Source organism: Molothrus ater, chromosome 17, assembly GCF_012460135.2.
Source record: "Molothrus ater isolate BHLD 08-10-18 breed brown headed cowbird chromosome 17, BPBGC_Mater_1.1, whole genome shotgun sequence".
Classification (NCBI taxonomy): Eukaryota; Metazoa; Chordata; class Aves; order Passeriformes; family Icteridae; genus Molothrus; species Molothrus ater.
In genome coordinates this window covers 10,382,016-10,665,274 of record NC_050494.2, presented here as the reverse complement: position 1 = coordinate 10,665,274, position 283,259 = coordinate 10,382,016, and the positions used below count along the sequence as shown (strand labels likewise).

General features: G+C 46.6%; 9 protein-coding genes and 1 long non-coding RNA gene across 12 annotated transcripts; 5 read left to right on the top strand and 5 right to left on the bottom strand.

Annotated features, from left to right (window-relative positions):
- Window positions 1-7,314: 7,314 nt before the first annotated feature.
- TAF4 (TATA-box binding protein associated factor 4) lies at window positions 7,315-43,743 on the bottom strand. Its single transcript, XM_036395812.2, has 16 exons — window positions 43,428-43,743; window positions 40,407-41,495; window positions 22,655-22,821; window positions 21,795-21,914; window positions 20,037-20,156; window positions 19,176-19,298; window positions 18,627-18,716; window positions 17,382-17,636; window positions 17,036-17,180; window positions 16,417-16,531; window positions 15,644-15,813; window positions 14,906-15,036; window positions 14,137-14,262; window positions 12,690-12,746; window positions 12,489-12,608; window positions 7,315-8,873 (listed from the first exon to the last, which is right to left on the bottom strand). Exons 1-16 carry the CDS (start codon window positions 43,741-43,743, stop codon window positions 8,706-8,708), a joined length of 3,312 nt encoding a protein of 1,103 aa, XP_036251705.1. The 3' UTR covers window positions 7,315-8,705.
- Window positions 43,744-46,614: 2,871 nt separating this feature from the next.
- LOC118694589 (uncharacterized) lies at window positions 46,615-54,405 on the bottom strand. The gene is made up of 3 exons (XR_004981458.1): window positions 54,096-54,405; window positions 50,793-51,035; window positions 46,615-47,715 (listed from the first exon to the last, which is right to left on the bottom strand). It is a non-coding gene; the product is annotated as an uncharacterized LOC118694589 (long non-coding RNA).
- A 2,280-nt stretch (window positions 54,406-56,685) lies between these two features.
- LSM14B (LSM family member 14B) lies at window positions 56,686-68,351 on the top strand. 2 transcript variants are annotated; one of them, XM_036395565.2, is made up of 10 exons: window positions 56,686-56,946; window positions 60,985-61,148; window positions 61,487-61,622; window positions 62,079-62,195; window positions 63,986-64,156; window positions 64,279-64,356; window positions 65,341-65,502; window positions 65,674-65,827; window positions 66,515-66,694; window positions 67,038-68,351. In XM_036395565.2, the coding sequence occupies exons 1-9, from the start codon at window positions 56,826-56,828 to the stop codon at window positions 66,684-66,686; spliced, it is 1,275 nt and encodes a 424-aa protein (XP_036251458.1). In that variant the 5' UTR covers window positions 56,686-56,825; the 3' UTR covers window positions 66,687-66,694; window positions 67,038-68,351. The 2 variants fall into 2 exon arrangements, with proteins under 2 accessions (XP_036251458.1, XP_036251457.1); XM_036395564.2 differs by having other exon boundaries at window positions 64,276-64,356.
- A 1,813-nt stretch (window positions 68,352-70,164) lies between these two features.
- On the bottom strand, window positions 70,165-75,684 carry PSMA7 (proteasome 20S subunit alpha 7). Its single transcript, XM_036395735.2, has 7 exons — window positions 75,549-75,684; window positions 74,205-74,331; window positions 73,246-73,370; window positions 71,838-71,960; window positions 71,375-71,494; window positions 70,761-70,823; window positions 70,165-70,503 (listed from the first exon to the last, which is right to left on the bottom strand). The coding sequence occupies exons 1-7, from the start codon at window positions 75,642-75,644 to the stop codon at window positions 70,411-70,413; spliced, it is 747 nt and encodes a 248-aa protein (XP_036251628.1). The 5' UTR covers window positions 75,645-75,684; the 3' UTR covers window positions 70,165-70,410.
- Window positions 75,685-76,541: 857 nt separating this feature from the next.
- Window positions 76,542-90,636, top strand: SS18L1 (SS18L1 subunit of BAF chromatin remodeling complex). The gene is made up of 11 exons (XM_036395805.2): window positions 76,542-76,763; window positions 79,392-79,468; window positions 80,128-80,212; window positions 81,053-81,197; window positions 83,780-83,977; window positions 84,951-85,115; window positions 85,982-86,083; window positions 86,485-86,577; window positions 87,199-87,318; window positions 88,062-88,189; window positions 88,402-90,636. Exons 1-11 carry the CDS (start codon window positions 76,695-76,697, stop codon window positions 88,426-88,428), a joined length of 1,209 nt encoding a protein of 402 aa, XP_036251698.1. The 5' UTR covers window positions 76,542-76,694; the 3' UTR covers window positions 88,429-90,636.
- A 793-nt stretch (window positions 90,637-91,429) lies between these two features.
- Window positions 91,430-96,372, top strand: MTG2 (mitochondrial ribosome associated GTPase 2). The gene is made up of 6 exons (XM_036396008.2): window positions 91,430-91,642; window positions 92,734-92,881; window positions 93,486-93,601; window positions 93,875-94,093; window positions 94,706-94,844; window positions 95,238-96,372. Exons 1-6 carry the CDS (start codon window positions 91,457-91,459, stop codon window positions 95,630-95,632), a joined length of 1,203 nt encoding a protein of 400 aa, XP_036251901.1. The 5' UTR covers window positions 91,430-91,456; the 3' UTR covers window positions 95,633-96,372.
- An 11,804-nt stretch (window positions 96,373-108,176) lies between these two features.
- Window positions 108,177-112,284, bottom strand: HRH3 (histamine receptor H3). The gene is made up of 3 exons (XM_036396044.2): window positions 112,068-112,284; window positions 111,682-111,848; window positions 108,177-110,831 (listed from the first exon to the last, which is right to left on the bottom strand). Exons 1-3 carry the CDS (start codon window positions 112,282-112,284, stop codon window positions 109,953-109,955), a joined length of 1,263 nt encoding a protein of 420 aa, XP_036251937.1. The 3' UTR covers window positions 108,177-109,952.
- A 22,092-nt stretch (window positions 112,285-134,376) lies between these two features.
- Window positions 134,377-166,673, top strand: OSBPL2 (oxysterol binding protein like 2). Its single transcript, XM_036395561.2, has 14 exons — window positions 134,377-134,462; window positions 145,255-145,412; window positions 151,114-151,261; window positions 151,503-151,578; window positions 152,773-152,907; window positions 153,962-154,059; window positions 154,730-154,912; window positions 157,438-157,545; window positions 158,428-158,517; window positions 159,127-159,247; window positions 161,071-161,199; window positions 161,927-162,050; window positions 162,695-162,785; window positions 163,957-166,673. Exons 2-14 carry the CDS (start codon window positions 145,376-145,378, stop codon window positions 164,057-164,059), a joined length of 1,443 nt encoding a protein of 480 aa, XP_036251454.1. The 5' UTR covers window positions 134,377-134,462; window positions 145,255-145,375; the 3' UTR covers window positions 164,060-166,673.
- Window positions 166,674-167,600: 927 nt separating this feature from the next.
- ADRM1 (ADRM1 26S proteasome ubiquitin receptor) lies at window positions 167,601-174,376 on the top strand. Of its 2 annotated transcripts, XM_036395463.1 has the most exons (10): window positions 167,601-167,676; window positions 168,388-168,598; window positions 168,846-168,962; window positions 169,042-169,165; window positions 169,591-169,677; window positions 171,754-171,835; window positions 172,055-172,284; window positions 172,603-172,760; window positions 173,419-173,521; window positions 174,151-174,376. In XM_036395463.1, the coding sequence occupies exons 2-10, from the start codon at window positions 168,389-168,391 to the stop codon at window positions 174,255-174,257; spliced, it is 1,218 nt and encodes a 405-aa protein (XP_036251356.1). In that variant the 5' UTR covers window positions 167,601-167,676; window position 168,388; the 3' UTR covers window positions 174,258-174,376. The 2 variants fall into 2 exon arrangements, with proteins under 2 accessions (XP_036251356.1, XP_054372613.1); XM_054516638.1 differs by lacking the exons at window positions 167,601-167,676; window positions 169,591-169,677.
- A 75-nt stretch (window positions 174,377-174,451) lies between these two features.
- LAMA5 (laminin subunit alpha 5) lies at window positions 174,452-263,035 on the bottom strand. Its single transcript, XM_036395462.1, is given in 82 exon segments — window positions 174,452-175,826; window positions 175,952-176,071; window positions 176,778-176,868; window positions 176,968-177,098; window positions 177,186-177,345; window positions 177,462-177,614; window positions 177,875-178,061; window positions 178,180-178,337; window positions 178,454-178,586; window positions 178,679-178,846; window positions 178,930-179,060; window positions 179,245-179,385; window positions 179,660-179,792; window positions 180,173-180,324; window positions 180,520-180,648; window positions 181,086-181,248; window positions 181,346-181,479; window positions 181,562-181,715; window positions 181,795-181,931; window positions 182,169-182,345; window positions 182,532-182,674; window positions 183,052-183,231; window positions 183,346-183,459; window positions 183,544-183,646; window positions 183,872-184,013; window positions 184,229-184,383; window positions 184,460-184,576; window positions 184,662-184,858; window positions 185,670-185,840; window positions 186,353-186,464; window positions 187,322-187,432; window positions 187,522-187,673; window positions 187,752-187,776; window positions 187,778-187,896; window positions 188,695-188,875; window positions 189,775-189,875; window positions 190,544-190,758; window positions 191,132-191,212; window positions 191,412-191,539; window positions 191,813-191,926; window positions 192,354-192,584; window positions 193,242-193,325; window positions 193,411-193,512; window positions 193,665-193,826; window positions 194,182-194,322; window positions 194,832-194,976; window positions 195,105-195,309; window positions 195,414-195,625; window positions 196,000-196,115; window positions 196,863-197,002; window positions 197,585-197,711; window positions 198,095-198,296; window positions 198,794-198,891; window positions 199,539-199,647; window positions 200,151-200,311; window positions 200,806-200,959; window positions 201,649-201,755; window positions 201,849-201,991; window positions 204,723-204,861; window positions 206,477-206,633; window positions 206,794-206,893; window positions 207,834-207,939; window positions 208,346-208,398; window positions 208,853-208,952; window positions 209,122-209,174; window positions 209,337-209,474; window positions 210,888-211,022; window positions 211,488-211,622; window positions 211,850-211,987; window positions 212,335-212,475; window positions 213,609-213,671; window positions 214,087-214,221; window positions 214,361-214,451; window positions 215,239-215,357; window positions 216,644-216,759; window positions 221,494-221,591; window positions 222,019-222,189; window positions 222,963-223,081; window positions 226,439-226,556; window positions 256,953-257,105; window positions 262,740-262,955; window positions 262,958-263,035. Coding segments are annotated over 82 exon segments (11,079 nt in total). The 3' UTR covers window positions 174,452-175,671.
- Between the last annotated feature and the right edge of the window lie 20,224 nt (window positions 263,036-283,259).

The following is a 283,259-nucleotide window of genomic DNA, read 5'->3' as shown; positions in this document are numbered from 1 at the left end:
GAAGGAAGGAAGGAAGGAAGGAAGGAAGGAAGGAAGGAAGGAAGGAAGGAAGGAAGGAAGGAAGGAAGGAAGGAAGGAAGGAAGGAAGGAAGGAAGGAAGGAAGGAAGGAAGGAAGGAAGGAAGGAAGGAAGGAAGGAAGGAAGGAAGGAAGGAAGGAAGGAAGGAAGGAAGGAAGGAAGGAAGGCAAGCAGGGCCACCCCACTCTTGTCCCCACAGCCTGGCCTGCACCCATCTCTCCTCGTTACTGCCTCCCTCACTGATGGATGAGGGCAGGGAAATGCCTGTGATGCACAGCTCAGCACAGATTAACTGGGATTTAGGGCCAAGTGCCCCAGGGATCCTGGCTGGATCCAGGCAGCTGGGAAGCCCACAGCAGCCTGCTCCTCCACGCAGCAGTCGGGGTTAGGGTAAGGGCAGGAGGCAGCAGTGAAGGAGAAAAGCCCGGACAGACCCTGCAGTCCCAAAGCACATTCCTGGCATAGTTGGGATTTTTTACCTCCAGCATCCACAGCTCCTGGCTCAGTTTACCTCCACCCTTTCCAAACACAACTCACATGGACCCTCATCCATTTGCAACTTGCAGGAATTGCAGCGCTTGAAAGAAGGGGGGAAATTAAGAGGCGGTGGTTTAAGTGTTGATTCTGTGTGTACTGTGCTTCTTGTCACCGATTTTCTTACATCTTGTCATCACCAGGAGTTCCCTTTGAACATCTCTGTCCTGTTTGTAAATGTTTCTAATCGACAGTTTCATTTTCTTCTGTACTTTTCGCCTCAGTTTGTACCTGCCTTTGCTCTTGTAGATCACAGACATTTGCTCCACTCAATGACTGTTCCTCCCAAAAAGACTTAAATAGTCTGGGGCAGCCATTCTGATCAAACCCTACTGAAGCACGCATTCCTTTTCTTTAAATTTTTTTTTTTTAATTGAAGTTCGGCGGGGGGGGATGGTGTAGCATCATCCAAGCTACATCCCGTTTTCTCCCCTCCCCACTTTCCATTATTTAACAGTCAGCAAATTAATAATTAATACTTCGCATTAAGCAGAAAAAAGCATTGCCCCCACCGCGGGCTGCGGTTTGGGCAGGGCTGTGTTTCCGAGCGGGGATGGAGAGAGGATGGAGCCGGGAATGGAGCCGGGAATGGAGCGGGGATGGAGCCGGGAATGGAGAGGGGATGGAGCCGGGAATGGAGCCGGGAATGGAGCCGGGAATGGAGCCGGGAATGGAGAGGGGTTGGAGAGGGGATGGAGCGGGGTTGGAGAGGGGATGGAGCGGGGAATGGAGAGGGGATGGAGCGGGGAATGGAGAGGGGATGGAGCCGGGAATGGAGAGGGGATGGAGCCGGGAATGGAGAGGGGATGGAGCGGGGAATGGAGAGGGGATGGAGCCGGGAATGGAGCAGGAGCGGGAATGGAGCGGGGCCAGAGCCGGAGCGGGGAATGGAGCCGGGATGAAGCCGGATCGGGGATGAAGCGGGATGGATCGGGGATGAAGCGGGATGGATCGGGGATGAAGCTGGATCGGGGATGAAGCCGGAGCCGGGATGAAGCCGGATCGGGGATGAAGCGGGATGGAGCCGGGAATGGAGCAGGAGCGGGAATGGAGCGGGGCCGGAGCCGGAGCGGGAATGGAGCTGGAATGGAGCCGGGAATGGAGCGGGGCCGGAGCCGGATCGGGGATGAAGCCGGATCGGGGATGAAGCGGGATGGATCGGGGATGAAGCTGGATCGGGGATGAAGCGGGATGGATCGGGGATGAAGCCGGATCGGGGATGAAGCGGGATGGATCGGGGATGATGAAGCGGGATGGATCGGGGATGAAGCTGGATCGGGGATGAAGCGGGATGGATCGGGGATGATGAAGCGGGATGGATCGGGGATGAAGCCGGAGCGCTCGGCGCGGCGTAGCCGGGCTCAGAGCACCCTCTGCCGCCCGCCGAGGCGAGCCGGCCGTGCGGGCTCCCGGCCTTCCCCTGCGCAGGGAGAAAACGGATGCGGTTCCTTCCCAATGAAATAACAACGATTACAGAGCGTTTCCCAGCCGAGGGTTTCCGTGCCCTCCCTAAGCGGGGATTCAGCTGAGGCACGGAAGGGATGCAGTCGGTGTTAATCCCCTCTGACAGGTGGAGACTCGGGAAAACAAGAACCAGCTGCCTCCACGGTTCTCACCTCTTGGTATTATTTTTCCCAGCAGTCATTATTGCCTTCTCCCTCGCCCCCCCAGGGACCCCACTGACCCCACTGACCTCTTTCCTCGCCCCCACCCGGCTCCACATCGTCCCGGCTCTCTGCCATTCAACTCCTGCTGAGTGTTCCACTACTTTGTCAACACTTTGATTTCTTTTTTTCCCTCAACTTCTCACACTTCCCCACAACACTCCCTTTCCAAATCCAGCCACAAAATACTCTACAACCAGAGTGCTCGCTGGATAAAAGGGGAAAAAGACCCAGGAGTTTTCCTTGGAAACTTTCTCAGCATCACTATCTTCAGAGGCAGCATCCCTCTGCAGTTCCCATGTGCAGGATGAAACATCCAGGAGGCTCCTTGCTGGACAATTATAAAATTATTCCATTTTACACCTTTAAGCAGCTTTGAGTGACACACTCCTCAGTTCTGCAAAATCAGCTTTTGTCAGGATCAGGGTTACAGGAGAGCTGGTGGGTCATAGAGTCAGCCCTGCTTGCGTTTTTCAAAAATGTGCATCTTTCGTATCTATAAAGCTGAGTTTTATAAATATCTCTCAGAGTATGCATGTATTTATACACAAATATATATACAGACACACATATTTCATGTATATATCTATCTATCTATCTATTTGTCCATAAGTTAGGTGGGCTGGGAGCAGGGGCAGCCCACACCAGGAGGAGCCTGGGGGATCCCAAACCTCCTGACTTTCCCTCCATGCTCACAAAGCAACTTCACAAACTCACAGAAGAATCCATCCAAGCCTACAAACCCTCCAAACAGCACTTCCCATCTCCAGAATGTGATGTTGGCACTGGGGGTTGAGCCCTCATCTCCTCCACAGCCACTGCTGACCACACTCACCCACCACGCTCCACCTTCCCTGCTCCCTGCCAGCTTCTGTTGCCAAGGAGATGGGGATGCTCACACAGACCTGCTTTGTGTTGTGTAGGTATCAGGTTTAGCTATTTTTAGGGTATTTATTTTTTAAAATAATGGGCAGTGCCAGGCACATTCCCAGAGGATGAATGTGCTCAGGGCTTCCAGCTCACCCACCCTGAACTGCCTCACACCTTGGCTGTCCAGGTCTCCCATTTTCCCCTTCCCAGCCATCAGCTCCTGCCCTCACCCTGCCCACATGAGCTCCTGGGCATTTTTCCATCAGGGAACTGAGTTTTGGGGAGTTTTCCTGGGACCAAGCTGCAGGGACAGGAGGGACAGGCCTCCCCTGGATTTGGGGAGGAGAGGGCTGGATGGGAATGGTGCCCATCTCCACTGGCACACTCAGCTCCAGCAGCACAGCTGGTTTAGAGCTGTGCTGTAAATGGAGACCGTGAAATATCTGTATCAAGAATAAGCAAATACACACAAAATGTATTCTCACCACTCAAGTAGGAATTCACCCCACACAAATAGAATTTAAAGGACAAACAAAAAACACTATAGGAAGGAAACCCACAACTTCAACTCACACACCACTGCTGTGCGTCAGTGTGGAAAGAGAGAATATAACTTTTTAAAGGAACTTAACTCTTATTACTCAAATATAAATGATCAATCCCACCAATTCCACCTGAAGGCAAAGGGCCTTACCTACAACTTACCCAGATTTTACTCTTGTCCCTCTCAAAGTGGAGCAAAGGAGCTGAACAGTGACACACTCAGCACAACATGAGGATTTTCATTTTCACTGAGAGAGGCTGTGCCTAAACATCAGCACGTTGCTCTCCTGGGAAATTAGATATATTGTTCTTCATATTCCAATCTGCCATAATTGGGCAACTCTCCAACATGTTCTCTCAAAATTAGAGCACCAAATGTATCACAGCAAACTAGAAAGCACTCACAATTTTTTTTTTTTTTTGGCAACTTGGTTTTGTTATTGGATTGAAAAAGTACATAAGTGCTTAAGTTAAACCATGCAGTACTTTTACAGAGCAGTAAAAGCCAGATTTGTTATGCATTTATGCAGCACTTTCACAGCAGTATGGTACCATATCACAGCCCAAACGCTGTTTGTGTTGTTTGTACAAGTCCTCTGTTGACTTCAGAACAGGGAAACTCCCAGGAGGAAAGCAGACAGGGTGCAACCCAGCTGCTTCCAGAGAATAACAGTAAATAAGCTGAGCAGGAAAACAAAGGGAAGATAAACTGTTTCACAGGAAAGTTATTTCTGAAGGGGCAGAACAAAGTAAGATCAGGCAGTGGCTACGAGGCCTCCCCACAATGTGCCCAGAGCTCCCCTCACCTTCCCACATCTGCAGCAGCACTGGGCAAGTTTCCCTCAGCTGGCACAGGAAAACATGACTGAATTGCCAAAAGCAAGTTTTAAAGAATGTATTCCCTTTCTCTCACAGCTCTATGGCATCTAATAACAACACACAAAATGAAGGAGCTCTGGCTTGCTCCTGCTGGGCTCTGGCACAACCATTCCCTGGACTCCAATGGGAGAGGGAAGAGTGCAGGGTTTGGCCACAGCAGATTTGCAGGGGAGGGACAGATCTGGGCTATTAAAATGCAGTTTTAATATCTCTAGTTGTCATCCTGTGGGAAATCCTATCTGGGGGAAGCTTTTGTGGTGGGCAAATAAAAGTCAGGTCAGCCATGGCAGAGCAGCCCTGAAGGTGCTGCCCTCCCTATTCATCCCTCCAAGAAACATCTCCCAAATTCATCAGCCTGGCAACTTCCACAGACAGGGAAATGTCACTTGCTAAAAAAACTCCCCAAATACTGAGGAGCAACCCTTGCCAGGGGACTGCTCACATGGCATTCCCAAAAATGTGAAGATTGGGATCAACCCACACTACCTAAACCTTTCCCTCCTGGCGCTTTAGACCACATTTGAACACATCAGGTCCTTGCCTAAAGCCCTGCTGTGCAAAAATCCTGGCACAAGCCAAGAAGTCTTTGGAGAAGGGACCCTCCCACCCTGCACAGCCAAGCACAGGGCTCTGCACACTCACCTGGGCCGGGGGATCCACACTCCCACACTGCAGGGAAATGTCACTCCTGAAAGTGCCACCACCCTCCCTCACTTACCCCAACGGTCAACACTCTCCTCTGCAGATGGACATAGCTGGAAACCTAAGAAAATGGTTAAAATTGTCATTGGAGCACTTTTAAACTTGTAATTTAGACAATCTCAGAAATGGAGGGAAACTTCTTGGATCACAGGGAAACCTCCAATAAAATCTTAATTACTGTGAATTGGTGTTATCATGCATGCATCTCTCACTATATATTAAAAGGTTTCCTGAAAACATATCTATTTAATTATAAACCTGTGAAATAAGAACAGGCTGAATTCAGAGTGCCTTATTCTATCCTACTTATTCTGATCAATTTTTCTGCTGGGAAAAGAATGATATCAACAGTTCAGCAACACTAGAGCTATGCAGTACCCAATCAAAGGTGTTTAAAAAAACAGAGAGACATCAAGACTTCTGTAAAACAGGGTAGAGAGCCCACTACAAGGCACAGACTTACAAGAGTCCCCGGCACTGAGTGGAAAGAGTGTGCTAAAATAAAGGTGCAATAAACCCTCACTGATACCCACACAGAACATCCCAGCTGGCAAACTGCAGTTTTGGGGCTGCTTACAACAAAGGTGCATCAGTCTTGGTACAGAGATCCAAGCAGAGGGGCAGTGGATTCTCTCCCACATTCACCCTCAGTCTCTGGTGGAGCTGCACGAGCTTTGGGGTCAGGAAAGAATCACAATTTTCTCTCTACAGGTCACTAACACACCAGAGGAGTGCTGTGCTGCACAGGTATTGCCCTCTAAATGCAACCCCTCCCCAGCTGTGACTTTGAAATGTCAAATTTCTGAGCAGCTTTAAGAAGAGCTACTGGTTTTATCATAAAAAAACCAAACGAACAACAAATGAACAAAAGTCTTCAACTGCTGTGAGAACTCCTCACAGTGCCAGTGTACTGACAATAATGGACCAATTCCCCAGTCCAAAACTCCATGAACTGGCCTCCATGAACTACTGGAGGGAGATGGATGCTACCAGCTTTTCTGACTAACAACAGGAACATTTATCTTTTAGCTGAGAAAAACTTCTATGGAGTGCAGGGCTGCCTGTGCACTCAAAACCAATGTTATTTAAAACAGAACCAAGAGCTCTCCTCTTGCAGGAGATCTCTCCCTCCTCCCTTGGCCTCTCTAGAATATTTCTAAGCTACCGGGCAGGGAGAGCAAAGAACAGCACACCATGAAATAACTTTAATTTTTCAGTTCCTTCCCCACTTACCTGCCACAGCTTTGCAGACACTGTGCCCAGTCAGTGCCTGGCCAGTGGTGATTAACAGTTAAACCAGCTCCTGCTACAATTCAAGGGATGCTCTGACAGTTTTGGCCAAAAGTCAAAGGTGTTTCTTTCCACTTAGAATAACACAATTTAAAGCTGTTTGGAGTTTACAAACAAGGAGTCTTGGGGTCAGTGTCACACAGTGTCAGGGAGCACATCCCTTTAGGAGCTGATCCTCTTTTTCAGACACTCATCTGCCATGGGCCTGCTGCCACTGCCTGTTCACAGCAGGGCAGATTTGTCTGTATGCAAGGAATAATCATCAAATTAATGTTCTAGCAGGATTAGGGCCTCAAAATTATTCGGTTAATTGGTGCATGAGAGGAGGAATTAAAAAAAAATACAACCCAAAAGCTAAATATTCAGTACAGAACATCAGAGATGCTTCGCAGATTTTCATGTTGATAATCAGAAATGTCCCTGGTTATTTTCTTTCATAATTGTGCTCCAAATTGTGTTTTATGTCCTACCTTCTTCTGCAAACCACTTCAGCTGTGTTTGAGGGAGCAGGCTGCCCTCAAGGAGAGGCTGTTTTATTAAACCTTCACTAGACAAACACAAAATATTTCAGATGTTTCAGACACCTTTCCCTGCTTAAAAACCAACTAAACCAAATCCACTGCCCACTGATGCTACTCCAAGACCCCTAAGACAACAATCAAATGCCAAGATTGATGAAATCACATACCTGCAAAATACTGATAAAACAAAACAGTATAAAAACATCCCAAAGTGCATCTTTAGCAAACAGTATCCCCTCAAGTAGACTCAACTTTTACTGCACCAAGAAAAATAAATCCAAGTGGAGAAAAGATTTAGAGAGAAAAATACATTAACAAATACAGATAAATTTGTTTTTAATAAAGGAGTTAATTTTCTTTCAATCCTATATAAAACAATAGCAATTAAAAACTTCATTTTTGAAAGTAAAATATTTACATATGAACAAGTAACTGTGCAAAATTTACATGAAAAAAAATGGAAAGACAGGATTTCCTAAGAGACAAAATAAAAGGGGTGTAACAGTTGTCAGGTGTTGATAAAAATACTGATCAGCATTCAGTTTACACGCAAGAGAGTTAAATTCTACCATGAGAGTTCACACAAAGAAAGCCAAAGTATTTACAGTCATAAAAGTACTATCAATAGACAATTTAATACAATAACCTCTGAAAATATAAAGAACCAATTAGTATATTTGTAATAAAAAAATAGGTACAAAGAAGGGACTTTGCTCTGGACATCTTTAAAGTAGGCCCACAGCTTGCATACAGTCTTTTAGCAAAATAATTATAGTTTACATAGCCATTTTTATGTTATGTGCCAAAAATTATGTACAATTACTGACAAAATACACCAACCATTTTTCAACACTTGATTCACACTGAGAAAGTCTTTCGATGATTCCTCTCAACTTTTGATTTTATTTAATCTAAGCTTTCACTTTAGCTAAAAAACACAGTGCAAGTAAAATATATTTATGCTGAAAAGGTTTCTCTTTTTTTCCTTTTTTTCCTTTTTTAACTTTACAGCTTTACAAACTATAGCAAATAAAATGCATTTTTACAGATGCTGCTAAAACATTCAGAAGTAACCCTCCTTTATGGGATTTCAGGGCCTCTAATAAGCAATAATGTGATTAAAATTGAGGTTATGTTTAAAATTAACTGTATATCCCTCTAGATTTTGAGCATTTGGGGGAAAGATAAATATTCTTAAAAAATCAGTTTGCTTTGCTAACTGACTGTTTAAAAAAAAAAAAAGCTAAATGAAATGAGGTCATCTGCTGTAGACATATGCCTATGTAATGGATTTAGTTGAATAAAACTGAACTAAAATGAACAATTAATGTTGAAACTGCTACAGGGCTGACAAAGGGTAGCTAGTTATTTGCTAAACGATTCCATCAGTCTTTATATATGGCTTGTTTGGCAAGAAGGCCACTCAATCAAGAGATGAGTTAAAATTTAATTGTCCTTTTATAGTATCCACAGGCCTTGTAAGTATCCTCACTGTTACAGAAATGTATTTCTCTTATACTGAAGAGTTTATTTATAAACAGGAATATAAAACTGTTCCATGTAAAGAGGTGGTTGTTTTTTAAACAATATCCCATTCGCTTGTTACAAAAAGGCGTAATTTGCAAATATATTAAAAAATGTCCTCAGGCGTCTCTCCGTCAAAAATACCTTGATCTTTTCCATTTTACTTAAGGAATGCTTTGTATAGCAATAGTGAATGGCTTGTCTCTCGCTCATTTTCTAAACAAAATATGAGGTCCCTGAGGTTCACCCGCGTTATCCTTTGTCGCGTAAACTGTCTGGTTGTTCCAACTCCAGAGCTGCCTGGGACTGCTGCACTCGAACCAGATCCCTGGGAAGCACAAGAACAGGTCAATCAGTCCATGCCTGCAAGCACTGCAAAACTTTTCAGAGAAAACGTGACTTAAAAGCTCTACACAGTCAGGTGTTGCTTTGGTTTTTTAAAATTTTTTGAGCCTTCTGATGTTCACATTCTTGTAACAAACTTTTTCACACACTTTTTGTAAACAACTTATTGTTTTGCATTTTTTTATGGAAGAGGAGAAATCTGATAGACTGTTTGTTTAGTGTTATTGGAGAGGTGGCACTTTCACCCTCCAATCCACTGTCACTTTTGGAAATCTATAAATGTTAGAGTCAGAAAATAAACCTCCCTTTTTTTACCTTAAGGACAGCAGCGTGTGCATTTTGTGTTATTCCATGTCCTACAGTAACAGTCAGGCAGCTGTACACTACCAGATTTGAGATTTCCTTTTTAATTCTGATTTGTTAACAACAGTTGAACAATCACAAGTTTTCAGTGGCATTCAATACAGATAATAAAGCCCCAAAGAACTGCCTGTGTTTTTAGGAAGGCGCTAAGGACAGGCAATCCCAACTACCAAACCAAACAGAAAACAGGATTCTTCACAGTTCCAGCCTACAGATGCCAAGGACAGCCCTGGAGCTGTGTATGACCTGGAGAGCATCCTGTTCCCAGGACTGTGAGGCCTTGAATTCATGATCTCAATGGCAGGGTGCTCTCCTTCTGATGACAAACTGTAACCAAGCTCAGGACTAAATTTAGGAGAAGCTTTCCTAGACACAGTCACATTCTCTAATAACCCATGAATGCTTCTCCATCTCTCAGCGTCACTCTGGCACACACTGTGAGTTTCCCGGAGTGGCAGGACAAACAGGCAGGATATCATTATATGAATCACTTTAAAAAAGGAAGAAGAAAGCAAAAGCAGAAGGGAACAAACGAGCGGCACGGAGCGGGCCGGGCTGGGGCGCAGCTGCAGCTCCGCACAGTGGCCGGCAGAGGGCGCGCGGGGAGCGGAATGCAGGCAGCGCCCGGCTCAGCCGGGAACCTCGGGGCGCTGCCCGGTGATTTAACGAAATAAAGAATTATTCCGGCAACGGGATCCATTGCTGAGGTCAGCTACGCCTTCATCTCCCCCTCCAATTTAATTTACTAACCTAATGTTATCTTTTATTGTTTTTATTAAACTTTTATACTTCGACACCAAGCACGCCTCAGCAGTGAATACTTATCTGCCACTGTGCTTGGAGAATTTTCCAAAATTTTTCTTAATAAAAACACTCCAAACTTGAAAAAAGTCCAAATTTAGAGTGGTGCATGAGCTATGTGAATAAGCTGTGGAGGGTCCCACTAACAGGTGTGAAATAATGTATTTAATCAATGAATATTACTGATGACCAAAACCAACCTAAACCTGCACTGGAAATGATCACTCTGGGTTAGCAGAACTCTGGTCAGTGCAGGTGAACTTACTTCACCACACTGCTAACAAGAAAGCCAGATTTTGGCTTCTCATGCATTCTGTTGATCCAGCAAACACCAAATCATTAAAATCCTGTTGTTAGGGCTGCTCAAATGCTGGATTTTCAAGGGAAATTTTAAGGCTTGAACTATTTGGCCATCAAATTTTCACCAACTTCAGAGGAAATGAGAAGATGCAGGAAAGCATTGGATGCTAGCTAAATTTTCTCACATACATATGATTGCTAGAGAACAGAAAGAATGGCTGGAAGGGATTTTATTCTTGTTTTTAAAATATTCTTTAGTGAAAGCTCAAGCCTGAGCTCTGTTATGCAGACCGTAATACTCGAAATGCAAAGGTGAAATTACAGGAGTCATTAAAGACACAGAATTACGTATAGAATAAGTTAAGAAGCTTTTTAGTAACTTTCAATAAAATCACATGGATATAAAACTCTCAAACTGACAGCAACCTGTTTTGTTGAATTTGGAAACAAAACAGTGCAATTACTACTTAGAAGTGATTTTACATGTAATTAAGAGTCAGCATTTCTAGACATCAAAAGCTTCCACTTACAAAACTGTGTCTAAGTAACAACAAACCTTATTTTCCACACTTCTTGTAATATGCCTTAACCACAAACTGCATACAAATGGTGACGAGTGGAGCCCAATTTAAAAATGTCAAGTGACACAGCAGCAAAAGCACAGCTGTGAGTATCAGATCAAAGGCAGCTGCTTCTTAATTAAGCAGACAAAAAGACTGGAGTTCCAGGGAACCTGTAGTTAATTGGTTAACCAGTGATTAATCCAAGATAACTAAATTAGTCAGATTTAGATGAAATACAAACAAGTGTTCACAGGAGATGCAAAATACATCCCATAACCTAAGTGACATTAACAGACCATTAAGGTGGCACAGCTGAGCATGCAGGAGTAAGCAATACCAACATTAACTCTGCATGAGGTACTTCAGCATATTCCTCTGAGACAACTTCATTTGTGTACACATCTATCTTTGCAAAGTGCCCCATTCTGTAATTTTCATAATTTTAAACCACATCTATAAACCTTTAATAGAGTCATTTGTCAGCTTATATAAAAACAAGTCTTATTCTCAGTAGCAGACAGTTTAGTAAATTTCAAAACTTAAAATTACTCTAAAAGATGCTCAAGAGGCTTGGTTTTTTATAAACAAAGGTAACAATTTACTAGTATTCAGATTTTTCTCTACCATTTTATATCAAGCACATGTAAATTATTGCTTGCAGCAATTCAGTATAAAACAAGGTGAACTTTTTTGAGGCTTTTCTGCAGTATAAATGCTTTAGCACTGAAAGTTCAGAATGCTCAAGGAGTAATAAACAGGACTATTAAACTATTACTATTCTGTCACTTGCTATCAGACACAAAACCCCACGGGGGAAAATCCTCAAATTATGAAGAGAGCTTTTGGTCCAACAAATGACAATTTTCAAGAATGTTTTGTTCTTTTTAAACATTAGAGAAATCCCATATTGAATGTCTCATGCAGAAAGCAATTTTATACCATTTCTTGTTTATTAACTTGTTTAGAAATACAGCAGATAATCATGTACCAGAATGTAAATTAAATGAATCAGACACTGAGCATTCCAATACCTAGTCTGCAGAGAATTTTTTAAAAGGCAGATTCAACAGTAGGACGTACAGAGGATGTGCAAGAACATCCTGATCAGATGGAACTGGTCAAACTGACCTGCTGTGGAGACACTAAAACTAAGGCCAATCAACTGCTGAAGAGAAAAATTAGGGAAGCTCCTGTAACTTGAAGCTCCTGCTGTCAAATTTAGCAGTGACTTAATTCAACCACCCCACCTACTCTGCACTTCAAGTTAGATTGGTTATGACCACAAAAATCTCCTTCCAAAACTAGAGAGGCCCAAAAAGCTGAGACTTGTTAGATCAGAGATGGTTTTTCTAAGATCCCCCCAGTTCCATGAGTCAGGGAATGACCCCTCAGATTCTATTCCCTATGCGACTACGGGAGCTAAAAATTGATCCTGGCCTTGGAGTGAGCAAATCTGAACACAAAACACTTCTGCTGCTCAGGGAGCTTCCACAAACTGGGGAAAAGCTCTGAACAGAAAGCTTTGCAGAGAGGCTGAGGCAGCAAAACCAAAGGTGACAATTGTACTGTACCTCTGTCCCTGATCCAGATCCTGGGGAATCGACTTTCCTTTTCTTCCTGGGCCCGATGGCAGCTAACGCAGTCAGGTTGGCATCCCTCTGTCTCATCTGTGCTAGCTCTTGCTGCTGCATCTGTGTGTGCCAGAACAAGGATGGGTCATTATTTCTCTTTCAACTTCCAAAAGAAAAGTTTATGTTAAGCTCAGCACTCACCTCCTTGGCCTTCTGTTTCAACCTAAGCTGTTCTGGATCTTCTTGTCGAGATCGAGACTGTGTTGATAAAGGATGAGCAGGAGGTGGTTGGAGAAAAAGAAAGAAAAAGTTACAAAAGCAGTTAAAGATTATATATGAAAGCTTTTCTTAAATTTCAGCAGGAAGAGGGGAACACCTATCACTCCCACAGAGGGTAACAGTGGTAAACAACTTCTAGAAAGTAAAAGTTTTCCTTTTCTTAACATTTCTATTTTTGAAAAAGGCATCCCCTTTTCTGCTTTGTTAAAGATAGCCAAGGAGTAGCCAGGCAATTATGTCTTAAATGCAATCATTACAAGACACAAATTACAAGACACAAATTACACAGATCTGTGAACTGAATTATACACTTTGCATATGAACAAAGGAATCAGACCTGTACTTTTTGGAACAATTCCTCCCCTTGCTGGGTAACCAAGCACTTACTCAGAGCTGATTTTCTGCTACGCCTACACACACAGATCAGGTTGCAGGCTGAACAAAGTGCACCTGAGTGACCCAAGACCATTTGCATCAGCAATTGCCCATTTCACTGGGCACCTGCATTCCTTGTGTGTGTCATACTTTTAGAATAATGAAATAATTTAGATTAGAAAAGACCTTTAAGAACATCAAGTCCAGCTGTTTCCCCAGCACTGCCAAGCCCACCACTAAACCATGTCCCCAAGTGCCACATCTACACAATACTTCCAAGGATGGTGACTCAACCACTGCCCTGGGCAGCCTGTTCCAGGGCTTGACAACACTTTCAGTGATGAAATTGCTCTCAATATTCAATCTAAACCTCCCCTGACGCAACTTGAGGCCATTTCCTCTTGTCCTATCAAATCCTGAGTGTTGTCAAGCCCTTACATTTTTTAGGCAAACAACAAAATAAATTTGGATTTTGACATTGTCAACTCATGCTGGACAACAAAACTAAGAGAAAACATAGGTTGTTTTGTGAATTATTTCTAGGGTACTCTTATCTAATCACATTCATTCTATATTCACTGAGTAAAACCACAGTTTAATATTCACATTCATGTTTACATCAACTGCCTCCTATTTATTGTATTTCTCCAACTTGTAAAAATCTTTCTGAATTCTATTTCTAGTCTCTCTCTATTACATTTAAGAATACCATCAAGCTATAAAATTCATCTTTCTTCACCAATGCAAAATGCAAAAACTAAATTTCAAGACTCCTTTTAATTTGGGAATATGCAATGAGAGTGGCAAAGAAGCTGTTTCCCATGCTTTACAATGAAAAGCAAAACTGAGCTCTAGTTAAGAACACACTCATCAAGTTCCATCTTTGAAGATTAGTCTTCCCCTTCATTGCAAGTGTTTTAGAATGAAAAGAAACTCTGCAGTTCTGATGTCAAAAGTGACACTTTGCAAACACGTGTGAAAGGCGAGCACTTGCCTTTGCTGCGCGCATTAAAATTTCCCTTTCTTGTTCATCTTTACGCTGCTTTTCTATTTGATCAAGTTGTTCAAAGAACTTGAGCTGTGCCCGAACGTCACTTGCTTGTTCATATCTTTCATCATCCTGAAAATACAGCAAACACGTTTCTCATTACTCCCTTAAAAACAAAGCTGTTACCTTGCACTGCACTGGGGAAGAACATACACACTCAAAGCTCCAGTGTTCACTTTGTCCTTTTCAGACAAATAGCAGGAGTATATTTACACCAGTCAAACCAGCCAGAACTCTTAAAAGCATTTTGTTCTATTCCATGAATCATCAGATTTTGACTTCTAAACTAGTATCATCACAGCTTTAACCCCTCAAACATATTTCACAGAGCTGTGTGGTTTTTTAAACACTGCTCAGGCATTTGCATCTATTAGGAACACACATCTGTCAGATAGCAGTCTCCTGGGAATTCAAAGCAGTGCTTTTATCTGTCTGACTCTACAATCACTCACACACTAAACATTTGACATAATAAATAAAGGGGAGGGCACAGCTTATCTGCATTTGTTTTAAAACCATTTTGTATATGCAAGCTGAAAAGCTCCAGTCACCCATGTGTATTAATATCTTAATGGAAGGTGAGTCAGTCAAAGAGAATAAACAACCTGATTTCACAGAAAAAAGAAGACCTGAACTCCTGCATTACAGTCAACACCACAGCCTGCTGAATTTGTGCAATTTTTGCCATTCGATTTGAGCAATTAAATACAGTTACCTTGTAGGAAATATTCCTTTGTTGAGCAGTCTCTGATAGTTTTTCCACGAGGTTTTGTAGTCTTTGTTGTGTAGCATGTGATACGTAGCTAACTACATCAGGATGGATTTCTGTTATTCCATGTTTTTTACCTACAAACAAAACACAAGTGGGTTGCAAAAAATAATTTTACAATACAACTAAATATGAGTAAAATTTCAGTCATAGAAATTTAAATCCCCTCTTCTAAATATGATTTGCAGGTTTTTCTCAGACAAGGATTAAACAGGAAATTACACACTTATTAAAATTTGTATTAGTTTAACAAAATTGAAAATCTATTAATAAATGCTGTGTACTACAGTGTAACAAAAATTCAAGATTGCTTTTTCGTTCCACCATCAATTCTAAATTACTAAGTAAAGCTGATAAAAGTGCTTCTGGACTTACTCATTGTTTGTGTGATGCTTGATACACCTTATTAGTTTATATAGTCAGACTTTCAGGCAGATTGAGTAGTTTTGATGTTGAATTGCCATCACTTTAGAAGGCAAATCTATGTTTGCTATTCCTTGACACTATTCTACTTTCATAAGACAAATTATTTCCCACAAGCATCTGAATATACCAGAAAATACCAGAAGGTAACAACTCCAGCAACTTTTAATTATTCAAACCAATTTCTTTGGAAAATGCCTTCGATTAAACCTAAGAGCAGTGAAATTGGTTTTGAATAATGCTCAAGATAAAGGAACATACCTATTTCTAATATCCTTCTTTGTAAAGGTGCTGGGAAAAGGAAGGTTTCATCTTTACAGGACCGTGTTAATGTGCCCACGAGCTCAGAGTTTGTTGCCAATATCCGAGCACTTTCTTCTGACAGGTTGACTCCAGCCATTGATGCAACATCATTAATGTCATCATCATCCCTTAAAGGAAGGAAAATTTATTATAATCATAACATTTAGTGCTTATCTGCACACACTGCTATGATACCACAGCTGCACATAATGAATTCCACCATAAAACTGAATAATTAGTTTTACATTTTATTTGCTTTTGTGATATAATAAAATACAACTCATTTGTTTGTAAATGAGAAATTATTGCCTTGACTTCAAAGAGCACTAATTTTGTACTTCCTGTTTTTTCCAAGATCCTTTCTTATGTAATGTTTCACCACCTTGAGAAACAAGAGACCAGACGAATCACTACTACAAAACAATAATAATCTGCCCTCACCACCAAGACAGGCTGTACCTCACCAAGTAACTCAACCAGAGCTGGGAGAAGTGAAGGAATGAATTCCACTTGCTTGTCTGGGCAGGAATTGTTTATGAGGTTTAGCGCCAGCTAAATGCCAAAACCAGTCTGGCACGAGTATGTCCAGTGCTGTTTGTTGCAGGCTTTAATGAATAAGCAAACCTGCCCCCAGAAAATTCACCTCAGGGTTATTGTGAGTTTGCCCAGATGGATTCAGCACCAGGAAGGTCTGAGTTCAGCTGCCCAAGCACAAACATACAGTTCCTCACCTAAAAGAGCCTCCCCCAGGTTCTTTCAGTTTATTCTTCTGAGCAGCAGCTACTTGTGTCGAAACAGTGGCAATAGCTTTGTTTCCAGGTAATACTGCTGGTTTTACCACAGGTACTGCAAGAAGACAGACAGGATTTGGACTCCGTCAATAAGAGCTCACACGTGCAAGCCAGTCACAAGCAGTTATGGCAATAGGTCTGGTACAAAGAGTTGACCTCTATAGCTTCTGCCAGCATTTCACCCAGGTAAAAACAGGACCCTTCCCACACAATTCCAGCAGCCAAACCATTTCTCTGTCAATGCTGCACTGATAGATCTGTACCCCCAGCCACTATGGCACTACACAGTGGAAGATTTTAGCAGTAGTACAAAAAGGGCACTTATGAACTGACATTCATAGAACCACAGAATGGCTTGGGCAGGAAAGGACCTTGAAGATCATCTTGTTCCAACCCCTCTGACACCTTTCACTAGACCAGGTTGCTCCAAGCCCCATCCAGTCTGGCCTTGAACTTCCAGGAGTGGGGTATCAACAACTTCTCTGGGCAAGCAATCCTTAAACCACGCTTCAGGTAATGCTATCAAATATGGCATATCACAAGTATCTTGACCTCTTACCTGTCTGCAGTTGATTCAGTTGGATTTGAGGAGTGGTGAGCATGATACGACTGTGTGGTTGCCGCAATGCCACCATGGGCGTCTGTGTCAACGTTACTTGTGGAGGCCTTATCAATGCCCCTGCTTTTTGAGATTGTTGAATAACCTGCAAATAAGGAAAAAAACCAAACCTGTAAATAATCTGAGAACCAGATGGGAAGAACAAACCCTAAGTGCACTTTAACCAAGATACAATTTAAGTTATACTTTTTTTATCAGACCTTTGATTGAGCCAAACCACCAGCTTAAGAAGTACTATCAAAAAAACCCCTGTGCAATGACCAACGCTGCACTCCAGCTCACATACCAGTGGCGTGGACTGCCCTTGTTTACTGACACCAACTTGTGTGGGCTGAGTGAGGCTGATGACGGGTTGCTGGAGGGTACTGGTGACAGTGGCAGTGGCCTTGCCCGCCGTGCGCTGCACCGAGGAGCTCAGCAGCACGGACGTCACCGACGGGATCGTGGCTATCGTCGCCTGCGTCGTGGGCTGCTGCTGCTGGCTCTGCTGAATGAAAGCTGCAGAGTCTGGTGTTAACTGTCTCAAGGCAGGTAAACTCCTCTGAAAAGGGGAAAGGAAAGAGTTTGGTTGATTTGTTTAATCCTGGCTCACATAGTATTAATTGTCAAGAAGCGTCGTGTTTTGTTTCAGTCCATTGGAATGGTCTGTGTGCACCTGAGGAAAGGTGAGCACACAGAAATACCAACCTGCTCCTATTTAATAAGCAGGACAGAGGGACAATACCTTTTGGATATTATGGGCATCTAGGCTATGCAGCCTATCTGGAACCCCTGGTATGTATTTAACAACCCAAGACCATGCTGCCTTCCTTGACTGTTGTCCAGAGTGTTTTGGTGGCTTCTTAAATTAGTTGTTTTCTTATGGCAACAGTTTTTGTCCTCAGGAACAGCTCAAGGTTGAACAAGCATTTAAGAACCCAGAAATGTCAACACACACCTACAACTCCATCCCATAATCATACATTAGTCAAGCAGTTACATTCTTACAATTCAGTGCTGCTATATTTTCACTCATTTCACTGATGGAAAATGTTTTGCAATAAATACTATTTTGAGATTTGCTGAACTACTATAAAATTTATGTCAAATGTGATTTATCATTGGGAGATGACAAATTTCCTGCTTCTCCAAACCAGTTTACAGCACAGGCAAAACTTCCCCAGAAGGTACAATTTTCTATATCACTGAATCCCTTTGCTTTCTAAGACTAAAAAGAGAGCAATAAATCAATTCATAGGTTTGTGGCTTAAGTCATAGAAAGAAAACTTTCCAGATTTCTCAAAAGAGCTACTATGTGTCACCATGGTAGAAGTTACATTACTGACTGTGCCAATGAATCACAGTAACAAATTCTAGGAACTAAGACAGAAAAAGTATTTTTTGAAGGGAGCAAAAGCCTAACCAGGCACCATTTAAAACTTCCTTTAACTTAATTTTGGAATTCCACCTATAATGGCAAAGGATGTGCTTGTGTTCATTGCAGCTGATATATAAGCACAGAGATAAAGGAAGAGTAGTGAAGATAAGTTACCTTCAGGAAAGGCACAAGGTAAGGTTGAGGTGAAGAATTAAGTTCTCTGTAGAGCCTACTGGTAAAATCTTCTGGTTCAATTTTTCCATCCTTCAAAACAGAAAACTCAAATGAACAAACTTGTAGAAATTAATTTTTATAACTATCCAACACTAAAAAAAAATTTAAGACTTGGGAACACACTGAAATTAGGTGGTTTTATCATTTCTCACTATTTTTAGTTACCAGTAGCTTTATGGTAGTAACCAACTTTACTACAAATTTCAAGTAATAAGATCTAAAGACCTCTGGTTACTGCATGATGGGATACACAAAACCATAACTTAAAGGTTGCTAACAAGTAGGCTAAGCAATACTAGCATTCACTCTATAAATATTAAAAATGTCAAGCTTTTATATTAGCATCAGGCAATTTAGCTCAAATTTTATAAACTCCAGCCACTGAATTAAAAAAAAAAAAAAAAAAAAAAAAAACCCACAAAAAACCCACTTTTGAGTCTGAATTTGCCCAGATGCTGTATTTAACAACTTCTGATGAACTTTTCTTACCAGCAGACTCTGTACTAATTCCTTCACGTTAGCCGCAGTCTCTGTGGACTGTTTTCCAGATGATGCCAGTTTTATTAATGTGGACAGAAAGTTTTTGCATTTCTTCACATTTTCCATAGTTTCCTGAGAAGGAAGGGTAAAAGGAAAACAATCAGAGAAAGGAAGACAAACTCCTCTTAATACATGATCTGACCATATACTCCATGAAATAAAGTCCTTTAGTTCATCAGTACAGAGTAATATTTATACATACATGTACCTCACATTAAAACATAAACAGACTGAGATTATTATTTTTCCTCATATACTTATATATATTATACATTTTTGTTACCAAAATTTAAGGAATTGTGACTCTTTATGAAATGAGGAAACACCAAGTATTTTAAGAATGGCACATGGTACATGGGAAAATACATGTTTTAGCAGGACAAAAAATAGTAAAGCTGTTGTTTCACAGTGCACAGTACATGGATTCTCCCTGCATTTTGCAATCCTGGAAACATGCAGTTTGAATCAATCAGTGCCAACTGTTTATCCTTTCTTATAGTGATTCTCCTCTACAGTGCTGAACAATTCACTGTTCTATAAAATACATCTAATATATTTTTTAAACGAGTGCTTTAATACTGTTACAGAAACAAAACCACTTTAATACCTGTCAAAATTCAAGTGACCTGTACCCACACCTTGTAAATTATATGGTTCTATTAAAGTTTACCTTTTCAAGGTCAACAGCTCACAGGATTCCTGCATCTTTACTAATCTCCACTCCTATCTGTGTTTACAAGTATATGTCTATATGCACACCATGTATATGTGAGTGAACAAAAATAGATGTCACATTTCTCAGAATCTTACTGTGGCAGCAGTGGAGGTGGCCGTTGTCCCTTGCACTGTTCTCTGAGGAGTTCCAGTTTGTACAGCTGTTGCTGTCCCCAGCGTGGTTGTTTGTGCAGTACCACCCAGAACGATCTGAGGCTGCAGAGAATAAAAACACAAGATTATTTTCTGTGGAACGCACCAAGAGCCTGTTTTCCTGAGCCATCAAACAGAAGATGAGGCACAGGGCAGTAGAACACCTTTCACAGCTGCTATAAATAAGCTGCTCATGCTCTGGTGCAGTGGAATGAAATGGCCACCAGATGGCACTAAAAACATTCGAAACGGGAATTCCGAAAGTTGATTAAAAATTGCGCGATTTTTGGTCACCGAATAAAACACCATAAACATAATCTCAGCCAGTGGGGTTCCAAAATTCAGCTAAAACAAGTGCTGAATTCCTGTGAATTCAATTTATCTTTTTGACTGTTTCATTAAATGCCACTTCCAAAGGGAGGAATTTCTAAAAAGGCACAACTGACACAAAAGCTTTGGTCTTACCGAGGTCTTTGTGATAAACAACAGGACAAAACATTTTTCTAGTTTTGTAGACAAATTGGTAATTTGAAGTAGAAATATCAGCTCCAAAGAATCACAATTACAAGCAAGATCCTCTCACATACACAGCTCATTCATGGGCTTCCAAAAGTCTAATTATTAACAACAACCCAGTCTGAGAGACAAATTCCTACCAAGCTACAACTGACACTCAGAATGTTCACAAATCATTTATAAACTTGCTCTTTATATAAAGATGCACCAAAAAAAGAGGCTCCCCTGCTGCCAAAGCTACCTTTATTGGTATTTTGGAAAAAAATAAGGGAGATAAGGATTTCATTTGTCTCTTTTTTTTTTTTAAATCAGGATAAATCAAGTCCATGGCGTGCTCATTACAGAACAAAATATGCAGATGGAAAGATGGTGGGGTTTTTTTTGTCCTGTATAACAGCAGTGCAAATTAAGGAGACTCAGTTAGGTAAATTAACTCTTAGATCTAGAAAGATCACTGGCATAGGGAAAGGCTCTCTGAGGGGAAAAAGGTTAACTGGATGCATAGCAAAACCTGCATGTTTTAAATTAAAACTCTCTAATCCTGTCTACTCAAAGGATGAAGAAAGCACAATGAGACAGATTAGGCGACAGCGATCATATTGTATCACTGCTGCCTGGAAGCCATGTGGAGAATTTCACACTCTTGCACTGTTTTTTAAACTCTTGACATCTCAAAAAAAACGTCCAAGGAAGCCCAAAATGAATTGAGGCCAGCCCAGACTGACAACAGTCTCCAGAAGGACACAGACCAAAGCAGACTCATGTGAAAGGGAGAAGGCTTCAGGAAGAGAAGGCTGCCAATGCAGTCATCTTTGCAATTGTAAATTTTGCTGCAGAATTCAGAGGACTGCAGATCCACCACAGGAATAACACCACAGCCCAAAATCCAAGGGGAATTCTTGTCACCTCCTTTAAGCAGAAAGCATAAAGGTATTTCATTTCAGTCAGCTCTGTGACTGTACAAACTACAAACACAATACCTTTAAATGGAGATATGTATAGGTGTAATATGAAATTATACCAATATACATATAAAAAATTATACCTGTACATCCAAAATATGCACTGAGACCTGCAGATGTTTTAGAAAGGCTAATCCAGAAGGCATTTCTTCCCTGCACTGAGCAATTGCATTTCCTGTGTGCCTGGCAGGCTCATGCACACACCATGTCCCTACACACTCACTTGCACAACCGGGGGCCGCTGTAGCGTTGTCGTGGGTTGCACTGTTGTTTGAGCCTGAGACACTTGCTTGATGATAGTAGTTGGTGTCACCTGTCGTGCAATAATGGGTGTTCCTGGAGCCTGGGGAAGAGGAAAAAAATCATAAACACATCAGTGCCTATAGTTAAATACCAACTGCTCTATCTGGTGTTCTGATTCTGCATTATTACAAATAGCGGAGAATGCATCTGAAGCACTGTGGAACTCCAAGAAGGATTTTCAGTCTTGAACTTAATGCAACTGTCAAAACCTTGGTGTATGTATATCCATATCAGTTTTTTTCTTTTAGTCCTGTATTTATTCCGGGGAGAAGAGTTGTACACATTAACCATATATGGTCTTCTTTATATCAAAGTTTTCAACTTAATAAGATTCAGATATGTAAAAATATTTTTGATGAGTAACAGCCAAGCTGTAACAGAATTAGGAACACAATGCAATGCCTGTGCCTTGTGGAAAGTAGATTTAGATTAGCTATTTGGAAGAAAATTTTGGCTCTGAGGGTGATGAGGCCCCAGCACAGGTTGCCCAGAGAGGTGTGGACTTCCCATTCCTGGAAGTCTTCCAGGCCAGGCTGGGATGGGGCTTGAAGCAACCTGGTCTAGTGGAAAGTGGCCCTGCCCATGTCAGGAACTGGATGAGCTTTAAGGCCCCTTCCAACAGCTTTCCAACACAAACAATTCTGAGATTCTGTGAATCTATGAACAGTCAGTACATCCCAGTTAGATCTATGGTTTCTTCACTAGTATCACACCTTACTTCCTCCGGTATTCTGCACAGGGAACAAAACAGTTTTTAGCAGCACAGCTTGCTGGACTGACCTGCACTGTGGATATCTGCACTGGGGGTGCACTGGTAGGTGTAGCAGGACGAGGAGTCAGAGTGTTCTGAGGCTGAGACTGGGCGTGTGCCTGGGCCTGCATCTGTGCCAGGGCTTGCTGGGGGATCATCAGCAGCTGCCCGTTCTCACTGCGCACCAGCACCATGCCTGCAAAACACAGCGGTCAAGGAACACATCTTTGCAAATATCAGAGAACACACTTTTCTGTTTGGGTTTTTTTAATTCAAGGTGGGCACATATGGAATTCATGTACAGCTGAAGGACTAGGCAGCAAGCAAGAAGAGTTTAGAATAAAAGTAAAATACCCAGCTGCATTATGGTATTTTGTCTAGAATAACTTAATTTCAGAAATACCCTATCTAAATGCTTAGTACGGTGTGCATCAGAACACAGTGAGTTGTATCTGCCCCAACCACAAATATTCCATGTGACTAGAAGTTCAAATGAGCAATCCTGTAAAAATCCTACCTGCTCTTAACTAAGAAATTTGTTTTATGAGACACTACAAATGGAAGAAAATCCTGCCATTAGGCAACATGCCTGTTTAGTTTGTCTTTAAGAGGGGAAGAAAAATAATCAAACCTAGGCTTCACCATCAACAGCAAAACAATTGTCTAAGTTCTAAATTAATTTCCCATAACCAATTTAGTAATGAAAGTGGCTATAAAATCATAATCTCTCTCATGTGCATCAGCAACAAGACTGCACTGTGCCATGTTACACCCCAAATGAAAAATAAAACAGAGAGGGAAATGAGGAAGTCATTCCCTGCTCAGTCACTCAGATCAATACACTTAACCCCACTGGGTAGCTGTAGGGAACCAGAATTTAACAGGCAGAATTTCAGATGTGATTCTCTCTTCCTTGAAGGCACAAACAGGATCTGGACAACATGAGCTGTGTGCCAAGAGCTCCTTCATTCAGCTTGCCTCACTCGCTCCCTGAGAGCCTCAGGACCTCATCAGCTCTGAAAAAGCCACCTAAGGAAACAAACTGGGCACTCAAAATTAGTTGGCTTTTCTGAGCAGCTACAGGAAGAACCTTCGCCATGAAAATCAAGAGGCACTAGTGAAATCAGAAAGTTTTTCTTAAGTGTTGTTCAGTGAATCAAAAGCCCATACACACTCCCCAACAGTATCTGGAGATGTGGTCTATTGCATCTCAGAGCATGACTACTTCAAAAGAATCAAGCTTTTATTTGCTTTTCTATTCGGGTGAAGTGCTGAAATGTTTACAGACAACGCCTCAAACAGTTTTCTTGGACAGTTTTACAAGTAAACTGCAAAAATTCATATACTGATTTCTACAAAAATGAGTTTAAAAGAAAAGCCTTCGTTGATTTGTCCCTAATTTTTTCCTTACACTCTCTTTTAATGAAGCAGAGTCACACAGAGATGTTAAACATCCAAAATGTGACTTTCCATCACAGCTTATTTAAAAGTGTTAAGGTGGGACCCACAAAGTGCTATGGACAAGTGTTATATCTAGAAACAAATATCCTCAAAGTGTTTTTCTGTAGGCAAGGAAGAGGGGGAGAAACTTATTTATTATCCTGCAGACTGTAGAAGTAAATACTCTTTGTTTAGCTGTCAGGTCCAAAAAACTATTTTCCAAGCCATTCCAAAAAGTAAAGTTTCTTCTCCTGTAACTTATGTAGGGAGAAGTATTTCCTTTAAAACAGCAAAGGCACACACCACCACTACCTCCACCACATCTTAGGAGAATTTAAAGACCTTAATAGTGAACACAGAGCTTGATCCTGTGGGCTGCTCATTGGAACCATCACTACATTCTCACCATCAGCCTAACACTATGGGGAGAGGGGTACTGACAAAAGACAGAGAAACTGAACATTTTAAAGACTACAGAATGACCTGCTACTACATCAACCTCATTCTTGCACCAAAAGAACCTGGCATCCTCTTCAATGTGCAAACGTAAGATCTTGGGAAATGAACTCACACTGCCCACTTTTGTCATCCCTCATAACGATCAGCTGAAGCAGCTAAATGCTGAATCACTTGAAAGCTTCAATATTACTATAAACTCAATCATCAGTACAGTGGAAATCTGATTAGAGGAGCTATTTTCAAGACAACATCAAATATTAAGGCTTTTTGAGTACTTATTTAGTTTCTAGCAACTGAAAAGGTCCCATGCAACTACCTATGCCCAAGCTTTCAGAAGTCCTTAAATGCCACAGAACTACACTGACACCTCACAGCAAACCCTTTTTCCTAAAATTCACCAGTTTGGGAGTTTCCTAAGGTATCCTAAAGTTAATGTGCCATCAAATTCTTCAAAGAGTTACATATTTTTTCCTTACAGAAGCAACATGAGAAATACTAAGCCTAGTTTTGGATGGGGGTGTGTGTTTAAACTTCCTTTTCAGTGTAAAAGTGACTGAAGTTATTTGAAAGCACCAAGCCAAAGCAGCTCGCCTGCAGATGAGATCTTTACAGCATCAGGCAGTGGCCCAGAGCTCTGGGATACCTGTTCCTGTCTCCAGCTCAACACACCCACTGGGCTCAGCAATGTGTCTGCACCACACACCAACACACCAGTATGGCCAACTTACTGCTTTGCTCCCCAAAATATGAATGAGGACAGAGAAAAGATGGGAAATAACCACAAGGTGAAGGTTCAGTACCCCTGAAGTGCAAGCACAACATCTGAACAATGAAATATTCTCCCTGAGCTACATGCAAAATTAGAACATGCCTACACATTAACATAGCACAACTGCTCAAACAGACAGTTGAAAAGCATATTAATGTGAGCTTTAGAAAACATATCAAGAAAGTTCAATTTTTGGCAGCAGACAGACAAAACAATCATTTGTAATTCAAACCTTGACTCTAGGCACTACCCTGTTAGATTTCTAACTCCAGGAAGTCTGAAGTACTTCTTTCAAGTATTGAAGTCATAATAAAAAAGTAACTCATACAAAGCCACATTTATATCTGTCGTTATTTAAATAGTTCTTTCATTCCCACTCAAATTTGATACACAGTTATTTTTAATTTATATAGTTTCTAACATGTCATTAAGTCAGCCTCTACCACTGATAAATTCCTGTACACACAAGGCTACATACAAACATAAAGACAGTTACTACCATCTGCATGAGCTTTAATCACAGTATGATTATATGAGACATTTTACCTGCTTGGAATGTTAACTTGTTGTTGTCTGGGTGACTTTGGAAAAGGTGTAAAAATTCAGAATGTGATGAACTTGAAATTTGTGTGCAGAAACTCTGCAGTATTATAGTGTGCAGGCAAGGAAGTTTTGATTTAACACAAAACACCTCTCCACCTTGATGGGAATTCTTTAAAAAGGGAGATGGAGCTGCTCTCTGAACTTCTATCCCTACAGTCCAACTACAAACTATTTTCCAACCCAATTAGCTAAAAAAAAACTCACTAACCCAAAACTATACCCAAGCTGGCCTTAAGTGGATTTTCAGCGAAGTTCAGAGGGGTCATTGGAGATAACTTGATTATGAATTAAAAACAAAAGTCCCATTTATCTCCTACTTTTAAAGAAAATCACTGTGTGACTGTAACACCCCCTCTCCCCATCCATACATGAATCTCAGTTAACAATTCATGACAATGAAGAAGAGGAAGGGCTGACAGCCACATGTGGGGAAAAGGAAATTTCTTTCCAAAACTTACATTTTAAATATTTAAACACAGGTAAGTATCATAACCTCAAACTCCAGTGCATAAGGCTGCAAATGCTGAATGAACCAGGTCAGAACTGACTACCAGGTACTAGAAGACAGCTAGAATTGTATAACTTATCTCACTGTTTCAATTAAATACAGCAACATATTTAAAGATGGAAAACATCTTTCTGTTTTATCAACCAGGTTTTTGTTCCTGGATAAATGGATTAATTACTGCTTGAGATCAAAGAGCTAATAAACATCACTGGAAACATTCAATTAGAAAAAGGTGACAATGAAACCTGGCCATTTTAAATATCTTTCTGCCTTCTTTTTCCTAGAAAGTCTGATCACGTGTACTCAAAAATCATATTCACTATTAAAAATGCAAACATTCAAGAATTCTTTCCAAGTCTCTCATTAAAAAACTAATTAAAATTAAAATTAATTACCATTTTTGTTAGAAGTTAGATGCTTAAGAGAATCCTGAAAGAGGTTAATATTTGAGTTTGAATTAAACAATTCATCATGGCTCCAAATGAAGGATTAACAAACTTAGTTGGCTGTTTCTGATGCCAGAAAGACTTGTGCTCCTGACCAGACTATGGTCATCTCAATGTTCTTGCAGTGAAGACCTTCCCAGATCAATCCTGTTTACAAAAATGTTCAGGATGGAAAATGCCATCATTGTGATGTAGCTGCAAGATTCTGCAGGGTCATCTTTGCCTCTTGCTTATTTGTAATTCCATCTGCTAATGACATTTCCATTTATAAAGTGTTGTGCTTTGGGGTTTTTTCTTTGTTAGTGTTTTTTCAATTGATAAAATGTGTAAAATCATGCACTGGAATAAAAAGTGAAAGGTTCTGGCCATTGGACATATCAGAAAAACACAAATCAGACTTTTTTTTCTAATACTTCCCTCTTCCTTCTTTCTTTGAAACATGGCTTGGCTTAACAAAGACAAAAGAAAAAAAGAATAACAGAATGATAAAGAAGACTAATAAAGTATTCTGCAGCCTTTGCAGACCATTCTGATTATCTGTGTAATTTCACACACATACTACTTTCTTACTAGACAACCCCTACGTCCAGAAACCAAACCAAACTAACCTGCAGGGTAACACTCCATGTCCCAGTGTCACCTCCAGGGTAACACTCCACTGTCCCAGTGTCACCTCCAGGGTAACACTCCATAGCCCAGTGTCACCTCCGGGATAATGCTCCATATCCCAGTGTCACCTCCAGGATAACGCTCCATATCCCAGTGTCACCTCCAGGATAACGCTCCATATCCCAGTGTCACCTCCAGGGTAATGCTCCATATCCCAGTGTCACCTCCAGGATAACGCTCCATAGCCCAGTGTCACCTCCAGGGTAACACTCCATGTCCCAGTGTCACCTCCAGGGTAACACTCCATAGCCCAGTGTCACCTCCAGGATAATGCTCCATAGCCCAGTGTCACCTCCAGGATAATGCTCCATAGCCCAGTGTCACCGCCAGGATAACACTCCATAGCCCAGTGTCACCTCCAGGGTAACACTCCATAGCCCAGTGTCACCTCCAGGGTAACGCTCCATAGCCCAGTGTCACCTCCAGGGTAACGCTCCATATCCCAGTGTCACCTCCAGGGTAACACTCCATAGCCCAGTGTCACCTCCAGGGTAACGCTCCATAGCCCAGTGTCACCTCCAGGGTAACACTCCATAGCCCAGTGTCACCTCCAGGGTAACACTCCATAGCCCAGTGTCACCCCTCCATGTCTCAGGGACTCCGTCCATACCATGGGGGACACACTGAGGGACTCCCTCTCCAGTTAGCAAGCCCTAACCAGAGGGCACAGCAAAGTGTGCTTGTGCTTCTCACAGGGCTTAACAGTGTGCAAGGTCCAAACTCCTGCCTGGGAAACACAAACCCTACACAGGACCCTGATCCCAAGTGACATCATCTGTCACTATCTGATCCCAAGTGACATCATCTGTCACTATCTGATCCCAAGTGACATCATCTCTCTTTCTGATGCACACACTCAACAGAAGAACAGAAGCTTCAAGCTTACAAATATTGCTCATTACCCACAATGTAGTTCATGGTTAATCCAGACCAAATCAGAACCATTACTAAGAATCTAGAGGAAATTCTCTTCTTTAAGTAAAAAGGTAACTAGAAACTTCCCAAGAAAAAACAATTGGGGTCAGGGAGAACTGTTAGGCAGCGAAGAATCAATAGACACACATGCTGGTGTTCAGAAAGAATGTCCAAGCCTGAAAGAATAACCAGAGGACTGATGCTTCTAGTGTAGAAAACCAAAGTGCCTACAAACATCTCTAGAAAAGGAGGTTATTGATCATACAGTGCACTGACAGCTGACAAACCTTCAAATCCTAACTAGATTTGCCAGGGAAGTTCACTAAGAGGTTATCTTCACCTCAAAGCCCTTTGGGCCTTAAGCTCTTGAGCACACACTCATTTGTGGCAAGATGCTGCAAACATTTGACATGGCAGAAAAATCTGACAGTAATCCTAAGTGGGCTGTGCCATATTAGCAGGAGAAAGCTTTAGGAGAGAATCCTTTTGGTATTGTCAGAAGAGATTCTGTTGCAGCAAAAGAGAAAGTGAATGTGTGCGTAAGGTTATGCAAGTTATCACACACAGCACAAAAACCATCTAAAGCCAAGGGGCTGAGTCCATGCTCTGTAACTGATTGGATCAGGTTACACAGGGACCCAGAATGACAAAACCCTTATAAAAGGACAATGTTTCTAAGATTTTTCCAGTACAAAAATGCTGGAGTACCAGAGTGAGAGCTGGAGAAAAAGATAGCTGCCAATACAAGCTACAGAAGAGCTTCCAGAATAAGTGGTGTTTGTGACAGGGTCCTTTACTGCAGAAAAGGGAAAGATAACCTGGTAGTGACATCAATGCTGTCCAACAATCCACCATTCCTCCTCTTCCAATAACTGATCCACCTGGAAAAACTCCCACTCTACAGGAATGAAAGCCCAAGGAAAGCAGAAAGAACCTATGGAAGTCTACTAGTCCACTGCAGCCCCGTGAAAATCTGGGTCATTAAGGAAATCTTCCCGAACACTGGACAGTTTGTAGCAGATTTAGAATTATTTGCACACATTAAAGAGCAACCTCTGTAACAAACCAGATGAGTACCAGCTCATGAAGGACCATCTACACACCACCTCATGAGAAACAGGGATTACAAATCAAGACAAGTAGAACAGAACTGTAAATGGTAACAGAAGTGCAGATTAGACGTCAGTGAAGACACACTACTTTGTACTTGAGGAGAAATGTGCACCACTGTTAAGTATATATTAGATATACTTCAGTTTAGGTACTTAGAACCTCAGGAGACCTGTGCTGCACAAGTCCAGAAAAAATTCTACTTGAACTTTCTTGCCAAAGCCCTTGACCTCACCAGCAATCTGAGCTTTCAAGTTTCATCAACAAACGTGGTTGTTTTGTGATTTCTATAAAGACACCTGAGCTCCACAAGGATAAGCACAGTGCCTAAGGAGAAGTCTCCACAGTGCAGGGATCAGGAGGTATCAGAAATGACCCCATGACCATGTGAGACTGCAGCTGCTCCATGAAACTGCCAGGCAGTGACAGAGCTGTCCAGCACACGGGACAAGCCCGTGCCAATTCCCTCATGCCTTGCTCCAGAGCAACAGGCACCCCAAAGCCACAAGGCTGAGGCTCAGCACACAGCTGTGCTGAGCACACAGGACACCCTGTGCCCAAGGAAAGGGACCTGTTCAATGGTCAGCACCTGCTGCACTCAAGGTGTGCTACAACTCACCATGAAAAAACATGGCATGATTGTCAGGTGATGCTTCAGAGCACTTCTAATACAAAATACTTGGAGTTTCTCCCGACAGGCACTGCAGACTGGCATGGCACAGAGTTTTAGGCAAGAACTACAAAAGCAAATTCCATTTCCTTTTCAACTCATGTCACTCTGGAGTAAAGGAAAATTCTACCCAGACACAGTGCCTAAAAGTTAAGGTACAACATACAACAGCAGCACTCCACTGCTGGCTACCACTACTCTATCCAACCTGCCATTATGGTCTCAGAAACATCAATTCTTCAACAGCTGATTTATGATTACTGTCAACACAGGTGAAAGATACATTTGCAAATATCCTCAAGAATCCTCACTGCAGTGCACAGAAAGTGCATTTTGTACAGACTAAGTACAAAAGTTCACATTATGAAAAACTGCTTGTTTTTTCTTACAGAAGAGTCAATAGACAAAAAATTTGATTTAATTTTAAAAGCTTTTGCTTACTCTTACTATGCAAGAGTTCTGTTTCAAGCAACACAACTGATCTGTCTAAAAGGTAAAGAAGTGAATCATTTGTAAAGTATTGATTCACAAACCTTTTGAGAATATAGCTAAAGGAATAATGTCATGTTGGAATGCCAAAAAGACACTGCATTTAAGAGTGATTCCATATGTAAAAAATCTTACCTGCTCATTTGAAGAGGTGTGTAAGAATTGCTTTGGAAAATGCATCATTTTATATAGCAACAATTGACAAATGCTTCAACAACAATGTGATTTGCAACTATTTTGACTTCTCTGGAAAGCTAAATTCCTTGAAAGTGTGTTAACATTCCTTTCTAGTCAAGGATACAAAGCTAGAACACCAGAGTGCTCTGTCAAATTGCAACCCAATCATCACACAAATCTGTCTGATGTCGAAACAGCTAAGAAAAACACTATCAAGAGCTAAACCAATTGCTTTAATTATTGATCTCCAAGCAATTCAGATGCAGCTCTGCCATTTATTTCAATATACTTAGATCAAACAACAAAGCAATTATACCAAAATCGGATTCGGGTTTGAGAAAGGAAGACACAAAATAAAGTGTCACTAATTCTTTACGTATGTTATTTTAAATAGGAGGTTTTAAAACTCAACCTGTCTTTATTTGTGACAGTTTGTTTGTACCAAGGTGTGTCAACATTAGTGCTGTTCAAGCACCTGAAGAAATGGGAAGGCAGAGTTACTTTGCATTTATTACCAGAGTCTGCACAGAAATATTTAATGAGGAGTAATGCTTTAAATCAATGCTTTCTTCCTTCAGAATGCAACAGCCTAAAACAACTAAGTCCATGAGAAGCTACGAAGAAAAATTTCTTTTAATTTGTCTCCACTGTGAATGCCCTACTCAAGGTATACACTTTTTGTAATTTTAGCTGATGCCACCTTTCCAGCTGAAGCTGTGGAGACCCAGAGCTGGACAATTCTACTGACTGACAGCTCCCCAGGGCAGCCTCAGCACAAACATTCCCTCCACATCCTCCTCTGTGAATTCATGCCTCTCTCACTGCCCATACAGAATCATTCTGCTTTGAGAATATGCCAAACACTACGCCTGCAAGTTCAATACAAGCCATCAACTGGGACATGATATTACATGCCATTTGGCTGATAGCAACATTTATTAAGTAGCTCTGCTTTTGCAGTTAGTCTGAACACAGAAGGAGAATTATTTTCACACCTGTAAGCTTGAATTCAGAATGCTTTTCAACAAAATCAGGTTTCGTTTTGATTTTTACTAACCATCAAATGCACAGTCCTGAGTAATGACTAAGCTTAATGACTGGGTATGACTAACACTTATAAATAATTAGTGCCTTTTCTCCCCCTCCCCCATGGAGCACAGGGAAGGAAAGAAAATCAAATGATACCCTGGTAAAAAAGGAAGAAAGAAAGGAACTAAGAGGTTGAATCTCAATGTGTGAACACTTGTATATTCCTCCAATCCACCCTTAATACCACTGCAAACACCACTGCACGTATGTCTGTTAAAAACTAATAACTCCTCATGCTCGTCTTTGAACTTCCACACAGTTCAGTCACTGTCAGCCTCCCTGCTCAGACCTCTTCTCCCCCACTGATCCCTCCACAAACACTCTTCTTGTCCCCTCCATGGACTCTTTTGCCACAGGTGCTGCAATTCCCCAGTGCTACTCCTTGGAGCTGGCACTTGTGACTCATGTGAGCACAACTGGTCCCACTCGCCACACCACGACTCAGGCTCAAAGCACCTGCTGTTATTACACTGGGAGAGAGGCTCCCAGCTGAGCCCTCCCTTCAAGAAATGTCTGATTAATAAACTGAAGAAAGGTGTGCAGACAACTCAGTACAGCCTTGGTGCCCCCCAAAACCTCTCAGAAAGACTGCAGCATAGCAGCACACCTCACTGCTTGGCTTTTGTTTATACTCTGATATCTGGAGCACACATTTTGCAACTGTGCTGGTTGTCAGCACAGTCTATCCAGCACGTGCTTTATACTGCACAAAAGCACTGTGATAGCTTTTAACAGTTCAACTACTCTCAGAAGCATATATTAATCAGGTTATGATTATAAGTTAGACCATTTTTCCAAGAGAGGCTTACTCAATTCAATACAAATCTTAGGACAGTCATGTCAGTCATGTAAAATAATATTACACACTGCTGTTTTATGTTATTCTTGTCTAGGTACTGGATATGTGTTATGCGAAAATACATTTTAGTAAGGCATTTTAAGGGAAAAAGCATCAAAATTAAGATACATAGCATTCATAAGTTACAAGTCAAATTTATAAACAGAGATCTACCATGGCAAAAAGTTACTTAATTTTCATCAACATACTTTTCCAAATCCCACAAAAAGAGCTTGGTATCCAAACTGGACCTTGCACTGAATTCTGTACAAATACAAAGTAAAAGCACCATCCCTATTTAACCTATTTTATAACACATTTACACATTTTGCTGAGCATCAACCTTTGATGTTCAAAGTGCAACTTTCTGATTACTGGTAATCTAAGTACAGAAACCCACAGTTTTAAAATGTTATTTTGAGTCTGACAACAGTTACAGACCTGAAGATCAGATACATTTGTACAACACCTTAAGACAGCTCTGCTGAGGTGCTGAACAGATCTCACTGCAGGTGTATCAATTCCTTAGAATTATCACCTCTTTCTTGATTACTGATAGATCTCTACCACTATCCAGTGAAAACAATCAACATTTTGTTCTCACAAAAAATACTCTATATTTTAAAAAACCCTCAAAGGCACACATAAGACCTCAAGGACAATTATTATCTTTTACATTAAATTTTATGCTAAAGACACCTGAAGAGAATTACTCCAAGAGAGGAGGGCTTGTGGTAAAAAATTGGCTCTCAGTTGGGTCATCTGCACCTCCAGAAGACAAACAGCATTTCCAGGAAGAAATTCCCACAGATTAGAACTGGTGTAAAAATTTCCAGAGTAAGCTGAGGTTTAAAACAACCAAAAAGCTCTATTCATGTGTCTATGACAAAAAATTTTTAAAAAAGCCTCATTTAATCTGAAATATGGATGATCACATAATCTTTACACCTGTTTAATTACAACCTGTACACAAACCAGGCTGTATCAGCAATTTTGCTTCTCTTACAAGGAAGCAGATACAAAAGAGCTGATACAATTATTTGCACACAGGAATAGACCTGTGGCTGTGCAAAGAAAAAGCCCTTTGTCACCTGTGAGCAACACTCTCTCCCTAGTTTGGCCTTCCCTCGTACAGAGCTTTGGGGTTCATAACACACCTGAAAGAACTGTCCACTAACTAGGACTAAACCTCCTCTCTGTCATTGGGATAGATACATGTGCTTCTCCTCAGTTATGAGAAACTGTATTTTCAAAATTCTACCTCTCCAAATCTTCTTTCACAAGAGATAATGTGCCTAACAAGCTAAACTTGCTAACAGTCTTCCAATTAGCAAAAGCCTTTTTTTCCTTACGTGAAGTAACGACAACCAATTCAAAGAGAAGTTTCAGACAGATTAATGGAGTTACAAACATTCATAAAGTTTCAACACAAACAATAATCTTGACAAGAGTAGATATTTTAAGGTAAAAATTATGATTTTGAATATTTCTGACCAAAAAAAATGAACACAGTAACAAAAAATGTTTAATGTGTTAAGTGACTTCTATGTCCAGTTCTTTCTGAGCAGACTCAGTATTGACCACACAGTTTTTACACAAAGCAACCTTTCCACACACCAGCACTCTCTTTCCTTGAACCCAGATAGTTTAAATATCAGTATTTTCAACTGTGTTCTAGAGCTACTTAATAAAATTTTTTAGAATTATATTTACATATCATTTCCCGAAATAGGGAAGACAGACAACAGTAAAAGTTCTCATACATCAAAATACTTCATTTGAAGAGTTTGTGATATAATTTGTCTCCTATCAGTGGCCCAAACTCATGCATTTTCACCTCACTTTGCTAACAGGGCTGCAGTATTCTCTGTTATTAAGGGATTCAAGTCCTGGGCAACAGTCAAATTTGTGGTATTCAAACCAAGAAGGTTTCACAAGCAACCCGCTTAAATTTCCAGAGATGGAAAACATGTAACTTCTTGCAAAGTGCAAAACACTTCAAAAGAAATAAATCACTTCTGGTTATTGACCAATAACCTCTATCACAAGCTTAGTGATACCCAAAATCCCCAGAAGATCACAATTTGAAGATCATACAGACATATCCATACATACACTTCCAAAGGCTGTTGGGAGCAGTGTTTTTCATAACAGAACTGAACAATATGTAATCAGAGTTAACAGCTTCCATAGCTTAAGAGAATCACAATTACAGTCCCATTAGATCCCATCACTTCACGACACAAGTGATAAGATGTGCACAACATGAAGACACTGTTTTTAACAGAACCAGAAAACCCAACTGCACAGCAGCTCTCTGAGGCTCTCTGGGGTACAAAGCCAAGCATGCAGGAGTCCTCAGTTATGGAAGGTGCAATGCGAACAAACACAACTTTCAGTCTGGTGACATATGGCAGATCTGATGTAGCAGATTCCAAATAAAGCAGAATGTTCCTTTTGCTGATGCATGATTTGAACATAAAATCCACCCTGCACTCAGAAGGGTTCTGCAGAAGAGATCCATGGTCATCTTCCAGAAAGACAGATACTGCTTTACACGCCAAGTACAGGACTCCCAAGCTCTAATCCTGGCAAAATATCGATTCCTGCATGGCCTTGGGCAAGTCAGAACTTCTCTAACTTGCTCTTTCCCCCAGCTCTAAAGCAGAGTTTATACTACTTCATTTACCAACCACACAGGCAGGTTGCAAGGATTAAAACATTTTGAAAAATGCTTTGAAAGTAAAACATACTGGAAGTTCTCTAAGAAACCCCCATTGTCACGGTGCATTGCAGACATTATTTTTAACAAAATCGAGCCATGCCAACACACTTAACAGGCATAATATTGGCAGCACATGCAACATACAGGGAAACTATAATGAGGATATGTTTGAACTCGCTTACTAGTCAGTGAGAAATAGAAACAACCACATTCTACTACTTCATAGTATTTCCCCTGTTCCTTTCTGTGTTCCTTATATCATGGGGTTGTGATGATTTCCTCATCTATCTGCATCCTAATTCCTTCAGGGACTTCTCAGGTACACGTTTCAAGTACAAAGCAACCCAAGGAATGAGGCACTCAGTAGGAAAAATAACATAAATTGCTTGCTTTGATTCTTCTCAGTTGGCACCCTTCTCCATTTTTATCCACTCTCCTTTGCCCAATCACCTACTACCCCAACTCCCAGCTGAAGGAAATGGAATTACTCCTGCAGAAGTTGTTTTTCAGTTATTCCACCTCCCAAAAGTACAACTGCTCAAGTCAGAAGGACCCAAACCCATGCTTTAAATTATGTGTTAGGTAGTTTTCCCATCCTAAAGCCACTATAACCATGGCCTGAGTTAGAATCCTTCTTGGATAGTGAACACAAGCCAAAACCCAATCAGTTTCTACAAAAAAAGCTCCAATTTAACACCAAATGAAGTTTTGAGCCTCTAAGGCCATGAAGAAACCCTTGAGTGTGCATATTCATGTTGACCATCTTCCAGGATGTGCAGATGTAGAGCACTGATGCTCCTTCAGGTCTCCTTTGCTTCTGGAAAGCATCAATGATAAGTTTTAACCACTGCTGGAGTTCAGAACTCTGGAACATCCCACTGTTAAGGGGCCTCTTTAACAGCAGTTTCTCAGTCTGTAAAAGGCCTATCCTGCCCTCACCACAGAAAAGGCACATGAGATGCCCTTCAGAAAGAGAGCAACAAAGAAATCTGTAGTCTCATCCCCTATCATCAGCCACTGGCAGATCCCACTGAGTTTTGGGAAAGTAATAAAGAAGTTTTATTTTTAGATACAAGGCAAAACAATTCTCTTCTACAACAGCTGCAGAACTGCACCACTGCTAGTGGGAAAACTGGCCATGACTATAGAAGTAAAAAAAACCCCACGATGACATGCCATCCTATTTGCTATATTCAAACAGGACTACATGTCACCAAACCATATTTAATCAGGAAAATACCAGACTTTATGATCAAGCCACCAAATTTTCATAACTACTAACAGTCATTCAGAAGGTAAAAGAAAAGAGAGGGGCAGAAGGAAGTGAAAGTTTCTAGATTTCAATTTCACCTAAGCTAGTTGAGAAAACTGTCCAGACCTACCTGCTCCATACTATTCTCACTCCATACTATTCTCACTCATACATTCAGCACTCACCAATCTGCTCCTTTCTCTAAGCAGACACCTTAAAATTTATTATGAGATGTTTGTACATAAAGATAAAGGAGAAGACAGTAGGAAGAAGAGAAGTCAAATCTTTGAACCCCAAGTTGACAGTATACTGCTAGGTAAGCATAAACTCACACATGCTGGGCCTCTACTACAGCACTGCTGGACAGGATGGGGTTTTCAAAAATTATTTTAAAGTATCCAAGTTTTGCCACTTTACAAGGTGATCCTACCCTGTGTAAGCAATGACCTCTAAACCCTTTACACACTCTTACAAGGCAAAAGAAAAATTTTAGTGCATAATCCCTGTTATACTTTTCTGCAGACTTTTCTGAGCACTTCTAACCATGGAACACTGACTTATCACTTTAACAAACCCACTGGTTTTCTACTTCTTACCATATTATTGTACATAACACATTTCCCATTACTGAAGTACTCAGAAACAACAAGCTTCATTCAATTGATTCCCAGTCAGTTTCAGCAGTGTTGCATCCTTAAGGCAGTATTGTGTAAACTTTTGTTCCTACCCCCTTACAAAATTATTTCACAGTATTTCCATCTCTTTTCTAAGAGGGTGTGAATAACTATTTTGGGACCATCATTACCCAAATCTGTCCAACTGGAGCACAAGGTCCCAAACACAGGCTCCTGAAGAAAAGCCTAAGGACAACAGTCCCCTTCCTCAAAGATGCCAGAAGTGAAAAACCATCGTTAATACACAGATAAAATAGCTCAGTTCCTTAGATAAGAAATACACCAAAATCCACTAAGGTCACAACAATTATGGCCCACTGGCTCTTCAAACATCTCCAATTTGGTCAGTCAAGGTTTGCAGTACAATTGCCTTGATGCAATACAAAGCATTATTCTAATAGTAATGTATTTTAAGCACCATCGATGAGTTTATTTTCCACACAGCCTTTCACAGAAAACATTTGAAACCTTGTAAGGTTTCTAATTTTCAAGCCCCAGTTTATAACTCCTGCTGACATTTTACATTCTGCTTTCCATACATGTGACACTGTAACTGTATTTTGGAGAGCTAGAAACAGTAATTCTGGATAAGAAAACAAGAGTAAAACCTGTGCTGTCATGGTCAAACCTTCCATCAGAATTTTCTAAGTGTTTGTAATTCTTGCTGTAAAAAGCTGTGTGTGCAGTGTATGATTTCAAACTGCTTCAAGCACTGTCATTGAAACTCTTACTAGCACCCACTATTAACTTTTAGAAACAAACTTGTGAATTTGATGCATGCAGTAGGTGCAAAGCACACAGGCGTTGCAGCTGCAGCTTCACACTACCAAACTGCCTCCAAAAACCTGGCCTAGATGCTGTCATTGAAAATACAACCCCAAAAGCACAGCCCCCTATGCTCCTTTCACTATGAGTGTGCCTGCACTCTGCTGAAGATCACAGCAGCTGCACGTGGCCAGATTTGCAGAGGTGCTTGGCTCTGAGAGATGTTTGGAAGAGCCAGCATACACCAATTCCTAAGTGTTTTGAAAGAGATGGTTTATGCAAGGCATTTTCAATGCTGGTTACTTTTGCAAAGTATAAAAAACAAACTAAAGCAATGTAAAAGAGAAATAATCAGTTCCGCTAAAAAAATATTTTTCAATATTAAGCCTGTCTTATCATGCAAGAACTCAGTTTCCAACCTCTATGTATCCAATCATTTATACTTGCTTATTATAAGTCATGCTTATTCTTTTGAAAGCCATAAGTATTTCTTTAAGTGTAGGACAAAAAAAAAAGTGCTTCATAAAAATCCAAGTGCTTAGAACCTGTATTGCTTTACTTGGATCTATCAAGAACTCCAAAGGAACAATTTATGGTCCAATTTTGCTTAAGGACTGGCAATGCTGCTTCCAAGAGTAACACATTTCAGGATGCTGTGGCAGTCTGAAAACATCAGCTACCTGAAAAAAGGTCCCACTGGATTCCACACTAGTATTTTCCCTCATAATCAGGTTTATAATGCAGTATTAATAAAAAATGTAGGTATAAATGGCACTAGACTAAACTGGATCAATCCTTTGATACAATATAGCAATAAATAAAATAAGGCTTTTCCAACCTATCAATTTACAGGCTTCAAATCAAGCATCACAATTTCAAGATCTGAATTTTACTGCTATTCTTTAAATTAGCAACATGTCATTCAAATTACTCATATATGGAATAATCTTTTACAGGGAAAAAAAGAGGAATATTTATACCAGTTAGTAGTTGGATACACAGAATGTTTGACAGACTTCTTCAAACTCCATGGCATCACATACCACAGATAGCATATTACACAAAAACACAGTGTGTAGTAATACAGCACATAATTCCTGATCTACTTTATGTGACAGGTGCATTGCTCTGAGGTTGATCAGAAGTTCCAAGAGATGTATTTAACTAAGACCACTTGTATTTTACTAGGACCACCTACTAAAACCACCACCAATTTCATTCAGTGTTAGTAGCAAAATTCAATTAGCTATTCTTTGCATAGTGCCCTGAAAACAGTGAGCACTAAGAATACAGCCCTTGTATGTATTATTATGAGGACAGCAATGTGTAGGTTCACACAAGTATTTGGAGTTAAAAATCAAAGTGGATACAAGCAACAAGCCTGACTCAAAATAATAGCAAATATATAACCTTACATCTCCAAATCTGGGATATTTAAGGAGAGACAGAACAAATCTGAGCAAAGAGATGCTTCTCATCCTGCTTTTCACACATCCATTGAGTTCAGGACTAGACTCCTTGTCCAGAGATGCTCAGCACTAAGCATGAGACTAGCTACTACAAAAGCTGCAGCCCTAGACACAACAGGGTGAGGTAAGGACATAGGAAGTCTGCCTTTTGTATCAGAATGCCAGTGACTAAAAAGATGATCATAAGCTTCAAATCTGTGAGTTTTTAAGTCAGACTTTGAAGGTATTTAAAGCCAAAGTAGGTGGTTTTCATGTGTTGTATCTGCTGCTTCTCTGTTCATGAGTGCTCTGTGGTAATGGGGGCATGCAGGGACAGGAGGGAACCAAGCAGCACATAAAGGTTACAAACTACTGACAAAACCACCTGAAAATTCAAAATGTCTGTTGTGCTAATGAAATAACAACATTTCATTAGGTAATGTTCCATTGTCACACTTTGGCAGTTTGCAGCTTCATCTACACTCGCACTGGAACAAAGATACCAGGCAGAATTCTTTTCAATTACTGCTGAAAAGACTTTCTGGTCACCCAAAATCAGACACTAAGTAGTGGAGTGCTACTATGCTACTACTACTCAACACCAGACCATTCTCATTGTTACATGTCATGCCTTTTCCACAATTCACAATTAAATGGCACAGAATCTTACTTGGATTCCTTCCTCCCTGCAAGATACACACTTCCAAACTAAAACCCCTCAATCCTCTGACTTACCTGGTGGTAACTGAAAATTCTGAATGTTAGTCGGATTCTGAGGTGGCTGAGGCAAACGAGGTGCTAAAACTGTAGGAGTCAAAGTTGCTCTGATTCCACTCGTAGTTGGTGTTGGAGTCCTTGGCAGACTTTGTGCCACTGTATTGGCAGTGCCTTTAGCCATTCCTGTGGGGGTGCCAGGAGCTGCAGGAGGTATCCCACCAGGATTGGGAGCAACATTGGAGAGCCCAGCTTGCATAGTTTGCCCAATAATCATGTTACCCCCTGTAGTACTGGGCTGGCCAGCAGTAGCCAGCGTCTGCTGTTGGGATACTGCCTGGACTATAGTTTTAGGAGACTCAGATTTGATGACCTGTGTGGCAGGAGCTGCTGGCACACTGGAACCAGACTGGCTGTTCACAAGCGACGTCTGGAGGGAAACTCCAGATCCCACAGTGGCTGTGGCAACAGCAGGAAAACTCCCCACACTGATGGTTGAATTGATCACAGTATTGCTCCCGTTCTGAGTGGCTGCAGCAGCTGCAGCCACCGTGGGTCCTGCTGTGTGGATGGGGGGCCTCACCAGCGTCACCGTGGGCGCCCCGGTGCCGACGCTCGCCGGTGGCTGCGAGGAGATCACTGTGGGCGAGGAGGAGGATGCAGAGGACACAGCAGTGTTTAGGAAAGAAGTCTGGATGACAGTGTTAGAAGCTGAGGGTAAAACAGCATTAACAGCGTTTCCTTTCCCCACGGATCCGGGTCCATTGTTAACGAGAGGGGCAACAGCAGGTGCAGGAGCGGGGTTGGCAGTCACAGGAGTCCCAGAGAAAGCAGCACTTCCTGTGTGGTGAGAGTTCATCACCACGTTACTCCCATTCAAAGTCTGCACCGTCGTGGTCCCAATCTTGCCATTCCTGGTGGACAAGGCAGTTGCCATGGTGCTGATAACCACCGATTTGCCCTGACTGAGGGTCCCTGGAGCAGCAGTGACTTCAGAGCCTCCTGCTGCTGCAGTGGTGGTGCTGGTGCTCGTTGTGGTGGCTCCATCCAGAGCTGAAGTCTGGGACCGGGTGTTATGATTAATAACACCCCCCTGCACTCCTCCTGCCCCTGCAAAACAACAGCGAGGTTAAACAGAGAAAATGAGCAAGAAGAGAAGTCCAGCAAAGACAGAATGTTCTCCCTTATCACCAGGTCTTCTCCATCTCCCAAGCTGCCTGCCTGGAGCCAGGAAAACAGGACAGAGTACAAACTGAACATGGCTTTGAATACATTATCTTAAAGCCTCCAATATCCCACCAAAGACTGGCAGATCCAGTATTAATTGTAACACCCCTGCTTTTGACACTACAGTACAAAACAGGGAAAAGAGATTTAATATGAACCAAGGGAAGTAAGTAGATCATCTAAGACCTCCTCCCCATTCTGGAGCCTGACATCCCATTTAGAAACAGGACTGCAACTGCAAGGGGGAAAATGGCCATGGAAGACACACTATTGAGACATATTCCCTATACACATGACTCTCTAATCCTGTCATCTCCTACAAAGTAAGTCAGATCAGGAGGCTCAACAACAGCACCAAAATATGAAAAGTGAAAGGAAAGAAAAACATCAGCCTCGCAAGATAAGAAGTACTGCAAGGCCTGGAGCAGGTTTCTAGAAGACCCTTCTTCCTTATTACAGAATTTGTTCCGACGCATCTGAAGTTCCCACAGCCCGAGATAGTTAAAAATAAATAAATAAAAAGCAAAGCTGGTTTTCAGAAGGGACAAGATGATGTAGCTTCTTGTCCTGAATAATCCTCATGCCCCTTGATAAGGCCTGGTGTTAGCACAAGTACAATCACACACAGTCCAGGTCCTGGCCCTAAGGAGACAGAAATGGGAAAAGAATAGTGACAGGCAGACACTGAGATGCACATTATAAGGGTCAAGGAGATCCTCCTAGAAGAGCTTCATCAATCATAACAGACGGTCTGTAGTATCTTCTTACACTTCAGCAAGACAAAATCAAAAATAAAAAAGGGGGGAGGGGAGGAATTGCAGAGAGATTCTGAGGAGACATTTCTTTCAATCCCCCTGAAAAACAGCTTCCCTCCATTCCCACGTAGTGAGCCCTCGGTCCCAGCCTTCACACTGCCCCCCTCCAAGGCTCACAAGACGAACGGGGGGAATATTCCCAGGCAGCTCCGGGGGTGGGCGGGTGGGAGAAGGCGCTGTGCAAGGTGGGGTGTTGTGGCCTGAATTCCCCCCCTTGCCGGGACCCGGCGTTGTGACTACCCCCCCTTGAGGGCAGAGGAGGAATGGGAGGTCCCCGTGCCCCCTCCAAGCCCCTGGAACAAGGGAGGGGGTGCGGGGGGAATATCAAGGCAGGCAGATATGGGGGGGAAGCATTTTGAGGGACTTCCTCCCCTTGAAATCCCCCCTCGCTTCCTCCTCTACAGGAAATAGGTGTCATGATTAATAACACCCCCTTCCACTTCAGCAACAGCGAAGGGGGAGGGGAAGGAGCATTTACACAGACAGCTAAGGCGGCATTATCAAGAGGGAATCCCCCCCATAACCTCCACCCCTGGAAAGGGAAGGGGAGCAATCACAGGCGGCATGGGAGGCACAGCCATGACCAAGGGGGTGGGCTCTGCCTCCTTCAGTCCCCGAGATTAACAGAGCCCTTTTACACTCCAGCAACAAGGGCAGGAAAAGCAGAGGGGACCGGCAGAGTCACGGACGGGCACTGCCGGCTCCTTCTGCGGGGCGGCTGCCCCCACACATGATCCAACACCCTCGAGTAAGCACAGGCGAGGAGGGAAAATAAAGGGGAGGGAGCAGAGGCGCGGATACACACCGAGGGGGCATGATGAGGGAAGGCTCTCCCCCGTATGATCGATACCACCCTTTGCACTCCCGCTCCTGCCACAACGAGAAGGAGGAGAGAGGGAAAAGGGGGGAAAGCAGTGAGGGAAGGAGGCAGCGGGAGCTGGGGAGTGGGGGGAGGGGAGGGCCCCTCTCCCTCAGAGCCCCCCACCCCTGCCCACGTTACCTGCTTTTGTGATCTCTGGGGCACTCAGTCCCATCTTGCTGCCGCTGCTGCTCTCTGTTTGGGCATTAGCATTGCCTCCTACTACTACTCCTCCAGGGCTGGGGCTAGGGCTGCTGCTGCTACTGCTGCTGCTCACAACATGGTTCCCCAGCAGCCCCCCAGCGGCCCTCAGGGGCTCCTGCGCCTTGTGGTGCTGGTGGTGGTGGCCGGAGGCCGCCAGCTGGGACTCCAGGGAGCCCACCAGGTCGCTCACCACCTTCTCATCCACCTCCGTGTTCAGGAAAACCTCATCCAGCAGATCCGAGCCCGCCGCCATCTTTTTTTCGGAGGGTTCCTGTGAGCGGCTCCCTCCTCCCCCCCCTCCCCTCTCACGGCTCCCTCCTCCCCCCGCCCCGCTCACACTCGGCCCCCCCGCCCAACAGCGCACGCGCGAGCGCCCGGCCCGCACATCACCGGCCGGGCAGGGATTCCGCCCGCCGCTGATTGGCCCGCGCCCGCGCTATAAAAGGCCGTGCAAATGGCTGCGAACGCTTAGTTGGGAGTCGGGCGGCGGCGGCGGCCCCCCGGCGGCCGCGGGCGGGCGGGGGCTGCGGCCCTTCGGTGCGGCCGCGCCGCGGGTGCGGGGGGTTCGGGAGCCCCGCGGGGCGGCGGGGGCGGCCGCGGCCGCCGGCGGCTCTTTGTCTGCCTCGGCCCAAAATGGCTGCATGTTTTCCCTGCTGCTCTCTGCGTCCGGGTCTCCCCCGCCGGCGCGAGTCTGAAGGGCGCCCCGCACCTGTGCCAGCTGCGTGTAACTGATCCACCGGCGGGGCGGGCGGGGCACACGCCCAGCCCCGGGCGGGGGCAGCGGGCGAGGAGGAGCCCCCGCGCCTGCCTTCCTCCCGCCGCCGCCGGCGGGGCCAGCCGGGGGCTGCAGCCCCTCGGTGCGGCCGGGCCGCGGGGGCGGGCGCGGGGCGCGGTCTGACTCAGCACGGCCAGGGCCAGCTCCGGGAAAGCGCGCCCGGCTGCGAGCCCAGCGCCGGGAAGGGAAAAGGAAGACGAGAGAGAGGGGAGGCGGGGGGGAAAAGAGAGGGAGACGGCAATTTTGAACGGTCCAGTCGCAGCTGCGAGCCGGCACGGCGGGGCGATCCCCGCCCGTGTGTCAGCCCGCGTTACACCCCCGCCGCCGCTTAACCCTTGGGGGAGAGCCGCGCTCCGCAGCGGCGCTCGGCGGGGAGCGCGGCCCCCGCGGCCCGGCCCGGCCGGCGCCGGCTGCAGGTGGACATGATCGCTTACAGGAGGCGGCTGCACTTTGACCTTGTTGTGCAACCATCATAAAGGAAGTAAATAACGTAAAAATACAACCCGCCTTTCAATAAATGCGCTCTTCTGCCAGGCGCTGTTTCCCCAGAAAACTGTATTACCAGATGCAATTGGAACAATATTATCAGATAGAACAATTTATCTTTCACAGAATAGAATCACAGAATCATCAAGGTTGAAAAAGACCTTTAAGATCAAGTCCAACTGCACTGCCACTGTAACCCTTAAACCACTAAATCACATCTCCCAGCACCAGATCCAGATGCCTCTTAAACACCTCCAGGGGTGGTGGCTCCACCACCTCTCTGGGCAACTTATTCCAATGCCTGATTTAAGTTAACTTTCAAGTTTTAAGGGGTATCAAGCTTAAAATAGCACCTCTTATATCAGGATTTTAAAATAAGCTTTGCTGTTATGTTTTGGGAATGGGCAGCATTAGAGGCTGGAGCTCTGTTGTAGTGGGATGGGCTCAGCACCTGCTGGTTGATGATTCTGGGGAATTGACTGGCCTGAAAGCTGCTGCCTGGAGGCTGGTGGAGACCTGCAGGAACAAGCCATTAGTTATTTATGAGAAGGAGATCACTTTAAATATGTCCAAGTTTCCTGTACAAAGGGTTGCCCAGATGTGGGTGCCAGCTCTTCCCTCATCACGCATTTGTGGTGATCACTTAACTTGTAGTACTCTAACATGAATTAAATTGATCTGCTTGACAGTCGACCCCATGAGCAATGGAACAGTGCTCAAGTACTGTCCAGTTCTCAGCCTGTCCCCAAATATGCAAATATACCTGCCAGGGAGAAGCTGTTTGCCAAAAATTCACATAAAAACTGATTCATATTTGCTCTTAACATACAGGCCCCAAAGAATACAGCAAGTACCTTTAAATCAAAAATCCTAGAAATTCAGCTCATAGTGAGGGATATTACTCTTCTGGTTTCTATGTCCTCTTCCCGCCTGCGCTAGACTTTGGCTGATAACTAAAAATTACAATGTTAAACCTTTCCCAAGGCTCTGCTCACTTACCCCTGTGGCATCACCCTGAGAGACTGCCTACATCCTCTGAGTTTTATATTAATATTTTATTCTTGTACTTAAATGCTTTTCTCAGTCATCACTTGAAACTCAAGGGTGAACAAGAAACTGCCCTTTTCATCTGTATGAATTTTAACTCCCATGTTATCAATTTTTGACAAATTACAGTGCTGCAAAGTAGATGTGATTTTACAGACACCACTGTAGGTCACGTTACCCTTTTCTTACAAGACAGAAATGCTGCTTTGAGCAGGGCAGTCCCAAACTCTTTGCTGCTGCCTCGGTCAAGCACGTTGCTAGTTTCAGCTATGGTGAAATTCTATAAGCAACATACCAAAGAACTCTCTGGAATAGAAGCCTGGTCACATTCCCTACCCAGCAGAAGAGTTAATCAGCTGCTCAAATGATTTATTAAGGGTGAAAAAGCTCGACTTAAACTAAGCCAGCCTAAAGGTGCAGAGTGGCTGAAAGAGTTTCTTTGATGGCATCTAGCCAGGGCACAGCCCCATACTGGGCCACAGTGCCCGAGGAACAGGGGAGGAAGAGATGGAGGATGTTATCAGGTGGCAGCAGCAGTCAGCATGGAGGGGCAGAGCAGCCTGCATTCTTGCTCTGCTCTCATTCTAGGACAGCTTGAATGTAGTTTACAGATGCCTACAAAACTAGAAATAAAAACCTCGAAATCTTCACGTCCTCATTCTAACACTCTCTTTAGTGTACCATATGGCACATCTACCATATTAGGTAAACAACTTTACAAAATTACAAGAGCAACTGAGATTCATTACAACTTGTGCATTATAAGTGTGTAGGATCCATTACTGAATAATTTATCTTTTCATACACTCTGTCTCTTGTTTGACGTTGGAAGTAAGTTTCTAGACTGAATTCTTCAGCACAGGGATTCCAGCTCCTCTGTGCTGTACTACTCCATTTTAAATGATACAAAAAGAGTAACTTGCACAGGAATTCTAGGAATGGAGCACAGGTAATTATTAGTGCTGGTGTAGAAATAGTCAAACTCAATATACAGTGAATGCTGTGGATTTCACCCATCAGCACCCATCAGTTACATCAAAAGATCTTGAACGTTACAGGCATATATTGGTTCTCTGCTCAAAGAGCAGAAGCTAGCAGGAGCCATCCAGGAAAAATGGACAATTGTCAGTTCCTTTAACCTCCTTCCTTTATATTATTATATATTATTATTTAAAATACTTATTTCGCCCCCTAGATCTACAATGTAGATCATGACACAGACACTATCTCAGGTTAAGGTAATGCCATTCTCCTTCTGTTTGTTTTCTCAAAATGAAGTTAGTTTAGAACTCATTACAGAAACATCTGACACAGGTATGGATTGGGGTGACAAGGGACAGAACAGAGAAGCCTATGGATGGTTTTAGTCTTAACTGACCCATCAGAAGACTAAAGGCCCATGAATAAATAGATTAAAAACTTATTGTTTTGCTGGGTGATTTCCTGCTCTTCTTTCCTGCCCCTCACCCAGGATCATTTGAAACACTGAACGTTGGGATTTAACCAATAATAATACCTTGATTTCAAAAGTTCAGTCAAACAAGATGGCAAAATTCACACTTGTGTCAGTTTCCACTGGAAAGTGTTCATCAAAACCAAGATTTTGGGTTCATTCATAAAGCTGCACTAACCTTGTAGCCAGTATCCCTCCCTACCTTTCTGCCTTGTACACCATTTCCTTTTTTTTTTTTTTTTTTCTTTTGGAGGAGCAGAGGAGTTCAATGGATATTTGGTAAGTAGAGAGTGTTAGGAGCAAAGGAATGAAGTCTTGATTGGAGATGATGCAGTTCTGTACAGAAGTTCCCCATTGATAACCTTGAAAGTCTGTGTGCTGATTCTTCTGCAAATGGGTGTCAGTCTCCACTAGCAAGTGATCAGCAAAAGCAGCAAGACTTCATTTGCATCCAGAATACAAATCTATAGGAAAAAATATTCCTGGTTTAAGTATTTTTCTTAAAGGGCAAATGCAGTTTTACTCCAGACATGCACAAGTAAGTAAATAAAGGAACTTCAGTGCCCCTTGAAGTCTATGCTCTTGACTGTCTTCTCCCTGAAATCTCGAAATATTGTTAAAGTCTTGGTCTTCGATTCATCCCATGTACTTCAGTTGTCCTTAGGTGAATCCCTGAAGAAGTCTAATGCTCCTAATAGGGATTAATATTAATAATTAAGTATGGTATGCTGCAGAAAATGTCTTAACTCCTGCACTGTAAAATAAAAAGAGGTGAACAATAGATTTGGACAGCAACAGTACAATCCCTTTTTCTTTTATGATAATTACACCTACCTACACCCACATTTCCACTGAAGGACAGTGCCTGTCCTTATGGGTACTGGACTGTTTCTGCCAGCCACAGAAGCTCCAGCCCTGTGCTGCAATTCAGTGTTCTGGACAGAAGCCTCACATGATACTGCCAGGGAAGAGAAAGGGCAAAAGCACCCACTTTAAATAAGTGTTTGTATCTGCATAACAATGACTGGAACTCCAGAAGCAAAAAACACCCCAACTCTTCTTTTCATAAAATATACTTGATTGAATAAATATATTATGTGACAACTTATGGGATATCCTCTTTTTAAAACCAAGGTATTTAACAATATCTAGTTATTAATTAGGAAAGACATATAAAATGCCTGTTACAGGGACACTACTTATGAGCTTGGTTTTAAAGCAAAATGTTAGCTGAGCACACAACTGCCTGGGCAATCTCCTAAGTGTTTCTGGGACAGAAGACTGTGCCTCTAGAACATGCTCCATGCAATTCCCACAGGAGTTATTTCTGTGTGGCTCTCCTGAGGCATTCCAAAGTCCACGCAGCTCCACATCCGGTGCCCAAAGGAAAACGCCCGGAGAATATACTGTGGGATAAAGGATTATTGTTGAAAACCCTGCAAGGCTTTACAGCATCAAAGAGCTCTGGAAAACTTTTTCCTTCCCAGCTGCTCTTCATCTGGCTTGTCATGCTTGTTACTGCCAAGATAGGAAGTATCAATACCCAGACTCATCTGTAAGGGAATTCTTAAGGAACTTTACTCATAGGAGAAAATGAAGGTTTCTAAGCACACACCCCAGCAGCTAACAGAGATTTCTAAAGCAAATCTTCTGAAGGGGATTACTAGCAAATATCCAGAATTCAGTGTGGGAAGAGACAAGCAGCAGAGATGTCAACTAAGATTTGTGTTTTATCTGTTCTGAAAAATTTCTTGTGCAAGCCGACATGATTCATGGGAAAAAGAAAAATACTATTAGAAGATTAGAGGTCCTTCTGGTCACTACAACCAGCTTCAGTAATTTCACATATTTTGAATTTAGCAAATTATTAGAACTGACTGGGCAAAATGAAAATGCTTTCCTCTCTAAGCAAATTAAAGGACTTTTGGAAAATTGAATCACTATTTCCAAGACAGAATATGTCAAGAAAATGTGCCTATTGATGGGTCTCATTACTGGAAATCCAATTTGCACATTTTACAGTCAGGATTTGTTAGAATATGTTTGAAATATATATTTCTTTTTCCAGAAAGGTGACTTTGTCAGGTTTTGCTTCAATTTTTCTGTGAGTCTTTGTGAGCAAAGTATGATTTTTCTAGGATATTTTATCAACAATATATCCTCAGACAACCTAATGGTACATGATACCATGGATATTCCAGTAATGGATTCCTGCCCTCTCTTGATTCAGACCTGGACACATTTAACAATTGACCAATTATGGTAATCAGTGTTATCCTCCTTCTTTATATGCTTCCCTCCACTCACTGGCCTTAAAAATATATAAATAAAAACAAGTGAAAGAACCAAAAATTAATCTTCATCCTGTTTGTTCTTGGTCAGTGCCAAGAACAGGTACAGCCTATACCACATCAGTTGTGAAAGAGCAGTTGCTGCAGATGAAAACATTTGTCCTATAGAATTTCATATCACAATGCCTAGAGACTGTAACTTACTTTATCTAAATCATTCAGTAGCCCCATGGTTCTTCTAAGACAGAGGAGTTATTTCAAAAGAAGATTTTGTCTGTGCTTGAATGCACACTTTTTAGCTCGGCAATAATATCAAATGAAACTAACAGGGTGTAGAGTTGGTAAAACTTTCAGCACATGTTCAATACATAGGGCAAAATCCAGATTCTTTTACATTTGAACTGGAAGAATAATCACGTGTGCAAGCAGTTCTGAAAGTCATTTTCAGATGACAAAAATGGCTAAATCATTTTCCTTACTCCATTTCTAGTTCACAGTCTGTCAAATGCTCTTACCAAGCCTTAGGAGACAATAGAATTCCTGAGCAACCTTAGTGAGATTATAAAGAAAACAGACACAAAAGACACTGAACTGGAAAGCCAGTGTAGACAGAAGAGGTATAAAAACATCATCATTTACAGAAAGAAAAAAAAATGAAAGCAGTCCAGTACAGGAGGTCTGTTTTGGTTGTAATAAAATGAGATTTTATCTAAACTTTTTGTGGATTTGGAATGCAGAAAGTATGTAAAGAAGATTTTGCCGAGTTTTTGTTTTGTTTTTTCTTTAATGACTCCTCTGTAATAACTGATTAAAATAAATCATGCCGTAGCTTCCTTATTGAGCTGTCTCAGAATTAATGAAAACACAGCTAGAAAGGCTATTAGACAAGTTTATTTTTTTCTGGATTCTGCAGCAGTCTGAATAGTTAGGGACATAATTCCAGACTCTAGGTTACTTTCCTACACTACCTAAAATATATTCTCACTATCAGAGAGAGTTCTGGAATTGCTCTTATTCCTTTAACAAGCTTTTGCCCATTTTGGAAACTGCAGACAAATCAAATAACTCAGTTAAATATGGGACGTGTTCCCATAGTTGCCTGAAGAAACCAGTGCATGTTTTGAAGCAAGTCAGACAAAGATTTTATCTCTGAAAAGACAAGATGGGCAAAACTTCCAGCCCAAAGGAAATGACACACCTGGATGTAGGGCCAAGGGAGTCATGTTAAGTTGTTCCTTATTGTTACCTACCTTTGTTTGTATGGGGTATCTTGCAGTACTCCTCCAATACCACACAAGTATAACAAAGATGCTGTCACTATTCTTCAGGCCAGTTCATGCTCCAAGGTAAACTTGCACAAACCTTTTCTCTCCAAAATGTCCTACTAGCAGCTGTATGTCCCAAACAGCCTTTGGAAGTTTGGCACAGGGGATGTCATAGGAAGAGGAAATGCTGAGCAATATACAGAATCCGAGATGAAGATGTGAGGTGTTCTGGAAAAAAAATTAAACATAGTAATCAGAATTAAGTGAAAAAATTGAAAAGCTAAATCTCTTTTTTAGTTACTTTACAGGAAAAAAAAACGTAGTTTAAAAGTGCACTAAATATCAAACACCTTGTCATACATGAAGTGATGGAGAAATGAGGTATGAAGCACAAACGATGCAAAGGCTTTGGAACAGTAAATGCCAGAATTGTCACGTGTTTGTGAAAAGTGTGTACACAAATACTACAATGGTAAGGAGAAGTGTGAGTTAGAAGGAGATTAAATCCCAGTTTATTGTCATACAAAAATTAATGACTTCCTGAAACTCCACTAAAATTCTATTGCTATGAATTACTGTACCATTCTTGGTATCTTTAGCCTAAACCTGAATTAAAACCTATAAACTTTAAACTCCAAAGCCTCTTCAGTCTCATTTTAAGAAGGAAAATAACCAAGATAAATGAAGAACACCCTAGAAGATAAAACAATGACTAATAATTCATATCCTCAAAGGCATTTCTGAAACATGACTTTTAAAACAAGTCCAGGAACAATTCAAGCCATGAAAGCTGCAGCAGATGTTGTGCAGGGAAAGAACAGCACACTGCCAAGGCTGGTAAAATGATCCCTTACCTCACTGAACAGAAAGAAGCTGAATCTACAACCCATTTGTAAAACAGGTAAGGAGGGGGAGATTCTTTGGCTGAAGAAGAACGAATGCAAATGAAGTCTCTGAACTAAAACATCTCATAAAGAACTCTCTCCTCTATGTTCTCAGCCCAGTGATGTACATTATTGCCCTATGGTTTGATTTGCACAGCAAGAGCTGTGCAGCTGGGTCTTGGTTCAACCCCACTGAAGCCTCAGTGCCAAGGAAATAGTGCTCAGTACTGATAGCTGGAATGTGTTCAATAGTTTGGAGAGAGAAAAGTCCAGAGAGGGAAGGAGGAGCCCTTAAAGAAACATTGCTGTCAACCTTTCTGGAATTTTAGCCAAACCCAGATTTCTGTCCAGGGAATAGTGACATTTTCTGGTCTGCAACATCCAGGGGTCTGCAGTATGTTTTGCATTCTCAAAAACATTTGATTTTGTTCAGAAAAGACTGGTCCCAGAGCGATGTATGAGGCTGTACTCCCATCTGCTCCTTGGCTTTTCCTCTGAGACACTGTCAGGTGTACCAAGTAGGTCAGTTGTGACAGTCTGGTTGTGACGTGGGCTCTCTTCAGCCCAGAAGTGGATTTAGATCATTGGTTCTCATTGCAGCTCTAGAACCTCTCAGAAATTTGGGCATGAAGCTCAATACACGGATTCTTATTCTCCCAATTAATGCATAAATGTGAACCTCTACAAAATCTTCCCCTGCAGACTAACCCTCTGCAGCATTTCATCCCTATAAGCCAATTTTTTGCTTCCTTTCTCCATGTATTACTTCCTTTTTTTCTTTCATTGCAGTGTGTCTTCAATCCACCTTTTGCTCACTTCATGCCTGGAAGAACTTTATGAAATCCCACTTTTATCCCATGCCCTCACATCAGTGCACCTGTGAGGATACACAGACATTTGCCATTCACTTCAGTGCAACATATTCCAAAGAAAAGCATCCTATGCAGCAAAAAACCCAGTCAGAAATTTCTCCTAATGGAGCTTAGTATCTTAGGCACTGTTCAGTTCTCCCCACCCTCCTAGATAGACAACTATATCTCTTTATGCCCTAATTATTTCTAAACTTAGGGCTGAATCCTCTTACTCTTTTCAATGGGAGATAGATGCATAAATGCCTTTTTTAGAATGTGTCTGACTTAAAAGTCTTCATCCTTCAACTTTTGTCACCAAACTGCAAACTTCAGCTTTGTCAACCTTTTTTGTATCACATACACTATCCATTTAACTCTCTTCATGAAAAGATCTCTTAAAATTACAACCAGCTTCCACATCTGTGAATAAATCACTATCTACTTAGCCAGGATAACTTCATCTTGCCATTCAAGATCCAGAAAGCCTTGGTATAAAAGGTACTTGCACTTCCTTAACTGCTTCATTCTCCAAAATTTCCATGACAAAGTGAACTGCAAGAGCAGGCAGGATTTTGGGATGAGTTCTCAGTCTTATGTCTAGTACTGAGTGTGGGTTTTAGTCTCATTTCTACAGAGTAGACACCTTTTCCTAAGATGTAAGGCAAACTAATATCATGAAACACTATTTTCTCCATACATCATTGTATCTCTTTTTCTTAGATTGTGGGAAATTGAGAAACTAACTTGACAAAGCCCACATCATCTAAAGACAGGTTACCAATTCTTCTATTTTTTCTATTTCTTAATATTTCCAATGTTTGTTCTCCTTATTCCATTCTCCACTCCTCACTCTTCCCATCATTTTAGTTTCCTTCAGTTCAATTTACATGCTTTTTTCTTTATCCTACTTCATCAGCTTTTCTTTGTGTAGTATAGATCCACTTACAAGAGTGGATCCTTTTTTTCCTTCTCATCTTTTCTGTTTCTCCATCCTGTTCCAGTCCCTCCTTCATTCCTGGTCTCTTTTCTACTGCCCATTCCCCACACCTCTACAGAACAGTGTCCTGTACTTGGTGACCTTCCCCTCCTTCCCTGCAGCTACCATAACCTTATTTTGAAATTACTGCTCTAACATCTCTTCCTCTAGGGCTCAAGCATTTCTCTCTTCCTTTGTACCATTTGTTTTGTTTGCCACACCCAAATTCAGATCGCTCTTCCATTTTCAGTTCCTCTATTTTCCATGCTTATTTATTTTCTTTCCTCCATTTTTTTTTTTTGATTTTTGCCACCAACTGCAAAGGCATCCCATTGTCCCCAGGTGCAGGAGGTCATGCTTCAGCAGGCAGTGCCTGGCTTCCTTCCTCCAGCAGCTGGAGCTTGTCACAGGTGTTCTGCCAACTGCTGGTCTGTCCTAAACTCTGCCACAACTCACCTGAGTCAGTTCAGCTCACATTTCCATGGATGTGGCCATCATCCACCACAAAAGCTCTCTCTCACCATCACACAGCCCACAGATTCTCATCATTGCAGTAAGTCAGAGGTTTCTCCTTTACCTGCTAAGGAATGTGCTTAGATACAAGGCTGCTTGCCCTCTCCAATGCCTCTAGGTGCCTTCCAGCTGTCACAGGAGTCTCCTGAGTTCTGCCAACACAGGTTTTCCTGTAAATAAATTAGCTTTGCAGTTCCATGGTGTGACTGTATCCTACCTCCACTCTCCAAAGACCACAGGTACCTGCAGTCCAAGTGGCTGTTGTATGAATCCTGTGTCTGCTGTGATCACGAGGTGCCTCTCTGCCAGATTTCTTCCTACAGCCACGATGAACTGCAGTCAGCATCTTCATACAAAGCCAAATGTTCCTTCTTCATATGAGGGATGCCTGGGATAGCACACTTGTCATGAATTTACACAGTGAGAGATGCTCTTTGCTTCCTCCTTTCAACACTTAGTGGATGAGGAACTGTATTTTTTAGCAGAATAAATAATACTAACAGGCCACTTAAAATGTCAGGTGTCATATTTCTTCTTGCTGATGGCTTGTTATCTCTGACTGTTGTCAAACAGAAGATATTGAGGAAATTCATTACAATAAGAGTATCTTCCAGAAGCAGGCTGATTTATGGCCATGGTGATTATAACCAAAATTCTGTAGGTTTGCATATCTCTCCTTACCAGTGTATAGGTCATGCCAGCTTGGGGTAGTTTTCTTTTTCCACACTGCTTTAATTGGCCTTCCTGGAGGATCCACATCACTGTATTGCTACATGTGACTGTCTCTTTCTTCTCTAGTATTAAAAAGGCAAAAAAAAAAAAAAAGTGAAGGAATAAGACAATCATAATAATACCTTGTTTTGAATAAGGAACAAAGTACTGGAACTTACAGGTGCTTATGAACCAGTGACATTTTGGGTTGCATAAAGAAAACAATGAATAACTGCAAAACCTGGAGCCCCATTTACTATTACAAAAGAAAATTTTAAGAATGGAAATAAGAAACATCAATTTAAACATATTGTGGGGTTGGAAGATGTTGACCAAAAGAGGGAGTTCTGTTTCTCTAACTTTGGCCACACTGTTGACATAAGTTTTTCATAATAAATAATTTTTCGTGGCTGCCCCAAACTGAGCAGCCACATTTTTACTATTTTTTCTTTCCCTATTATTTCTCCATTTGACCTTTTCTACACTCAAAACTAGACACTCCTCATACAGAGGAACTAGAGGTGTTTTTTCATTAGGGAAGTTTCTAACCATCAATTTGCCCACTAAAGGGCACTGTTTACTGCAATAAAAAAAGGAATCTCTGCTTTCCCTCCGTAAGTTATACTTAAGGCTGAGCTAAAAATCTAAAAAGGTTGACTTTAAGGGCTGAGTTTCTTACTCAAAATTACTGCTTTCCCAATTAATATGTATTTTTTTTTACCTGATATTTTTTAGGAACTCTATGCTAGAACAATTTGACAAGGAGAAGACTGCACATACGTACGAGTAGAAAGGAAGCATCTGCCCTGTTCAGGCAGGGGAGATCTGCTCTTCAGGCTGTATGAACAGCACGAAGAGTAGCACATATATAAAATACATAAGGTCACAGGGCAGACAGCTTGGGAGAACAGCTCTCCGAGCCGTGGTGTGCAAGGACGCGGGGATGAACCTGTGGGCTGCGTTCTCGCGTGTCGCTGTTGTATCGCTGATGGAAGGAAGGATGTAACCAAGGCATGGGCGCCCGCAGCTCCAGCGAACCTCCCTGCGCTCAGACAATGGCTCCCGCTGCATTGTCCCCGGCTGCTGGCTTTGAATCTTATCGAGTCACACAAATTAGCGAGATCTGTGCCCTCTGACCCGCTGCCCGAAACGCAACTGCCCTGCCTGATCCCCGTGCAGCCTCTGGCCGCTGAGTGATTTCCCCGCCGTGGCCATGGCTGCCAGATGCTGCCGCTTGTCTCTCATTGACCCGCAGATGGCCGGGGAGCCGGAGAGCTCCCGGGAGACGCCGCACGGAGCGGCCCCATCCTCCAGCTGCAGCCTGGCACGGGGTGACCCGACCCGAGCCGAGCCGAGCCAGCAGAACAAAGGCGCGGGGCGACCCGCACAGGGCAGGGCCCGCCGGGCACCCGCGGCTCTGCCGGAGGGAGAAGGGGCTTGGGCAGAGGCGGCCATGGCTGCTCCGTGAGGATGGTGATGGTCCGGCGATGGTCTCCTTCTCCCCGCTTCTCCCCGCGCTGCATGACAGCAGCTCTAGGACAGCGGCGAAGGGAAATAACACACGGGTGAGGGGCAGTGGTACACAAGGGGCAGTGTCACCCGAGCGAGGAGCGGTGCCACACGAAAGGCAATGGCACAGCCTCAGTGTCACACAGCCGCCCTCAGAGCCGCTCCCCCCTCCTCCCCGCGCGCTCCCCTCAGCCACGGCAGCGCGGGAAGCCAAGTGTGTGTGTGCGCGCGCGCTCCCCGCCCCGCCCCGCCCGGCCCCGCCCCGCCCGGCCCGGCCCCGCCCCGCCCCGCGGCGCACGTGGCACCCTCGCCCGCGCTGGTCACGTGACGCGGGCCCCGGGTGTTCCCCCTCCGCCCCTCCCCGTCTGACCCCGTCTCTCCCGTCTGGTCAATAGCGCGCGGCGCATGCGCGGTACCGCATCACGCCCCCCGCCGCCTCCCCCCGGCCCGTCTCCCTCCGCCCTATATAAGGCGCGCGCGGCGGGGTCCCGGCTCCGCAGTGCGCGTGGGCGGCGCGGCGGCTCCGCGCGGCTCTGGGACCCCCCCCTTCCCCTCCCCCGGCTCCGCCGCCGCCATGAGCTCGGGGACCCCCTACATCGGCAGCAAGATCAGCCTGATCTCCAAGGCGCAGATCCGCTATGAGGGCATCCTCTACACCATCGACACCGAGAACTCCACCGTGGCGCTGGCCAAGGGTGAGGCGGGGCCCTGTGGGGGGCGCGGGCGGGCCTAGGCCGGCGCTGGCTGAGGGGACGCGGCGGGGGCCGCCGTGCCGCGAACAATGAGCGCGCCTGGGGCCCGCCCGCCCCGCGGGGCTGTGGCGGGGCTGGAGCCCCGGGTCCGGAGCGCTGCTGCTCTCCGTGAGTCAGCACTGACAGGGGCCGCGCTGGAGGGGCGGGCAGGGCCCGGGATGCTGAGCAGCCCTCGGCTCTCCCCGGGAGCTCCCGGGCAGAAGCGCTGCCGGCAGCGCTGGCTCCCCTTGCCATTGTCAGAAGCGGGGAGGTGACGCTCGGCATCGCTGTGCGTGGTTAGGTTCCCCTCGCTCGGCTGTGTGTCGGTGTTCGGCTCGAGGAGGGCCCCAGGCCGGCGCTGAGGAAAACAGTTGCTGTTGTTGTGTCTTTGTTCCTTCCGTGATTGATAACTGGACTCTGCTCAGGTGAGGAGGGTGGGAGCTGCTGTACAGAGCGCTGGGGGCCACCTGCACGTGGGTCTGACTCGCCGACCTTGCTGCTCCTCAGCGAGGCTTTACATTTTGTTTCCCTGTAGAAATACTGATCATTGTCTTGGAAACAGTGTCATTTGGGTTCAGTTGTCACCTGTGCTGGGAACTCCTGTATTTCATCTCAGTACAACCTGTCCTGTCTTGTTTAGTCCCTCAAACATGAACTTACTCCTGTACTGCTTTTCCAGTCTAGCTTCCACTTCAGCTCATGTGCATCGGCGATTTCTTTCCCTGAGTTTTGTCATTCCTTTTTTCTGGGAAGTTCACACGTTCTTCGTTGCCTGCAGCCAGCCATCGGGGTTGTCCACAAAACAAACACCTTTTGTTTTGGAAGACTGCTTGCTGGCAGGAGGCACTGACTTGCCAGATTCACAACTACCCGCAAGGCAGCCTGTGCCCCAGTGTTTACCAGCATAATGATGTTTATGTGATGCTGGACATTATTTAACACCTATTAGAGCGTTTTCTGAAGTTAAAAATGCGAGTTTTCTCGAATTCACTTTTTTTCTAGGAATGTAGCCATTTATTTAAATGCACAAATGGAGCTGTTTGTGTTAGTGCTTGGCACAAAGTACTTGAGAGGTTGCTGGAAGGATGCAGTTCCTTTCCTGTAGGTGCAGGAACGTCTTCACCTTGACCCAGCAGCGAGTAGAAATGGTTCCTTACATAGTCCTGCCTTACACATTGCACTTGCTTCTTCAGAGCTGGTGTGTTTCATAGGCATGTGTGATTAAAGTGCTTTATGATGTGAGTAAATATATGCTCTGGATAAGACTTCTGGCAGTTCCTGTATTTATTGGTTTCTCAGTGTTCAGTTTTGATAAACTGGAATGCCTAAGTGGTTGTTGCAGTAGGTGGGGAATACATTTTTTCCTACCTAAAGAGCTGTTCCATAAACTTTATATCACAAAGCCTGCTTTTTATTGTAGCTCAGAGGGGTTTTTCAAATTTAGAGACTTTATAGCAAAGCAAAATTAGTGTCAGAATTACAAATGTAGCAACAATGTTGAAGTTAATCAGGGCAGTATCAACCTGGTTGTGGTGTCAGTGGTTTAAAACACTTGATTTCTGAGGCATTAGAAGGGCCATGAATTACTGACACGATGTTGAAGTTGTCAGACTGCAGGTAAATTGTTGTTAAACCCTGGATGCCACTGTTTAAACACTTCCATGTGCAATGCCAGTACCATTCTCTTTAGTTCTTCCATTCATAAAAAAAATACTTAAATTGAAAGGGACCTCAGGAAATCTGGTTCAGCCTCTCACTTGAAGCCAGGCTGACTTCAATTGATTTTTATTTGTTAAACCTCAATATGTGCACAGAATCTTAAATGCTGGAGATTCCATGGGCTTAATTAATCACTACAAGAAAGTTGTCTGTTTTGTTAGAGGCTAAACTTAAATTGCAAACAAAGGAAGTTTAAACCCACTGCTGTCCTGTCAGGAAGTTGCTCCCCCTTAAGTAGAAGTCTGAAGCAACTGGAGTTTTTGACCAAAAAAGATCCATGTAAGCTCTGCTTTCCAGTCAGTCTTGCTGTGCTTCCTGCTCCTTCAGAGCTTAAGCTCAACAGTCCTACACGAGTAGGAGCTGTGTTGTAAACCAGGAGCTGCAGTGCTGTGGGATTGATTTTCTGTCCATCTGTAAGCAATTGTCAGTAACTTCATGGTAGACAGCCCTTCCCACCTCCACAGGAACTTTAGCTGCACTTTGTGCTGTGCCAGCAACAGTTAAACACCTGAGGTGCAGGGACAGGCAAGCTCAACTCCTCCAGCCCTGTTTTGTCTACAACAAGGACTTGGCTTTCCACCTTTTTTCTTAGAAACCTTGGGACCAACTGCAAGGCTGCCTGGGCAGCTTTGGGCTTTGCAGGTCGTGTGTTTGTCCATGTGAAAGTTGATGGGCTGGTCATGGTGCCTTCCAAGCTAGCTGTGGAATCCTGCAGGAGCCCTGGGTACCTTTAGTACATCTTGCCATGAGCTATAATAATCTAATTTTGAACAGAGAGATCAGTGGTACAGTTCATGTCCAAAAGGCTACAAGCATTGCTTTCAGTTTATAATCTGCTTCTGGTTGACTGGGTTACAGCTGTAATATGATCAAACAGCAGCTGGAGATCTAAAATAACTTGGAGAGGTTATTTACCCTAGGAACTCATGGAAGATGGCCATTGAAAGGCAGTGACTGATAGCTTGTCTTGGTACCAGTGAAGATCCCCTTCCTGTTAGGTGCAGCTGAGGTGCTGAGCAGTGTGACAGGGATGTTCTGGCATTCACCTGCTCCTTGGGAGCTCATCAAGGTGAAGGCCATTTGTGGCGCTCAGTGCTACCTCGTGTGAGGTGAGCCCCCTGCATACACCCTGGGACAGGACTCTTGAGTATCCCTGGCTGCAACTGCCAACACTCCTTGTAAGTTAGGAGCAGCATGGTGTGCCAAGGATGCTCAGTGCATCCATTTTTGGTGCTCTTTTTCCTGGGAGGATGCGGTGCCCCCATCTGTGTGACAGGAAGAGTGGCATGTCCTGGTGGAGGTGTTTCAGTGCTTCTGTGATAACCTGTTAGAAGCAATTGAGGGAGTCCAATCCAGAGTTCTTCCATTGGCAGAAAATGTGCATCAAGCCAGTATGTGCTGGTACTCATCTGAGCTGGGAGTGCCTCTCAAGCACAGAAAACAGCCACACCAGTGAACTTGGAAGTTTCTGTAACTTGTGGCTGAAATTTCAAGCTTTTACATGTCAGTGCCACAGTGATGTAACTGTGCTATCTGTTTTCCTGTGCCAATAATCCAGTCTGACCTCTTCTTTCCTAATGGCTCAAATTAATTTATGCTTCTACCTAGTAGTTGCCACAGTCAGCTGAAGTCTTTTTTTTTTTTCCACTCTGATGTGTGACATTGCTGGTGAGTGTCTGTTCAAGTATTTTGGTAGCTGGCACTCAGTGAGGCCTCCCTAAGCACTTAGATTTATCACTGGTGGCTTGCTTTGTAGTCACATTAATCATAAAAACAGTGACATTGGAGTAGAGAGGGAATTTTAATAGCAAGTTTTTATCATTGATAAAAACCACCTCTATCTGCATAATAAATGTATGAAACCAAAGGTGCAGATTTGAGCTCTAAAGCCTTCTACAATCTCCCCCTGCTGCTTCAGGGGCCTCCCCTGGGTCTGGTGCAGTTGTCTGGAGCTGAATGCCTCCATGGGACAGCTGCTGGGGAGGGAAGGAGAGTGCAGCACTGTGAGGAAGTCCTTGGGTTTGGAGTAGGATTCTTCACTCCAGCTGGTCTATGGTCTTTACCTTCACAGCTTGATGTAAACAAAACTGTTTACACAGGCTGCTGAAAAAGTTGGCATTTGAGGGAGCAGATGTGTGTGAGGAGGTTGAGGGTTCTGGAAGAAGCTGTTGTTGTTGTTACAAATGGCAAGTGTTGAAGGAATGCTTTTTAATCGCATGAATGTGAGTTTGCAGAGTGCTGCAGTGGCAGTTCTGCACTAATGTCACCATTTCCATGCTCCAGTGCGATCCTTCGGGACCGAGGACCGGCCCACAGACAGACCGGCTCCTCCCAGAGAAGAAATCTATGAGTACATTATTTTTCGAGGAAGTGACATCAAAGACATCACTGTCTGTGAACCTCCAAAAGCTCAGCACACTCTGCCACAAGATCCTGCCATTGTCCAAGTAAGTTAGCCTCAAGTGTTGGTAAAAAGCTGAGATTGGTGTTGAAGGACTGCATTTTGGTAAAAACTTCTAGAAATAAAGGCAAGTCAGTGTCTCCAGGAATCTTCAGATTATTTAAAGCATCCTGAATTTTGTTGTAATGTTTAAAATAGCAGCAGCATTAAGACTTCAGTCAACAAAAGCCAGAGCTAGCTGAGAATGCAGAAAATCATAAAGAGGTAAACTAACCCTTCTCAGAATTTACTTAAGCTTTAGTAATGCTGTAGATGAAGTAAAGAATCACTGCCAAAGTTGACTGTTGGACACTGTAAATGGAAATGTACTTTGTCTTGTTACAGTCTTCACTGGGCTCTGCCTCTACATCATCCTTTCAGCCACATGTGCCTTACAGCCCGTTTAGAGGTATGCCACCTTACAGCCAGCTTGCTGCCAGCTCTTTGCTTAGCCAGCAGTATGCAGCTTCCTTAGGTTTAGGTAAGTACAAACTTTACTTGCTAGAATAGAGGGATGGTCTTGTATGCAGCTGCTGTGAAAGCAAATAACAGTAACTAACACCAAACTCCTTGCCAAGTGTCAGGCTGCAAGGAGCAGTGAATAAGCAGCTCACAACTTTGTGCAATGGTTTTACTGCAAGGAGGCCTGTGTTTCACTTGCATGTGCACACACACACGTGAAAGAAACAAACTAAATAGCTGAAGTTTCTTTCTGAAATTAATGGGAATACCTGACAGTTGAGGCCAGTTTATTTCTAACCTAACACACCTCACATCACATGTAAAAAAAACTTGTATTTCCAGAGAGGACTGTAAATAAGCTGCTCTAATGCTGTTCTAGAGAATCTTGTATCTCTTTCCAAGTCCTTCAGATGTTTCACTACCTTGTATCTTATCCATGTATCTCTGCTCTCTCTTCTTCCCTCTATCTCTTTAGAGAAATTGGTAAGCCCTCCAGCATCAGCAGCTGCTTCCAGCCCTAGTTCTTCTCCGTCTCCACAACCTGTTTCAGAGCCTGACATGTCTTCAGAGCCCCATCAGCTCTCTTCCAAGGGTAACAGCAGTTTGAGGACTCCAAATATTTGGAAGAACTGCATGGCACTTGCAAACACTGTTCTTGTTAACCCCTCCTAGAATGATAGTGCTTATATGGGTAATGCCAGTAGAACTAGTTTGTTCTCAGCTTTTTTTTGCCTTTCATTACGTGAAGTGTGATTGCTCCTGTCCTAGAAGTATCAATTAGAGAGACAGGAGAAAGGAAAAGTCCAGGACAGTGGATCCTCTTGTGTAAGTATCAGGAGAAGGATGAAGTTTAGAGATGCTAATGTGCTGCATCCTGTCCAGGAACATGTGTCACCATAGGGTTTGGGTGAGGAATTGGTCAGCCTTTCCTGGAAAAAGAAGCACACTGCTTCAGTTGTGGGTGGCCTTGTGGTTGGAGACTTAGGCTGATCAGAAATTTGGTTGTATTTTCTATAACTGAGGAAACATCAGGGTAGATTTCATGCATGATGGGGCATTGTAACTTGTCCAGATTCCCAGTTAGTAAAGCATGACTAACAGCTAGTGATTCCTGAGTAGCAGAGATAACATGGTTCTGGGTGCTTGCTTCTATGTGTAAAACCTTTAGAGAAGGTTGAGTTGAGATACCAGACTGACCTTCCTCAGAGCAGGGTGACCAGGTGCAGCCTGCATTTAAACACAATAATTAGCTTCATCTGGTTTTAGCTTAAGCATGTATGCTTGTGTTGGCATGAAGCTTTTTACTTACTCTCTGCTTTTGGCCATCTATCTGTACATAGTTTCTCAATACTCAGCTAAACTTTGAAACTTTCTCATGTTAAACTTGCACATCAGCTTTGTCCTACTCAATAATCCTTAGGATATGTCTGTCTTCCTTGCAAGTTTTCCAGGTATACATTAACTGGGAACCTGCATGATGTAACCTACTGGGTATATCTCATGTTGGACTTGGGTGACCCAGAACTGTCAGTGGCTTGGTTTGTGTGAACTCTTCAGCTTTTCACTTTTCTTGCTCTTTTAATATATATTCAGTTAAAGTTTGCTTCCAAGCAGTTCTTATGCATAACTACATGAACCTGTAGTACTCCAAACCTTCTAATTAAACCTAGAATGCAGTGTTTCTTCTGAGTACTGAAGACTGTCACTTTTTAATATAATTGGTGTAAGGTATACCAAACCATGAAAAGTATTTACATGTTTTGTAGTGTGAATAAATAAGCCTGGATGGAAGAGCAACAGAAGTCTTGGTAACACTTTGGCCTTGACCAAGAAGGAATTTAAAAGGGTAACTTTGAGATCCTGGTCTGGTTTCAGGTTTTCTTTGTCTGAAAGCTCTAACAATAAGCAATGAAGTTGAAGGACTTCTAAAAGCGGCTTACAAAAGGGGATATAGCTGAGGTGCTTAAGCTTTTGCTGCAGAACCTTTTTGACAAAGTGGGGTAACTTTGTTGAACAGTTTCAAAATGGTGAATTTTTGTTTCAGATTTAAAGTTACCATGTAAAGTAAAATCCTGCATAACGTAGAAATTAAATTTTGGTATAAACTGAGTGACTGACTTGGCTTGGTTGTTTAATGTTTGTCTAACTTGATTTAAGAAATATTTGGGTATATTTCCTGAAACTGAGGCTCTGGATTATGAGAGCCATGACTTGTATGGCAGTGGTGCCTTACCTGGTGCCACTTAAACTTAACCTGTAAAGATGCACACTCAAGGCTTTGAGTCATTCTTGACCAAACGGTTTCTCCCCTAGAAGTGGGCAGGGTTTGAATGGTGTTGGCTCATTTTCTGAGAGGCACTTAGTCATTGGGATTTTTTCCAGGTGCTGGCTTTCCTTCTGTTCACCCAGTCCGCAAAAGCCCCATGGTAGAGCAGGCTGTCCAGACTGGCCCCGTTGACAGCATGAATTCCCAAAAGCTGCCCCCAGGGAAGGTGACTCCGGGGATCCCGCGCAGCGCCCGCCAGGTCCCGCCAGCCAGCAGCAAAGCGAGCGGTACGTACACCCCGCTCCAGCCCCGAGCTGGGCTGGAGCAGCCTTCCAAGGTGCACTGCAACCCTGAGCTGCCTGGGGAATGTTCTTGTGCTCCTTTAAAGTTTATCCTTCTTGTTCAGTAGATACAGTTCAGGCAGCACCTGTGCAAACCCAAGGACAGGTGAATGATGAAAACAGAAGACCTCAAAGGAGAAGATCGGGTAGGTTAAGCTGACGCTAAACAGTCTCAACAGCCTGTGAAGGCAAAAGGTGTTAACTTCAGTGAAGGATTAACTGACAGAAGACTGGGAGAAAGCTTTGGGCATCCAGAGATGCTTCCCTAACAAAACAGCTTCTGGAGTCGCAGAAGTTCAGAACATTCCAGGGACAGAGTTCTAGCGCCTTTTCTAGAAAGTTGCAGGTATGTCATAAAAATCAATGCTGTGACTTGGCAGCAGCAACTGGATTTCTCTGAAACCTCAAGTGTATTTGCTGGGAGAGGCAGCCTGTTTGAGACTTTCCAGAGCTTTTCTAACAGAGCAGCTATGGAACACTCACCTCCATAGAGCAGAATTCTGATTTCAAAGTGGCAGTATAAGCATGGGCCAGAAGAAAGTGATATCAAAGAGGTTTCTGCCCAAATAAAATGAGAAAGGACAGGAAAGAACACTTCAGACTCTCAGGCCTTCAAATTAATTAGTGTGTAGAATGGGTTATAGCTTTTTCAAAAAGGAGTTGATAGCATCTCAGTTGGAAATGAGAAACTAGACAGAGTACAAGCTCCAGTTGTGGGTAGATGAGTCTTTTGCTGGATTTTCTGAGACCTCCTCTTTGCCATCAAGATGGGTTTTAGGCTAATTATAGTGCTGTGTTTACAGGTGAAGAGCAGACAGATAATTTTCCCCACCTCCCTCAGCTTTTCTTGCTGTAGTGCTTGTTCTGCCTTCCTCTCTGCACACTGGAAGGAAAGTTGGGTGCACTTTTAGTGGTAAGACTGACATCCAGGAATGCTGCTCAGAAAGTTAAAGTGTTGCTGTAATGTGTCTTCTACAGCCAAAATCAGAAGTTGCTTTCAAAGAGGTGTGGCCTAACCACAGGACTGGAAGCCAGAAACTCCTGAGTTCTATCCCTGGTTTCCTCTGGTCTTGAGCAAGCCATGTAACCTCCCTGTGCGTTACCAAGTGTTTAAACTCTCCTGCTTTCAGGAAACAGGAGAACCAGAAACCGTTCTAGAGGACAAAACAGACCAACTACTGTGAAGGAAAATACAATAAAGTTTGAAGGTGACTTTGACTTTGAAAGTGCAAATGCACAATTCAACAGAGAGGAACTTGATAAAGAATTCAAGAAGAAACTAAACTTTAAAGGTTTGTGCCTTCATTAAATATGAATTGCTGAGCTAGTAGTAAACACTGCATAGACAAACTGGTTTTGAGAAACTGCATGATTACCTCTCACATCTTGTTTGAGGGAGCAAGAGAACAGATGGCTCTGCAGTGTGTGCCTCAAGGAAGTGTAATACATTTCATTATCTTCAGATGACAAAGCAGAGACGGGGGAAGAAAAAGGGGACCCTGGAGTGGCAACCCAAAACAATGATGGTAACGCAGAGGAGGACCTGCTGGGGCCCAACTGCTATTATGATAAATCCAAGTCTTTCTTTGACAACATTTCTTCAGAACTGAAATCTAGGTGAGTGCTCTTTAAAAGCTTGGTTTTTAAATGGAATTTTAGGCATAAAATTTCAGACATAATCTATGTGACATGGTTTAATTTTTTAAAAATGTTAGAATACCCTTTAGACAGGGAATATTGCCATGCATTTGGTGGCTCACAAGTGATGTGAACCAAGCTTCATGCAGTGGGATCAAACAAAAAGCATTTCAGCTGATATGATACACTTGCCTAAACTATGATAGAGGAGTTTCTATTTCTGTTTCCCAGTACTGACTTTGAACCCATTGATTTTAAACAAATTCCTTATCTGGCTTGTGGGAGAGGAGGCATCAGGGTCATGCTGTACTGAAGGTGCAGCTGGCAGACAGGAATGAGCTAAGCCTGGAGGTGGGGCAGAGAGGTCAGCTCTGGCTGTGGAAATGCATTAGGTTAAATGTGGGGAATATGAAGGGAAAGCTTCAGCCTTCACTGCCACCACTGATGCCCTCAAGTGCCTGGAGAAATGAGCCATCCCTTTAGTGTCAGCATGAGGGGTTCCCTTGGCTCTGTGCTGTGGCTGCAGAGGGGATGGGTTAGAGCAGGTACACTGCAGCTGGTGCTTGTTGCAGTGCAGCTCAACAAAATCAGGGGTTTGAGGCTTCTCTCTGAGTGGGCTGGTGGTTCTTTCATGTTTGTGCTCAAGCTGAACTCAGCCTTGCTCAGTTCCAGGCGCACCACGTGGGCTGAGGAGAGGAAGCTCAATACAGAGACCTTTGGAGTGTCTGGACGGTTCCTTCGTGGCCGCAGCTTCCGAGGTGGATTTCGAGGTGGAAGGGGGAGTGGAGCAGCGAGGAGAAACCAAACCACTCACAGAGCTGGTACTGGCAGAGTGTAACTTCAGAGGCAAGTGCTCTAGCAAGAGTAAATGCTCTCTCTGAGCCAGGTTTGTCTCTTACTCCTTGCCTGAACTGTCCGTGCAGTCTGTTTTGCCCTCCAGTCTCATGGATATATAAATAATTGTTCCTTATTGGGTCTGATTGATATTTCTAAAGGGTAGAAGGAGATGGGGTGGTTTAATGTGTTGATTTCTTGGTCTCACCTGTCTGTGAAAAAGCTCAGCTCAAGCAAGCAGCTTTTAATTTCTAACTAAGCATTTCAGCTCATACAGGGGTATGAGCTTTGCTATTTCTCTTCTTGGGAGAAGAACCCCATAATATCAAATCTAACTCTGCCTTTTTCTGAATAGGTTCAAACATCTCTCCTGAGAGAATGAAACTGTATATAAAAAGAAAACAACCAACTGCTGCACTAATGTGGGAAAATGGTTCATATTGTTTACTGTCTCAGCTCAAGCGACAGAATTTCATGTACTACTGCTTATATTTTGGACTTACTTTGGACCAGCCACTGTCTGCTGGAATATTTTTTTGGAAGAGGGAATGTGTTCAGGGGTACCTTCTTCAGGGTGTCTTTTCTTTTTGTTTGTGTTTTTCAAGTGCAGACTAACTTACACGGTTCTTCTTTCTGGGTCTCTCAAGGCTGCTATAGTCTAAGCTCAAAGTCAGACTCCTTTTCTGAACCCTGGAGAAGAGAAATCATGCTGTTTTAACACAGAACCAAAGCTCACTTGAAATAAACCAGCTATAATTTGTTTGTTCTGAGTAACCAAATGGATCCTTTGGTGCTGCTGGTCTCACGGATCTTGGCAGCAGGTGTGAAGTAGCACTTGGTATCTGGAGAAATGGATTCCTGGTGCTGAGGAGTTGTGTATATTGTCACTTGGGAATACTGGAGTGTTGATCATGTAGTAGTGTTTCTGACTGTACAGCTGTTTGTGGGCTGCTGCTGGGCTGGAGGTACCACAGGACTGTGGCTCTGCCTTGAGCTGCAGGGTGCTGGGAATGCCTGGGGCTTGGAGCTCCTTGCTGGAGCATGGGGACACCATGTGGGATGGGAGCAGTGACTGTCCCCACTCATGTGCAGAGTTTTTGGCAGTAGTGACTGTCTGGGAAGGAGACCTGAAGCTCTGACTTGTTTGCCTCGGTTTGTACCTCGCTGGAGGCAGCGCCAGTTTCTGGAGGCAGAACCAGCAAACAGTTCTCTGTACTCTGTAGACTGTGGTGGAACTCTTTGGAATGTTTTCATTCAACTAGGGATGGGAGACCATATAATGAAGCTTAACAGATGGGCATGTTTAATTTCTTTCCTCTATACCCCCATACTGTAAATAGTTTAGTTGTTTTTCTTTTGTTTTTAAAAATCTGTATGTGGGGAGAGGGCTGGGAGGGAGGGGTTACCTTTGTTTGCATGAAATAAGTGGGTTAAAATTGCTATAGGCATGTGTCCCGTTTTTGGTTGGTAGGGAATTTTGTTGAAAAAGCACCTTGATGACTGAACCCCTTACATAGCTCAAGTTTTTTTAGTTATGCATTGACCTAGGTTACTGTAAAAGCTTGGATTTATTTTTGTAGGACTTTATTGCTGAGAATTAGAACATAGCAGTGGGGCTGCTCTTTGGAGTAATGTAAATTGTAATTATAATAAACATGTAAATGTTTAATGTTTCCCTCCACCTCTGTTCTGTACATAGCTCCATAACATCACTCCCTACACTCCTCTGGCACCTGGCCTTGCAGGGCTCCCATCCAAGGTGCAGAAAACCTGGCTGCAGAGCTCTGGCAAACCTGGAAGTGTTACACAGTATTGGAAAAAGGCTGAAACACCCAAATCCAGGCACTGCACATTGTACTGCTGCCCTGGTTCCTGTGCTGGGACTCAGCTTATGAAGGCTTTATTACTCCAGCCTTGCAGAGGGAGGCCCTGGGGTTCCCCAGGAGCCAGTGCTGCTGCTGCAGGCCCTGACTCACACCTCTAAGCTGGGGTGTGCTGAATGGCTCACTCAGAGCTGCTCTGCCTCTAATTTTGCTGCTGGCAAAGCAGCCACTGTGGCTCTAAGTGTGGAGATGGAATTGCACTGCCCTGGCAGAGGATGGGAGGAGAAATCCTCACTGCTCCTATGTAATCACCACTATTCACATGTAGCTGTGCCTTTTCAATTGAGTGGGATCAATTCCCTTGTTTCCACAGCAGAGCTTCAGCTCCCAGGCATAAGCACATCCTGGCCACTGCTGAAGTTTGTGTGAAGCCAGGTGCTGGCCTGGCTCCTGCTGTCCAGGAGCAGAGGGGCCTGGTGGCCGTGCCTCAGCCCCAGGGCTTGGTACCTGTGAGCCCTTCCCCAGGAGCACTGGGGGCTCAGCTGCAGCCCTGTCAGCTTCCCCATGGAAAATTCCCAGTGTGGGAACAATTGTAGTGACTTGAGCAGAAAACTAAGTGCAGCTTTTTTTACTTCAATGTTCCAGCCCAAGGGCTGCTAAATTAACCTGGTGTTGCAGGACTATGCTTCCTCTGGCTCTTGTGGTCTGATGTGGCCCTGAGCAGCAGCAGCACTGCTGCTTCCCTGGCCTTGACTCCTGTGGGATCCTCTGCCCATACTTTGCTGGGCAGCATTTCCCTGTAAACAGCTCCTGGCTGAGAGAGCCCAGCCCTGTGAGCTCTGCTGCCTCGAGCATCCCTGGAGCCCCTCAGTGTCCTGAGCAGGGGCTTGAGTACAGAGCTGGCCACATTCAGCCCTTGCTGTGCCTGCTGCCACCCCAACCCTGCTCTGACACTCCCACACCCTATGGCTGTGCAAGACTGAAGAGTCTTGAACCAAACTTCCCAGGGCAGTTTGGTTCTACCCACTTGGTGGGTACAAAGGGAGAAACTTTTACAATAAAAGAGCACCTGTTCCTATTGCTTCAAGTACTGAGACTTGGGAGTGTGAGCTCAGGTGAGAGGGGCCTGAGGCTCCTCTGAGATGAGGAACCATCTCAAACCACAGGGTAAGAGGGGGAGAGGAAGCATGTGAGGACAAATACCACAGGAGAAGGTGGAGGAGCTACAACAACTCTGTTGTATCTAGCACTTGCTATAGTTATGGTTTAGCTCCTGCTGCATAAATCCTGCCCCCCCGGACCCACACCAGCAATGCTTTACTCTGACCCAGACTTGGAATCACCAGGCCATGCACCCTCTGCCCTGAGCCTGTGCCTGCAGCACATTCTCATGCTGGCCCACAAAACACAACCCCCTCTGTGTCCTGTCCTTTAGCAGTAAAACACACACAGGCTGTTGCAAGGCAGACACAGCCTTTTCTCCTTGAAAGATGCCCATTAGGGAATAAAAACCCCAACTCCATATTAGTTATGTTGAGACCATAATACAACCCCCAAGACAGCTGCTTAAGGTAAATAAAAAAAAAAAAAAGGGACATTCTGAGAGCTGAGACAGTGCAGAAAAGAACCATTAAACAAAGTGAAGTGTCCAGGAAAAAATGCAAGCAAAGTCTCTGTCCTTTAATGGGTCACTGCTGCTGTTCTGTAGCCAACCAGATCATCCTGGGTAATTAAAATCCAAGGAGCAGACAGGTTTTTTTAAATAACAGCTTTAAAAAAAAATCAGTAGGTTTATTGTAGATCTCAAGAGAGCACAGTATGAGTAACTGGAATGCCTACATGTCTATACAGAATAACCCATCACTCGAATTAAAAAGAAGCAGCTAAGCGGGTGCATTTCATTCATCATGATGTTTTCTTCTGTTTTTTCTTTTCATTTTCTTCCTTTTCCTTTTCAATTTCAGCCACATACTTCTCAATTTCTTCAGGGTTTAGGATCTAAAACAGAAACATGGGTGACCCTCAGGATACCAATAAACTTAAGAGACATTCATGGAAGTGATTCTAGTTCTGCCATGGGAAGAGCTGCTGTTTATCTGAAAGCAGGTACCTGCTGCAGACACAACAACATTCCTTGGCCACTAAGAATAAACTGAAGTATTTGTCAGTGCAAAATGTGAGATTAAGTGCAGGCAGATCAACAAGGACAGTATCAGAGACAGGCTCAAGGGGAGAGAAGCAAACAAGAGCCTCACCTTCAGCGGCTGCTCCCGTCTCATGACTGCCAGCTCGATGTTCTTCCCACCAGACTGCACCACCTGCGTGAGGCAGAGGGAAGCTTTAGGAGCCTGGCCAGGAATGCACTCCAACAAAGCCCCCTCAGGTCTCCTTAGAAGGAGAACAGATATGGATGGGGGTGTATTTCACTCCTTGGCTCTTAAGCTCTCAACACCAGCAGCACTAACTTTCAAAAGGGTCTTCACAGTGGTGCCAATAACCTGGGTAGATGGAGAACACCTCAGCCCCACCACCTGACCTGTGCCATTTTCTGTATCTTAAACTTCAATTAAAAAATAAAATATTCAGCATGTGCTTTAGCACATCTCTGGTAAATTTTTGTTAACACCCAGAACTAAAGTCTGTATTCCTTCTCAGAGCTGCTGGTAAGTTCTCTGTAAACTATGGAAATTGTTACCCTAAATATTCTGAACCTTGAATTCAATCTAACATCCCCCAGCCTACAGTAAACAGCTCTCACAGATCCTTTGCAGTATTTCCTTGGGACATCCACAAGTATTTTCCCTTATTCACATCTAAGAAGTGAATCTGGACAGAGAAAAGCCACAGAAGAGATGTGAAACAGCCTCACCTCAAGAAGAGCCTTGATGACAAGTTTAATAGTCAGATCATCCGTTTCAATGGCCTCATCAGTGTAGTTTTTCTCCAGGAACTCACGCACAGATTTGGCTCCTCTGCCAATGGCATTAGCCTGGAAACATTAAGGGAAAAAGAAAATGAATGGGAGTTTAGAAAAGATTTCATTTGCAGAGTAAGAAAGAAACACAAAGTTGTACAATTGCATAATCTGTCACACACAAGGACAGTTATCTGGCACAGATGGGTTGGTTTTGGGGTTTTTTCTGAAAGCAGGACAAGACTTCCCAAGGAAAGCTGAACTGCAGATGGCCACTCTCAGCACATTTGATCATTAAGGATTTTTGCAGCTGTGAGACAGCACCATCTGGCCAGAGATCTCCTCTACCCCAATCCCACTTTAAAGGAGACATTAACTCACAAATGTTCCCTTTCCAGCAGGGACTGCCCCCACTCACCTTCCAGGCATGGTAGGTGCCAGAGGGGTCAGTCTGGTACAGCCGGGGGGTCCCATCGAAGTCGAAGCCCACGATGAGGGCGGAGATCCCGAAGGGCCTGCGGCCGTTGCTCTGCGTGTACCTCTGAGCACAAAGGACACATCTCAGGCACTTCTGAACACATTTCTACCTGCAAAGCTCACTCTGGAGCAGTGACAACCAGAAGAGCCACCAGAAATGCTTTTAGCTGGCTCTCTCCATTAGTCAGAACTCGGTATCCCATGGAGCCCCTAAGGCAGGTGAGAGGTAGTTCCTGTCCAAGTTCCTGTCCAAGCCTGTTCCTACACCTGGTTATGGCTTCCAGAAGCACCTCCCCACCTGCTGAGGTGCTGAGGCAGCCAGAGCCAGGTCTGCAAGCCCCAGTGTGCCAAAAAATACCATGAGGACACCTGAAGAGTATTCACCAATGATTTGCACTGATTCCACAGGAAATCATGGCAGCTCCTGCTGTAAGCAGGTTACACTGGAGCCATGTCACAGCCCTCCTGGGACACTGCTAGCAAAGTCACTGCCATGTCACACACCAGGGGCAGGAGGGCTGACACCCACAGCACCACAGCAGGAGCTGGGCCAGGTGTGTTTGCAACAGGGTGAGAGAAATGGTGAACGTGCCAGAGAGACAGACACAAATGTGAGATTGGAAAAAGGAACAAAGTGAAACTCTGGAAGTGGTGCCTTGCTCTGACAGATCAGTGATTATTACAACAATCACATTATTACCATCACCACTGCTCCAGCACATCTGTGCATAAGTAAATTAAATTTTCTCTAATTCTTGCTGGTGGCTGAAAATCAGTTTAATACACTGGCTAATGAGTAATTTTCTCACAGAACACAGCTGGGCATATTTTGATGCTGCAATTCATTCTAAATTCACGACTATCAAACACAAAACATATTAAATACTGCACCAACTTGCTTCCCTCTTACCCATCCCTGCAATGGCTTTGCAGGAGTTAAAAGAAAATACAGTGACTCAGGCCCACTGTTCTGGGAGTGAGATGAGCAGGGTGCTCTTGATGACATGGCACATGGAGCTGTGCAGGCCTTACAAGAACTAATTGCTTTATCTTGGGGGAAGAAACTCAAACAGCACTCAATTGTTCTTTTCCATTCCCAATAAAAACCTACAGTGTGTTTTTTAGCAGGTAAGTGGAGTGAGGCCAGAGCACAGACATTTGCACAGCTTGAGGAAGTGTCAGATACTCCATGCTACAAAAGGTGTGGTTCATGTTACACGTGTGACACTCTAGTCCCACCTGTCACACACCTAACTGTACATAATGCATAGCACAGGCTAACACAAGAGCATGAAACACCTCTGTCAGGTGAGGACACATCCCCAGCAGCTCTGAGCAGCCCCAGGTACCTGTTTGAGGCTGGCAATGTAGCGTGTGATGTACTCCACGGTGACAGGGTCCTCCACAGTGAGCCTGTGGCTCTGACACTCCACCCGAGCTCTGTTTATGACTATCCTGGCATCAGCTGTCAGCCCTGAAACGACAGAGTGGCCTCAGAGTCATGAAAAACCCTCAGAACACCAATCTGACCCTAAAAGGCACAGGGTCAGTGTCAACAGGCAAGGGAAAAATCAAAGCAGAGCTCAAACTCTGAGGTTTCCTGAGCAAGAGCATTTGTAAGGCAGCAGAAGGTGGTTAATGCACAAAAATAACTAAAGGGTTTAGTTTACAGCTTCCATGTTTGTGAGTCAGGTGACACATAATTCTGAACCAGGTAATGGGAGTATTACTGACAGCATTCCATATCCCAGCTAATTTGCAGTGCTTATTCTCACACACATTATTCCTCATGCAGTCCAGTTTCATCTGCCCAGCAAACCTCATCCAGTTAATGAGGCTACAGCAGCATGATGTTAGCTGACTAAAGTGGGACCCTTTAAAAAAAAGGACTTTAAAGAAATTTATTTCTTATTTAATTCTTCTTATTATTTACTTTTTAGCTAATGCTGCCATTTTTCACTTACAGCCTTATTTTTATTAGAGAAATTTTCCTCAAGTTTGTGAACACCCCTGCACATATCCCAGACCCTGGCTAAGGGAGCAAGACAGGAGAAAGAACTGAGCCTCATTCCTGCACACTGAACGTAAACCCTGTTGTTTTAGTCAGTTAAATCAGATCTCCTCTTAAAAATATTAAAATATTGACACTGACACTCTCCTTCTCCGTATTAAAAAAAAAGCTACTGTGGAAATACTGTGCCTCCCACAGTTCTCAGCCAGTTACACCCCATATTTTGGGTTCCCAGATTCCACAAACACGCCCAAAGGTGCCCCAAAAGCTGCCGAAAGCCCCGAAGGCACCATGTACCTGCAAAAGCCATGCAGACATTGTCATCCAGGGCACAGATCTTCCTGACAGTTCTCTCATCCTGCAGCTTTGCCACTGACTTCTTCTCCACACCAAGGACAACAATATCCTTCCCTCTTACTCCAACCTTCCGTGCATGAAAAGAAGAAGTACAAAAGTTAACCCAGGTCCAAAATTCCTGATAGCTGCAGGAATTGCTCAAGTGAGCAGTAACCAAGCCCAAACCCCCACACTGTAACCATTACCTCAGCTTGAAGTCAGGATTTCATTTCCCACTCAACCCGGAGGCAGGACTGATGTAACAAAAATGGCAATGCATTTCAGGGTGCAGTTTCATCATCAGTTTACAACAACCTAAATCCCTGTGGCTCCCAAGAGACAGACTCAGCTCCTCTTACAAACTGTCCTTTCTCCAACAGCACCATCAGTGTTTCCACAGCCACAAACACCCCACTAGTCCAGTGGCACTGCTCAACTCAGCGCCCAAGGCATTGAAGAGCAGGCCAAGTAACACCTACAGCTGCCAAAATGTTCTGTCTGTAGCTGCTTTAATTCCTAATTCGTACCTTGAATACAGCTTTTCCAACATCACGGAGGAAAAAAAAACTCTCGACCCTTCCCTTTCATTGCCACTGTTTCTTACAGGGGGATGGGAATCAGCATGTTCCAAATGTTTCCAAAAACATTAATCTCAATAAGAGACAAGATGGGTGGTTATATCGCATGCTGTCTCCACTTTCACAGTATTTTTAATTTCTGAAAAAAACGAGGAATCTATTTGGCACTAAATCTTGTTATATTCATTCCCATCCCAAAAATGGTACATTCTCTTTTTGGTAATGCCAATTAAAACATACTACAACTACTAATACAGTTATGACTTTTTAAAATTAAAACTTATTATTGCTAGAACTCATTACAATCACTAATACAACGGTATTTACAAATTAACACTTTTTCCTCCTCCCCTAAATGAAATAAAACTTTCATTGAGCAAAGGCTTGGGACAGCTGGAAGCCGGGAGAAGCACTGCACTCCTAAGGGCTTTTACCGACGTGTTCCCAACGCGCTGGACTCTGCCTCGTGCACAAACACAGAATAGCACAATCCGCAGCACGTAGGGACCGGGAGAGGATCCCTCCGGGCCTGCCACACCGCCGGAGCCCCTCAGGAAGCTCGGGGCTCTGGGCAGCCCCACGGACCATGGATCCCGCCAGGGAATGTCCCTACAGCGGCTCCCGCGGCCTCCCGGGCCCGCCAGGCCGGGCGCGCAGCGCGGCCCGAGCCCCGCCACAGGCCCCGTCCGCCACCGCAGCCCCGCCAGCCCCGCGGCCGCCGACTCACCGCGGTGGAGCCCTTCTTGACCGCCTCCTGCGCGTACTCCACCTGGAAGAGGTGCCCGTCCGGGGAGAAGACGGTGATGGCGCGGTCGTAGCTCATGGCTCCGGCAGAACCCGCACCGTCATCCGGGCGGGCCGGGGGCGGGGCCGCTGCGCTCTGCGCTGCGCACTTGGCGTACGCTGTCTGCGCTGCGCACTTGGCGTACGCGCTCCGCTCTGCGCACGCTGCGCAGCGCCCGGCACGCCCCGCAACTGGCGCACGCAGCGCGCAGGGAACCCAGAGGGGTTTGGGTGGAAGTGACCCCAAAAATCACCCCGTGCCATGGGCAGGGACACCTTCCACTACACCAGGTTGCTCCCAGACCCGTCCAACCCCGGCTTGCAGATTTCTAGGCATAGGGCAACCGCAGCTTCTCTGGGCACCCTGTGCCGGGGCCTCGCCGCCCTCGCAGAGAAGATCCTCCCAATATCTAACCTAAACCTTCTCTTTTCCAGTGTGAACCCATTCCCCTTGTGCTGTCACTCCACTCTTTTGTAAACAGCCTTGCTCCATCCTTGCTGTGAGTCCCCTAGAGGTACTGCAGAGCCCCAGTCGGGTCACGGATTCAACCCACGGCAGGCCGCACAGCCCCGATTCCCCAGCGTTCCCTCGCAGCAGAGTTGCTCCATCCCTGTCCCCGTGTCGCCGTGCTGCCCTGGCCGCTCCCTGTCCCCCGCTGTCCCCACGCAGCGCACTTGGCGTAGCGGCCCCGCGCCGCTCCCCGCGCTGGCGCACTTGGCCGTACGCACTTGGCGTACGCAGTTGGCGCAGCGGGCGGCGCGGCCGAGGCGGCGGGAGCCGGGCGGCCGGGACCGCACCATGTGCGGGCGGCGGGGAGGCGGCGGCGCCTCTGATCCCGTTCCCTCCCCGAACCGGCGCCGCCGCCCCTTCCCCGCCGCCGTGGGGGCTCGGGAGGGCGCGGCGGGGGCGGTGCCCGGCGGCGCGGGGCGCGGCGCCCGCGGGTGTTCGCGGGGCGCAGATCGTACCATCTGCGGGCGCCCCCCTGCCCGTGCACTGCGGAGAATCCTCGCACGGCAATAGCAGCCAGATAATAACAATATTATTAGAGCCTGGAACCGATATATTATAGACACATAAAAATCCCCCACCATGTCGGTTGCCTTTGCTTCTGCTCGCCCAAGAGGCAAAGGGGAGGTCACCCAGCAAACTATCCAGAAGGTAAAAGAGCATGCTTTTATACAGACAATTTTAGACATTTATTCTGCCCATGCTCCTGCAGCTGGAGGCTGATTTCTAGGGCGATCAGGAAAACTCGTGAATTTGCGAGGGCTGCAGAGATGGACAGCTGGAGAGAGAGAGGTGGGGGAAGGAGGAGGAGGAGGAGGAGGTGGAACAAAGCAAAGGTGTTCAGATCGCTGCAAAGAGAGCGAGAGAAGGACGTAGGGAATAAAATCGGGATGGCACGTTATCCCTGCTGCTCGCCAAGGGGAAACGCTGCCAAGCGTACATTGGGAAACGGCAATAAAATTTGCAAATATGCGATTAATTGATGATGGTATGTCAGCTTCTGGCCCCCAAAGAATCCAACCTAAAAAAATGAATTGAAATAAAATACTGAATTTGCAAGGGTTTTCTTTTGTATCTGGATGCAGAATTTTAATCTCTCAGAAGATAGAGGGAGCACCAGCCACTGGTATTTTTCATAAACTATTATTATTATTATTGTTGTTGTGATGTGTTTATTGATGTTTAGTGACAAACAAAGGTTTTGAAAGATTTCCTCTGGAGAGGAGATCCCCACATGGGTCTCATGTGGAGGCCAGATCGGAGGGTGCCGAGTTGGGAAGTTATTGTTTCCTATTTCCCAGGACTGGCAGCACAAGCAGACCCTGGCACCCTTCTCCTGCAGAAGGCGACGGTCAGGAGCAGCGAGGCTGCCAATGTCAATAAAGAATGTGCTGGTTTTGCTGTCACTGCTGTTTGTCAGGTGCATTTTGCTGTCATTTTGGCCGTTCCCCACGGCTCAGGTGTGGTGGCAGCCAGGTGTGAGCTCCGTGTGGTCCCTTCTCTGACACTGACCAGGGCAGAAGCGCCGCTGCCAGCACAGCAATTGTCACCCTGTGTCACCCAACCCTGTCACCAGGGGCTGGGCAGCCAAGCCGTGATCTGCCGCCCGTTTGGGACTTCTAGGGACAAAAATCCCCTCGGTGGCAGCGTGTGACAGAGCAGAGCTGAGGGCAGGACAAACTGCCACCCGAGAGCCCAGAGAGATGACTTGCATCTCAGGAGGCTGTTTGGAAACATCCCATTTTGTGGAGCTCTTGCAGCACGTGGTCTTGTGAACCAATTGTTTTAAATACTGAATTTTTTCAGACTCAGTGGATAAGTTTTCCTCTAACCTCCAAATCAGCTGGAATGATTTCACAATTGAGTTGTTTGTAATTAAACCCACACCCACAGACAAAAGGGCAGATAAAAAGTGCCTTCTGTTTGATTTTCAAGACCTTTCCTTTTTGCATATTCATAAACTTCATGGAAGCTTCAAAATGTTCTTTCTTTAAAAATAGTGAGCGGAACCATTTCCCATCTGAGGTGCATTTGCTGCCAGGTTACTTTGGGACTGCCCATCAGTGTTGGGCTGTTGGCAGTGATCTTCTCTTTGACAAACAGCAATGCTGAGGAAGAGACTTGCAGGCACAGGAACTGGATGGGATTTATAGTCAAAAATGGAAATGCAGAGAGAGCAGGAGAAAACATAAACTCCAAAAGTCCTATTAAAGTGAGCTTTTGAGAACATATCCAAATTTCAATGAAAAATATTGTTCTTATTTGCATTCATATTATATAAGCAGCTTCTTTTTATTTATTAACTCAATTTTAATAGCCTTTCAAATCTGATCTTATCCCAGTATCAAATATTCCTAAAATAGATTTCACACGGAAGAAATCAGAGCTTTTGGCAATAGAGTAGTGCTGGTGCTCCTCTAAAATAGTTCATCAAATAGCATTTCCAGGGCAGTGAAATTCAGTTCTGAACCAGAAATAGTTCTTTCCTCAAGAGCTCTCCTGCCCTGATGACACAGAGGTTCAAAAGCTCAATCTTGCAAGCACTTGATAGCAGTGGTACCTACAAGCTCCATTATGCCAGAGGCAAATCTAAATTTCTACATGCTGGTATTATTTTTTTTTATTCATTCACCTGGAGAAAGTGTGCTGCATTCACAAGAAATCTGGGGGAAGGGGACAAACTAACTGTATCCGAAATTTCAGAAGAACTCAAAGGGTATTTTAAGCTTTTAATCATATTATGAGCTCATTAAATAAAAGTAAGGACATATTGGGATATAATTCTCTTAAATATGGTTTCAGTAGCTGCAGTGATGCAAATTTTGTACTTCATCAGGTTCAGCTGTCAGCATGCTCTAGTCCTGTGCAGGAAAAGGAGTAGGTTTAATTGTTTGAAAGTTTGTTTCCTACTTAAAAGTAGGCATGTTAGTAATACCTGACATTTTGGAAAGGGTAGGGTGATACTTTGGGATGAGGCAGAGATAACTCACAGTGAAAGTGTTTTCCTTCTTCAACATCAGAATTTATCTGCCATTTAAGGAACAAGCTAAGTGCATGAATTCTTCTGTATGGGTGTTTCAAGTAACCACTTTAAAGATAACTGTTTATAAGTGAATCAACCTTGTGGCTCAATAAAGTCATGTGGAGGTAATTTACAACAGCCAAAGCAACAAAACTGCACAAAACATCCAGTGCCGAGGAGGGTGGAGAATCACAAAAATACAGGACTTTTATACAATTCTCATAGTAACATGTTCTGGTCCTATTTCCTTTATGCAGATGCTAGATGAAAATCACCACCTAATACAATGTATTATGGATTATCAGAGCAAGGGGAAAACTGCAGAATGTACTCAGTGAGTATTACAAACTGGGGAGTTTGTTAGAAATGTTTCCTGAAGTCTGGCTCTTCCCTTTGCTCAGTGGCACAGCTGTTGGTTTGCTCTTGGAAACACTCCTGTTCCTTTCTAGGAGCTTTTCCAGTTCATGGAGAACTGTGAAAAAGCATAAATGGTTCTGGTGGTGCTTACTTGAGTAAACACTCCAGTTAGAGCACTCTTGAGAAAAATCATGTTCTTCTCAGCTTGCTGGCAGGGAAAACAGGTTTTGGCCTTTGGAGTTGTGGAATTTCATTCCTATCAGGGCCCTTGTTAGACAGAGAAGGGAAAAGTGTCTGATTGTTGGAGCAGCTGACTGGGTATCAGTCCTCAAAGATGGAGGTCCCAGCTGCACAGTTCAAAGTGCTTTCAAATGAGGGTGTATTTTGTCTCTCTCTTCCCCCAAGTTTATCCTTTTGATGTTTATCCTGTTATAAAAGAGGTGTTGAGCACTCTGATCCTTGATGGGAAACGTGACAGCACAGACACAGGTCATTGCTACTGCTATTTATTAGGACAGATTAAAAATGGGTTAAGGTAATTTAATTAACCATTTGTAAAGAGGGAAAAAAAATAAATACTTGGAATTTTGTGTATTGTTAACCCTTTCCAAATGAGCTTTACTCCTTGTTCTGTAGATACCAACAAATCTTGCACAGAAACCTGGTTTACTTGGCAACAATAGCAGACTCTAACCAGAATATGCAGTCCTTGCTTCCTGCTGTAAGTACCAGTACAATTACTGTAACTAATAATTAGTTATTAGTATAACTAATATCATAGTTATTTCCCTCAGATACATTAGCTATGCCAGAGGGAAATGTTCTTTGATTCTGTCACTGATCATTATAAATGAACAGTTTTTTAGTATTTTTCCAGCTGAAAGTTTTGAAGTGGCCAAGTAGACCACCAATCAAAAGTAACTTCTACTGCATTTAAATTATGTTTTATGGGACATTTGTGTTAATCTCTGTCCCATAACTCAGGGGTTATGATGCAGTGCTGCAGATCTGAACAGCTCCATTTGTTCCAGATTCAATATTCTTACCCGTTCTTATTCTATTCTTTACTTGGGGGGAAAAAAATGCTGCTGATTTGCATCAAAAATCTAATTCAACACTCAGGCATCGGTTTGTCTTTACACATGTTGTTATTCTTGCTCAGTGGATTGATTTGGGAAGTACCACACATAACACAAACTGCAGCAGAGCTTGGCAAAGGTCAATCTGTCACCACGCTCCCGTGTTGTCTTTGCTAATGCATTCCCCGCACTGGTTGTGTTTGGAAATCCATGAGTGCAGGGGAACGAGCACAGGAGCCACACTCTGTGACAAACACAATAATTTCAAGCCCTTCACTGTGCTGCTGCCTGTCAGCTGCTCTGTCATGCTCAATGTCATTCACACAGAGGAGTCAAACCGAGAAAGATTCACCCAAAAATCCAAGCAAACACGTATTTAACCGAGGCAGTTTTTAGTCATAGTCAGGCTAATTTGGGGGCTGCTATTTTTCTAATTCAAAACCTAACCAAAAATTTGCTTTTTCCTCCTTGTTGTTTCGCAGCCACCAACGCAAAACATAAACTTGGGCCCGGGAGGGATGAGTCAGAGCGCCTCCAACCAATCCCTCCACTCGCAGAGCAATCTCAGCGATGCCATCGGGACCGGCCTCCCTCCCTCCTCCCTCATGCAGAGTCAGATTAGCAATGGTGAGCTCTGGTCCCCTTTGTGCTGCTTTGCTGTTGCCTGGCAACAAAATCATTAATGCAGAATATACTTAGAGAGCTGGAAAAGACCTCTCCTAACTCACCTTTCAGGCATATGGGGATTTCAGGCACACGCTGAAATCACCACAAAATGGCTACAGGCAGGAATGGTGTTGGTTTCTGCAGAGTGCTTTGTGTTTCTGCACAGGAAATCAAAGACTTTTTTTTTTTTTTTTTTTTTTAATGCATGATGAAAGTCACCGAGGAAAGATGCATCCAAGTTTTTAGTAAGAAAAATTCTATGTTGCAGTATTTTTGTCATGGAAGTGGCAGGGTTGGCCAGGGTAAAATGGAATTGCTTGCATGAGTAACCACACAACCAAGCCTTCAGATTGCAAAGACCTTCCAGGATACATTTCTCCTTACAAATCATTTGGTGTTGCACCAGTCTTTGTCCTCTACAGAAGCTTGCAGAGGTTGTACTACACAGTCAAAGAATTTGCACAGACATTTCATATTAATAAGATAATATAATCTATTTGGTTTTGTTCATGCAACTAAGCTAATTAAAAACCAATTTTTAATATGTGCATTTTATATTATGAATAATCTGTTTATTTTGTAGATCATAGTTATTCAGTCAGTTGTTTCTGTGGGTGTCTCCCAGAGTAACAGAGAGCAAAACCAGTTTCTATAAATAGAAATATCTGATTGTAAAATCACAGACCTTGGCAGGGGGACTCAAGAGCAGACACAAGCCATGAAATTACTTCTGAGTTTTTGAAAATCCCTTTGTGGTCAAGCCTATTGTACCTTTTACACAATTGGATAAGGGACCTGTAAAGTGAACTTACTAAATTTTTCAGGGCCTTTGTTTTGAAAGATTTAATACTGAGTGTGAGTAATATATTAGCTCAGTCAAAACATTGTTTTGTGTTATTAAGAACAGACATTTTTAGTGCTACTGTTGTTGGTTTTCTGATTTGCTCCCCAGCCTCCTCCAGATCTCTGGAGTAATTTGCTGCTGATTGAAAGAACCAGACTGGAAGCCATGAGGACTGGACTCATCCACATATTTTCCCTTACAATCACAAATCAGCCAGCCTTTTTTTTTTCTTATTTTAAAGAGGGCCAAGAATCTCTAATTTTTCCCATGCAAATAAGGCAAGGTTTACCATCACTTGCTTCACTCCACCTCTCACTCAAGGCAACTCTATCTCCATTCACACACTGTGTGACCTTGTGCTACACCAGGAGCAGCTTTGCAACTTAAACAAACTGGAGCAAAACACAGAGATAATTTCCTGTGGCAGCATTTTGACCCATCTCCACTGATTTCAGGAGAGCTGGCTCTCTTTATCTCTTGTTGAAACTGCTGCTTGCATCTCTTCATCAGAGGAAAATATCATAATTTACAGCAAATGTTCTAATTTTGATGTCTGTGAAAACCATTAAGGGTAATTAATGAGGTTTGTACTAAATGAGTTAGATGTTTTTCAGAGGCTGCAGATACACTTAATAACCCTGAATTAAAATATCATTATTTAAACATTGCAACATAATTCTGCCTCTTCTAAGGATTCTGCATTCTACCTAAATTAATTGAGATTGACAACAATAGGGCTGAATTTAGATAGACAACAATATGCACCATCACAGCTTGGATAGTAACAATCTACAGTGAAAACAGCTTTGTAAAACTCATTCATAAAACTATTTCCAGCAATAAAGAACAAATAAGAACCCCATTTCCCCCAATATTAGCTACCCAACTGCAACAGAATTCTGAAAAATAAGCACACTGCCAGGTAAGCAGGGATGATACAAATACAGGATGTATCTGGAGCAGTCTGATGGTTACATTCTGATGTTGGAAAGGGACTAACAACTGGGATTGTAATGGTGACTTGGAAAATTTATCTTCCTCTTCCTGAGGTACTTTTAGTCAAACTTCAGGAAAGGGAGAGATAGGGTTGTTCTCTGAGCAGAGGCTGCATTGGTACTTCAAAAGCCCCAGCTAAGAAGGTGAGCTGATTATAGAGGAACTATATAGTTATAGATAGTTATATATACTAGTTATAGATAGTTCTATCCACTATATAGGAATAGTGGATGCAGCAATGTGCAGAGTGTCTCTCAGCCACTGCTGTGCCTTCCTGTTATCACCACCTGTGTGAAGGGGGGAAAGGAATCAACCACAGGACAAGAGGAAGGAAAGGACAGATTTCCAAAGGCTGGGATGTTCCCAGAGTCCATCTCTTTTCTGAAGTACCTGAAATTACTGGCATTTTTAAATTCTGCTGCCTGCAAGGAAGTGGTTGTAGGGCATTGCTGCTGGTTTTGTTCTTCCCATCTGCAATCCTGTACAGCCTGGATTTGGCTGCCAGGAAGAGGAGGTTTGCTCTAGCTGTGCAGCAGGCACTTTTAATTTGTCTGTACAAAACAGGGAGTGTTAATAAAGAGGACTTTTGGTTTTTTGTTTTGCCTTATCATAAGGTATTTCAGAAAGGCTGCAGGGCCTCACGCTCACTGTGCTTTGCCAATAAAAGCTGAGATTTTCCTGTTGCTCTCTCTAATTTTTGCAGGTCCTAACCACGTGTCTATGCAGCAGTCAGGCCAGAACACCATGCCCACGACCTCTCTGAGCATGACTGTCAGCAGCCACGGGACTGGCCCTGGCTACAGCCACACAGTGCCTGCGTCTCAGAACGTGCCAATGCAGGGCCAGGGCTCCATAGGCAATTACGTCTCTCGAACAAACATCAACATGCAGTCCAACCCAGGTAACTGCCTCTGCCTCCTCCTGGGCCACCCTGGCTTTCCTCTGACCTCAGAGGGTTTGCCACACATGACTTTGTTCTGTAAATATTTCCTGTAGGCAGCTACAAACATACCTGAGGAACAGACAGCTTTCAGACATCTCTGAATTTCCAGGTGCCAGTGTAATTCAGAACAGTTTCACACTTGCTTTAACTTAGGCTGACTCTCCATGGTTAGGGCTGAGCTGAGGAAAAGAGGGTCAGGTAGAGGTGCAGCAGCATTATCTGATAGCCCTGGCAGCAAATCCCACAGCCATGGGAGGGATCTGAGCAGCACCTTTACCCAAGTAGAAAGAACCTGCCAGGGTATAACACATTCACTGTTTGTACATTACTAGCCCATTTTATTATTTTATTGGTACTTCACATTGTTTGCAGGGCATTAAGAGACTAGCAGACAACTCAAAAAAAAGTTTGGTAGTTGAATCCCATTGAATGGGATGTCTGATGCTTTGGAATTCTTTACAGCAGCATGACATTTAGGAATCAAATAAATCCTAGAATATCAGTTTACTTAAACTCTATAATCATCAGGTATATGAGAAGATGGAAGCACAAGAAAGAATACATTAGAAAAGAAATGCAACAATTAAATAGTCAGGAGGTAGACATGAACAATCATTTCTTGTTTCTTCCTTTAACCCTACTGCAATAAGGTTTACATTATTTTGAGTAAGCTAATAATAATCAAGGGCTGGGTATATTTTTAAATATCTGCTGAAGCAAATGGCAAGAACTGACCATGTAATAAGATCCCTTCTGGATTCCAGTGCAGAAGAGTAAATAAATCCAGTAGGACTACATCTCCCCCTGTGGAAAATTCACAGAATTATCAGGATGCATGTAAGCTGAAGGTTTTAGCTTGCTTCTAAAGAGACTAGGAGAGAACTGCCCCATGTTCATCTTTGGAAAACAGTCTTTTCCATGTCTCTTGTAGTCTCCATGATGCACCAGCAAGCAGCAACGTCACATTACAACTCAGCACAAGGAGGGAGCCAGCACTACCAGGGACAATCCTCCATTGCCATGATGAGCCAGAGCAACCAAGGCAACAGCATGATGGGGCAGCGACCCATGGGCCCTTACAGAGCTTCACAGCAAGGTAAAATTGCTATCAGATTATTGATAGAACTCTCATTAGACTCATGACACTCAGTCTGTCACGTTTACAAACAGAGAATCCCACCCAGGAGCACAGGAAATCCTGAATGGTGCAAGTATCATGCCAATGAGATGAACTTGAATCTATCTTCAAGATTCATCTATTTAATTATTTTGGGTGTTTAGAAAAATAATTCTGTCTAAAAGGGATCTTATATATCTAAGGAAAAGATAAACAATTTGATATACAGCTCATTCAGGGCACTGGGAATCTGTTCAATTCTTTCTCATGGTGTTGGATCAGCCCTAACATGGCACAGTTAGCAAGGAACACATTTCTGGAAAGAAGACACAGTTTGCCAGCAATTAGAATGAAAAATTAGGCCAAGGAAAGGAAAACACCAGAGGATAACTACCATGCTGTAAGACCTCTCTGGATAAAGTTCTAAGAGGTAATAAAGCTGCTAGACTGATTAGAAAATAAACTGAATTTTGCTAAGAAACAAAGTAATGTATTAATGAAAATATATTTAATTCTGACTGTGCTCTTGAGCATGGAATCCATTCCTGTGCTTTCTAATAACTCAGATTAGTAGATGAAATGCAGCCCTTACTTTCAGTGTTGCTGCAGAAGTGAGTGATTGTAGGATGTGTTACTGACTGTTGTGTGATTTCAATTTCAACCATCTTTGTCTGAGATTACAAATTTAATTCCTTTTTCTAGTGAGAAAAACATCTTTATAATTGCTCTCAATTGTTTGCTTTTCCAGACATAAACTTTGTTTTCTTAAAAAAAATATATTAGATAAGAGAAACGCATCCCTTAGGAGTGCACAGGCTCAGTGTGCCTTGTCTTGTGCCTTGCAGGTTCCTCGCAGCAGTACATGGGTCAGGAAGAATATTACAGTGAGCAGTACAGTCATGGCCAAGGCTCATCAGAACCTATGAATCAGCAATACTATCCAGATGGTAATTCCTCTGAGCTGGGCTCACTGTGATACTGCTGAAGTGCAGAGCACCACGACTGCCACGTCCAAGGACATGGCAAACCTATTGTGCTTCATTTCCAGTCTCAATGCTGGAAAATTAGAATCCCAGGGGATGGGAGCCTGGTACAAAACATGCACATCAGTGCACCCTGCTATATAAATTGCTCCAGTTTAAAAAAGCCCAGTTTGGATTAGGAAACACAAGAGTTCTATCCATTGTGACTTTCCTTGCCTTGTATTCGATATTCTCCCTAAGGGGTCTGTATTTGCTCTTAGCCTTATCTTGGTGCATAAGCAGCTTCATCAAATATATTAAATATACATTCAACACTTATGGTCCCAATAAGAATGTATCTGACAAATCTTTGTGACTCCTTGCAGGACATGGTGATTATGCCTATCAGCAGTCATCCTATACTGAACAGAGCTACGACCGGTCGTTTGACGACTCTACACAACACTACTATGAAGGAGGTAGGAAAACACAGCAAAATCTTAACAGTAAATTCAATATATTATTGAGAAATCTGAACTCTAAATTAACTGGTACTATTAACTGAATTATGATGAAGCAAGGTGGCATTTAGGAGAAGCGATGTCTCCTGTAGAGCCTCTGTTCATTTTGTTGTTTCAGGATACAGCAAATGGAATTCCCTTCATAGGTATTTGAAAAAAAATACCAGTAACAACTAGATAAGTGGTCTTTCTGAGATATATGAATAAACATCATTATCTAGAAGAAAATAAAATGAGAGGGCTTCTTGAGAAAGCAGCTATTTACCCTGGCAGACTTACCTTTGTGACTTTTCCTTCTGAAGCCCTTCTGGTATAAAAAAAATTACTTTGGGGAACAGGTTAGTTGTTTGGTTGTTCAGTGATGTGTATAAATAAGTAACTCCTATTCAAAAGAATTAAAAATCACTGGAGAAATAAACATCTTGCTTGGCAAAATCCAATCATTTATTTCTAAGAAAAGTATTTGTGTATGAGTTCTAGACCAAGGCTCCTTACACCTTTGTTTTCCTTATCATCCACATGTACAGTGAAATACCTGCCTCATCTCTGACCAAACAATTCCAATATTTCCCTCTCCAGGAAATTCTCAGTACAGCCAGCAGCAGGCAGGATACCAACAGGGAGCTGCACAACAGCAAACATATTCCCAGCAGCAATACCCAAATCAACAGAGTTACCCAGGACAACAGCAAGGATATGGTAAGAAAACTTTTCAGTGGCTGGTCAAGTGTTTTCAGTGTTTCACCCTGATGCCTCCATTCCTAAGCTAAAATAGGCTGTAAACTATTTCCTTGATTAACCTTGGATTAACAATGTACCAAAATTAGCCAAAGATCTAGTAAAGGGATTCTGGGCAGTAACATATGTAAGTATAGCACTGCATTCATCCTGAATCCCTCTCTCTTTTGATAGAAGTTAGAAAATACACATTTTCTTCATGTTGACTTTGTGTTAAACATCATCAGAAGGTCACTGCCTGGGTTCCCAGGCCTCCTACACACCTAGTGCTTCTGAACTGACATGAGAAAGAACATCAGCCATCCAGAGAATCACTCCTCTGTTGCTTATGGTGGCACAGCCAGATTAGAGAGGAATTTAAACATGCAGTTGTTACTAAAATATAGGCCAGGTAGTTTGCACAGAGATCATAACTGAGCTGTACCAATACAGATTTCAGGAGGCTTCACTTAGAAGTATTATGACATTTTTTGAGCAAAGTTTAAAATCTGAAGTTTACACTGCTGCAACTACATCATTATTAGTATTAACACCTCCTAGTGTAAACCTAGAGGGGAGGTCTGGGCAGAATTTACTCACAGCTCTTACTCACAGAGCTTACTTTTTTAGCATCATGTTTTAGATTGTGTTAACTCTTAAAAACTCCAGCAAATCAAGGCTGTAATGGATTTTTCTGCCTGTAATGGATTTTACTGTCTTCTCAGGTCCTGCACAAGGAGCCTCTTCACAGTATTCCAGCTACCAACAGGGACAGGGGCAGCAATATGGAAGTTACAGAGCTTCCCAAACCGGCCCATCCGCTCAGCAACAGAGGCCTTATGGCTATGAGCAGGTAAATTGTCTAAATCTCTGCTCTGAAAGAGCAGATCTGGCTGTTAGCTCTGTCTATAAATCTGTCTGATAATTTGGGGCAGGTATATGGGTGATACTTCAGTAGGTCTTGTAAAATTCACAGACCAAAAGAAATTGCCTAACTTGCAGTAAGCCTCCAATATATTATCCTTCAACATTTCTATTTCTTCTTTTTTTTTTTTTTTTTTACAGGGACAATATGGAAATTACCAGCAATAAAAGAATACAGTGCTGTGTCAGATTCCTTTCAATAGTATCTCAATCTTTTGAACTGGATGTACAGGCAGTTTTGATTAATTGTAATATGTTGGTTACCCCTTAGCACAAAGCAGCGTCTGTATGTGAACAGTGTTCATTTCATGCTGGATATGAAGCAGTGCACTACTGGTAACAAGACAATGCTTTAATGGTTTGATATTTGGTGCTGTGTATAGTACTGTATGTTGATACAACACAGAAGTTTTTCATTTTACCCTCTCTTGTCCCATTCTTGATGTTTCTGAATAGCTTTAGGATCATTAGATCACAGTTGTGCCCCGTTCTGGAAAACAGCCAGATTGTTCTGCAGTCTGGCCCAATGCAAAGCCCATCAGTCACATCTCAGTCCAGGGAAGTTCCCTGTGGTAAGTTATTGATCTTTTTTTAACTGGATGCATTGAAGATTACCTGCCAGCCTCCAAAATCCATGGCTCTTCAGTTTACTTCTACAGAACAAGGGGATGGATACATTCCTTATAAAATGTCACTTCTATGCTAAATGACAAAAAATAGCTGCAACTTCTATAATATCTACCTACCCACCCAAATCCTATGATTCAGTAATCCTCATAAGTCCACATTTCTGTTGTGAAAGATAAAGAAAGAGGATCCAAACCTGTGATCATAGAAATGTTAATAAATAGAGGCACCTTTCATATGTCCATGAAAACAAAGGTATTTCTGTTGTGGGAAGGAAACCAAAAGGGAGCTCTGAGACCTGCAGTGTCAGCCTGCTCGACATCAATATTGCTTCATATCGTGCTTAGCTGAGAAAAACACCTGGCAGAAGTCCCACCTTGAATATCCTAATTTTATAACTTGCATATACATTTTTGTGCCAAATTTTGCAAGCAGGTGGCTGGCATCCTTCTTTATTCTGATTCTTGTGCTGCCCTTGCTCAGATTCCCCAGCAAGCATTATAACCATAAATATTGTCAGATTTGGTGGTCTGTTGTTCTCACAGCTCATCATCACTTTTATTTTTCCTATTGTAGCTTGACAAAAAATAGTTCAGAGGTAAAAGAAAAAAAAAAAGCATTTTTATTGCAGACAAGCAATTAAATTCAGCTTTAATTGTGAGACACTATTATGCATATAGAGAGAGGAGCTATTAATGGGGTCAACCAGTGAGAGAATACCTATAGAGGGAGAATTTAGAGAGAAAAACTAGTGGTATGTAAAAATCAGTATGAACAATGTAAGTCTCTTCTATTCAGTTTTATATGTTCTTATAAAGTCTTGGGGGGTGAAAAAAAGGGCGCTTTTAAAGTGCTTATATAAGTGTTAAACAAAATACTGTGTCCAAATTGCTCTGAAGCAAAAAAGCTGGGATGGCTGTGTAGGCCACAAACATTTTTTGATATGAGATTAACTGCAAATTTACAAAAGTAAATACACTGTGTAAGATTTTCTCCTTTTCTTTGTCTGACTGGTGTTATTTATGGGATTTCAAGTACTTTATATTTTGAAAAACAAAGACCACAAAGAAAACACATCTCTCAGTTCATTACTTTTTTTTCCTTTGAAGTAAATCTTTAACTGGACAACTAGGGAGTTTACTGTTAAATGTTGTCCAAGCACTGTCCTTCCTATGTTAATAATTTCAACTACTGGTAAAATAGAAGACTTTTTTTTCAGTCAGTCCTCATTTCTCTCATCTTTCCTGCTGATGTTTTCATACAAATAAGTACTCTCAAATAGCAAGGAACAGAAAGGAAGTAAGATTGTTTTCTTTATAATAATTACTATTACAGGTAGCCAGAAGAATGCAATATTGCTCTTTGGGAATACGCCTTTTATGTGGTTTTTTAAAGTGCTGAAATGCTTTTGAGAGAATATGAACAACACTTAAACCGAAACAGCAACATTACATCAATCTGAAATGTCTTACATTAAGAACTTCGTGAATGTTGTGTATATAATGTATTTGAAAGAGCACTTTGAAAATAGTTTGTACATTTATTTCCTAATTTATACATGATTTTTGGTGTTAATATTTCTAATTGTTAATAACAAAACGTTTATTTAATGTGTCATCCATTTTTATGTATTAATGTGGAAACAAAGTGATGCCAGCATTTTGACTTCTTCCATGAATTGTATCATTTTTTGTTTTGTAATACAGAATGCTTGAAAATGGTTTAGTTTAAATATTATCTGAAAGTGGATTTGGCGGTGCTTTCCTTGTGGCAGATGGAATGGGTAGCACAGGTTACCCTTTCCTTGGGGGTGCTGATGGTGAGAGCTGACCATGCCCCAGCCCACGAATTCCCCGGGTGCTGGGCTGATCCCGGCGTGGGCAGCGAGGGAGGCAGAATTCTGCTCCTCGGGGCATGGACCTGCTGGAGAGGGCCCAGAGGACCAAACTGATCAGAGGGATGGAGCAGCTCTGCCACGAGGAAAGGCTGAGAGAGTCACCATTGTTCAGCCTGCTTAGGGGAACTTCGGGGTGCCTTCATTGCAGCCTTCCCGTGCCTGAAGGGGCCTGTGAGAAAGACGGAAAGAGACTATTTACAAAGGCCTGGAGTGACAAGACAAGGGGAAATGGCTTCGAGCTGGCAGAGGACAGGGTTAGATGGGGTATGAGGAGGATGCTCGGTACTGCGAGAGGCGGGAGGGTGCCCAGAGAAGCTGTGGCTGCTCCAGCCCTGGAAGCGCTCAAGGCCAGGTTGGACGGGGCTTGGTGCAAGCTGGGATAGTGGACGGGGAACGAGATGATCTTTAAAGTCCCCTCCAACCGAAGCCGTTCTGCGTTCTGAGTCTCGCGGGCTGCCTCAGCCTTCACGGGCGCCGTTTTCGGGACACACGGGCTGAGGCGGGGCTGAGGCGGGGCTGGGGCCGAGCTGAGGCGGGGCTGGGGCCGAGCTAAGCCGGGGTTGAGGTGGGGCTGGGCGGGCCGAGGCTGCCGGGGCGCGGCTTTGCCGCAGCGGCTGCGCCCGGGAGACCGAGGCGGAGCCGTGGCCGAGCCGTAGCCGTGCCTGTTCCTCCATGGCGGTGCTGTGTGGGGCCGGGCTGGGCACCTCCCTGAGGCGCTGCTGGGCCGGGGGGAGCGGCCGCAGTCCCTGGAAGGCGGTCCTGCTGCTGCTCAGCCCGCCGGCTTTCTCCACGAGCTGCGCCCGGTGCGCCAAGGACAGGCGGCTGAGGCAGAAGAGAGCCATTTCCGAGCGGCAGCTGGTGAGTGCTGGGCTCTCCGCGAGGTCGGGGTGCCTCCCGCCGCTGGCCCTGCGGGAGTGAGGAAATGCTGGCTAAAATATAATTGACTTCCAGAATAGTGAGGAAATGAGTCTGCCCCGCGATATTCTCCGTGCTCACATTGATCGTAGTAGCGGTCCTCTTCCCCTTTGGCCTCTTTGGGCGGGAAGCATCCATAAGTCAGAAAGTAAAAAGGTTTTTAAAGTTAAAGGTCTAAAACGGTGTTTTAGCTTTAAATCTAAAATATCGTTTTGTTTCTCACTGGTTTTTTAGTCTTGCGGTGTAGTCAGCTGCCAAACAAGCATCACTTTATGTCAGAGAAACTTCAGGGTCCTAGAATTTATTCTTCATCTTATTTTTATATTTACACGTCTCTGAAAAATCTTATTTTCTAATGATCCATAAATCACTCCCCATTAAAAACCATAGTTTACTCTTTCGCCGTGTGGTGGTGCCAAATACTTTCTAAAAGAGGCTTTTTAGTAGTAGTATAAATTTGCTTATCAAAAGTTCAGGTGACAGGAGGTTTTTTTTCAGTTGCTTATCTTTGGTATCATAACACTAATAAGACTTTTTCTCTCACGTACTATTTGTGCCGTTTATTTAAAGTGACCCTTAAAGGCCATTCTCATTATGGAGTCCCTTAGTAACTGACAGAATTAGAAAGTTACCATGATCACAGTCATGCTTTCTCTTTTCATCCCTCTGTGTAAACAATTCCACCTGTCAATGAATGTACTTCCCTAATATTTTCCCTTGGGAATTTCAGCCCCTTTTCTGGAGATAGATAGAGCTATATCAACATAGCATAGCCTTAGGCATTTGCTTTTTAAAAAGTTCTTAAAAACACTTGAAAGATGAGATCTGATTTTCTTTATTATTACACTCAGTACAGTGCATTTAGTTGATCTGTGAATGCCAGCAGAGTTCTGGTTCAGAGTTCTGATTTTTTTTTACTGTTGAATGAAATTCATCCTGGCTAAAAATAGCAGGTCTGGCTAATAACTAAAACTTCTTGGAAGATGAGTCTGATAAATTGTATTTAAAGGTAGCAACCCCCACCCTTGTTGCAGACGCGGTATTTCGTGGATCAGCGGAAAGTGCGCGTGGTTGGAGGACAAGGAGGAGACGGGGGCCATTCCTTCCACAGTGAGCCCAGAAAAGTGTTTGGAGGTCCTGATGGTGGGAATGGAGGTGATGGGGGTCATGTCATTTTTAAAGGTAAACCTCACCGAATCTGTTCTGTTTCGTGCCGTTGTTTTCTTGCTTAACACCCCACCCCAGCACAAACAGCCCTGCACGGATGGTAAGAAATGGTAAATGGTAAAAAAAAGGTTAAAATGGTTATTTCTGTATGAGGTGTCCTCGCTTTTGAAGTTCTGTCCTGAGCTGTGATAAGGAGGACATAAATGACACTGACAGCCTTAGAATTTTGAAAATTGAGATATTTTGCAGATACTTTGGTAAGTGGTGCCTGACTGTGTTAAGATCTGATTAAATTTTCCTCTTAAGATGAATAAAGCTGCTTCTGCCACCACCCTGCTGTAAAATCTAATCTAGCAAATTGATTTCTGTTTGGAATGACCACATTAATAAACCTAAGCAGCTAAGTACAGACAGTTAAACTTCATCACGACTTAGATTGATGTTAGTCTTCCCTGATATGTTATTATTGAGACAGTAAATAAAAAATAGGGACAATAAATAGTAAATAGGATGTGCACTCATGCAATATTCAAAAAGGGAAAGAACAATCAAGAGTTGACTTTTCTGTGCCTGTTTTACTAAAGCAGTGTGTTCAAAATGTGTGTATTTTACTTTTCAGCTGACCAGCAAATGAAATCACTTTCTTCAGTGTTCCGCTTCTATCAGGGCTTTCATGGAGAGAGAGGAGGAAGCAAAAACTGTTATGGAGCTAACGGTGCACACATGTATGTTAAAGTAAGTCAGTGGGTGCTGGGTGCTAGCTTGCTACATGGCTGATTTTCAATCTGGAGAACCTTATTGTGTGCAAATCTCATGTGTAATGGAGGGTAAATGTCTGACGGTGCTGTTTGAGTTCAGAAAGTGAGTTTCATGAAAGACAATTCTCTTTTTGGGCTCCTCACCTTGAGAATATGCAGGAGTGATTTTCAGCAAATCTGAAATCAGCTGGTGGAGGATCTGCTGCAGGCTTTGAGCTTCGGTGTAATGCTTGCACCTCTTCCCTTTGAGGTCCCTGTTGGTACTTTGGTGAAGGAGGATGGTGAGGTTGTGGCTGACCTCACCCAGCATGGAGAAGAGTACATTGCAGCTCATGGAGGAGCTGGAGGGAGAGGGAATCGCTTCTTTCTCTCCAACGAAAACCGCGCTCCGAAATTTTTCACTCCAGGAGAGCCAGGTCAGGAGAGGGTCCTTCATCTGGAGCTCAAGACAACAGCTCATGCAGGATTGGTGAGTTTCTGTTGGTTCAGCTTCCACTTGACTGACTGAAGAAATAATGTGAGAGAACATTTTCTTGGCCCCTGGCTTGCTTGTTTGGAGACACGAAGGGTGTCCAAAGTCATTCACAGAGCTGTCACTCTCATGCTACTTGGTGTTGTCCTACTTCTGCTAAAATCCATACTATACATAGAGAAACAAGATTCATCAGTGGTTGCTGATGATGTACAGCAGCTTTGTCTGCTGGTTCTGCAGATGAACACTACAATGTAGAGAATTCTTTTAAATTGGCTTGTTTTCTTGGTTTTGGGGTTTTTTTCCCTAAATTATAAAGTTCAGATCATCTGTTTCATCCCTCTATTTCTCTTTTTACAGATCTTAAACATTTGACTTCATTAGTGACAGGTTTATAATCCTCTGAAATGAAAAATGCTCAACTTTGAGCTTAAGCTATTTTTGTATTTGAGTATGGAAATATTCTAACACCAGCTGGCAAACCTGTGAAAGTTATGCTTTGCTGCAAAATGTTCTTGATGTAGTCCAACAACTGCAGAATAACTGTCTGGTCTAGCAGAATTTTTCAGATTTGTTAAAGATTGAGATATTTGTGTGTTTGTATTCCAGGTGGGCTTTCCCAATGCTGGCAAATCCTCACTTTTGAGAGCCATCTCCCGGGCAAAGCCAGCTGTGGCTGCCTACCCATTCACAACCTTGAACCCCCATGTTGGCATTGTCCACTATCAAGACTATGAACAAGTGGCAGGTAAGAATTTGAAGTTTGTTGTGTGTACCTTGAAAGCAATTTGTGTCACCTTTGTAAATGCTTTAAAATGCTGCAGAAATAGATTCAGGAGTTCTGTAGTGTTCTTGCTAGTTCTAAATAACTTCAGAGAAAACTCTACTGAAAGCCCATTTCACCTTCACTTGTAGGTACCCTTAGTGCCAAACTATCAGTCTGTATTCTGTCTGCACTGGAGTAATCTAAATTTAGGTATTTTAAAAGATAACAGCAGCAAACTTAGCATGAGTTGTGCTTTAATATTGAGGCACTGAGATATAATTTAAAAGTACTTCACTGGCCAATAAAAGACTGGGGGGGATTTTTGGGGGGTTTTTTATTGGATCTGCTGGATTCACTGTGAAATTTCTCTTGCAGTTGCTGACATTCCTGGCCTAATCCAAGGTGCTCATCAGAACCGTGGGCTGGGGATGGCCTTCCTGAAGCACATCGAGCGCTGCCGCTTCCTCTTGTACGTGCTGGATCTCTCTGTGCCTCAGCCCTGGAGCCAGCTGCAAGACCTGAAATATGAACTGGAAGCATATGAAAAAGGCTTGTCTGAGAGGCCTTGTGTCGTGGTTGGGAATAAGGTTGACCTTGCTCAGTCCAGGATCAATCTGGCTCTCCTTAGGGAGCAGGTGGCTGAGAGGGTCATCGCAGTGTCTGCGCTGACAGGAGACAACTTGGAGGAGCTGCTGCTGCATCTGAGAGAACTCTATGACACCTTTGTGAAGACAGAACAGTCACAGGGACAAAGCCCAGTCAAGTGGTAGAAGCCACAACTGCTGTGAACTGTGCTGGAAGGAGAGCAAAGTTAAAATAGCAGTTAGATTTGAGTGCATCTCTGTGACTGGGGCTTCCTGTGGGTGTTTTTGTTGTTAATATGGAAGGGCACAGCATGGGGATTTGTTCTGGACTGCTGCTTTGGAAAGATTGTTTTGTTTGTTTGTTCACCTTTGAGGCGTCTCTGAAGTTTTACAACAAAGCTTGAAAATTCTAATCATGGTGGGTGTTGAACTGGAAGCCTGGCTCTTGTTTGGCATACTATGGAATGAAGAGAATGCTGTCTAGTAGAAATGACTGAAAATCGGGATCTGCAGGAGATGTTGCCTTATTTTATGAAGTGTACTGAAGTCACTTTCTCATTTTTCACTAATCAAAAGTTCTAAACATCACGTGGCCCCATGTTTGTCTGTTTTTATATTATGGGCAATTTCTTAAAACTTTTCTCCTGTTGTGGTTTGGTGTGGATTTTTCTCCTCAAAGGGAGGCACAGCTCAGTAATTTTCGGGAGGAGGAACATGAAAGAACTGCAATTAATGACTGAAATTATTTTCTCCTTAATATAAATAATTTACTGTATTTAAATGCTGGCAGCAGCTAAGTAGCTGAATAAACTGGCCAGGAACCAGCCATTTGAGACTCACATCTGAGTTCTCCCATTTAGGAATCTCAGGCAGTGTTCTGAGAAATCCTAGGCTTAGATACATCAAATAAAATAAACATTCAGTTCTTTGTGTGTGTGTGTCCCTTTTTTTTTTCAACTATATCATTTTATGGACTGTGTTCTTAAACTTTAGGAATTCAGGAATCTTAATTTAAAACAGTGATCTTTGCCCTCTCCTCATACTGAAAGAAGAGCTGCTTCTGTATACTCTGGTCATATTTTCTGTAAAAGATTATTATCTTAATAATGGAAAGTCAAAATTCATCAAAACATATAGTTAAACTTTTTCATAAGGGACCTGAACAGGCTTGTGGGGTGCTGAGACACTGTCAGAAATAGAGGAAATTACTGAGTGGATATGAAAAACACAAAGCTGTAGCCTCTAACCACTTTTTGTAATACACCACAGTGAAGGTGATAATTCTCTCTGCTTATTTCTCTGCAAATTTTTGATTTCATCCCTGGTAGTCTAATGCTTCTGCATGGAACATCCTTAAAAGCAGGGTTTTAATTCTGAAAAAGTACAGGTCAGCTTGAAAGCCTGAACTGATTAATAAATTATGGCCAACCAAGTAGTTACCTCTCCTAAATTCACATTCTGAGTATTTCTACTTGTGGTCAGGTGTGGGGAGTAATCTGTGCATTATAAGCAGTGATGTTGGTATAAAAAGGATCAGGAAAAATTCAAAACCAATATTAAATCCTAAAGTCTCTCCTGTGTTTTGCTTCATCCCTGAGATTTACTGAGTTGAATTAAATAGAAGTTAATATTCAGTTCCGTTCTTCTGTTTGGATTTGTGCAGCATTTTTAGGCTTCACTGCTGTTCTTCCTGCTATTGCTACATGCTTTTCAACCACTTTTAATAAAACCAGGGGAAGGTTGCCTGAACATCAAAGCTGGTGCATCTTCTTAGCAGATTCTTTAATACCCACAGAGGCTTTTCACTCTCTCTGGCTGTGTTTGAGGATGCCAAGGGCTGCTCCAAAAGCCTCAGTACTGTGAGGAGCTCCCAGCCTCCCTTCAGGGCTCAGGTGTCCCAGTTCCTGCAGGGAGAGCAGTGGTGTTTACTGCGGTGTGAGAAGCACTGCAGGTTTCCTGACACCTCCCAGAATGTGCCATTGATCCTGCTCTGGGCTCTTTGTTCTTAGCGTTTCAGCCACCTGCTCTGAGGTGACAGCACCAAGCTCCTAAGCTCTGTTCCTAACAGGCTTCAAAGAGGCTTTGCAGCCTCAGGTACTCCCAGGAAAGTGCCAAATACCTCCAGCTTTGTTGTTGGAACAGCTCTTTGGAGAAGCTCGGACTTCCCGTAGTCTTTAACAGCTCGGGTCACGTTTCTCCAGGGTGCTCCTTCACAGTTAGCAAGAAGATCTCTTGGGTCCCATTCCAGTGGAGCACAGGACTGAGGAGGAACCTCTGGTTCTGCTGAAAATAAAGTATTTGCAAAGGAAATGCATTTTGCCTCTAAAAACAGAGAGGGAAAAATCATTAGTTTAATGGTGAATTGTTTTGGGGAACTGTTGTGTGCTATAGGAGGTCTTTCCACTTTATTTTGGCAGGGGCTGGGATGGGTGGGCTTGTTTTGATTTAGGTTTTGGTGGATTTCATCTGCATTATTCCCTTTTGCTTTCCTCTGCTGAACCCTTTGATGGTGACTTTGCTCCTTAAGCTACCCAGAGTAGAGAGATATGGTAGATTTTATTTCTTATTCTGACAATAAGCCATGGGAATTCAATGTGAATTGAAATGCAGTCAATTCTATTTCCTGGAGAAGCCTGAACCATAATTTTGTTTAGCACTTTACAATTCTAGTACTCTTTTGAATTTTTTCAGTACATGATTACAACATTATTTCAGTGCTAATTTAATAAAGCCTCTTATTTGGCCTTATCATAATGCAGAGCACTAGGGCTCAGGAGCTCAGTCCCTGGGTAGGGACCGGGTGCCCGAAGCTCGCTCGCTCATGCCAAGACCGCAGGGCTGCCATCTAGCAAGCATGGTGATTATCAGCTCTATAGTGACTGCAAGCTCTCAGGATTTCAGCTCTGCTTGCTAGGTAGTGGTGCCCTGGGCTTGAGGCTGCAGCAGACGGAGAGAGAGGAGAAGGAGAAGGCGCAGGCTGTTCCACGAAGATGGCTTTATTTGGGGAGGTCCATGAAGGGTCTCTGCTCTTCTTCTTTCTCAACTAATGGGGTACAGTATGCTTCTTTTATAGGGTTGGAAAGGATCCAAGCTTGACCAATGGGTAAGGGGTTAACATGACATTGCCTTATAGGGTTACAGAGGTAGGTTAAGGGGTGGAGGACAAGAAAACAGGAATTTTCTTTGCTGTTTCAGCATTCCTATTGTTCATATCCTCCATGGTGCTTTTCCTAAATCTATGGGGTTTACTACACTAATTGTAGGGGGTTTATATTTTATTTTATTTTATTTTATTTTATTTTATTTTATTTTATTTTATTTTATTTTATTTTATTTTCCACTTTGTAAGTCCTTGGAAAATGTAAGTGGTTTTAATTGCCTGGAAAAAGAAAATCAAGTGCTAATGTAAAAGCAAGCATTAGAAAGGACAGCACTTTTCAACATGTGGATACTGAGGACTCATTGCAGTACATTAACTAAAGCCTTGAATCTGTGTGTTTAAGCATGAGATGTTTTGCAATCTACTTTACTCACTGTTTCCTAAAGCACTTTTTTATATTACCTAATTTATTTTTTTTTTTTACATTAGGGAAAGATCTTCCATTATTGCCTGTATCCTCATTAAGAGTCTTCATAGTAGGTTTGTGGTAAGTTAATAAGTACTCTTGACTTGAACATGCTGAACAACCTGTTACCTGTTCATGAATTCAAATTAAAGACTGACAGGAGTGACTGTGAACCAGAGATGCTCATGCACATGGAGTGGGATCTGGTCATAGTTTGTACAGGCTGCTGGACACGGATCCACCATCCAGCTGCTGTTCTGTCCTGCCTCCCATGGGATCTTGTTAATGGGGCTCACTGTCCAACAGTGCACTGTCGTGGAAAGGGCTTTGGTGAGAATTAAAACAACCCCCTGACACTGATAAACTTCATCCCAAGGTCAGTTGTGTGCCTGGCCTTTGAAGAACAGCTCTGTTTTCTGCTAGTCTTCCATGCTGCAGGTCCTAATGCCATTCCCCAGCAACAAATTTTTGTTTTTTAAATAGGGATTAAATGTGCCTGCACTGCAGAAGTCTGGAAAGACGGCAGTTATTGCTTGGAGGGGAGTATTATTATTTGGAGGGGAGGTTAGATTTGTATGCCAATAATGATAAAAGATGATTTTGCAACTCTTGATAACAGAACAAAGCTCCCTTCAGGTTGCACTCTTGATTTTTCTCTGAGCAGTTCTGAAATTAATCATGTGGTGTGTGCCCATTTTTCTGAGTCATAAAACCTAGCTGGTAGAAGGACAAAGGCAGGGAGATTTTCATCAACCTTGTTTTAATGTTGAGATTATGTTTGTCCTTCGTTTCCCCACTGAGAGTAATTTTTCATCTCCTCTTTTCTGATTGAAATAGAATTGTCCAAGGAGGCTTTAACAGCATCTGATTTGTCATCCATAGGGTTTGGGGTTTTTTTTCTCTGCCCTTGTATATATAAAATATAGCGTTGGCTCCTTGAACTGTGCATTCCTTACTCAGCTCTCTTCTTTGCATGTTGCTATATTCTGCCATCAAGGTGAGGACATGTATTTGTGTATTTTATAGACATTTCCTGACTGATGAGTGAGAAGACCAATCGTACTACAAATCTATATAATTATGGTTTAATAACTCACTCGTGTCTGCATGTTCCATTTCATTAAGGCTCTGGTTGGTTACTTTGTTGCAATCCATTTTATTCTGGTAGCATTCAATTAATGTAATTGGAGTAAGTGGCATAATGCAGTGGTGACCTGGGCTCAGTTTGGTGGGCTTTTAACCTGGCTGTAGCACTGCAGCAAACTCAGATGCTTTTATGTCATGATGAGTACAACAAGACACAAAACATCCTTGTGCTATTCACATATGCTGAAAATGTTTTATCCAGACACAGCCACCTTTTAAAGTGCAGGTTTAGAAATACACTTTAGATCCAGACATATTAAGATTGATTGAAAAGCTGAAAATGAACTGCTGAGCAAATTATCTTTTGTTATTCAAATCCTACGTGGGGCCTTTTTGTCTTTGTAACTTGAGAAATCGATAGGCAATTAATGTGCTGGTAACAGTCAATATTTTAGAAAGCATCTGACGGTTTGGGATCAATTTTTGCATATGGAAAAGCTTCATCATGGTTTAAAGATTTCTCATTTGAATCTTGGTGTTCGGGTTCTTGGTGCTTAATTACCTTTGAGACTGGAACATCATTGTTTCCCAAAGACTTGTGAATCCCCACCCAGTGCTTCCTTTGTACACACACTAATCAGCCACTGTCAGAAGTTACTATTCCCTCTCTAAATCCAGATAAATTAATCTTCCCCTAAAAGTGGAAAATGCTTATGACAAAAAATATTTGCATGAGACAATGTAATTGCTAAAACACCGGTTGTCAAGAAGACATCTGTGATATTACAGATGAAGTATCCCTATTTTGATTATCTTATTCATGAAATCATACTGGTTTGTGGCTCTTCATTTCCTGTTGGTTTCCTCTCTTATAAATCAGGAAGATGAGTTTGGGCAGCCAGAGTGCTTTGTCCAGACAGGACTCACATTTTTCACAATGTCCTGGTTTGACAAGGAAGCGTGTTTTTCGGGAAGTTGAAGTCAAACCAATGAGTGGTCAGATTTGAATACCGGCACCTGAATGGTGCGGCCACTGAAGACGTGGACACACCTCTGAGAACAAGGGGCTAAAAGCAGAGCACTCCCAGTGGCGTCGAAGACGGTGTTGCTCCCGCCCCGCGGGTCCGGCCGCTCCGGGCCCAGGCGGAACGAGGGGCGCGGTGCCTGCGGGCCGGGCCCGGGCTCCCGCCCGCCGTAGGGGCCGCAATTCGGCCGCCGCAGCTCCGGCTCCTCGTGCGCCCTCAGCGCCGCCGGCTCCAGCACGTGCTCCCCGCCCTGCAGCACCCCCTGTCCCTGAGGCTCTGCACCACGCTCTGCCCCTCGGCCATCGAGGCCGGCTCCTGCTCCCCCGTCAGCCCCTGCACGTCCCGGGCACTGTAACGCTCCCGCCGGCGCCGCTGGATCTCCTCCTCCACCTCCGGGCTGAGCCCGAACTCCTGGTCCATCTCCTCCAGCAGCTTGGACCTTTTTTCTGCCAGCGCCTTCTCCCTCGGGAGCGCCCGGCTGCGCTCGATCCACGCGGCCGCCTCGTCCAGCCGCGACTCCTTCTGCCCCAGCATCTCCACCTTGCCCAGTTTCTGGCCGGCAGCTGCTCCTCCTTGGCCGCTCCTCGCGGATCTCCCCGCGCTGCCCCAGCCCGGGGGATTTGAACACCTCGGCTCCTCCTCGGTGCCCGCCTCCTTCCTGGCCGTGCTGGTCCCAGTGGCTTCAGTCCCAGTTAGGCTCGGACCTTATTGGTTTCTTCCACGCTCAGGGAGGATTCCCCTCTGCGGATTCGGGAGGGGCGGCTCCTCCCGCTCCTCCTTCCTCTTCGCTCTCCGCTCGTTCTCGGACACCCCCGGGCTGTGGCCGCTCCTCCCGGCCTCCTCGGCTCCTCCATGCCGGGAGGAACCGGAGCCTCCCGGGAGCCCCCGCACCGGCAGGAACCGGAGCCTCCCGGGAGCCCCCGCACCGGCAGGAACCGGAGCCTCCCGGGAGCCCCCGCACCGGCAGGAACCGGAGCCTCCCCGGAGCCCCCGCACCGGCAGGAACCGGAGCCTCTCCGGAGCCCCCGCACAGCGGGGCCGGTGCTTGCGGTGCTTGCGGTGCTTGCGGGGCCGCCCCGCGCTGCCGCCCCCGGGTGCACCCGTGAAACACATTTATAGAGTACCCTGGAAAAACGTCACCGTATTAATCTGAGAGGAATCGCGGATTTGTCTTTACAAACAGGCTGTGGGTCTGCTGGTAGATAAAACCAGCACTGGGAGATAAACAATGGGAAGGATTCCACTGGTTGATGAATGGAAAAAGATCTTTGCTTTTACAAATAAACTTTAGGTTTGCTGATAGACGAAATTAGACGTTGAAAGATGAAAGAAACAATGGGGAAGAAAAAGCCCGAAATTCAGTAAGAATTAAAAATGAAAAGGGAGGGTTGTACATTAGAGGGGAATCTTTGGGATCAGGTATTCTGGGAAGTCTGAACCTCTCAAGTACCTCAGCCAATGGGGAAAGACAGAAGGGAAATGCGGCTGGGAAATTGGGATAAAAAGGGAGGCTGTGTCCTCCAAAAATCTGAGCGATCCCAGGGGAATGCCCCATGGCCTCTCCCTTTATTCAAATAAAGACAGAAAGGACTCCTCTGTCTCCTTTTTGGACATAAACCTCTGGTGTTTGTAGATAATTTTCCTAACAAATCGATGTTTTCTTACTGCATGGCTTTACAAAATGTTTCTTCTCTTCACGTACCCACCCCCACAGCAGACGTGTGATGGAAGTTTAAAGCAGCGGTGCAAACGGGCAATTACTGGGATGCTGAGGTCTATCTAAAAAACCCCAAATCTGATAACATTAAATAACTCCAGAGCCAGGGGTTGTGGGTTTGAAGCTTGCCCCACTATGCTATGGGTTGGGTTCCACATTAGCTGTGCTTGTGCCCCTTGTATCTATCTATAGGCTGAAAAAAAAAGTATTTTATTTTGGCAAGCTAACACAGCTCTATTTCTAAATCAACCAAAATTTTCCAGCTTCATTAACTAATTTATGGCCATTAGGAAAATGGTTTTGATGGGTGAAAATTTCATGGGTTTGAATTTTTTTTTTCAATTACTGAACCTTATGTTTCTGAGTGATTTTTTAATCTGATTTCAGTGGTAGAAACTGAATCATGGAAGGCTGAGCTCCAAACGTAGCCAGGCTTGGAAAAGCCTATATCCCACTGAATTTTAAGCATTTTGAATTAAAATATCTGTCTGGATTTGGACCCTAGCAACTTGCAGAGTCACACAGAAATTCTGTGGCAAAACAGATGACCTGGAATTTGGGAAATAATCCTCCAGTATCCACTTTACCATCTTCATGCAACTTCAGTCCATGGCAGTGTTCAGGAGCTTTAGGAGAGCTCACTCACACAACTCCTATTTATTTTTTAAAGCATTCAGAAATCCTTTCACAGTAGATAAAACTTAATCTGTAGATGGATAACAACAATTGCCATGTGAAACATGTACAATTTACTAACTGGTGCTATAATTATCACTAATTAAATGTTCTAAAGATAGTGATTTTTGTAATTGTTATTCAATGGCTTGAAGTGGCTTCTGAAGCTGATCAACAGAACAGTTCTAGAATTGTATGTTAAGACTAAATTAAATTAGTGCTACAGAAGTTATTTTCCTAATGTATTTAGCCTGAAATAAAGCTGATATCACATTTAGCTAACCCGGGCGCTTGATAAATGGGTGCACAGTAGAAGATTTGCTTTTAGTTAATACTCAAGCTGAAAAATAGCTATATTTCCCTCTTTCATGCCAGGAAAGCCTAAGTGCTCATACATTAATCAAGAAAATAATTGCAGAGGGCCACAAATGTGCTTGAATAAAGAAAGAACTTGTTCAGATTTTCTCAGAAAATGCTATGCCTATTCTGGTCTTTCAGTTAATAGACCTGCTTTTTCAAAGGGAATTTGGTAGATTCTGTCAGCACACAGATACCTCTTCAGAGTCTGTTGTAAAAGTGTCATCTAGGCTGACTAAAATGTATGTTCTGTGTTCTTTTGTTGTGAAGGAGGCAATTCTGATTTGATAGCTTGTTATGCCAGAGTTGGGAGTGATTAATATTGATTACAAATATTTCCTTTTTACAAATGGCGACTGGAAGGCACTTTTCTTAAGTGGTGCATAGTGCTGGTTCTCAGTGTAGTAATTGTTGAGGTGAAAGCATGGTTATTAACATGAGTCAATGGTAATGACCTTAAATTCCCGATTTTCCCAGCTTTTAGTCATTTCTTCAGTACTGCTGGAGCATCTCTCAAGAGATGAGTGAAGGAAAGTTGAATTTCTGTGTTTTTTCAAAGGAAATCAGTATAATCCCTGTGTTCTCAGGGATTATCTAATTTTTGAGATTGTCACTTCGTAGTAGAGGACAGGAACATGTGGGACTTGTGAGGGGGAATTTCTAAGGTGTTTCAGCTCTTATCTCTCTTAAATAAAGATGAACTGTTCTGCAGGTTTCTGTCTGCACAAGCTCTTCCCAGTGAGAGCTTCAGGAAGGATGTGTTGGGCATTTTGGTCCTCTGCTGAGGTTTTATATTGCCCTGGTGCTGTATTCTTCCAATGACAGTCATATTTGACTTCAGTATTTTCCTTACTCTTGAATTAGCTGTGTGTCACCATTCCTCTGCCTATACAGTTCCATAAAGTTTTTGCAACCTTCATTTTGGTTAAAGAATTTAATGACAGCAACAAAAGACCTTGTTCCTTTCATGAAAGCTCTTGGATAACAGCTTAATTCCCAGAGCACTGACCACAGGCTTCATAAAAGTATTACACATATTATTTTATCCCTATATGTTTTGAATACAAACTGTAACAGAGATCTTAAATGGTGTTTTAACCATAGTGGTCTATTAAATTTGTGCTTCTTAGAATATAAAGTATAAATTATTTTCATAATGGAGGGTGATTGCTCTGTTTTGTCAAACATGTTTTCAATTCATGGACACTGCAGGGTGTACTTGCAGCCTTGTGTTCAAGGGTTTATATGCAACCCCCATTATTGTTCTTCAATAAACAGCTTCTAAAGGCTAAAATCGTGTGTGAACTGAGAGTTAACAGCTAAAATATTTGCCAGAACTGTTGTTGCCCTCCTGGTAGAGAGGTTGTTGTTTGTGAATGCTCAGAGAGATCTTGAATGAGATTATTAACTACTTTGCAATCAGTTTTCCTTCAGTGTTAATTGTGCTGCTAAATCCTAGGATATTGTGTTAAAAATAATTCCAAAGTCAGTGTCACACCATGGACACATTTTTGTGTTTAAAAGAACAGATGTTTAAGCTGTGGGTCCAGTCTGCATAGAGAAAACTCCAGTTTTGCCATGAAGCCTTTACAACCCAACCAAAGGTCTTGCTTAGTGCCTCTAAATCATAAAAAAAAAAAAAAAAAAAAAAAAAAATCAGGTAATAGCATTTTAAAAATTGAAAAATAGTCTTTTTCTTTCTCCACAGAAGTGCACACATAGCTCTACCTATGATGTTTGGTACTTGGATAAAGTATTAACTCCCTTTTGCATCCAGACTGTGCGAGCACATTGCAAATAATGGAGTAAAAGTGTGGGGCTTGTAAATAAGTAATGCTCGTGCATCCTTAGCAATAAAAATGGTGCTGGTTGAAGGAGTCATTGACATTCCTGAGCTTGCAACAGGAGGTGCAGGGACAGAGCTGGGTTTTTTTGCCTTTGAGGTGCTCACAAGTGTTCCTCCCTCAGGTAGGGGTGGGTTTGTTGAAGTAAATACCAACGATAGTTTTAAATCTCAGTAAATGGTGGTGCTGGATTATAGGTTAAGACCTTTCACCCTGCAGAATTCCTAATTTCTGTTCTAAACCCCCATAATTCCTTAATCCTGCAAATGCAACTATATTGACAGAAACTTGTTTTAAGGAGGAAAGGAGGAGACTTAAAGATTAAGGGAATAGAAAAGTGCTGTGAGTTCCCTACTGTCCACAGGAACATCTGTGCAATCTTGCATGAAAGGCTGGCTTTGTGGTGTCAGAAATTGAGAGCTTTTCTCTTTTGTGGCACTCATCCAGGGCAGCTCTCAGAGTTTTTATTCTTGTCTGCAATTCTCACTTCAGAAGGAAAGATAACACTCCTTACTGTGCCTCGTCTATTTGCAGAACAAGCTCTGTAGAGTGCAGGAGGTCTCTTTTAGGACCAGATCTGTACTGCAAAGTTGTGCTGGTGTCACTGCTCCGCAGATGGGGTTGGGAAAAATCAATCCCCTCTCACAGAAATCACATTGTTAAAATTCTTTCTGGCAAGGATATTAACCCCTGATCTTTCCATCCTAGTTCTGCTGTGAAAATGAATGGTCATTTACAAACCATTAGCATTCTTTCAAATCAAAATATAATCACATCTTGCTACTTTCAAAGCCTCTCTCTCTCAGCAAATCTCATTAATTATCACAGACAGGTGTTTTTCAACAAAAGATCCTTGCATTCTCTCTTCTTCTCCAGCCTCCTACTTGAGCTAATGAAGCTTCAGTGATGTCTGTAGAACAATGGAGCAATTTCTATAACTGCAGGTTAGAGAGAAAAAATAAGGGATGGTAATTGAGGAGGGGCTGGAGGAGAGGCTGTGGAGCAGAGTTCCTCTGCCTGTGCAAAGAGATCTCTCATTACTGGTGATTAGGGAGGAAGCATTTAGAGAGACACAAAGAAAGTAGCTGTGCTAAAATAAAAAATGGTTTTTTGATAGTTTATTGATATACAGATGCTGCTGTAGGAAAAGACCACAGACCTCTTTAGGGCAGCCTTTATGTCCTTGAGTTAATGGAGTGGAGATTTGTATCAGGAGAGGGGAACTGGCATCACCTCCACTCTGCTCCTGTGGGAAGTCTCTTATCCAAAAAGCTCCCTGGCATGACTTGCAGCTGCCTGAATGCTGTTTACCAACACTCCCTGCATAAATTGGATGCTTCTCTCTGGAATTAGCCAGGTTTCTTTTCTCTGTGGAGATGTGCTGTGGAAATGAAGCCTATGTGGTTCCCCAAATATTTGAATCATATTAATTATTACAGCAAGTCCTCCTTCATGGCTGTTGTAAACAAGTCCTGCTGCTTAGCTTTTGCCAAGACAATAGGAAAGAGGCAATTTTTTAGCCTGTAAAAATAAATGATACACAGGTGTTTTGCTGGGCTGGATGACAAGCACCCCTGCCTCATCCAGTGGTTCTGCATTTTCATAATTCATACTGGATTATGCCTAGAAGCTCCCCAGCCGCTGCCTCTTCCAAATGTATATAGACATTTATATTCTGAACACTGACAATCAGCAGAATCCAAATACTCTTTTAAGCATATTTGAATTAGTCATCAGCTACTCTGAAACTTCAGAGCAGTTCCCAACATTTTCAGTATGAAAACCAGGCTTAGGTGTGACCTTATGTCCAAGCATAAATAGTTATTTTTCCTTTTATCTGACAAAGCAAGAGCTCTTATTTCAGGAAGGAATATAAGTATCTTCCCTGCAAAATCCAACAATGAATAAAATTACTTTCAGCCAAGTATAGATAATTCTGCCCACATGGAGGTCAGAGACCATGAAAATACTGTGCAAAAAGCTCACAAGGAAATATATTCTTTTCTTCCCTCTGGGAAACGAAGGTGTCACACCAGGCACCTTTTTTAATCAGAATGGATGATCCAGTAGTTTCACCTCTCCTGCTGAACTGAAGAGAACTACAGCTGGAAACTGGTGCCTTGGGCATGTTATGGCTTTGTCATTTTTAAGTAAACCAGTGAGGTTTGTGAGTTATAGGAAGAGTTAATTCTGATGGAACCTCTCCAGATCCCAGTTGCACGTAACATGCTCTGGAAAAGACCAGAAGCTGGAGAGAATTGAGTGATGTGCACTCACCACATCCTCAGGGGGCTGTCAGGAACCTGCTCACCAGAGGTAAGGGACACTCAGCTGTTTCAGGAGCTGGTTTTACTGTGACATGAATATCTGCCTCCTCAGGTAAACCCATGGATGTTTTGCTTCCAGTTGGATTTTATCATTTCTGACAACACCTTTTTCACCATAAAATATGCAGCAAGCTTCTTATAAAAATACTTTATTGAAGTTTTCAGAAGGGAGCAGACACAGGGAAAGGTACGAGCAGGCTCAACATTTATCCTGTCAATTCACAGCACACATACTTTGAGGGGTGAATTTTAACCCATATATAACAGCCTGACAGAACATGTCACAAGTCTGAAATATCACATACACAGGACAAGACATCATTTAAAACCTGACTTCAGTGACAATACTCATCTACTTGACAAATATCACTGAGATACAGTCTGATGGCATTTTCTTTTTACTTTTAGCAGCAGCCAAGAGCAGTTTGCTTGCAGCAGCAAAATGTAATTGGCGATCACGACATCGTAAGCTTTTGGGTACTGCTTTACAATATTTGGGTTTCTATTTGTAAATGGAGTTTTCAGACTTAGGATCTTGAGCTCCCCTGTGCAATACTGCTAAATGCAAGCATTTGCCATGGCAACTAATTACTTATTTGTGTTACTACATCTCTGAGCAGTGCCAGCAGTGGAATTAATCTACTTTTTGGTCATACTGCCTCTGTGCCCAAAGAGGCTGCAGAACAAATGGGCAACTGTGATGGAGCATGAGATGAGAAGCAGACTAAAACGACCAGGATTTTTTGGTAGGACCAAGGTTAGAGCCCTGGTCTCTTGAATCTGGTGCTCTAATTAGTTGACAGCTCTAAAAAAAATTTCAAATTAAACAGTAAAAGAATTGATGCTTGTGTTGACTGAATCAGCTCAAGCTAGGTCTCCAATGATGTGAGGTATTTTAAAAGAAAGAATGCAAGAGTTCTGAAACTTGAAAAATTTAAGAGGTCTGAAAGGAACATTTTAAAAAGGAACATAACAAAAACAACACAAGATTTGCTTCTATCTGAGCTTGTCATTCCCTAATGCAGTGCCAGAAGAGTATCTTTAAGATCCTGCAGGAGAGATTTGAAGATGTCTTTGGGTTGTCAGGATGGAGTCTGTGGAGAAGCTGGCGCTGTGCTGGCACCTTTCCTTTCCCATGGGCACAGAACCCTTTCCTAGGGCCCTTCCAGGGCTGGTTCCTGCTGCATGGCTCTGGCCAGCAGGGAAGCACTCCCACAGGAGCCCTGGGCAGTTCTGAAGCAGGCAGGGATCAAGCAATGCCAACAGAACGATGCTCAATGCCTCAGAGCCTGGCTGTAAACTCCTCAGGGCAGAGATTTGCCCCTTCTTGGGGTGTGGAAGGGACATCTATTGCACCCCATGAAACAGGGATCCAGATTATGGCTGCACTTGCTGTAACAAAAATGGTAAATGAGATGTTTTCCTTCTGAGGTTTGTTCTTTTCTTTCTGTATCATCATCATCTATGTAGAGTAGGTGTGAGGAAAAATCTCTCCCATTTATGAGGAAGATCAGGTCTGCCAACAGCTAAGCTGTCGTTTAGCACAGTACTTTAATCCAGATATTTATTTTTATTAGGTTTTTCTTTTCAGTTTTCAGTTTATTGGAGCAAAATGCTGGTGCTGCTCAGGCTGTCTAGGTGGCAGCAGAGCTCTTTTGTGGCACCTGCAAGTGGCGGACACAGATTTCACCACCCGTGGTTAATGTCAATAAACCCCTTTATCTTGCTCTGCGGTGGGCTTGTTTGTTGATGAACTAAAATAAGTTAATAGTGGGCTCTCTTCTGCCTTCCTCACCTGCCCCACACCACTGCTCCTGGGCTCTTCCATGGAAATAAGCTCCAGTCCCACACCAGTACAGCAGAAGTAAACCAAGGCTTTTCTCATCCTCACACTGGGCTGACTTCACCCTCAGTAGTTCTGAAGGGCATAGTGAGGCTGAATCTTCAGCTTCTTGGGACAAAGGAGTTTAATAAAAGCCCTTCTGAAGCTGGAGTGGCAGAGAGGGTACAGGACAGGGTTGACAGCTGAGTTGATCCACAGCAGCCAAAAAGAAGTCTCATACCAGAACTCAGAGATGCACTGGCCATGGCAGCCAGCACGGATGATCATCAGGAGAGTGTACGGTGCCCAGCAAATCCCAAAAATGCCCACAATGATTGCCAGGGATTTGGCCACTTTCTTGTCTCTGGAGAGCCTGAAGTGTTGAGTTGTGCTCTGGGACACAATCTTCACCCGTTTCTCTGAGGACAGAGTGGAGGCTGAAGCTTTGCAGCTCTTTTTGTTGCAACACTTGGGTTTCCTGGAGCTCTCCGAGCTCGTTTCCAGCAGGTCTTTGGCATCCAGGCTGGAAGTGGAGGCTGCTGCTTGAGCTCTGCTCTTAGAGAGGTCGAGGGTTTCAGCTGACTCCTTCTGCTCCCACTTACAGCATTTCAAAGAAAGCTTTGCCTCTGGGCTCCTTTCCATCTCTTCGGTGAAGGACTGGCTGTGCACCTCGTGGAGAACATCCAGGCGCATTTTGGTGCGCTTCTGGATGTTCAGGTAAATGCTCAGGTTGAAAAACATCACGCTGATGAAAGGGGTGAAAAACTCCAGCGTGGAGGCTGTCATGAGGAAATACCAGTTGTAGAAGAACTCAGCATAGCATTCCCCACTGGGGATGATGCTCTGGCCTGATATGTACTCCCAGCTGATAATGGCAGGTCCGTACAGCAGGAATGCCAACACCCACACCATCACCATCTTCAGCACTGCTTGCCTGGTGTTGCCTTGCTGGGCTCTGTAGGCGACCTGCAAGAAGAAAGCCTTGTCTTACACACAGTCCCACACCCCAGCTGGCTGAGGCTCCTCACAAATGGACTATTAGCATTCCTGGTAAAGTTGCTAGGCAATCCCCCAGCAGTCCAACAAATTGATATGCCATAGGCAACAGGAGCAATTGCTAGATAAATCACACTCTTACAGGGAAGATTTAGAACACCCATTTTACAGCTCCAAAATATGGTGTCTGCTAAGTGGAAATGTACTGATTTGGTTGGAGCTGGCAGCTGTCTGCACCCACCACTTACCTGAGCTGTCCCAGCTACTCCCTGTAAGTCCCAAGGAGAGGGACTTGACCAACTCCTGGGCTAAATCTGTGCTGTATTTGTAATCAGGGAACAAGCAAACAGCAGTGGGTCAGATCTGCCTGTGAACTGCTCATTACCTCCTGCAAAAGGCCGAGCATTTTGATCTCCCACACTCTCAGGGACCTCTCCACATTCCCTGCCAAAGCTGGCAGTGCTATTTACTGCTGTGAAGCTGTGAGTCTGACTGTAATCCACTTGTTTGTCCTGGGGATAATAAGCTCTTGCAAGTTAGTTTAGAGTCTGCTTACCTGGCTCGCTTGCTTGTACACTACTACCCTGTCACCTGGGAAGGGAACACCTGCACAACGGGGACTGAGCCTTAAATGATTTAATTATGCCAGGAATGCTAATCTGAAACCACAGCTGAATTATGCATTTGTGGATGATTATTGCCTCCCAGGCTGAAAGAGTCATAATTTCTGGAGGATTCAAAGAACTTTTAAGTATTGCAGACAATCTGGAGAATAAAGCAGGAGAGTTATGTCCCTCTCAGCTGCCATGACAGGACTCACCGCTCTTGTCACCGACAGGAATCTGTCGTAGCTAATTAGTACGATGTTGAAGACCGAAGAGGTGCACAGCAAGTAATCAACCACCAGCCAGAGTTTGCAGAGGCTTCTCCCGAAGATCCATCTCCCCGTCAGCACATAGGGCACGTAGAGGGGGATGCAGAAGGCACCTGCAAGCGGAGGGGTCGGTCCCGGTGAGAGCCGGGCTCTGCCGCGGGGGGGACCCGCGGCTGCCGGGGGCTCCTTCCCTCTGTGCGCCCGGGACAGCGGGAGGGGACCAGGACAGCGGGAGGGGACCGGGGGCAGGAGCGGAGCCCGGGGGAGCAGCCGGGCAGCCCGAGCTGCTGCCGGTGCCGGTGGCGGCGGGCGCCCCGCGGGCGGCACTTTACCTACGAGGAAATCCGAGACGGCCAGGTTGAGGAGGAAGAAGTTGCTCTGGGTGCGCAGGCTGGAGTCCGCCACGAAGGCCAGCATGACCAGCGCGTTGCCCGCCACGGTGACGGCGATGAGCAGGGCCATGAGCGCGCCCAGCGCTGCCGTGCCCGCGGCCGCGAAGCGCCCGGCGGCGGCGGCGGCGGAGCCGTTCAGCGCCGCGCCGCTCTCCATGCCCGCACCGCTCCCGCCGCGCCGCCGCCGCCGCCGCGGGGCTGCTGCCCCTCCCCGCCCCGCCCGCTCCCGCCTCCCGCTCCGGCCCCCGGCACCCTCGGTACCCCCCGAGCAGCCCCGAAACCCCCAGAGCATGCCTAAATCCGCCCAAGCGTCTCTGCGTGCCACGAGAGCAGCCCTGAGCATCTGCACAATCCCACGTAGCTTCTCAGCCCCGGGAGCATCTTTGTGCTACCCAGAGCATCCCTTCATTCTTCCAGGGCACCCCTGAGAATCCACACATTCCCCTCTCAACCTTGTAACATCCTTGCATTACCCCGGAGCATCCCTGATCCCCCCCCCCCCCCCCCGGAGCATCTTCTCCCATTTCCCTTCCCTTCTCAACGCTGGAGCATCACTGCATTATCTCAAAAAATCCTTGCCACCCCCTAGAACATCTCTACATTCCTCTTTCCCCTCTCAAGTCAGAAGCATTCCCGTGTTCTCCCAGAGCATCTTTGAATGCTGTACAGGAACATTCCTGCATCTCTCCAAAGCATCCACCGCGAGTTTATTGCTCCTGCCGTGGGGTTTGTGCCTTAATGAACAGAAGTGAGGTCAGAACTTCATTTGCCTTTTAATCAGCCAGGAGGGCTCCCTGGGCAGGTGGAACACAGAGGGTGATGATCTTGCCTCTGCTCCTCATGGGCAGCAGGAGGAAGAGGTAAAACTGCCAAGTGCAGGTAATTCTTGGTCTGCAAACCAAGGAGTCCTTGTGGCTCCCAGTCCCAGCTCCAGGAAGGTGATTAACTCTTCCTTCTTCCACCACTTGTTCACCTTTCACAGCTAAAGAGCATAACTTCTGTCTGAGGACTTGTTTCAGCTGGTGATTCTGCAGGATGAAGTCACCTCCCACTGCACAACCCCTGTGCACGGTGCCTGCTCCAGGTGTCAGGACAGAAAACATCCCCACAGGTATTGCCACAGGGGCAGGATCAGTTCTGCTATCACAACCTCTGGAGAACAGCACAGGGATGTGCAGAGCAGCAGCTGCAAACACGGAGAAGGGTCCAGGCTGGAGACCCTGAGCAGGCACCCTTCTGTCTGGGGAATGCGAGAAACAGAGAGAACATCAGCTAAGCTAGAAAACTGTGCAAACCCAGAAACAAGCCTGTAGTTAAGGCCCAGGGGGTCTGCCACCTTCTGATTGCTCCAGAAGCTATTTTCACCTCAGGAACTACTACAGCCTCACCGAATTCCTCTTGAAACACGCAGCCACAGCCTCTGCCCTGCCGGCGGCGGCGGATCCTGCTGGGAGAGCTCTGCGATCGCTGGGAATCGTTTGCTGCCGGCAGAGCCGAGCGCTTCTCAGCACTCCCGCAGCGTGCTGCCCTTGTGGCACCCACCGAAGGGTGGCCTCAGCAAGAGCCAGCCTGATCCTGTCCTGACCCGGCCCTGGCACAGCGCGCTGGCTCCGCGCCCAGAGCCGGGCTCGCCTTTCCCAGCTGTGCGCGCAGCGAGCCGGCAGCTGCCCGCACGTGTGTCCCCCTCCCTCCTCGGGGACACAAGCGTCCCCAGGCCGGTGTTCTATGGGTGGCCGGGGCTCGGCTGCTGCCGCATCCCGACAGAGGATGTCACTGTGCGCTCGTGGAGCCGCGGGTGGCAGCGCTGAGGATGCGGCGTGCCCGAGCTCCCGGCTGCAGGTGCTTGGTGCGGCTTCAGCACTGCCCGAGTGGGGTCAGACCTGACCCTGCAGGTGCTTGGTGCTGCCCGAGTGGGGTCAGACCTGACCCTGCAGGTGCTTGGTGCTGCCCGAGTGGGGTCAGACCTAACCCTGGAGGTGCTTGGTGCTGCTTCAGCACTGCCCGAGTGGGGTCAGACCTGACCCTGGAGGTGCTTGGTGCTGCCTGAGTGGGGTCAGACCTGACCCTGGAGGCGCTTGGTGCTGCCCGAGTGGGGTCAGACCTAACCACCCACCCAACCACCCTGCCCGGGTCCGGATTGCACCACAGCCCAGCAGACAGGACATGAATTTTATGCCGATCACCACAGATGTGATGGAGAAATTTTTTTTTTTTAATTTTTTGATGCCCGTGATGTTTAATGAACCCACGAACCACTTTTGCTATGAGGCTGTTTGTGATCTGGTGTTATGTGTAATCTCCAGCCACTCAGTCAAGCATTAGTGTTCATTGAAATGTTTACAAATTCCAGACGATGGGGTGTGTGCTGTGCAGCTCCTATCCCCAGGAGCAGTTTGCTCTTTGTTAGCTGTCAGCCATTATTCAGAATTTTCACCACCCCGATAGAAAGCAAACCCCCTACTTTGTGCCTGAGATAATTTATAAAGTGATACAATACAATATGGACAAATCACAGTTATTTTTTATCCGGATTAAATTGCCAGGATTGTTGGATGAGTAAGAGGTGATAGAGCTCAGATTACAGGTTTCCTGATCCTGATGTTTCTCTCTTGCTTCAGCAGACAGGACAAGTGTATTTCTAATACATTTCAGGAAAGGAAATCACACAACTGTAGTTAAAGCAGAGCACACTCAGACATGCAAGCAGATGGTCTGACAGCTCACGTTTGGAGCTGGCTCACACACTACACATGCCATGGGTAGGTACCCCATGTGCTCATAAGTGCTTATATAATTTGACATTGGGTGTTCTGACCACCCTGCATCAGGCCATGGGCAGGGAGAGCTCCTGACACTGCTCAGTCCCTGTGACCTGCACAGTGGAACCTCTCTGGATGGTCTGAGCTGTAGCTCAGCCCCAAGCTCTCCTGAGCCTCATTTCTGTTTGTTCTGAGGTTGTGCCTGAGCAGCAGCAGCTGGGGGTGGCAGATCACAGGGTGGTTCAGGCTGGAAGGGACCTCTTGAGATTTTCCAGGCCAACTCCTCTGCTGAAGCAGGGTTAGGTACAGCAGGTTGCCCAGGGCTTTGTCTGGTTGGGATTTAAATGTCTCCAGGAATGGACACTCCATAACCCCTCCAGCTGTTCCAGCTGCCCTCCAGACTGCCCTCACAGCCAAAAAGTCTTCTCTTGTCTGCACCATCATGCCCACAGACAGCTCTCTCTAAACCTAGGACTAGGAGGATATGCACAAGTTATAGTTTTTCCATTGTTTACTTCTTTTTCCATTGTTTCTTCTCCCATGGAGCCAGTTTGTCTCTGAAACAAACTTTAAAGAAAGAGATTATTAAAAAATCTCTTTGTGTTCCTGTCTTTACTGATGAGGGTTGAAAGTCCTCTGGCATTCACACAAGTATCTGTGACTATGAAACCTTTGTTTTATTTCCTTTTCTTCTGCCTTTCATCACGGGACATGTTTATTCTGTTTGGAAAATTCCCTTTTTAAAGATCCCCTCACAAGTTACCAGCACACTTGGGTGAAGAGAAGGGCAGTGTGGCAGAGAAAAGAAATTCCAAATTGGCTGAGGGCAAAATCTTCAAGGAGCCCTTCAGCCCCTGCTTTGCCAGACCCCCAAGATGCAGCACAAACCCTCAGTATAAATATTTCACACGTAGCACCAATGAGTAGGACACAGAAAACACCAGGGGAGCATTTCTCATGCTGGAGATGCTTTTGCAGTGAAATGCTACTCTTTGATATATATTTCTCTTAAAAACAAACCAAACAACAACTTGTCTGTCAAGGCTTGGGGAGCTATTAGGACTGAAAACCAGCATGGCAATCCAGACCTGGCTGGGACATGATGAAATCAGTCACTGGATGTGCTTCATCCAGCTCAGCCAGGTGTCAAAACAGCTTCTGCTGCTGGCAGGAGGTCTCTTCCTTACCATACTGCAGGGGACAAAATTGAGTGAGTTTGATGTCAAACAAAGACAATGATGACCAGAATAATCCTTGGAAATGCTAAGAAATAACCTGTGAGCCAGCTTTCAGAGAGGTGAGAGAAACCAACATCTCCACTCCCAAAGCAACACCTGCTGAGAGCTCTAAATGGCACAAAGCCACCATGTCCCTGAGAAGGAGCACAGATTCTGGAGGGGAATTGTCCCCATCTGGGCACAGTGTGTGTCCACCTGTGCTCAAAACATGTCCTGTACCTTTTCACTTCTTTCTTTTCCTTCCTCCTTTCCTCTTCTTCCTTTGTTCTTTCTCTCCATTCCCAGCACCAACCTGCAAATCCAAACTCCCAAAGTGTTAAAAAATGCATCCTTTACTACAGGGAGACTTTTCATAGTTGGACCTGTCTCAAACTGCCATGAGTGCTTTTGGCTTCTTGGGAAGAGCTCCTTAAAATTACAAATCTCCTTGTCACCACAAAAAGTCACATTTCTATCCTTGTTCAATCCAACAGCACTTTTGTGAGCAGGGAAATGCTGAGTTTGGGGGAGGAAAACAAAGCAGAGCAGGATGAGTAATGCCATTAGTAATGAAGTAACTGTCTGATCAGAGTTAACACCTGACTCTTGCCCAGGCCAATTCAGTGTTGTATTTCAAAACGAGAATTTCAGAGCACAGTGGGGAATGGAACAAGAACTCATCCTACATCTGTCAGCTTGGACTGAGTTGGCAGCTGCTGTTCAGACTGATAGATGTTTGCAGAGAGAGACAGCAGGGTCTGAATATGAAGATGTGAAATCCGTGTGCAGCTGCTACCAACCATGCTGGAAGCGTTTTGCCACATAGAGGAGTGAATGTTGAAGCTCTGTTGAAAAGGTAGCCATTAAATTTGGTACTCCATCAGGCAGTGGTTTAAGAGGTAAGGCTGGCCTTTGTTTCTAATTCTCTTAATGGTAGCAAGCAGGGTGGGTTAGGAGTGAGAAAAAGAGATTTGGGAAGGACTAAAACATTGCTAATCAAAGCCACTTCTGTTCCCAGGCAGATGGAAAACAGAGCAGCTGTAGAGAAATGAGCTGGGTTTCTCTGGGCCGTGCTGCAAGCTGTGGCACAGTGGTTTCCTTTGCACTCCATCAGACTTCATAAAACTTCAGGTCACTAAGAAACGAGAGGGGGAGGGTTTAAGCCCATTTGTGGAGTCCATGGATATCTCTAGAGCTACCACCAGGTTCTCATGTGAGGAGAACTACAAATGTCAGCTCGCTTGCTTCCTGCAGGAACTCATTGGTAACCTCATGTAATATTTAACAGACTTCCTGGGCTAATTAAGTATATTACTTTATATAGTAACTAACATATCTCTAATATGTATCAAAATTTAATTCAGTTTAATTCATTATTGCTGCTCAACGTGGGCCCAGTTCTCTTTCCTCTTACAAAGATGCAAATCCATTAATTCTTTGTGTGGATCAGGGAGGATGATGGAGCCATGGGTTCACCAGACCCCTTCCACAGAGAAACATGGACAACTTTGTTCTTGTCTCTGCCCAACTTAACTGGTCCAAAGAGTTTCTTCTGAGTCATGCCAAGGTAGTTGAGAGCAGAAGCTGTCCCCAGAGTCTCCCATCAGGTGTCTTACAAGCTGGAGGTCCTTCAGGCACAGTATTTGAGGGATTTAAGTAAAAGCTTGTCTTTCCTGTATGAGACTACTTCCCCAAGCATATGTGGTTGTATGAGCAATATGGAATAGAAGAAAACACATTTCTCTGGAGGGTAGAGGGCAAACAAATCTCTGTGTCTGAGATTAGGAGACTCAGCAGTCTAGCTAACTTCATCTTGTTTATTTGGCCATTTGGCTTCTGTGAAAATGAAAAATGGTGTCCCCAGGTGCTGGGCAGTGTTTAGCCAAGAGGGTCTGAAGCTTGTTGTTATTCTCCCCCTCTCCAGTGGCTCCTGTGAAATGATGCAGCAGCATCTGCCCAGGCAGCACTCCTTCACCATCTCTGTTATCTCTCTGGAGATGCTGACATTTCAGGCAGGAATCTCAAGTGTTTGTGTCTCAAAAAGCTCTCTCAAGGTTTAAGGTCCAGCACTGAAGTGTCAGTTACCAAGTGCATTTCCTCCAGAGAAAGGTGCCCTTCCTAGGGAGAGGGTAACCCATCCCTCTGTCCTTCCAGCCCTTGCCACCTCTGCCAAGTTCCCTGTTTCACCCCTGTCAGCCACTGTGGCCACTTCTCCATTTTTGCAGGGGCTGGATTCTGTTCAGCTCCCTGGTTTGAATTTGCTGCCAGGGGGATTCTGCTCCCCCTGCCTGCCCATTGCCTTCCAAAGCCTGCCCCACATTCTCCAGATCACTCTAATTCAGAAAGACCTTCATCTGTACAAGGATTTTCCCTAACTCCTGGCTTTTCTCATAAAAAACCCCCATGTCTCAACCCCATCTCTGTCTGCTGAGACAAGGCCAAGCCTGCCCTTGGATCTGTAGCAAAGGCAGATGGAGAATGTATTTCCTATTGAGCTGTGGTGTGCCTAATGTATTCCCTTCTATTAGTGATTGCTCTGGGTCCTGATCTCCAATTCATCATCTTTTCATTCTTTTGATGTTCATTATAAAGCAGCAGAGACTAACAGAGTGTGTCAGGCATCCAACTACAAAGGCATGGGGAAGAGGAGTGAAAAGGGACAGTGACAGGAGGAAGGTGAAGCATTTAGGAAGCATCAGCTCACTGCAGGCAAAGCTGCAACCATGCTCAGGACGTTTCTGTAACAGCTTGCTGTTATCTACTGTCTTCCTCTTCCAAGCCCAAATCTGTGTTGCTGAAGCTAGTTTGACCTCTAGAAAAATCATTTGGAGTCAGATTTGTGTAAAGATAGTACAGGGCAAAGGAAACAGAGCCCTCCTGGGTCTGGAGAGCTGAGACCTCCAGCAGGTCTCTTTATTGGTCTGGCTTGCAGCAAACAGGGTTTTAGCAAATAAATCCATCTCATCAGCCACCCTGGGCTTTGCTGAGGCTTCTGGCCTGAAGAGAGGGAGTTTGCTGTGGCGCTAAGTAACAGGATTCTCTTTTGTCTGACTGTGATGATGAGAGGGCTCTACTTGTGAAAGCTGCCTTGGGTGACTCCAAACACTACAGAGCTGCCACTGGATGTCACAGCTGCTGTGATCTGAGTTCACACCATCCTGGAACCAAAAAAAAAAGGGAAAAAGAAGAACTGAAAGTCCTTCCCTCTCCAATGAGTAATCATGTCCTGCTGGCTCTGACCTCTGCTTAGCCAGAGTGCAGCCGTGCTGGAGGGAGAAGGTGAGGACAAGGAACATTAATCACTCTCAGTGGAATTTAAAGGACTGAATAACACAGGAGCTGTAGCAAAACAAGACGTGCAGGTGCTGGGTCATCCTTCTGAAGGGTGTTTGCTGCCATCCCCCTGACTGTTCTCTGCCTCAGCACAGCAGCATCACTGCTCAGATCCAACCCCTCCAGAGGATGATGGTCAGGCAGGGAATTTCCTGCATGGTGTAGACCCAGAGTAGAGAAGAAAGAATTTGGGGGATGTAGAAGCCAGATCTCCTTTTAGGCTGCATGACAAACTGTACCTGCTTATCCCAAAACCAGTGGGAAACTCCTCTTACCCCTTTGCTTCACACACATCTCCTCCCTGTGGAGGCTGAGAAACATCACCCTAGCAGGGCAGGGACGCATGAAATCATTCCCATCTGTCTCTTTCCTTTCTTTCCTAGGGCCTACAAGGCACTATGAAGCTTGGAAATCAATGTCAACCACACAAAATCCCTGCCTTAAAACTTTTGCAGGCAGTATTATGTGATGAAGGCTGGGTTGGTGCTTGGTGGGTGGAGGATTCCTCAGTAATTTGCTTGGGAAAAGAGAAGAGCAGCAAAAATAGGAATGAGATGCAGAACTGAGCATGGAGTGAGGATGCCAAGGGTTCCAGAGGTTACACAGCTCCCCTGGAGCCAGGGGTGTCTCTGGTCACTACAGAGAGGAGTTTTCCTACAATAAGACAAAAAGCAATGATGCCCTATGAGCAGAGAGCTTCTCCTGGAGCTGTGGCTGGAAAAGCAGAGCCAGGACAACTGGGAACAGAGGAAGGGACCAAACTGCAGCCAGGTACCATCAGCATCTTCCTGGTAGGTAAAAGTTTTGGCAGTAGGTGAGGAACTGGGGCATTCACCTTCCCCACAGGGACCCAGGTCCCACCACACTGCCACCCCCTCTCACAGTGCAATTTCTCTTTTAATCTCCCCTTGTTCTGCTCTGCTTCAACTCTGTGAGTGAGGTGCTTTGTGGGAAAGGCTCTGCCTGTCATTTCAGGTGCTATTTCCCTTTTCAGGTGCTATTTTCCCTTTTCCCTTCCCTTGCTTTATGCTGTCCATCAGCACTGTCTGACAGCACGACATGGTTCATTAAAAAAGGGAGGGATCAGGTGCAAGATTAATTTTCCAAATAATTCTGCAAACGACTGTGTGTAGAGGCACAGAAGAGCTTTCTAAAACAGAATTAATAATTCCAGTTGTTAATAATGCACCACTCACAGCTGATGCTGCTCCCAGCACCCACGGCCAGGCTGTGCTGATCCCACTTGTTTGCAGGCAGGTTGGGAAGGAGAGAGAAGTGTTTCTGAATAATATTTCATGTGACATCTGGCATTTAAGAATATGAATATTATGGCATTGTTTTACAACTCTTCATGATTTCTAAGCAATCCTGCCAGAGATTGCATGTATAAAAATGTGCTTATTTGTTTCTATAGGTTGACTTTATACATGTGGTCTCCTCAGCTTGTCACAGCATTTTTTTGAGCATTGGGACACACCACAGACTTCCCCAAATTAAATTGTGCAAAGTGCACAGTGTTTTGAAAAACAGTTCCTAAATAGATACTGGGTATTGAGCAAGGAAGGTGAGCAATTGGGAAAGCACACGAGTTGCTATTTGCAGCAGCTGGATTTCAAAAGGTTTTAACAAGTACAAGCCCTCTTCAGAACAAGCAGGAAATATTCCACAATATTCCTTTAATTCAATTATCGTGATTAAGTTGGGGTTTTTTAATTACACTACTTTTAGCAGCTCAGACCACCTGCAGTGGACCTCCTGCTTGCTGCCCTGGCCAGCAGGGCTGCAGAAACATGAAGGGATGATCAGGGCTCATGGTGCTTCAAAGAGCTTTTTTATTACTCTGCTCATCATCTTCAGAGCTCTGGTTGCTGTGTCAGGCTCTCAGCAAGTGTGGAACAGTGGAAAAAACAGGACAAGGAAGAGGGAAGATTGTGCCTGTAATTGCTGGCCTGTAACTCTGCCATTGTGCATTCTGTGGCTGCTCCTCATTAGCACAGAGCCGGGAGTGTTAATTGCAGCGGCGTTATCTGCGAGCAGAGCAGGGCAGCTCAGCCTCGTGGGCCCTGATGGGGCTCGGGAGGGGCAGCGGGGCCCAGCTGCTGCAGATCCAGAGGCAGAATACAAATCAAGGGTGCTGGGCTCCAGCCTGGGGTTGTACAAGTGCTGCCATCAGCAGGCTGCTCGCTTCTTTCCACTGATCACTGGGTGGTGGCAGAGTCCCACATCCCACTCAGCGTCCCAGTGTGAGGCCGGTGTTCCAAAGCATCCACGGCTGGCTGTGGGGACAGGGATTTAGGATCGCACCCTCCTGGCTGTGCCTCGTCATCCTGTCCTGTGCACAGTCATTGCACTGAAATTCAGTCCTGGGCTTGCACAAGGGCGGCAGCTGCCTGGAGAGGAGAGGAGGGAACAGAGTTGTGCTCTTGGGAGTTGTGTGAGGAGGAGTGAGGCTGAAGAATGCACTGAAGTCAAGCCATGACTTGCAGGAAAGAGGCTCTGTACAGTGAAATGTACCTGGCCACAACTCTTTGTTGATGCTCATGGTGGGGGACAAGACGAATTTGAGCTGCTCTGAGTGGAGCAGCCAGAAGTGGGGGGAGAACTCTCAGACTTTACCTTCAGTCTGGCCTGCAGCACAGGGGGAGATGCTAAAGCTGTCCCTCCCTCAGTCCCTGCTCCTGTCACCTGGGCTGGAAGCTCAGGCCCCATTCACCCAGGTGAGTGCAGTGTGGAGCCTGCTGAGCTGGCTCAGCCTGGGGGCACACAGCTGGGCACCAGGGCATTCCAGGAGCTCTCTGTGCCACAGAGTGGGGGCACCAGGGCATTCCAGGAGCTCTCTGTGCCACAGAGTGAGGGTACCAGGGCATTCCAGGAGCTCTCTGTGCCACAGAGTGAGGGCACCAGGGCATTCCAGGGAGTTCTCTGTGCCACAGAGTGGGGGCACCAGGGGATTCCAGGGAGTTCTCTGTGCCACAGAGTGAGGGGCACCAGGGGATTCCAGGAGCTCTCTCTGTGCCACAGAGTGAGGGCACGAGGGCATTCCAGGGAGCTCTCTGTGCCACAGAGTGAGGGCACCAGGGCATTCCAGGAGCTCTCTGTGCCACAGAGTGAGGGTACCAGGGCATTCCAGGAGCTCTCTGTGCCACAGAATGAGGGTACCAGGGCATTCCAGAGATCTCTCTGTGCCACAGAGTGAGGGTACCAGGGCATTCCAGGAGCTCTCTCTGTGCCACAGAGTGAGGGCACCAGGGCATTCCAGGGAGTTCTCTCTGTGCCACAGAGTGAGGGTACCAGGGGATTCCAGGGAGTTCTCTCTGTGCCACAGAGTGAGGGGCACCAGGGCATTCCAGGAGCTCTCTGTGCCACAGAGTGAGGGCACCAGGGCATTCCAGGAGCTCTCTCTGTGCCACAGAGTGAGGGCACCAGGGCATTCCAGGAGCTCTCTGTGCCACAGAGTGAGGGTACCAGGGCATTCCAGGAGCTCTCTCTGTGCCACAGAGTGAGGGTACCAGGGCATTCCAGGAGCTCTCTCTGTGCCACAGAGTGAGGGCACCAGGGCATTCCAGGAGCTCTCTGTGCCACAGAGTGAGGGCACCAGGGCATTCCAGGAGCTCTCTCTGTGCCACAGAGTGAGGGGTAACAGGGGATTCCAGGAGCTCTCTCTGTGCCACAGAGTGAGGGGTGGGTTTCAGACCAATGCTCTCTGCTCTCAGCTGCCCTCTTCCCTGCAGGAAAAGGAGTTTTTCTATGGCCTGGCTGGATCTGTGCTCAGGAGCTGATCTGACCAGTGAAGAGGGTAAAATCAACACTGTTACTTTGGCATGTTGTCCTGAACATCCAAGTCGCCACACAGCTCTGCAGCCACCTCATCTCCTGCTCCCACTCCCACAGCCTCTGTGCTGGTGCCCTGAAACTCTGCCACCAGCATTAGACATAACAGCAGGCCTAATTAAAGGGTGGCAGCCTGCCAACATCCAAGAGGCAGAGCTGAGCTGGCTGCACTGCTTTCAAAGGGGTATTGGAAAAAAAACACACTGGGAAATAGCAGGGCAGGCCTTGTCACACTGATGCTGCTGTGGGTCAGGCATCTGCTCTGCCTCAGGTCCAGCCCCAGGGAGGAAGAGTTGAGCAGGGGCTCAAGTGTGGCTGACCCCACTCCCAGGATGCTCACAGGGACCTTCCTGGTGGGATGCACAGCCTGGTGTTGAGTCACAGCTCCATCCTGCCCTGCTGGAGAGGGAGATGGAAAAGTGCAGACTGGGCTGGAGCTCAGGAATTTATTCCTTTCTGTCACAAAATGAGATGACACAATATATTTCCATGGTTATCAGAGATCTCAACATCTCCCCAGAGACCCCAGCAGGAGAGAGGGATGGTGACCACCTGAGCTGTGTCCCAGCCCTGCTGTGGAGTTTTCATGGCATCTACTCCTCCACCTGATGGTCTCAGTGCAATCTGGATGCTGGAGGATCCCCATGGATGGATACTGACAATCCCTCCTAGAGGAAAAAAGCACCTTTTGCATCTGGAAGCAAGTGGCAGCAGCTGCACAAAAGCAGGACAAGGACAGAGCCACGGTGGGAGGAGAAAGGTGCAGCCCTCGGGTACCCCTGTGCAGCAGGCAGATCCCTGTGGCACATGTGCTGCTCAGCTCGAGGCAGATAACAGACAATACCCTGATTATTGGAATGCATTTAGCACTGTGCAGTGCCTGGGTAAAGAATAGCTCTTCCAACAAAAAAAGAAAAGACCCGAGAAAAAGAAATCAGCCTTTAGCTTCTGAGTCGTCGCTTTGCTTCACCCTCAAGATTTGGTCTGCTGTGTGTCCAGCATAATTATTAAGCAAGTTCTGATGGAAGAATTTTATTTACTCAACCTCAAAAAGGAAGAAAGGAATCCTTAATAGTGGATTAGATCAAAAAAACCATAATTTATTTTTCAATAAGTGCTTCAGATGTAAGATCAATGGCTCGAGGCTGATTGATAGGAGCTGTTTGCAAAGACCTCAGATCTAATTGTACCCAGGCAATCACACAGACCTTTTCTTTGACCAGAACTAGACACCATCCCCCTTGTGCAGATGGGGGAAGGGACCAGAAAATAGCAATACTTTGCATTGGAGAGTTGCTCAGCAACTGCCCCATATTATTTTTGAGTTATTCTTGAGCACAGCCTCTTTTCTCTTTGATCTTCACGCAATTTTTGTTGCTGTTACCTCTCAAAAAGACAATGTTTTAAAAGAATTGCATCTCCATTTGCCACAATATTTTATTATTTTTTTAAATATTTTTTTTTTCCCTCAAGCACAACCAAAGCCTGATGACATCAGGGAATGCAGTGCATTACTTTGCAGAGGAGAGGAAATTAATGTCCACCTACTCTGCTGGAGCCTTTCATGGGGCATGGGAGACAGAGGTTTAGCATCTTTTTCTCTACATGGTCCACAGATGGTATTCAGAGGCAAAATAACTGTGTTTAACTCCTGCCACCAAGCAGCCACTCAGCTGGGTTTGGGCAGGCAAGGTGGTGTTGGAGCTCCCATTTTGGCAGCCTTTGATCAAGAAATGGCTGTGGGGGTTTTTGTCAAGGGAGGAGAATTCCAGGGCTGGGATTTCTCACCAGGCTGTAATTGCAGACAGAGCTTGGCATGGAGAACATTACTCTGAGGTCCTGATTTGGAAGGAGCACCACATCTCATCCATCAGTTATTATGAGCCCTGCTGATAAATGCCTTCATGTGACACAAAAGTGATGAAACCCTGAACCAGAGCTGCCTCCATGCTCTGGATGACACAGATCCCTCATGGGGCCCAGCAGAATGGAGCTTCTGATTATTGGGGTCCCTCTGATCCTTTTCTCTCATTCATTTTCTGCTATTGTCACACACAGAGGGAAACAATTTTTGCACTGCTTTGGTCTCTCCTTGGTACCACACAGAGAAAAAAAGCAGCAAGTATAACACCAAGTCCCTGAAACAGATTAAAAAAATAACCAAAACCCTTAAGAAACATAGTGAAGAAAATAACCCAAGATTTTCGATGCCATTTGCAAATATGAGTCAGGAGCATCTTCTGTGAAACTGCTGCCAGCTACACGGACTAATGATGGAATGATTCCAGCACAGCCCCTGCCCAGGGAGCACACAGCCACTCCTGAGCCAGGTTCCAGCCCAGCCAGGGGATGTTCTCAGAGGAAAAACCAATTTCATCACTTCTCTGCCTCAGAGTAACCCTGTTAGGCAATCCCTTGCCCAGACAGAGCAGGGGATTTCTTCTTGCACTCCTTCCCCCCAAAGCAGCTTGTTTGTTTTGCTGCTTTCAGGTTTGACCCCCTGAAGGACAGAAAAACAAAACCCTGAAACTTTGCACGCAAATTAACCCCTGAGGCAGCAGGAGGGAGCAAATTTCTACATCTTGTAAAAATCTCAGCTGCAAAGAGCTAAAAATAGACTTTTCTTGCCTGGGGAATTCTAGCCTTGCCTTATGAGTCGTGGTGCTGCAGATTATTGCATTCATAATTTAAATGTTGGATGGGTATAAAATTACTGGTGTCGGAGTTATTCAATTTCTGGTGAGTACATTTACATCAAATAGTGGCTGCACACACAAAAGATAGGAAAAAGTCCTTCCACTTGTGTTTGCCTGAAGCACTGAGAGCATGTGAAGCCCCACAAGGCTGCTCTTGTGATCAGATAATGGTTTTTTCCTACTAAAAACCTGTTAAAGTTCACTCTGGCTGAAAGGGCACTTGTGTCTCCCCTCTTGGCATAGGGCTGCTCCAGGCTCATCCCTCCCCAGGTTAGGAGAACTCCCAAGGCTGATCTGAGGGTGGGTGATGCTTTGAAACTAAAAAAAAGATTGATTCAGTGTAGATATGAGGGAAGAAAATTACAAAAATTACAATTAGGGGAAAAAATTACAAAGATTGATTCAGTGTAGATATTAGGGGAAAAAATTTACATTGAGTGTGGTAAAATACCAGAACAAGTTGTCCAGAGAAGTGATGGATGTCCCATCCCTGGAAGTGTTCAAGGTGAGCTTAGACAGGGCTCTGAGCCTGGTCTACTTCAAGGTGTCCCTGCTTATTGCAGAGGGAAAGGACCCACATTTCTAACCCAAACTGTCCTATAATTCTATGACTAATTTGAGGAAATCCTATGATTCTGTGACTAATCTGAGGAAATGTGAGGCTCACTGGTTCCTTCCTCACCCCACTCCTTCCTGCCTCACTCTTCACTCCTTCTGCCTCCATGCTCCCACAGAAGGGCTGTTTTTCCTGGCCTGTGCAAAGCCACTTCCCATAAAACACCTGGCTGCATCTGGAGAGCCATTGCTGCCCCTGCTGGAGCTGCGTGTGAGGGGCTGAGCAGCTCCAGCCCAGCTGCACTGCAGCAAGCAGCCCTGGCCATGCCACAGCAGCACAGCAAGGCTCCTGGGGCACCTGATAGCCAGGCAGCCTGGGGCTTTCAGTGATTTATTTTGGTTTTTTTTTTCAGTGATGCTGTTTTAACTCAGAGAGTGTGAGCCTCCCAGTGAATCACACCATGGTCAATTAGAAGTTTCCTGTCAGTTGTGCATTCTTGGACATTATTCCTGGCTGTGACCGTGCTCACAGGGGTTCTTGGGTGAGGGAAGAGATGAGGATCTGACTCCATGTTTCAGAAGGCTGATTTATTATTTTATGATATATATTACATTAAAACTATACTAAAAGAATAGAAGAAAAGGTTTCATCAGAAGGCTGGCTAAGAATAGAATAGCAAAGAATGATAACAAAGGCTTGTGGCTCAGCTCTCTGTCCGAGACAGCTGGGCTGTGATTGGCCATTAATTAGAAACAACCACATGAGACCAATCCCAGATGCACCTGTTGCATTCCACAGCAGCAGATAACCATTGGTTACATTTTGTTCCTGAGGCCTCTCAGCTTCTCAGGAGGAAAAAATCCTAAGGAAAGGATTTTTCATGAAAGATGTCTGCAACACCTGGCAGTGTAAATGCCATGCTTGGAGCCAAACCTGAGCTCTGACAGCCAGGGAAAAACCCTCACTTGGTGTAAATGAGGAGAGAGGACCTGCAAAATCCCCTTCAGAATGGCAGGGCTGGAAAAATACAATTGTGCTTTGCATGCAGAGCAGCTGTGCACAGGTAAAGCAGCTTCTCCTCCTCCCAGGCTCCCATCCCTGGGACAGGAATCCATGGAAATGTGGAAGGGGCCCTGGGCAGGGCTGCAGGCAGAATGTGCCTTGCTGCTGGGAGGCTGAGCAGTCTGCCAGCTGGCTGAGCTCCTTCCTGCTGCCATGGGGCTCTGGCATGGCCAGCCCAGCCCGGCAGGAGCTGCCCTGCCAAAGCTCAGGGCCTGGACCTGCACCCCTGCTCCAGAGCAGGGCCGTGCTTCGGGTTCAGGGCATCCTTTATTTGGCATGGAAATGAGGACAAGTGGGGATTTTTGCCATCAGGGTGAGCTGCAATTTCCACCAACCTGCCTTCATCGTTAAAGATGTCTGATTTGATGTTTGGCTTAGTTACAGTAAAAAAGTCAATTTTTTCAGACTGAATCCACCTCATTCTTCTGATACCCAATATACAAACAGAAACCAAAATTATTCATGGTACTTTAATACAAAATAAAACAAACTCCTTCCTCCACAACAGGGTCCTTTCTTTCCCTCTGACAGCCATTCTTCCACCTCATCACTTGTTTTCTCCCATTTTCTGAAAGAGCTTCCTGGACAAAAATAATGCTGATCATGTAAGAAAGCATTGTGAATATCAATGAAGGTTTCTCTTCTTTTCCTTCTGCTCCCAGTTCCTTCTCTGGGCAAAAAGTAAATAGAGTCAGCTGTAGCTGACACAGAAGCTGACGAGGGAGGCACATTAGTTTGTCTGCCTGTCGGGGATTTCTTGTGTAGCAGCCTTCAGATCCAGAGCCAAACTTCCCAACTCCATCTGGGACAGGATCTGGGACAGGATCTGATTTTTTCTTTTTGTTCATGCTCAAATATCTCATTTACTTCATTGCCTTCTTTTTTTCGTGGAATTTCATGATGAGACCTTTTTAAAACCAGTCTGTAGATTAGAATAATTTAATTTTTAAGCCCAGAAAATACAGAGGCACCATAAAATTAACCTGGATCTTGTTTTGATGCATATGTGTGAATTTGTAATTACTAATTAATTTGTTCTAGTGGTTGCCTAGGGACAAGTGGACAGGACTTTGTTATAAAGTACAGGAGACCATTCCAGCAAGTAATATGTGCATATAAATATTTGCTGGATCAAAGGTGCTAATTTTACTAAGCTAGGGAAAATTACATGCTAAACCAATCCATAGTGTATCAGTAAACACAGCTGACAGTCTGCTTTACACAGAGTTTTTTTCTTTTTTCCTGCTTTTAATTTTTTTTTCTTTTTTGTAGATGTTGTCACAAGTCATGGGGTTAAAATCCAGGGTTTTTTTTTTGAAAAATTGCAGGGCAGAACTGTGCTGAGCCCATTCCTGGGGTCAATAGATGCCTGAGCTCTCTGCTGCACCATGAGGAGGTGGCACCCTGGGTGCCAGGGCAGCTCTGCCAGGGGGCACAGTGCAGATATGTCATCAGGAACACTCTTGGAAAATACATGTGCATGCCACAGAGAACATTTCATTGCTGTGCCTTCATCCACAAAGCTGCAAAATGGAGAGGGAGCTGGTGCTGCCTCGGGGAAACAACAGCATTGAATTTAGTGAAAAATGAGGTTAAATTGGCCAACACCGGTCACATCTAACCTGGGCAGTAGGAATCTGGCAAAGGGAATATCTAAAGGGAAATATCCCTTCCCCTGTTGCCTGTGAGGAGTTTTCCTTCACTCTGCCCCGTGCACACCCACCCTGCTCAGCTGCTCCTCTGAGTGACATCCTGGTGACACAGGGAAGTTACCAAGGAAGCACTCAGGTTAAATTTTACTCCCACGTCAATTCTGACCTTGCATCAATAAGTATAATTAACTTCTATTGACTTGAGTTTCCAGAAAGAAGCCTCACATGAGCTGCTGGATTGATCCACTGCCACCGTAGAGGGAAATGTGCCCCAGGAGAACAGGGGTCACTTGCCTCGCATGCAGCTAAACCCACACGTGGGAATTTATTCTAAATAAGATGCTTCTGTGGCCAAGTTTGACAAATAAACATCTATTAGTGCATAAAGCATCACTGACTGAAGGCAGATCAGCTGTCAGCAGTGGTACATAGGCATTGGTAAAATCAAATTTCTTCAGATCTGCTCCTGGAGCTCAGGCTGAAGCTCACGTGTACCAGCCCTTACTGGCAGGGGGTTCCTAAAAGTCAGGTTCCACAGCATCCCCCTAAGGAGCTTCCCAAATCCTACACAGGTGTGTGAAGGATTGAAGATGTGAGTTAAATCTGATCTGTCCCCATCTTCCCTGCCATGAATATCCAAAAAACCCCATGGATTCCCATCCCAGGGAAGATGATGTATGCAAGTGAGCTACTTTGGCCCAAATATTTTTGTCCTGAGCAAATTCTCCTGCTCATCTCTACTCAGCTCCAGGAACAGGATTTCCCAGCACCAGAAGTCACCCAGGGAACTAGCAGAATTCAGGGTTCAGCAGAGGGGTACATCACATGTTCCAAAAACCTGTGGATATGGCACTTGAGGAAATGTTTTAATGCTGACAGTTGGATTTGGTGACCTAAAAGTCCTTTCCAATCTTAACAATGCTGTGATTCTGTGCTTGTGTCTAGACTTTGTGAGAAAAGGTGTTTTTAATAAGCTTTCTGGCTTCCTGCAGAAAGCCCCTTGCACTCTCAGGTTTTTATCACAACTTGGACCACAGAGATTCTCAAAACTTTATTTTATATTGAATGGAAGCGGCTCAGCCCCTGAATTGCCCTCAGCTGAACGGGTGCAGCTCCCAGGGAAATTATCACTGAAGCGGAGGATACAGCCTGTTGTGCCTTTTCCTTTCCATGCCACTACAAAGAACATGCTTATTCAGCCTTTTAACAGACTGGCTATTTCTACTTATTCAGCTTTTGCCATGTTCCTCATTATTTACAGATTCCTTTTCCTCTTGAATTGCTTTTCTTCAAGGTACTGGTTAAAATTCACGTGGTTTCAGCATTACCACGTTTTTCATTACAGCCTTATCAGTATTACCAATGTCTGCTTTTTTAATATTTTCTTATATTAAATAAATTTCTGTGACTGCAGCTCTTTCACACTATCTCCCCTTTTTCAGTGCCAGCAGCTCAAAACAATCTATTATTGCCAATAGAACTCAAAATTACTGTCTTTTAAAATGAGGTAGACTGCAGGAGGAAATCTTTATTTTTCAGACTATGGAAAATTTGTTTGTTTCCCATTTTGCAGAGCTGTGTCAGGCTCGCTCATATGGGGATGCAGGAAGACAGAGACCTTGAAAACCCTTCCATCAACTGCTTTGATCACTTGGGGCTTTTTTTTTTTTGCCCAGAGATATTTTGGGATTCCCATTCTGCTTTCAATTCACACTGTCCCTCAATCCAAATAATCTTTCAAGTGTGGACAAGCCCCTCACTCCTCTAAGGTGAAGCTGTTGGTGACCAGGAGGGCTGGGAGCATTTCCATTTGGGCAGAGCTGTGAGGACTCTGCTGGGCAGGAACAGGGGCTGGGAATTCCAGCCTGGAGGAGGGACAGGAGCACCGAGCTGGAGATGCTGGAGCCTTCACAGAACAAATGGGTTTGGTTTTGAAACTCCCTGGCAATGAGTCAAGAACTAAAAAGAGCTTCCCAGAGCTGGACAACTTGCCTGAACATGTTGGGACTGAGTGACTGCTTTGGCTGCTGGAAGATTTGGAGGAGGGGGAAGAGGCCTTTGTCTCCATGGGTGATGGATGCACTGCTGACAATCAGCATTTCTGCTGCAACATGCCACGTTTCCTTGCAATATCTCTGCAGCAACATCTCTAGGTTTTTTGGTTTTCCATTCTGCCCTTGTATCACCATTTAGGATTCCCAAGTCTGCTGCGGTGACAAGGTTTGCTGGGATCAGTGTTTCTCCACAGGAGGGAAGCACTTGGGATTATTGCAGGTGGAGCTGATGGTTACACCTATGCCTGAGACAGTTGCCCAACACTTTCCCCTGTAAATCCCCTGTTTAATTACTTTTACATTGCAAAACTTTGCCAACAAGGCAAAATTTCCGTGCCATCTCCTTTAAGAGGTAACTGCTCTCCTCCCTCAATGCCAATGCAGAAGGGAGGCAAATACAGAGTTAAATTCTTCTCCCTGTCCAGTTTTGGGGTTTTATGGAGTTAGATTGCTAGAGAATAGCCCATGAATATTTAACAAAGGAAGAAATTGTCAATTATCCTCATTTTTGCTAAGCATGGAAATCTAGCTGAAATGCTTACAAACTTGCCCATGAAGGATGTCCATGCCTTCAATTAAGACCAGAAAAAGCTACAAAAATTCAATATATCTTGGTCATCTAATCAGTGGATTTGTCTTGCTGTGGTCCTTTTGGAGAACTCTTCCAGATCAGCTGCTCAGTCATGACAAAGGCCTGCACTGTCAGAAAATAATAATAATAATTTAAATTCCTGATTACTTTCTGTTTGTGGGGCTTTGCTTAAAAGTTGCAGCAGAAATATTTCTGTGCTTCATGTTGGGACTTCTAAGGTTGAGCAATCCAAGAGGGGTAGCTGAATTAGAGTTCGCAGGGAAAAAAAAATGTTATTTCTGAGCAAATCAGGAAAACCTTATAAAGATATTTGGAGTGATACAAATTATCCTTTACTCCCCAAGATTTGTACTCTCTAAAGAAGGGTAAATGAAGGGGTGAAATAACATGTGGGTATGGCAAAACTGGACTGAGAAGGACCAAGAGACATCCTTGGAGGCAGCTGTGCCTACCCAAAACACTCCTCAATCCCAAGGCGTGTGAGAAACCCCCCTGGGGATTTCATTAAATGTTTACACTTGTGCCAGAGCAAGGAGCATTATCACTGGTAATTTGTGCTTGGTACATTGTCAGCACATGGATGATGGGCAGGAGCCGCCAGCCCGTTTGGGGGTGAGTAACACTCCAGAATCAACAGCAAAAGTATTTGGGGATAGTGGAGGGAGCTCTGCAGCAAAGGAGTGGTTCAGATTTCCTGATGATTTTTGGTTCAGATTTTGTGACGATTTTTGGTTCAGATTTCCCCCATTGCCCTTGCAGCCATTCCCTTGTTAAAGAACATTTGCATCCACCTCTGATGAGCGAGCTGTCGAGTTAATCTGCTCATCCCTCTGTTTGCTTTGCACCGAGAGCTGAATCAACGGTAAGAGAAGATAATTTTAAGGATAAGTATTTGTGTCTCATCTCCCTCCTTCACTCCTCCCCTTTCATACTCATACATGGCTCTGGGGACCATTTCTCTGGGGTTTTGAGGTGTCATTGAGCTGCTGTGACTGACAGGACATGGAGGATGTTGATGGGACGAAGGAATTCAGAACCACAAGGATGATGGTTTATAACTTATATAACCCCACAAACCTGCTTGATTCCATATTAGCTCTCACCTACTTACAGCATCTACAAGCAAATTTGCAGAGACTGATAAAGAAGAGCACTTAAACTTTCCATCTGTGTTTGCGAATACCATATTTTCCTACAAGGTTACAGCGAGCCGAGTTTGCACTGTGGAATCACCTTCTAGTTAAAATGTCCCATAAATCCCACAGGTGAGAGCAGCCACAAGGCGGTCATTCTTGCTGAGGGGACCCAAAAATCCTCTGGGAACTCGTTCGGTGAGGCGTCCCCAGCCCCGGGGGCTGCCGGTACTGCCTCATCTGCATAGCCACGCCCTCATCTGCATATTCCCTGCGCCATTGGCCAGCGGTCTCCCCAGCGGTGGCGCGGCCCGGGGCGGTCAGTCTCGGCACCTCATTAGCATTCGCCCCGCCTTCCATCGGCGGGACAGGGAGCTGATTCGTCGTTTTCGCAACGGCGGGGCGCGGCCGCGCTCTGCGATTGGTGGAAGTGCCTGTCAATCCACCGCGGCCAGGGCCGCACTTCCGCCTCGGTGTCCGCGGTGCCGTCGCTGGAGCCGGTGCAGGTAACGCCGCGGGCCGGGCCCGGGGCCGCCGCGCTGCGCTCCGCGTTCCGCTACCCCGGGGCCTCCGCTCCTCTCGCCGGCCCAGCGCCCCCACAGCCCCGCTCGGGCCCGGCTCGGGGGTCCCGTCCCGTCCTCGGCGGGCCGCGGGCCGCGCTGTCAGTGCGGCGGGGGCGGGCGGTGGAGCGGCCGCCCCAACGCTCCTCTCCCGTCCCGGCGGCCCGGGGCACCTTGGTCTGACGGGGTGTCTCGGGGAGCTGCGGGCCGCAGGCCCGACCTGCAGCGTGGGCAGCGGTGGGCTGAGGTGCTGAGCCCTGCCCGGTGCTGTAATTCTGCCCGGTGCTGTGGTTTCTCTCGGTGCTGCGAATCCTGCCCGGTGCTGAGCCGTGCCCGGTGCCGTCATCCCGTCCCGGCCGAGCCGTGCCCGGTGCTGTGACTCCTGCCCGGTGCAGAGCCATGCCCGGTACCGTGATTTAACCCAGAACAGTGATTTCCCCCGGTACCGTGGTTCCCCCCCGTGCCGTGATCCCGTCCCGGCCCGGCCCTGCCCCGTCCCCCCCATCCCGGGGCTCTGCGGGACGTGGCCGTGCAGAGGCCGCGGGTCAGTGCGGCTCTGGCAGCCCCAGCCTTGGGATATTTCTGATTTTCCCAGATTTTTCCGATTGCTTTCGCAGCTGGGTGGTTGAGCAAAGGAGGCTCCGGCGCCCGGCTCCCAGAGGAATGTGCTGGGCTCGGTTTCAGCACAGTGCAGAACCTCAAGGGGCCTTTTAGGTCACAGCTGAAGCAGTTGGGGTTTATTTGGGGTTGGTTTTTTATTTATAATTTTGTTTCTCAGTTACCTACTCGTTGTTTCTCTTACAGAGGAGAAAAGCAAGATGGGAAAAATAGCAGGAAAAAAGGCTTTTTTTTAAATAACATGCCACTAGAACTTCTGCATGGTAAAAAAGGTATAGATGCCATTTATTTAATTTGGTTATTGATTATGTTTGTGCTCTCTGTATGTTTGGATTCAGGACTTCTTTTGGAAGCACTTTGTTACTGTGCAGCACTTGCAGGCCAGAATTTCAGATGTAGTTTCAAAATCACCTCCTGGCTTTTATGTGTGCAATAACTTTGTGTTTCCTCTCAGAAGTAGCTGCCAAAGCGTGTTGAGTGCAAGCAGATACTTCTGCCATTTACTGTGAATTTTCTCAGCTAAAGTACATAGCCTTCGTTTGTGATTCCAGGAAAGTAAGAAGGAAACGTGGTGGATCTGCAGTGTTGATTTGCAACACTCTTCCCATAGTGTTTCCTTTCCTAAAGTTTTGTGTGCAAGGGAAAATTAATTTGATCATTCCAGCTTAACCTTCTGAAGTTCTATAAATCCACATTCATTTTGCCATCTGGGGGCAACCACATGTGTTAGCAGCTTAGCAAACTTTACACCAGCATGCTCAGGGACTTCTGAAACCTCAGGGCGATTTCTGGAAGCAGTGACTTGGGTCACTTCCAAACATGAGGCGCTGTGCCGTGGGATGGGACCAGGAGAACTGGCTAAACTAGCATGGAAGCAAGAAATTCCAAGTGCTGATTTTCCCCCTGAATAACCCCTTGGGTTTTCAGTTACAGTAAACACAGCTTTTTCTTAAAATAGTTGTGTAGCCATACACATGTTAGACCACATGACAGAGAGCTGAGGGCAGTCTGGGAGAGGATCAGCAGTGATTCTTATTGGTGCTTTCCTGAACCAACAGCACCTCATGATGAACTTGTAACTTCAGGAAGTCCTCAAAAGGAAACGCTGAGATGTCTGCTGTCCAGGAAAAAATATGGCATTTTTCATCCAGAACTGGCTCTTCAGCCATGCCAAAATTATCTGAGAAACAGAAGGCAAAAGTTGGAGATAAAAAATGATGATTAGACAACAAACCCTGTGCCTACAGGCAGTTAAAGACTAGATGGGCTAAAGGTTTCAGTTGATGCAATATTGAAAAGCATTGTGGTTATTTGTTATTTGTTTGCTGACATCTTTTGGTAACTGACCACAGAAGATAGTTTCCACCCTTGGATGGTTTTTTAAAGTCACTTTTAGTACTGTAACTGCTTTCCATGATAGGTACTTGCTGGCAGGTCTTATGACTGGAACTGGAATTTCTTTCAGTCTTTCTTCTTGTGAATTCTACTGTGTGAACTTCACATATGCTGACCTAGAACAAAGGTGGAAAGCTTTGCTTTCTGTTATCTTAGTGTTGGCTGGAAAACGTCCCAATCAGGCTTTTTTTGCTTTGATAAGGCTATATTTTTAAATCATTGTTTGTAGTGCCAGTCAGATGATTTCTTTTTTTTGCTGTTGTTTGAAAGCAAGATTAGCCTGCAACTACGCTGAATTTTTAAGCAGTTAATTTATTACCTTTGATATTTGAAGTAGCTTGTCCTTGAACAAATGCAATGTTACATCATGCTGTTCATATCTAGGCTTTCTGTTTATGAGGTGCCATTTTTCTAGTCCTTCACTCAGCATCAGTTTTGTCACCTGTCTCATGGAAATGTAAGAAATGTCTGTATTTGACACTGGTATGATGTTGTAAAATGCTTAGTGTTTAGTCTCTTCTTTGTGAAGTAACTAAAATGTTTGGTTCTTACAATTCTTGGAAGAAATGCACAAAATGAGGCGTGCAAAGAATATGTGTTAAATTAGGAGTGCTCAAGAACTGGAATGTTGTTGCTGAGCTTGCAAATATGCAGCTGATCACATGGCTATCTTCTCCAAGCTGAATAAATTGGAAAGTGGGAGCAAGGAACAAATTGGTCACTCTGTGTCTGCCACTTTGGAGATAGGGGTCTTTGATGTTTTTTCTGTTGCAAAAAAAAAAAAAAAAAATAGAGGTTATGCTTTATGGCAGATCTTTAATGGGCTTTATTATTTTATGGAATAGACCACCACAGAACTTGGAATTAAAGAATTCATTATCTCAATCCTTGCATCTTAATAATTATTGTGCAGACAAATGTATGATGATGTAATTATTTACTTTGTATCCTTAAAGGCTTGTAAAAGCAAGTTGCAGGAGAGAGCAACAAGCAATTAGATTGTGTCAAATGTGGCTTACCATAACTTTCAGTTATACTCTTTAAAAATGTATTGTTAATTCAGTGCACAAAGATAATGTCTTCATTTTCAGGATCAATAAGTTACAAGAATAGACTAAGCTTACTTAAACTTGATTTTTTTTCTTTCCTTAAATACAGTTACAATTGGAAATTCATTTGCTGGTCTAGACAGATCATTTAGATTAATTCAGTTTATTTTATTATGCACTTAATTTAATGAGACAGGTTTGTAGTAGATTGCAGCAGCTCTCCATTCAGAAAATGCAGAGGCTGCACAGTGTTGTCTTCCTGGGCGTGTTTATCCATCTGCTGGGAGGGAGGGTTCACAAAAGGTGAATTGTCCCTGCAGCTGCAGAAGCTGAGCTGGACTTTTCAGTCTTGGCCCTCCTGGTTTTGTAGTCCCAAACTTGAACTGTCTCTGCTCTGTGGACACGTAATGGTTGTGCTTGGTGTTAGACCAAAGTCTGTGCTGTTCCTGCTCCAGTCCAGTTCCTTTGCTGTACTGGCCAGTTTTGGATGAGATAAAGGCTCTTGGGATGCTGTGAATCTCTGGGTGTTGCAAAGTTTGTGTGCTTAGGGTATTTCTCAAGAAATGTCTTTTCATGACTGGATAAATAACTTCATCATATTTTTCCTAGCATTATTTTTACACTTCTGAGTAAATTTTTTTTAGGGCTCCCAAAAGAATCTGTTAGTAGATCTCAGTGTTTTGATTCTAGTGATAGTTACAGGCAGTGGAGGTTGAAGGTGGTGAAGTGTGAGAATTCTGTGGTGTCTGTGGTTCACACCCCTGTTCAGCTCCCTAACTCACTAACCAGCTCCTCTGCTCCTACAGCGTGTCAGGGCAGTCAGGTGAGGATCAGAATCCCTTTAGGAGCTCTGGGTGATGAATCTTGTGTGTGTTAAGGCTGCAGAGAGATTCTCTCTCCAGCCTGTACCTAAGGGGCCCTTAGCAGCCTGTGCTGACTGAAAAGAAAACTTTTCCAGGAGAGCAGAACTGCCCCGTGCATGGATTCTTTCTGGGCTGTGCACTAGAACAATGAAACTGTTGAGTGGTTGTTTGACAGTGGAACAGAAATGTTACCCATCTTCAGAGGTGTAAATAACTTTGTTTACTTGTTCTTGTTTGGTTTTAAACAAAGTGCTATGCACGTTTTGTTACCCATGTAGGTTAATGTTACTGAGCAGATGGCTGGGTGGGTTCTTTATTAAAACTGGGCTCTAAATGGGGATGTTTGTCCTGTCTTGAGGAGTCAAAGTTAATGTTGTTTAATTTTTAAGCGAATGGAGTAGCAGCATTATACTGGAATCCAGTAGGTATTTACTATAAATGCAGCTTTAAAGGAAATTCCATCATAGCATAAAATCTGACTTCCTAAAGCTTTTGCAAATTTGTGGTATCACCTTGAAACTCCCTTCAGAAATTGTCTGTTAGCTGTGTGCAGATGCTCATGCTGTGGAATCTGTGTGTGTGAGGAGTTGGTGGTAGGCATAAAAATATGGTTTCTTCTACTGTAGGGCTTTGCACTGGCTTAGTCACCGTCATCCTCCTGCTTTATTTGCAATATAATTGCTGCAATAATTGTCTAAGAGTCAATTATTTACAAAATACCTTGTGCAGAGTGAATGTTAACCTGCATCTGCCTGGAGAGAATGAGTCCACAGAGACAAAGCTGCCTTTGAGGAGGAAGATCTATGAACTTACACATATAACTATTTTTGCTGTTCTAGGGGTTTTCTCAAGTAATATTTTATGCTGAAACTGTCTTCATGTTCATAAGCTTCAGTGATCAATTTGCAGGGGTGGTTGCATTATGATGAGAAATACCCAAGCATCCTTAATTTAATCTTCAAAGAAGTGTTCCTAAATGATTAATTATGTATCTACTGACACTTGTGTCCAAAGCCACTGTGCTTGGAGTTATTGATTACTTCCCACTTTCTCTCTTACAAGTAAGATAAAACAGATCCCCAGGAAACAATTAAGAAATAACTAGTTGTACAATACAATATTGAATTATTTATTTTTTTAACAGTGTGGCTAGAAATGAGCTGATTTATCACTCCTGATCAAACCTAGCATTATGCATCATGCATGGAGAGGTGTGCAGAACAGAATTTTGTCATTTTTTACAGCCATGGGCCATGAAATAGTTTCCAAGGGAAGGTTACAGAGTCTGAAAAATGCAGTATCAGATGCTCTCAGATGGAAAAATGTCTCTGATATTGAGGTAGTGTTAAGAAAGGAGAACATTTACAGAATTCTGTATGAATTTCAATGAAGTTTTGTATCAAAAACTATTAATCTGCTGGAATCAAGTTTCTTTTATCTGTTTGTTACACTTGAGGGAAGTTCTGCAAGCCAATATCCTTGGCTGTAGAACAGAATTCTTGGCTGAAGTGAAAGTGGGGAATAGCCATTGATTCCACAGGTAATTGAGATTATTCTAGGAGGATATTTTCTGTCCAGATTCATCTTTACAATTTTTATGCTAAATAAATAATGCATGTGGTAGCAGCCCTGGAGCTTTGGGCTGGGACAGTGATTAGTGTGTGGGACAGTTACTGTCATTTGTTCTGATGCAGAAACAAGTTTTGTGGCATTTGCTCTTTTGAAAGCCAGACTTGTAGTGTTTCATTTGTCTCTTAATTCCTGTGAAGCATCACCAAAAATTGGTATTTCTGAGAGAACAGAACGTGATTCTGCCTGTCATAAATGGCTCAGCTCATTTGTTCAAAGCTAACCTTTCAGATGTTCAGTGTGCTGTCATCATTGTTTCAAGTGCTGGCACTGAAATGTCCCCAGGCCATTTAATAACTCCCAACTGCATAAAAGCCTGTGGTAGGGACAGCTGCAATCTCCCAAGAAATGGAAAAGTGACAGTGGGCTGAGTGTTCAGCTGATCCTCCTCATTCAGCCTCTCTGCACTTTATTTAAGAGATTTGAGAAGGAAGTTGCCCTTCTCTTGCTGTGGTTGCAGAGAACTTTATCTTGCCAAGACATCTGGCAGATGGTATTACATTCAAACTTTGGACTAAAACAAATCTCACTTGGTAGAGAAAGTCCTCTCCTGGCTTCTGCTGTCTGTGTGGCTGTTCTCTGGCTGAAGATAATTTAAATATGTAACAGTTAATCTAAATTGCCAATTAAATTTGCTTCTTGGCTAATTTTTTGGATGTTTTGGATCCAGTGTTGGTGGTAACCTAATTTCATGAGTCAATTAAGATTCATCCTCGCTGAAGCTTTCATTCAGAGATGAAACACTGCAGTTTGATGTTTTCAGGAGATGTGTATGAATTAAACACACATGAATATTTATCTGTTAGTTCAAGTTATTTATTTCTGTCCCTTGAAGTACTACAGCTATGTTTTATTTCAGCTGGCAACTCAAGAGACGATGGGGTTGGCTCTTATTCCACGTCACACTGGGGGATTTTGTGGGGTTTTTTTTTCCTATTTCTTATTTTTGCTATTTTTATGAAGGATGTGAATGTTTGATCTTCTTTTGGCTCTTTGGGAATCTCTTTCTGGACAGAAGATACATCTTGAACTGAGGATGTCACAGAATGACAGAATTATTTGGGTTGGGAGGGACGTTAAAGCTCATCTCATTCCATCTCCTGCCATGGGCAGGGACACCTTCCACTGTCCCAGGCTGCTCCAAACCCTGTCCAACCTGGCCTTGGACACTTCAGGGATCCAGGGGCAGCCAGAGCTTCCCTGTGCCAGGGCCTGCCCACCCTCACATGGAAGAATTTCATTCGAATATAAAATGTAAACCTGCCCTCTGTCAGTTTGAAAATTCACGTTCTCCCTTGTCCTATCAAAGTAATGAGAATGTTTTTCATGGGCAAGGTCCCAAGTGACTTTTTTTTTTCCTTCTTCCTTTTTCTTGTGATTTTTCTCTTTTTATGTTAAGAAACTCAAATGATTTTAAAATTTACTGTAGAAATGCACACCCAATAAAACCTTGTTAGGCATGTGAAAAAGCTGATGAATGTGCTAGTTCAGGAATTCTTTGGTGGCACTCTCAATTCCAGGGTATTGAACTCCTACCACCCTACCTGCTTATGCTGGTGAACCTCTGGGGTTATTTTAATGACTGCTTATTGATTCTCTACTTGCTTTTACTTAAATGCTTCTGGATTTCACAAGTAGATTCAATATCTGTGTAATGAGTAGAACCAAGTGTTTTTATATATCATGTAGAGCTAGAATATGTGATTTCAAAGCAAAAAAAAAAAAAAAAGGGATTTTTAATTTAGCAGGGTGATGTCAGCAAAGCTTTCCAGAATTGCTGCATGATGAGAAATTTCATCTTGAGGTCTGGAGGAAAAAAGGCACTGCAGCTGTCCCCAGCCAGCTTCAAACCTGAGCTTGCTGAGCCACATTCCAGCCCTGTGAGCCACTCATTGTAAATGCTGCTCTTTCTATAGAAATGTAAATGTTTCTTTAAGGAGGAGTGACTTTTGGTTATCTAGCTGGGTCTTTGTTGAGAATTAACCTGGAAGAACAAGTTAGGATAGAGGAACTAGTCAGTCAAATTAACTTAGGGTAGTTACAGGTTGAAACTCTTACAGGGGTACAAGTTTTTGGGGTTCTTTAATTGATGGAGAAGCTCCTAGGATCCAGGAGCATGGTTGAAATAAGTTGGTTGTTTTTGTTACTTTTCTCCTGAAAAATGAAATTTGACAGGGAACAAGCCTACGAAGTGACAAATTTGAGGGATTACTAATTTCCCAAGATAAAGGCAGTGTGTTCCCACACGCTGATTTTGGAGAGCAGCCCTGAAGGTGGAATGTGCATCTCCTCTCAGAGAGATGCTCTGCACGTCACAGAATGCCTGCAGCACATTAAGCAGTTTATCAAGTGATTTATAAAGTGATTTGCGAAGTCTTGCGCTTTTGTTGTCCTGGTTTTAAAAATAAGTTCAAGTGGGAGGAAATGGTTTAAAATAGGAATTGTGCAGAGTCTGGGACTGGTGTATTTCTGGAAGGGAATTTGTGTACCTTGTAACTGCTGGGGCCGGTGACCTTGTAGGGGACACTGTGACCTGCAGGGAGCTTTGCATGCAGAGCGTGTTATTGGCAGCCACATCAACTGGGGCTCCTCACTGCGGAGTGACAGGTTCAGCCCTGTGCCTGACAGAGCACTTTGTGGGACGTTATTCACATCCACTTTGTTCCTCCTTGCTCATGGGCCCTGGCTGGGACTGTGGCTGGTGTGAATGGTTTGTTACACGCTCTGCATCAAGGCTGTGGAGAAGGGGGTTTGCTCCTGAGCTCCTCCTGGGACCTGTCTGGTGTTTAGGAACTGCCCTTTCTGTTTGTTCCCTCTCCTGTGACAGACCCAGTTCTGGAAGGCAGGAATTCTGGAATTCTGAGTCATCCCTCCCCTCTGTAGAACCTATTTCAAGGTGTGCTGTGGATGTGTTCCTGCAGTTTTTACTTCAGCTGCACGCTTTGTTTTGTCCTTTGCATTTGCAAAATCCTCATGTCCTTTAATAAAGGGACTGTCCATGGTCATCAGTCAGTGATCCTCTCTGATGAACTATGAGAATTTAAAGGAGTTTTAATGGTTATCACAGTGTCATAGGATGGTTTGGGTTGGAAAGGGCCTTAAAGATCATCTCATTCCATCTCCTGCCACGGAACATAATAAATTAGTTTATACCTATCCATAGCCTTTAAATATGAGGAAGTAGATAAGCTTTGTTGCTTATCCTGTTAACCACAAAATCCATCCTGGTTGTGGCCAGGGGTGTGTTGTCATCATTAAATGAGGATTTTCCGGTTCTCTTAAGGTGCCTGTACTTGCAGCTTTTCCCTGTTATTGATAAGATGGTTTGGGGAGTGCAGCTGGGCTGAGATCCCCTAAAGAAAAGCACATTTCTGGGTGTCTATCTCTCAGCTGGGCTGAGATCCCCTAAAGAAAAGCACATTTCTGGGTGTCTATCTCTCAGCTGGGCTGAGATCCCCTAAAGAAAAGCACATTTCTGGGTGTCTGTCTTGGGCACTCAGGCCCAGCCCCTTGGCTCTGCCTGGAAAGTGAAGCCCACTAAGATAATTTTAGCCTGTAAAGCAGCAAACCTCAACTGCTGAAAGTGTTTTCTCAACAAGTGAAGTCAGTGTGGAAACCTGTTTGTTACATTCCTGTTGATTACTGTGTGTGCAAGAGAATATCCAGACAGACTTTGTGTTCCTTCTGCTCTGTAGGACTGAAAGGTGAGACCATGACAGGATGTTTATCTGTATGAAAGGTTTTCCAGGAGAGCAGCTGGGCCTGAGCTCCTGAAGGTCTGTCTGACACAGGAGTGGTGCACCCTTCTTTCAATGGCAATTTTGATAAAAGCTGCTAACCACCCTTGCTGGTGTGCAGGTGAATTCTTCTGGGAATGTCAGGGAATGGAAGAGGAAATACAGATTACAGATGCTGAATATGAAGCCACCAGGATGTTTTTGTCTTCTGGTATTTCAGCCTAGTTAAAAGTAACTTTTGCTGTTGCTCTTAGTAGGAAAACAGGATTTAATCCCATTTTTTTGGCTCATGAAAGCTGAATGCTGTTATCACTGTGTGTTCAGCTACATGCAAATTCATGTTAATCTCTGCTGTATAAAAGAGCTGAATGTAAAAGAAGTGATGCAAGTGGGAAGTTATTCCTTGTGTAACTCAGCAAAATATATTTTTTTTCTTTTTTAAAATGTTCCAAACACCTTAGGAAAATTTATGACTGTAATTATTTAAAGTGATTTCAATGTATATTTTGTATATAACTTACAGGCATATGGTTGAATTTTCAAATAGCAGTGGGCTTCAGGTGGGGTGTGAGGTAGATGTCAGGAGAGCTCAAGATTACTCTGCTTTTCATTTGTCTCTGATTCTGGTCACTTCATTTTTACTTGGTGAGTGTTTTTATAGGAAAGCTTTGTTGTCTCTGCAGTGAAACTGCACACTGTGGGATGCAGTTCCACTTCACAAGGCCTTTTGTAATGCAATTATTATTGTGCAGGAGAGGGGAGAGGAGAAACTGGCATTCATCTGCATGACCTTATTCATTCTAAGGCTCTTAATAATATTTGACAGTTTTGTAAGTCATAAGTTTTATTTCTTAGTGCTTTCTATACAACACTAAACAGAAAAAGGGAAGATGCAAGAACACATGGAGAAAATAACGTAGTTGTAGTCCTGATCATGAGAGGGCTGTGTCTTGTACATATATGAGCTTCCTTCTGGAAATATTGGCAGCTGTTTTGCTTGAAGGATGCAATGCTTGCAGACAATTGAAAGCATAAATGTCTTGCATCTTCAAAGATACTTGGTGGGTGAGGACTTGTAAATATGATATTGCTGGTGCAGAGATTGATATAAAACCGTGTAGTAGCAAGGAGATGGGAGGTTCCTAAGGGCAAAGTGACAAACTGAAATACCTCTCCTTGAAAGACATTAACCACTTCAAGGCAAACCCTAAATTCATTAACTTAGATGAGTCCCACAATGGGCTGGTTTAGCTCCTCCCTCTGAATGGACAGTTAGAAGAACTGAATGTATGAGACATTCAAACAGCTTTTGTTCTGGGCAGTGAGGGGAAAAAGACTTGAAACACAGTCTAGTTTCTGGCAGAGAAAAAGAAGGAATTGGCTTCAAACATGGTACACTCTTCTCCTAGGAGCAGAGTGCACTTCTGCCTTTGTTTCTCTTAATTGGAATGGAATTGTGCAATTATAATTACTCTGGAGAAACTACTGTCACAAAAGCAGTGGAATCTTTGGGATCAGAAGAAATTGAGACTGACAGATTGAGGTTGTTTTGGGGGAGATATTGATAGCATTGCCATACTGTCATTTATTGCTGTGTACTTGGCTCATTGTTGGAACCTGGTGAACATTTGTAAGAATGAAAACAAAATTTTCTCATTCTTCTCCTTAAACTAAAATTGGGTGAGGTAAAAATATTTGCATTACACCATTGTCAACCATCTGGAAAAAACCTAATTTAGTCCATCCATAAAGTAGAGGTGGAATGCTACATAAATCTGTTATTTGCAGAGTGCGTGGTTCTATTGAGGAAGAGTTTGTTGGTTCTTTGCATTCCTTCTAGAGGGAAAAATCTCCAGTTTTCTCTTGGAGAGTGCATAGCAGTAGCCTGACAGAACTTCTCTCGGGGTCACTACATATTGATTGCATGATGCAGAGTCAGGCCCAGCATTTTCATGCAGTGGTCAGACTTTGAGATACCAAGGTTCTTTTCTTGTTCCCAGCTTTCTTGGTTAAAGATGCAGTAAGGCTTATCCTCCTGCTAAGGAGAATTTTTGGTTTGTCAGCTGGTTTTGTCTTCTGTCAGTTCTCTGCTCCTTCTAGCTGTACTTGCCTGAAATTTAACTTGCTGTACATAAGCTGCATTTTACAGTAATGTATATGAAGTATTTATACAGAGAGAAGTGTGACACAGTAAATCAGCTGTTCTTGTGGCAGGTAGTAGTTGTCTTCCAAATTACTGTGGTTATCAAAGAAAGCTGTTTACTTATGAATGCAGAAATCCATCTTTTGCCATGGGAAGAAACAGGAAAATTAGTGTTTGTCAAGTGTGAGCGTTTGTACACAGGAGAGATGTGGAAACTGCTAATTCTGTTTCCCTGTCTTGTCAAATAGATCATCTAAAGCAGCTGGATATTTGCAAAAGGAGACCCTGACAGCACTCAGATACTTTAAATCAAGTTCAAGGATGCATTAGAGAGAGCTGCAGTGGCTGCACCAGATTTCACCCTGAAGGATGAACAGTGAAGAAGAGTTTTATGATGCCGTTACGGGTGAGTGGTGGGCATGGTGCCAAGGGGATAAAACCCCTATAAATTGCATTGTATGTGTGGTGGGGGGGTGGTGATGTATGGCTGTTAATAATAAATCAAAAGTGAACTTGAGTTGGTAAAACTTGTAGTGCTGTCTTCTGAAAAGTAGAAGAGGAAAATTGTAGCTCGTGTTCAGGCTTGGAAATGAGGGGGCTTTTTGTTAAAGCTTAATGCCAGTTATTATTTCATCACTATAACAGTCTTTTAGTGGCCAGGTCTTGCTTTTATTTTCTGTGAAAATCAATTTAATAGCAGCTTGAGAAGTAGGCCCTTTGAAAGGTGGAGTCTTACCTGTGGGTTGTTTTTATTGTTATTGTATTCATTTTTTTATTTTAATGGAAAACTTATCCTAAAGAATTGAAGTAGAAAATGTTTTTCTAGTCAGAAACAAATTGCTGTAAAAGTATGTTTTCAAGATAGGGAGCCAAAAGTCTTTGCAATCCTATTTTCTCTAAAAAAGCAAATATGAATCACTTCACACTTGAGCAGTGTATCAAATAGTACTTTGCTTTCAACTAATGAGAATGAATAGTTATTTATAGGAGCTTTAGATAGCTTTAGTGGTGAAATAAAATGCTTGAAGTATTTTAATAAAGAAAAAGGAAATCCTCTTAAAGATTTCAAACAATTTTAAAAATTTCCACTGAAATGTCTCTCAAGAAATCCTGTAGCAGAGGTGAAATGAGAAATACTGAGTGTACAGTAGTTAATATAAAATCCCAGGAAGGAAAAGAGAATAATGGTAAGTGTGAAAGCTGCAGGAATGGAAGCAGCATGGAAGATAGAAGTGGGTAAGGTAGACTTAGACATGGTTGGTTGGAAATTCATGTGAGGAATAAACAGAGGGGGCTGGGTGAAGCAGTGTGACTGACAGCAGACTGTACAGGACTTGTCACAACCATGTCACAGAGGAGGGAGGAAATTTGGTTTGCATTCATGCCAGCTGGGAGTGATGGGGACTAGTACTCCAAATTCATGTGTAAAATCAAACCATTGTACCATTAACATCTTTCTGTGTGTCATTAATAATGGTGAGCTCAGGGTTACTGCCATAAATGAACTAGATTTTTTTTCCACTGAAAAAGATGTGAAAAGAAATGTACCTCCAAACGTGAGGTCTGTGTTGTACAGCTTTGATGGTGATGCATTCCTTAGTCCCTTGCTGCAGAACTGCTCAGCCCTTGCTGTTTGGCTCAGCTGCTCTGGTTTTGTCCTCTTTCCTCTTCCTCCTCTTTTTTCCCCCCACTGGGGTGTTGTGTATCAGTTCTGTGAGCACTCCTTGTTCCATCCTCATCTTATGCTTCCACAGGGGTGAATGTGCTGGCAAGAGATATGTATATGTGTGTATATATATATATATATATATATATATATATATATATATATGTTATATGTGTTTCTTGGAGCCTGGTACTTGGTTTAAGAGGAGTGCAAGGTTTGGAATACTTTGCTTCAGATTTGTTCTCCCTCTGGACTGTCTGTCTTTAAGGACAGGTGCTCAATGCCTTTCTCCAGCTGGGTGCTTTAGGAGATGCTGACAGTTTGATGAGTTATTTGCACAGACCTAGTGAGGTCAGACCTAGGTTCTTTGTGGCTGTGTCTTGTCCAGGTCATTCAAAAATGTGACACCAAGAACCACTGTAATGGGCCTGTCTGCATTCATGTTCCCTGGCTGCTGATGTCTGTGGTAATTCTTTGCTCCTGTTTACACTGTGGATCTTTCACGTGGTGCTTTAGTGAATTTTTTAGGTGTTAATGGGTCCTGGTAGTGCCTGCCTGTCTCTTAGTTTTTTAATAGTCTGGACATGGCAGGTGTAGGTGCAGTACTCCTAGGAGATCAAGTCCACAATCACAATCCTTTCTGAGCCAAGGTGAGCTTCCACGTTTCCCAGTGAAAACTTCAGGATCTGAGGTTCCAAATTTTGATTAAAAAAAATGAAATTCCCTTGGCAGGCAACTCAGTCTGCTCTTTCCAAGGATGCTCTCCTTGTTTTTAGGTCAGATCAGTAGAAGGGCAGAAGCTGCCTTCAAATGTGCTTAATCTGCTCACAGTCTAGGGTTGGGATGTGCCTGCCAGGAATGAGCAGATTTTCCAGCTGTGTTTTAGTGTTGAGATGAAAACAGTGTTTGCACCATACTTTTCTCTTGTTCCTGCTGCATCCTGGGTCTTGGTTTCCTCAGAAGGAGCTGCAGTGTGTTCCCAAAGTTCACTGATTTTAGGGAATGGGTGCTGGGGTTTGTGTCCTGTAGGGAGTAAACCAGGCTTAGTGCATTTGGACTGTGTGGGAGTTACTCCAGAATTCTGCAGCACACTCAGCAGCAGCCCAGGTAGTTTCCTGCCTCCTTTGAGGTAGTATGGACTCACTCCTTGAGGAAGTCACACCTTTTCCATAGTTATTAATTAATGACATCCACTTGTGGAATATGAACGTCTCCTAAGGAGACCCCTGATTTTTATAGTGCTGGATTTAACTCCTTGGCTGAGAAGTTTCCTGTTTCTGACACTGTCCTCATCTCATCCAAAAGACATGGTCATGGGAGGGAATTGTGTGCTTGGGAATCATCCTGGCACATGGTTTGTCCCTGACTGGATGATAATGGCACTTGGGGAGCTGCAGCATGGACTGGGGTGGTGATGAATCAAGGGGATGGATGAGTTGGTGACAAAGTTTCATGGGGAGAAGTTTCTTTGCAGTCAGAGGTTATTAGCATTGCTGACACTTGACAGCCTTTCCTGGTGAATGAGTACTCCCCTAGGGAATCCCTTGGGAATGTTACCTGTGATCTCACTTCATTCCACACATCACAGCTGCCAAGAATCTGCTTTTTCTCAAATTCCAGTGGCCACCTTCTCTGAGGCTGGATCAGGATAAAGGTGGTCAATCCTTAGATGAATTTCAGGTTCTTTGAATTTTTCTGTGACACAAGGAGCATATAGCTTTGATCTCTGTCACCTTGGGTGTGTTAATGCCATTACAGACTTTGTAAAGACTGTGTGCCATCAGGAGCCTCTTTTGAGCTGTATCCTTCACTAATATTGTCAGGTATCTTTTTGCCAAAGTGTTTTGTGGAAGTGTTGCCACAAAGCAGGAAAATACCTGGCTGTTTACCAGGGTAATTTATTTTTGAGAACACAAATAATTTAATTTTGCTTTTTTAAATATTAGCCTGCAGTTCCACTGAAATGTGTTCTGTGCCCATGAGGCTCAGCTGATTCATCCAGCCAGGTGTATTTGAGAGGGTGTTGTTGCTCTCACGTGGGGAGGAGGAAGTGGAGTTATCTGCCAAACTGATATATTTTCCTTCTGTCTGGATCAGACTGAATCAATGGCTGTGTACGAATTGCAGATGTTGTGAAAGGCCAACCTGCCCCCATCAGCTGCAGCTCGTGACAATGCACTTTGGAAAGGGGAGAATGGTTAATTTCTGGCAAAGAAAACAATACCTCTTGCTCCACTTGCTGTCTGCACTTCCAGCATGTTTATCCCTATACCTTTTTTGTGTCTGATGGTTCTCAGTACCAAGGTGTTTTGATTCCCTGTCTGCCTTGGCTGACAATTAATTATTGCTCAGGGAAGTTGCTGGGTGTCCCAAGGGGAGGTGGTGTCCCTGCCCATGACTCAAGCAGGGCCTCTGCTGCCTTGGCTCACGGGCAGCACACTCTGAGTGGACTCAGTTCATTTGCAGGATGTGGAAGAGGAAGGCTAAGAGAACTAAAGTTACTGGCAAGTCACTTTTTCTTTAAGCTCTTGAAATAGATTTATGTTGGCACCCAACTTAAGTATTTTACTTTGAAAGTTTAAGACTTTTTAAAAGCTTTTGTTTCACTCTTAACACATGTAAGTGGGGCTTCTGATTAAGCTAATTGTTGACATTGTATTTCTGCCTCTGGTCTCCTATTCTCCTTTTAAATCTCCATTTTTATCCTCACTCCCAGTGGCTTTTCAGTATGAAAACTGTTCCTGTAAGTAACTCTAACTTACTTGGTTTCTCAAGTTCAAAGCTTTATTGGCAGCTGGTGTAAGGCTCTTTTTGCTTAGAAAAATTACAACAAATCACTTCTGTTTTTCTTCCAGATCTACTTCCCCTGCATAAAGCAGTGTCTGGATAGTTCTTAAGAGAGCTATAATACCTAGAACTTCATTGAGAAGCATCTTCCTAAGCTTTCTCAATGGGCTTGCAGTAGATAAGTCATGTGATGCTAAGGTGGAAAGTGCAGCTGAAAGTCTGTGATTATCTGGCTGTGTACCATAGTGGTTTTGGTTTGGTGTTTTTTTTAAAGTAATTAGGTGGAAGTGCAGTCTAATAAAAGCAGACTTACCCTTCTGATGTACTTCCTTTTCTGGAGCAGGGATTTAATTTTTGTTGTTTGTCTGCAAGACGCTCATTTGAATTGGCATTTATTTACTTACCAATGACATATTATTGTCCATAAATAATATATATACTCCAAATTCCTCTTGTGCTTTACAGGAACAGGGCAAACCAATTCTGAATCATAGGAAGCAAACACTAACGTGGATAACACAATGACCATTTGATAGGATTTGCAGGGTTTCAAGTACAATATAAAGACTGAAATCACAGTAACATTTTTCAGAACTATTCCCCTAAAAGCCAGTGGACTATTCCTGTTGTGAAGCTTTACTTTTACATTTAGGTGTGTTAATCTCATTGAAGTGATGCTGTTCCTTGTTGTTGTGTGAGCTTGATCAGATTTTTGGGTAAGGGTATTGTACCAAAAAGCTTTTTTTTTTAACTTACAGTTAAGCTAATAAGTTATTTTGCTGCATGTACTGTAACAGGTTTCAAAAGAGCTAATATATGGTTAAAAATACAATTTTAAAATCAGAAATATTTTGTTGTAAGTTGACTGAAGGATTTTTTAAGACAGGTGTTTCAGGGTTGTCCTCATTTTAATGATCTGAATCTATATGTGACTGTCATGCTTCCCTTGAGTGCTAAGAGTGCCAAGGTGTGGTTATTGCTGTGTAATTACATTCTTGTGACATCAAAACGTAGGAGACAGGGCAAGACATGACATCACCCATTACACCTGCTGTTTACCAAATAAGATCATATCACTGGGACTTCCTGGTGCAGTTCTGGGTGTTATTGCCATGGTCTTGATCCCTGAAAAAAAACAAAAAAACCCAAAAAAACCAAAAAGTGCAGCTTTTTGTTTCTGGAGTGTGTGCCTTGCATGATCTGCTCTAATAAAGCAAAAGCAGCCATTGGAGGGGTTAAAATAAAGTTGAAGTACTGCTTTGTAAAAAAGTTAATGGCAGAAGACACAGCATTTAGTCTATTTAAAATTGAAGGAAAACTACATAACTGTAACAAATTACTGTAATTACAGTGCAGCTCTGGAAAAGAGAAAATGCAGCTAATCTCATTAGGAGCTACTCAAGAACTTTTAAGATTCTAAATTAGTGTTATATTCAGCAGTGTGAAAAATGATAATTCTTGATTCTAATGCAGTAATTGGCTCATAATACTCCTGGAAATTAGGTCACTTAATAAGGGTTTTCACTCTGATACTCTTTGAAATAAACTAACCTAGTCTAAGTGTACTTCAGGTGTGACACTTGCAAAATGTGAGTGGTACTCTGTGGCATGGTAAGGCTCCTAAGAAAACTCTTGCATTTTGGTTTTTATACAGGCTTTGATTCTGACAATTCTTCAGGAGACTTTTCAGAAGCAAATCATAAAGGTCCAGAAATGCTTGATCTAGAGCCACACCAAAGCAATAAGACTGAAAAGCATAATGGAGAAACAGAAATACAAGAAAATGGGATTAAGAGACACAGGTAAACACAGAGAGCTGCAGAGGAGGTGGGAGTGGAGCATGTGCTGGCTCACACCCTCTGGGGCATTGCTGTTCTCAGAGGGTAATTCTCTGGGGTTGGAAAGTCATTTCATGTGTCTGCTTCCTCTGCCAAGTCTGGGGTGATGCTTTGCTTCCTTTATAAGTTGCTTCAATAGACAAGAAAAGGGCTTGTTGTTTAGTGGGCTGATAATGACAGTTGGATTTTTTTTTTCCCATTACAGAACATCATTACCTGCCCCAATGTTTTCTAGAAGTGATTTTAGTGTCTGGAGCATATTAAAAAAATGCATTGGACTGGTAAGTTAGCTTGAATGAAGCATCTGTGTTAGGGCTCCTGATGTCAGCTGATTAATTTTATTGCTTAAACATCAAGACACAAAATAACAAATGGTGCATTTTCCTTTTTTTACTAGGAAACAACTCCCAAAATCTCAACATTTATTTATTAACAGTACTATTTCCATATCTTCTTTAGGTTTTAGAGTATATGGACTGGCGGTTCTGAAGCTGTCCTTTAAGAACTAGACTACAGCCATTAAAATATAATCAAATATGTTTGATTGACACAATCCTCTCTTACCTGCTCTTTTTTTTTTATTCTTTACTCAGCAAAAGGTGTTTCAGGAGTTTATTTTATTAATTCATGCCATCTAGGAGCTACAGTTGTTCTCTCAAAACTCCTTTTGGTGGGATGAGTGACCTATCTAGTCAAACTTTTGCTTGGACCAAATCAGTTGCAGTTAGTTAAGGTTAACATTTTTCTTCCCTTCTCTGTGCCAAGGTGAGGAAAATGTTGCATTAACTTCATCTGGTGGCATCCTGCTTTCTGCTAAATTTTAAGCACTTACATAGCTGTTTTAATGCCCATGAGTGCAACTTTAATTAAACAGCCAAATTTGCTTGGGTGTAGTAAAAGACCTGGGGAGTTGGAAATCTCTGTATGAACTTTGTGTCTGGCTTTATCCATACGGGGAACCAGAAACGGTCTGACACAAATAACAGGCTGCTTAAATAAACCACTAAAATCTGTTAGAGCAATTCAAGTGCTATTCTTTATGTAAATGTTCCTTTCAAAAAATAATTTGTGGTTGCTGCAGTGAAACAGATAGATTTTATGCAAATAAGCATGTGAGGTTTTCCAAGGAGCGTGTGGCACTTCAGTATCAGCACGGAGCTGCTTGGCACATTATTGCTGCTACCTAGGGAAATGTTAACCTCTTCTGCTTTACACAGAGCACAGCAGAGAAGCTAACATTCTCTGTGAATTCATTAGGTTAGCTGGATCAATGTTTTAAGTTGCTGTTTCAGATTGCAAGTGGGGTTCTGCAGTTCTTTCAGCTGTAGCACTTGGAGGTCTGCATCAGGCTTGCCAAATATCCTTTGAGGAATACTATAAATAAACTCACCCACATTTTTCCAAAATTGTTGTTGTTGCCAGTTGTTTACTTAGTGTTGTGCCTAAGAAATCAACCTGCCCCTTTGGTTATGTAGGAGCTGTCCAAGATTACAATGCCCATTGTCTTCAACGAGCCCTTGAGTTTCCTTCAAAGGATAACAGAATACATGGAGCATATATACCTCATCAATAAGGCTTGTAGTCACACAGATCCCCTGGAAAGAATGCAGGTAAGAATCCCCACCACCTTCTGAGTAATTCACAAGTTTTTTTTCTCACAGTCTTTGATTTTAAGACACACTCAAGTGAGAAACTATCTCTTTCTCAGGGGCTACAGTTAGAATGCCCAGTTTGTCTGTCCAGATGAGTTTCTTCTTTCATAATGGCTGTGTCAAATATTTGTGACATTTTGACCCTTCATGCATGCAGAGTTTAAAAGGAAAGTGCCACAACTGACCATGCCCAAGGATCTCAACTAATTTCTTTAACTGTGACTTTTTTGGTGGTTTTATCTGTTGTGAGGATGAAATCTTGGCTTTGTGTGATTCTAAATTGGTTTGTTGAGTGACCTCATGATTTTGAAGTTCCTGGATGAAAAATTATTGTGACAGAGACAAATGTACCACCATTTTCTTCTCCAAAACTGGTTGTTATTTGGATTGTTATTGGATTTTCTCCTCCAAAACTGGTTCTCATTGCCTTGCTTTCACACCAAGGCAGTGAATATGGTGACACCTGTGTGCATCAGGTCGTGCTGGTGTTGCTCACAGCTCTGGTTTTACTGAAGTGCAGTGGAGGGTTTGTCTTGGCTCCTGTGTTTGTGTGCTCCAATCCTCCATTTCCCAGCCTGCAGGAGCTCCTCAGTGTCACCTGAACCTGCTGGCCTGGCTCAGGAAATCTCCTCTGTGCTAGAAATGGTTCTTACCTGGCAGAGGAGAGTGAGGCTCTGTTCCCAGTGAGCTGAGGGTGGGGGCAGTCAAAGCTGGGGGGAAAGTAGATTTAAAAAACCAGGCTGATCTTCTAGAAGTAGGTGAGGCAGAGTATAATCTGGCAGAATTTACCACAGACATTAATTAGAGTAGGAAATTAGATTCTTAAAAAGTGCTTATATTTCCCCACTTCTCTGTCATTTATTCTATGGCTTACAAATGTTTTTGCCTTAAGAAATATAAAGCAATTCCTTTTTGGAATAATAAATACTGTAATGTGCAACAAGTCAAGTACAATAAACTTAGAGTTTCAATGCACTATTCTCATAACAATGTGTTCTTGATTTGCTTACAGGCTGTAGCTGCTTTTGCAGTTTCTGCTGTAGCTTCTCAGTGGGAGAGAACTGGCAAACCATTTAACCCACTGTTAGGAGAAACCTATGAATTAACCAGGTAGTAATACTTTCATTTGGGAGCTGGGGCTGTTTGTGTTCTTGAGTTAGCAGACTCTTACACTGGTCTGGTTGTAGTAAAATACCACTAAAGAAGATTTCTGAGTATAGCTAAAATTCTTTTCCTCAAACTATCTCAGAATTTCTGAGAAGTTGCTATAAAAGCAAATAATTTTATTTCTAAGTTTAGGCAGAATATTCTTTGAATTATTTAGAGAAAAATTGGTTCATGTTCTTCCACCAAAGATGCTTCCTGAGCAGACACCATTAATTAATTTAAATATTGTTTTGTTGATCATGTCAGATAGAGAAATTGGTCTGAAGGACTTTGAGCTTCCTCAGATAAAAGGGTGATATGTCTGCAGTAAAGAATTTTCAGTCAGACCTTTTCATGTTGCCCAAAGGGTTTCTGTATTTTCATGAGTTATTTCAGTGAAACTTCTTGAGAGGCTTTTCTGGGTAGAAATCTGGTTTGGGGCATAAAAAGAAAGTGTTCAGAGTAGAAATCCTTTCATTTCATTAATTGTAAATGTGTCACAGAACTAGAAAAGGAAAAGTCTCACCTTCAGTTTAATCTAAAAATACTTCACTTTTTTTAAAGTATCAACTCTTTTCTCTTGCAATATTAAAAATATGCTTACTGTTTAATGCTCTTTTTTTGTTGTTGCCAGGGAGGACTTAGGATTTAGGTTTATATCTGAACAAGTCAGCCACCACCCACCTATTAGTGCATTTTATTCTGAAGGCCTCAATAAGGACTTCATATTTCATGGATCAATCTATCCCAAACTAAAATTCTGGGGAAAGAGTATAGAAGCAGAACCTCGGGGAACAATTACTCTGGAGCTTCTGAAGTGAGTATGAGAAGTAAATAACTTTTTTTTTTTGCTTTTTGTAATAACGCTGTTGGCTTTTCAGAGGTGGTTACCTAAAAACCCCTTGCTGAAGAGGTTGTAAGAATTGATTTACAAGTTAATTTTCACTGCTTAATTTCAGAGCTGGGTTTTTTTTTGTGTTATGCTTCCATAGCTGTAGCAATTTGACCCAGTTTTTCCATCATGAAAATTAGCATTTCTTACATATTGGTTGCTACTGAAAGCTAGTTCTGTGAAGGCATGTCAAATGTAAATATAGAGATAAAATTCTCTTACTGGGCTGTTTGTGCTCATCTCAATTTTCAGTATTGCTGTTGGTTTTGGTGGTTTGTGTAGAAAGAGCTGTATTTCACAATAACTGTTCTGTGTGGTAAAGGAACAGGAGAAACTTGTCAGGATTGGCACTTCCAGAGAAGGATCAGCTTGCTGCTAAAATCAAGATTGCCTCTGCAGCCTGCTCCCAGGCTTGTCTCTCAGGAATTACGTGAGGTCCCATGAGTTGTTTTGTGTCCTGGTGGCACAAAGACTCCGCAGCTTTCCCAAGTGGGACATGAGGATGCACTAGAACAGTTGCAAATAAAGTATTCTGCATTTGGTGCTTTTAGAAAAGCCTTTCTGAGGCCTAACTCTGAGGTGGTTTTGAAATGTTGACTTCAGAAAGTTCCAGACATTTGCTTTCAATAAAAAACCAACTTGCCTCGCATAGCAGGCATTGACTTTTCCTGTACTTTCTTTTGGAAGTTGTTCAATTTTTCAACTGTTGGCATCTAATATTCCAAAGTTCATACAAGTATGAACTGGTCTTGGAGAAAAATGATGATGGAAATAAAGGAAATTTCTTCTGAATGTAGAGGGAACTGTGAATGTTAGTGCAGAATGCAAGTGTTACCAAAATTATGTTTGTTCCTCAAGAGCCTTTCTTTATAGGACAATTAAAACTCTTGTTGAACCTAATCAAGGCTGAGATTTAAACTGGAATATAAACAGTTAAAGCATTTATTTTAAATAATTGCTTCAAGTTAGCAGCAGAAGTTGAAATGAAATTTTGAACCTCTCAGTGTTGTGATTCAGACCATTCTCTTACTTTGAGGAGTCTGAGAACTGCTCAAAGCCTAAGTGAACAAGGAGCTGTTTGGGAAGCAAAGCTGTGAGTCAGTATTAAATTGTGCCTTTATATTAACCATGAATATTTTTCAGAGCATTAGAAGACACTTTCCTCTCACTTCTCCAGCACAAAAAGTGATTCAATTCATCAGCCCTGACCATAAGTGCTTTGTGTTGTGTTTTGGTTTATGCTGTAAAGCTTGTGGTGTCAGAATAGTTCAGGAATAAAACTATGTTTAAAGGCTGGGAGATTAATTGGAGGCATTCTGGTATTCTTTCCCCCAGCTGAAGAGTAGTCATTGTTCTAAAGACTCCTTGAAGAAAAGGAGCTGTGGGAAATAGTGAGACTTCAATGATCTGTTATTTCTCTGCACTGGAAAGTGACAGATGGGTTGGAAACGTGACATGGGAGTGTTCTCTCCATACTCACTGGAGGTAGAAATACAAGGCACTTTTTACAGACACTGCTTTTTCTCTGTTTTCTGTTAAAACAGAGTTTACAAACTTTTCTAAGATAGATTGATTGCCTACCAGGTAGCTTCAGTATTTCCTTTACCAGCATGGAAAGCTGAGTGTGAATAAATGGCTTTGACTCTGCTAGTGATAATAGGAGTCCTGTTGTTTAACTTTTTGATCAACTGTGGAATAATGGCTTTTAAGGATTTAGAATCTGTAAACTCACCTTTAAAGCTTTTCACAGAACAACAAACCAAAGATAAAGCCAAGTGGAAAATCAGTTCTAGAATTTTCCCTTCTTCTCAGTAAATCTTTGGGGAAAGGATGGAATTGAGTTGTGAACTGAATTTTAAAATGTCACGTTTGTGGAGCTTGCAATAGTTCTGTTGTGTCCCAGTGCTGTTAAACAACCAAATAAAAAGAAGCAAAAACCACTCACACCTCCAAAATTACCTTCAGTGGCACTGGAACAGGCCTCAAATACAGATGAGAAAACTTGTGGCATGTTTGTGGAAAGCACTTGTGCAATTTGCTGCTGCTGCAGCAATTGAATAGAAGACACTGTTAGGCATTAGTTGGTTAGTCTGGTTCTCCTGCAAATACTATGTTTTATCATTTAAAACTTCAAAAATGCAAATGAGAAAGATGAATTCCTGCACTGCTCTTGATGTTGGGCTGAAGTTTGTAATCCAAAGCACAGCAACTGTAAAACTCATGTGAGAAGGGAGAAGAATAAGGGCAATGCCACTTCATTAACTTGTACTAATGCTTGGATACAACACATTGTTGGCTTGTAAAGAAAAGTCTGTTTCTTTTCTGTTTTGAAGCTGAGTGCTGGCTGTTCAGAGGAGTGCTAAATATTTTGCCTTGTCATGAACAGAATTGAAAGGAGGCTTCCATCTCAAGCTCAAGAAAATGATTGCTTTCTCTTATTTCCTTGACAGGCACAATGAAGCTTACACATGGACAAATCCAACCTGTTGTGTACATAATGTAATTATTGGTAAACTGTGGTTAGAACAGTATGGAGTGGTAGAAATTATAAATCACAGGTAATGCTGATCATGAACCCAGGGGCTGTAGGTTGTTGTGGTCATTTGTGGTACAGAGATTTTGATTTTTGTCAGACACACAGGAAGTTTTGTTTTGTAACTCGAGTCTTGTGGGAGTTTTTTGTCTTTTTGTGGGGTGTTTTTGTTTTTTTTCCTTCTCCTGACACATGCAAGCTCTCCGTAGGCCTGGGATTACTATCATATTATTATTAATGAAAAGGCACAAAGCCAGATGGCCTATGGAGAGCAAAGGTTTTACATTTTTGAGTTACCCATCCAAATTCAGCACTATTGCCAGAGAACGGAAATTAAATTTAACTACAGAACCATTAAATGGAATAATTGTCAGAGGCAGGTTGGACCTCCATTGTGTTGATTGTGATTTGTCACTTTTTTTAGTTTAGATAATGGACAATGTCTTAAACTAAGGGCACAGCACAGAAAAATGACTGCAGAGTTGGGAAAGGTGAACTTGGAGAGTGTCAACTGCTCTGCCAACTGCCTGTATCAAAGCTTTTTATTACATAAAATAAATTACTTTCTAAATGATGAGGGAAAGAATTACTCCTGCACACATTGCTCTGTCAGTAAATGAGAGTTTCAATCCAACAAGCTGCTGTTTAATACTTCTCATAGTATCAAATTTGTAATCCTGTCTCTGTACTAGAACAAAATTTGTTAGTTCTGTGGAATTTTAGAATTTGTGTGCCATTTTTCATGTTCTGGTCAGATAATAAACCATAGTTAAATCAAAATAATTATATTTATATAACTAACCAACAGCTAAGTGTAACTATATTTAAAAAGCTAAACAAGGTCAAATAAATTTTCTGATGTATTTAGGGGCCTGCTTCTCTAAGCATGTACTTATTTCCTCCACAGTACTGGAGATAAATGTGTCCTTAATTTTAAACCGTGTGGACTGTTTGGGAAGGAGCTTCACAGAGTAGAAGGATACATCCAGGACAAGCAGTAAGTGAGAAAAGCCTCTTGGTCTCTCTGTTTTTAACACTGGGGCATTTCTTTTGCTGGCAATGTAGTTTGTAACCCATTTTTGATCTCTGTGTCATTATTAAACCCCCTGATTCCAGGATGATAATTTTTAAGCATTATTAGAAAAACTCTCCAGTCCAGGTCTTGGAAATAAAGGGAAAATGCAGAGTAGCTGCAACTGATTTACTATTGTACAGTCATAATTCCAGGCTTCAGTTTAAAATAATGAGAATGTGGTTGTTGAAAGTTTTTAATTAACCCAGACCTGTTTTGTGACTCTGAGTCTCTGTATTATAATTGGCTTTGATGTACCCACATTCATTTAACAGTGGCAGAAGCATGTGACTGTCATGAGGATCTGTTCTGGAGAGCTGCAATGAGATGAAACCTTTTCTTTGCCTATCAAACATCTGTGTTTTCTAAGAATCACCCATTCTGTGGTTCTGTGAAATCTGCAAATAGAAACATAAAATGCAGCGAAGTAGGAAGCCGAGTATTTCATGCAGATCAGAATCTGCAAGGCTTGGCTTAGGCAGGCTCACTCAGAAGGAAGAGCTCAGTGTCCTTTGCTTTGCTTTGTCTGTGCAGCAGGAAGAAGCTGTGTGTGATCTATGGCAAGTGGACAGAATGTTTGTGGTGCACTGACCCCACCACGTACGAGACCTACAAAAAGAATGAGAAGAGAGGCAGTGAGCCGAAGAAGAAGTCGGTAAGGTGAAGGATTCTTTAGGGAGGAAAGATTCTGAAATGTCCAAAATGAAATCAAAACGTCTTATTTAGGTGAATGGAGGATAAAAGCTGTCATTTGGTAGAGGTTGGATGGAGCAGTGAGAAGGCACCTGGCACTTGCAGCTTTGCAGGCTGTGGTGTGAGCTGCTGGCATGGAAGGGAGCTTGTAGGAATGGTGTCTGCTGGAGATTGGTCAGAGGAATCATCAAATATCAACCCCCAAGCTGATGTTGTCCAGTCCTTGAATGAGGAAAGTGGCTCTACTGCCAACTCCAGCAATAAAAACAGTAGGATTTGGGCAGTAAAAGCAGTAACAAGTTTGTTTAAGTCAGATATGCTTTTTGGTGATGCAGATTCTCAGAGCTTAGTAGAAAGTCTTTACAAAAAAGAGGTCTGGAAACATACAGGGTTTTACTTCATACGTAAGCAGTGTCAGGGAAGTTGCTGCCAAGACCTCAGTGTCACATGGAAAATGGGAAATGTTGTATGGTACAGCAGAGGACTTTGGGTTTCCTTATATCAACAGTTACTCACTGAAAATGAAAAATTAAACAGAAGCTAATCACTCTTGATGTTAAGAGTCTCAAACTTTAAAAGTATTCACATCAGAAGAATCTAGAGCAACAACAGGCCTTGCTTTTGGCTCTGGATTCCATCATGGTACAGGCTTATATTTGGACTCTTTTAAAAAAAATAATAAGGTTCTGTTCATCTTAAGAAAATCAACTCTTTCTTTCCTTCCTTCCTTCCTGTTGAGATTATTTTTAGATGGGGAACTGTCTAACAGTAAACCAGATGTTGACATGGAAAGTAGCCTAGAACTGTCTTTTTAAATAATGAATACTCAAACCAAATGATTGAAATTAGACTCTTAACCATATGGAGCTGTTTTCTGGTGTATAAAACAGGCTCTGTTTAACCTAGTAGGGTATTTGTGATTGAAACAAATGAGCCATGTCAAAGAGGGCAGAAAGAAAATAGAAAGGGGGTGGGAGTGAGGAAAACTGTTACTGTCACTCCAGGATGTTATTGCCTCAAACTTCCCTTCTGGTTGTTGTGGTTTTAAATGGGTTCTCATGGTGAAATCCTCTGAAATTCCACAGTGCTGCTGTCTGTGTCCTGCAGCAGTCAGATTGTCTCAGATTCTGAGAGCAGCCCCCTGAACCATTGGAGTTTTACATGTGCAGCACAGCAGTGCAGCTGCTAACAAAGGAACTTTGAAGGAAAGTCACTGTATTCATAAACTTAAGGACACAGTCTTCACAGTGAGAAAACTGGCAGTGATAATTGTGATTGGATCAGACTGAAATGAGGGCCTGTCTTTTTTTAACAACACATCCAAATGTTTTGCAAACGGTGAAGCAATGTCCAAAACCAGGTGTGCCCTATTTATGACTTAAGAAGTAACTTGGGAACTGGTTTAAATTTCAGTCTTGGCTCTTTTGCACCTGTAGAAATAATGGTCACGTGAGGTGAAATTAAGCTATGGCATAGGATAGAAAGGAAGCTGGAGAAAACACTTCTGAAAGACATTCATTTACTACTATTACTGATTTTTTTAAACAGATATTCAAGTTTTATTTAAGTGCTGGGAGACTATTCAGGGATATCAGGAGCAAGACATGATAAAAATGAGAGAGGCTGTATACAGAGTGAGGAGAAGCAAACAGGAGGGGTGAGGCAGAAGTACAAGAGTGGTCAGTATCTCAAATGTGAACAGATTCTTCAACAGTCACTGCCGAATCCGAGATGAAACCATCCAATGTTCCTTTGTTCCTCTGCCAAATGTTATCTCTGTTTCAGAATGAAGAAGATATTAAATCTGAAAATGATGAGGCTGATGATATGCCAGAGGTTCAAGACACAGTGCAGTTCATACCAGGCAGTAAATTGCTTTGGAGAATAAACTGTAGGCCACCAAACTCATCACAGGTAACTGTTTCAGCCTGCCCCTGCTTTGCTCTTGCTGGTGACTTATCCAGGAGAACATGAGGAATGGTCCAGGGAACCTTGTTGAGTGTCACTCCTTGGCATAGGAGCAGGCTCTGGCAGTTCTTGCTGCACTGAAATTATACTCCAGCAAGCTGTGCTTTGGTCCTGTGCTGAAAGCAGCCCTGCTGTGCCTGAGCTGGCACAGGGAATGTGTGCTCCAAGTGCATCTGGGAACATGGGGACTCAGCTTAACCTGTCTGGGAGATCTTTGCACTGAGAGTGGCTGAAATATGGATATACATTCCCTTCTGCTGGCCCTGCTGTTCCAAGACAAGCTGCCACAGGGTGCAGTAGCTGGGCAGCAGGATATTAATTTCAATAGTTTCAGCAAGACTTTTTGGTCTTTTAGGTGTGGGTGGTTTTGGTTTTTTTTTCTAAAAATTATGTTGTTAAATATCAATATCGTAGGAGATCTATCTTAATCCTCACAAGCAAAGACTGCTTAAAAAAATGAAAGCTGTGATTTCTATCCCCATCTGCCCTTTCTTGTTCTTCCCCTCCAACAAAAAATCCAGCTGGTGTTGTATGAACCTAACCTTGCCTTCAGGGCAGCCAGTAGGGGTTTGACTCAGCAATTTCTCTTGTAAGTTATGTATCCATTCATCGTAAGGGACCCAGCACTGCTTTGCTGGAATAACTTGTGTGTTCTCTTCAATTTGCTTTTCAGATGTACAATTTCACCAGTTTTGCTGTGAGCCTCAATGAGCTGGAGAAGGGCATGGAGGCAATCCTGGCTCCCACGGACTGCCGGCTACGTCCGGACATCAGGAACATGGAGAACGGGAACATGGGTATGTGTTTGCTGCAGGAAATACTGGCACTGCAGTGAGTTTTGGGAGGGCTGGCTGAAGGGAGGTCGATGCAGGAAACAGTCTTCAGTTTCTCATTCTCAGAGCAGCCTTAACTCTTTCATCCTGTGCACCGAACATGCTTTTGAACAGTGTATGATGTCTGTTTTCTCCCAGAAGAGCCTGGGAGAGCAGATGCATCCCAGGGCTGCTGTCCAGTGTTGTGATGTTTTTGCATATTTGTTAACTTGGGAGGAGCTGCAGATGTGCTCCACTTGCTCTGGAGTTTGTCTGGAGAGACATGTGGTGAGCAGACATGCTTTGCTGCTCTGGTGTTTGTCAGAGGAAACACATAGCCAAATAGTGAAAAAAATCACTCTCTCTGTTATTGCCTAATCTCAGTTCTTCCCTGCTGTCTCAGTGCAGTGTTTCTGAGAGATAAAACACCAACATTTCAGTTTCAGCCCCATGTTTGTAGCAGCAACTTCTCTGAAATGAGTTTTAGGTTTTTGTTGCTAAAGACTGCGTACAGCAAAAGCTTTCTCATGCTTAAATGAATTCTATTTCATTTCTCTGGTCTTTCTGTGTTTTCAGCATTTTTGTTTCTTTTTTGCTAAATTACCAATTTCTCTTGAAACATTGGCTAGATGTGGCAAGCAGAGAGAAGGAGAGACTGGAAGAGAAACAAAGAGCTGCTCGCAAGGAGCGTGCGAAGGACGAGGTGGAGTGGCACACACGGTAAGGGGCAAATAAGGAGCAATTTGTTTAAGCCTGGAATAGTTGGGTACACTGCTTGAATTGTTTTTATTCAGGACAGCATGTGTCTGATTGCTTCCATGACAGCACAATTTGTAGTGTCACTTAAAGCATTGCTGGGTCAACAATTAAATGTGTAGCTGGAAGCCAAAATTGCAGATAAGTCTGTCCTGGAAAAAATATCTAACAAGAAATGCTGAAACTTGTCATAATTAACTACTGTGGTAATGCTGAATTTTTTTTTTTTTAACCTACAGAGGTCATGTTTTTGTTAGAATGAATGTTAAAATGTTGACTGTCATCCTCCTTTAACCAATACCTGTCCAGCTTTTGGTAGTTGAGCAAGACAATGTGGCCCTCTAGGACCTTTTATTTTCACACTCTTTGGATTTCTTGGCTTGGATACTTCAGAAATTGCTTTTTTGATTGCATATTCAAGTGATTTCCGAGTCACAGAGTGCATTCAGGGAGTGATGTGTGATTTGGCTGCTGCTCCCACAGGGTGCTTTTCACAGCTGCCAGTGCTGTGCAGTCAAGTGTGTGCTCATGGCCAGTTGCTTCCTTCAAAGGCAAGAACTTTGGGATGCTCCATGATTTTATGAAATTCAGAAGAGAAAGCATTCTCTTCCCAAAGCCTGGAGGAGTAGCTACAGATTAATTCCAGTTCATGCCTTGAAAAATCTCTTCCAGAAAATATAAAATTGGTTTTGGTTAATGTGGTTAAAAAGTAAGCAGCTGTTGATGTTCTGTGCAGGGCATAGCTCCATAGAACAGAAACTGTTTCCCCTTGGGAGAAATTTCCAAAAATGATTGTGTAACTGATTTGGCATTCTTTTAAAGTAAAAATTAATATATATTATCTAGAGTGTCAGTGTTATTTTTACTTGGAATGGGACAGGAATTTTAAAATCCATTTAATACTCCTTGACTTTATGCTAAAATAAAAGGCTCTCTACAAGGTGATGATAATTGTGTAGGAAGTTAAATTATTTTCATGTTCAGAATATTTCCTAAGAATTTCTTTATAAGAAATACCAGTGTATTTTTAGAATGTTTTGTGAAAGAAGCAACACTGGGTTTTTTCCCTGTTAATAACTATTCATTCTGTTTGCTTTTTTTCTTTTATTGTTTCTCTCCTTTTTTTGTTTTACAGGTGGTTTCATCAAGGCACTAACCCATACACTGGGACTCCAGATTGGCTGTACTCAGGTGGCTATTTTGATAGAAATTTCTCAGACTGTCCAGACATATACTGAAATTCCAGAAGCAATTGCTCATCTCATCCGGACATCTAGTTACTAGATTTCATTCCAAGCCAGTTACTCTGGTTTTGTTGATAGCAAAAACCAGCTTTTCAAAGTAAATTTTAACAGAAATTCTATCAGTCAACAATCAATGATTTAATTCTCACTAACGTTGGATTGCCAAATATTTAAATACTGTTGCGCTCATTCCGTAAAGCTGCACCTGGAATCATCAAGTTTTCACTAATTTTCAGAGGGACCTTTGGTTCTCCATTTCCTCCCCTAGTTTCTCTGCCAGGAGGATATGCTGTATCCGTAGAGCACATAACATCCTTGAAAACTACATAACTTAAATAAACTAGAGATAATATCCTTGATACTTAGTACAATAGAGAAGCAGCTGAAGTTTTTGGCACTCGGAGCAGGGATGAAAAGTCAACATGGTACCAACAGGATCAAACCCAGTCCTGTCACACTCCCATACTGTATGTAGCACTCCCTGGGGACAGGAGCTCCTGGCCCCACTCTCAACAATTCCATAACTGAGAGGCCTGGGAACACAAAACCCAGCCCGAGCCTCTCACACTGTAGTTGTCTGTTACAGAGTCTTCACAACTTTGGGACACTGTGAGCATTAAACTGTATACCTGTGATAAATCCCATAGAGCATACGTTAGGAGAAGGGAAGGGCACACCCAAAATGTGCTTTTCCTCAGGTCAAATGCTGTTAAATGCTGTTCTTACCATAGGAGAAGCTTTGGAAGCAATAGCAGAATGTCGAGGTGGTTCCAATGTACAATATATTGCTTGCTACCACTTGGAGGCTTAACTCTTGTGCACTACCTTTGGCAGCTTTGGCACTGTGTATGCTTCTAGACTAAACTTTCCTTTGGAAGCACTTCCGTGTGTGTGTCCACGCAGGTTCATGTTTTGGGGAAGTTTTGGTTTGCATGTTTCTCATTATTAGGTCATGTCTGTTTTGTATGTTGTGAAAAAGCAGAATCAATCTAAAGCTTTGGCAGAGTTATACCTATTACAAGTTTCCTGTGAGCACGTGATGTCAAAAAGTGGGATTTTTAAAAAAATTTTTTTTTTGTTCCATATCAAACCATCAAAGCCATATAATACTGGAAATAATCAATTACTGAACTGATGCATTCATTTTCTTTCAAGTGGTATACTTCAGAGGCCAGGGTGTGGAGAGAGGCTTGAAAAATTTGGTCCAGTAATTAAAATTTATCCTTATGTTGCTGCTTTTTTGTGAAAGTTTTTAATTGAGTAACAAGGCAAAAATGGAGAGTGGCTGTGCTGCTGTGAAGCTTACAGTAATTTCAAAATTGTTGGTGTTAAGTGCCAGCAACATGAGGAGTTCAAGAAAGAATTGGTCTGATTTGTGTCCAAAACATCTGTGATTTCATCCAGAAAGTAGATTTTTGAAGTGTTTCTCTCTCAGAGGATTAAAAAGCAAAAGAAAACTTATTCATAGAGAAATTCTTCCAGCAAATCATGTGTGCGACAATTGGATTACATTTGGAGGAAATTTAGTTTTCTTCATTGGAAAAAATAAGAGAAGCTGTAAAACTTCAAGGCAGTAAGGAAGGGCACAATCTGACTCTTGTTCATGGCAACTTGATTCTGTTGCCAAAAATTGTAATTTGTGTTGATGGAAGTCCTCAGAACTTGAGCTGGACTTAGTGGCACAGTGGGGTTGTGTTTGTTCCTGGTATGGGCACAGGCACTTGTGAAAAGACACTGCTGATCCACATGGATCAGCATAAAAATAATTTTTATAAAAACCTGAGCTTTAATGACAATTAACCCCTGTTAATCAGGCACTGTTAACCCCTTTCCAAACGTGCTGCACGTGCCATAGGGAATTTTTTTTGTTAGGTGAGGATTGAAATGAATCACATATTAGACCAGTGGGAGTTTAAAACTTACTTTAATTACATAGTATGTTCAATGCTGGAGTGATGTTTTTAAAACAATGCCTATAAATAGAAATTGCCTGAATGGAAAAAAACTGTACAGATGTTCTAAGAGGAGGTGTACAGGTTAGCATCCCTTTTGTCTAAGCCAGGATTTAAATACAAAGACCTAAAGCCTTGTCATTATGTGAAAGCATGAAACAATTGTACCAATGTGTTTAATCCAAACTTCAGTATAGAATCTTCATGGGATATAAAAAGAAACTGGGAACATTTCCAGTGTAAGAACACTTCATTAGTTACATCTTCACCCCCGTCTCCCTTTCCTTTAGTCTGAAATTTTCAGAAAAATTTCAGATTACTTCCAAACCCATTCTTTTAATTTATTATTCTTCATTGGCAACACTTTCAGAACCCTTTCCCTGCGCTGCTGACACGGCTCTGCTTGGCCAGCCCTGGCATTCCTAATGCTCTCAAAGTCCAAAAGTTTTTATTTTCGATGCAGATCTCGCCTCAGTAGTTTACGTGTCAAAACATTAATAACTTTGCACCTTTTGAAAGAATGTCACTTTTATAACTTGATTAAACACTGTATATAAGATAACTGTGTTAGTATATGTTAATACAGCTACATAGAGAAACCAGCTAGAAAGAAATTATAATAAATACTTAATAAATAAATACCCTTTGGGCCTCTGGATGGTGACAGAGATTTTTGTGAGACCCGTACAGAGCAGCTTGTGGGGGGCCAGGAGGACTTGGGCTTTGCTCAGCCACCTTGATTTCATTGTGATGGTTACTGGACAAAGATGATTTAAATTGGAGTTTTGGATACCTCCAGCCCTGGGTGGAGGTGTTGGGTGGGAATTGTCAGCAGGAAGAGCCTTGGGAGCACTCCCAGCTGTGACCTCACGTTTCTGTGATGATGGATGATGATGGAGAGGCCAGGTGTGAGCTGGAGCTGGGGAGAGAGTGGGCTTCTGGTAAAAAATGTTATCAATGTGAAAGTTCACTTGGTAGGTGCTGTACAGCATTTGTATCTTGGAGGTGATGTCCTGCTGTAAATGAGGAGCAGCTTTTCACACATCGTGCATTTATAGAACTCTTGGAACCTGTATTGACAAGGACAAGGAACCATCTATCCTAGAAGAGACCTAATGAGAACTATTCATTCTTGTTCAATATTTTAAAACAATTTCCCAGTAAATTTTTCGTCCAAAACCACTTTTAAAAAGCAAACCCCAGACTCTTCACCTAGCGCTGCTGTTGGGAACACACCTGCATTGGCTCTTAGCTAAACCTGCGATTTGGGTCAGGGAAGCAATACTGTAATACTGTGAGGCAACCCGGGCTTTGGCCATGGGCCCTGCGTGCCTTTCGTGGAAGGATTTATTTTTGTAACCATTCCCAGGAATAAAGGTTCTGTTGGAGACGCGCTGGCCCTGGGCTGTGCTCGGCTGAGGGACGGGATGGGGCCGAGGGGGTCATGAGGGCCTAGGGAGGGTGAGGGGGGAGCGCCGCCATGTTCCGTGACACAGCAGGGGCGCCTCGCCCCGCCCCTTTGATTGACAGCCGCGCCAGCCAATAGCGCGGAGCCGCGGCGGCGCGCGCCCCGCTCGGGGCGGGGTTCCGGCGCGCGGGGCAGGAAGAGCTGAGGCGGCGGCGGAGGAGGAGGAGGAGGAAGGAGGCTGAAGGCTGAAGGTACCGCTTGGGACCCGCCGGGCACCCCCGGGACCGCGCGCCCAGCGGCGGCCGGGCTGAGGTCTCCTGCTGGGGGAAGCCACGAGGAAGGCGGCACGGCGGCATCGGGGGGCCCGGCAGAAGATCGCGGCCTCTGGGCGGGCGGGGGATGCCCGGGCCGGGCCGCGAGCCCCCCCTGTCCCGGCTCGGCTCGGAGTGTTTGCCCGGCGGCGGCGCCGGGGCCGGGGCCGGCCGGGCTGGGAGCGCAGCGCCACCCCCGAACAGCCGCACAGTCCCGCGGGGCCGGCCGGGCCCGGCAGCGCCGCCAGGCCCGCGGGTCGCTCAGTGCGGGAGGGAGGCCGGGGGTCACCGTGAGGGTCGGTGGAGCACGGGGCAGCCTGCGGGGCTCTGCGGGGTCTGGAGCCGCAGTCTGAAGGTACAGCAGCGCTTCCTGCTTTGAAACGTGGCTCGAACTGAAGAAGGAAGCGCCGGGGGACGGTGGCTTCATTTCAAGCGCCTCAGCACACAGGCTGTCCTTTATTAGTGGAGGGCTCTACAGCCTCCTGTCTTCATCCAGGGTTCTGCTTTAGCTCAGTTGAGTCACCCTGGAATTCTGCAGGCAGCAGAACAGATTGCTTTTGTGAAGCCACCTGGTAAAGGTTGGAATTTGATACTGGGAAGAGAGGATGTGGGAAGGTTTCTCATCACACCTGCTGCTCTCTCTCTTTCCAGGATGTCTTCAGGTGCATTATTTCCAAGCCTGGTGCCAGGCTCTCGTGGCTCCTCGAGCAAATACCTGGTGGAATTTCGGGCAGGGAAGATGTCCCTGAAAGGCAGCACCGTAACTCCAGACAAGAGAAAAGGCCTCGTTTACATCCAGCAAACCGATGATTCCCTCATTCACTTCTGCTGGAAGGATAGGACTTCAGGCAATGTGGAGGATGTGAGTATGAGCTGATGTTTCAGTGCTGAGGTGTTATGTCATGTTCTGATCTGCTGGCACTGCAGGAAGAGCTCCTCCAGGACAAAGTAGGGTGAGAATGTCACTGACAGACCTGCACTTCCACATGCTCTCTGCTCTGAGGAGCAGATGGAAGAAAGTTGGTGGAGGAGCGCATAGGGATTTGGGTGGGGAAAAGGAATATTGATGCATTTTCTCAAACATTTGTTTCTCCTGACACACTTTCCAGGATTTGATTATTTTTCCTGATGACTGTGAGTTCAAGAGAGTCCCACAGTGCACCACAGGCCGTGTGTATGTATTGAAGTTCAAGGCAGGATCAAAACGACTCTTCTTCTGGATGCAGGTTTGTGGGAAGCCAAAGACAAAGGTCTTGGATCAAAATCCCCCCAGCATGACTCATACCAAGAGCAATTCTCTTGCAGGAGCCCAAGACAGACAAGGATGAGGAGCACTGCCGTAAGGTGAACGAGTATCTCAACAATCCCCCCATGCCAGGGGCATTGGGTGGGAATGCCAGCGGAGGCCATGAGCTCTCAGCACTGGGAGGTACAGTCCATTCTCTGCTCCTTCATGTCAGAGGTTTTTTTTTCTTTTTAAATTTATGTCTAGACTAAGCCCCTAGAGTTCCCTAGGAAGAAATCCCTGATGGCTGTGGAGGGTGAGCTGGGGACAATGTTAATACCAGAAGCGTAAATGTGCTTTTAGCAGAATAAACTGTGCTGTTAAATAGGTGTAGGTTGAAAGCTAAGACTGCCAGGAGAAATCTCTTTGTTTCCAGTAGATTCTCTGGAGTCTTACCTCTTTATGAAACCAAGTTACATTTATCTTTTATGAAGATCATGAATCAGTAAACACTTGAAACTGTTTCTCCATACAGAATGTGATGCCAATTAATCTCCTGCTGTTTGAGCCGGAGTGCTGTGAAAAAAACCATGTGAATATGTTGTGTTTCAGAATGTTTTTGTTTTTAGGTGAGGGTGGCTTGCAAAGCCTTCTTGGAAACATGAGCCATAACCAGCTCATGCAGCTGATCGGACCAACGGGCTTAGGAGGACTTGGTAAAATGCTTTAATATCTTTATGCCAAAATGGTATTTTCTCCTGCCAGGTTAAATCTTACCTGACAATGTTCTCAAGCAGTGCTATTGATCTCAATAGCGCTTCTTTCATGTGAGAAGGCAAGGCCCTGCCTCGGAGATGAGCTCAGGGACAGAAAAAGGGTACCAGATTCTACACAGCACTCATCTCAGGGCTTGATCTGCAAGGAACTGTGGTTCTGCTCCTTGCTGCACTGAATCTTCTGGATTTTTTCCCTTGTTTTTTTCTATCCCACTTTTTCTTCCCAAATATTCACTGGAGCAGGGGCTGAAAACCAGTGATTTGCTCCTGGTGAATGTGCTGGTTACCAAGCTGTGGAATTGCTTGTGTTGTCTCTGATTCAGTGAATATTTGTGTACAAAGTAGAAAAAGTTCAAGAGGAAGGTTGGTTGGTCCCATCCCACAGCACTCCCCAGACAGGGGGGCAAGGCTCAGGGCAGGGCTCTCTCTCCTGGGCAGCCCTGGGGAGAGCTGGAATCACTGGGTTCTGAAGGGGCTGTGGTCTGTTCTCAATGCCATCCATGCTCCAGGAGCATTTTCTGACAGGTCAGACCATCAAGTGTAAATAGGCAAAGGAACACAGCAGTGACAAAGGTTCTGTGCTTAAGCTCAGGAGTCCATTTTTGTGGATCTGGCTGATGTCTTTTTAGCTTCAGATTCAAGTCTTGTATTGGTGGGATGCTCAGATGCAAATCTCATGGTAGTGTTGGAAAAGTCTGGCTTTTTAGGGTGTGTTTGGAAAAGATCTTCCTCTTGAAGCTTCACATAATCCTGACACTGTCCTCCTTTTTTCCACACTTTTCCTCAGCAATTCCTCTTTCCTTGCCTTTACATCCAGCCCTAAGCCAGATTGACATGTAACAGAAAGAGAACCATCTGCTTGCTGCTGCAAACAGTGGTTATGCTGAGTCCCTGGGGATCGTTTCCCCTGGGAGTGTTGTCTCTGTCACAGCTGGTTTACATCTCTTGGGGCTCTGCAGAGCTCCAAAGGAGCTCTCTTGCTCCTGGGTCACTTTTACTGTGAAATGGAGCAGAGCAGTGTGTGGTGAGCTCCACGTGCCATGCCTGCTGCTGGGGAAGCTCTGGGATAAGTGACAGGAGGTGTTGGTTCCATGGGATTGTTCTGTACAAGGAGGGACTGGCAGGGCTCACTCTGACCTGCAGGCTCAGTAGCAGCAGTTGGCCACGGGTTTGCTCACTGAGTGCTGCTGCTGTTCTGTCCTCTGATCCCCGGTGCTCCCAAAGGTGGGTGAGAAGTGCAGGTGCTTTGTGTGTATAATAAGGTGTGAGGGAAGGAGCTGCTGATGGGAAATGGAGTGTTTGGCTGATGTGGCTCAAAGGAGTTGTAGGGGAGTGGTCAAGTCCCTGACAACTCCAGGGAGGGCAGCAGCCAGCCCTTTTCCCAGCTGAGGTTCTTGACCCTGCCATAAGTCCTTGGTAGTTGGGAAGTGTGATGGAGGAGGCTGATTCTGGTTTCTTTGGTATAAGGGTGTTGGTTTCCTGCTGGCTGCTCCCCTGAGAGTGCTTGGTGTGTGGAGCTGTCCTTCCTTTGCCTGTGATGTGTTTAAGAGCTTGGCTGATTCTGTTGCTGCATCTCCGCTTTAGGTTTGAAGCTGCAAACCCCTGGTCTGTGAGGAGAGAGTGGTAGTGACTCAAAGATGCCTCTGGATCTTCCTCTGAGGGCCTTGGTTTTAAAGTTCATAGAAAAGTTGGATTTTTGGTGTAGCAGATAAGAGGAGAGGGCTGTGTTACAATGATGTACGTACGGCACAAACTGGAGTAACTTCATCTTTGTGTACACCTAGAAACTGAGTCATTTCTGACATGTTCAGCTCTCTAATGGGGATGCAAGATCAGAAAAGAAGATTCTCTTAATTTGCAGCAGGGGATAGAGGGTGGGTTGGGCTCTTTCACCCCCTCCTCTATTTTAGCAAATAAAACCTTTCAGGTACAAGAGCATCCTCTCCAGAGAAGAGAGGTGCAGAAAACGTGAAAAAATAAATGTCTAAACCTGATATTCTTTTATATTCATGGAAGGTGGGCTGGGTGCACTGACAGGACCTGGGTTGGCCAGTCTGCTTGGGAGTGGGGGACCTCCAACCAGCAGTTCATCATCAAGGTAGGAGGCCTTGTCTGCCCTGGGCTGTTGCAGTGGAACTTGCCACTGCTGTGGGAGGAATCATGGCTTATTAAATGGGGAATGTGGTGGGAATCAAGGCTGCTTATTACCTCTCTAAAATGAGGTAGGAGCTTTTCATACTGTAAGGGTTTGAAAAGAAGCTTTTCAGAACAGAAGAGGTTTTTGCAGGGAATTAATGACCCTAATTATCTTGCCCAGCTCTCGCAGCCAGTCTGCTGCAGTGACTCCATCTTCCACGACTTCTTCCACCCGTGTAACGCCGGCCCCGTCCGTTCCTGCGGCTGCCTCGGTGACCAGCCCCAGCCCCGTTCCCAGCTCGGGTAATGGAACCAGCTCAGCCACAAGCCCAACCCAGCCCATTCAATTGAGTGACCTTCAGAACATTTTAGCTACTATGAATGTGCCAGCTGGAGCAGGAGGACAGCAAGGTAACAGTGCTCTGACCAAGCAGCTGCTGGATCCAGGAGTCCTTTGGAGCTGTTTTACTGTCCTGTCCTGTTCCACATTGGTTTGAAAGGTCTCTTAATTTTTTTGTTCTGTTTTTTGGTGGTTTTTTTTTTTTTATTTCAATGCTGATTTTGACTGCTTCAGGAGCCTTATTCTCACTCCAAAACTGAGAGGAAAAAAGATGGTGGTAGTGTAACAATAATTTTAATACTCAGACCCTGACTAGATCATTTGATTTACATGACAAAACCACGGGATTTTGGGTGTAGTCTAATGGCCAACCCTTTGTTTTCTCCTAGTGGACCTGGCAGCTGTTCTGACTCCCGAGATCATGGCTCCCATCCTGGCCAACGCTGAAGTTCAGGAGCGATTGATGCCTTACCTTCCCTCAGGGGAATCCCTGCCGCAGACTGCGGAAGAGATCCAGAACACCCTGACATCTCCTCAGTTCCAGCAGGTAGATGCTGGCTCTGGGGGGAAGTGCACTTCTTCCCCCTTTCCCATGCCCTGCTTTTCCAGGTTCCTGGCACTGTTCAGAGTGGGAAGTTGCTCAGTAGAAGTGGAAAGGAGGAGGGACGTGGTTTAATGGAGCGTTAGTTCTTCCTGCAGTCACTCAAGGGCAGATGGGAATGGTTTTTACTTTTTCTTTTGGAGTTGGGCTTTACCTTTCTCTTTACTATAAATTTGCTCTGGCAAATGACAGGAGTAGTAGCAAATTCATTATTCTCTTTCACCAAATGGGTCCTTAATTTCAGACTGAAGGGAGGAGATGCTCATGGTTACTACACTACATCCCTTGAAACACCAGTCCTTAATTGCAGGACAGACACCATGTGTGATAAAAGTTGGTGTCTTACCGACCAATCTGAACTAGTAATTTACAGCAATTTACTGAAATTTGACCATTTGCAATATTTCTGGAGCTTAAATGACTGGTTTAGATTAAACTGTAGCAACTTCCATGCAAAAGGAAGTGAGGGATAAGTAATTGGTGATTATTTTACTGCATATCTGTTCCCAAGCCCTGCCCTGACAGGACTGCTCTCTTCCTGGGGTTACTGCTGCAGGAATCTGATGAAAACTTTATTTTGATGCTGTTGACTTCAATCCCACAGGCTTTGAGCATGTTCAGTGCTGCCTTAGCTTCAGGACAGCTGGGCCCACTCATGAGCCAGTTTGGGCTACCTGCAGAGGCAGTAGATGCAGCAAATAAAGGCGGTGAGTGCTGGTGCTGGTGGGAGCAGGAGGAAGGGGGGTTGTTGGGGGTGTTGGCACTGCACATGACCACTGAATATGGGATGTAAGGATCAGCTTCACTCTAACTCTCCCTCTCTGAGAGTTGTGAGTCTGCAAGGTGACTCTTGCACTGATGTTTACAAGGAAAGGGTGGGTGGGACAGGTGTTCCAGCAGACAGAGTGAGGTGTTGGGTGCAGTGAGAGAAGTTGGGGTTCTGCAGAGATGTGTTGGCTTTGTTTCCTTGCTAGAGATGCAGAAGACTCTGGAGATGTCACAGTCACCTTGTTCAGGAATGCCTTTCTTGTGGGAGCCTTTAATGATTCACATGAAATCAGTGATCACAGTCAGGGCCAGCTCTGGCAGTGAGGCAATCCCTTTTCCCTAATGAGCTTTTGGCATCTCTCCCATGACTGCAATAATTCAACACAATTGAAGTGCATAAAATGCTGTGTAAGAGAGATCTGGATGTGTGTTACTATTGTTCAAAATTTTCCTCCCTGCTAATTCATACTGAAGCAACTGTTTGCTTTCTAAGTAATGAAGCTTTAACCTTGTGTGGATAATGAGCTCCAGCCCAGGAAATGAAATAACTCGTGTGTTTAACTTCTAGATGTAGAAGCCTTTGCCAAAGCCATGCAGAACAGTGTCAAGTCAGACCAAAAGGAAGGAGACTCTAAGGACAAGAAAGATGAAGAGGAAGATATGAGTTTAGATTAAGTTATTTGCTCTTCCTTACAGATACTCCTAGATACTAACTTAAGCAACTGCAGTAGGATTACTAACTTCATATTATGCTTATATAAATCTACAAATAAAGAAATTTTCTTTATCTGCCATACCGGTCCTTCCAATCTGTCCAGTATCCCTTCAGTGCTGATTATCCCTCTTCTTTTTCAGCCTGATGCTTACTCTTCCCCAGGTAAAGTGAAAGAGAGTAACATAAAACTTTATTTGACTCCAAAGTATGTACCAGTGATTTACAAAGACCATCTTTAATACTACAACTTTAAAAACAGGTCATAATTACATTTAAGATGGACATGTTAAAAACCCATTTTACAATATTTACCCCTCATAAAAAAAACCCCACAATATAATGATATAAGTTACAAGTCCATTTTAGAAGCAAGATTTTGTCCCCAAGTGGCCAGAGATATATATACACACACAAATATATATATGACGTGTAAGTGCACGAGTGAACTGGGTGTCTTGGGAGGAAAAAGCTGCTTCAAGTGGAGACTGCACTACACCAGGGCTGAGGGAGGCTGAGCAGGAGCCAGGGTGGGTGAGGGCCAGGTGTGGAGGTAACCTTTCTACTTCTTCCCTTTAAAGCAGTGGTTTCTTGCTTCACACAACAGGACTTTTGTCAGTGTACTACCAGTGCTGAATGCAAGTGCAGAGCCAGTGGCGGTTGTGCCTTTCTGCTTTCCCTCAGCAGTTCTCCCACCCTATTCTGTTCTTTTCTGATTCTTATAAATTATTCTGATAAGAAGATGCTAATTCTGTGAACAGAATTTTGTCCAAGTTCCCCCTTGCAGAGCTCTTTGCGTAGCAGTAGCAGGTGAGCTGAGACTGCCCTTGGGGGGAGGTTAAATGTGCCCTTGCTTATAAAACCCCAAAACCGACGGAATTAATCCAGTTTGTCCTAATTGCATTTATTATAAACCAGAAACCGCCTGCAGCCTTTATCAGCAGACAGTCTGTGACATTTATTAACAGCCTCAAGTGTTCTGTGAACTAAATCTATGTGCCTTGTACGTGTGGGGTGAAGGGAACAGGACTGAGGACGAGCTGCAGGGCTGCTCTGAGCTCCAGCCCACGCTCCCACCACGAGCCCCAGGGCAGCACGAGCCCTGCTGTGGATCCCTGACCACCCAGAAGGACTCACCTGTCACCACATCCCGCTCCAACTTTTTGGTTCTATTTGTGAAACATCACCAAAGTGCCCCCTTCTCCCCAACCATCCTCCCCTGCCCTCCTTCCCCTGGGATTTGTGGCCCCTCTGGTTTGGCCCAGACCTGTTCCTGCAGTCACTGGAGAGAAGTGTATCCGAGCACGGGCAGTGCTCTAGTGGTGACCCCAGGGCTGCAGCAGCGTTCTGTCCCTCAGGCTGTCCCTGATGTGGCGCTCAGAGCACAGGGCAGCCCTTCAGGCTGACAGAGCCCCAGGCAGTCCCAGCTCGAGGCAGGTCCACATGCCTCTGGTTAATCTGCAGGTTCCTGACACAGCCCACGAGGTGAGGGAGGGGAGGTAACAGCAGCCCTGTGCTGGCCTTGTCTGTCTCTGCAGAAGAAACAAGGAAAAGCAGGCATTAGTCTGGCAAAGGCTTAACCTCTCCCTCACACCAGGAATAGTATCTCCATTGTCCTTGGGGTACTTCATTCTGGAGCACATCTTTCCCAACTCACCTGGCAGCCCTCCCAGGGAGAAGGTTGCCCTTGTGCTGGGTGCAGGAGGCTGGCTGGGTCCCACTGTGTGGTTGCCTTCTGTGTCCACATCCACCTGGATTACGTTTTTCCATTTGGTAACTTCAAAAGAAAACAACAGTCAGTGCTGCTTCCTTACCCAAGGAGCAAGCAAACCTCTGCTCTCCAGCCTAGACCAGTGCTGCAGCAAGGGCAAAACTTAAAACTTAAAGGGCCTGGCCTAGCTCTTGGGAAATGCCCAGAGCCAGAACATTCTCCCCCAAAACTTCACCCAGCACTGGCTGAACAAGATGGAAGTTTAAAATAGAGCTGTGCTGAGAGGGGGCTGCAGCTGTGCCCCCCACCCCAAAAAGGGCTTGATGCAAAACAGCACTTGCTGCATGGCAGCTACATTAAAGGCTGAGTTTCCTGTACAGGTATGAATCCTGCAATCCCTGCTCCCAGCTATGGGCTTGGAGACCTTTGGACACACTCGACACCAAAGCAAATTGGGCTTTCACTTCAAGCTGGACACAGTCCAGGATGGATCAAGTCCTGTAGCACATCCTTGGCCTTGCCAGCAGCTCCATGAAGTGGAAAAACAACCTGCCTCGCCTGACTACCAGAGCTGACAGCGCTAAGATCAGGCAGGAGTTCTTGTTAATTAGGAAATTGACCTCATGGCTGCTACAAACTCCCAAATTAAGTGCATACAGCAGGGGGACAAGGTTTAAATTGCCAAGCCTGGGTTTGTCCTGAGCTCCCCTAGGAGATGTGGGCTGAGCAGGGCTGGAACAGAGCCACAGAAGCAGGGGAGCTGTCACCTCACCTGCAATGGTGTGCCACTGCCCGTCGCAGAGAGCTGGGCTCGTCACCGACGCCGAGAACTCATCAGCCCCAACGCCTGCTGTCACAGTGACCTGGGGTGAGAGAAACCCATCAGAGCTGGAGAGCTGAGAGGGACAGGCAGCAGACACCCACTCCCTCTGGAACCTGTGGGGAAGCCCCCCTCCCAGTACCTTGGTGTCCTCCATGTAGAGCAGGAGATGGTGGCTTCTCCTCGTGCCGATGTGGAAGATGAGGCCAGAGGCACTGCGGGGACGCACCTCCAGTGTCACCTCCAAGTCCTGCTCAGTCATCACTGCATCAGCTGGAACAGAAATGCCATTGGTGAGGACAGGACCAAGGGCATTCCCATGGAATGTGACCCTCCTAGTCCCAGCCCACAGTGAGGTACCTAAGGTGATGGAGCCGCCATCCGTGGTGAAGAAGACGCCGCTCTCCAGCACGCCCTCGTAGCACGGCGTCACCCCAAAAGCGCGTGAGGGGGGACCCAGGGGCCTCCCGTCCAGCTGGGGGTTCCTCAGGCAGCCATCAAAGCTGGAGGCTGATGCAGCCTGTGGAGAGAGGCCACTGAGCACAGAAGGGGCAAAAGCTGGGAGGCACCAGGTGCTGCCATGGGACTGGGAAGAGGTTGAGAGGGGGTGATGCCATGGGGCCGCCAAGCCCTTACCGGTATGTGAGCCTTGGCTTTTCCAGCTGGAAGCCCCCCCACATACAAGGGGCTCTGGGCCACGAAGAGCCCTGTGGTGGCCACTGCAGCACCCTGGGCTCGCAGCCCATCAATAACCAGCTGGGCCCGGCTCTGGTCTCTGCTGAAGAAGACCTGCAAGGAGCAAAGGTCAGTGCCAAGACTGGGTTGGGAGGAGCCCCAGCAAAGGGAGGCCTCAGCTCAGAGGTTCAGCCAGCCCCAGCTGTGATTTTGCTGTTCCCTTTGCTCCCCTGGAACTGCAGGGAACAGCAAGGGAACAGTAGGGATGTGCAATCGAGAAGCAGCACCCAGAGCAGGGCTGCAGGGAGCCAGCCCTTGCAGGGGCATTGATGTGGCTCAGGGAGGTGCAGCTGAGCCTGTGCCCCGCTGCTCACCGTGTGCCACCGGCGGTCACGGTACTTGTCCCTGCTGCGGATGCGCAGCCGGCGCCTGCCGAGCTCCACCAGGAAAACAAAGCGCCCGTTGGACACAAAGAGAGCCATGGAGGAGCCCCGCTCGCCTGCCACGTAGAACAGCAGCCCACTGGAGGAGTTCAGCTTCACCTCCAGGGAGAAATGGGACCTGCAGGGACAGAGAGTGATGGGAGCACCCGGCTCTCCTGCAACTGCACGGCACATGTGCTTCCAGGCCATGATCCCAGGGCCAGGATTGCATGGGGTGGGCACAGGGCCAGGCTCACCTCCACCCAAAGGAGGCTGGGATCTCATCAAACTCCCAGCGGCTGCTCGGGGTCCCCCCGAAGCGGGAGGAGCCCCTGGCTGTGCGGGGCTGGGGGTGCAGCTGGCACAGCCCGTCCTGGTCGTGGCGGCGGCCCTTGGGCGCTGGCTTGCCTGGCACCTACACAGTGTGCACCAGGGAATGGAGTGAGGGGAGCATCCCTGCCCTGCCAGCAGAGCTGAGCACCTGAGGAGGATGAGGAGGGGGATGTGGGGAGTTCTGGCAGCAGCTGGTACCTTGGGTTTCCGCCTGTCCTTCTTCGGAGTGACTCTGAGCTGCTGCGACTGCTCGCCCACGGGACAGCTCATGGTGACATTGATGCTCTCCACGTTCTGCTGCAGGTCCACCACCATCTGCGGCTCTGACATCCTACACACGGGGAGAAAAGGTCCCTGTCAGACCATCTGGGAGGTGGGAAGGGGCTGGGCCCTGCTGTGTGGAAGGGGCATGGTGTCACTCACCGTTTGACAAAGACGTTCCCGATGCAGCCGCTGAGGTTGCTGAGGGCCCCTGGCTCCGGGGAGCCCCCGAGCTGGAAGAGCCGGCGCTGTTCCTGGCGCCGCTGCCGCCGGCTGTGCCTGGCGCCCGTCCTGCTGTCCTGCAGCTCGTCATCCACGTACAGCCTGACCCTGGGGGTGGCAGCAGGGGCTCAGCAGGACCCCGTGGCTGTGGGCAGCCCGGCCCCCAACGGCACCCACAGCAGCACACGTACCCACGGGCATCGCTGTAGAAGGCCACGTAGTGAGCCCTGCCATCTGCATAGGCACTGTCAGTGATGACTTCGCTTCCCAGCAGGTTCAAGGCCAGCTGGCCCCTCTGGAGGGACACCTGGCACGTCCCCTCCTGCAGAAAAAGCATCACCCAGCAGCTCAGCAGCTGAACCCCACTGCCCTCCAGGAGCTCAGGGTGCAGATCTCACTGCAGATCCACATCGTGGCCCCATCAAAATCCCTTCTTTCCCAAGGGGAAGCAGCACCCTCCCCAGCAGCCCCACTGCTGGCATATCTGGGGGCCTGCAGGTGCCCACCTGGGTGGAGTGGCGGTAGAGCAGCCCCTCAGGCTGGCTTGTCTGGAAGCTGAAGCCGCTGTAGAAGTCCCTCAGCCCTGGCACATCTGTCAGAGCCAGGGTCAGATAGCCGTGGCCATGGACACTGACTGAGCGAGCAACCTGTGAGAGACAGCACAGAGGCAAGGTGGGAGCCTGGCCTGGCCTGGCTGGGGCACTGGGACATGAGTGAGGAGCTCTGCTTCCTTGCTGGCTCTGGCTGTTGCTATGGCCAAGCATGTGGAGCAAGCACCTCATGACGACCCCTTTACACTGAGGATGTGGGAGGTTTATGCTTGTTTCTGTGTGAATGAGGGGAGATGGGGCCTGTCCTGCTCCCTTTCCCTGCAGACCCTTCCCCAGCAGGCTGGCCAGGCTGCCAGGGCTCTGTGCTCACCAGGAGGTCCGAGGTGCACCCGTAGCTGACGCCCACGGTGCTCATGCGCTTCAGGTCCACGTATTTGCCAAGAGCCTTCAAACCCTTCATGCAGCCCCGGATGGGCCCACCCGTGGGGAAGAGAGATTTCAAACTGCCGGAGAAGCAGACAGTGTTAACAAGCACAGCCCCAGGCAGGACACAGCCCTGGGCAGGATCTGGCCCCGCAGCTCTTTCAAGCAAAGTGCCTGGGAATGAACTGTGATGGTCATGGGTATTTCCAGTGTCAAGGCTGCTCCAAAGCACACAGCATGGCAAAGGAGGACTTGGTGACACCCACCAGCACTTCATCCCTCACCAGAGATGGAAAAGCTACCATCCCTAAAAGCTCAGGATGATGGACAGGGAGAGAAAACTTCCCCCCCAGTTTCAGCAGGGTTCCAACAGCCCTGGATGTGGCTGAGAAAGGGCCAGGGCCATCACCAGGGACTCAAGGGGAACATGCTGTCCCACCCCATTGCAGGCTGGACCCACCTGGGGGGCAGCACAGCTGGGGGCACACCCCCCAGGTAGTAGGAGACAGCATTCTCCAGGGAGTTCTCCTGCTCCACCACAAAGATGGTGAGGCGCTCCACCCGCACTAGGATGCGCTTCTTGTTATTCATTTTGAGGAGGAAAATTTGGATCTGCAGAGAGAACAGAGAAATGATCCGTCAGTCTGGGGCAGTTAGGTCCATCACAGAGGGCAAGACAAAGTGTCAAGTTAATGTCTCAAGTCAAAAAACTTCCTGCAGCTCTGCCCCCCTCAAAAACAAAGGTCCATGTGCCTCCCCACCCTGGATGAGGAGCCCTCCCTCCAAGAGAGCCCCGTTACCTCTTACCGCTTTGTTTGTGGCGCTGCTGATGGTGAGGGACGAGGAGTTGCTCGGTTTTGCCATCTCCAGGCCAGAGCTGAAATCATAGTAAAGAGCCAGCTTCCCATCCCGGATGGCCAGACACAGAAATTGACCCTGGGGGAGGCAGGATGGACACTCAGCAGGTGCCCAGGATGCAGCTGTGGCACTGAGCCCACCTGCCCTTTAGCACTGCTGGGAGCAGGTCCCACTTCCAGTGCCCTGGTCACAGTTATTTGGGATTTATTTTCAATCAGCAGCCCTGTGCTGTGGCACAGGGATAACACTGCCAGCTGGAAATGCTCCTTGCAGCACTGCCTGCCTCAGTGAACCCTGGCCCAAGTTCTGGGGAGCCCCTCCAGCACCAGCCAAGTGACTGCTGTGAGGTTTGGGTCCAGTCCTCTCATGGCTTTTAACAACAGTGCTGAAATCCTGCTCCAAGCAGCCCTGAGATCCTCAAAGCCCTCCTCTCCCAAGTGTCCTGAACTGGGAACACCTGTGAACTGGGGCTGTCCACTGAGGGCTGAAGGCTCCCCAGGGCAGCAAGCACCTGCCTGGTTCTCCAGGAAGAAGATGATGCCGTTGTAGGAGACCACGCGGATCTCCTGCTCGAAGCGCTTGGTGGTGCCGAACTGGCTCTCAAACCTGATCTCGGCGTAGCCGCTGCCGTCGAAGTAGGAGCCGTCCGTGAGCCAGGGGTCTCCCGTGGACTTGGACCTGGGACACACACACAGCAAGAGGCATCATCCCAAGGCATGGAGCAAGCAGGGCTGAGCTGAGTGCCCCAGGGCAGGGCTGGTCCCGCAGTGCCCACCTGGCGCAGGGTTTCTCGGCAGCCGTGTCCAGCTCGAAGGTGTGCTGGAAGTTGTACAGGCTCACCACCTCCTCGTTCAGCGTGTCCAGCTCCAGACACCCGCGGTAGTTGGGATAGCGCAAGGCAGGAGGAGGCTGGGGGTTAAACACAACACTTAAACAGTGTTTCCCCTCCTGTGAGAGTCTCCTGAAGCCCCCTCCCTGCTGCCTGCCTCACCGTGAAGCTAGAGGGGTAGCCCCCCACGTAGAAGACCACGCTGCGTGGGTCCAGGTTGAGCAGCCCCTGCTCTCCCTTGGCCACGCTGTCTCCCTTGATCTCGTGCACCCTCTGCCTCTCCACGATCACCGACATGTGCCCGTACTGCAGGATCCTGCAGCAGGGAGGGATGGTCAAGATTAAGGGACACCCCAAAGGAGCAAACCCTGCCCTCCCCTGAGGAAAGGCCCCACCTGTTGATGCTGATGGTGACAAACTGCTCTCCAATATCCTCATCAACACTCAGGGAGGTTGGTTCCTCATCTCCCAGTTTGTAGATCCAATGCACTCTGCGGTCCTTGAGCACAATGCCCAGGTAGTCTCCAGTGGCCTGAACTCAGGGAGAGACAGGGTCACATGTTGGCATTTGGGACAGGCAGGAGCTCTCCCTGATGCTCCCAGGGCTGCACTGGACAAACAGCCCCTATTCCACAACCCAGGCTGATGGTTGCATCCAGGGGCTTTGTGTCCCCCACAAAGATATTCAGGGACCAGGTGAGAGGCTGATGTCCAGGCATGGACATCACTGATGCAAAAAGGGCTCCATCACCCTCTGGCCCCATCTCACCTCTTGGCTGCCCAGGTACAACACGAACCGCCCCTCCTCTGCCTCGTCCTGCTGGCTCCTGGGCTCGGGGTTTTGGATGTAGAATTTGAGGGATGTGTAGGCAGCTAAATCCTGCAGATTGCTGGGCATCCGGACCTGCACCCCTGAGCTGCCATTGAATTTCATGGGCACTTTCACCTGTAGGGAGACAAATCCAACCCCGTGGCACTGAGCCCACTGCCACCTGCCTGGTCACTGCCAGTTCTATCAAATCCCATGAGAAAGAGACCCTGCCTAGTGGCCCCAAACACTCTCCCCTTTGCATGCCACCCTCAGGTAAGCCCTCCTCCAAGCCCAGGCCCCCAGCCCAACCCTCAGCCTCACCTTGCTGGCAGCGTTCCTCGCCTGCGTGATGAGCTGCCGGATCCTCACGATGTTCTCTGACACGGTGGCATTTTTGTTCCTCCTGTTCTCCAGGCTGCTCAGCTTCTCCAGCAGCAGGGGAATGGTGCTCTCCAGGCTGGACACTGGGGTTGGAAGAGGAGCCAAGAGTTTTGGAGGTTAGCAAGGAAGGGAAATGCAAAGGTCAGGCAGGTTGAGAAATGCAAGTCAAAGCAGTGGTAGCTGGGACAGTCAGAGAGAGATCCCCCTAAATCCATCATCCTTGAGGGGGTCTGAGAATGCTCCAGTGCATGCAACCTCCTGCAGTAAAGCTAGAGGTGATACAGACATTGCAGGAGAGGAAAAAAAAAGGGCCAGGACTTAAAGCATCCAGGACTGGCTACCTCCCTCTGCTGTTGACCTGGAGTTGCAAAGCACAGCTTTCAAAAATACTCTGGGGACATCTGTGCATGCAGTGGCTCCTATCAGACTCACCCTGTGGCACGCCAGGCTCAGCACTCACCAGATTTCCTGGCATCCTGGACTGCCTGGTTCAGGTCTTCATTTCGGAGGCCTCCATACTGATCTTTCCACTCATCCAGGTTCTTCTTCATGGTGCTCAGGGCATCCTCCACTCTTGCAGCTGTTTCGTTGGCCTCAGTAGCAGCTGCTTTGGCATTCTGGATTGTGTCCTTTGTGTCCTCTGCAAAGAAAGAAATATCTCTGAGGTGTCCAGGAGCAGGGAGGAAGCACCTTGGATCACAGTCAGTGCACGAAGAAGGGAGCAGAGAATCAGTCCAGCCACCCCAGAACAAACCTTGCTCCCTGCCCAGCATGTCCTGCACAGACTGCAGCTGGGTCAGGAGCTGCTCCTTCTTCACACGGAGATCAGCCAGCTTGTCCTTTGCTGTCTGCAGAGTGCCTTTAATAGCTGCAATTAAAGAAAGGCACATGCTGTTTGCTGGAGCTCAGTCCAGCCCAAAGGACAGCAGATCCTACCAGGAGCCTCTCTCACCCCCATTGAGTTTGCTCTGCTGTCTCCTTGCAGCCTCCTCCAGGCTGCTGCTGTTCCTCTTCAGCGTTCTGGAGGTGGCCCCAAGGTTTTCTGATATGACATTCTGTGAAACAAGGATGGGAGACTCTGAGGAAGGATTCAGGGCTCTGGCTGCACACAAAAATGCTCGTTCAGACAGCTGCAGTGGGGTGTGACAGGGAGACCCAAACACTGAGTGTGGCCCCAGCTGTGGCAGACTCTGCTCTCAGGCACAGAGCACAGTGTCCTCCTGTCAGAGGGAAGGGAGTTTGTTTTTTGCCCATCTCACAGGGCTCCCCACAGCACGTACCATCAGGGCCTCGCTGGCTGCCTTGTCAGCATCGTGGGCTGCTTGCTCTGCTTTCCTCACAGCTTCAATGATGCTGGCGTAGGCATTGGAGGCATTGACTGCCCTCTGGATAAAGCCATCCTGGTTTGTGTCCTGGATGATGCTGTGTTGGAAGATGAAGCCATCAAGTCCATGGAAAACAGGCTCTTGCCCATGCCCTCACAGACAAACCCCTCTGTGCTGCTCAGCACAATGTGTGCTCCAGTGTAACTCTGGAGGTGACACCCCGCTGTTCCCTGACACGGTGGGGCTGCAGCTTCCCATCCCCAGCTCTGGCAGCAGACAGCCTGACCAGTGAGGCTCAGGACAGTGCCTCACCCAGACAGGTTCCTTGCGAGCTCATCCAGGAGCCGGGCGTGCTCCTCTGCCTGCTCCACCATGGGGATCTTGCTGCTGGCCGGGGAGAACTTCTTCACCCGCTCGGTCAGGGGCAGCTTGGCCCCATCCAGCAGGGCTGCCAGCTTCTCGTACGCCTGCAAGGACACGTGTCACTGCTGAGGGCTGCCACAGCTCTCCCTCTGCCCACGCCAGAGTGCCTCTGCCACTCACCTCCTTGGCACGCTCCATCATCTGCAGGAAGTCAGAGACCTGAGCAAGGGCGTCCTTGGCCATCTGCAGGGTCTCCTGCACCAGTGCAAGCTGCTTCTGGAGCTCCTGGCTCTTTTGCTGGACACAAAGACCCAGGGTTAGGGAGCAGCAGGGCTGGGACAGCCCCCCTCACCCCATGGCCAGGACCCTGGAGAAGGTCTACCTGAGTCTCCTCCAGGTTGTTTCGGTTCAGGCTGTTGAGCTCCTCTGTCTGCCTGGTTTTGTTCACAGCCTCGTTGAGGGCATCTCTCAGATCCATGAGCTGGGAGCTGTGCTGGGCCAGCCTCTCCTGGATGCTGCTCAGCAGGTCCTGGTTGGACTGCCAGCGGGCGTGCAGCTCGCTCTTCACACGATGCAGCACTGCACAGGGGGGAGAACTCTCGCTAATTCCTCTTCCTCTGTTGAACACTCTTTCTGTGCCTGGCTGCCTCAAAGCCTGGCTCTGGTCTTGGCACATATCAAGGCCAGAAGTGACCATCTTCCCCATCCCTCCCTCCCTCCTCTTCAGCCTAGACGGCACAGGATCTTGTCCATGACTGTCTACAAACCCTCAGAGAGATGGGATCTCTTTCAAAGACACCAAGCCATGCCTGAAAAGATCCAGGTGATGGACCTGAGGCCTTGATTACTTCCACTGTGAAAAATTACTTATTTCCCACAAGAGTCAGTTTATAATTCCAGCTTTCAGCTACTGAGTTATGCTTTGCCAAGGCTTGTTAATCAGAAGTGTTCTTGTCCTGCAGTGAGAGCATCCCTGGTTGGGCTCACTGCTCTCACTCCTGCAAGGATGCCCTCAGGACAGCAGAGCTACTGTGGGAGCTGGCTGCTGTAGTTACTCTATGGGAACAGCAAAAAGGAAGAAACATGGTGTGACTTATTCCCATCCATGTGTGATGTGAATACATCACATAATAACGGTGATTCCTGGTTCTAAGTGTTGTCATTTTTGTTCATCAAACAGAACTACCCACTTAGTTCTGCTCTGAAATTTGCCTTAAGGGAAAAGGAACCACAAATTATCCTGTTGGAGTGTCACAGGGGACTTTGTAACTCCTACAAAAATGGCTGGGGGTGCCTGGTCCTTAACAGCACTCTCTAAACACGACCATGATGTGCAGTGGGCTCCAAGCCAGACCCAGCAGGACCTGGGCAGCCATCAAGTTGAACTCACACTTCTTAGCCTCCTCGTGCTCACGCCTTGCCAGCTCCTCCTGGGCTCCCAGGCTCCTCTCCTTCATCTCCCTCAGCATCCTTTCCACCTCGGCCAGCTTCTGCCGGAACTCCTCTCCGGACGTGGTGCTGGCGTTCTCTGCCCCGAACCTGGCCATCTGCCGCACCAGCTCTGCAGGGAAACCCACACCCCATCAGACTGACCAAACCAGGGCCTTCACAGCTCCCTGAGGCTCTCCTCACAAAGCACTGACGGCTTTCAGGCAGCACTCGGACAACAAACTGCTTGAGACCACCCAGAGGCACTGCCCCAGGTTTCAGCCTCCTTGGCCACTAGCAGTAACAGATGTTACATCCTGAGCATCTTTCTGTGGCTTTACCTCTTGTCCAAGATCCAGCCACTCTGCTTTGCTCAATCTCTCCTGAAGCTGCAGTGCAGACTGCCCGTGTTTTATGCATTTTAGTAACATTTGTGGAAGTTTAATTTGTTTTTCCCCAGACTTATGTTTAGCCAAGCAGCTGAGACTCAGAATAAGGCTGGTCAGGGTAAAAGCTGGGATTTTGCAGGGCTCTTCCTTTGATTTTTTGTTTTCTTTGTTCTCTCCATGGCATTCTCTGAGCACTGCATTACTTGGCATATCACATGGGGAAAAAACCTCAAAGTGAAGACCCTTCTTGACATACCTGCAATGCCCCTCTGGATGCTCTGGATGTGCAGCAGGAGCTGTTCCCCCCTCTGGTACATGTCCCTCGTGTGCTGCTCAACACGAACCGCTTCTCTGTGAGTCATGGTCATCTACCACAAAAACAATGGCATAGTTCAAGTATAAGATGATATTTTATGTCATTTGTCAGTGGGACTGTTGTTCCCAAAAGGCACACAAGGCCTGGGAATGTGTTGTTTGTGAGGTCCTTGAAGGAGCCTGTCCCACAATGTACCGAAGGATGATCTTATTTAGCACCTTCAGAGAAGCACAAGCATTAAATACAGCTCCAATGCAACAGGCTCTGGATGCTGGAACAATCCCAACACCACAGAGTTCAGCACTGTTCTGTGCTCTTAACAGAAGGAAAGCCCCAAAGCCTGGAGCCAGGCACACCTGGGTCCTGATCAAGTGACAGGGGGCTGCAGTCTGGCTGTCTGGTACACACAGGGCAGTTTGTCTTTGCAGCTGTCTGGGGAGGTATGTCATCAAGTAGAGATTTTTCCCCCTCCCTGATTAGAAGCAGGCAGTTTATAAAACAAATCAATTGAAATTAAATCTTGCTCAGTTTATCCATTCTCTGAAGATGCGACTGTTAGGTTTTAGACAATATTGATTGCATCCATGATGGACCCAGATGTTTTGTTTCCTTACTTGTATGTCCCTTCTAGAGATGATATTTGATTGAATTTATTTTTACTGCTTAAAGTTGGAGCCACCTCAAAAGCAAGCAGTAAATCAAGAAAAACTATCAGTATTATGAAATGTTTCACAGCTCTCCATGGAAGGAAAGCAGGTAATCCAGTTTGAGCACTTAACACTGCAACTTAGTTCTGGTCAAGCAGGAGACCCAACCTTCCTGAACTAGGCTCCTCACAGGCTTCAAAACCCTCATTTTGGTAAAAGGGGGACTTGTGCTCTGGCAAAGAAAGATGGAGAAATGCCCTACTTTGTGCTGCAGCGCGTTCAGGTCCTGTGTGAGATCCATGTTCTCATCCTCCAGCTCATCAGCCCTTTGCCTGACCCTGCTCATGGCTCTGTGGTACTCACGGAGCTGGTTCTAGGGAAAAAAAAATTAAAAAAAGAGGCTAAATCAGGCCAGTAGGCCAGGAAACAGGGGCAGAAGGTGATGTGAAGCCTTCCACATACAGCAATGGCCAGAATGGTGCCGTTGAGGCCGTGGAGGCGAGCCCAGGCGATGGAGCTGGCGTTGAGGGTGACCAGCTGGCCGCGGATGGCCGGGAAGGACATCTCGATGCTCTGCAGGTCCTCCAGCAGGAGCAGGACACAGCTGTCACACACTGCAGGGACACAGCAGTCAGCACAGGCCCTCTCCCGGGCTCCCCTCCCCTCCTTCCCCAGGACAGGGGCACACAGACCTTCACACTTGACGCTGTCGGGGCCTGTTGGCCACCAGGACCTCGTGCTGGCGCAGGCAGACGTCGCACTGCTTCCCCGTGAGCCCGCTGGGGCACGTGCACTCCCCGGTGCGGGGGTCACAGGAGCCCCCTCTGCACTCACACTCTGCAGGAACGAGAAACAGAGAATCATTTGGGGCTTTTACCACTCTGGAGCACGCTGGGGCATTGCACTCCCCAGTGCAGGGGGTCACAGGAGCCCTCTCTGCACTCACACTCTGCAGGAATGAGAAACAGAGAATCATTTGGGCTTTTACCACTCTGGGGAGAGGGGAAGGAGAGGTTTTATTCCAGCTGTGCCCATCCACACGCTGCTGCTGGGGGTTCCCTGTGCAAAGCAGGGTCCCTCAGACAGCTGCCAGCTGTTTTCTCCCTCCAACAACTGGACCAGCAGCACAGCCCTGTCCCAGTGCCCCTGGCTGGGACCCCACACTAGTAATAGGAGCTTCTTTGAGCTAGGTACTATAAGCTTTTGGAGGTCTGTTTTTCACTTAAGATAGCTCAGCTACCTTTGGAGGCATAAAATTAGCAGAATGGCTTTTGCTGGAGTGTTGGAAGGAAAAAGGTTTAATAAAAGGCAAAATAACAAATTCCTTACAGAGAAAAACCTATTTAGGTGCAGGAAGTTCTTGCTCCTAGTAAAACAAACACCTCACAAAAGCAATTAGTTTCTTTGTTCTCTTCTTTTTCTAGCAAATTGCCCAAGCAAAACTTTTTGGCTTTTGTCTAATTACCCATCCTTAAGTTTAAAGTGAAGTCTTTTAGGCCTGTGAGATGCCTTTTCTTTTTTTACTTAATTAAGAAGACAAACTTCTAAGCTTCTTTCCTTTCCGAAGAAACAAAAGACAGTCGTGCCACTCACTCCGTTTCACAAAAACCCGCATTCCTACCCACACTCACTCACTTGTGCAGCCGCCCTGGCCGAAGCCCCAGTAGCCCGGGGCACACTGGTGGCAGCGGGAGCCGCTGACCCCGGGCAGGCAGCTGCACTGGCCGCTCTGCAGGTGGCAGCTGCTGCCCACGGCGCCCACGTCGCAGTCACACCTCCGGCAGCCCGAGCAGCCCTCAAAGCCGTAGTAGCCCTCCTAGGGAAAAGCAGGACATGGATACCCTTGGGTTTTGGGTTGTTTTTTTTTTTTTTCCCATCTAAAGGACAACGGGGAGAAAATAAAAGTCCTCCTCATATCCTAGCCAATGGCTTTACTCACTGTTGCATCAGGAATTGTCTGATATATATATATATATATATAGATATATATATATAGGTTTTTAATTATCTTATTTAGGGGAGGGTGAGAATTTTTTGTTTGTTTTTAATTTATTTTGGTTTAGTTTATTTCTGTTTTTATTTAAGAAATCTAAAGGCAAGCTCATTCTTAATTTCTGGTTGATTTACAGGAAAACATCAGGAAATAAACATAAAACTAAGGTTAAGTTTTACACGGTGTAGACTTAGTTGATTTGTTATTGGAATACAAAGACTACTGATGCCGTGGGATTTAGAGGGAACTCCTCCTCTCTCCTTGACTTGTATGAACAAGGTCAGGTCATATAAACCACTTAAACTTGACAGGTCAGCAAGTGTGCCTCTCTCCTGGGTCAGTGATGGGGGATCCCCTTTTCCTTTCCAGGTGTGTTTTGAGCGCCACAAAATTCAAAGCAGCATGGTAAAGATGTGGAGCTGCAGTGAGAGCACAGGCGTGCCACAGCACTGCCCCGTGAACTTGTCCTTGCCCAAGATGGATGCACTCAGCAAAATGGGGTTTACTGCAGCTTCACAAATGATGCCACTTTACTGGAATGCTGCCTGCACTGCTTGCTGCCAGATCTTTAATAGCTTTTGCCATGTACTCATGCAAGTTCAGCCTTCACCAGCTGGCAGCCAGCCCTGCTAGGCTCACAGGCCTGGGGGATGACACACCAGGGCTGCCCCCCATCCCCATGGCAAGGACAGGCACCACCCCAGGGCCCAGGTGAGCCTCACCTCGCAGCGGTCACAGTGCGGGCCGGTCACTCCAGTCTTGCAGAAGCACTGGCCAGTTTGTGGATGGCAGGAGTCAGTCCCACAAGGTGAACAGTTGCACTCTGCCAGGGAAAAATACATCCAGTATTAAACTGAAGAGCCTGTCAGCCACTCACAACACTTACTGCTAACAGCAAAACTGCTCTTTCCCCCTTATCTATCAAAGTTAAGACAGAGCCTCTCTCCTCTTGGGTCTGCTTCTCACAACAACTTATGCCCATGACTCTGGTAGTGTTTGAGGGTCCCCAGGTCAAGGGAAGAGATGAAAATCTTGACCCCATGTTTCCGAAGGCTGATTTATTATTTTATGATATATATTATATTAAAAGAAAATTATATATTAAAACTATACTAAAGAAAGAGAAAGGAGGCATCAGAAAGCTAGAAAGGAATGAGTAACAAAATCTTGTGACAGACTCAGTGAGTCCGACACAGCTGGCTGTGATTGGCCATTAATTAAAAACAATCCCCATGAGACCAATCAAAGATGCCCCTGCTGGTAAACCACCTCCAGACCACATTCCACAGCCATCAGATAGTTACTGTTTACATTTCTTTTCTGAGGCTTCTCAGGAGAAAAATCCTAGCGAAAGGATTTTCATAAAATACGTCAGCGACACGCGACCCCTTTTACAAGCTGCATTTGGGCTGCTGCTCCTCAGAGGGAGACGAGTGCTGGGAATGGGCACCCTCCCGTTTCGCCCTGCCCCTGGGCTGGCTGCCCACTCACGGGTGCAGTTCTTGGCCAGCACGGCGTCCCCGTGGTAGCCGGGCGCGCAGAGCTCGCAGCGCGCGCCGGCCGTGTGGTGCATGCAGCCCGAGCAGGCGCCCGTCAGCGGGTCACAGCTGCTGAACAGCATGTTGGGATCCGTGTTCCCGCTGCAGTCACAGGGCTGGCACGAGCTGCCAATCACCAACGGGTTGCCAAAGTATCCCGGGGCACACCTGGGGAAACACAAGTCACAACACAGTGAGGATCCTGCAGCCTGGAGTTGCACAACTGGAACGGCGTGAGCATCCAACACTTGTAACTGCTGCAACCCTCAGGGATCTCAAAGCACTCTGTGTTTTGCCTTGGGATACCTCAGAAAGGTGCCTGCATCACAGGCTGCAAGTCAAGGCAAAGCACACCTAAGTCATACACCCACAGTAACAGAATTTCAGCAGCTGGGCATTTGCAGGCTGAAGAGGACTGAAGGAAAGGCTGCCAGAACAAAGCAGCTGTTTCTGCTGCAGTCTTCAAGGAGAAAACTGCTCTGCCACAGCAGTGTCTGCACAGGTTAGTGAGCCCCCCAAACACGGGTGCCACCCCCCTTACCGCTCACAGTTTGGTCCAGCATAGCCCGGCTTGCAGAGGCACTGCATGTTGGATCCCTTGTGGACACAGCCAACAGCAAAACTGAAATGAGAATGGGGACACAGGGAGGAGCAGTTACTCCTGATGTGGTGCCAGAGGAGCTGGTCACTCCTTGTGGGCTGCTGGGGCCTCAGGTAAGAGGCCTTTGGGGACAAGGACAAGGCTGGCATTGGGACACCTGCCCTGGTTCCAGTGGTTAAACAGTGAGGCCAAACAGGCAATCCCATCCTGGGGTGCTTACTTGTTGGAGGCAACTGAAAGAGGGCATGGGCACCCAACACAGTGCAGGGGTTCCTGGGCAGAGGGGCTGCCCATGTAGCCGTCCTTGCATCGCTCACAGTGGTCTCCTTCTGTGTTGTGCTGGCAGTTCTGCAAGGAAAAGGCAAATCCTAGGCTCAGCACTGACAACAAGAATGGTGGATGCACTAAAAACTCCCCATCAGGATGCCTCAGTCCTTCCTCTCTCCCAGAGCTGCCCTGCACCCTAAGCTGACCCTGAGCAGGGTCACCACTGAAGCAGTGAAGCCCATGCTCCAACTCAGGCATGGTTCTGCCAGCCTAGTCAGTTTGTAAAGAGCTTTTGAATCACATGCTACAGACCTCCTAACTCCAAAATATCACACTGCTCCACTGTTTACTTACAAGGCATATCCCAGAGCCTGGCAGGCACTGATCTGAGTGGCCATTGCAATGGCAGGGGATGCATTTTCCCAGGAAGAGCCCTTTGGTGTCCCTGTAGTAACCTGGAGCACATTCCTGAGGAGACAGAAAAAGGCAGAGGTCTGAAAAACAGCCTGATACTTTTGGGAAAAGCAAAGAAACTAAATGAGTTTCCATGACAGAATTCCACTGGGTTGTACTGATGGAGAAAAGATTATAAGCAAAGATGAAGATTTTTCAGCACAGTTCCTTCTTGCTCCTTTTAACCAGGAGAGAATTGGCCAGAGAGAAGGACCCATTCCAAGGTACTGCAACACCTGAATGATTTCCCCATCACGTCCCTTCCAAGAAGGCAGATGGAACATCTGCACCTCTCACAAGTGAACAGTGTTGTGATGGGGAAATGTTCCTTCCTTTGGAACAAGACAACTGAAGCCCTCAAGAGCCAGCTTGGAGGCAGCTGGCACCCAAAACATGACTATCGGACCCCTCTGACTGGAACAGCCTGTCCACTCCCCCTCACCTGGCAGGAGTCCCCCTGGTAGTTAGCTGGGCAGAGGCACAGCTCCACGTTGCTGGCACGGACACCCGTGGCTGTGTCTGTGGCCATCTCCAGCACCACACGGCGCAGGGACACAGAGGAAGAGAGCTGGGAGAAGAGTGCCCGGATCTGCAGCTGCTCCAGGTTTGCCAGCACCATCATCAGCTCCTCTCTGGACACAGGGTTGTGAGTCTCTGTGTGCCTGAAGTTCCCCTGGCGGGAGAAAACCTGGCATTACTGGCAGGAAGCACAAACATCTGAACATCCAGCCCAGCCTCCACATCCCTGCTGCTGGAATCTTTCCCCTTTGCATGGGTGAAAGAGCCTAAAATTCTGAGCCTAAAACCTAAAATTCTGAGCTCCAAGCACCTCTCCCTCCATCTGCATTAGGTCTTGTATTCTATTTGCTGGGTTCCCCAGATGAAGGAAGGAATGCTGAATCTGACCCCATATTCTTAGAAGGCTAATTTATTATTTTATGATACTATATTATATAAAAGAATGCTATACTAAACTATACTAAGGAATACAGAAAGGATACTTATGGAAGGCTAAAAAGATAATAATGAAAACTCATGACTCTTTCCAGAGCCTCAACACAGCTTGGCACTGATTGGCCAATGAGTCAAAACAATTCACATGAAACCAATGAAACAATCACCTGTTGGATAAACAATCTCCAAACACATTCCACATGTGAGCACAACACAGGAGAAGCAAATGACATAAGAATTTGTTTTCCTTTTTCTCTGAGGCTTCTCAGCTTCCCAAGAGAAAATCTGGGCAAAGGAATTTTTCAGAAAATACGACTGTGACAGTCTTGTCCTTTCCTGCGTTATCTGAACACTTCACTTGTGTGTGCAAACTCACCTCCACCAGCTGCAGCTGGCCTTGATGTGCCTCCCCTGGGGACGGGTAGGCACCTTCCAGAAACATGATGCTCATCTGATTTCCCTGGGAAAAGCAAGGAAGGTGTCAGACATCACCTCACCCTGCTCCTGCATTAGCAGGGGGCACCAGGGCATTTCTCGGGCTGCACCTTGAGGATCACATCTGGCCGGGACTCCATGGGAATGAACACGTCACCCCTGCGAGGGTTGGAGTGCAGCTCGTAGCGAAGGTGCCCTCCATAGGAGGAAACCTGAGGGAGAGAGACAAATCCCACACATTCCTGCAAGTCCACAGCACTGAGACAACTCAGAGATGGCCGTGCTCAAGTGGCCATCAACTGTGCTCAACTGCAGTGTGAGCAGTGTCTGCAGGTGGGATCAGGGTGGTTCCCCATTCTCTTACCTGGTCCCCAAGGTAGGAGCTGGGTGCAAGCCAGTAGAGCTCCTGGTAGGCATCTGGGAGGTTTTTGAGGTCAGCAGTGACGAGCAGCTCCCGTGGGCTCAGAGCTGTTGGCACCTCGTGGCGGTCATTGCTCAGCAAGAGCCACCCGTTCATGTCGACAAACTGGAGGGGAAGAGCAACTCTGGGTCTTCTAGTGGAGTTACAGAAAGTATCTGTGTGTTGATGCTCCAGAAGAACAGATCCCAGAGCAGCAGAAAGGGGAGTAACAGGCTCACACCTCACATGCATCCCGATGAAGCCACAGGAAAGCTGATCATCACCCCCGCCCAGCACATGAGACCCCAGAGACCAGGAAAAGGGGCTGAAAGCAGGAGATGGGCACAGGGAGTCAAAGATAACCCTCCTCATGGTGTATCCTCAGTAGGATTAATGCAGCACAGAGACCCGAGGGCAGCAGGGAGCCAGGTGGATGGGACACACCTGACCTGCAGGCTCTGGTGGCCCCAGCCCCTCTCACCTCAGCTCGGTGCTTCTCGGCGCTGCGGCAGCGGTCGGTGGCACCGAAGCAGAAACACTTGGTGCAGCCCTTGGGGTTGGTGGCATCCAAAGAAAATGTCCCCAGGCGGCACTGGTCACACCTTGGGCCCTCCACATTTTCCTGAAAGATAAGCAAAGCTCAAGTGTCAGCGGTTTCTCTCAAGGCCTCAGTGGAGGACAGGGATGGCTGGCTGAGTGATCAAAGCAAAGTGCTGTGGTGCTGGAAGATGTTAAAGCAGTCCCCCAAACAGGTCTGCTTTAGCAGCACCCACCAAACATTAAATTCACCTAGAGAAAGCACTTGTAAGCCCTACAAAGAGGCTGGAGCAGGGCAGCTCAGAAGCTGTTTGAGTTACTCTGCTGCCATGGAGCCAGGAGCCAATAGGGCTGACAGCTCCCACTGCAACCAGCTCTGACACAGGGCTGGACTCAGACTGGCCATCTCCTCCAGAGACAGCCCAAGGAGTGAAACTTCATGGCCAGGAAGGATGAGGAGAGAAGAGCTTCTCAGGGTGCTCTGAACCCACCACCCCACGGGGCAGGCTGGGCATGCACAGCCTCTGCCACCCCCTGCCAGAGCTGGAGTCAAGCCAAGGAGAAAAGCACCACATGGAGGCACTGGGGACTGACCTTGCAGTGACACTGCCCCGTGACGGGGTCACACACGCTGGCCTGGGTGCCAGCCTGGTGGCAGTCACAGCGCCTGCACTCAGGGTAGTGGTAGTAGCCAGGGGCACAGAGGTCACACTGCCGCCCGATGATGTTGGGCTTGCACCTGGGGGGACACAAGAGCTTTCAGAGCTTTCCCCACCTCCTTTCTGCACATTTCTGCACAAGGTGTCCCAGCAGGGGACTCTAGCAGGGAGCCCAGATGTCCCCAGTGCCAGAACAAGGCTGCCCCACCTGCACTGCCCACTGTGCACGTCGCAGCCCGGCTCTGTCAGCTCCTGCACGCCGGGCCGGGAGCAGTTGCAGTCCTCACAGCCGATCAGGGGGTGGCAGCCGAAGGTCTGGGGCTCACAGACAACACACTCAGGCTTCAGGGTGTGGGGAGGGCAGATGCACTGCCCTGTCACCTCATCACACAGACGCGTCCCACAGTCGCAGGCTGCGAGGGGCAGAAAAAGGCTGGGTTTGGGTGAGCCAGACCCAGGAGCCAAGGCCAGTGTGAGGAATGGACACAGAGCAGGGGAGGCAGAGGGGGGAACTCACGCCTGCAGTTGGGGAAGCCCCAGTAGCCGGTGGCACAGCGGGAGCACTGGCGGCCGATGACGTTGGGCCTGCAGGGACACTGTCCCCCGAGGGGCTGGCACTGGCTGCCCCGTGCCCCCGCCTCGTGGCAGCCGCACGGCTGCGCCCCGTCGTTGTAGAAGAGGGACAGGGAGATGGCAGAGTCACGGCAGAACCTCGAGGACGTGCTGGGGCTGCAGGGGGAGGCAGGAGGGGTCAGTGCTGCACGTCCCCACAGCCTCCCCACCACCCCAAATCCAGCATCTCCTGCAGCCACGGGGGCTTAGTGGGACCCACAGCCTCCACATCACCCCAAATCCAGCATCTCCTGCAGCCACGGGGGCTTAGTGGGACCCACAGCCTCCACACCACCCCAAATCCAGCATCTCCTGCAGCCATGGGGGCTTAGTGGGAGGGAGAGTCCTGTGACACTGAGAGCTCCTGAATATCCATGTCTGGGCAGCAGAAGGAAAATCTCAACCCGCCCCTGGCCTGCCATACAGAAGGGAAGGGCTGCTGCTCCCTGAGGAGTGTGCAGCTTGTGGGCACCCAATGCCAAGCATCTCACTTGATGTAGAAGCTGTTGATGCCACAGCTGCTGATGAAATCATAGGACTTGTCCAGGGGTTCCTCCTGCAGGTACTGGGGGGTGTAGCTGTCCTCAGGCACCACAAGGATGTAATCCTGCAAAGCAAGGGTGAGCTGGGTGAGCCAGCTCAGACAGACAAGCACCATCTAAAATGACTCCAAAGTGCAAATGCACCTTTAGGCTTCCGTGCCTTGCTGGGACAGAACACAACACACCAAGTACTGCACAGACCAGGAGCCACCTCTCCACTGGGGTCTGTCCCTCAGGGTACATTTAACCTAAAGCTCCACACGAGGAACAGCACAAATCCACTGGACTAAAACCAGGCAGAATATCCCCAGAGCACAGCAGGGAGGCAGTCTTTATCATCTGAAATTTCTACACATGAAGGCACCTGGGCTCCAATTGTCTTTCAGCCATTTTATCCCCATTTTGGTCAACCTTCTAGTCCTGCTGCCTGAGAATAACAAGGGCTACCTCCTCTCATGATGAGGCCTGCCTGAACAAACAGTATTACACAGGTTTAAAATATTGCTAGAGCAGGAATAAGGCTTATTCTGGATTATCACAAACTATGTATGCAAAATAACAGCTTCAATTTCTGCCTGGTTTTGATATCAAAACCAGACAAGGAAGGACAATGTCATATACAGAAGTTGCCCCTGGTAAATTCTGCCCCCAAGGGCAGAATCTCCTCCACTAAGGTTGGAGACTTGGCAAGTTCTCGGGTAGCTCAGAGATGAGTGATGGTGGGGAACATTCCTGAGCTCACACAGTGACAAAAATCCAGTGAAAAGCCCTCTGTCCAGCATGCTGTGGGAGCTTCCTGGAGAGAGGCTCACCAGCCACAGCTGCTTGCCCTCTGGCACTCGAACCACCACCGTCAGATCATTGTCAGTGACATCCAGGATGGTTTGGTCCTCAGAAACCACCAGGCTCCGACACCCGTAGCCATGGGGGCAGAAACTTGCATTGGTCTGACCTGAAAAGACAACAAATGTGTTTGTCCCACCTGTCCCTTGAGTCCCCATCCTGTGACCGTGTTCACAGGGGCCTTAGGATGAGGGAAGAGACGAGGATCTGACTCCATGTTTCAGAAGGCTTGATTCATTATTTTATGATTTATATTACATTAAAACTATACTAAAGGAATAGAAGAAAGGATTTCATCAGAAGGCTAGCTAAGAATAGAAAAGAAAGAATGAATAACAAAAGCTTCTGTCTTGGACAGAGAGTCCGAGCCAGCTGGACTGTGATTGGCCATTAATTAGAAACAACCACATGGGCCAATCACAGATGCACCTGTTGCATTCCACAGCAGCAGATAACCATTGTTTCCATTTTGTTCCTGAGGCCTCTCAGCTTCTCAGGAGAAAAAATCCTAAAGAAAGGATTTTTCATAAAAGATGGTCTGTGACACCCATCCCATCCTCCCAGTTTGGAAGGGGTAAGTCAGCCTTCCTTCATTTTTGCAATCCCTAAAGAGACCACAGTCATCCCCTGGCATGGAAAGCTCCCAGGGCTCCTGCCAGCCAGCAGTTGCCCAGGTCCCTGCTGCTCTCACCTTGCCAGATGCGCCCTCCATTGATGAGCACCTCCACGGGGAAGCTGGGGTGGCTGGGCTGGTACAGGTGCAGGATGAAGGCGTAGCGTCCCAGGCTCTGGATCCTGCTGGTGAACACCACTGCAGCCTGCCCCAGCACGGGAGAACACAGACAAAAACCCACACCTGACACCTGCACCCACAGCTGGCATGTCCCTGAATTACTGCACAGCTGCCAGGTGTTGGGAATTCAGTGAATCCAGCCCCCCGTGCCTCCACACGCTCTCCCCTCTAATGCTGCCACCTGAAAAGCTTTTCCTGGGATCCCAGGAACCAAACAAAGTTGGATAAAGTCAAGACAGGTGAGTCCACAGGAATTACAGGTTCAGGGAGAAGTTTAAAGCTCAGATTAAATTCTGAAAATGCTAATTGATAAAGCATTAATCAACAGGTAAGGAAAATTTCTCCCTGCCCGAGTGGTGCAGTGTCACAGCACCAGCAAACCAGCCCAACCCTTGACTGTGCTCCTACCTGTGGGGACTGCAGGAGGATGAGCTCTGCAGTGGGGTCCATGGCTGTGGGAGGACGAGGAGCAGGCTCCACTGGCACCCCAGATGGAGCCACATGGACAGCCTGGGCCAGGGGCACCTCTGGGGGAATGGGCAGAGCCTGGGCGCCCTCCAAAATGATTGACTGAGAAAGCTTCAGGAACCTTGAGGGGACACAGGAGCTGCTGGAAAACAAGGAGTAAGCAGGATGTGAGTATGTCCAGAGAGAAAGAGAGGAGGGAAGCGTGCCTGTGACTGCTGGTGGGTTACAAGGTGTGCCTGCTGAGGAGAGCTCACTGCCAGCACCCCTGGGGCTCTGGGACAGGGGCTCTGCAGGAAGAACAGCAGCCTGGCACAGGCCAATTCCTCTGCAAATATTTATCTGAAACACTGTCGAAAATCTGGATACAGCAAGGGTGTTGCTGTATGTGAGCAAGCACAGGAATGCCTGTTTGGGACACTTGAGTGTCTGCCCCAGGAGGCAGAGTGGGGCTCAGGCACAGCACCATCAGTCTGATCCTACTCTGTGCTCACAGGACACAAGCAAGGAGCTTCACCTCAGCTGGAGATTTCTTCACCAAGGACTTAAAAAAGTCTCTGAGCCTGAGGGAACCAGGACAAGCAAATGTTTTTGGAAGAAGTCCCATTGATGCTAAAGCCAAGGGGGACCTGAGACTCTCACCTGTTGGATGAGAAGGTGCCATGGACACTGATGCAGTGCACCTTGGGCTCGATGAGCTCCATGGTGAACTGTGCAGCAGGGATCAGGTACACTTTGTGCTGCACAAGGGAGAGAGACACCTGGTTATGTGACAGCCTGTGCCCCTGCAGCCACAGCTGGCCCTGTGCCCACCAGCCAGCAGGCACTCCAGCCAGTGCATGGCAGTCACACCTCTGCTTACTGCCCCTTAGCCCTTGGCACAAACATTATGGCATTTAGAAGCTCCACATATGGATGGGATTCTTCTATCCTTGGCTAAACAAGGAATATCTTCAAGATAAAAGGACTGCCCCATTGCTACAGAGTTCCCTCTGCACGAGCAGCTGCTTCTCCCTATCTCCTCCCCACTCCCAGCCCCATGATTTACTTCAAAACACCCCACTGACCACACTCTCCACTTGGACTGGTTGTGACACAGACTAACACCCAGTATCCAGTCCAAACAGGACTAGAAAACCCAGACTAAAATCCAGTATCCAATCCCAACAGGACTAGAAAACCCAGACTAAGATCCAGTATCCAATCCCAACAGGACTAGAAAACCCAGACTAAGATCCAGTATCCAATCCAAACAGGACTAGAAAAGCCAGACTAAGATCCAGTATCCAGTCCCAACAGCACTAGAAAACCCTCCTGCAGGCTGCTCCCAGTCCAGCCTTTCCCCCCTGTGACCTGCTGACAGAGCTGCCCTCAGAGGGAGCCTCACCAGGAAGAAATCAGCCAGATCAGAGGTGAAACGAACAGTGGCCTCTGAGGTGAGTTCAAAAGTTGCCATTCGACTCTGGGAATCCACAGCAATCCCTCGACAAAGGAAACTGCAAGAGAAACACACATTTTGAAATCAGCCTTGCACAGGGTCATGACCCATTTCTTGTCCTGCCAGCTCTGTGTCCTGAGGGGATTTACACAAAGTCCCTGGAAATCTTTTGATGTTTTTTCTGGCTGCTCACAAGAGCAAAGTTTTCCAAGGACACCCCAAACATTTGTTTCCTACTGCAAAGGTCGCAATCTGAAGCCAGACAGGGTTTGACCTGTCTCCAATAAACCTGCCTGGAGGCCATTCCCTAAGTCAAGGTCCCTACCAACAATTCAGCTGTAAACAGATGCCCAAGATTATCTCCTGGCAGAGGGAGGTACATAATTCCCTGAGATAGGGGACTAAAATCTGTGTCCAGCTAGAACGAGTCTGGACACGCAGAGCTTAGGCGGACAACAATGGAGCTTGCTTTGTTTGTAAACCCAAAAAACTTCAAGTGGAGGGGAGGCTGCCCTTGCCAAGGCAGAGAACTGGAGCCCTCGTGCCCCGAGTTGCCCTTACCTGTAGGCACAGGGGTAGAAGGTGAAGGTGCCCTGCTGCGTGGCCGAGCGCGGCGAGCTGACGGCGATGGCCACGCTCTGCAGGGCGTTGGTGTTGGCGTATTCCACCAGCAGCACGTGCTTCCCAGGCTGGGCCACGGGCAGGGACAGCTGCACTTCCACCTGCAGCACAGAGGGAGGACTGAGGGAGCGTGTGCAGGGTGCTACAAGGCAGCCTCCTCTGCAGCTCAGGGGACGACGCAGCAAATCTCATCCGATCCTCACAAACCTTTACAGGTGAGACGCTGGGTTTGGGGGGCCCTGAACAAGCACACAAGCACACAGCTGCAGGGGTGATGGGTGCAAAGCCTTTCTGGTTTAGGTAAAGATATGATCAAATGAAATGCAATTGAAAAAAAAAAAAACCGAAAAAATCAGAAAATTGGGAGATTTAGTGACTATGAGAAAATGGTCTGGGAGGAAATGAGGTGCAGTGCAAAGGACCAAAACATGCCAAAACTAACCTGACAGATGCTGCAAAAGCAGGGGGAAAAATCAAGGAGGAAGACACAACTTTGAGGGGAAGATATGAGGGACATGGCATGGATACTTAAAAAAGTAAAGCCCCAGACAGGGGGGACAGGGCCAGGAGGGGACAAAACAGAAGTGGCACTCACATCAGTGCCACTGCAGGTGGCCATGGGGGGGTGGGAGGGGGTCAGCTGCTCTGTGGGACACAGCCTGGGGAGCCTGTTGTCCAGCCTGCACACTGCATCCACCCCTGGCACGGCAGGGAAGCCCTCCACAGACAGGTACTTGTACAGGAGGCAGCTGGAAACACACAGAAATAAATGGTGAAGTACAAAAGTTACAGCAGTTATGAAAGTTGAGAACATCCAAACAGCCAGCCTGGGCCCAGCCAAGTTTGCAAAAGGCTCTGGTCTATCAGGAGAGCCAAGGAGCAGCTCTGGGCAGTGGGAAGCAAGGGTGTGGGCATTACAGGACCAGGGAGAGCAGAAACAACAAAAAACTTCTCCCCTTGCAGTGGGCTTTGTCCTGGGGACCACTACTATGGTGGATGGGACAACCAGTGTCCAGAGCCCAGCCAGCCCTCTTACAACATGGACAGAGAGGTTCTGAGCAAGCAGATACACTGAGATCATCCAAACACTACCAGACTGCTCATTCTGAATAGTCCAGCAAAACCCACTCAGGGCAGCCATTTTCAAGGACACACACAACCTGGCACTGGGAGCCCAGCCCAGGTGGGCTGTGGTGTCACTGGGTGAGCTGGCCCTCCAGGGCCCATGAGAAAACACAGACTGGCTGTGTCCTGGATGAGGAGATCTATGGGCTGGCTTTCTGGGCTGCTGCAGGTTCCACAAGCTTTATTTGCCACAGCCAAGTGCTCCACGAGCAATTTTACTGCATCACTGAGCATGCACTGTGTATATTCCTTAACCTCAGGCCAAGAGGAGCTGAGCAAGCCCCACACAGCACAGAGATGTGCAGATCCTTACTTCTGGGTGGCTTGTTCAGGGGCTGGCTGGTAGACACAAGGCTCTGTGACCTTCAGCTGCAGGATTGGTGCTTCGTAGTATGAGCTGGGCAGCAAAACCAGGTAGTCCTGGGAGGAGAGATGGGAGAGGTGTTATGCTTGGCACACTTGTCCCCAGGGAGCTGCTGAAGCCCCCACGGCGGGTGGAGCACAGGGCCTTACCAGCAGCACCCCCTGTGCTTCAATAACCAGGGACCAGGTGCTGGGGTTGAGCACGAAGGGCTCCCCGAAGCTGTTCTGGGGCACAGTGACAAAGGCTGGCTCCGTGCTGGGAGCAAAGACAATCTGCTTGGTCTGCTCTGTACCTGGAATGGGAGGCATGAGAGGCTGTGAAGGGACTGGAGTGGAAAACTGGGGCTGGACATGGGAGGGAATGCTCAGGGAAGCAGCTCTGTGGTGCAGAAGGCAGTGACAGGCTCCCACTCTGTCGGTGCACCACAATAATCCCACACTGTCCTGGAACAGAGACATCCACTCTCAATCTGCTCAACAGCCTAATGGGAGAAATAAATATAAATCACTGCAATCCTCAATGCAAATCCAGAGCTCTCAGTGTGCTCTGCATCCCCAGACTGCAAAGCACAGATTGTTGCAAGCCAAGGAGCGTTTTGCCAGCTAGAAAAGAACTCATCTGTGAAGAGTTAATCATGAGACAGACAAAAAGAATTGCCCAGATACATTTTTTCCTCAGGGAAATTCTGACCCCAGCTCCACAGGCAAGATGCCTGTCTTCTGGCAAACTTTCAGGCCCCCAAGGTGTGCTCCTGCCTTTCTTCCTGCCAACCACACACTCTGCACTCGAGATTCAGACATTATTTTAAACTGACAGAACAGAATGGGTGTAAGGCTGATCCTGCTGCTGCTGAGCAGCTCCTTGGCTCATCTGACAGTCCCACAACCTCTTCAATAATGGATGCAATCACAATACAGCCCCTAGAAGCAGACTGTGTGCCTGCCCAGCAGGTTTTGAAGGGCACAGGTGAGAGGGATTCACCAGGAATGGCCGCATGGTGAGCAGGTGAGATGAAGGAAGTGGAGAATGTGGCACACTGACTGTCCTGGTGTGCTACATGGACATCGAGGCACAACACACAGGGCCAGAAGCTAAAGCAAGGGCTTGTGCTGCTGCTGGGATGGTTAAAAACCCCTTCCCATGTGTGGCAGCTCTGTGACATGCCTGGCATCAGCTGAGGCTGGGACCTCACTTTTCCAGATGGGAAGCAGAGGTGAGGATTCAAGGAGTGAAGAGATTCCCCTGAACTGGCACTGGGCTAGATTTACTGACAGGTTGAAGTTTCAGATCCCTTTGAGGCAACACACAGCTCCAACTGAGATGGCTTCTGGAGGCAGAGTGGAAGAAACCAGGCTGAAAATCCCATACTTGGAAAAGGCTTTCCCTTTTGCAAGTCACGTCTTCCAACTTCTTTCCAGGCTGCTTGCTCTTTGCCACATAAAGCCCTTTCCATCCAGACATGAGGTAGCTCAGCACCCCTGAAGCCTCCCAAGGATGCTGCTGTCCTGCTGTTGGGGCACCAGTTTGGCTGCTTGCCTTCAGCACTAAAAAAATCACGTTGCTTCTGCACAAGAAGTGAAGCACTTTTTAAGGCAAATGAGCTTTGCTGCTTGGATAGGACAGGTTAAATATTTCCTGACTTTTGGTGAGATCCCAAAACATCACCATGGCTCCGGCTCTTCTTGTTCTTCTGCTGTGTAATATGACTGGACATAAAAAATACGCCATTTTTCTTCTCAAAAAGAAAAAAAAAGGCAGAAAAATAATATTTTGGCATTTCAAACCTTGCATATCACATCAAAGGCAGAACCTATGTCAGCTCAAAACAGAGGAGAGAACTTCACACGCTGATAAATTAGGTAGTGAGTGCTGACAGCCTTGTGCAGTGGATGTGTGGTCTGTAGGAAGAGTTTCAGCAGGACAGTGTGGCTGTGGCATCCAAAGAGGTAAAATCAGCCAGCCAACCACCCACCATGGGCTCAGGTGTGTTCTCATGTTGTCTTGCTCAGATGGTTTCCCAGAAAAATTGCTGTCCAGATTTCTAGGCTTGTTCAGACATCTTTTGGGGGCTCTTCTCCAGCAGCTCACGCTTTGATGAGAGGACACTGCACCAGAGTGCAATGCCTGTGTGTAACATGTGTAATTCCATGGCACTTCCAAGCCCCACACCACATGTGAAGCCAGCAGCCTGGTGTGGGAGAAGCACATGGGAAAGGCAGGACTGCCACATCAGGGCATCTGGTAAATAAAACCCCAGCCAGCTGCCAAAGACTGGAACCATTCTTTCTGCTTTTGTGGAAAGTCAGCTCAGTTTTGCCTGGAGCACTGGGGTGATCTCGTCCTGTGCTGGAAAGGTTGTATGGAATTGTACAACAGCTTTATCTCCCACCAGCCTGGCTGGTGTCAGTCCTCAGTGTGCAGCCCCAGGGCTGGGCCCACCTTGCTGCTGCTTTGGTAAATAAAGGGGGCTGCAAACTCAAATCAGCCTTTCAGCTGGGAGAGCAGGACTAATGGGTAAAGCCACATGGAAGCGTCTTCTGGAAAGGATGATGCAGAAGGCTGCCTGGGATGGGGAGGAGGTGGCGATGGCACAGGGAAGCAGAGCAGTCTGGGATCCTTACCTCTCCTTCGTGGCTGATAAGCTGTAATTGTGCCATACACAGTGGCCCCTCCTGAATTAATATACCTCAGGATGACATGGAACAGATAGAGCTCTGCCTCCTTCACGTCTACAGTGACTCTGATCTTATTCTGCAAAAAGCAAAAGAGCACACGGGGCACACATCACTGGGGGGGCAGCTCCTGAGCGCCCACCCACTCTGGGGAGGGCCTGACCCGCCTGCCCTACCTGCCTGCCTGCCTGCCTCTCTTCCCCCTCCCTTCCAGCCCAGGCGCGGCTCTGGCCGGACGCCTGACAGGGGCACACTGGGGACGGACACACCTGGGGGCAGGAGAAGGGGCACAGGAGCAGTGTCGCAGCGTGGGATGCTCTGAGTTAGTCTAGAAGTGAAAAATGCACTTACAGTTGGCACAAACATTAAACTTTCCTTCCTCAAGGACCGAGACCCTCCCTTGCACACTGGCGGGCCCCCGGCTGACGTAGCGGAAGACGAGGCGGAAGAGGTCGGGGGAGGTCACATTGACAGTCACCACTACCTTGGGCTGGTGGGAGAGAGAAAGGGGAGAGAAGCAGAGCACACCTTCAGTTACCTCCACCACCCTCACTGCCAGCCCAAGCACAGCCCTCACTGCTCCCAAAGCGACATGCCACAGCGCGAGGAGGAGACAAGCACAGGCACCCTGCTGCTCACGGTACCTTCTGACACTGTCCCTCGCTCTGGGGACACTTGGGGCCGGCCACCCAGGGAGCAGCCTGACTGTGGAAGGGGGTGGGAAGGCTGTGATCACACCTGGAGGACGCTGTGGCACAGCAGGGTGGCTTATCTGTGCTGGGGCACACACAATTACACAAGAAAGGTTATGGGGAGTTGTTGCTTTTGGGTTTAGTGTGCTGCAACCAGCCACCAGGTACCAAACTCTGCCCTTGTATTTATGGGGCTCTGCCCAGCTGCCTACAGAACAGGCTGGGAATTGAGCTGGTGCCTCATCCTCAGCAATGTGCAGTGCTAAGGACCAGCAGGGCCAATGGACCATACAACTGATGGCACATCTGCTCTCCCCCTGCCTGGACAAGACCCTGGCTAAGGAGATGCTCCAGTTTGACCCATTTCAGAGAGATCCTAGGCTTAAATAACCTCCTGCCCACAGAGACTTCTATTGAGGGCTGTGATCTCCAAAGCTCCAGTTACACACCATCTTCCCATGGAGAGCAAACCAGGAGGGTTTTGATGGTAACAAATTACAGGTGAAACCTGCCAGCCAAAAGCCACATGTCAGCACTTCTATCAAGGTCCATTTCTAGCTCAAATACCAATGCAACACTACAGCTATGAGCCTGAGCATGAGTCCATCCTTAAGCTTTAAGGCTGGGATTTTCTCAAGGGAGCCCCACAGGAGTTCACTGCTTAGTTCCTACCTAAAATTCAGTGGGAAACAGCCCTTCTGTCATTTCACCTAAGCACAAAAATGTGAAGAAAACTGAAAGTACATGCACCAGAGTAAGGAGCATCTTACATGGAACAAGACTGTCAGAGAGAATCACTGCCCTGTACTCCATCCCCAAACGTGCACACACTTCGCAGAGGCCATGCAGAAGAAACCACCAAGGAGAGAGAAAAAGAGTCAACAGAAGAAACAGCTTCACTTCTAGGGCTTACACAACTCCAGGTTAGCATAAACCATTGTTACAGCAAACCAGCTAACAGCAAGGGCAAAGGCTGAAAGGTAACAAGAGGTCCAAGCTGAACATGGCAGCTGAGGAGGAGATACTTATTTTTGGAAAGGGGAGGAAAGGTTATGCAGAATTATAGGAAAGAGCAGAGTCAGTTGAAAGAGGAACAAGGAAACAGAGAGACAGTGTTTATAGACATCCCTGTAAGTAATCACCATGCTGCCACCTTTGTCTAAATAGATTAGGATGTCACGGGATTCCCAGTTTAGGATCTTTCCCCTCATCAGTCTATGCCACCCCCAGCACTACAGGAAGTATCTGCACAAACAGGCTATATATACACTGTGCTGTTTATGTTGGTCATCCTGTGACTTGGGGGGGTTCAGGAGCACTTGGGGTCAAAGATGTGTGCCAAAAGCACATCAGTGCTCCACTGGCCACATCCTCCCCTTGGGGAGCCGGGCTGGGCTGCAGCCAGCAGCATACCTGGATGGAGGACATCTGTGCATAGCCTCGCCAGCTGAAGCCCTCAAACTCCAAGGGGTTGTAGCCAAAGCGCACAGCCCGGCCCGATGGCGTGGTGCCTTCCTCCAGCTCGAATTTCAAGTGGTGAAGGTCAGGGAAATAATGATCCCGTGCTGGTCTGGGGAACAGAGAGAGCACCATCACCTGCGGGCTATCGGAGGCGGCGGCAGAGGACACCTGCGCCAGGCTGATGTGACAGCGGCCTGGGCGATGAGGTCCCCATCCCCGTGGTGGCAGAGGGCAGGGTGGGAGGCAGAGCATGCCAAGGTGCAGCTTACTGTGTGCAGGTGGGCCCCCGGGTGCTGTGCCGGCAGCGACAGGCTCCGCTCCGCGCCTCGCAGGACGGCCCCAGCGCCCCGCCGACGTCGCACCGGCAGCCTGCGGGAGGAAGCGCCTGTTTACATTCCCGCCGTGCTAACGAGCTCCTGCTCGCTAATCAAAGGCACATCCCCAGCGGGCCCAGAGCCTGCGGCCACTATTTTTATTCCGTTGTATCCGTTTTCATATCTGGCCCCGGCCCCACTTGGATGGACACTCTTCTTCCACCTCAGCGCGGAGCTATTTCCAGGCGGCTGATGGAACAAGGTCTGCAAACCCTCACGGCCAGGAGCTGCAGCCCTGCCACCAGCCCTGCCAGTGCTGCGTGGGATGGCTCAGAGCAGCCCATCTCCTCCTTTACTCTTCCCATGGACATGGGGGAGAGTGGGATCTCCTCCTTTACTCTTCCCATGGACATGGGGGAGAGTGGGATCTCCTCTACCTCCTCTCATGGACATGGGGGAGAGTGGGATCTCCTCTACCTCTTCTCATGGACATGGGGGAGAGTGGGATCTCCTCCTTTACCTCTTCCCATGGACACAAGGTACAGTGGCCAACCCCACGTACCTGTGCCCACCCTCTCCCAGCAGGAGGAAGGGGCATTGCAGCAAGGATGTGACCAGTGGCTCAAACACATCAGTTTCTGGTACCCAAAGGGGTACCTCACCTGGCTGTTTGCTCCCCAGCCTGACAGACCTGTGTCCAATAGTGGAAAAGCACGACCTCAGGTCTCCAGAGCCACAGTCCATGTTCTGGGCTGTGGTACAGAATCACAGAACCAAGGCTGGAAGAGACTTTTAAGATCATCGAATTCCAACCATCAACCCAGCACCACCACTGTACCCTTAAAGCACTTAACTGCATCACCCCAAAAATGATGACCCAGAACGTAGGACATCTCTTGCCCCTTTTCTCCAAGGTCACCAACCAGTCAGGTTGTGCAGTGGGGTCAGTTCTTGTGGCCCCCTCACTCACCAAACACCTCACAGAAGGGGCTCACCTTGGCAGCCAAAGTAATTAGCATTCTCCATGTTGAAGTAGCCATCCTTGCAGGCCGAGCAGAGCTTCCCACACACGTTGCCTTTGCAGAAACACTGCCCATCGCCCTGGGAGAGAAGCAGGCATGGAAACTCATTCCCTGCTGTTGCTTGTCATGGCTAAGCTGTTCCTCAGTTATTTGGGTTCTGATCTGAGACACTGCAGAAGCAGCAGACTGAGATTCATGCTTCACAGTGCTTCCTGCGCGTGGGTGGGCCAGATAAGGGCCAGATAACTTAAATTACCCAACAATGCAGGCAAACAAAAATCCAGGCATCCTGGGACAGACACAGAAATATTTAGGTGCCTAATTTATGACAGGTCTTAATCCCACATTCTCATGCAAGCCCAGATTGTGGTGCAAGAGCTGAGAGCTCAGTGCTGGGGCCTCTCCAGCAGCTGCTGGGACAGACAGAGCTGAACACTCCCAGCACAGCACACTCAGAGGAGCCTGGAAGCAGAGAACAAACCCACCTGCCGGCACTCTATGATTCCACTGATGGTGCCCTTGGTGTCACACTTGCAGCCTGAGGAGAAGGAGATGAACAAGAAAGCCAGAAGGTCAATCAGCCCCTGAGAAGAAACCTGATGGGGTCAGCACCCACCACGCCAGAGGACACTGGCTGGGGTAAGAGGAGCCAGGAACTGGTTTAGTAGAAGGTAGCCCTGCACAAGGGCTCAGATTTCATTTTGTACAGCTCCTGTTAAGGACACAGCTGCCAAAGATGTTTGGGCTGAGAATGGCATAACTCATTGCATGAGCCCTTTGTTTCACCCCAAGTAAAAAGCTCCAGGCTCCAGCCTTTCCCCTTTCCACATGAGTGTTACCCAGAAGATTCCAGCTTAGACACATCACTTCTGGGTGAAGATGGAAGGAAGGCCATCACTTCCAATCCTCCAGTGATGGTGCTCACTGGCTTGGGTTTGGCTCCTGCACCATGGAGGGGACTTTTGTGGGCTGTGAAAATGCCATTTCCTTACTCAGGCAGCCATAGGGGTTCTCTGGAGTCAGGTTCCAGTATCCAGGCTTGCATCTGTCACAAGCTGGGCCTTCCACATATGCCCGACATGCACAGGAGCCCTGGGGAAAGGCAGGGGGAGAAAAGAGCAGGTGAGAATTTGCAGCACAGTGGTTGAACACGGGGTCTGCTGCTCTGGCTGAGCTTAAGGAAGGACTTGGTCCAAAAAGAGATAAAGTAGATCATACAGAATGACCTGCAGGGGTTGTGGTAGGTTCATTTCATACTCACCGGGGCCAGCGAGGGATCTGCAGTCTCCAACCCTGCTGGGTTACAGGAGCCCACTAGAAAAGAGGGGTAGAAGAACAGATTTACAGCACTAGCCCACCCTTTAGCTGCCCCTAACTGGGGTTATTTCTCCCCTTGCAAAGCTTTTGGTGGATGCTAAACATATTTACCAGCACCCAAGAGGCTGGAGTGTGGCAGAGACGAGGGAAAGGGGGTACCTTGGCAGTGGGGGAAGCCGTAGGCGCCGGGCTGGCAGCTGTCACAGCGCAGCCCCGTCACCCCGGGCCGGCAGCTGCACTGCCCCGTGTCCTGCTCACAGGAGCCGTGCAGGGACCCCTCCCGGGAGCACTGGCAGGCTGCAAGATAGGGGAGAGAGCTGCTGGAGGGCCATTCAGGGCTTCCCAGCAACTGCCTCCTTTGTCTGCCTGACCTTCACCGAAATCGGCCCGACGTGGATTATAAATAAAATTCTCATTCTTTGCTTTTGGTAAAAACCGTCCTATGTTTTAAGAAAAACAATAGAAGTCTCAATGTTTATCACAGCCATTCAAATACATTTATGTGTATTTCAGAAGCTTTATGTGTATTTCAGAGGCAGGAAAGAGTTTTGGTTGAGGAGAAGGGGTGTGATCTCATCCCCCAAAAGTCAGTTGCCAGTGACATGTCAGACCCTACAAAGTCCCAAACACCCCAGAGCAGCATTTGGCCATCAGGGTCTGTCCTGTGGATGTTGGGTGTGGGCAGCAGGGTGAAGGCAGGGCAATGGTTCCACAGCTTCTGCAGGACCTGCTGCCCATGAATGCACAGAGATCCCACTGCCCTCTCACAGGAAAGGTCAGCAAGCTGCCAGGAGCTGCCCATGCCTTCCTTGCCCAGCCAGCACACCTCAAACCCCTGCCAAGGGAGACATTCTAGGCTGACACCCCCACACTGGCTAAAGACTGCTCAGGAAACAACAGATTTGAAAAAAATATAAAAATCAGGTGGTTCTCTTCTTTCCTTGCTGTGGGTCTTCTACAGCTCTGCAATCTGACTATGGCTTTATGAGACCAAAAAAAAAGTGACTACTGAACTCCTGTGAGACCATTTCATCTCTGCCTCCAGCCTCTTCAAAGGCATACTGCCGGCATCAGCATTTGGGAGCAGAGTTCTGCCAGCTGGCAAGGCTCAGGAGTCCACATTTAGGACTGTGCAAGAGGGTGATGATGCTCTTTTGTTGCTTCAGGGAAATTGTATCACAGATTACTTTTTAATGAGCAGTAAATTCTTGCTGGGAGACATGAGAGTACATCTGGCTTCTAGTCAGGACTGCTGACAGGGAGGGAGGTGGGGACACTCTGCTCAGAGGATTTGGGGCTGCAGGCACCTGACACAGGCACCAGCAGCAATAATCCAGGAGTGATGCAGTGCCCAGGGAAATGGATGGGAGCACAGAATCATTAAGGTTGGAAAACACCTCTAAGATCATCACCCAACTGTTCCCCCAGCAGTTCCAAACCCACCATCAAACCATGTCCCCAAGTGCCACATCTACATGATTCTTAAATCCTCCAATGATGGCAACTCTGCCATTGCCCTGGGCAGCCTGTGCCAATACTTGACAACTGTTTTGGTCAAGAAATTTTTCTTTTCTCAATACCCAACCTAAACCTCCAAGGGTGCAACGTGGGGCCATCTCCTCTTGTCTGGTTAGTTGGCAGAAGAGACTGACCTCGCTCTGGCTACTCCCTCCTCCCCGTGGCTGCAGAGAGCAGTAAGGAGTTACTCACGTGTGCAGCTGGGGAATCCATAGAAGCCCAGGGCACACTGGTTGCAGGTGTGTCCTGCAAAGTTCCCGTGGCATCGGCACTGCCCCGCTGGGCTGCAGTTGTTGTCCACTGCACCCCGGGGATCGCAGGAGCAAGCTGTAAGAGCAGGACTCTGATCATGCCTGTGATCTGTGGCCAAGCACTGCTGGTCTGAACCATCATTCAGCACCCCCAGGAATCAGCCACTTCCATCAGAAAATATTAATTTCTTAATCCCTTGGCAAATGGTGCAGTGTTTTCATAGCCATGGCAGGAAAATGCACTGAGGGGTCTTTACAGCCCATTCAGTGTTCCCCAGCAGTTTAGTAGGTTAATACACTAAAATGACACACACAAAAAGGGCATAAACTGAGACAACAGGTCACAGCAGGGTTGTGATGAGGAAATATGACTGATAAAAACTGCTTTGTCTTCCAGGCTTCGCTATGATCCATGACTCCCAAAACAAGCCTGCCAAATTCACAGTGCAAACCACATGGATTTGATACTGAGAAACACCAAAGTCTTTCAAGAACAGCTATGCTCTTTAGAGCAGCAGGAGCTGAAGGTTCAGGTGCTTACCATAGCAGTGGGGGTAGGAGTGGTACCCAGGGCTGCACTGCTCACAGCGTGGCCCTGCAAACTCAGCTCTGCAGAAACAATTCCCAGCAGAGTCACAGCCTCCTGGCAGCGTCCCCACAGCACTGCAGCCACACACTGCAACACACAGAACACCCCCTGAGCTGGGAGCACAGGGCAGAGCTCATGGCAAGATGCCTTTTTCCTGGGGTTCTCAGAGAGGCATCAGGTGCTGCTCTAAGCGTTCACACCATCAGTCTCTGCCCATGGCACATAATTTCCAAAACCACTTTCCAGCCCTTCAGTCCCCGGCCAGAGGATTCTGGCTGTGTCCCCACCCAGGCCCATGCAGGACAGGTACTCACACTGGCACAGAGGGTAGTTGAAGTAGCCTGGAGCACACTGGTCACACGAGTGCCCTTCAAAGCCTGTCCGGCATAGACACTGCCCTGTGTCACTGTCACAGGTGCCATCGTACTGACCAGGGCCAGAGCACTGGCAGGCTGCAAAGCAACGAGGCCATCAGTAAATCAGCAGGTTTTTTTGTCTTTAGCCTTCCCAGGAAAGGAAGCAGAGCATCGGGGGTAGAAGAGCAGTTGCTGGAGAAAGCATGGCGAACAGAGCTGATAGCGAGCATGCCTGGCCCATAGCGAATTCCTCCAGAGTCCCCCACAGCCCGGGAGGATGCTGGAGGGTCAGGGCTGGGTGGAAAACAACAGCAAAAGTGCAGAAGTCATGGGAATTTATCACTTGGAAGTAGAGCTGTGGAATTCCTCCTCCCCAGCACGGGTGGAGAACAAGGAGAAGCCCAGCAGGGCGAGCCTGGGGACGCTGCTGGCCGGGTACTCACGCTGGCAGCCGGGCCCGTAGTGGCCTGGGGCACACTGGTCACAGTGTGTGCCCTGGAAGTTGGGTTTGCACACACACAGCCCCACCCGGGGGTCCTTCCGACAGGCGTTGCCTTCTGTCCCTCCCGCGTAGCAGTCGCAGTCTGCATGGGGACACACGACAGACACCACACGCTGCTGTCAGCCCAGCTCTGGGGTCCCACAAGGACACGGCAGGAGCTGCCCTGAGGCAGCTCAAATGCTCAGCTATTTGCCCCCATACCCTTCCTATCAGATAAGAATGTTTTAACCACCCACGCCTGGCTCCCGGGGTGGCTGGGAGGGCTCAGCACCACACTGCTGTGGAGTGCAGGGTGGGCAGCACACAGGGCAGGCAAATGCTGCTTCCACAAGCCCAGGCAGAGCTGAGTCAGTGCTGTGTGGGAATAACCACAGCCTTGGGCTAATCAGGCTTTCTCTCTGGTCACTCCATGCCCAGCTGCACCCGAGACCTTCCCACTTCCAGGGCAGGGTGTGCCAGGCAGGCAGTGCCAAGGCTCTGAGCCAGCCCTGCTGTCACCAGCAGCAGTGGTGTGGGGTGCTGGGCTGGGAGAGGCAAGGACAAACATCATCCAAAAACCAGAGGGAGGGGGAGGTGAGGAAATGAGAAGGGAAGTGAGAAATTCCAGCTCAGGAAAGAAAAAACCTGTCTGGAAGATACAGACTTCAAAATATCAGAAGGAAGGAAAAGGTTATCTGGAGTGTGCTGGGGAGCATGAGACAGGGGAGGATTCGGTGGGAAAAGAGGCAGAATAAAGCACAAGGGAGTAGATGAACTGAGAGGAGTGAGCATGAGAGAGGAGGGAGGTGTGGGGAGTTGGGATCAGAGCATGGATGAGCTTTCTAAACAACAGAGAAAGCGAAACAGAGCGAGTGGCTGCCTGTGCACAGCCCTTCAGAGGTGCCCACAGCAGAGCTCCCAGCTCAGCCACAGCCCCTCCACAACCTTTAGGAGAGGTTCCTCACAGGGAGGGCAGAAGGGACATCCCCACATGGCCTGGACCCCAGAAAAAATCCCACTGTCACTCTAGCCTAGAGCTTCCACATCTGTAAAAAGGGAATCATAAAACCTCCTTTCCCCCCAGCTCAGCTGCTGGTTGTACTCTCTTAAAACCACTCAGGGCTGTCCCATACAATGTACATGTCCAGTAAGCTGAAGACCCGATCTTGAATTGGATGGGAGGTATAACAGAAATGACAGCATTGCCAAAGCATCAAGGAAAATTGCACTGCTTACTTATTATCTGTCCTGCAGGAAGCACTTGTTCTCCAGTACTGTTGTGAGAGAAAGCTGGAATGGCTGTGCAGAAAAAGACACATTACACAGGTCAGCACACACACTCAGAGAAATCCTGATGGAATATCAGGGACTTGACAGTCCCAAAGCTGAACAGGCTGAATAAAAATGTGGAACATGGAACAAAGCACAGATGTCCCACTAAACAACAAACCATTACAGCCCTCTTTAGCCTGTCTTTCGTAAGAAAGTGGGAGCTGAAACTCCAGCCAAATGTGAAGCTGCTGTTGACTCAGTTCAGAGCAACTCAGCTCTGGTGCTGCTCCCACCCAAGCCAAATGTGGACCTGAAATAACTCCTCGTGGGACAGGAGTGCCACGTGGCACGGGGAAAGCACATCCCAAGAGCCAGAACTGGAGCTGCTGGCCCTTCCCAGAGCTGCTGGGTGTGTGTGCTCCCAGCTGTGCCCCGCACTCACGGTAGCAGTGGGGGAAGTTGAGGTAGCCCTCGGCACAGGCGTGGCAGTGCTCCCCGGTGTAGTTGGGTTTGCAGTAGCAGCGCCCGGTCAGGTCCTCGCAGGTGCCGTCGGTGAAGTCAGACTCACAGTCACAGCCTGCAGAGAGGGACAAGAGTCACTGAGCGAGGCCTCACACCGCCTCCAGCAGGAAAACCTCCCAGCCCAACCCTCCAGAGCGCCCTGCCCAGTGTCACCCAAGCCAGCAGGAGGTGGCTGCAGAGCAGGTGGCACTCACGGTAGCAAACGTAAGGAGAGTCGATGGGGTGGTCGGGGGATCGATAGTAGCCAGGGATGCACCTCTCACAATTAATGCCAGTGGTGTGGTGCTGAAAGACAGTGGGTTAGAGAGGCATCAGTTCCTCTGCCTGCAGGATTCACACTCATCTGCCAGAAGAACTAACAGCTCCAGGTTACAGAGGAAGCAGGTCAGGAGCAGCAGCACACCAAAGACCTAAATCTGCTCAAAATTCCACATACACCGACTTGGGAACAAAGCACTTCTTGCCAACTGCATCCTCCCATAAACACAGGGTGAGTTTCAGGTTCATTCCTGACCTTGAGCCCACTTCACTTCTTTCAGATGGTAAAATGTCCTGACCATTTTGTGCTCAAAGGATGGGAGCAACCTGTTTCCTTCCAGCAAGGAAGCACAGCCAGAAGTTTCATGCCAGTGCATGAATTAACCATATCACTGTCACCGTCACCTTGGGAAGGGAAGAGCTACTTTCCCACTTTCACAGAGACTGAAGACTGGCATTTTGGTGAGCAGAGAGACATCCAGGGAGATGCCAGAGCATTGTGAACTAGGTAGGGATTACACAATGTGCTGGGTAGCAACCTGTGCCTCCCAATTCTGGTGTCTCAGCAAACTAAAGCTTTAGGAGGTAGTGGTACTACCAGAGAACACCTAGAAACCCAAATGCTGTTCTCATTACTGGTGCACACTCCTTTAATCCATGGCAAAGAGACTAAATTTCCAGGCAGAGACCTAATTTAGATAACAGAGGGGCTTGGTGGAGAGGTCCCAGGAGGCTGAACTCCAGGCTGACAGCAGAAACAAACACAAACATTTGCAAAAGCCTTTTCCAGAGAAGGGAAGCTCTTCAGGCCTACCTGGCAGTCAATACAAACACCTCCCCCTTCAAACTTGTCCTCACGGCTCCTGCTGGCTTTGTGGCGCTCCACCTCCGGGTCGTAGTAGCAGTCATAGGCATGGCCATTGCAATTGCAGGCTGGAACACAAAGAGAAGGGAGCTAAAGCACCTCAGAGGTCCTTCCTTCAGGTCAGCAGCTGCATCTCAAGGTGTCACCTGTCCCTCCTGGGTTTGATGGGTTGGTTTTCCGTGAGGAAAGATGCCTGAATGCATCTGGGGGATTACAGGATCTCCCAAGCTCTCTGAACTCTTTCAGTTCAAAAGCACAGAAGCAGCAACTCTTTCACAAAGTCTGGTCTGCAACCAGGAGAGTGCAGCGGGCACAAAATCACAAGTAAAGTATGTGCAGGCATGTATGGACGAGAAAGAAAAATCACCACACTGCGGGGCCTTGACTAGCCTGGTTTATAGAGCAACATTCTTGCCTCTTTTATCCCACCCTGGATAGAGGTGAGCTGTAAAACCCAGCACCAGCTGAGGGGGCTTTAGAAACTCCCAGGATTTAAGATCCTTTGCCACCCTGTGTTTCTAAGACACTGTGCGGTGCAGCTCTGTGCTCCCAGTGCTGCAGAAATTCCAGTCGGCACTGACCAAAGGTTTTTCTGAACAAATAAAGATGTTCTGTATGTAAACACACCCAAACCTAATTCATCTTGCAGACAGAATTGAGCAATGAGACTCGCCTGCACAAACCTTGGACACACTGGAGGAACTGGAAGGCAAGCAGAGCCAAATTCCCACACGGACCCTGGAGATCTCCCTGCGTGAGCCTCACCTGAGCACCAACACCTGCTGTGCAGGGTCCTCCCTGCTGTGTCACTGCCCCCAGCTCACCCAGTCCCACTCAGCACCGCCCCAGCAGTGCAGAGAGCAGCTGCTCTGCAGCAGGGCACGGGGCAGGGCCTGGCAGGAAGGGAGAGCCCAGCCCTGTCACCATCATGTGTTCTTAAAAATCCCTTTGCCAGGATTTCTTCTCCTGGGAAGCTGAGAAGCCTCAGAGAAAAATGGAAACAATAATTATCTGCTTGCTTCTCCTGCGTTTTGCTGCTTTGGCATGTGGTCTGGGGATTGTTTATCCAACAGGTGGTTGTTTGATTGGTTTCATGTGAATTGTTTTTACTTAATGACCAATCACAGCCAGCTGTGTTGGGACTCTGGAAGGGAGAGTCACGAGTTTCCATGATCATTCTTGTTAACCTTCTGTCCGCATCCTTTCTCTATTCTTTAGTATGGTTTTAGTATAGCATTCTTTAACGCAATATAATATCATAAAATAATAAATTAGCCTTCTAAGAACACAGAGTCAGATTCCCTCATCTCTGCCCTCGTCAGGGGTGCCTCAGGCTGACCCCAGCCCCACTCACGCTGGCACTCGTTGGCGCTGTCGGCGGTGGCAGGCTTCCAGGGGAACTGGTTGTAGCCAGGGCAGCAGCGGTCACAGGAGCCACCACAGGTGTTGTGCTGGCAGTCACACTGCAGCCTGCAGGGACAGGAACAGGGCACAGACAAGGTTGGGATGATGACAGGGATGTGGAGCTGCTGTGTCACCCTGCTGTGTGACCCTGCTGTGTATCGCTGTCGCTGATCTGGAACACGAACAAGTGGTATTTGCTAATCCCAATATTCTGGAAAAGGGGCTTCTAAGGCTTTTTCCCCCAACTTTTTAATTGATTTGTTTTTTCTGAGCCAAACTTTGCTATTCCAGCTGCATTCTCTCCTTTTCTTCTCCTCCACCATCATTCTTTTTCTTCACAGGGAGACAAGGATAAGAGAAAAATCTGCTGCTGCCTAGCCAGCTCTGCAGAGAATAAAATGTGAAATGGTTGGAGGTGGCAGTGGTAGAAACCGAGCTGAAGCTGATTATTTGAGGGAGTGCAGCATGGTGCAGGGACACAAAGATGTCCCCACCACTGTGCAGGGGCAGCACGAAAGGAAAAAATGATAGCCCAGAGCTTGGAGAGGGATGGGGCCACACAGGTGCTGTCTGCTCCTCCAGGCACACCTGTGCTGCAGGGAGAAGGGCATGAAGTTTGAATTAAGAATTTCACTAGATGCTGGCCCCACGCTCCCCGTGCACTGCATTCCTGCTTTCTATGCTGGGTAAAGGAATCTCGACAGGCACCCGATGGATCTCGTTCCTGCCCCACCACCAGGGTGATTCATTAACGTCAGTGACATCAGCCCCAAAGCCTCCACTTAGCACAGGGCCATTCCCATCCAACACAAATGCTTTCTGTTGTGTTAGACTTATGGTTAATACAGCATGTTCCAGCTTTTATCTGTGCAATTACTCATTTCCCCTCAGGGCCAGTCTGCCACTCCCATCTGTCCCTCCTCCAATGCTTTTCCATTCAAAAGCAATGTGTTTAAAAATAAATGTAATTCTTCTAAAACGTTAGAAACAAAAGGAGCAGTCATTCAGGGTGAAATGTAGGAGTGCAGACACTCTGCAGCGAGCTGAGTGCCACAGCTTCCACCTACATGTAATTTTAAGACGTGGGACATGCAAGTCTATGTATAGTGAATTGCCAGATAGAGGCAGCAGCACAAGTGACCTCGTGTTAATGAAAATAATGGGATGATCTGAAAGTTTGGGGGAACTCACATATTTCCTTCAGGCAGAGGGGTTGAGAGGCAGAAGGTGCCAGTGCTGCTCCCAGCCCTTCCCTTGCAGATGCCATGGGACACTTGGCTGCAGTCAGTTCTCCAGCACTCACCATGCCCTGTCTCTGCCCACATTCACAGGCTGGGCTGTAGCTGGCAGAGTCCAGGCATGAAACTGAATCCCTGGCTGGAGCTTAAGTGGCAGAAAACAGCCCTGAAACACCCACTAGGAACTTTGCTCTTCAAGTGTTTTGCAGACCCAAGGGGGAGTCTCAGTGAGAGGCAAAACTTGGCCGTGTCCCTGGAATGCAACCACCCACAGACCTCTCACCTGGCTGACCACCACTCAGCACTTTCAAGGAAACAAAATTTTATTGTTTTTTCCACAGCAGCAGCTGGAGAGCAAGATTAAGATCCATAGACATGCGTGTGGAGAAAGATGGTCACTGAGTCAGGGAACTTCTAAACCTGCTGAGCAGTGTTAATCTCCCTGACTGGAGGACGTGGCTCCAGCCACACACCCCGGGCTCCTTAAGGCTCAAGATGTTTGAAAAGAACTGGTTCAGTTCCCAGAATGCAAGAAGATGGCACTGCATGAGTAAAGTTGATCATTTCCGAGGGAGAAGGAGGTATTTATTTAGTCTCTGCTGTCCAGAGTTAGCAATGACCTCTCAGCTCAGCTATTACAGCTTCACTGCACCTTGTGCTGAGTGTGTGCTGCTAATGAATTACAGACAAATGTGCATAAACCACAATATTTACATGTTTCATTGACTGAGTATATACAAGGGAGAAGAGGGAGAGGCTGTGTCCACACAGCACATATTTCCTGGTCATCCTCTGTAAGAAATGAAACCGCAGTCCTCCCGCTGGAATTGATGCTCAACAGCAGAGACTAAACAGTTTCCAGTGAGCAGATGTGGCAGAACTGAGAGTAGCACACAAACACCACAGCATCAGGATTTGGCTGGGACATCTGAGGAGCACAATCAATGAAAAAAAAAGCCCCTTCCTCTGTTTCTGACTGTACTGAGAAAAAAACATCTGCAAAGAGAGACTGATGGATGGCACAAATCTGCTGGCACACACGGTGCTTTGCCTTCCAAATGGGGAAGGGGAAGCTGGAGTTCAGGATGCAGCAGTGGGAAAGCATCTTTCATCTGTGGATGTGCTTCTGACCAGCCAGGCTGCTGCTGCCTCGGTGGTTACCTTCAGCACCAGGCACAGAAGGAGCCTGGCTGTCTCCTCTCCTGCTTGTGGCATCTGTGACAGGGCAGTGAAGCCACAGAACAGCTGCTCTTACCAGGCAGACGCAGAACCCTCGTAGAGTTCTCCTGAGCTCACTCATTCTGCTAGCACACAACTCCTGTCTGGGTCTCCAAGGCAGGTTCCTGATGATTCTGATCTCACTGCTCCAAGGGTTTGCCAGGAGAGAGGGTTGTGCCTCATCCTGCTGGTGTTCACCTTTAAGCAGGAGAACAATTCCTTCCCTCTGCTTCACTCAGCCCATTCCAGCACAGGGCAAAGAGAGAAAGCTGTGAGAAGTGCAGAGGAGCCTTGAGGAGGCTGTACCTGTCCACAGACCCCTGCAAACAGGGCTCACGTGTGCTACCAGCTCAACACAGCTGGATGTGCAGCCTCTGTGGCTTGGCACTTCACACAAACTTTCCAAAGTTGCACGAATGTTATCACTGATGGCCAGGAAGTCAGCTCATGGACAGGCTTCATCAGGTCCTGAAGTCTTTGCCAAGATTTCTAGCTCACCTCACCTCCATCAAAGTGCTCATCCTGCCTTTCTGAGCAGGGATGTGAAACGTGAGGATGTGCAGAAGAGAGAAAAGTTAAAATGAACAGCAGAGACCTCCCCCAGGCTGAGACTGTGGGATTTTTAATAGGGCCAGGCCAATCCACATCCCTTTATCTGCATTTCCTTGTCCAGCTGCTGTCACACATCAGACTCTGCAGAGGCAGGACATGTGCAGAGGGCACACCACAGATTGCTGAAGACAGGATGAGTTCCTGGTAGCTGGGCCTGTGTCTCAAGGGGTCAGTGTGTCTGAGCCCCAGCTGATGTGGCATTACAGGCATCCCCAAGCTGGCTCTGTGCTGTGTCAGGGCAGGAGGGCTGGGATCCCAACCAGCAGTGCCCACTCCAATGGGAGGGCTGGACACAGCTGCTCCCACAGCCTGGAAACGGCAGCATTTCATCAATTACTCATTTTCCCAACTGAAAGTATCACATTTCTGCTGACTTGCCTGTGCTCCTGGGCTTGCTAAAGGGTACAGCAATGCCATGAGAAGATCTATTTATCCAGCACTTTTTCCTGCTGTATCCCAAAGGACTTACAGCTGTTGTGTTCTGACTGTACAAAGCACACAAGTAGGAAATGTTTCCTCCCTCAGGCCAGCGTGATCTGCTCTGGGTGAAATGCAACAGCTGCTTACCAACATGTGCTGCAACATCAGACAGCAGGCTGGGGCCAAGAGTGAAGATGCCAAATGCATCCAAATGAGAGGGGAGGAGAGGAATTTTGGGAGACAGAGAAGGTTGCAAGCAGAAGTGGCACAACAAGGATATCCAACATAGCCCTCCTTGTTCAACCTTCCTTCTCTTCTTGGAGAGCCCCAAGCCACTGATACACCCAAGAAAGGTCCTGGCATTCCCATGTTAAAGAATCATTGTCCCCATGAAACCTTTTGCCTCAGCACACAGGTGCACTTTGCATCCAGCAACACCAATGTCTAAAAAACAAGAACTGTACATTCAAATATTTATGAACTTCCTTTTGTCAGAGAGTTTGGCACACTCAGGCAGGCTTGCTTACCAATACATCTTTGTTTTAATACTTAACAGCTTTAACCTTGGCTGGGACTCACTGGAATTTTATTTTAGATGATCCAAAAGTTCTACATGATCCTGATGAGAAAGAAATACAAGCTCCCCTCATCCAGCTGAATCTACCCACCCCTTTCATAAAGGCAACATTCAAGCTGCAAACAGATGGCTAAAAACAACACTTCCATGGTCTGAAGGAGCTCTTTGGCATTCCAAGTTGCCAAGGCAGATGGGAAGTTCCATTAGCCAAAATGAAACTTCTTTACACATTCTTGTTCTTTTGCAAGAGTTGTTCAGATATGTACATAACCAATCTATAGTTCTTATAAGCAGAAATGGGAAGCAGTCTCTGGTTTCATGGAAAACCATCTATTTATGAGAGCACTGCCCCAGTGCTTAAGAAGCCACATGGGAAGCAGGAGACTCCTCTGCACAAGTTCAGAAATGATCCCAGACTTTGATGGGAAACCTCCCTGTTCTACATCAGTATCCCTCCTTCAGTATCCTCACACTCTGCTCCAGTGGGATGGCAAAGCTGTGCACAAGGAAACTCAACCAGGGAGCTGATCTGACTGAAAAATAGTCTGACAAAAAGTGTGATTTTTGCTACTTTGTCTGGAGCAGTTTCTGCTTCTTTTTTGAGGCAGAGCCACGAGCAGCAGTGATGGCACCATTACAAGCTCAGAACAGGACACAACTAACACTGGTATCATCTTTCATTCTTGGAATAGCAGTTCAAATGCTTTCCTTTTCAAATGCTTCTGGGATTTGTACCTGTAGGGGTCGTTGGGGTCTTTGGCATCGCAGACGTCGGCGTGGCCGTGGCACACGCAGCGCCCTCCAATGCTGATATCCTTGATGCTGTAGTAGTACTGCAAAGCACAAGAAAAGTTGGCCATTACTATTTTTACAAACCAGATTCATAACCATTCTACTCGAGATTCAGCAGGACTTTGCCCAGTAAAATGATGTGCTGGGATATTTCCCTTACAGTGACATTGCAGGCTGCAGTATCTGCCTGTGGTAAGATCCACCACCTCCAACAGAGCCCACCAGCTATGACTGGGGGCTTCCAGTACAGTCAGAAAGCCACATGTGACACCAAGAGATGTTTCCCAGTTCCACATTGTTGGTGTCTTCTCCAGCTCCAGCCACAGCAGCATCTGCTGCAGATGCCTTCAGCTTTAGGGGGTGCAAGAGCGAGAGAAAATCCCCACAGGGTGACCCCTCCCAGAGGCGGCTTGCACGGCCCTCCAACAGCTCCACCTCAGCAGCACGAGGTGCCAAGGCCTGCCTTACCCTCCTGGTGACCGTGGGGTCCCTCAGAGCTTTGCCCATCAGGTGGCCCAGCAGAGTGTTGGTCTGCAGGAAGCGCAGGCGGATGTTGGTGGCTTTGGTGAAGTTCCGCAGCAGAGGGGAGTAGGAGAAGTTCATGGCTCCTGGGCGCCCGTTCACCAGAGAGACAACAATCTGTGCATGGAGGAGGGAAAAGGCCAGGTTCGACTTCCACTGCTCTAGAGGAAGCTGTATCTGCCCGTGGCAGCGAGTTGGAACTGTGTGGTTCCACCCCACACCATTCTGTGAACGTGTGAGAACAAATCTGTGTAACCCTGTGGGGCGGGAGGAAATCAATTGCAATAGGGGTCTCCTCGAGCCAGGTCTCATAAGCTCTTGGAGATCTATTTCACACCCAAGACAGCTTAGCTACCTTAGAAAGCATGAAATCAGCAGGATGGCTTTTGTGGTAGTGTTGGAAACAAAAAAGTTTTAATAAAATGCAAAATAACAAAACTCTTTACAGAGAAAAGCCGAACCAGGTGCAAGAGGTTCTTGCTCCTAGTAAAACACCTCACAAAAGCCATTAGTTTCTTTGTTCTTTTCTTTTTCTAGTCAATTGCTCAGGTGAGACTTTTTGGCTTCTGTCCCATTAGCTACCCTTAAGTTTGAGGTGAAGTCCCCCAAGTCCTATAAGGTGTCTTTTTTGCTAATTGAGAAAAGAAACTTCTGGGCTTAGACAGTTCTGTCACAAGATAGTTTTGTCACTCCATCAACAAGGAGCACATCCCTACAACCAATCTCTCCCCAGATGACTGGATCAGCTCTCTGTCAATCTCATTTGGTTGAACTGAATACTTACAAGTGGTATCCAAAAATGGAGAGGGAGCCCATTAACAGGAGCACCAACAGCCCCTGAGTGACCCTGGACACTCCAGGGATGGAAACAGGCTCATTTCCAGGCTCACCTCCCCATTCTCCAAAGGCACAATCCTGGAGTACTCCGTGGTGCAGATGGCGTGGTCATCCCTGGTGATGCGGTCCACAGTGTGCTGGCCAAACTTCTCAATGCAGTCCCTCTTGGAAGCTGTTCATCAACCAGAGGCAAGAGCAGTAAGAGAAAAGGGACAATTCCCAGCCCTCTATGGATTTTCCCACGCTGAGCACAGGAGAGATGGGTGTACAATCTCTGTTAAGCATTTACCAACAGAGATTGCCTTGTGTCATTAACTTTGTCATGGCTCCATGTCCTCCACTTAGGGAGGGTGTCACTCTGACAGTAACAGGCAGGAAACTCCCCACATCACCTCCCTGCAGTAAATGAGGAAGGTCAGAATAGCCACTGCACCTACTGCCACCACCTGCAGAGAAACCCACCCCTCAATTCTGGCACTAAGCTCACGGTTTAACCAGCCTGAGATCTTACTCTGGTCTCAATCTGCTGCCTTGCTGGCAGTGGATTTGCTACACTGCTTCCACTGAACTGCAGAAAGGCTCTTTGCTGCCAGGGCTCTGCTCCTGGTGTAGGAGCTGCACCATCATTTCATGTGGATCCTAAACCTCCTGGGTCAGTCCTGAAGGCAGCACAGAACCAACAATAAGAGGAAGCACAAGCTACAGTCACTGCTGGGACATCTCCCCCCGGCAGGGTGGACAAGCAGAGATCCTGCAAGCCATTGCGCTGCCTCTCCCAAACACTGCAGGTCCCCTCCTCACACCTCACTCTGAACTCTGCTCTCAAGCAGTGCCACAAAGCAGAAATGCCAAGGCCACCCAGAAGCACTCCTTGGGGACAGCAAACCAGGGCTGCTGCCACTGAGTGGCAATGCAAGGCTAGATAAAGCCAGGGAGCAGGCACCACCAGGCAGCCACTCTGCTGGCTTGGTGACCTGCTCTGGGGACACTGAATGCCAACATTGTCCTTGCAGCTACAGGAACGGCCTGGCTTCCCAGTATGACTGCTCCTGCAAGTCCAGCACTCCTGTCCCCAGATGTGTGGCATCCCTGTGCTGGCAGAGCCAGCCAAAGCACTGCTGGGGCAGCTCAGGGCCTGACTGTGCAGGGTGGTGAGCACCTGCATCCACCCATGCAGAAACCTGCTACTTTCAGGGACTGTTCCCTCAGGAAGAGCCTGGACAGAGGCTGCTGCTCCTTCCCACTCCCTTTTCACCTGTGCCAGGAGCTCACAGCAGAGTGCTGAAGTGAATGGCACTGCAGTGCCCCCTGAGAGTGCTTCCATGGGGAGAAAAAGGAAGAAAAGGCAGCAAACACAATCTCCTGTTCCTGCCAGAGCTGCTCAGCTCACCCAGGAAACTGAAGGGGAAATGTTAACACAATCCATGGGAATAATCCTCCAAAATCTGTCTCAATGTGCCTCAGAAGGCAAGTGCCCCGCTCCATGTGCTGCATGGGTAGGCTGAGCCAGGCAGAAGGAACAGCAGAGGTGGAACAGAGAATTTCTGCCTCCCTGCCTTCACCTCTGGCTTGCACCCATCCACACCTTGTCTTCAGAAAGTGGCCTTGCTCTGGGAAACACTGTTTTGGCAACAGCAAGAGCTCAGTTGCACCCACAGGAAGATGTGGAAATATTTAACATCAGGTCTCTGGCTGAGGTTTGCTTCACCAGGTGCTTTTTTAAAGGCAATTTATTTTTAAAGCCCCAGGCAAGGAACCTGTCACCAGTGGCTCGAGATGATGGATTTCCAGAGCTCTGCCACGGCTGCATGCAGACAGGATGCTCAGTCCAAGCAGCTACTCAGGAAAACCAAAGAACTCCTCCAGTTATTGCAAAATCTGCACAACCACGTGAGCCAGAATCTGGGCATTCTGAGCTAAAACAGAGCAACCCATTGGCCTCAAACCCTAGCAGTGCTTTAAGGAAACAGACAAGGACAGAGCCTCACCCAGCAGTCACTCCTCTCTCCTCCCATAGAGCTAAGCCCAAAAGCAGCCTGGCACCTCCTGTGATGGGCAGCTGGAGGCACAGTGGGTGGGCAGTGCCAGTGCCACCCCTGGCAAGGCTCACTGGCTGCTCTGAACAAACCCTGCATTTCTGCCAGCTGCTTTTAACCCTGGTACTGACCTGGCAGTGCTTTTATTAGACCACCTACAGAACTCCCTATGATAAAAAAATAAACCTCTGCAGAGGACTTCTTGTGCTTGCAAATCTGGCAGGTTTTGGAGCAGCCACCTCTTTATTTCCATGGGAATTTTCCACTGGGCTGTGTCACTGCATCTCCCTTCTCCAGGGGAGGGGTGACAGGGCCTGGTGTTTTGGGAGGGAAGGGGACTCCAGATGTTGCAGCACTGCCACTACACACAGGAACACGCCAGTGGGGGCAAGAGCTCCCTGTGCAGCTCCAGACCATGCAGGAACACGACTGTAATGGGCCCCAAGAGAGGCTTCAGAGCTGGCAGAGAAATTCTCAGAGATGACAGAAAAAAGCAAAGCAGGAATTTGACAGTGGTAATTCCCCACTAGCACACAGCAGAGAGAAAAACATCCACCCCAGAGAGCAGCTACCACACCAAGGCAACGCAGGGTAACACATCTGCAGCTCCTTTTTGCACAAGGAGAGGCCAGAAATCCAAAGCACAGCCTCACAGGTAAGCCAGAAATATGAGCCTTTAGGGACAGCCCAGGGCAAGGCCTCTGAGTGCTCCCAAGTCCTTTCTTGCCAGGTTTTAAGCTCTGGCTGTAGATCTTAACTCACATCTTCTCCCAATTACTGCTGCTGCTCCTGGGAGGAGCTGGTGGTTAACAAGTTCCTCGTATCCGGCTACCCCACAGACCCTCTGGGAGAAGAGTTTTGTAGAACCAGCTGTTTCTTAAGGTTTTAATCAGAGGATTGGGAAGCCAAATGCACAGGCTGGATCTCCCTTCCAGCCAGCTGTCTCTGATCCCACCTTGCACAGCAGCAGGACAGCAGTCCCTGCCCTGCACAGGCTGGATCCAATCTCCGGTACTGATAAGCACGAGGGAATATTTGCTGCATCCAGACTTTTCTGTGACAGCAGCCACTTGGAAGTGAGCTGCTGCTTGGCTTCTGGAGGAGCTGAAATACAGCCTGGATGGTACAGGGAAGAGACTGAAAGAGGAGGGCAGGGAGGAGATAAGAAATCTCACCTTCAGGCCTAGAGCAACAACACCCAGCTGCAGACACTGGTGCCAACTTTGGCACTCCCGACATGTCATGACAGTATTTTAAAAAATACATTTATTTTTAAATACACTTATTAAAAATACCAGAGAGTAAAATAGCTCTCTTTTCCTGAGGAGCATTCAATCTTCAACTCTTGCAGCCTTACTGAGCAGATGAAACAGAAGACATGTGCTGCATCACAGCAATGACACAGCTCCAAACCCAACCCTGTATTTGCACAGAGTTATCTTCAGCACAGCCCCACTCCCTGGCACTGAGCTGCAGGCCCCTGTCATACTCACAGGCAAAATACTGCCAGGGCTCATAGGTGAGGCCAAAATCAGTCGATCGCTCCAGCACCCAGAGGTCAGGACGAGGGGAATTGGCAAACTTGATCAGGACATATGCTACATGGAAGAGCTGAAAGAAAGAACACAGGGTTAGCTGGCTGCTTGAGGCATCCTGAAAAGCAGAGAGAACTCCTTGGGATCCAAATGGAATAAATGAGCTGGCACTTTGCAGCTCCTGCTGCTCACAGGCAGCCTGTGGAGCGAAATCCTCCGTATCTAAAGGGATGGTGATACAACAGGGCTGCTGCAGAGAGCCAGATTAGGGAGCTCAGCTCCCCCTGAATGCAAACACAGCTCAGACTTTGTGGCTGCAGCCTGCGCTGGGAGACACCTCAGGCTTAGCCTGAGCAGGCTGCATTACAAGCCAGCTACAATGCAGCCCTGTGGACCTGGCTTTTGGGATCTCTGTGGGGTAACAGGTGACACACTGCCCTGCCAGCCAGGGAACACCCAACTGTACCTTGCAGACACTACCACAGAATCCTTCCTTCTGGTTTTTGGTTGGTTTGGTTTTTTTTTTGTTTTTGTTTTTTTTTTTTTTTTTTTTTTTTAAGGCATTCCACATACCAGCCCTGCTTCACCAACATAACCTTTTTTTGGAAGCCTATTCCAGAAAAACCCCAGCACAGCCCCGCTCCCCCAGGTGCCACAGGGAGGGGAGAGCAGGAGGACCCACTTGGCTCCAGCACAGCTCCAACACGGGGCTGCTCCCATTTGTCTGGACACTGACATGTGCACACACACTCCTGCCAAGGATAAAATAAACCTAGTCTTTAAAGGGCTCCAATGTCAGTGCTAGAGAGAAAGAAAAGCCCCAGCAGAATTTCCCTTCCCCGGCTGGCACAGGCTCACTCCAAGAATCCCCACTCCATCATCCTGTCACAAAGTGATATTTAAAGGCAAATAAAGCTCTCTTATCAGAGGAAATTCCTAATGTCAAAAACAACCCAAAAGGGAGTTTAGTGCTTGAAAGGCAGAGATTTATAGCCCAAGAGTCCCTCCTCATGCAGAGCTGGGGCTGTATGAGCATACACCCCCCTGAAGAGTGACAGGTATCCAGAGGGACATTTCTGCAAGGGGAGGAGGAGGGCTCCGTGCCCATCTCAGCCATGCAGGAGCCAGAACAGCAGCCAGCACCCCAGCCCTGCCCTGGCCACACACATCACCAAGCCAGAGGACACTCATTAATAATAACATGCCTCCAAAACAGCCCTGACAATCCACAGATTGGGCAAGCAAAGGGCAGAAAAAAAAAAAACAAGAAAGAAGTATTTAAAATCTACCAAGCCAACTATAAAGCACAGACCTTGCTGGGGTCTGAGTGCTGGTGTGCAGATATGGAGCAAGGGGATGTGGGCAGCCCTGAGGACTGGCACCAGCTCAGTCCCCCCCTCGGCAGGACATTCAGGCAAAAACCTCCTCAGGAGACTCCCAAATGCTCCTCTGGCTCTGGGGCAGCCTCTCCCCCACTTAGCAGGCTGGTGACACCTGGAAACACAGCTGGGTGTAGGCTAAGGGGGCTTGAGAGAGATGCTCAGGGAGGAGTGAGCCAAATCCAGCTGGGAAATCCACAGGAGGATAAAGCACAGGGGGTCAGAGGCTGCTCTCCAGCTGGGAATGGGCAGGAGGGTGGGATTTGTCACCCCTCTCAGGGTTTGCACTGCTAAGGACTGGTGCCATCCAGAATAAAGGAACCAAAGCAGTCACCCAACTTGGTTCTCTGCTGTCAAAAGACTTTCAAGCCCAGCCAAGGAGGAAACAGGCATCCTTTTCAAAAACTGAAGGAAAACAGACCTCAGGGCTGCCCTAGTTCCCCTCTGCAACATCCGTGCTGTCAAGGCATACAAGGCCAGGCTTTTTTTTGAGGAGCAGCTTTTTCTGCCTGCTTACCCTCTCAGCAGAGCTGGTATTTGATAGGGGAGCCCAAGAGGCTTCAGCTCAGGCAGCTGCTTTCTCTGCAGGACCATTCTCACAGCCCAACATCTGCCTCTTGGCATGGGAACAGGGCTGAACACCAACCAGCCTGTGAAGTGACACCTTCCCTCTGCTCTAAACCCTCCTCCAGCTTTATCCCACAGGGAATAAATGAATGCTCCTGCTGGAATCTAGCACTGCCTGTAGCTGCACAAAATTCCCTGTGGCTCAGAAATACCTGTACGTGTTCTGGCCTCAGGCACAGGGGGTTCTCTGCTCTGAATGAACAGCGACCACAAACACAAATTCAGAAATGTGAGGTGCATCCCTCTCTTCTGCCTTTCTTTTTGCAAAGGCAATAATGAATTCACTGCCAGTAAATGCCAGGGAATTTCTAGGGGGTCCTGCTCTTTGTTCATCAGCTCTATGCTGGAACAGAGTGTTCCTAATTAAATGTGCTGGAGTCCAACTCCTCACAGCCCCTGGTTCTCAGAAGTCCCCTCCCTCTGGAGAGCATGGATTACCAGGCAGGCAAATTGGGGCAGCCTTTGCCCAAACACCGAAATCTGACACAAAACCAAGCCTGGGGCTCAGTGATTCACCAAGTGAAAACAACAGCCAGAACAAAACCCAGTGCTGCTGCTGGCTGCAAGCTCAGGTGTAAACAGGACAGGGCAGGGTTGGGCAGGCTCGGGACCCCTCTGAGCCCTCTCCTGCTGAAAGAAGGAGGTAGAGATGGTTTCAGAGCATTCTGGGTCATGGGACACACACACTGCTGATAAAACAGCGTCCCTGCTTGCTGGGAGCTCTCTGAAAGGCAGTCCCAGCCCCACTGGCAGGGTCAGATATCCAAGACCAGGGCTAGCACAGATTTTATCTCCCATTCCTGCTTTTCGTAGCAAAGCACAAGAACCTCTGGGTTCTTGCTGGATACATCTGCAATACCTCAGCTAAAAGACAGGGCAGATATCTGCTCTCAAAGCCAAACACAATTCCTCCCTCCATACCCAAATCAATCTCCAGCACTGCTGTTACTGCTGCTGAATTTTATTCCAGTTGTGACCACAGTCTTGGGACACAAATAAACCACCCAGCACTGCAGAACCACTCCCCTTCCAGCATGGAAGGGTCATTCCTAATGGAGCACAGAAAATATTCAGGAGTCTGTGACCCACAATGACCTGGAACAAGACCCATGTCCTGGTATTCTGGGGGATTTTTGTCCAGTCTGGTGAGTCCCCTGCCCCTCCATCCAACATCCTTATCTTGCAGATGATCACAGCCTGGCCAGAAAAAAATAACAGCAAATTGCCTGTTTCCAGTGCATCTGCTGAGAAAACTCAGATGCAAAGATGGAGCAGTGGCTCTAAAAATAGAGCTGGCAGAAAAACCAGACTTTTCATTCCATGTTTAGTTCCAGTACAGTTCTGCCCAACCAATATTGCAAGAGAAATGGTTGGGGTTTTTTTTCCAAAGCCTTTATTTAGCTCCTATTATCAGTCAGATGAATAAAAACCTCTATGATCTCAGCCACTTCAGACATTTTCTTCCCTTCTTCATGGAGAAAAGAGGTGAAACACCAGCCTTGAGGCTCACACTTGTCTCCAGGCACACAGATCCCTTATTTTCCCTACCTCTGAAAACATGCCAGGTACAGCTCAACCTTTGACCAGGCTGTGGAATTCCATAAAATGACCTTCCAGCCAGGAAATTCTGACACTGCTTTAATTAGCAACCATATTTCTTTGAAAATAGTAACATCTCTACATGGAGTTGATGTTGCTGTTAGTGGTTTTGGAGCAAGTTTCCTTAGTTACAATCACTTGCAGCTGCCCCAGTGCCTGGAAGGATGGAGATGAGGGCATTTCCTCTGTGTCCCACACTCCATCCATTTGTACCTTTAGATCGTGGGCAGCTTTATCCAGCACCTAAATACCATTAAAATATAATAAATACCATTAAAATATAATCCTGATTACTGCCCAGTGTGACAGTGCAAAGACTTAAGGAGTAAAAACAGATTCCAGAGAGTCAGGAGAAGCTCAGCTGCTTTTGGAGCAGCACCTTCTCTGCCCATTTGCTCATCCATCCTTCTGTGTAAGCAGCACATGATGGAAAACTCTCACAATTTCTTCTCTACTCCTTCCCTCAAGACACTGATTTCACTTTTCCAGCTCTGGGAGGTACATGTGGGAAGAAGAAAACTGGCTGGACCAGGTTTGCATCCTGTGTTGCTTTGGTGAGGGAGTTCTGGGGAAATCTCACTGATAGTCCAGGGCACCTCAAAGCCACACAGGAACATTCAATAACCAAAATAAACCTTCACATCGTTCAAACATTGACAACTACATTTCCACCAGCAGCAAGAGGGGCTCTTTTTGGCTGTGGGATTAGAAGGTCTGAGGCTGTGCTGGCTGGGAGGCAGACCCAGCTCTGCTCCCAGCCCCTGCAGGGAGTTTACACAGCAAACCACTCACTAATTTCCACAGGACAGATTTATTACCTTTGGCATTGACTTATTAAAATAGCACCATGTAAAAACAAAGCAGTTCATCTCTCCTGACCACTGCTCCAGACCCCTGTGGGGTGAGTGTGTGTGTGCAGAGCATTACCAGCACTGCTCATCCCTGCTGGGCATTTCCCTCCAGGGAAGGACCTGCTGAGCCATGCTAGGGTATGGGCAATAACTCCCACTGTTTAGGGGCACATGCAAATCCTAGTAGCAGGGAAAGCAGAAAAAGAACTGCTATGGAAAGTGTGGGGAAGCGTTAATTTAATTTTCCCCACTTTCAAAAATCAAATTATTTTGCTCTCTCCCAAGCCCATCCTTCCCCCCAGGCACTGCCTGGTCCATCACTGCAGCCACCAGCCCACCTGGAAAACGTGGAGATGTCAGAGCCTGGATGGGGTTATCAATCCACAGTGCCAGGAAAAGCAGCTCTCAGGGAGCACAGGTCACCTCTGTCCACAGCCTGGACAAGTGGCTGCTCTGCTGCCATGGGTCAGCGCTGGCTCCACACCACTGGCAGCAGCTACAGCTAATAAAGTGCCTTTCTGTGCACCTTTTATCCCCACAAACAAATATGCAGGAGGTGGAAAAGCCCTGGAAAGGCAGAGAGCTTCTGTCTCACTTTGAATTTCTCTAGGTCAGTGACCTGCCCCTTTTGCATCCTTTGCCTGTAATCATTTATTCTCATGGAAGCAGTGAATTTACTCATTAACAACTTGACTGTCCCCCTGCTGAGCTTCTGCAGTCTTACAGCAGATTTATTTCTCCCCAGCCCATCCATCAAAATCCTTTAATAAAATCTCTCACATTTAGTGTGTGCCTACTTTTTATTTTCAATCACACAAGAACTGCTTCAACCCTCCCAGGCAGCAAACAAAGGTGCTTCCCCTCCAAGTGGGCACGGCTCTTTATCCAGTCATTTTTCTATAAAATACTCAAGTGCCTGAGAGCAAACAAACCCCACACATAAAAGCACAAAAGTCTGTGTTTGAAAGAGGGGTGTGCACTGAAATATGCTTTGCCCCCATTTTGCTTTTTTCCTCACAGCAACTCCTGGCTTGTTCTTGTTATGTCTGTGTCTCACATCCTCACTCCTAAAAATTATGTTTTTCCAAGTTATTCATGGAGGATTACAAGGTTCTGAATGAGAAGGTTCCCTATGCTTGTATCTCAATATTTTGACAGCCAGGCTTTAGAAACAACCAGCCATCCCTTTCACCACGGGGGAAGGACAGAGGCGCAAAGTGGCAGCTATTAAACACCTCAGCAGGGCAGGGGAGAGAGGCGAGCACTGAGAATCCATTTTGCACCAACCTGTTTTCAAGTTTTCCTCTCAAAACTCCGGGGTTTTATTGAGAGAGATCAAAGAAAACACTCTCCAAGAAGCCGCAGATTCAGAGCTACCAGCCAGCATGAAACCTGCTCCGTGCCACAACAAGCAGCAGCAGCAACCCAATACTTTATGCTGTTATTTTCTAAACAGTGCCTGTTCCCTTCCTAAGCAGCTTGGCTTAGATGAACAGCTGATGGAGCATTTTCCACAAAGGATTTTTTTCTTTAAACACCACTTCTGAGAAGGATTTGGCTCGCCCACTGATTTCACACACAGCACTGCTTTATCTTCACAGCATCCTCCTGTGCAAGTTGTCCTTCCCCTGCCAGTGCCACACACACCTCCTGCCAAAGATCCTTGGGGCACTAAATCTGCAGCACTTGGCACATGGCAGGGCAGAGCAGTGCCATCCCTTGTGGCCTGCACAGTGCTGAAGATCTGGACAGCCAAGTATTAGAAGAAATGACCTGCAACAGGGCAGCAGCAAGAGCCTGACTGGCAGCAGGTTCAGCCAGCTGGCACTAAGGAACATCCTGTTAAATCCCTGCCCAGCTGGAGCTGCAAACAGCAAATGCCACACAGCTACAGGTGCAGCACCAGGGATGCTGACACACCAGCCTGGATGTGGTCAAACACAAGGCTGTGCTCAAACCCCAGCAGGTGGGGTCAGCCCTTTGTGTGTGCCCAACAGCCCCCAAAGGGTCACCCCAGCAACCAGAGGCATCAGAAGAGCAAAACTGGTCATGCCAGAGTGGGGATTGCTGGAATTCCTTGGGATGAGGCTTCAGTCACTACAGAGAAGGACTTTGCCCACAGCAGCTCTCACTGCCCAGTAGGAGACTCCTGCACTTGACTGACATGGAACTTTGCAACTTTCTCGGTTGCTGGGCAAAGTGTTAAGTAACCCATTAAAGACAAGACTTAAATATTTGTCTTTTAGCCCAAACCTGAGCTACAATACCCTCAGGGAACGGCTACATGGACTCCCCTGTCCTTGGGCACCTCGTAAGGCACAAGGCCACCTGGTCTGCAAGGCCAGCTCAGCCCAGGAGCTGACTGAGCCCAGACAATGTGGAGAGGGGCAGGTGTCTCCACCAGGACTCCCAGCCTCTCCAGCTGCTTTAATCCTCCTGCAAACACCATCAGAAACCCGGCACAGAGGTGGCTGTAAAGAGGCCCTTAAAACTTCCTGGTGCTGCAGAGATAAGACACTGTAACTGCATTCAGGATTTCAGACTATTTACCTTGAGGTGTCAATTGTCCTTGATGGTTAAATGCTTCTAGGAAGTTTCTGGGAATGTTTGGTTGGGTTTTTTTTAGGAGTGGTGTGCTCTGGGAAAATATGTGAATTAATAATTAGCTGGCAGGATTAGTGGCAGTTCATACCAGGGTCTTCCTCCCAGTAAAGTATAGTATTACATGAGAAGGGGGATAAGGAAAAAAGTGACTCAAAGGAAAAAAAAAAATCCTCTTTTACAGAGACACAAAGTGCCCTGATGGCCCTCACTGTGAACAGCCATGTGCTTGTGCTGTGCTGTCCAATGTGCAGAAGTGAAAAAGCCAAAGCTCCTGCAAAAATGCAGACAGGTGAGCAATAAGCAGGTGTCCCAGAAGACTTGGTATTGTAGAGGAATTTAACTGGGAGCCACTCAAAACCAGACAGCTAAATAAATCCAGCCACCTAACTTCATGAGAGAGGAAAAAACCCCACAGGGTTCTCCAGGCTGATTTTTGAGGGGCCTTGGGTCCACTGCCTTAATTTTCCTCTCTTAAACCAACAGGAGTTTGAGACTAATTTTAGCAAAATGAAAACTACACCATAGCAGAAACTCTCGTAATCCCAGAACATACAGGAAAAAAAGTGCCTTCCTATAAATAGAAAAAGTGGGGAATTCCAGCTTGCTAATACTAACTGGTGTGCTTGCAGCCTGAGCCTGAAATTGCTAAGGAAAAGGCTGACTTGAGGGATGTCATCTGCCTGCAGTTATTTGAGACTGTGAGAAGCAGAGTCTCTTCAGGGAGCTGTCACTCCACACACCAGGAGAGTGGGGTTTTTGTGACTAATGGGAAAGAACTGACTCAGCTTTTAATGCCAGGCAGGCTTTGAAAGGAAATAAACAAATCTCCTTGGAGTGCCCCATTCTGCCATGGTAAATTCTACACAAGGAGCACATCTCTGCCCTGGAAGGAGATGAGCAATCCCTGTGCCCAGGATGAGGGGCTCAGTACCTCACACTGAGCTCCAGCATGGCACTGAACTGGAAATGAACCTTTTAATTCCATCTGGGTCATCCTCCAGTGCTCACATGGACAACACCCCTCAAGAGCAGCTGATCCCAGTGCTGCCCTTGCTCAGGGAACAATCTCACACCTGTGAGATTTGTGACTCAAACAACAGACAGGAGACGTGAAGGAGAGGATGGCACTGCCACAACCTCTCACAACGTGGCTAAAAAAACCTGACCTGTCCATTAGCTCTTGGGGAGAAAGTGCAGATTTAGAGACAAACCTGTCCCTCTTCTCTTCCACAGTGCCTGGCCATGTCTGCACAGCAGGCACAGCTGGGAGTAGAGCCCAGCCCAGCCCCTTCCTCACTGCCAAACTGTGCCAGCAGCTGTGGGTACTGTCTGTGAGGCCTCCCTGGGCACCTGCTGCTGGGACAGACAGCAATGGGCTCCAAGTCAAGAGCTGTAATACTTTTAGCAACCACAGCCCTGCCTGGTACCTCCTGTTACCAATGTCTGACAGGGCAGAAACGATGACCTTGAGCACAAGGAAGAGAATTCCATTAAAAACCCACGTTCATTCCTCTACCTGCCAATGACATCACCACCGTCAGAGGATTTCACCCAGAGTTCATCAGTCACTGCTGTTCATCTTCCTCATTTCCTCAGAGAAGGACTGAACAGCTCTGGGTTAATTTGGTTGCAGTGTTCCCCCAGCTGCTTGCGTGCTGACACACAGGGAGCAGTGCCCACAGCCACGGATTGTTTGCTTTTAAAACATATAGGAGGAATCCACGGCTCTGGCAGCGAGTGTGATGGAACCAAGCCATGAAACCAGGGCACATTCCAGAGCCAGATGTATGGGCACAGCTGTGACAGACACAGCTCAGAGCCTTCTGCTGTGCTCAGGTCTGAAAGGAGGCACAGGGCTCTTCTCACAGCTCCCATTCTCACCACAGCACAGCCTGCAAGGTGCAAGCCGCTCATGCCCTTATAAATAAAAGCCTGGGTGAAGCCTCCATGGATTTGCCTCCTCCGAGCCGAAGCTCCCATACAACCAAGCAGGAATTTCAGCCTGCGAGGGCCAAAATTCCTCAATTTCCGCCAAACAGCCACTCACTAAAAAACCTGCTCTGACCTTTTGTACCACTTCACTTCTGCAATTAAAAAGTGGCACAGCCAGGACATCGATTTTTGCACCGTTTCTGTATGGAAGCAGCGTGGGCTGCTGAGGATTTGGGAGTACTGAGGCAGATTTGTGTGGCAGATTATGTGGTACCTACACTGTACAGCTGATATCTGAACTTATCAAACCCTGTCTGTGTGTAAACTGCACCCCAATAAAGATGGGGAGCCTACAAATATGGAACCCCTGCAGGCATTTCAAGCCAAGCAAAGAAATTGGCAGTCAGAAAGGAGTCTGCCTGGTTCTCCGTTTGGGTTCAACCTGAGAACTCAGTTCCTGAGAGATGTAATACTCAGCAATTTTCAAAACCATCTTTCAAGAAAGGATTTTTGTTTGAACATGCCTGAAACCCCCTGGAGCCAGTGTAACCCTGCAACCAGTTCCTGCAGCTCACTATCTCCCCATCACCACTCTGCCTTCAACACCTCCCAAACCCAGGCACTTAGAGAGAGAAATGCAATGCAGACAGGAAGGAGACCTCTCTCCACAGGGTTAGCAGAACCCTAATGATCTAACACCAGCTTCCCAACAAGCTGGGGTGGGAGGATGCAAAATCAAGACAAAATGCACAGTGATTAATTTCTCCTCGTTGTAGAGATGTCAGATATCACAAGATGGATTTGTGGAACAAGAATGCAGGGGAGGAAAAGCTGAGGAGGGTACATGAGAAATCTTTTGATTGAGGCCAGGCATTAAGAGCAAAATCCATTAAATGGACCTTTAAATCCTTTAAATATTAAAATGAAAATTAGTGAATTAACAGATATGACGTCAAACAACACTGAACATAATGAACTTGTATCTAACAGGTGGTCCCAGTTAAACTAAAACTAAAAACTAAAACTAAAAGCTGTCTCAGGTACCTCCCAAGCCAATGCTGTGCAGAGCAGCTGGTGGGAAAAGTAATCATCCTGAGTGGCCAAAAGTTCAAATTTCCTTGAACTTTCCACTCAGCCAGCTCTCATATTCTCTGAAGTACATTATCTCCGCTTGCATGGCTTACTCCAGCCTTTCATTGTTGTCTTATCTCCAGCCTCTTCCTGCCCCAGCTTCAAAAAGAACATAGAGCATCACAGAACAATATGAATGAGCTAAAAAAAACATTATATAAATATATATATACACCAACCCCAAATCTTCATCAACCAGGCTACCCAGCACACTTGGAGAGGCAGGAGAGGGTTTTGCAAGAAGAGATGAGGAGAAATAATCTCTCCTGGCTGATGAGGACAGAGTAACTACAAAATTCCCCCAGACCAACCTATTTGCAGCCCATCAGTAATGTCAAGCTAGGCAGCATCCACTGGGACCACAGGAGCAGGGAAAAAAGCAAACACACCTCGGTTATGTTTGTGCCAGCAATATAAACTATGGTCCATTCTGGGTATGGTGGACTAAGCAGCTTATCTACAACTCACAGGGCAAACTTTTTGGACAACAACCCTGTAAGCAGTGGGTTCCTGCAGTTGTGTTTGTGAGAGTGCACTGAGAAGGGTTTCCCAGGAGCTGGAGAAAACAACCTCCTCTGTCTGGCTGAGGAGAACGTGTCCCAGAGACCTTTTCCTTGGACAACATCCATGCATGACCACTGGGAGAAATCCCCACGCACGTCAGACCAGCAGGACACAGCCCAGGTGGTGGGCAGCCCTCTCCTGACAGCACAGCAGGATCCACACATCTGCACAGACCCAGAACAGCACTCAGGCACCCAGGAGATGCCTCAAAACACACCTGAGCTGAGCCTCTCTACAGAGTCCAGGACAACAGGTCCTGCAGCTCTTCTCATCTGCCAGTTAAACAAAAAATAATTCCGAAAAATGAAACACAAAAACAAACCAAAAAGCCCCAAACTGCCTGGTCCCAGCACCTCCCACACAGTCCAGGGCTTGTGAGTCACAGCCCCATCAGATCCCAGGCTGCTGCTATGGGAGTTTTGCACAAACCTATCAGCCCAGGAAAAGCAGAGTTATGACACCAGAGGAGACTGGAGACCAGCATAATCTCCAAGATAAGGCTTGGCTGTGGTGAAAGGAAATTGGCTGCTGTGTTTCAAAGCAGAGCTCCCTGGTGAGCACCTTTGTGCACAGCCTGCATCTCCTCCCAGCCCTGGAGCCCAGCAATAAATCCTGGGCTGGGCTCTGCTGTGAGCAGCTCTCCCTGGGACCTGCTTAATTGGGCTCTTCAGACTCACTTCACATTTCCCGAAGAGGCCACTGTGCCCCAGCACTGTTTGCTCGTTGAAGGAGCCCCATCCATCAAAGGCTGATGCTAACGAAGAGCACGCACCAATTAGCAATCCCCCAGCTGACTCATCAGGGGCGCCTGCATCCTGCATGTGCTGCAGGGTGTTCACCTACTCTGACTACACTAAAAGTCTCTTGAAAAGCAGCTCTGAGGTCATTCAGGCTATTCACATTTCGCGTTATTTTTAGAGGTCCGAATGCTGTCGGGATATCCGGGAAGAATTCACAGATTTAGTCCCAGTCCCACAGAGTTCAAGACCAAATTGCTCACAAACTCATTTCATCCTCAAGGGTTCTCTTAATGCTTGACTTATACCCTCGTGCTTCTACTGGTATGTTAATTAGTTAAAAAAAAAACTTATTAAACGTTATTTTAAAGTGAAAATATGCTGCAGTTTCTATGGTCAAAGAAGATATTTTAAAGCATTTCCCATATTGGGAATAAAAGCCTAGAACATCTGAAAAGTCCCATCTTGCCTTTCCCATTACTTTTGAGCTGTTGCCACAGAAAACGTGAGAAGCAAAACTAATGGAATCATTTTTCAAGGTACATGGGCAGGATAGAGCACAACAGGTGATTTAGAATCCAGGTTGGCTTTGTAGAGATGGCAAGTACAGCACCAACAGTTGTGTTACAGGGGCAACTTGCCCAACATTCCCATTTGGATACCTGTGCCTCCTTACACTCCCCAGAGGCCACAAGGGCTGCATGTGAGCTGCCCATCCCAGGGGCAGAGCAGGGATCTCAGCAGATACCTGGGAGAATTCCCAGCCCTGGGAACCAACCACCTTCCCCCAGCCACTGGGCTGCTCCTGCATTTCCTGTCAGAAACACTGCAGCTCCATTGTCCAGCTTAGCTCTTCCAGTCATCTCATCTCCCTGCTGGGGCTCATGCTGGCTCATACTCCTTCAAATTTTAATCAGCCCACAGCATTTTTTGATGTTTTTTTTCCTTTCACACTACAAATTATCATCTACAGCATCAACTGCTGCTGTTCTGCTCCCAGGAGTCCTTGATGGATACTCCCTGGTTACAGCACCACTGCCATGATTCAGGTCAGGGTTGCTGTTAGCATCAATGACAGCTCCCATCTCCATCTTTCCCAAGAAAATCCCCTCAGATCTGGACACTGTCCCTGGCATCACATCCCCTGGCACCTCCAAGCTGGATTAATGGTGTTAACATGCAAGGAGAGGAATAGGAACCCTCTCATCCTTTGGAAGGTTTAGTGTGAGGCTCTGCTGGGCAGAGTTTTGCTGGCAAGCACATGTGCCAGTTGTTATTCCCTGTGTTCGTGCTGACACAGGCTGGAGGAGCTGGTTCCAGGGACAGCTGGGGGCTGAGGGAGTGGAGGGACCTCTCTTGTCATCCCAAGGGGCTGGGGACACATCAGCATCACCCAGAGTGTACCAGCTGGGGTGGAGATCTGAAAAGCTGGATGCAGGGACTACAGACAAACTCTTGCAAATGCCAAATTTATCTCTTCTAACCCCACCCACCTTCTTGACCAAAGAGGAAAGTGAGTGCCAAACTTTGGCAGCTCAGCCACCTAACATGAGCTGGGATGAGTGCTGGATGATATCCTGCAATTCTCTAATCCGTGGAAGTGCCCAGGCCATGCTGGCCAGGACCATTGGAAGCAAGCTGGAGCATCCTTGCTAGGACCAAAGCCAATGCTGGCAAGGACAGGGTAATCCATAGAGCTGGAATTCACCCCTCCTCCTCCTCCTCTTAATCCAAAATAGCCCCATTGCTGGCTCATCAGGCTCAGCCCAGAGCTCAACTGCTTTGGGGTCAGATGAGGAGAAAGGAATCGTAGGAGGCAGCTTGAAGTGGCAGGGCTGGGAAGTTAATGCAGAGGGGCTGCTAAGGATTGCTGCTGATTTCTGCTGTGGGGCTTGGTTCTGAAGGCAGAACCAGACACCATAATCCAATAAAGTGACTCTGCACAGCCTGGGGACAGCTGAATCCCTGCCCTGTCCATCACACTGATGCTGGCTCCCCGCAGCAGCCATCTCTGCTGCCCAGAGAACAAACCACACTAACTCACTTGTCCACAGCAGATTATCTGGTGGAGTATTTATTGCCTCCCCGATCGGAAGAAAGAAACATTTCTCTCTTGGACATAATGAAGAACACATTTCCAGCACTTAACAGCTGGAAGCTGGAAAGGTGGCCAAAGAAAATCCCTATTTTTTTTTCCCTTTAAAGTAAGCATCTGGAAAGCTAATTTGTGGGGAAGAGGAACCTTCCTAAATCAATCCAAGGAAAGAGTCAAACTTGGTCACAATTTACAGGCAGGGGCTGATAAGATCATATGGTGAGTGTGATATCAACAACATGGTTTTTGTCTGCCCCTGTCAGATTGACTCCAAGAGGACGAGGAAAGGCTGATTTTATTTAATCAAATGCAGCAACTCACAGTGGCAGAGATTTTCAGTATGGTTTTGATCACCCACTGAAACATCAGGGAGTTTTCAGATCTCCACCCCAGCTGGTACACTCTGGGTGATGCTGACGTGTCCCCAGCCCCTTGGGATGACAAGAGAGGTCCCTCCACTCCCTCAGCCCCAAACTGTCCCTGGGACCAGCTCCTCCAGCCTGTGTCAGCACGAACACAGGGAATAACAACAGGCACATGTTCTGGCAAGCAAAACACTGCTCTGCCCAGGCCAGAGCCTCACACTAACCCTTCCAAAGGATGAGAGGGTCCCTATTCTTCTCCCTGCATGTTAACACCATTAATCCTCACATCCTGAGATCCAGAAGCAGTCACTGATGATAATTGCAGGGCTACATATTATCTGCCAGGGTAGCCCTGTGCCTGGCTGGTTCACCCCCTAAAGCCAATGCCAGGCTGCCCAAATGTGCCTCTGCTCCATGCCACAGAAGGTGCTGCTGGATGGGCACTCCCCAGGTGAGTGCTCCATGCCCACACAGCCCAGCACACCCCTGCTTGCACACACTGAGGGCTCTCCCCAGAAGCACAAGCAGCTGATGAGAACAGAAATGCTCAGAAACCTTGGATGAGATGTCTGGGAAAATGTTTCTCCTCTAACCTTCATGACAGTTTCAAATTCTTTCAGAGGCAGGGCTAATGAGGGTTGTTTTTGAACAGGGGCTGTGTTGTTGTAACCAATAACAGGAAACTGATAGCTTGCAATGTGGTGGGACACAAGGCAGTCCCCCTGGGGCAGGCAGGCTGCTGACTGTCCCCAGCATGGCCATATCCTGTGGGCTGGCTGTCACTGCTGCCTGTCCAGCAGAGCCTTCAAAGGGACAGCAGAGAGAAGGCAGAATCCAGAGCCAAAGCCTTTCCAGATGCCCCATGCCATGTGTCCTGTAGCTGGGGGGAAAATGAAGCCTGAAGCCTTTGTCCAGGTTTGCTGCAGCTTTGCTGAACACCAAAGGCACTTCCAAAAACAAAGGGTGCCACATCCCTGCCTTGGGGACAGAGACTCCCCTCCCCTCCTCAATCCCTGCCTGCACACAGCAGCCACTGGGAGAAAAGATGCTGCTGGCAAATTCAAGAGTCCTCTTTGAGAAGCAGGGTTAGCTCACGCTGTTCCCCAGCATTATCCACCCCAGCATGGGCCTGGGCTGTGCCAGAACAAACAGCGCATCAAATAAACAACAATTAACACAGCGCACGCTGCGCGCACGTGCGGGCGCTCTGCTCTCCAGACATCCCCAGCAGCTTCACTCCGCTCCCTGCAAAGCCCCACGCTCCTCTGACCTGCCCAGAGCAGGGTTTGCTGCTGACAGAGAAGCCCAGCCCAGGTGCAGCAGGTTCACTCTGCTGAGCACGGGTGCTTTCAGCACAGCTCCGGCCACGCTGCTCGCACAGGGTTTGGCACACAGAGGGGCTGCAAAGCTCATCACTGCAGTGCTGCTGCTCAGGCAGCCCCCAGCCAGCAGCACTAACCCACCTGCTCACATTTCTCACAGAATTTCTGGCTCAGGCAGCAGCCAGGGACAGGAGGAAGTGGCACAGCCCAGCACTCCCCGGGCCCATCCATGGGTGCGTTCCAGGTCAGGCTCCTGACCCAGTTCCAAACCCAGGGGGTTTTATTGGCAGAGCACAGGGAGCTGCAGCACCAGCCATGCACCTGTCACCCCCCTCCCTCCCTTTCAGCAACCTGAGCCAGGGCCACCACGCCATGAACACGCTCACATCCTGTCCCAGCCCTGGGGACACTGAGGCACGCAGGGCAGGAATGCTGAGCTGCACCAGGACTCACTGCTGACACTGGGATGGGGGAAATAAACCCCAAAGCCTTCCCAACACCAGCACCAAAGATCATCTCACATTTCCTCCTTCCTGGGAGTGTAGGGACATGATAACTGATCAGTCCCCCCACTGCAGAAATCCAAGTCCTTATCCCTACTCCCTGCCCAGAAAATAGCATCACCAGGGGCGACTCACTATCCCTGAACACAAGGCAAAAAAAAAGGACTGGAACTCACATACCAGTCATGGATACAGCATGAACAGGGGATTAGAAACTCAGCACGCCTGGAACACCCAGTGCATGTCCTCACTGGACATGTGTGCAGCCATCAGCACCCCAGGCACAGGGAGCTCATCTTGATCAGGCTCTGGGATCTGCTCTGGTTCAGGCAGAGACCGTGCACCCCCCAGTGCTGCTGAAATCTGGGATCTGTGCCGCTCCTTGGAGCAAGAACCAAGGACACAAGGCTGGGACTCTGCAGATGGCACTAGCGTTGTTGTAGCTCATCCTGCCACTAGGAGATCAACAAGAAGCTTTTACTGATGTGAATGTCCCAAAATACCTTTAGAGCAGCCAAATAATAACTACAATAAAGTAATTCTACCCTTTGCTAAACACTCCCAGTTCTTTAGGAGGCAGAGCCCTCTGAGTGCAATTTAGCATTGAATACAGCCCCGTGTGTGACAGTGACATGAACACCACGGGGTCTGCAGTAAGTGGCTATTGGGAAGAAGTGGGATTGCAGCAGGACACCAACCTGAGCAGTCAGACAGCTGTACTTCAGTCCACAGGAGGCCACTGTACTGTAAGCATCTGCTCCCAAGGGGCCAGATAAATATTTATAAATATCTTCCAGGATGAACATTTGTAAATAGCTGTCTTTCAACACGCCTTGAGAACAGATTCCTGATGTCCTGTTTTCAAAAGAGAATCATCATCTTCAAAGGCAGGGAGGTGAAGCCATTCATGCAGACAGCACAGCTACAAGCCCTGCAGCTTGGCACTGGTCTCCAGGGCTGCTGAGGTGGGTGCTGGCACCAGATGTGTGTCTGCCAGGCACAGCCAAAGCCTGTCCTGCAGTGCTCCCAGCCCTGCTCCCAGGCACAGGGCACATCACCCTGACAGCCCCCAGCAATCCGATCTGCCTGGGGAAACGTGATCAGCTCCATTCCCTGCTGCTGAGGGACAGGGGCACACTCTGTGTGCCAAGATCACAGCAAAGCACACTGGCATCTGCCTCGGAGCCTCAAGGCTCAGGAAATCAATATACAGGCCATGGGAGTCATTTTGTCTCCTCCATTCTTTGAAGAGTTCCCTCCCTTCCTTCTCCCCAGCCACAAAACCTTGCTCTGGGTGATCCCTTCCAAGACTGTAAATTGACTTGTTGAAAGCCTTAGCAAAAGAAAGGTCAGATGCCTTACAAACACAGCACTGACAGCGCTGTACAACTGTCCAGACATTACTCCAAGGATGTGCACATCCCCACAGCTGCTTGCACCACAGCAGGCACTCATACCTCATCCAGGTGTCCCCACATGGCACAGGGTTCCCCCAAAACAGCACCTGCAGATACAGCACCTGCTGTCATGGCCCAAAGCTGCATCACCTCTGGCCATGGCCCAAACTCTGCACCACCTCTGCCTACAGACTGGGGTAAAGGTGGGGAGAGCTGTGGAGCTGCTGCCCTTCCCTGGGGATGGCAAATTCCACAGGATTTCACAATATCCTTAATCTGGTTGTGAATAAAGGGGACAGAGAGCAGTGACATGACCATAGCTACACCTGACAGCAAGCTGCAAGACAGTTTTCAGTCTTTTCCTGTTACCTGCAAACCACACAAGAAACTGCAATTCTGGACTGCATCAACGCACTACAAATCCCACTGCCTCCAACCCTAAAACACAAAATCACCTTGCAGAACCCCCAGCTGCCCAGCAATTTGAGAAAACCCAACTGTCCTACAGGTGCTCTCAGCCTTGCCTGTTGCTGTTAATCCCCACAGCATCACTACATGGCAAACAGGCATTTACAGCCCCTCCAGGTTCCCTGCTCCCACTGCCCAGCCCTGGGAAGGAACAGAGATAAGGGGAGTGCTACAGAAAACACAAGGGCTTAAGAAAGCTCTGATTTAGTGCAGATAAGAGGTCTGGGTGAGTAAGCACACACCACTGAAATAAAGCCCACTGCTGAAAGAAGGGCAGGCATATGGGATGGCACATGTCCAGGGTGGGGGCACAGCATAGGTGTGTCTGACTTCAGAGGTTAAAAACCAAGTTTTTAAGCAGTATCTATGCTGTCATTCTCATGGCACCACACCCTGATGAAATATGCCCAACTGGCCTTCGTGGAAGGGGCTCTCTGCAGATGCCTTGTGGATGCCAGAGCAGCCCAGAGTGGGCACTCACACCCCTCAGGCAGAAAGCAGCCCTGGTATAAAATACACAGTGCAGAGCAGCATCCCCCCGACCTGGCTGATGGTGTGTGAGCACAGCCTCACCAAAAGCCCCCAGCACTCTCTTCTAGCAGGTGCACAGACCTGCTACCAAAAGTGCTGGGGAGCTCCAGCAATGAGACACACAGGGTGGTGGGAGAAGAAAATAAAGGATAAACTGGATAGAAGAATCCAGAAGAAAATAAAGGATAAACTGGATAGAAGAATCACATCTCCAAACAGAGGGCCTGCTCTATCAAGAGGCAATCCCACGTCTGCAGCAAGCTCAGAGAGGCAAAGGGAGCCTACTAAAAACAAACTGCAACAACTGGGGCTCTGCAGGGTCCAAGGGAGCTCCACTCTCCTACCCAGGGACTCCAAACCAAGCTGCCAGCCCCAGGGACAACACAAGCCAGCTCAGCACAGCCCTTACTCTGAGCCCCTTAATGAGACACACTAATTTTTCACACTGTTAAGGGCAAAGCAAACAGCTCAGACATTTCTGCTCCTACACCAGGCTCTCGAGCACTTTTGCTTCGTATCTTATCAGCAGCCTCTCGAAGCCGTTTCCAGACTTTGGCCTTCAGAAACCTGCAGAGGGGGTGGAAAAACCCTCTGTTCATTCTTACCAAAGCACAGCACATTTTCAAGAGGACATTCCTACCATCCAGAGCAAACAAATGTTCCCAACTGCATGTTCTGTGGCGTTGTTTGAGTTGCAGCAAGTAAGATCAATACAGGTTCAATGCACAAGGTATTTAAATATTCTTAGAGGAGTTCCTGGGCCAGTTGAGAATTAAAAGGGAGAAGCCAGACAAAAGAATACTTGTCTGTGCTTTAGACAGTTTGCAGGCTGGTTTTTACACCCCAGAGCTTTACAAGCACAGCTCCATCAGTCAGGACATGCTCTCCAGAGCATGCTAGGAGCTGTACAGATCTGGGACCTGCTCCATCCAGACATCCCAGGCTCTGCAGTACTAAAAATAAAATTTAAAAAATACTATAAAAGAGCTATAGTAAGACCCTTTTCAGTACTGCCAAAGCCTTGCTGATTTGCTAAGTTTGCTAAGGAAGCCCTTGGCTAAATCACAGGCTGAAAAAAGAAACACTCAATACCCTTCCATAGGATACAAACAGGATTTTGTGCTTTGGATGAGACTTGAAACAGCATCTGCTGCTTCTGTGGCCAGCAGTGAATAACATCTCTGTGACATTCCCAGTTTTCTGGAGGTCCTGGGCAGGGACATCAGGATCTCACTAAAACACAGCACGTGCACAGATAAATGTCACCTGATCTGCTATGACAAACAGGAGCCAAATCTTGTGTCCCACAGTGGGCAGAGCAAGGAAGAGCTGTCTCACCCCCTCTATTCAACACCCCAGGGCCCTGGACATCATTGCTTTGGCCACAGCAAGGAGTAGAGTCCCAGACACTTCAATTCACTACTTGCCATTATCAATACAGCTCTGAATTTGTGACAAAAGTGACTTATGCCTTCATGGAGCACTCAGGAATCACTAAGCAGAGCCTCCAGCTACAACACACTGAATGGTGCATGGTCAACCAGCATCTTCACCACCAAATTATACTAAAAACCCCAGGCCTGTTGCATCTCAGCTCTTAATTCAACTAAAAAAACCCCAAGATCGATTTCAACCTTGACAAAGCACAAGCTGTACGTCTGACACAGCAATTTCCCATCAAAGAGAGGATTTCAGACCCAGCCTGTCTGTAACCTACCCAAGTCCTCTTTTTCCTTGCATTTATGGGATTAAAAAAAAACCAACAAAAAACACACATCATACATTTCACTTCCAGAGCTGCAGGAAATCCACACGAAGTTGCATGCCAGCTTCAGCTCCAAGGGTTTCCTTGGGCTGTTCTCTCAGCAACAAGAAGAACAAAACAATCTTGGCAGCAGGCCATGCTACAAGTATTTCCCCCAGTTCCCTGGGATGGAGTGGATATCCTGTCACAAACCTGTGTGCATAGGAAGGGTGAGGAGAGGAAGGAAACAAGAGGATGAATTAGCTAAAAATTGGCACAACCTGAGAGGTCTCTGCTTGCCACCAAAGCCCCTGAAAGGCTTCTCATTTTAAATGGCCAAGTGCCAGTGATGAATGACTCACATGAGCCTCAGGAAGCCCAAGCTCTCCAGCACCCAAAAGGAGTGTATTTAAATCCTCCCTCTGCTGGATTTGGGAGGGCACATGGATGCTGGAGCTCTGACACCTGATTTGTGTCTGGTTCTGAACCCAGCTCTTGGAGTTGACAAATGCCTGTCTTTCCTTGTATTTCTCACATCACCATTTCCAGGGCCCAGTGGGTTTGGAAAGCCCCTCTTCTGGATCACTGTCAGGCTTCAGATCCCACGTGTACCAAGGTGACTCATTTCCAACAGGAAAAGTCTCCCCTGCACCTTGTATGAGGTCCCTGCACCAAACCCCAGTGCCCTCAGCCTCCAGGCAGCCCTTTCTGCTTTTCTGGAATTCCTCTGCCTTCCTGGAATTCCTGCAAGCCTTGACAGCGCTGGCTTTAAAGCCTGGTCGTTAGCAGATTTCAACAAAGCCAAACTCGACACATGCAAGCAGGTTTATTCTTCTAGAAATCTGCATCCCAGCCATGCAGCATGTTGGCATTTGTCAGCAGGTTTCCCCACTGTGACACAGCTGACCCAACAGCAGCACACAGCAGGGTCACAGCAGGATTAACATTCCCTACAGCACTGCTAACACCAGCACAGATCTGCAGCCACAGTGCTTCTGTGGAGCTCTTGCTGCTGGCCAGACCTACAGGGCTCACAAGAACGCAGGGTTTGTCCTCACAATCCCCCCCAGACCCCCTTGTATTTCCAGCCCCACCTGCAGAAACTTGAAGCAAGACGGCTCCAAGGCAGAAAATGACAAATGGTAAAAAAAGAAATCATCAAACCCCTTCCTGGAGTCCAGCCAAAATCTTTGTGCCCACTAAGTTTGGGTGGATGCAGACTTTGCCAAAGCCTGGAATAGGATTAAGGAACAGCTTTAGCAAACAGCCAGGACAACAACAGTGAAGTCACGATGAAACCAGCATTACAGATTTCTGTTTGCAGTCATGAGCCTGTGTTTACAGTTTGCAACTATGTGCAAATACCAGAAAGCCATTCTTTTCCTCTTCCCATTGGGGCTTGGCATTAGGCACATTTAACCAGATCCAAGAGATGCCTACAGCAGCATGCCAGCTGGATTTTGGGCACAGGGCATGCTCCAACCCACAGTGACGGGAACTTGCAGGAACCCATAAATAGAGCTCAGCTGAGTGTGTGTGTGAAGGGGAGCTCTGCATCAAAGCAGGCAGAGAGAGAAATGGGAAAGAGAAACTAAAAAAATAAATTGTGGCATTTTCAGTTTGGCTGTTTGCTTGTCCCCGCATGGGTTACACAAACAACCACTGGCAACACTCAGGATGCCAAGCAGAAGATGCAAAGTGATTCTCAGGCAGGGCACAACAACTAGAGCAAGATATAAATACAAGCTTTGCCAGGAAATCTGCTCCATCAAAGACACAGTTTACAGCACACAGCTTCATGGAAAAAGCCATCAGTGATATGCAAATCTTCCAGCATAAAGGCAACTTCTTCTAAGGGAAACTGTTGTAACTTCCAGATAACCACGAAACAGGAGCCCAGCTGGTTTAACCCTGCTGCTGAACCCCAGGTAGATGCACATGGCTGGGAACAAGAGGCATGGTGCTTTCTGCCACATCATCTCCCATGAACGTTTTGTTGTTTGACAGAGGGAAGGACAAGAATGTCAAACTACCATCCTAACCCTGCTCTCCAGGAGCTCTGACTGACGAGTCCTGGCAGGACTTGGTGCAGCAGCAATCGCTGCCCCAGTGCCTGCTCATCCTCTCCCTGCCCCTGTCTGCCTGCCTTGCCAAAGCCCTGGGGCCAGGTTGGGGTGCCTGGAGGAAACAGGCAACGTGGCTTCCTGCACTGCACAAACAGGAGCTGGCACCCTCCAGACCCACCTTCCATTAGCACTGACCTCATGTTAACAAAGGCGGTTTTATAGTTATGCTTGGCAAGTCCTTCTGTGGGGAACAAAACGTCATTCCTCTCGTTCTTGTCAGAGCCTCTGGTGACCAAAGAAGCCCCAAACCACAGCTCAGCCCTTGCCTTGTGCAGAGTCATCCATGTGTCACTCCCAAGGCTCTGTCCTGTTCCTCCCTGGGTGTCCCAGTATGACTCACCCAGTTCCCATCTCTCCTCTCTCACCTCCAGAAGCACAACCTCAGTTTCCAGGTCTGTGGGAATAGGCCACATTGCCCCCACCAACTGCCACTGATCTGGAGTCTGCCCTTAAACCATTTAGGAAGACTCTTCTCCAGCACACCAGGCATGTGCCTTCCCCTTGTGCCTTCCTGCTGATCTCCATTTTCACTTCTATCAAACGGGAAGCAGTGAACTATTTATTGCACTGCTTGGCATTACACATGGGAGGGGAAGTCTGGAATTTGAAGAGCACTGATTCCAGAAAACAGGAAACAACTGAGGATCAAGGCTGGGCACAGCCTGAAGGCCCACGTTTATGACTGTAATAAAAGGATAAGGCAGAGATGAATGCAGGGCTGAGCCAGGCTTGGTAAAGCATCAAAAGAAAGGTGCAGGGGGCTAGAACAGGCTTGAAAGAGCAGAGAAGCTGACTAGGCAGATGATCAAGAGTGTATTTAGCATCCTCCCTGCCAGCCCTGTGGCTCTGAGCCAGGACATAGCAGTGCTGGAGCTGTGGAGGGCAAGGACAGCTCCTGGAACTGAGCCCCAGGAAGGAGGAAAAGCTCACTTGAGGGGCTGCTCATCCCAACCAGGACAGGTATCAAGAACTGAGCTGGCTGAGCAATGCCACAGGATGAGCCTGGCTGTCACAAAGAGCAGGGCTGGCAGCGCCTGCAGGCTCACAGCCCTCAGGGGTGTGTGCAGGACACGAGTTTATGGACAGACAGCACTCACAGGGCTGAGGGATGCTCTCACTTGCTCAAAAAGTGACAGACAGGAAAAGGGCTGCTCAGAGCCAAGCCAAGAGCTTGGCTCAAGGAATCATTGATTGGTCTGGTGCTACACAGGCTCCTGCACAGAAAATGATGGCGATAAAACACAGTATTCCCATTCTGCAGGTGGGACAAAGCAAAGCACAGAAAATGCTAAACCACTTGCTGGGATGCCAGCATGCTCTGTGTCAGAGCTGTGAACCTCTCTGGCTATAGAGACCTTCCCAAGAAGCCCCCTGTACCATCTCCCTGAGGCAGGAGAACAGCACCAAGAGGGGCCTGACCCAGGCAGTCCTGCTCTGATTGAACCCCCCTGGCACAGCCAGGCAGGGCTGACCCCGAGCACGTGGAGCCACACACACACCCCAGTCAAGGCACACTCTTGTTTTCCAGCCCAGCCAAGCAGACACTTTCCAGGAGAACAGCAAGAAATTACCAGGCTTGCCTTCCAGCTATTCATTACAAACTAAAGCCTCTCCTGCTCCAGCCTGACCTCTCCCCAGCCCACGCTCACCCCGGGGCTCTCTGCTCATCTTTGAAGAATCCCAGGGAGTTGAGAAGAGGGGACAGGCTGGAGGAAATAAAAAGCTCCACGGCAGGAGACCTCACTGTCAGCCTCTTTGCTTCTCATTGCACCAACGTTATAAACAGGCAACAACACCTAGGGAGAAACTAGAATGGAAATCTTGCATGCATTGCTCAGAACCAGCAATTATCCTTTCATCAGTCATTACCTGGAGCTGTTCTGGGGGTGGGGGGGAGAGGCTGAGGCTTATTTTAACACCTGGTTCAGGTCTAGGCAGAGCAAGCACAGCCTCTGGGAAGATTAAGCTGTTGAAGCACAAGGGTCATTTGTATGAGATGCAAAGACCAGGCAGAAACAACCTCCTGAGGCCACAGAAGGTGCCAGAACACTGAGTGACCTGCCCAGAGCCTCCCTGTGCTCACAGCCTGGCAGACGTGAGCCAAGGCAGGTCTTTTGGGATTCACATGTTACAAGTGAAATCCTACTCACTGCAGCCCTGGAAGACTGATTTTAAGCAGCACTGGTTTGGTTCATGACTTGCATAAACATAACATACAATTAAAATTCACGTGTCACCAGTGATTTACCCACACCAGTATTCTGCACATCTTTTCCTTTAACAGCAACCAACAAAAGAGGAAAAAAGTTCCAGCGCTGGCTGCTCTGGAGCTTGGCATCCAGTTTGGCAAGGCTGCTTGAAAAGGAGAGGATGGCTCTGCTCTCGCTGCCAGAGGAGACAGATCCCCACTTGATTAACAACCAGACACTCCCTTCCTGCTCACCTGAGCAGCTCCCACACAGCCCTTGGAGCCAGGAATCCGGTGGGAGCTGGCAGATGGCCCTTCTCGACCTTTCTGTGCTAAGTGAAAGCAAAAATCACACTTTATCAGCACCAAAAAAGGGAAAAAAAAAATCCAATAGCTGCTGTTCCAGGTCAGGGGAACCTCAGCTTTGAAGAAACAGGAGAGACTTCACAGCTTAGTTAATTTAAACAATAAAGTGTGAAATAAATTGGGAGAGAAGACCCATCCACTTGGGCTGGGTGCCAGCTCCCAGTGCTGCACGCTCTCCCAGCCACACCTTTTCTTGCCCAGAAGAATTACAAATGTACAGCCTGCCTTCCATCCATATCCATGGCCCAGGACAGCAGCACTGAACTCTCTCTGCAGTTAAATGTGAGCCACAGTTCTGAAACCTATAAACAAAGATCCTGATCTGCTTTTGAAGGGTTTTATGGCAGTTGGAGAGGACTCTACACAGGAAAAGAGACCACAGGCTCAGCTGTTGAAAGTAAAAAAGACTTCTGCTCAGCCTACTTAATGTGCTTTATTTTTAATGCTGCTTTTGCTGCAACAGCCAGAGAACAATTTGGAGAAAGAATGTCTTTGTTAGAGATTTTACGCCCCAGCCCTTTATTTAAGGTGCAAAAGCTCACAATAAATGTCACTAAGCTCTCCTACCCCTTTCCCACAGCGGTGCCCCAGCACAGTGAGGACCAAGGAGGAGTAAATACCAAATAGTTACTCCTCAGCAGTAAGAGAAGTTAAGAAAAGTAAAAACCACGTACAAAAAAATTAAATCTGAAATCCTGACCCGTTCTTGCAATGCTCCATGGAAAACACCAGGCAGGTAAGGCCTGAGAGAAATGGACACTGTGCATTTTCCAGGGATGTGTGCTGAGGAAAATGCTGCAGGAGACATCCCCAGTGAGGGGAAGGAAAAAAAAGAGACTTGAACTCTCCCCCTGTGCACAGCAAGAATGAACGAGTGCCCTCGAGGGAAATGTGAGCAGCAGCTTCATCACCCAGAGGCTGTAAGGGCTCCCAAGCAAAAGAAATGAAGCTGCAAAAGCAACAAGGTGAAAAAAAGGGAGAAATTTCAACAGTTTTCAGCTGGAAATGCTTGGATGACCATCACCCCTATCCCACACCAAGCAGCCTCTAAGACATCATCTTTATTCATAAAGAACCCTGAGGGTTCTCTTGGGATTTCAGGAGTTAACTCCCTCAAGAGGGATTTTTCAATTAATTAAGCCAGAGAATGAACATCAGATTCATCTCCACGTTGAAAGCTTTTGCTGGGAACAGGGAGGTGAGCCTCAAGCCCATCAGTTTGCAGGGATTTCCTTCCAGCTGCCTTTCACAGAGGGCTCCTGGATACCTCCACCAGCAGCTCCCACCACTATTGCAACTAACTGAAAATAAAGGGAAGGTGAGAAACTGAGGTGAAAGAAAATTTCAGTGTTTTTACACACAAGGCACTATACTCTGCATCAGTGGTGCTGCTTTAGCATTAGGCCACATCTAACCCAGTCCAGATCTGCTAAAGATAAGAATTTAATACTCATTAACAAGAACACAGCTCACACAGCAAGGATTGAGCTGCTCCTGCAAGTCAGGCATTCAGCTACACCTGCACATCTGCAGGCATCCTGCACATCAAACCATTGTGCAAACCACTGGTCCTGAGGGGCCACGTTTGCAGTGCCAAAGGGAAAGGAAGAAGGATTTTGTCCTGAAAATCCACCACAGGAAAAACACCCAGTTCCTTTAGAGCCAGGTCTCACACTGGAAGACAGCAGCCTGCTGCCAAGGGCACCTCCTGTGTTTTGTGTATCAACACCTTTACTCTGGAGCTGGGAGAGCCTGGCAAGCACAGGTTAATCAGTTCAGAGGCCAGAGAATGCAGCAGCTTTGGCAGATCCCATTGCAATCGCTAGAACACTCAAGAGGTGCTTCTCAAAGCACCTCAAAAGTTATCAATGACTCCCTTGCTGAGACACATCCCAGTGAGTACAAACCCCACCTTGGCACTGCCCTGGAGCATGGCTCACAATTCCTTTCATTTCCTTTCCATCTCTGTGAATTACCAATGGATGCAACTTCTTTTCCTCCTTCTAAGCCCAAAGGGAGCTGCATTTCAAGGAATTCTGGAGGCCTCCAGAGGAGGAGGCTTCTCCCCTCTCCTCAGCAGAAGTCAATGGATGCCAGTCAGTGTTTCTGTCAGGCACTGCCCATCTAAATACCTCTGGGTATCACCCAAAACTCTCTGCACAGCCTCAGTCTGGAATCCTGCTGCTCTCTGGTGTCAGCAGGGCCAGCAGAGGAGGCAGGGGAGATGGGGGCTGCTGCCCAGCCACCCTCCCACCGCAGGAACCAACCTCCAGCAAGCGCTGGCACCAGGCTCCTGCTCCTGCACGACTGCAAGCATTCCTCCCCCAGAGTTTATCATAAAGCACCAACCATCCATAAACATCTCAAGGAAGGGCTGGCCTGGCTTCACCTTCATGCAAGGAAGATGTCAGGCTCTGGCAGGGAGCCAGCCATTCATGTTTCCCTAAACCTTCTCAGCTCTGACTCAAACGACCTTTTTTTGGGGGGGAGAAGAAAAAAAGAATCTTCCATCACAGCCCTTCCTCCCCCTCCACCCACTGTGGCATTTAATCACAGCAGGATCACAGGGGACAGTTCCCATGGTGGCTGTGAGTCATGGTGTCCTGTCCCTCTGCAGCAGAGGCACGTTCCCATTTCAGCTGGCCTGGAGGCTCCAGGCAGGACAGGAAAGAGCCTGGAGCTGAGCAGCAGCAGCACAGCAGGTTTAGGAGCCTCCACCACAACATGGACCTTTGCCCTCCAAGCCAGGTAGGACAGACACTTTTTGGGATTTTGACAAATCCAGATTGTCCAGTGACAGCAGCGTCCTCTCAGTTCTACTCCAAAACCTGAGCTGTGCTTCACATGGTGCCATGATGTATTTTACACCAAATTCATGCAATGGCCCAGCCTTTTATCCTCAATATACTAAGCACAAGGCCATGATTAAAAGCAAGAAAAAAAAAATTCCCTCTCCACACTCCTCAGCATCTCCTAAGATCCATTTAGCTTTCCTCCCTGGAGCTGTTTGTCATCTTTCTGGCACTCAGACCTGGGTCTGACATGGAAACCTTCAAGTGGCTTCTCCTCCTCTTGCAGCCTTTCTCCCCCACCAATTCTGACCAGTAAAATCACTCCTCCCCAAGGAGGCAGGAACAGACAAGGTACCAGCAGGAGCAATTCCCATCCAACCCCCAGCAGATACCTGGACACAGCCCCTTCCCAAGCCATGGAGGGAGCCCTGATCCACCTTGCTGATGAAGCCATTAAGATTAGGCTGTGAGGAGAGTGTTTAATATCCTCACACCAGCTGGGTGGCCAGCCCAAGCCATCCTGGAGCTTATTTTCTGGCTGTGAATATTCCTCCTTCTCTCCTTCCCACAGGATTTCAACACCCCTGGTGAGGAGAGCAAGCTCTCAGCCAGCAAAAAGCAAAGAGCAACAGGCTGCTGAATGAGCTGCCCCTCTCCCAATTGCCACAGCCTTGCCAAAGGCTGGAGAAACCCAATTCCAGCTGGTAATGAAGCACTTAGGGCTGGAGAGGGATGGAGCCAGCAGGGAAGCACAGCAGCAAAGGAAGGGGCTGACACCACAACCCCCTGTGCCATCAGCACTCCAAGCACTCGTGAGCCCCCAGAGGGACAACAGCTTTTAGTGGCTGTGAGTCCCTTAAATTAAACATTAATTGGTCCAAGAGCTCTCTAGATTGATACACAGAGCAAGGAGAGGCTTTGTTTGCCAGCCAAAGAAAAGCCCTGCTGTCAGACATGCCCAGGAGGGCGTTCCTACCTGTGCAGTTCTCACTGGAATCCAAGGAATTTGGGAAGCCTGGCTGCCAGGTACACTGGCCTGATCCTGCACCTGCCCTGCTGACCACACTGGGGCCCAAGAACTTCTCTCTCCTATCCTTTCAACCAGAGTCAACTTCAAAAGGAGGAAACTGGCGATTCTCTAACATTTAATCTGTTTCTATTGCCCGACCTACCAAAACAAAGGAGTTAAAAGCAAATAACTGACTCTCAGCAGGAGCACAAACAGGTGATTATAGCAATTACATGCAATGAGGCCATGTATGAAGGGGAAGCCACTAAAACCAGCTGAAGATTTATTTAGGCTTGTGCTGCTCTTGGCACCAGCTGGGTTTATCCTCATGTACTGCAAAGGTGACAGGGAAGCAGAGGGTCTGTGAGCCCAGAGAAAACCCACACCAGGTGAAGCATCTGCCACCAGCACACCACATGCAAATTCTGATATCAGTCCTGCAGAAATGACGCTGCAAACAGACTCAGGAAAGAGAATGTCAGTGTAGACCAGCTCAGTTTTAACAGCACTGAAGTCCTCCCAAATTATTCCAGGCTCTGGCTCCCAGCACAGCAGCTCTGAAGGCTGCAATTCCCCAGGTAAGCCAGGCCCAGGGTACAGCTGGGTTAGCTCTGGCCCAAAGCCAGAGAGCTGCCAGGGAGTGGGACAAGAGGAGGAGAAGCTCCATTGCAGGCTGGCCCTTGGTCACAGGGGAGTGAGTGCAAAGCCATGCACCCAGCAGCACATCCCTGCCAGCTGGGATGTTTCTAAGAGACAGACAGAGCAGATGGGGAGGGCTGAGCCCCAGCAGGCTTGGCCCACACAAAGCTGCACTGCAATGGAGAGTACAAAAAACATTTAACTCTGGCCAGAAAAACGTGGTATAGAGCAGTCAAGGATCAAGCAATTCAGAAAATAGAGGGTTTCATTCAATTCAGAAAATACAGCCTGACAATGCAAATCAAGATACAGAAGGTTTGTTTGCACCAATTTAAAGTGTGGGTGCAAAAAGGTACATGAAAAGGCTCAAAACCACCACAACCACCCAGTGTAGAATCTGGGCTGCTCAGAGCAGCATCCCTCCTGAATTTCAGATATGCAGAACATTGACAAAGGATCCCAGGCTCAAGGGACTGGTCACCAGAAGCAGGAGTGGCTGAGGGAGAAGCTGCACTGCAATGGAGAGCAGAGGCTCAAACTCCATGGTCAGCAGCTCCCTGTGCCTGGGCAGCAGCAGATATTTCACTGCTGCTGGTACAGCACAGCTTGAGACAGCTGGCACTCATGGAGAGAACACATTTATGAAGGGTGTTTGGCAGACTCCAAACGAGTGCTACAGCAAGGCAGGGAGCAGAGCAGAGCCAGTGCTGGGGACTGAAGTGTGTGTTTGAGGCATCCAACTGAAGGGTACATCATCAATACCGACTGGCCATCTCTGGATGGAAATTTGGAGTCAGGCACCTTGCAAACTGCACTGACAAATGAGCCTTTAGCAGAAAGATCCACCTGAGAAGTCACTGTAAACTTTTGGTATCTGAAAAATCTTGAAATCCATGCAAAACAAAGCAAACTCCCAAAGGGGCCGTGACTCAGCCCCCAAAAGGCTGCTGAGCAATCACAACAAACAGGTCTGCTGGGGGAGAGGTGAGCTCCAAAACTGCCCCATCCCACAGACTTCTCTGACTTGCCACCATTAGAGAGCAAACATCATTGTCACCCTTTGTCTTTTATAGGAAGGCCTTCAGCGGGGACTTGCTGAAGACTTGCTCTTTTTAAAGAGTTTTAAATGCACCAGTTAAAAGTTTTAGAGCCTTGAATTTCTCAGGGCTGTATTTTCCCATTTTGGGGTGAGGCCTTGCAAAGTGTCCCCCTTTGAGAGGCAGGTACCCTCTAAGGGGAATGGCACCTACAAAAGGTGACGAGTTTCCACAAGTGACTCAACTTTCAGGGAAGATCTAAATAGTAACAAAGAGCACAATGTAGTTAATATAACAAGCAGACAAGAAGTTTTCCCTTCCCTATTTTAACCAAATTTAACCCTGTCATTAAGCAAGTGGATTTTGTTCCACACTTCCAGCAAGGTCCACTAAAGGATTTCAGAAGCAGAAAAGCAGTTCCTCACCAGCACAGTCTACAACATAAAGAAGAAAGGATTTGTGTTACCTGTCCAAGGTCCAGGGTGACATTGACCTGGTTGAACTCCAGCCCTCGGGACAGAGGGGGGCTCTGCCACCAGCGCTCTGTGCCATCGATGGCATTTGTGATGGGGTGGGCCTTGTTGCTGTTTGCAGAGGAGCAGATGTCACAGTACTGGCCCTGGCAGAAAGTACAAAAAACAACATTTAATTCTGGCCAGAAAAACGTGGTACAGAGCAGTCAAGGATCAAGCAATTCAGAAAACAGAGGGTTTCATTCAATTCAGAAAATACAGCCTGATCATGCAAATCAAGATACAGAAGGTTTGTTTGTACCAATTTAAAGTGTGGGTGCAAAATGTACATGAAAAGGCTCAAAACCACCACAACCACCCAGTGTAGAATCTGGGCTGCTCAGAGCAGCATCCCTCCTGAATTTCAGATATGCAGAACATTGACAAAGGATCCCAGGCTCAAGGGACTGGTCACCAGAAGCAGGAGTGGCTGAGGGAGAAGCTGCACTGCAATGGAAAGCAGAGCCTCAAACTCCATGGTCAGCAGCTCCTGTGCTGGGGCTGCCACTCACACCCAGCCCTTCCCAGCCCAGAACCATTCAGGCAGTTCTGTGGTCTCAGACTGGCAGCTCCTCTGCCCAGCTCCCTGCAGTCTGTTTCTTGCCCACCTATTCAGCTCACAATGTCGCTCTTTCAGCTGCATTTTCAGGCTTCGTCTCGCAGCCAAGTTCCTTTTGCTGCTGATGCTGCAGTGCAAGGCCAGAAAGGGACAGCCCCAGCTGTCAGCTGGCCAGGCACTGCCACCACTTCTCTGCCTTGCTTTTGTGGCCTGGGGTGGCTTTGTCAGCTCCATGGACACGCTGCCAGAGAAAACAACCCCACAACTTCAACAGCACCTCCTGAGCAGGATCGGACAAAGCCCTGAGCTGTTAGGGGCAATTCTTTCTCTCTCATTAATGGACAAATGAATCTGACCCACGCTCAAAGACACCTGCAAAGCCCCCTGAAAACTGGCAAATTGTTATGTGGAGCCACTGTTGTGTCGCCTGAATTGCTGCTACAAACAGCCTGGAAGGGAGCTGTGTTAGAGGCAGTTTTCCTTTTAAAGGCACAGTTATCCCCAGGCAGGAATGCTGCCCTTGCCTGCCCCAGCTGCAGCCAGTGTTAATATTGCACCAGGTACAAGATCTCAAGACAGGCAATCCCCTTCCTACCCGGGCTGAGGCAAGGCAGGGCCACTGCAGAACATCTGATTTTCCAGATGCTCCAAACTGTGGAGCAATCTCAGTGCAAATGAAACAGATTTCACAGCATTATTCCCCACTACCACGTGCTTTGTTACTTACAGACAATTATGCAATACAAGTTATCCTGAACAAAACCACTTTTAAATTAATTCCTCCAGAGATGTGAAAATAGAGATGTGGCAAGCACAAGGCCAAAGAAAAGGGGAGCTGAAACCATCCAGGTAAGCCTGACATATATGCAAGAAGCACTCAGTGTACAGAGAGGTCACAAGGCTGGTTTGGACATGCTTTGAGCCAGGAGGGAGAGCAGACCAGATAAAACTGACCCAACTCTTCAAGCTCAAACCTTTAATGAGAACCGGTGCAACAGGTTGTGTGGAAATTTCACCACAGCACTGAGGTGGGGGGGGAAGTGAGGCAAGCTTACAAAACAGGGATAAATAAGAAAAAAAAATAAAGTACTTTCATACTTTAAATTCTTGCCACAGATGTAAAAACCATTTTGAACCCAGACTTCACATTGATGGGAGACAGTCAACTCAAGCTGACTAAGAGGGGAGTAAAAATTAGGATCAGCTGCTCCACATTCATAATGCTGCTGTTGTCCCTCCCTGGGCAGCCTGCTGGGCTGGGAACACATCCACAGCTGAAGCAGGTTTGCTGTTCCAAGTGTGATTAGCCTCTCTGATGCACCAGGTGCTCATTAGTTGTTTCATTAGAGCCAAAGCTAAACCTGACCAGAATCATTTCCAGCTATTTGTATTCTAGAGCAGCTCAGGCTCCTGCACATTGTGTCAGGTTCTCTACAGGGAAGTTCTGACATCAGCAAGAGGATTTTAATTAAAAAGCAATTGTGAGCAGCAGGCTTAGCAGAGACTGCAGGCTGCCAGAGCAGTACAGGTGTGGACACTACAGAGGAATGGTCAAAGGAAGAACTTGAGCAATGCAAGGAGCTGCAGAGCAACTCAGGGAGCACCAAACTGCCACTATCAGAGCAAACTGCAGAGATAAGGATGAGGTTTGAATGAGGGGCAGCTTCCAGGGACCTGCAAGGGCTGATCCTGCTCAGGGCACTGGGAACTTTGAAGTTTCCCCTGAGCATAAAGACCAACTGGGCGCCCTGCTGGCACCTCTCTCAGGGGACACAGGTGGCTTTGTCCCAGTTTATGTGGCCCTGCCGTGACCCAACTCCAGCTCCCCTCACCTGATTTATCAGAAAGCCACAGGGAGCACGGGGCTGCTGGGGATGAGGTAAAAAGGTCAGGAAATGGAGTGTAAAAAGTTCTGTTTGAGACAAAGTGCCTGTTGCAAGCTGCTCCCAGGGCTGTCCCTGCAGATCAGCTGTTCACACAGAGTTAGGCAGGGGCTGGCTCACCATGTGTCTTTCCTGGAGGAAACAACTTGTTCCAAACCTGTGTTTTCAGCCAGTTAAACCACTGAAATCCAACACTATCATAGGAGCAAACACAGAAGAGACACCTACAGAGAGGTACAGCACCAATGGTCACCTGGAGCACTGAGAGCCCTGGGCTGAGCCAGATTCCTTCTGTCAACACCAGAGACAGAACATGGGATAAAGACCAGCACAAATGGTCACCAACACCATGGTGCATCAAAAGAGTGACACTTAATTCTGAGACTCTCAGGGATGAAACAGCTTCAGATTCCAGCTGTTATCAACACCTGGAAGAGTGAGAGGGCCAGAGCTCTGGTCAGTGCCCACACTGGCAAGGACAGCTCAGGGCTGCAGCTCAGTGCTGTGGACAGGCTTCTGAGGAAGGCACAAGCAGCACTGCCTTGAAATCAGCCAACTTTACTGTACATTCTTAAATTCTGAGGTCTATAATTGCTTTAGTTAATGCCAGTAACCAGCCTCACTGCTACAATCCTAATCTGAAACAATAATCTACAGCCCTGCCCCACCCTGAGGAGCAGTGCACCATCCCTGCTGGCTCTGGAACAGCCCCCAGGCACAGGGTGGGATGGGGAATATGAGCACACAGCTCTGCCTTTGCAGACTTGTCTGTCTCGGAAGACAGCACCTCCAGTAAAGCTTAAACAAAAAAAGAAACCTAGGATCCCTCTTCTGCCTTATCCTCGAGACATTATCATTGAGGCAGGGCTGACCCTCACCGAGGAGTGAATGTGACAAGGGAAGCAAACCTCCAGGGCAAGTCCCTTTCAGCACACCTCAGCCTTGCTGTGCCTCACATCCTTCCAGACTGAAAAGCCCCCCGCAGTTGGAAATGCAGCCTTCTGCCAAAAAGCCCCGAATAAAGCAAAGGAAACTCCTTGAAAAGGTTTACAGCCTTCCCACAAGCTGTGCCAAAACTACTGCAAGTGTCTTTAGGGCAGTTTACTTCAGAAAACTTAATGATTATTGACATTTTAAGACCATCATGTTTAAAAGTCACTGAACTCCCTTTTCTGAAGCCTTCTATAATGTCAAATTAAACCAGCAGAAAATAGAGAACTGACTCAACTGATTCATTAGACAACTAAATTAATGTTTATCCCAGGTCTTTAACCAAGCAAACATCCCTTCACCACCACAGCACGTGGATGGCTCTTGGAAGGTCCCAAGTGGCATTTTTCCAGTATTCCTGATGACAACTCCTTATGCCACAGCACATCACACAGCATTGAGCAGGTGAATGGAGGGGGGCAGGGGGCCTGGGCTGGTGGGACACGCAGGCAGTGAGGACATGCATGTGGAGTTCATTATTGTTGTTTCAGCCTGCTCAAATTGAACACTTCCCTCCCACCTCCCTCCTTGCTTCAGTCACCGGGTGGTGCCAAGACCCCTGAAGGGGATGAATTGGGAACTCTGACCTCTGCTCTGATGCCTCCTGTTTCCTCCCCTCCCTTTTAGGTGCTGCCTGTGGTCATGGAAAGGAGCCACTACAAAAGGAATTTTCTAAAGCTTTCAGACTGAGTGAAGCCCGCTGGCCTGGGAAGTGGTGCTCAGATCAAAGCCCCCCTGTGCCAGAGCTGCACAGGGGACAGGAGGGGGTCGCTGCAGAATTCCAGAGCTCAGGAGCTGTGTTTGGCACTGGGAGGATGCTGGGGCTGCCCCCAGAGCTGGGACAGCCTGAAGGGGTTATTTCAGTCAGCATCCTTAGTGCTGTGTGTCATGCTGAGCTAGCAGGGTGGCCAGAGCACAGATGGACACACGTGGAGTGATAAATGCACACCCACATTTGCCAGCTTTTCCAAGCAGCATTATCCTCCCCGTTTTGCTTGGCACATTGTTCACATATTTGTTTGCAAGTGCACGGAACAGCAGTTACTTCCTCACCTTTCCTTACTCCTCTGCCTCACTGGAGGCAGAATTACTACACAGAGGTCCCTGTAAGCCTCCTGCTACTGAGACTTCAGGCAAAACTTCTTCTGTTTTACAATGCAGTGAAGTGAGACATGGCTTTAAAAGGTGGCAAAGCTTGCAGGAGGATACGTCAGGTTTTTGCCATCCAGTGACATCTTCAACCATTTATACCACACAGACAGCAAAATTCCGTGTCACAACCACACAATGGCTGGAAAATTCCTAGTGCAGCACTAACTCAGGAGAATGTGGGCCAGAATGAGAAAAATGCTTCAGAGATGATCTTGTAACAAAGCCACCCCCACCGAAAGGCTGAGAAAGGCTCGGTCCGAGAAACTGACAGTTTTCCTTTGCTCGTCCTTGTTATGTACAACAGGGATTAACGCTGCTCCACTGCAACAGGTGAGTGGCACCACGGCTCTCACAACTCTCTCAAGCAGAAAACACCGAGCAGCAGCTGGTGGCTCCATGGCTGGCTTCAGGCTGCAGGAGCATTTCAAATCAGAGCTGCTCTTCCCGGCTTGGGCTGCCCTCGGGGGGACACTGGGTCTGGAGTTCCTGCAACTAAGCCCCGGTGTTTTACAAGCCCCTTTACAACTGTTCTTTCCTCCCTTCAAGGGAGTCATGGCTGTTTCAGTGCACTGCGGCTTTTACCGTCCGCATTCCTGGCTGCAAGCTCCCTCTGGGCAGCTTAAAATGGGACCCCTGAGATAAATCACCTGACGCTGGCTTGTAAAATCCACTCTTGTAACTTTCCCCTCTGCTCATCCCAATGCCCCACCGAACACACCGAGTTAAAACACATCAGTGTAAATATTATCAGTTCGGGACGCACCAAAGCAATCATCATCACATTCACCGTAACGATTCCCTGACTACCAAAGGGGATTTAGGTGGGGATTTAGGTGCTGGTTTGCCCGGGATTTTATAAACACAAAGAACCCACAACTTTAAAAAGAACGCCCCGAGAGCCCAGCGAGCCGCGTTCCATGTGAGCAACTCCGAACACGTGCGTGCCCCCAGCCCCGCTGCTCCGGGGGATGGATGCCCCAGGACCAGCGCTCCCTGCGCCCCCAGGCACGGACCCACCCGCGGCCGCTCCGCCCGGGGGCTGCGTGCGAACCCCGGGGGGAGCGGGGCCGTGCCCGCCCAGCCCCGCTGCCCGTCGGCGGCGGCACCGGCGCGCACAAAGCGGGGCTCCGTGCGCTCGTCCCCCGGCCCGGCCGTACCTGGATGGTCTGGTTGGGGTCCCCCCCGGCCACCGGGCCCCCCACCAGCTTGCAGTACAGATCCTCCACGGCGCGCCGGCTCCCGGCGCCCGCCGGCTCCTCGCCGCAGGTGGCGGTGGCGGAGATGCGGGTGCCCTCGGCCAGGTTGAAGTAGGGCGGGTGGAGGCTGTGCCCGTTCACATCGCTAGGGAAGGAGGCGGGCGGCTGGGCAGCGGCGGCGGGCAGCGGGACAGCGGGGACAGCAAGGACAGCAGGAGCAGGAGCCGCGCACCGCCCCGCTCCGCCGCCTTCGCCATCTTCGCTCGGCGGGGCCGGGCAGCGCTGCGGCACCGGCTCCGCTGGCCCGGCTCCGCTCGGCTCTGCCCCTCTCCGCCGCCGCCGCGCTACTTCAGCCCCGGCTGCGGGGAGGGGCCGGGCAGCCCCGCCGTCCCGGTTAACCCTTCACCGCCCCGGGAACCCCCCAACCCCGCCGTCCCGGTTAACCCTTCACCGCCCCGGGAACCCCCGGTCTCTCCGCCCCGGTTAACCCTTCACCGCCCCGGGAACCCCCGGTCTCTGCGCCCCGGTTAACCCTTCACCGCCCCGGGAACCCCCGGTCTCTCCGCCCCGGTTAACCCTTCACCGCCCCGGGAACCCCCGGTCTCTCCGCCCCGGTTAACCCTTCACCGCCCCGGGAACCCCCGGCCCCGCCGCCCCGGTTAACCCTTTGCAAACCCCCGGCAAAGGAGGAATGGGGTGAAGGATGCCGCCCCCTCCCCAGGGAACAATGTGCCCATTGTGTCTGCGGGGCTGCGCTGCCCGCGGCGGCTCGCTGGGGTTTTAGTACGGTAAACTCCATTAACCGATAGATCGGGTTATCTGCAGGAAAAACTCGATTACTAATTAACAAAACAGAGGAACTGGGCTTGACCAAGACCAATTCGCGCTCCTCGAGGTACGCTGTGGGTTCTCATTTAATTTGGGCAGTGAAAATTTTACTTCCACTTTCCCCGGAAAGGATGGCTTTGGGGAAATGGCTTTAGCTTCTCACCTAAGGGGGAAGGAAGCAGCTCAGAGATAACCCAACTTTCTCCCATCCCCTGGCTGCCCATGGACAATCCCCTCCGTGCTGTGACACATGCACCGTCAGCTCTTTATATGCTGCTGGGGGGGGGGAAGACATTTAACAGATAAAAACCTGAACATAAATACAGAGCAACGCATAAATTAACTCATCAAACCACTGCTTTGATTTTCTGGCAAACACAGGCTGTTTTAAAATCCAAGAATTCAATAATACACACGAAATGTTGTGCCTGAACTGGACAAGACTGCATCTTTAAAGTAGGACATACCAAGAGACCAGGTCTGGACTCCAAACAGTTGGATTGTTGCGGTATTTGAGCCCCACAGGAAGCAAAACCAGCTCTAAAGCATGTCCAGATCTTCACAGGCTGCTGCTGGGCATTTGGTCTTTGCATCACATCATCCTCTTTGTCTCTTATTCTGTATGGACAGGAGGTACCAGTCCTCTTGGAAAAGCTACTGTCTTAAGTATGAAAAGCTTTAAAAAGAAAACAAACAATCAAAAAAAAAAAAAAAAACCCACAAAAAAAAACCCCAAAAAAACCCCAAAAAACCCATTGTGATGTGTGCAGCTCAAATATATAGCTCCATAAACTGAATTTCCACATGGTATGTACCAGCCAGGCTCTGCAATTACACTGATTTCAGCACTTCTAGGGACTTTTGAAAGATCCCTCTTGCTGTATGTGGAGCACCATGGATACAAATGTATATATGGATTTATATATATATATATATATATATATATATAAAAATATATATATATAAAAATATATATATATATTTTTATATATATATATATATTCATATATATATATTTAATAGATTTATATATGTTTTATATATATTTTTATATATCCACTTATATCCACCATGGATAGAAGTGGATATATATGGATTTAAGTGTATAAACGAATATAAGTGTATATATGGATTTATTGTCAGGTTTCCTCAGGGTTCTGCAGGCATGGGGGCACTGGCAGCCCTCCAGCCAGGTGCTGCTCGGGAATGCTGGTGGCTCCGAGCATCGGGAGGGGGAGGATTTGCCATTTCTCCCATTCCTTTCCTGCCCCGCGCCATGGGGAGCATCCAGTGCCAGCTGTTTCCCGGGGATCACATTGTCATGACATCAGGATTTGAGAGCCAGGGCGGGGAGAGGTGCCCGGTTCCACATGGTGAGGAAGCACTGAAGCACAGGCCGCCAAACCCATTCAGTCAGAAAGATTTCCTAAAGCGCTTTCAGACATCTTTTAACCCCTTCCTGCTCGCCCGTCTCTTTGGAGACCTTTCCCCCGGTTTCCGCACTTAATGGAAGATCTTATCTCCAAGCGGATGAATGTATCCTTTAAAAGCTAAATAGAACCTTTAAAAAACAAATTCTTATCAAGAGAACAGACAGTCTTTGCCCTTTAAACCGTGCTTGAAAATGAGTAGGTTCTGCTGGGAACAGCCACCTTTGAAAATACTTCTGCTCTGCAGTAATCGTTAACTAACGTGTTTATGTGGGGGAGACCAATACTCCACAGGACAGGAATTAAAACTTCCTTCAACTTTATCAAATGCCATATTTAATTAGCTACTTACACCCCATGGCACCTGTAAATACGCAAAAAGAGTTAACAAGGAAAGCAGGGCACAGATTAGGAAAATAACTTTCTCCCACCCCCACAAGAGTTTCAGGGCAAAACACTTGGGCCAGTCTAATATCTGTAATCCCTCTAGTGGTAATATAATTAATCTCCCTTCCAAAATGCAATTAAGGAAAGTGAAATCCCAGTTAGCACGTGGGTTTTGTGGCACAGACTCAAGAGCACCACGCAGAAAAAATGACCCTTCTGCAGTCTGAACTGGCCTCCAGTTGACTGCACAGCCAAAGACAGTTTGAAGACTGAAATCATACTTAGGCTACCTGTAACTGAGGGGATCTGAAGTTTTCCAAGAAGCAATTGAAATACTTTAAAGACAGGGCATTCTGAAGGTCTTTATCCAGCACAGGAAGAAAGAGAGTTTCTAACATTGCTAAACGTTCAATTTAGAGGTTAACCAAAAAGTTGAGGTTAACAACTTAAACTCCTTCCCTGATGCCATCTCTTTTTAGCCACACTCAAGAAAAAAAGTCATATTTACAAATTTGGACGTGAGTCCCATCTGGCCTAACACCTCACCTGAGAGTCACCAGCAGCAAAAATTTCCTGTGAAAACCCCCATGGGTGGCTGAGGAATACTCTGCTCCCAGAAAAGATTTATAACAGCTAGAACTGAGCTTGAGTAGTGAAGCCTTTCTTCCACTTAAGAGCTTTTTCTAAGCATAAATTTCAACATCCCTGGACATTTGCCATTCCTTTACTGCTCTGATCCCTCTTTGAATTTTACTGGTTTCTTGAGCCTCGCACTGGTGCTTCTTGGCTCGGCCTCACAAAGCTGGTCACAGCGACATGCTCTCAAATAAGAGGTGTTGAAGCAGAAGAGACTTTTCATTTTAAACCCAAACCACGACCAGTGAATGCAGAGAGAACTGGAAAAAAAAAAAAAAAGAATCCAGCCTGTAGCATTCCTGCTCCAATCTTCTGTGAGCCTGCATGTAGTAACACGACCTCAGCCATGCTGTTATCCATCTGCACCCGCTAAAGGCATCCCAGTTCCACTGAGGGTTTTACTTTTGCCTCCCTAAAAACTGCAGGACCATGAGGAGCTTGCCAAAAGCTGCCACCAGAAACCACAAGCTCCTTCTTCAAGCAAGCTGTAGAGCTTACCTCTATGAGGGAACCCAGTTCCTAAATCTGAACAAAGATTCTGCAAGTTACAAGTGAGAGTTTTCCTGTCTATGCAGAGCCTTTTACCCTACAGCAGGAGCGCAGGGAAGCATCCCACAGCCAGAAGTGAGTAATTCAGCAGTGACACAGACACATTCTGCTTCCTGTGAATAAATTCTCTGGTTTTATCTTGTCTATTACACAGAGAAATGTAAGGAGTTTTTTCACTCCAGGAAAAGCAACATATGGCCAATGGAGAAAGACCCATTTCCTTGCAGTATTTCCTACCAAGGCAGCACCACAGCCAGAGCCATCACTGAGAGCAGGGCCTGAGCCAAGAGAAATGAGTGAGCATATGGTTTTTGTATGGTGTAGGGTCAGGGACACGTTATCTCAGGGAAGATTTAATCACTTTCCTGCTACCCTGCAGCAGGCTGTGTGAAGGAAGGTGTTTCCTGAGCTGTGCTCTGTGCTGACCCCAGAACTCCACACCATTTATAAGGGTGTTGTGCCTTGACTCAAGTGTGTCAGGAGCAGCTACCAGGAGCTAAGAACTAATTCTGCATGAGCTGGAGTTGACTAACACAAACCAGAAGTGCAATCAATATCCTTCAAGCACATCTCCAGCTTTCTAATTTTACAGTCTCCACAGACTCTACCTGAGAAGGTTGTAAAACAAACCCACAAAAGGCATCAGCAGGTCCCATGTGAGGTTTGCTGAGTTCACAGAGGCTCAAAGGAGCTCCCCTCCTGTTCACACAGACCCCCACGCATGCACATACAGACAGTTCTGCAAACAGCCCCAAACAGAGACCTAAAGTACATTTCCCCTGTTTATTCTTCAAACTGACAGCTCAATTACAGCTTTTTAAACCCTTCTGCATCAGGGGAGCTGGGGCACAGCTTGAATCTGCAGTGGGAAAGGGCTGGAGAGTTTTGTTGAAGGCATGAGGAATTTACCAGGATCTGCCTTGGTTTCTCAGACTGGTTCTTAGGAACACATAAAGCCAAATCCAGAGGGGATGACCAAACTCATCACACTACCATCTGCTGTAGTCTGCTTTTATGAAAGTATTCCCAGTGCTGGTTTTGCCACATTGACAGAAATAGTTAAGACTGGACAAACCAGACCAGACTGATAAGGTGATTCAACAGGAAGCAACTCTAGGAAAGACACCAATTCTTTATATCTTTTTTGGAATTGAATTACACCATGTGAAAATGCAACCCCCTAAAACTGCCAAGTACCAAGGAGGATTGGCAAGAACCAGATTTGGAGGCATCTGGAATGAGCAGTTGTTTTTCCTCTCTCGGTAGAATTACTTTAATGTGTTTTATCTTTGTTTCCTTTATAGTGTTCCTCCTTTAACATTTATTCAAAATTGAAAAAGACTGTTTTGAGACAGAGCTGGTCAATTTGCCATGCCCAAGCAGCACCTTTCAGTTAAAACCAAAAGCAGCAGCCATCTGTGTTTTGTCTGCTGTGGACATTTTCACCAAGAGATCAAGAAGATTCATAATGCAGCAGGACATGTTACTCTACACCAGAGAATTCAATTCCCTTTAAGGTCAGCCTGTACCTTCCCAGTAATCAAATGGTTCCAAAACCCTCCCAAAGCCAGAACAGGTGTTTCATTCATACTGTCTGTCTACCTGGCAAGGTCCCAAATACTTTCTTTTAAAGCCTGAACTCTGTATTATTCTGGGGCACATGGAAAACACACCTAAGTGCTGTCTCCTAGGCACGCTCGGGGCTGGGTCATCACTAGCTGTGTGTTTTTCTTTGCACAGCTCAAACAGGAGCACAGCTGCTTTTCTGTTAATAACTAAATCATGCTTTAAATGTGCCACACAGCCCTGCCTTCAGCCAGAAGGGCCCTGCAGATTTAACGAGCTGACATGTCAACAGAGATCAGTTCACCCACCAGAAAAGTGCAGCTACTCCTGGGGTGAGCTTTGGTTCTTGTTCAGCACTGCAGGAGGACCGAGAGCTCTGTGTCAAGCTCAATCCATGGAGGAAGCAGGGGGGTGAGTGAGTGTGCTCAGGGTGAAAACCAGAGCAATGCTGGGGTGTGACCGTGGTCACAGGGGTCTTAGGGTGAGGGAAGAGACGAGGATCTGACTCCATGTTTCAGAAGGCTTGATTTATTATTTTATGATATATATTCCATTAAAACTGTACTAAAAGAATAGAAGAAAAGGTTTCATCTTAGAAGGCTAGCTAAGCTAAGAATAGAAAGGAGTGATAACAAAGGCAGCTGTGCCAGACTCTCTGTCTGAGCCAGCTGGACTGTGATTGGCCATTAATTAGAAACAACCCCATGAGACCAATCCCAGATGCACCTGTTGCATTGCACAGCAGCAGATAACCATTGGTTACATTTGTTCCTGAGGCCTCTCAGCTTCTCAGGAGGGAAAACTGCCAAGGAAAGGATTCTCATGAAAAGATGTCTGTGACACTGGGGTTACACACTCCCCTGAGTGTGACAGAGCACTGGGGGCAAACTGCAGACACACAGACACACAGACAGAACATGCTTTTGCTCCTTGTCTGAAAGGTGGGACACATCCAGCACTGCAAATGGGAAACTGACTCAAGCCTGACTCAGAGAATAGGACTTCTCCTGCTATGTCATTGTAACTTCTCTGAATGCCTGGAAGTTCATCCTCCCACAGATTACTTCACTCGGGGCTGTTTCTGTGCCCTGTGGCTATGTGCACATAAATACTCTTCAGGCATGGGGTCATGACATACCCTTGTTGGCTTCCACCAACATCATCTCCAGTTGGAAATTACTGGTAGCAGATAAAAACCCAGTAGCATTTCTAATCTCTGCCATACAGGATAGTTGTATTGCCATTCTCCTATTAAATCCTGTTTCATTAATGAGAAATAATACACAGCTAATGAAAAGTGTAATTAGGAACAAGCACCAGAGCCCCGCTGCTGGCCCAGAGGAAAGAACATCTCAAGCAATATCCCACACCAGCAGAGGCCCTTTTATTTTCCCTTGTTTTCCCAGAGGAAGAGGATGCCCAGTCCAGCACACAGAGGCTGTGGCTCCCCAAGGGAATCAGCAACAGCTCTCGAGTCAGTGACAAGGAGCACAGTTAGGGGAAGGTGCACAGAGCCAGCAAACAGCAGTGACAGCCACAGCCCTGAGGTGTGAGGGTGGCCCTGTCCCCCCGTTTGAGGGCACCAGCCTGCCCTGGGGCAGGCTGTGCTGCAGCCACCCTGAATGGGAGCTGGCACAGCTCTGCTGCTCTGCCTCTCCACACGGATCAGGATGAGTGCATACCTGCATTTTCCATCTATTTCACAGCTGGAAAGAGGGAGAGTATTTGCTACCCAGGACTCTCCTCAGGGCACAAGGCAGTGCTGGATGACAGACAGAGTTTAGCTCCAGCTGTGCATTGTGGCTCTGCCTAAGGGAAATGCTTTACCTTTTTTTTTTTTTTTCCCTCTGGGATACATTCAATCCAAGCACAATATTGACAATCAACTCTTCTTTCTGAGATTCCCAGTCCTAATCCATGGGACTTGCAGAGGGCAGGAGCATTGTAATGAAATATTAGCAAGAGTTGCCTTGGAAACTGCCCAGATGAAGCCCTCTTATATTCACTGAAGTCCTCCCAGCGTGACTAATACCTCCTGGGCTGGAGTTACACCAGTCTGAACGTCCTGAATGCATGACCAAGTCAGCAGAGCAAACACACTCAAGCCCCATTTATACAGTTATGGCTTAATCTGATTATTTGTAGTTTGACCAAGTGCAAGAGAAATTTGTGGAGCTTGCCTCTGCACTTTCATCTCAGCCCTCTCGATAACACAGGCTAGGCTTTCCCATTCTGCAGTTTCTAAGACAGAAAAAAGCCAGCAGCTTAACAGCTGAGTGCAAATTGCAGTCATCTGTTAGAATGCATTTGGTAACATTTTCTTTATCCTGTTAACCTTATCAGAGAGCAGGACACATGGGGAATGCTGAGGGCCTTCATGCAATGCAAAGTAAGAAACGCTCCATGCACACATCCCAGCTGCCCTTCTGCCACAAAATCCAGATCTGAGCAAGCCTCTCCCCTGCTGTCCCTCCCAGGCTCCCTGGCACTGCAGGCACACTGCTCCCCATCTGCTGTGTGCAACCTGAGGTGCTCAGGTTGTGCTGCTGACCATGTACAGCTCAAGGCTTGCACAAAACAGAAATTCTCTGTTTGAGCAGAGGCCTGTGAAGAAAGCCCTGGATTACAGCCCTGCTGTCCCCATGAAGGCTGGCACCATCTCACCCACAGGGCATTGACACAGCGGAATTCAGCTCAGCTCCTTGCAGACTGCCCCAGACAGCCTGGAGTGCCACCCCTGCCCCAGACCTGGGCTTGCTCCCTGTGCTGGCTCCTCCATCCCCACTGTGCACCCCAAACCTTAATTTTCATTTTGTGAAGCTCCTTTCACAGCCAGGATTGAGGATTTACAGGTCCCAGAGAGAACAGCTCAGTGAGTGCCCTGATCCTCCCTGCCTTTCATTCTTGCTCTCATTTCTGGGAAAAGGATTCATTTCCCTGAGTGGGATCAGGGCAGAGTGCCTGCAAGAGAGGAAGGCTTGCAAGAGCAGGAGTTGTCATCATTCACCAGCACCAGCTGACTCCCACACTAAAAGCACACCACAGGCTGGGAGCTCTGCACTGAAGGGATATTTGTGCCTTTCTTTAGTGTGTGCTCCCCGTGTGCAGCACAAGACACATTTCACACCTGTGTCCACCATCGATAAGAACAACCCATGGTTTGGGCTCCATATCAGGAAAAGATTTTATTTATTTCCATTGTCACAGCCATTAATCTGAAATCTAAATTACTTCCTATTTGGGAAAGCATCTGAGGTTTTTTTTCCATGCAGATTATTCCTACAGTAGCTTAATAGGAACAGCCAGCTGTTTTGTGCTTAAAAATAATTCCCTCCTGTAGGAAGAGGTAACAAATAGGAAAATAGGTGCTTTCTCCACAACAGAAGAGCAATGAGCCTGTTTCAGACCTCACAGAGAGAGATGGTGCCACAGCCAAGAACTTAAATTATTTCTGAGGCTCAATCCCTTCACTACTGCTTCCCTGCATGACCTTGGACACATCACTGAACTTTTTCTTTCCCTCTTTACATCAACTCAAAGTGAAAAGGAGTAGCAGTCATAGGGGAATGGTAAGAATAAAAGCTGTAAGATGCTCAACCATCCAATGTAGGTGCATTTTGAAGTTTGTAAAAAATGGATTTAACAGCTAAGCCCTGCTTGGACCCCATAAACCCAATAGACTTCAGTGAAAATCCCATATATTCTGCCCAGCCTCTTCCCTTTCCAGGAGCTCAAACAGCAAGCACAAGAACTGCTGGTGTGTCAGTTCAGAAGCACAGTGAGCCCTAAACTCAGCTCCAGGGGCTGGTGAATGGAAGGGCCATGGCCAGCTCTCCTCTCAGGGCAGCTGAGGGGCTCTCCAGGCCGGCAGCTGAGGAGCTTGCAGACATCAGGAGGGATGTTTCTCTACACACAGCCTTGACACGCTGGAGAATCTTGGACTGACCCAGAGGATGAGCTGAAGTGCAGAAGTGCTGCAGGCCTGGAGGTCAGGAGCCCTTGTTCATACCAGGGGGAAGCACTTTTGGGTCCTTCAGTGCAGAACTTTGAGTGCAGTTTTGCAGCCCTAACACTTCAAATAAGGCAGCTGGAAGCATAACAGAGAGCAGCCCTGGGCTCCTTCTCTGGCTACTGGTTTTCCCTTGCCATAAGCTCCAATTTCCTCAGCACTTTAGGGAAGGTTTACGTTGTGCATTACCTTTGTACAGCCCAAGTAACCCAAGAAATCTCAAACTCAAATGCCTGGTTGCTGGGATAGATCCTATTACTGCTTTTAAATGCTTTGCATTCATATAGAGGATGATATTTTAAATAACGAAAAAAGAAACCTCATAATCACAGCCAGGCTATTTGTGGGAGGTTTCTTTTCAGTTTTCAAAGATCCTTGAAAAGCTGGCAAGGAAACCAAAAGCTATTTTACTTTCTTTAGGAGCACTAAAGGGAAAAAGGTACTTTGCGGATTAGGAGATTAAAATTACAAATACACTGTCTGATAATTTCATAGTAATTAAAGTAATTAACTTGATTGTGTGCTACCATTTCAGCTGGCTTGGGCTTTTAGAATCTTATTTAAGGGAGCCACATCATTAAAGATCTTCAGATGTGGAATTACTGCTGAAAGGTATCCACTCTGGATTGATCCATAGCTCTGAACTCATAAGGACTCCCAAGATGAAAGCCACTTGGAAACTCCTCATATGATTTATGCATATAGTGCCTGACATCCTCATCTTCATGGCAGGGGATTTATTCCTTGCCTGATGAGGTGAAGGCCAGGCCTGCCACACTCCTTGTGGCAGCAGAGAGGGCAGGGGCGTGTGCCCATTGGCATTCCTGCTTGGGCTCTGCACTCCGAGGCTGAATAAAGCAATTTAATTAGTCCTTGCCTGCTGCTACTGAGCAGCTCTGGAGGGAGGGATGCAGAGACAGTGCAATAGGGAGGAAATGTGATTTGCATGCTAATAAAGGCACGCACGCTTTCTCCGGACAAGCCTTGACTTGAGACCAAGATTAGAAGTTGCCCCAAACCCAACTGTGTTCCAAAGTGAGCCTGCCACACACAGCAGCAGGAGTTTCACAGGGTTTAAAGTTAATTACACTCCATTCTGCTTCTGCTCTTTCATGTCTCTCTGGCTGTTCCCTGGCCTGCAGCTCCCTGAAAAAGCAGAGTAAGTGCTCTGGGGTGTTTATCAAACCCTTATTATTGCAGGCTGGCTTTGGGAGAGGAAGCGTCAGAGTCCCTTTGGTGTTTGTGGATGGTGTTTGGGGCTGCAGGGAGTGCAGGGGACCTGCTCCCCACACAGGAGGGACTGAGGCTGTGGCTTCACAACATGTTGTGCTTGGCAGCAGCACTGACACCATCAGTGCTCACCCCTCTCCCCCTTCTGCTTGTGCCAGCAGAGCCGTTTGTGGAACCAGGTTGTGAACTGACCCAGCTATAAAAAGGGGTGTAAACAATTCTTTTGGAGTTTGTTTTTTTTAAGCTCTCCTAACCCATTTAAGGAATAGCCCTCCCTGTGAGACTGCACAAGCCAGGCATGTGGAAGCACAGCTATTTCTGTGTGAGGCTGTTAACACAGGTAAGCACTGCAGGCTGCTGAAAGGCACATCCAGCTCTTGCTGATTTAAGGCAGGAGTTCCTAATATTAGGAGTAATGATGTATAGCCAAGTGGAGTGTCATTAGGCCAGAACTGAAAGTGATCCATCTGTTTTTCAGGAGAGAAAGACAGGTCAATGCACTTAAAGCAGAGTTTCTAATTCTTAGAGCATGCATAAGCTGTGCTGTTTCAGCCAGCCTTACAGATCTTGTCAGGGCAAAATCCCAAATGTTTTGCTGGAGTAGTCTCCAGCCAAATCCAGATTTTCAATGGGGATGGCTGAGTTTGTCAGGAAAGATAAATGAGCTGCAGTAATCAGCAGCAAAAAAAGAAAAAAACCAAAATATTTTAAGTGCTTATCTGGAGTCTGGATTAAGTTCTTGATTTTCATGAGTTTCCTACGTGGTCTTGGAAGGATTGCTTGCCTGCACCCCAGTTTCCCAGCTGGAAAGCAGATACAATCAGACTGCAAACATGTTGAAGTAAAACTCTCCTAGGAGAACAGGAAAAAGACTCAGCAACAGCACATGGCAGCAGCTTGTACCCACTGCAGGGGCAGGATGGCAACAGAATCCCACAGCAGTTTCAAAGCACAGCCATGTTCTCAGGGAAGAGTCTGGGTGGTCTCTGCTGCAGCTTACATTGATAATTTGCAATAAAACACCATCTTGGCAGCACACCTCAAACACCTTCCTCCTAATGAAAGCCTGACTTTGTCCCTGGAGCTGTTCAACCTGACACAGCTGCTCTGAACACGGTCCAAGGGCCCTGCAGAGCTGGGAGGTACCTGGGAAAACCCTGCACAGGTGTAGGTGAAACAATCTCCTCATTTCCCCCAAATCCCTCAGCTCAGAGCCCAGGCACGGCTCAGCCACTCCACAAGTGCCTGATGGTTTGTTCCCTGTAGACATTCCCTGTCCCACCAAAGCACCTGCACCAGCTGGACTTGGGACCTTCCTCCCAAGACCCCATCCCACCCCAAAGGATGGGACCATCTCTTGTTGGGTGCATTTTCCACTTCCCCAAAGTGCCTTACTGTCACCAACCAGCAGAAACTTAATTTCAAAACCAGCAAATATTCCACATATGCAGCGGGTTGGATTTTTCAAAGGCTGCAGCTGTCATAACCCAGTTCCCAACTGTCCCATTTTTGGGAAGATCCACCTTCACACTTTTTAGCCCCAGAGTATTTCAAAACTGTACTGAAGGACTGAGCTTGGGTTTTTCTTTTGGAGAGGGATGTGACTTACAACCTGCATTTGTACACTCTAAAATGGGTACATTTTAAGGTAAACTGTGAACTCCTGAAAATCGGGTGTGCAGCACGAGACACAAAGATCAATGGCTGTGTTTGGAAGTTCTGCCTGCTGTGCTAAAGATTGGGAAAAAAGGATTCCACATGAACACTCTGAAATGTATAGCATGACAGAGAGTTGCTGTTCTGCCAGAGAGCAGAGATGCTTTGGAGTCAGAACTCCTTCCCTGAGAGCACCACACACGACCTGAGCCAGCAGAAAAGCCCCAAATTCTTTGACAAGCACACACATCCTGTTGCCCTGCTTCACAAGGGGTGAGCAGCAGTCATTTACACGAGGTTACACTGAATCCATGCCAGACTTCTTCAGAAATACTTGAAAATCCTCCATGAGCATCTCCAGACAGCAAGTTTGAAAGGAGATGAGCTGGGGAACAGCACAAGCCCCACCAAGGAAAAGGAATCCCTGCAGAATTCCTCAGGAATGCAGAAAAACCTTACAACTCTTCCCAATATTTTTTCTACTCTTTTGGTGATTACTAATCTTTATGGAGTTTACATTCCATCTATCATTTTTATAACCAGAGATCAGAGAGGGATTATGGCTGGGGGTTGCAAGCTATTCACACAGAGACCCTGTTTATCTAGGCAAAGAGAGCAGCTCTTCTACTTTAACCATTTAGAAGGTGGCAGAAACACCATCTGGGACATGTTCAGAGCTAATTTTTTGTCCTACACCAGAAATTTAGGTGGTGCCATTTATATTTTGTCAGAAGCATCTCTAATACACAGCAGTCAAAACGAAGACATGCCCCAGCAGATTGTCATTTTTACATTCAGTTCACATCCAGCTTTTTTTTTTTTTTTTCTTTTTTTAATCAACATCAATAATTGCATCCCTTCTCCCACACTGGGAGTGTGCTGGGAGCTGGAAGTGCTCTGATGATGGAGAGCTGTGACCCCAGGACCTCTGGCAGCCATAATTTAGAGAAGTCTCAGTGCAGATCTAAATTCGTACTAAAGGTCGGATCGTCCCTTGGGGGCTCCGGCTGCAGGAGAGCTGGGCTGCCCAAACTGACCAGAAAGGAACTGAAATCCAGCCCCCTCCGCTGGACTCGGTGCGTCTCAATCACCCGTGCCTCGGATGAAAAGGTTGGTTACTTAAAATGCGGCTGCCACCTCTTAAGGGTAACAATGATGTTTGAAAAGGTTCCTTTGATCTTCAGCAAACACTACAGCCCTGATAGCAGAAATACTTGAGCCACCCAGATCCCACTTCCCGTGAAGCTGAGAGGTTAAAAGGAGAAAGAAAAATTAAAAGAAAACAAACACCAACAAGCAAAACAAAACGACAACAAAAAGAGGAGCAAGAATGTTTTTTAAAAATAAAATATCTGTAAATATTTGGTGGCTAAGAAATGAAATTGATTCCCTCATGCACAGCAGCATGCTCTTAAATATCAGGGAGAGCTTTAATCCATAAATTTATGTGTAATGGGAATATAGCAACTGATGAGGGAAGGAAAAGGGACCTTGGGAGACTTTTGGAAGAGAAGGGGGGTCCAGGTGACAGCAAAAAGGGAGAGGTGGGGATTTAATGCTTGTAAGGTCATAGTGCAGACTTTCTGAGGAGTGATTTCCCCCAGTATTTTCTTGCAGAGAGCCCCGGTACCTTTGAAGTGCTCTATAAATGATCCAATAACCACCAAGAGTGGGACTTGCTGGCCTGAGAGTGGATCCTGGCAGTGAGTGCTTTCCCCTAATTCAGAGAGCACTCCCTCTATGCAGATACTCACACTCACTTCAAAGGCAGCTGGCACCCACTCCTCTCTCCTCCAGGTGTGTTTTTTATCTCCTGCCTGGGTGTTGTTTCTGTGGGCAGCTCAGAGCCTCAGCAGGCACCAGCCCACCTTCAGCCACTGCAGCAGGGTGGGATTGCAGCTTTGGGATGGGCATGAGGCCCTTCTGATGTGCTCTGCTCTAGGAAAAACCACGAGAATAAGCTGCTATGGCATCTGGAAAACAGCAAAACATTTCTATTAAATAGAAAATCTGAACATCTTGAGTCGATGGGGAGAGGAAGGGTTATTTCAAAACAGAGCCTGAGCCCCGGCATTTAGGAAGGAAATGCTTGGAGCTCTGGGAGGTCTCTGCATCACACAAAGGTGAGCAGAAATCTTCTTAACCAGCAAATCCAGCCCTAGGGATCCCTGCCAGAAGCAGATTTTCTGTGTGTTTGGGGGCAGTGCCAGCACTCCCAGGGCAGGAGGAGCTGTGCTGCTGCTCCCTGCCAGGGCAGAGGCGTCCCCAGGCTGCAGCACAGCCCTGCCAGGGGGAGCTGAGGCTTCCCAGGGCGCCCTCCCCACGCTCCCCACTGCCAGCCCTGCAGGTTCGAGCAGCCCCAGCCCCTCCCCACCTCCCCCACAGCCCACGGGGGCATTTTCAGCCAGAAACAGCCCCGGGGACAGCCCCAGACAGCTCTGAGGCAAAGGTTACAGGTGTGAACCCGGGCAGCCCGGGTGACAGCGTGATGGATGAGATGCCACGGGCAGGCTGGCAGCTCCTTTGCCTGGGAGGAGCAGGGAGGTGCAGGAGCATTTTTCTCCTCTGAAATCATCTCCCTGCCTGCCTGCCTGCCATTTCCAGCCCCTGCAGCTCGGGTTTTTTCCCCTTAATAAAATGTTTTCAAGACAAAATGTACCAGGAGAAGATCCCCTCCTTGAGATGAAGACAGTCAGCATTCCAGGGATTTCCACACTTCATGGCTGGCTGTTTTCCCAGTCACCTCCTGGCACAGCAACACAGCTGTGCCAAAGGGGACAACTGGCCCTGGTGACCTGGCACTTCTTGAACCTTTCTTTGGGAGAAATAGGAGAGAGAGGACAGACCCTCATCCCACAGGTCATTCCTGGTAATTCAGAGCACTATAATCTGTGCATTTCTGCTTTATCTTCTTCCCAGTTTGGATACTGAGAAGAGTTTGGCTCTTTTTAGCTCTGAAAAGCACCTAGTGAGGAGAAGTGAAGGACCTTACCCTTCACTTCCAGAACAGGCAGGAGCAGAAATCACAAGCCATTAACTCAGTCCCATTCATACTTCAGGCAGAGCAGAGAGATGCTGCCTTATGAAAACCTGAGAGTTTCCCTTCAGAGTCCTTTCCTGCTATAGAGGAGAGGCATTCTGTCAGCAAGAGACTCCCCAAGCAGCTTTGGATCAAACCCAGGGATCTGCACAGCCCCACCATGCAGACTCAGTTCCTCACCTCAGCTCAGTAACAAATGTACAGAAAAAGCCAAGTCCACATAGCAAACCACTGTTTCTTCTTTTAAACTGAAGATGTGAAATAAGCAAAATTGCAGAATTCTTTTTACCAATGGAAAAAAAGCCAAAGCAAGGAGCACCAAGGGAAAGCCTGGCACCTGAGGCTGCAGGCATCACTCCCACAGCTGTGCTGCAGCAGGGACACACGTGCATGGGAAAGGAGAGCCTGCAGCAGGGACACACGTGCATGGGAAAGGAGAGCCTGCAGCAGGGACACACGTGCATGGGAAAGGACAGCCTGCAGCAGGGACACATGTGCATGGGAAAGGAGAGCTCTCCAGCACATCCAGGAGGCCCCGTGCCCACCCCCCTCTGTTTGGGCAGTTTCAAGTGACATCTGACCATGGCTCATAAATCTCAGCTAAGCAGGGCATTTCCTTAGGCCCTGTATCTTTGTTTAATCTCTGTCTCTAGACCAGGCTGACTTCCCAAGTCTTGCATGCAATAGCTCAGCAGTTCCAGCAAGTGACAGGAATGAATGATGACCCCATGAACCACCCCAGGGCCCCATGTACCAGTCCAGGGCTCCATGTCACAGTCCAAGGCCCCATGTACCACTCCATGATCCACCCCAGGGCCCCATGATCCAGCTCATGACCCCACGATCCACCCCATGCCCCCACATATCACCCCATGAACCACCCCAGGGCCCCATGTACCACCCTATGAATCACCCCATGTACCACCCCAGGACCCCATGATCCACCCCATGCCCCCACATATCATCCTGTCATGCACCCTATGACCCCATGATCCACCCTATGGCCCCACATATCACCCTATGACTCACCCCATGGCCCCATGTACCACCCCAGGACCCCATGTCCCACCCCATGGCCCCATGATCCACCCCAAGCTCGGGCTGCTGCTGCCCCTGCTCACACAGCACAACGTCTGCAGCCACCCTGTGCTCCTGCTCAGGGCTCACAGCAGTGCCCCACTGCCTGCACAAAGCTTCACTGTTCCACACAGGCTCTTGTGTGGCTCACCATGCCCCATCTCCCATGATGACAAAGATTAAATGAGTCATTCTTTAGCAAGTGTTGAGCTGGCCAAACACAACCTCATGGGGCTCTCTGACTGTAGCTCAAGCTACTTAAATCTGTTCTACATTAGATTCCCCTAAGCCACAGAGGGTTAATTTAAAACTTGTGTTGGGGTGTTATCACAGCTTTCACTGCAGATTTGATAAAACCCACAGTGCTCCAAGACACAATGTGGTAAAAATGAGTTTTCAGGAAGGTGCCTGAGTCAGCCAAGCAGTGTGCTCTTCTGGGAGAGAGGGAATCTGACTCAAAATGCACCTCACTTAGATCATGTCTGATACCAATCCATGGGAAAAAGTTGGTATTAGCAAGGCCCAGTAGCAAAGAGTTTAACTTGTCCAAGTCTGGGGACTGTTCTTTGAGTTTTCAGTGAGTGCCTGCTATTAAAATCCTTGTGCTGTAAATAGTCCAAAATCAACTATAATTTTAGCCTGTGACTCAAGCAGAATTAAAAAAAAAAAAAAAGCAAAGCAAACCCACCACAAAAACATTTTAAAAGCAAAACAAAAGATGCTTCACTTTCATTTCTGAGTTACAAAGCAGCTGAGACTGGACTGGGGGAGGGGACACTAATTCACCTACAGAAGGAATGAATGAGGCAGTGGCTTGTATTTAATGAGTTTTAAACATATTGGCCATGAAACTGCAGGGAATACAGAGTCCCATGCATCCTGGCATTTTCCATCATTGGAAGACTCCAGCCTAACATTTAAAAATTAGAGATTGGTGTTTGCATGGGATAATAGTTTAATCTTTTCAACAATGGAACTGCCTGCCTGGCAGTGGTGGGGAGGATTAGGTATTAAGATGCAGTTTTATGAATGGGGACAATCAGTCAGAGCTGTCAGGCTGGTTTTGTTTGGATTATCAAAGTAATATCCAGAAGTGAAGGTGTTCATAGGGAACCAGATGCCAAATGCAGCAGGGCTTTGCCTTGCAGCAATTAGCAAACAGGTGAGGAGTCATTGCAAAGGAAATGTGCAGACACAGACACGAAAATATTTGCAAACAGAAATCAAACAAGGCAAAATAGGCTGTCCTGATGTCACTTTCAGAAAGCATCTAGTGCAGATCTCCCACTTGTCCCAGTCCCAGTGGCTACCCTAACCCATGCTGAACATTTACCTCCATATGAAGCCATTAAAAGTTGTGCCCTGTGTGCTAATGGGCACCACAGCATGGCTGAGCTGCTTCTACATGCACAGGACTCCTGCTCATGGAGTGCTCAGTGTCACATTTGCCTCCCCACCTGCTCCTCCTTAGGTGAATTTGCTGGGAAGGAGCTGTGCAGTCCCAGCTGGGACACAGACACACCAGGATGAGGTGGACTCTAATAGTAATTTCTGACTCTAATATCAATTTCTGACTCTAATATTAATTTCTGACTCTAATATTAATTTCTGACTTCTGTCCCCTGGACCAGTTCCTGAAGGGAACATCTCTCCATTCACTCAAAGACATCACACTTGTCTGAGTACAAGCTGATCTTTCAGAACACTTGGGGGGGAAAAAACCACACCACAGATGGTACAGGAAGGATATTCTCAGCTGCCTCCATTCCCAGCAGTGCAGCAAAACATGAAACACATGAGCAGGTGAGGTCAGAGCACACAGGCAGACCCTGTCTGTCATCAGCACAGCACAAATGGCCCCTGCAATTAAAAGCACAGGCTCTGTCTGGTTCTGGCATCATTCATTTCTGATAGCTGCTGCCATGCAAGAGGCTCTAGGTGAAACTAAACCTGGAAAACCATCATAATATATCACTTTTATCCCAATATCTGAAGTGAAAAGTATGCTTATGCTGGAATGTGACAATTTAAGTGCTGTTCCTGTCAATCTCCAAAAGCATTTGCAGTCACATTGAGCTGCCCAAACTTCTTTGCTCCATTTGAAAATTTATGAGTAATAAAAACCAGTGTTGATGATGAGCAGAGGGGACAGGTGATGCTGAAATGGATTAGCATATGAAGTCTTGGGAACTTCTCTGTACCTCCTCACTCTGCAAGCACCTATCCCTTGGAATATTTTGATATACATATCAAAATATTATATATGTGGTCCTGGTTCAGAGGAACAGAGGCAAGTGGGAGCAGCAGGAAAAATGTGGGGTCTGGGCATGTCTGTGTCTGAACAGTGTGAAACACTGGGGTGGAGGCAGGGGAGAGAACAGGCTCAGAGCCCTGGGGGAGTCACTGAGGGGCGACCTGCAGAGCCTCTCCTGTGTGATGGTAACCAAACAATTCCCACCACACGGGGAAGGGCTTCTCCTCCCCGCCCCAGCGCCTCCGTCCAGAGCACACTGTGTTCTCAGCCTGAGCACTCCCATCCCCACACACCCTTTTTCCATGTGGGAAGCCCGAGGGCGGCCAAACAAAGGGATTTTTCAAATTTCATGTGCTGGAAGTGCCGCGGCTACAAACAAGATGAAAAGAGGCCCCAGCCTGTGTGTCCTCTCCAAACCCTGTCCTGCAGGGGCACTGCCTGTGCCAGGGCTGTTGCACGTCCTTTATCAGCGCAGACAGGGTCCCCAGCTCCCCATCCAGCCTGGGACACCCAGCACAGGGTTCAGTTAATCATCCACAGAAGGAACACAGCCCTCTTTGTCAGAGCCCCGCGGGTGTAAAAGGCTCCCCAGGGAAGGGGTGGGCATCACTTGAAATGATGACACTAACGAGGGTCAAACACTCCTTGTTTCCCTTCCATTAGTCCCACTGAGCCTGTGCAGCGCTGTGGAAAAGCTGCATCTGGAGCAGGGTGCCCACAGAGGGGACCCTGCCCACCGTGCCAGGGCGGGCTCTGGACAGGGACAGGCTGGAATGGGTGGCATGAGGCCAAGCACTCTGTGCCTCTGGCCCCTTCCCCAGCAAGGGACACCTGGGCAGGGCACAGAACACTGCAGGGGCTCCCTGAGCTCTGGCCTTGGAGGGAAATGCATGTCAGCAACGCTGCAATGTCACAGGCGTCTTTTATGAAAAATCCTTTCCTTAGGATTTTCCCTCCTGAGAAGCTGAGAGGCCTCAGGAACAAAATGTAACCAATGGTTATCTGCTGCTGTGGAATGCAACAGATGCATCTGGGATTGGCCCATGTGGTTGTTTCTAATTAATGGCCAATCACAGCCCAGCTGGCTCAGACAGAGAGTCCAAGCCACAAACCTTTGTTATCATTCCTTCTTTTTCTGTTCTTAGCCAGCCTTCTGATGAAATCCTTTCTTCTATTCTTTTAGTATAGTTTTAATGGAATATATATAATAAAATAATAAATCAAGCCTGCTGAACCATAGAGTCAGATCCTCATCTCTTCCCTCATCCTCAGACCCCTGTGAACATGGTCACACTACAAGACTGGCTGTCACTGAAGCTCTGGTTGTCACTGGTGCCTTGGGTGTATAAAATCTGCATCCACGTGTGCCTGGCAGCATCCCTCTGGCTCAGAGGGGATGGAGCAATTTGGATTTTCCAAATTTTTGGATTGCTGTCTTGAAAACTGCAGTGTTCTTTCATCCCTTGCCTTCCGACTGCAGATAGGGCCTCCCTTGTTTTGAGGTGAGGCACAAATCCTTCATTAACAGAGTGGGGTTTGATGTGAACCCCAGCAGCCTCTTCTCAACCAACTACACCATGACAGCTCCTTAGCTCAAGATCTTCTTGAAAACTGAATCATTTTGCCTGCTAAAGTGCAGCAACTCAAGCAACAGCTTCTAGAAGTGCCTCCTTTGGGGCTGAACCTCAGAACAGCCCAAACCGCTCCACAAATGCTCCCCACATTGCTTGTGTTCAATCACAAATCTTAAGGAGAGCCCAAGCCATGGTGGCCTGAGGTGAAGCCACAGTGGGCATGGTGACACCAGAGCTGTGTACAC

Coding starts and splice junctions, on each gene's coding strand:
- TAF4 (XM_036395812.2), bottom strand. CDS start 43,743: ATGGCGGCGGGCTCGGATCTGCTGGATGAGGTTTTCCTGAACACGGAG. Junction 20,157..21,794: donor AGCGGCCCCCGGTTGTGCAA/GTGAGTGTGTAG, acceptor TATTCTCTGCAG/CCTCAGATCGTTCTGGGTGG. Junction 14,263..14,905: donor AAAGGAATATTTCCTACAAG/GTAACTGTATTT, acceptor CTGTATTTTCAG/GATGATGAAAGATATGAACA.
- LSM14B (XM_036395564.2), top strand. CDS start 56,826: ATGAGCTCGGGGACCCCCTACATCGGCAGCAAGATCAGCCTGATCTCC. Junction 61,149..61,486: donor AAGATCCTGCCATTGTCCAA/GTAAGTTAGCCT, acceptor GTCTTGTTACAG/TCTTCACTGGGCTCTGCCTC. Junction 65,503..65,673: donor GAAGAAACTAAACTTTAAAG/GTTTGTGCCTTC, acceptor CATTATCTTCAG/ATGACAAAGCAGAGACGGGG.
- PSMA7 (XM_036395735.2), bottom strand. CDS start 75,644: ATGAGCTACGACCGCGCCATCACCGTCTTCTCCCCGGACGGGCACCTC. Junction 71,961..73,245: donor ACATTGCCAGCCTCAAACAG/GTACCTGGGGCT, acceptor CTTTGTGCTCAG/AGGTACACGCAGAGCAACGG. Junction 70,504..70,760: donor GACGGGAGCAGCCGCTGAAG/GTGAGGCTCTTG, acceptor TTTCTGTTTTAG/ATCCTAAACCCTGAAGAAAT.
- SS18L1 (XM_036395805.2), top strand. CDS start 76,695: ATGTCGGTTGCCTTTGCTTCTGCTCGCCCAAGAGGCAAAGGGGAGGTC. Junction 81,198..83,779: donor GCAGAGTCAGATTAGCAATG/GTGAGCTCTGGT, acceptor TAATTTTTGCAG/GTCCTAACCACGTGTCTATG. Junction 87,319..88,061: donor AGGACAACAGCAAGGATATG/GTAAGAAAACTT, acceptor CTGTCTTCTCAG/GTCCTGCACAAGGAGCCTCT.
- MTG2 (XM_036396008.2), top strand. CDS start 91,457: ATGGCGGTGCTGTGTGGGGCCGGGCTGGGCACCTCCCTGAGGCGCTGC. Junction 91,643..92,733: donor CCATTTCCGAGCGGCAGCTG/GTGAGTGCTGGG, acceptor CCCTTGTTGCAG/ACGCGGTATTTCGTGGATCA. Junction 94,094..94,705: donor CAACAGCTCATGCAGGATTG/GTGAGTTTCTGT, acceptor TTTGTATTCCAG/GTGGGCTTTCCCAATGCTGG.
- HRH3 (XM_036396044.2), bottom strand. CDS start 112,284: ATGGAGAGCGGCGCGGCGCTGAACGGCTCCGCCGCCGCCGCCGCCGGG. Junction 111,849..112,067: donor CGTCTCGGATTTCCTCGTAG/GTAAAGTGCCGC, acceptor CTCCGCTTGCAG/GTGCCTTCTGCATCCCCCTC. Junction 110,832..111,681: donor TCCTGTCGGTGACAAGAGCG/GTGAGTCCTGTC, acceptor TTCTTCTTGCAG/GTCGCCTACAGAGCCCAGCA.
- OSBPL2 (XM_036395561.2), top strand. CDS start 145,376: ATGAACAGTGAAGAAGAGTTTTATGATGCCGTTACGG. Junction 145,413..151,113: donor GTTTTATGATGCCGTTACGG/GTGAGTGGTGGG, acceptor GTTTTTATACAG/GCTTTGATTCTGACAATTCT. Junction 158,518..159,126: donor GGATACATCCAGGACAAGCA/GTAAGTGAGAAA, acceptor TTGTCTGTGCAG/CAGGAAGAAGCTGTGTGTGA.
- ADRM1 (XM_036395463.1), top strand. CDS start 168,389: ATGTCTTCAGGTGCATTATTTCCAAGCCTGGTGCCAGGCTCTCGTGGC. Junction 169,166..169,590: donor TGAGCTCTCAGCACTGGGAG/GTACAGTCCATT, acceptor TTTTGTTTTTAG/GTGAGGGTGGCTTGCAAAGC. Junction 172,761..173,418: donor CATCTCCTCAGTTCCAGCAG/GTAGATGCTGGC, acceptor TCAATCCCACAG/GCTTTGAGCATGTTCAGTGC.